Source organism: Lycorma delicatula, chromosome 1 (genome assembly GCF_047948215.1).
Source record: "Lycorma delicatula isolate Av1 chromosome 1, ASM4794821v1, whole genome shotgun sequence".
Taxonomy (NCBI): Eukaryota; Metazoa; Arthropoda; class Insecta; order Hemiptera; family Fulgoridae; genus Lycorma; species Lycorma delicatula.
In genome coordinates this window covers 148,014,197-148,263,349 of record NC_134455.1, presented here as the reverse complement: position 1 = coordinate 148,263,349, position 249,153 = coordinate 148,014,197, and the positions used below count along the sequence as shown (strand labels likewise).

General features: G+C 30.8%; 3 protein-coding genes across 12 annotated transcripts; 2 read left to right on the top strand and 1 right to left on the bottom strand.

Annotated features, from left to right (window-relative positions):
- Window positions 1-19,119: 19,119 nt before the first annotated feature.
- On the top strand, window positions 19,120-38,778 carry LOC142323987 (uncharacterized). Of its 9 annotated transcripts, none has more exons than XM_075364499.1 (4): window positions 19,564-19,743; window positions 21,715-21,878; window positions 26,862-26,938; window positions 36,794-38,778. In XM_075364499.1, the coding sequence occupies exon 4, from the start codon at window positions 36,795-36,797 to the stop codon at window positions 38,223-38,225; it is 1,431 nt and encodes a 476-aa protein (XP_075220614.1). In that variant the 5' UTR covers window positions 19,564-19,743; window positions 21,715-21,878; window positions 26,862-26,938; window position 36,794; the 3' UTR covers window positions 38,226-38,778. The 9 variants fall into 9 exon arrangements, with proteins under 9 accessions (XP_075220655.1, XP_075220636.1, XP_075220647.1 ...); XM_075364468.1 differs by having other exon boundaries at window positions 19,564-19,777; XM_075364462.1 differs by having other exon boundaries at window positions 19,564-19,907.
- An 8,023-nt stretch (window positions 38,779-46,801) lies between these two features.
- Window positions 46,802-149,273, top strand: LOC142323983 (putative fatty acyl-CoA reductase CG5065). Its single transcript, XM_075364450.1, has 9 exons — window positions 46,802-47,277; window positions 97,404-97,608; window positions 104,124-104,372; window positions 117,056-117,201; window positions 119,120-119,229; window positions 127,005-127,197; window positions 136,435-136,674; window positions 137,951-138,208; window positions 148,597-149,273. The coding sequence occupies exons 2-9, from the start codon at window positions 97,405-97,407 to the stop codon at window positions 148,754-148,756; spliced, it is 1,560 nt and encodes a 519-aa protein (XP_075220565.1). The 5' UTR covers window positions 46,802-47,277; window position 97,404; the 3' UTR covers window positions 148,757-149,273.
- Window positions 149,274-163,505: 14,232 nt separating this feature from the next.
- VhaSFD (V-type proton ATPase subunit VhaSFD) lies at window positions 163,506-238,883 on the bottom strand. 2 transcript variants are annotated; one of them, XM_075364360.1, is made up of 10 exons: window positions 238,728-238,883; window positions 218,813-218,894; window positions 214,119-214,308; window positions 201,070-201,288; window positions 194,051-194,256; window positions 192,758-192,842; window positions 185,180-185,358; window positions 181,507-181,734; window positions 172,983-173,096; window positions 163,506-163,828 (listed from the first exon to the last, which is right to left on the bottom strand). In XM_075364360.1, exons 1-10 carry the CDS (start codon window positions 238,786-238,788, stop codon window positions 163,753-163,755), a joined length of 1,440 nt encoding a protein of 479 aa, XP_075220475.1. In that variant the 5' UTR covers window positions 238,789-238,883; the 3' UTR covers window positions 163,506-163,752. The 2 variants fall into 2 exon arrangements, with proteins under 2 accessions (XP_075220475.1, XP_075220482.1); XM_075364367.1 differs by lacking the exon at window positions 238,728-238,883 and adding an exon at window positions 219,077-219,210.
- Between the last annotated feature and the right edge of the window lie 10,270 nt (window positions 238,884-249,153).

The window sequence follows — 249,153 nt, the reverse complement described above, 5'->3', positions numbered from 1 at the left end:
GTGCTACAAATGTCAGGACTTTGGTCACACCTCTCTTGGCTGCAGAACACAGTCGAAGATGTTTAGTCACTGTGTTCTTCCGGGGCACAGGACAGCCAATTGTCCTGCCAAGTGTGCGCCTGCCAAGTGCGCTACCTGTACCTTGGTGAAAAACAGCGATGCTGGACACCGGGTCGGCGGTAGGCCGTGTAGAGCGTATGATGTTGCACGGGCGAGAGCTGTAAAAAACACAACTTATGACGACGCCTGAACTGGGAGAAGCCTTTGAGGACAACTCCACCATGTTGAACGCTTGCGCTTGGGGCAGTTGAATCTGCTTTATGCCCGGGCGGCCACCAGTGAAGCGATGAGGCTCCTTGAGGAGTACAACCTCGAGGTCCAGGAGCCGTACGCGGTCAGGGCTAGGGCGGTTGACTTCCGCGGGGTAGATGTTATTCATTCTCGTGGAGGACGGCCGCTCTCCGCGGTCGTGGTTGCTCAGATTCATTGGGTGTCTTTTGAATGCCCCAATGGTCGGATGAGCAATTCACCGTCGTGCCAGTCACGAGGAGTACGCTCGATGTCGTATTAGTGTCAGGGTACTTCCAGCTTGGATGGAGTATCGATGACCTGCTGGCAAAGTTGGGTAGGATTCTGGACGGTCTCCCGGGCACCAGAGTGCTGGTTGCTCTGGACGCTAATGCCAAGTCTCCCGCCTGGGGTTCACCACACACTAACACCAGAGGCGCTGGTCTCGAATAGTTCGTGGAAGCCACTAACTGATTAATGATGCAGAACAACCGCCAACTTTCTCTTGCGAACTGGAGGAAAGTTACATCGACGTCACTTTGGTGACGGATGACTTGCTGCGAAGTACAAGTAGTTGGATTGTCTGGCCCGAGGCCAGTATGAGCGGTTATAGGCTTATAACCTATGAGATCGTTTACGGAGGCGGTCTAAGAGCTCCAGATTCCGGTCGCTATAACCTAAGGGGCCTGAATCAGCACAGGCTGCGGCACGAGTGCGCAGCTGCCTTGCAGAGATTGGAATGGCGCATGGAGCACAGAGACGAGGTGGAATTGATGACTGAATAATTCGGCCGGGCCATCAAGACTGGCTGCGATAGGGTCCTACGGCGGCCTCGGCCAATGGACGGACCCTTAGGTAGTGGCCAGTCCGCTGATCGGAGAGTGCCTGGAGCCGTCACGACTGCTGCTTCCGGGGAGCCGTCTGTTAAACCCAGACGGAAACACAGGAAAACGTGGTGGTCCTCTGACCTTAGCGTTCTGCGCGCAAGAATTAGATCCGTTAGGAGAAGATACCAGCGTCGCCCCCTAACGGGGATTATCGTTGATAACGAACGCGCTCAGCGTCTGCGGATCTACCGGCGAGCCCGTAATGAGTATGTTTATGCCATCAAGGAAGCCAGATTCAAGTTATAGGAAAACTCCATGCGCGAGTTGCAACACAGACCTTGGCAGCTCGCAAAATCATGTTACCGGACAAAGCCATTGGACATGCTGTCCAGTGTTCGATGCGAGTTTGGTGGTAGTTCATTCATCCTCTGAAGAATTATCTAACCGGAAGTTACCGGAGGCTAATCAGGAAAAAAAAGAGCTAGCGACAAGACCATGGTAAGATATGACCCATTCCCTGGGAGTAATCAACTTAAACATTAAATACGGGTACTACAGTAAAATGAAAGCATAAACAATATAATGCGTGGAATAAATATAAATTATCCATTTTGTATCATAACAAATAAACGAAAAATATTAAAATGTTGATTCCATTACACGAAGAAATTTACACAAATTTTCTGTATTTTTTTAGAAAAATAATTCAGTAATACGGCTGATTCAGTTACCCAGTGATTCTAATAAGCGTCATCTACTGTAATAAAACTAGCGTTGACAAAAAATAATTTTAATGACTTATCTTAAAAGCACAGGCAATTATGCTACCAGGTCTTTTTTAAGATAATTATGTGGCTCTTTTATCAGTGGAGTTTCCAATGGCACTGTTGTGTAATGAACATGTTATATTGTTAAAAATATTTTAAAAACTGTTATTTGGCTTTTTCATGCTGATCAGTGGGGTTTATTGAATGGATTTACACATTTTATGCCAAAATAACTTCAAGTTCCAGAGATATTTTTATATTTTCATACAATTATTTTTAGACGGCTTAAAAGTTTAAACATAAGCATTGTCTTTCATGACAATGATGCTTGTTTTAGAACTACTGCATTTTTCCAAAGAAAAAATCTGATGTGAACACCACATGACTTCCTTGTACTCCTATTAAATTACATATACACATTTTTTGCTGCATTTCATTTAAATTTATTTCATTTGAAAGTGAGATACGATCCTCCAATTCTTTAATAAAGCGGACAGTTACACAATTGCTGAAATATTAGTTTTTATTAACATCAAATATTTATACAATTATTAATTCGACAATCTTGCATGAAACATTACGATAGAGTAGAAGTTCCTTTATTACTTGTATTATTAGATCAGCATTATTCATATTTTCGCGAGTGCAAACGTTTCAGATTTCTAGTGTGTCGTATAAATAAAAATAATAATAAACTATTCCGTTTAGTGAACCCCTGTATACTGGTTATAAATGTTAATTTCGACCTTACGGTATAAAATATTCAGTTCTTATTATGGATTATTTGGTGAATAATCAAATGTGAAAAAGATAAATAACATGAATAAATATATCTAAACAAAAATGACAAGAAGATGAATATGAAGAGGAAGAAAATGTTATGAACAAGGGAAGAATAAAACCATTAAAAGAAGATGATAAATATAAAGAGGAAGAAAACGTTAAGAAGGAAAGAATAAAAAAAATTAGGAAAGGATGATGAATTTAAAGAGAGAAAATTTGAAAACTAGAGAATGTGTACACAAATTAAGATCAGAAGAATTATATCAGACCAAAGAGCGATTAAATGATTGGCAACAAAAAACAACTAAACAAAATGATGATCAACTCCGACTTAGCGGGAACATTGTCCGACAATATCAGAGAAATAATGAACTAAAAGATAAGAATTTTTTGCAATTTATTAACGATTGGGCATGTATGCCTCAGTGTACGAGTATATGTTGTTCTTGTAAGGGTCTATTTTTCAGTCACTCTGTAGTTAACTTTAATGTAGATAAAATTAAACAGAAATTCCAGAATAATTAAATAAAATTGAACAGAAATTAAGCTAGAAAATCCAAAAATAATACGATTCTAAATTACAATTTTCAATTAATATTAAATAATCAGATATTCACCAAATCTATTACATATACACGTTTATAATAATGACTATTAAATTACATATATTCATTTTTAAAAGTACATAAAAATTTTATTTCACTAATAACTTCTGACTTTTTTTTAACGCTTTTTTTATTAATTAATTAATAAATTAATAATTAATTAATAATTAATATTAATAATTAATTAATATTATTAATTAATATTAATAATTAATTAATTAATTATTTATTTTAATCTTTCTTTACAAACATGGGTTAATAATTATTAATAAATCAATATATTTAAATTAAAAAAAAGTTATAATAAATTTAAAAAAAATAAAGCTAAAAAAAGAAGAAGTCAGACTCAAACCGATGTGCCTTCCCTTGTAAGATCCAGATATTTCAATAATTAAAATTTTATTTGGTTATAACTCTAGAACCAATGAAAACAAGTACAACTTATGGTATATTGTTGAAAAGCTCTCAATGTGGGCTTATTACTACAGTTAAGAAAAAGTTCAAAATCCAAGTTTTTTGGATTTTGTGCTTTTTTGGACACTTTTGTTTCAGTTGATTGTAATCAAAAGAGGAAATGCACAACTAGATGTATGACATTCCCAAATCCAGAATTTTTAACTCCTATGGCTAATCGTTTTTGAGTTATGCAAGATACGTACATATGTACGTACGTACTGATGTCACGCTGAAACTAGTCAAAATGGATTCAGGGATGCTCAAAATGGATATTTCCCTTGAAAACTAAAAACCAAAATTTTTCGTGGTCACAATAAATCCTTTACTTCATACAAGGAAGTAAAAACAATTCAGTTAGCAGTGAAACATCTAAGAACATTTAAATACACACCTAACACCACCTTAAACTCCTTAGAACATTTAAATATTTCAAGTTTTACCTACTTGTCCATACCTGGAATGGCATGCTAGTTTAAATTTTTGCCACGGTGATGCATGACATACTGAATTATGAAGAATTTCATGAAAGATCCATTTGTTGACCTGGTATGCTTCAAGTACAAATAATAAAGGAAGATTTCTTTAGAGAGATATATCACTAATTACATTTCTACGTCAATATAATTTCTTAGAAGCAATGATAGAAAAGTAAATGAACAAAATGAATAACTAAACAAAATTACGTGCTATTATTATCTTGTCTCAATTTTAGAAATATTAGTAAAGCTAATTTGATATACTAAAACACTGATTATCATCATAGTTATTAAAATTTCATTTTCTGAATTTAAAAGAAAAAAATTAACATAATAGTAAGTCACGTTTTATTCTCTCTTTACCATAAGTTTAACATTTTATATTTCACTGAATATTTCTATTTCTCTTTTGGTCTTGTTCAAATTTAAAGAACAATTCTCTGCTTAAATATAATTCTTGCTATAAACAATTAGGATGTAAAAATATAAATATTGTGATATTTGAACCTTTTTTTTTTCAAAACACAATCTACCTCCAGGAACAAGTAGAAAAATTAATAATAATGTAGAGGTCAAACTGCCATGTCTTTCTGGACCTCCAAGCCTCTCACTAAATTAACAAAAATTGAAATAAAGAGATATTCAAAATGTACTTTTGTTTTAATCAAAAGTAAAAAAATTCTTCAGTTATAAGTTCTAATCCAGTTCCAAATGACAATATTATTTTTAAGGTCACTGTATACTAAATATTTTTATAAAAGAGAATAAGTAGTTACATTATTTAAATCCTTCGTAATCCAATTGAAAAGCCAAGATTTTAGCTGGCTTTAGCAATAATTTTTCAGCATGTTTGTTAAAATATAATTTTGAATCAAGAAGAATTTCAAAATCCTTCACCAGTTATACAATCACTTTCGATAACGTATTGCTAGACTGACACATTCATTTTCCTAAAATACATAACTGTAGTTTTTTTATGTACAAGTATATGTGTTACCGTGAAAGACAGTTATCTGGCAAATGTCGATATTTACCATTGAATGTCGCCATATCAAATTCATTGGTAAAATAGCAAAATATTTGTTTATTCAGACCTTCGTCGGTATATGTCGATAAACACAAATAAACTCTGGTGGGGTCGAAACAATATATAGAAATTAAAAAACTCCCCAATACCAATTTCTAAGGTAAATATATTACGAGAACTTTCCTAAAAATGGAAGTTTAAATTTTGGCCATACATAACCTACGCTCGCTTTGCTCGCTAACCTTATCTAATTAACGTTAAATATACAATATTAGTTGAAAATTTTACTTTCCCCGGGTAGCTTTCCAGAGGGAAAACGAGTAGCATTTGTTGTACGAGTAGCAAGTAAATGGAAATCTTAGCTAGTAAATGGAAAATCACTGGTTAGTAATATGCTACATCCATCAAGATAAAGATCCTGTGATCTGAGATTGTTAATTTTCAAAAATTTCTAGCTGAGCGTAAGAAATGAATTTTTCTCTGAAAAGTCATATATCAAAGTTGGAAGAAGTTTAACAAATAATGATTTATCATTGTCATTCAAATTTTTTCTCTTTTTGTTAAAGTACTCCCTTTGAGAAGATAAATAAATTAGTTATTTCTGTACGAACAGACAGTGGCTTTTGTTTATAATCTTTTGTTAAATTATTACTATTATAAGATGGGAAAATTGTATAGTTTTTTGACAATTTATGTTTGGAAATATAACAAAAATGTCGAGATGAAATTTTAAACTTTTATGTAGCTTTTTTTATCAAAGTAGTATTTATGACCAAAAACCACTTCAACTAAAGTTTAATGATTTTTAAATTACTAAACATGTGTTTTTGTTGTATATATTAACATTGTAATAAATATCTTAAGGAAAACATATCTTTCTTTGAATGTTGGGAAGAACAAAATTTTTATTATTGTATTTTAAAAACAAATTATAAAGCTACAAACTTGTTGCGAGTTCTGTTTCAGAAGTTTTAGTTTGTTGCCGAGTTATAGTCTGTAGCAGAATCTATTAGTTCAACTGCTGTTGATTATAATACAGTATTTTCAAAACATATTGCCATAGAGCACATCTACTCACAAGTGAGTTCTTCCTTTCTATGATGAAGAACTCCATTCTGCATCTTTCACCTTTGTGGTGCGTAGGGGAATAAAAAAAGTGTTCGCAACAACGAAATTTTTACCTACCATACCAAAGCATCCAAAATTACCTATAAATAAACCCACAAACATACCAAATAAAAACCGGGAACAAGTGCCGAATGCGCCTACTCGGTCGGAAAAGCAACCAAACGGGTAACTAGCCATCCATACACTAAACACATACTTTTCTACACTAAACACACTCTGCAATCCTTTCGAGCATCAAAATACTTCAAAGCCATACTGGTACTCCATCATGAGATTTCGCGGAGGCCAACCTACCATTAATCTGCAAATACAGCACTTTCTCAAACACTTAACCAAGCACTGGCAGAATCGTTAGAGGCCTGTCCGACGAACTCACAGTAGGATCCTTGTCACCACCTTTAAAAAGGAGCTTAATCACACCTCTTTTCCAACAAAACGGAAATAGCCCAGCAAAAAAATTCTATTCATAACCTTCGTTATTGCACCTACGTTTATGCCCAACGAGCGAACAAGGAGTTCCACAGTGATTCCGTCATACCCAGGAGCCTTAAGCCTTGCAAAACTGCAAACAAGCCTCAGCCTCAGTAATCCCCAAAGATGCTATACGCGAACAAAAAGAAGCGACCTCACGCCTCACACACAGATGATACTGACGCTCAGCCTCCGCATCATCATCTGGCAGTAAATCGTTCAACAGAGTGTGCAATATTTCTGTCCTGTCAGTCAGTACACCTTGCTGGATCGAGAGAGCAGACAGAAGAACGTCGTTCTTTCGTTTATGTCCCAAAATCCTATCAATGACAACCCAGAGATCCTTATTTCTCTGATCCTGCACGAAAGTACATCAATAATCCCTTTTTGCTGTTCGATTAAAATTTATTTAAATTCTTTAATAAGTATTTATTTTAAATAGGAAATAATTTGAGCGATTGACCTGAAGTAAACTACAATACTCTGCACAACAGCTTTCCTTCAGCTGTTTTGTTCTTTATATTTATAAATGAGCCGTGCAATAAATATTATTGGACAATCGCTTTCCTTTGGAGATGACATTGTCATTGCATATTCTAACAATAAATGGGACGATGTGTATGAAAAGACAATGCAGAAATCAAATTAATTAGTAATTGGGTCAGTAACAATATATTACTTTAAATTAAATAAATATAATTACATAATTTTTTCTTAAATTATTAACAAGAAACTAATAATGTAGTATCATATTTCCTCCTGCCAAAATCATATTATATGCATAGGTAAATTCATTAGTAAAATAAATTTTTCAAAATATTTAATAGTTAACACATATTTAAACTGGAAAATTCATATTCATAAACTCTGCAACATAAGCTTGAAACTTGCACCTGGGATTGGTGTGATTTGCTTGACATTTCTCCCCGTACCACGCCATTCGGTCGCCCTGAAGCATCAGACCGAATGAATGTCTGTGCCACAAACGGCTACTGAGCCTCGAAACGGTTTAATTACCAGCGTCCTAAATAGCTCCTACAGCTTACCTAACAGCGTGAGCGGACTAAGCGCGGTGCCATACATCACCGGCTTACATGTCCCAACCGTTCACTTGTCATATATTTACTAAAATGGGTAGGCCCACACCGTCAACTACTAAATATATATATATATATATATATATATGTATATATATATGACATGCATAAATTAAAATTTACTTCGTCTAGACAGCAATTCGCTGCCACGCCTAGGACGCTGAATGCCAGCAAGTAACTGTCCACCATATTAAAGCGCTTGGAGCCCTAATTGGCCGGTGGTCAGCCATATATCTCAAAGTTAGCTTACCACAGCAGTGCGTTAGGAGTCTTTCCCTTAAGTAAACTATTGATATCGGTTGAACATAGCAACCGCATCAAGGAACTCCCACACGGTCTGACAACGTGGCTCTCGCCGCTTGTGAATGGCCAATTTTCCCCTTGACCTCTAATTTCCAGGGTGGCCCGGTCTCTGTCCCCCCCCCCCCCAAGAGTAGGGCAGTCAAACATCAGGTTTTCATTTGACTGGACCTCCCCGCAGACGCAAGCCCATCAGCTGCCAAGCGGAACCGAAACAGATATTGGTTCGAATTAAAATGGTTGGTGAGCATCTCGGCTCCCGTTGCCCTTAAAAACGAACTCGAGGCATACCATCCCCCCAGATCCCATATAAATTTGTACAGGGATCTTTCCTTAGTCGTGGTGTCCCATTCCAGCCGCCATGCTCCCATCGCGAAGCTCTGCAGCCTCTTCCGCAGAGACGGGCAGCTGAACGAAATTTAGAGGTGCATTGTGATTACCGTTCCGTTTCAGTACTAGCCCGACCCGAAACCGCATCCCCAATACCTCGGCCTTCTGCCTCTTCGCAATCTCCACATGGCTGCCCGAACTTTCACCACTAAATCGATTGGGAGAGCCTTTCCCAATACAGTGGTAGCCTCGTAGGAAGTTGTTTTAAAAACACTAGTGCATACAATTAAGGCTCTGCGCTGTGCACTACTTAAATTTTGAACAAGTGCTCTATTCATAATGCGCCTGGATATGGAAATGGAATTTTGTAGCAAATGAAAAACGTCATGCCTGACCGAGATTCGAAAGGTATGAAAGGGTGAGATGCTACCACTCCGCACAGAGATCGACGGAGGAATTAAGGAAAGTTTGTTATTGTATGCTTATAAACTTTATAAACTGAGCCAATATAGTAACTAACAAGTTCTACATAATACTTACAATGCTTTAATCCAAAACTGCATTATGTGTAGGCCAAGTACACCTAAAATTACTTTTAGTTGCATAAAACTAGACCAGAAGAAGATAATAAAAGTCATGCATTATAAATTACAAAATCCATCATTTTAGGATAGATTGCAGAGAGGTGAAAAATAGAATCTTTAAAAAATGTATTATATTACTTATAAAAAATCTGTATTCTGATAAAATATTGAGAATATTTTTTAACAGTTGTAGTGATATAAAATAAATACCGATAATGCATATAATACTAGAAATACGGATGGCGGTATACTGTATATGCTTGCAATAAAAATGAGTTATTTAAAGAACCTTTTTTGTGTACCAAAAATAAGCAATATTTTAAATAAGAATATTAAAGAAATAACTCAAAAGAATTTACATTAGATAACTAAAGAGTGGGGTATCAGAGATTCATGATACAACAGATTATTCACTAGATAGAATGAATACTTATATTAATTACAGGACATAATTATTTATCAACGATAGATAGGTCACAACCCGGTAAGAACAGATAAATATAAACTAGAAGTCAAATTTAATGATAACTAGATAGTAAATTTGTTTTGCCAATTTTTTCAAGTTATGATAACTTTTTTTTTGTTTTGTCTATTTATGAATTTTATTAACTACATTAATAAATCTTATTAAGTATTAATTTATTTAATTTCATTCTTAACACTGGAGCATAAATAATTGTTCTAGGTAATTCAGAGTAAAAATTTGTTTTTATAAAAATGTATGAAAATTAAGTGGTTAGTGTAAAGACTTTTTTTGCAGTGCTCTTATCAGCGGCTTCTTGCATGAGAAGGGCTTGCCTTTATGAGTGCTATATCGGTTTTTGCAGCACGAGAGGTTTAATGTATTTCTATTTTCCAGGTCGAGGTACTTTAACGTAAATATGCTGTTAATTAACCTGCCTTCATGCTGTGTACTGCAGTGGGCATAATTCTACTAAAAAGCCTTCGTGACATCTACCATTTTTTTCAGTTCCAACCTGTTACGATTATTTTCATAAGCTATGAGGCGTTTCTTTTACGAGCCTCTGTCAACTCGAATCGCCTTTCTATCTGGCCAGAGAGGAAGTTTTATTTTATTTCATTTTTAGCTGATAATGGATTTGCCATCTGACTGATTAATTTAAATTATGTTACTGGTGTTATTAATTTTTATTTTTATTTCTACAGGTACAATTTATATAATCTAACGTTTACAGTGGAGTAACCAGACACAGCGAGCTAGTAGAGGTGTTGCTCTTTTAATTTATAAAAGTTGGGAAGCAAATATTAGAGATTACCAGTTAGTGAACAACAGGATTATAATGGCACGAATAAAACATGATAGGGGGAACTTTACAGTAATAGTGGCTTATGACCCAGAGGAAACAAGATCCCATTAGAAAACAAGATCGGAACTTTTTTATAAACAGATGCAACAGCCACTCAATGGAGTTAGTGCAAGTAATATCATAATTCTTGGTGATTTTAATGGTAGAGTGGGGAACCTACCTACTCCTAAATGTGTTGGTACATTTGGAGAGCACATCCTTAATGAAAATGGAAAGAGATTGAGAGACTTTGTTATCATTAATAACTTAAAAAACATCTCTTTCTGAATAAAGAATATATAGTACAAATGGTCCACAAGAGGGAGTAGGTCAGTGATAGACTATATTATTGTTAATCAGAGACTGTCTACTCAGGTTCAAGATTGTAAGAGTATTCGTTGGGGTTGACTTATTTTCAGATCACTTCTTGGTGGTTGGTAAATTTTAGCGTTGAATTAAACTGTTTAAATTTAAGCATTTAATTAGTTATTTTAGCGGCGAATTTATTTAAGCGTGAAAACAGCAATCAATTTCTGTTGCAGAAAGGAACATGGAAGATAAGGCTTTTAAACTATCACTCCTGAGATATGAAAGTATTAAAGGCCTTTACCAAAACAAATTAATTATAAAATTGATGAATTTACCAATGTTAGAGGATATTGATGAGGAATGGAATAACATCTGTTGTACTATTAAAGGAGCCGATGAGGCTGTTGGTATGAAACATAAATTACATAAGAGGTGGGACTTGAGGATTTTTGGAATGAGGAGATAGAAAGTACCATAAAAGAGAAGCAATGTTTGTATAGAAGAATATGGCTAAATGAATCATCGATTATTTATAATAGAGTCAGAAATCAGACCTGCAATTACTGGGCAGTATATTACTGCCTACTAACTGGCAGTTAATTATACCATGAATATAATGGCAGTTACTATTCCAGATAAAAATTCTTAAAGTTCCTGAGGTTAATATTCCTAAGGTTACTATTCCTAAAGTTCTTATTGGTATATTGTTCCACGTCGAGCTCCTTGTGAATGACAAAATCATTTACAATGCAGCAATCAATAAAATGAAAAAATATTCTTATCCACCACTTCTTACTTTTTCTATCAATTTTGTAGTCATTCTTCAGTCAATCAAACTTGTCTACAAGACCCATATTCATGTTATAATCTCTTATAGATGGTGGACAAGAAAATGATTTTTTACAATCATCTTTTTGTTTTCTGGTGACTGTAACACAGTCTTACAGTCCATGAACCGTACTCAAAATTCACTCTCTTGTTATCCTTCCACCTGCCACTCCTCTATTGCTAACTTATATGAAAATTCTAGTCTTCCCATATTTTTTTTTCATTTTTGAGGACTGGTAAACCTTTCCTAGTTGAATTTACTGTCCCACATACAAATATATTCTGCAATTTTAATTTTTCATATAACTGTATGGAAGAGAAAAGATTATCCATGTACACAACATGATTCTGTCTTAATTATCTAGTCATTATGCTAAACAATACTCAATTTTATAATTTTCTTCTTTCCCTACCTACATACATGCCAAATTTTAAATTATATGATGACTGGATACACAGCATCCATGTTTTGTAGCCTCATTTGATTGGTTTGTCTCACATAAACTGTTTCCATTTTAACATGGAATATAAGATTCTCCAAATAACCTTGACAAAAAGTTAATCAGGGGAAGTAATTTACATAATTTATCATACTATACATCTCCAGGTGTTAAAGTAATGAATTGTCATTTAAATGTAAATAACTTAATATAAAACTGAACTGTTTGACTAGCATTTTTTTTTTAATGTAGTCATCAATGAGTGACCAATAATTTCTATAATTTTCTATTTACTGACATACAAATTCATATCAATAAAACGCCTGTTTTCTTCATCTATAATGGATTTGAGAAGTTTACCAGACTAGCATATAAATTTGTTTGAAACACAATGTGTGATATTACTTCATCATTAAAAAAATAAATAAAATAATTTATATGATGTTGGAGACATCATTTTTCTTTTATTTTATCAGCAACTCCACTGTTTGTTTGAAATTATGGTACAGGATCAATAATTACATTGTTTGTATCCCATATAATTTGGTCAAAAAATATTGGTGTATTAGAGAATGAATCCTGCTGATGCTAATAATAATGAAAAGTAATACCTAATATGTGGTCAAAATCTAGAATTTCATTATTGTCACTACTTCACTCCTCAGTTTCAGACTCACTAACATCACTTTCATAGTCTGAAGGTATTTCAACATTCAATAAATCTTTTAAAATTTGTTCTTCTTTTTCATGCCACTTGGCCATTATGAAAATAAGTAGGGTTAGTCGGAAAGGGGCATTGATTACATTGTGAAACCATTTAAAAAACCACTGATGACATTAAACAGTTATCTCCCTCTTAATTTAAATTCTAATTTTTTTTTAAAGAAATGATACAGTATTTTAAGTTTAAGTTTTTCTGAAAAATTCAGAAATTTTACACTGCACAAAGTTTTTGTAAAATTATCAGCTATATTAAATGATAATATAGCTGATATATAGAAAGAGTTTCTATATAGAGTTTATAGAGTCTATATAGAGTTTCTAGATATATAGAAACTAATGAGTTTCTATATATCTTAACTCGATTAACCCTTATTGTTACATAACTTTCTACAGCTCTTCTTTCCAACCACACTTGAATTTACTCTCTTTTTCTGTTTAGCCTTCAGAACCACCATAAGATATTACTTCAGAGGATGAATAAGGCTGATATGTATGAATGTAAATGAAGTGTAGTCTTGTAGAATCTCAAGTCAACCATTCCTGAGATGTGTGGTTAATTACTTGAATTTACTGCTTCCTCATAAGTATACGGAACTCCTACCCACAGACAATATGCTAAATGAAGATCATTTTCTCTTTCTTCATCTTCTTCACCATCTTTATATATTACCAAGTTTTTTTTTTTAATTTTGCTGGGCATCATTAATTCATTAATTCTGTTGCTTTTACAAAGTAGCTCTTGCGTACTTGTTTTTGTTTTATTTTAATTATTATCAACAGATTCAGGGAGAGTTACATCACTTGATTTTCTTTACGTTGTTATTCACATTCTGAGATTTTTCACCTTCTGCATTGTCACTTTTTGTCATCTGTTGCTGGACTCTTGAAAAATTGATTAGGTTTATAAATGTAATTACATACATCGAATATGTTGTCCCTTAAGACAATTTGATTGGATTTGGAATCCAAATCTGTATCCATTACTGGCATAGTCTACAATAATACATTCAGTTGGTCAGGTATCCAGTTTATTGGCTGGTACTGTTAACTTACATGCCCAGGCTCTACAACCAAAAATGTTTATCATAGTTGACCTTACCTATGTACACTAGTACTTTCCATCAGGGGTAACCCTGGTGGGTTACATGGATGACCTCGCTTTGGTGGTGGAAGTTGACACAGTTCACAAAGATACCGTTAAGATATGATGCTTAGCATGCCATCAAAGAGTGGATGGCAGAGGTGGACCTCATGCTTGCCCCTGATAAAACAGAGATGTTGGCAATTTCCTTTGCCAAGAAATACCCAAAGCTGAGACTCACCTTGGAGGGAAGACAGATCGAAGCCAGACCTGTGATTAAATACCTGATGCATTAAAGACTGCTGGCGGGAGTTGCATATGCCACAATGTTGTACAGGGCTGAATTGTGGGGGAGCGTCACTAAGTACGCAAAATATTTAGGACGACTCGAAGCTTCACACAGGAGATGCTGTTTACAGATAATCTGCGCTTATTGTACAGTTTCTAAGGAGGCAGCCGAGATCTTGGCTGGTCTTTTACCTATAGAAATGCTGATTGAGCAAAGGAAGAGACTCCAGGCATTGGGACCTCTATCTCCTGCCGATAAGAGGAGAATTTCTGCTGATATAGAAGAGGAGTTGTTAGGAATCTGTCAAAGCAGGTGGGACAAGGGGGCAAAAGGGCGGTGGATGCACCACATTGTCGGAGATATTAGAAGCTGGTACCGAAGGAATCATGGGTCACTGGGTTACTCTTTAAGACAGTTCCTGGAGGACAATGGAGGCTATAAAGCTTACTTGTACAGATTCTGTTTGTACCATTCAGACCTTTGTCCCACATGTGCTGAGGAGGAGACCCCTCTACATATTTATTTTAGTTGTACACGATTTGTGAATGAACGCCAAGAGATACTGGAAACCTTGGGCGGAGAGGTCATGTTTAATCCATAAGACACTCAGAGAATTATGATGAGAGGACTCCTTGAATAGATGACTATAGAAGACTACATTAAGAAAGTGAATGACAAATTACATACTTTGTTTATTTAAATGGCCAACTCCCTGATGCCAAAGCACATTTTGCTTTGTGTAACAGAAAATTTTTACGATTGGATTTATATATTTTTCTATGTAAAACTTTTCTTTTGTTTTGCACTGCATTTTGAAATGACCATTTGTTATGGTTGCTGACAATCCACCTTTATTAATGATCATGTCACTTCCTTTTAGGTTCAGTCTTTTAACAGATAAGAAGTTGTAAGAAATTCCTGTGACAATAATTGTGGATATGGTTATTTATAATAACGCCAGCTTTAAGCACTTTTAAACATAAAATAAATTTTTTTGTATCTCTTATAATTTCACCATTTGCGATTCTTATGCTCATAGAATATTTTATAACCCAACATTGCTCATAAATTTTTCTACATTTCAGACACCTAATGGTTTGTAGCGCCACTATACAAAATAAAATTTATGAAATTATTACTATCCACATCTAAGAATAGAGCATTCAATATCACAGACAGCAACAATTGAATAATCATCTTCTTCATCCGTCTCTTTTGTGATATTTGAATTTCCACTGTTTTGCATGAGATTACCCTTACTATGAGTTCAGGAGTTGCCTCTTCCTCTGGAACGACCATAATATCCATGACAGTACCTGTTGATTCATACTGACTATTCATCCAATGTACAGTTTCTTCTATAATCTCCTTTTCCACCACAAACATAGCATATCACATTTCTATCTGATTCAGGTGGGAGAACTGCGCAGTGGGAGTGATGCTTGTATCAGCACATACGTATACTGTGCACCATCTCACATTGTTGTTACCGTGTTTGCCGCCGATATTAAATTAGGCATATATGTGGTAACAGCATGTATCACTATCTCACTGTTTACTTAAAACTGCTTATAATCCTGGTACGCCTGTTGTGTAAAAATAACACATTCATACAACTTTCATGTCGTTCTGAGCCCATAACCTGACAAATAAAATTGTATACGTATTTACTGAATGACAGTTTATTGAAGACTGAAAAAGATGAGAAGTAAAACATACAGTACAATAGAAAGTACATGGATCATCATTTAAAATGTATAGATATACAATATAGTGACAGATGATTTTAACAAAACTTTTGATATAACCTATTAATTTTAAACATTTTATATCTGCATGGGAATCAGTTCCAGCTGAAAATCAGAAGCTTAGTGATTTGTTATCAAGATTGTTAATTGAAGACTAATGTTTGAATTAATATTCAAACATAAAAAGCTTTATTGAGTTGGCGCAGAACAAGCAGTTGCTTTGGCAAGTAATAGACTAAGTAAAAGAAAATGTTTTAATTGCAGATAAAATGGACATAAAATGGACTTAAAAAGGATATATATAATTGACATACTACTTCTGTAAAACGTCAAGCTCATTTGACATTAATGAATGTTGTTTTAGATTAGAAAAATAAAATAAAATATGAGTAATGCATTTATTATAACTGCAATGTTTGGCGACTTGTCTGAAGAATTTTAGATTGTGGATAGTGGTGTGAGCAAGACATGTGTCATACATGAGAACTATTGGAAGGTTATATTGAAATTGAAATACTGGAATATGTAAAAATAGCAATAAGATATGTTGTAATAGGATATGATGTAATAGAAATAAGATAAGTCATAGGTACTAAAAAAATAAATTTAGAAAGTTATTATGGTCATTAACAGGTTTCAAGATCACTAATGTTCTTAATGGAATGGATTTAAAATTAAATTTATTTTCAATGAATCGTGTTTGAGTATGGGATACAACATGAGTTTGGATCAAAACAAATTAAAATTTGCAAAAAATAATGTTAGTGTTATTGCCAAACACCAAGTAGTATGTTTGGTTATATAAACATGTCATTTTAGTAAATTTAGTAAAGTGACATGGATTTTCACCACATTTTATCTAAATCTTTGATATCTAATATTACTGTAGAACCAAATTTTAAACAAAGCTTGGCAAAATGGCTGAGCATTTAGGACTTCAAAATTTTGAACACATAAAAGTTTTGAAAAAGAATAACATAATCTTGCAGACATCTAATGAAAAAGATTGCTTGTATAAAGGGCAAACAACATAGGTTTTCATTCAGTCCAAGCAACAAGACAATCAATTACACATGAGTGTTCATACATATTAATCTATGTGGCCCAATGGAAGTCAAATCCCTTGAAGATTCTAGATATTTCACATTGATCAACGATGATTATTCTCATTACAGAGTAATGTATTTTCCTAAAGAAAAGAGTAAAATATATAAAAAATTAAAATTATATTTAATAATATTAAAGAAATCTACAGACTATGAGATTAAGGTTCTAAAATCAGACAATAGTAAGGAATTTGTAAATAATAATTAAATCAGCTGTTATTGAAAGAAGGAATAGTTCATCAAAAAAATGTAATATATACTTCTGAGCAGAATGGTAAAGTCAAAAGGGAGATGAGAACCGTAGTAGAAGCGGCTAAAACTACACTACAAACAAAATCACGGGTAAAACATTTTTGGGTAGAACCCATGAATACTGCTGTTTATATTTTAAATAGAACCAATGTCAGTACAGAAGAAGGAAGAATACCATTTGAATTGTGGTTTAATAAATGTTTTTACATAAATCATCAACATATATTTGGTTCAGAAGTGTATGTACCTAAGCAAAAGAGATTGAAATGGGATGCTAAAAGTAAAATGGAATATTCATATGCGTTACAGTGAAGAAACAAAGGGATACAAAATTTATATACATGAAACCAAGAACAAGAAATAGCAAAAGATAAACATAAAACATAAACCTTTTATGTTTGTAAACATAAAAACTAAAAATGAAGTAAAAGAAGTTGGAAATGTAATTGGAATGCCAGAAATGATCAATGAAATTTAGTATGAAAAGATTGAAAGAAACATAGACAAAGTTGAAGAGATAACGCAACAAGAAAGATAAAATATTGTAATTGAGGAACAAGATAGCAACCCAGAGGAAAACAAACACAAAATACAGAAAGAAAATCAAAATCTTTGAAGAAGAAGAAAAAACCAAAGCTAATTTTAGTTGAAAGCTTATGAAACAGGCTTTGTTAGTGTCAATACAGAGGACGAACCAACAACCAATGCAGAAGCAATGAAATATAGTTATGAGAATAGACGGTCTAAAGCTTTAAAGGTCAAATTGAAAATGGTATTAAAAAAAACCAATAAAAAAAGAAGTGATAAAGACTAAATAGGTGTTCAAAAGGAGAAAAGTTGAAAAGAGTAATGTGTTATATATAAAGCTAGGTTGGTGGCTAGAGGTTTGCAACAGATGGACAATCTATAGTTGAATATCTATGTTACAAAATTACCAACAATTAAAATATTCATGAGTGTGGCAAGTAAGTTGGGTTGCGCAGATGGATGTGAAAGGTGCGTTTTTACAAAAGGAAATATATATGCTACTTAGTAGTAGTAAAATCAGGAAATTAAATAAATCTATCTATGGACTTCAGACCGACAGTCTGGAACATTAAATTTAATTCTGAAATGAAAATTAAGGTTTTATTAGATCAAAAAATGATTTTTGTACATGAAGTGTGTAAATAAAGAAAAGATCTTTTTATCATTATTGTTAATTTTTAATACTAGTGAAAGAAAAGTAGTTTAAACTAAAATTCATGTTAAATGAAAATTTTAAAATGAAAGATCTTGGTATGATTTGTTTTTCTTAGGTATCAAATGTCAAACAATATATAGTGGAAGGCATCACAATTATTGATCAAAGGTAATACTTTGAAAAGGTATTTCAAAAGTTTAATGTTAGATTGTAAACTAATTGATATACAAATTGATAAAACAAGATGGATCTGAAAGTCCAAAAACAGAAACACAGTACCATCAAATACTTGGCAGTCTGACAAATGCAGCAATGGGTTAAGGCCAGACATATGAAGTGCTACATGTTCATTATATTAAAAGTTCTTTTAATTTAAGTTTAGTTTACAGATTGAGACTGATGCAATTCTAGGATATGCAGATGCTGAATGGGATACAGATTGACAGAAAATCAACATCTACTGTAAAATTTTTGTTAATTTTAATCTTTGTGACTTTCTTTGTACTTGATTTCAGTGTTTTTAGGATACATGAAAATTCTGTCTTGATTTGGCACGATAATCGTGATTAAAATTGTGTACAATACTTAAAATCATACACAAATAAAATGCATAAATATGATATCATTTTTTACAAAAGTATACAAAAACAAGTGACAAAGTTGCAAATTTATTTACTACGGAATTAGATAAAGAAATGATGAGAAAAATTTAGAGATGATTTAAAGTCTTTGTAATATATCAATCACCAGATTCTTCTTACATATACAGTTTTGATTAATTTCATCAAGTGGTGTGTTGAAAGTTTGTAATAAAATTAAGATATAAATGTGCAGAATGTCGCAAGCTCGATGAATGTTTTGTAAGAGTTACTTGCGTGAGTATAAATGCGTAACGTAAATAGCTTAAAAGTTATTAAACCGTATCATCGTATTATCTTTTGTAAAATAAATTGAATTTTCATAACACAATACATATAGGTGTTAGTTTAATTTCATTTTCAATGTTGATTGTGATGAAACGTTACGGGATTAAATTACAAAAATGAAATTAAACAAGTTTCAGAACTTCGTACGTTATAAGCAAAAAAAACCTAACGCTCACTAACCTCTCTAATTTAAAAATTACCCGTCCTAAGTATCAGCTGACAAACACCTGATGATTTGTGTGAATTAATGAGAACATCTGTGATTGTATGCAGCTGTCAGTATCGGTTGATAAAGAACTTAGGTTTTGTTGGAATGTTTTTTTTTTGTATCTATCTTTCGCCATAGTTTAATGATCATTGTGTTGCCTGTATTTAATTACTTGAAATATTTTACTTAGATGACGATGATTCGGTAAAATGCCGTATTATGGATAACAGCTATGTTGGTTTGTAGTTAGGTTAAATGGAATGATCATAAAGATCAAATCTCCGTTAACTTTACCTTGTGAAATTAGTTTTGATGTGTACTTTCAGCTGGAATATGAATATTCGCAAAGGATATCGGCGTTTATTTTGGTATATTGTATAATGCCCAGAAAGTTTGTAATTCAAATCAAAACGGGATTGATTTATGTTAACAATAATATAAAACGCCCATAAATTTATAAAATACTTTACCTCATTTTAGGAAAGATAACATGACCAGCTGATGTTAATAATAAGTACTTTTGTACAAATGATTTTAATTTTTTTTAAATATCTATACATTATTGCATATGTCTGATTTTATTATTCAAAAATTTGTTAAAAGTTATTTATGTTTTTAAAGGAAAACTTTTCTAATTTATTTTGTTCATAAGTATTTTAATATATTTTTTTGTTCATAAATATTTCCATTCAAAAGGAAATTGATTTCTTATTATTAAATACATAATATACACTGTTTTCCTGTACTCTGTTTATTTAATGAAATATTTCATTTCTTATTCTTTAAGTATTAAAAATTTGATTGATACCTGTAGAACTACTTATTTCTAAGGCAATTTTATCTATCTGTAGAAATATTATTATTGTCATCTGGAAAAACTACTACCACTTAATAAATTTTGTAAATTTAAATGCTGAATTTTTCTGAACAATAATTTTACTTTGTTTACCTGAAATTAAAAAATTTCAACACCAAATTCTGTTTTTGGAACAAGTCTGCATTAAATTTTGTACAAAAAATTTATCAGAATTTTCCACATCGAATAATTTGTTAATTTCATAATTAATAGCACATCCCCAGCCATTTTCATCTGTTGATTATAAGATGTTTTACAGGTAATATTGTAATCAGTAATAAAAAAATAATAAGTTTATAAACATCAATTTTTTTCATACTGACATGATTATGTTAACGAAAAAAAAAAGTGAACAAAAATGCAAAATAAACCATAAATTAATCTTAATAGTATTCAGTCAGTTTTGGATTCAGCTATGAAGATAACTGACAGTGCTCTGTAAGATGACTGTTGTACACTACTATAGCATAGGACATGTGATGTAATCTCTCTTTGTAGTAATTATATATACATTTAAATACAAATTTACCCAACTGTCCTATGAGATGGTGTTTAGTATTGCCACACCTTGGTACTTTACCCCTAACCTCGCCACAGAACTCTAACCTTAACCCTAACCTCTCTTGACTGAACAGATTAGCGTCTGAATGTGTCACCATAACAAAACTTAATGGGTACCGGTAACATGGCACAGACTTTGGCCTTGCACAGATCACCTGCTTTCCAACATTTAGATCTAAATGTACAGATCTAAATGTCCAGATCCTAGATGTACCTACTATGGTGTATTAAAGTATGAAAAAAATTGATCCAGTAATTGCCCAGAACTATCAGTTTACAATCTCAGTTAAGACTAGATCTCACCCACCTCACAAAAATCATTTAATCTTTTTAAAAGCACTTTGTAAATCTAGCTGTGATAATTTTAAAAAAAAGGCCTGCAAGTTTAAATTGATGCTTTATCAACCTTAAATAACAATGTAGTTTTAATGTTTAGGGATTTAAATAAATATACCTTTCTATAATAAATATTAAATCAAATTCACAAGGGAAACAAATGACAGCAAAGAATGTTTCTGTTTTGTTACTGAAATATCACCTACTCCACAAGAAATGTTAAATAACTATGAGTAATAAATTTCAACCTCACAAATGTTATTTATAAAAAAGAGTGCTGTACAAGCTGAATATTAAGGAGTAAATTTTTTTTGGAACTGTCATCAAAATATATATATATATATATATATATATATATATATATATTTACTATAACTTATATATACTAGCCAAATTAACAAAACAAATTAAAATCAATGCAGATTTGTATTTTGGAGATGAAGAGGAAAATTAAAAAAGAAATAAACTGGTAAAAAGAAATTTATATTGCTTATAGACAATCAAGGTTGATACTTTCAAACAAGGTTGGAATCAGCCTTCCAAAACAAATATAATGTGTATTTGCTTCCAGGAGAAAACTTAACAGGTATAATAATGAAAAACCTATTACCATTATTTCAACCAATAATAATGAGGGTGATTTTCAGTTATTAATAAAAGGGGGTTAAAAAATCTTTCTTTCACCTTACCAACTGCCAGTAAATAAAAAATCTGAACCTTTATATCAGCAATTAATTTTTGTGAATTATTTAAGGGTTTATAGAATTTAGTAAAACTGATTGATATAGCAAATAGCATGAATTAACATTTTTAGAATTATATAGTTATCTAAACAGATATAATTTCATAAAACATGGCCTGTTCTAGTTTGAACCTAGGTAAATATATAAATAGCGAAAAGTATATTACAAAAAGACAAAATCAATTGCAAAGCATAATTGATGGTTCAAAATTATCTCTTCTACTTATATGTTAACCAGCCACAGTTGTAAATGATTTTACTCCAGACTGCATATTTTATAACTGGATAGGGTTATAATTGTTGAAGTGGTTTCATCCCCAGCCAATAAAGCTGTGAATAAAATGTCTAATTAAGATGTATGTGGTATCTTTCCAGTTATTAATGGTAATTGTAAAAATGTTACTTAGTCTAACCAATCAACCTGCAGAACACTAACACTAGCAAAAATTTAACTAAAACTAGTGTAAGACATCAGTAACTTAAACTAGTATAAAACATCAGCGTAGTTAACAAAAATACAAAGAAAGTTATGGTTGTAGTTTTGCATCAGAATATTCAGTATATTAGAAACAAGTATAAATTAGAAAATTTTTCAAAGGAATGTTTGACTGAGCACAATCTTAAAGATTTTGAGTTAACAAATATTAATCTGGAAAATGTGTGTCGTATGAAGTCATTGTAGAAATGGGAGTAAACGTTCCTCTGGTTACTTTATTAAGAGGTGATGTACAATTTTGTGGAATGTTCTGGCCTTTGCAATTACAAAATGTTGTGTAGTGGAACCAAATATTAATAATAAAAACAAAGTTAACATTATTTATAATTCTTCAAATGAAGATCTAAAGGTATTAATTGATAAGCTAGTTGACACCTTAAACTGCCTCGCTAACACAAGAATGGTTGTTCTTTTGGGTGATTTTAATATTAACTTAATGCAGAATGATTTTGGTAGTAGAAAGATGACAGTTGTTTTAAATTTTTTTATTATAAAATAAAAGTTTTTCAATCAGTTAGAATGCATGAAAGATCTGAATGTATATAGTTCTATAAAATTTCTTAACCAAATCATGAATTCTACACTGTAGAGGTTGCACAAGAGCCTAATTTTACATCACGCTGCATGTATCAAACACCCTTTTAATCCCGTTCATAATAAAAAAAGAAGTGTCATTTTACTAAAACTGACAAGGTTTTCTGTGATAGATTTATTCTTACAAACCTGAATATTGTTTTCATAATGAAACCCAGAAGAATTATTTTCAGTAAAGAAAATAAATAATAAGAGGAAGTTTTTTGCGATATTTTTAATAAATCACACCCATTAACTACTTAGAAAATTAAGCCACGTGTGTTGTTCTGTATTATTAAATAAATAAAATATATATTTTATTCACATCAATACCTAATAATACATTTTTATAAAAAATATTAACTCGCCAACATTTACCTGGATTAAGGAAGTAATTCCAAAACAGATATTTTATGCTATGCCAGTGATTCTTTATATAGCATTTCATTATAAACAATTTCAAACTAATTATTCACAGTATTGAAGATAGAATTTTTGCATGAAATAGTGTGCAGAATGTTTTGATATCATTCCTGTTGTATAAATATTATAGCTCTTTTATTTTTTACTATATATTTATTAATATAAAGAACCTAGTACAGAATATTGAGATAAGACCTATCTTACCTTAATTTTATCATGAAAGTACTTTTGCAGAATCCCGCATCCTTAGTCATCATTGAATTCATTTAATTAAAATGGATATTAAAAATGTTAGAAATTAAAAATACTGAAATAAACCATGTACTTGGTATAATGTTTGTTACATTACTATAACTTTATATTGAAAATTGTGTATTAATTTATTATATGAGTGCTGCATTACCATCTTCATTATAATATTACAGTAATGTAACAAACATTACTTCGTGTACATTGTTTATTTCAGTATTTTTAATATCTTTTTCATATGCATTTTAATTTAATTAAATATGACTGAGGATATTCAATATGATTGATGATGCAGGATCCCGCGAAAGTACTTTCATGATAAGATTAAGGTAAGGTAAGTCTTATTTGAATATTTTGTAATAGGTGGTTTATATTAATAGAATTAAAAATATAATTTGACAGTACAGAGGAATAATATGAATCTTAAAAAGATTAATTTCAATAAAATTACTATATTAATAAAAAAAAATTAAGTTTTTTCACTATTTAAAAATGAATCGCAGATTCTTTTATTCAACTTTAAACTTTTGTGATATTCTGCTTTAAAAAATACACCTACAAAGGTTTAACTTTGATTTTGTGTAACATTAGGTTTATTACAAAACTTAGTTCCTCACCTTATACCATTTGACTTTCTTTAAATTTCAGTCATGGAAACCATATAACATGTAAAAAATTATTTATCTTTTAGCTCTAAATACTATTACATAAAAACTTACGTTCTCTTTCTCTTTTTAATGTACATTGTTTACCAAAATTACAAAATTACCTGACTAGATTATAATACTTAAAACCTTCCTCACACTTCAAAAATTGTAGTCGTAAATGATCATACAAATTGGATCATCAGTTCAAAAATTAAATAAAATTCAACATAAGCAAACTTATGTTAGCAAATTAATCTGAACATAAGGGATTTTTAATTTATTTCTATGTTGAAGCTACACTGCTTGACCATTCTTTAATTTTTCTGTCTAATGTGAAAACCCATTCAAATGGTGGCGTGACATGTCCACATGTCATAAATGTCAGAACCGAGCACCCTGTTCTTTGGTTGTTTAGTAATTTTCATGTTATAATTAGTGTTTTGTGAAATTTTATTTCATTCTTTATTACAAAATCATATTTCTGTATTTTTTGTTCGGTTACTTGAATATATAGTAATGTACATAACAACAAGAAAGCATTCAAAAATTATTTCTCTTTCTGAGAATACTAGGATGACACAATGACAAATTGCTTCTGAGTGTGGTATTGGACTAGGGATATTGAATGCTATTTTAAAACTGAACTTACTTTAAAGAAACTGGTTCCTTTTTACCTCAAGGAAAAGCCAGATGTGGCCATAAAAGAAAAACCTCTCTTAGACAGGATTGGTAATTATTGAGAAAAAGTTTCGATCCAAAATTACCTGCTGTGGATTTAAATTGAGAATTAGCAACCAGAACTAATTTACAGATGACAACTGTTAGACACTGACTTCTTGCAGCTGGATGGAAAGCTGATTGTCCAAGTAAAAAGCTGCTTTTAACACCAGCAATGTGAAAAAAACAGCTCTTGTGGGCCAAAGCATATGCTAACTGGACAAAGAAGACTGGAATAATGTTATGTTTTCTGACAAGTCACATTTTCATGTTCAGGGACAAAGGGTTCCATACATTAGAAAAGCATTAAATGAAAATGCATTGGCTCATATCTAACAATCAATTAAACACCCCCAAAAAAATACTTTGGGATTGTTTCACATTTGAAGCTCCTTGATAATTAATTCATGTAGATGATTTGTTGAAAAGTGTTGTATATATCAAGATTCTGTAGGAAAAGATTTTGACACAACTTCAAAACAACTCCTACAAGGCAATGGAGTTTTCCAACATGATTTGATGCCATGCTTTACCACCAAAAAAGTATAAAAACTTTCCAAAGAACAAAACATTAAAATGCATCTGTGGCCAGGCAACTCCCCAGTCTTAAACCCAATTGAAAATCTTTGGGCAATAATCAAAAAATGATTTTTAAGAAAGAATACCACAAAAATTGACCTATTAAAGCAATAATATTGGTTTGGTTTTATAATGAAGAAATCAGAGAAATGTGTACTACACTTATTAATTGATGCCAAATCGAGTTCATGAAGTGTTTAATAATAAAGGAGGACATGTTAATTACTGGATATTCACAAATTGTACAGATATGATGTTTTTTTTCTAAATGAAGTTACTTTTCATTAAATTATATTTTTATTCAAATAAAATTTGTTTGGATTAATTTGTGCACTACTGTGTCTATATATATATATATATATATATATATATATATATAATTATACATATTTAAAATGTCAATAATTTATAGTCATAGCAGTTCTGACAAATCAGGAGGTGGAGTTTTTCTTTAAGCTTTGTTAAAATCTTTCGGTTTCTGTTGCAAAATGTAGATTAACAGATAAAAAAATGATAATTTTTGCTGTTGTCTGTTAAATAAAGGTAGTGGCATAGGTTAGGTTTAAGTACAATAAAAATGTAACTTTACATGAACATACACTTTTATACGGTTGTGGAAATTATGCTGCATTGTTCTTTCTGTTATCACTTTCAAGAAGAAACTACCTGTAAAAACTAGCGATATACTTAAAGAAATGTTATTAGATTAGGCATGAGATGGCTGAATGGTTTTAAACTTCTTATCAAGTGAACTATTTACAATTATGTTAGTTATTATAATACAATTAGATTATTCACTGTAGCAGTCTAATTTTTTTTATGGTTAATTCATTACAATTAATTTCTATTTCATATGAAATAGAAATTTTACAATGGCATGCTTGATTGGTATTCATATTTGGAACCTTCTGAATGATAGAATGAAATGCTATTACTCGGCTGTTAGACATCTGCCCTAAAAATACTCCTATTCAAAAAACCTTTTGTAAAATATTTATAAAAGTGGTCAGAATAAAAATACTAAGAGTCCCAAATCAACAGTCATGCTACTGTTTAATATCATCATCAATCAATAATTTTTTTACCTTATTTCTACAACTTTATTTAATTAGAAGTTTATTATACATTTGATTTTTATTTCAGGATTATTACAGTTCATTGAATTCAATAGTTTGCAGTTATCAATGTCTGGAGGATATCCATGACCAGTAGTAAACCAGGTAATTAAATTTTGCTAGCTGTATACAATTTTATTTATATCTCAAATATAGTATTTAATTTGGCCTTGTTTATTATGGTGTAGTGTATACTTTTATTTTAGTATATTTGATCTAAATGTACTTTAATTTAAAAATTGGTTACTTCATTAATTACAGTATGCAATATCTTATGCATCTTTTATTGCAATATCTTATGCTGTACATAAATAACGAAGTGTAAAAAAATCTTTTAAGTAAGATAATTTACTCTTAAAAGAGGTATTTGACATATGTATGCATATGATATGATGCTTTTCTGCATTGAATCTCTCCTTGCTTGTGTCAGCCAGCTCTTCATTTACAACTTACTTAATAATTTTATTGCCTAATAACAACATTTTGTAACTTCTGGTATGTTATGTTCCCCTATATTAGTATTTAATTCTTCATTATCCTTTTCAGTTACACTTCATTATGTTTATTTATTCTTTCAGAATCTATTTTAACTCACCTGTTTATTGCATAGCATGTTTGAATTTTCCACTCATAATCTAATTAAAACTAGAAATTCAAATAAAATTTACCACTCTTTTTGTAAACTTTCTAAAATTAAAAACCCATCTAAATGGAAAATTTATTTACATAGCCATAAGTAGCAGGCTGGTAAATGGATTACCAACGTGATCCCATTAGTTCTTATCATGTTCTCTCAACATATGAATGTGATGACCTGAAATCTGATCATTTTCTCCAGAAAAAAAATTGAAACCTTGATTCATATAATTAGTAAATACTTCACAATAAAATTAAAGTAATTTCTTCGCATACAAAATCATTTTTATTTCTTCCACATGATTACACACATGAGAAAAAGATTTTAAAAGACTAAGAAACTGTTAGGAGAAAATTTCCAATCTCAGACCTCATTCCCATTGAAAGAAAAAATATATTGTTTTCCATAAGCTCTTCAACAAAAACTATTAAACCTAGCTAAAAGATCATAAAGATTCATATTTTTATTTTTTTATTAAGAATCAAAAATTTTTTAGGTCCAAAATTCTAATATACGAGGCACATTCATAAAGTAAGGGCTGTTTGATCATTAAAAAAAATTAACTCTTGAGAAAAGGTTTTTATTTACAGTTTTTAGTTTACTAGGTATCTACTTCACTTTTCCACATAATCGCCATTCAGTTCTAAGCTCTTTTCCTAATGCTGCACCAGTTTCTTTAACTCCTCTGCATAGAAGTTCGCCGCCTGGGAATTGAACCTGTTAACAATGGCAGTCTTGAGTTCCTCGTAATTTTCAAACCGTTTTCCACCAAGCTACTTTTTCAAATGCAAGAAGAGAAATTAGTCGCTAGGTGCAAGGTCGGTACTATATGGAGGGTGGTCAGAAAGTTCCCAATGAAAATCTTGAATCTTCTTGGTTAAGGCAGCGGTGTGAGGATATGCACTGTTGAGAAGGAGGATTACACCGAACAACAGTTTCCCGCATCGTCAATTTTGGATCGCAAATCTCAGTTTGGTGAGCATTTCAGGGTACACGTCAGCAGTAATTGTTGTACACTTCCATAAAACCAACCAAAATGATGCCCTTTTCATCCCAAAAAATGGTAGCCAATATTTTTTGACTCGAGTACGGAGATTATTTAAACTTTTTCAATTTTGGGGAACTTGAATGGCGCCACTGCATTGACTGTTGTTTCGATTCTGCATTAGCATAGGATATCCACATCTTGTTGCCCATAAGTGTGGGAAAACAAATCATCTCCATCTTGTCGATAGCGGTCCAAAAACACTCATCCACTGCACATTTTTTGCTCTTTGTGTTGGTCAATGAATTTCAGCTGAAGATCCGTTTGTACACAAAAATTGAATCACAGTGCACACTTCACAACTGGCAAGGGAAGGATTGTCGTGGACATTGCAATCTGCATTCACGCCAGACAAACGACTACTGAATCAAAACAACAACTGCAGTGGCTTCGTAAATAGCCGATAGATGGCCCTGCATGCGTGAAACTATGTTCAGACTCGCTAATATTTAAATATAAGCCGATGGCCCTAACTTTATAAATATACCTCATAACTGTAAAAGAATACAGTAGAAATGAATAGCAGGAAATCGGATAAAAGATTAGTTACTAAAATTTTTTACCCCAATTTAAAACAACTTATTAGCAAAGAATTGCTTAGAGCAGTTGCAAATTAGTTTAGCGCTAGTTATTAAGGAGTCTGCCATTTATTTACATAATTTATCACATTATCATCTGCCTGGGTACTTGATGCTTCAAAGATGGAGTTCTACCACCATTATTCATGAAATATTTTGTCATATGTACCCATTCTAAAAATGTTGTGAGAAAAATATTTTTTTTTTTTTTTTTTTTGTCTTCAGTCATTTGACTGGTTTGATGCAGCTCTCCAAGATTTCCTATCTAGTGCTAGTCGTTTCATTTCAGTATACCCTCTACATCCTACATCCCTAACAATTTGTTTTACATGAAAAAAATATTTAAGTGTCATAATTCTTCAGTAGAATAAAATGAAAGTGATAAATGAATATGATCAAAAGAATGTGAAATGGAAATATCTATTAAGCGGTAGGTATTTATTTATTGAAAACAGTACATGTTTCCTGGTTTCAAACATCAAGGATTACCTCAAATTTATCTTCATTAATGACAAATTTTCTAATTGCAGTTATGATGTAGTAGGTTAACCCATTATGGATACAGGGAATGTGCAAGATTGTTTAATTATACAAAGGGCAAAGCTTCAGTATTTGTTTGTAAATAAACAAAGTTCATATCTCACATTTTTATTAAAATGGTGTGGTCATTAAATTTGACAGTGATCATAATACTAAAATAATAATCAATAAATAATAGATGATATATTAGATGGCCACTTAACACAAATATTTGGAGTGAGTTTTTGTAATGACATGTATTTATCATGGATTTGAAATGCGACATTCTAAGTACTACATCACCTACAAAAGTAATTCAAAATAGACATGCCTAACTCACACACATGGAATAGGAAATACTTACATTTGTTTAACAGGAAATTACTTACGTTTGGTGGAAAATGTTTTATTTAACACAATTTCAAGTATACATGCTAAGAATTGCGTTCATTTCAAAATGCTATATGTTTGGCATGCCGTATTTTTATTATATTTAATTGTATAGTAAGAAATAAAGTTAAGTTATTGCATGTGCTTATAAAGGAGTTAAAAAAAGAACATTTGCTGTAGCATTTTTTTGCTGTCAGATGAGAACTTCAAAAATGTGTAAATCAAAGAACTGGTTAAACAAATGAGAAAATTATACACATATTAGCCTGGTATAAAAATTACATGAAAATAATCCTGAAGATTAAAAAAATTATTTGACAATGAACAATACTGTTTTTGATGATTCATTAAATTTAGTTAAATCATTTAAAAAAAATAAAATTAATACCAATGCACCCATTTCACACACTGATTGTTCTACCTTCTTAAATTCTTTTTGAAAACTGTTGTGCATGCCTGAAAGTTTTTCAAAACAAATTTCTACTCTATCATATATTCTTTTATATAACTCCGCCGATTGTTTGTAAGTTGTCATTGTTAAATTACAGGTAGCATAATCTTTTCTCCCACTTTCCATAAATATTGGATGGCATCAGTAAAGTTCTACAAAATTTGTCATAAATTCTTTAATTCAGTATCATGTATCCTTAAAAGAAAGTTACATATACAATAAAAATATATTAAAAAATAATTAAAATTATATAATACTTACGTCATTCTATAAAACATAAAATAACAAATTAACTACAAAATATGAATTTAAATGTAAAATAATGAAGTATTTAGGCAGAGTGATTGGTTCAAAGTTGTCCTGGGCAGACCAGACAGCGAAATTAAAGACAGAACTAAATTACGCTTGTAAAAAATTTATTTTATTCATAACCTCTCAAACTTTAATATAAAATCAATATATTATGCTTTAATTGAAAGTAGCCTTCAACTTGGAATATCAATGTGGGGAGCAGCCTATTACTCTGTATTAAAACCTCTTATAATAAGACAAACATATATTATAAGAACTATTTGCAAAAACCTCAAACATTTAATTCCTTAGCCATTTTCAGGTACTCTTCAACACTTGCATAAGACTGTAGTAATATTTTATATAAAAAGTGGCCAGCAGGAACAAAACTACATTCGCACTGCTTACAACACGGGAACGTGGAGCATCAAACCGTGCATACCAAACAAAGATATTTTCTGTTGTATTAAAATCTAATAATTATTCAAGTTAGGTAGTCATTATTAGAGACTGTATGAAAAAGTTGTTGTATAATTTAAAAAATTATTTTATTATTATGGTAAAGTCATCATCAGGGTGAAAAATCCACTACGCGAGTTTCATGTTTGTTTTAAAAAGTGGTAGATGTGTGAAGGATGTTTTAACATTTTTAGTATTATTCGTATTTCATTGAAAATCTGAACCTGTGATTAATAAACTCAATTAGTAATTTGTTTTTCTTGTGACATAAAATTTAATTAATTTTCTTGAATGCAAAATGTGTTTACAACACTTTCTTTATATAATTTCAGTGATCTAACCATATTTAACAATAAACCTAACTTTATACTTTATCCTTTAACATTCTTCTTTTAATTTTCCTCTCTTTCCACTAGAGATAAATAATTATCTAGTTCTTATTATGTACTTCTATCCACCACCTCCTTTAGATATATATATATATATATTATATTCCTTGCTATATAACCCTTTTTCTGTAGTGAAGTCACACATTATTTTTTCAATGATTCCACCATCAAGATAATCTGAGTAGTTGAATGTAAATTTGAAAAATATGTTGGTTTCAAATCTGCTATTATTACTTTAGACGTGTAAAGTTTGAAAAAGTTATTTGAGAGACAAATTTCACCCCCAGAAACAATTTCTTGAATTCTTAAATTGGTATTGTAAATCAAAATATAGATTTTCTGAAGAATAGAGATGATATGCAGGAGTATGTTTTGGATGAATTCAATCCAAATTCAGTTCACTTCAGTTTCAGCACGGATTTAATTATGAGGAATTAAATTTTTAATAATAAGAAATATGATTTGATAATAAAAAAAAATTGTCAGATCTGGTACTGTAGATGTCCATTCCCTTTCCCTTGAAGGGCTTTGTATAGAAAGAACTGTCAGATATAAGAAATAAAACTAGTATAGGATTAATGCTATTGGTATATATAGGCTTCACATCAGTTCATTAATCGATTTTCTTCAAGTTTTTGAAACTGTTTTGCAGTCAGTGTACCATAAAAATGTGATATGATAAATTTTATTATAGATGCTTTTAGGAATCTGTTTAGCTTCAAGCAATTTAAAGATAAGTTTTCATGTAGGAAAGTAACCTCAAGACCTATTATTTCCATTTTTTTAAAACAATTTAGTTTTAATAGAGTCGTACAAGTAGAAGACATTTTAAAACTTAATATTCAGCTCTTTCAAGATTGGCATTGCAAGTGAATTGTTATTAATGGCACTCATCTTAAAATCCCTTTAGTATGTTATTGAGTGTTATATTTGACCTGCGCTTCTTTTTACTAATTTAATATATTACTAAATTTAATACTGTTAACATTATGGCTGATAAATGTTTTTTGTGAAGTTTTCAATTTATGGTTATTTGTATTATGTTCCATCTTTATGAGTTGACTTCGAAGATTGATTTGTTGTGTATAGTGCTTTATGCAAACTTAGTTTCTCAGTAATTAGCCATTCACAGATGTTTGTGTGATTCATGCACCAAATACTTGGTGCACTAATTTAATTTATTTTATTAAAAAATTTTTTAAGTTGTTATTTCTGAGACACCTGGAGTGCAAACTTTTGAGTGTTTCATTTCATGATGAACTGATACACTCAAAAAGAGAGTGAAACGTGTACTAGTTTCATGCTGTACAATAATAGTGTTATTCTCATCTTTTACAAAATTCTTATTTCTTACAAAAAATTTTTACAAAATTACATAGTAACTTTGTAAAAGTTTTTGCAGTCTTAAAATAAACACACTTACATAAACATAAATAATGTATACACAGCTCTATGGATATATATATATATATACATACGAGGTCTGTAAATAAAGTAATGAGACTAGTTTTTTTGGCAGCCAAAGTGGCAACACAGTAACATTCTTAGTAAACATATGGTTATATGAACAGCTGATTTATATTAGGTATTAGTATTTTTAGTCTGTTGTTGCCACATAAGACTTAAACAAACTTTTTGTGACACTAGTTTTTGTTGTGCATTTTGAAAATGAGTGATACTAATTATGAGCAACATTGTGCAAGTTCTGTGTTAAACTTGGCAAGAATGCTACTGAAACTTTTTCAAAATTGAAAAGAGCGTATGGAGATGATGCTCTGTCACAAGCCGAAGTTTTTAGGTGGTTTAAAGCATTCTCAGTTAGCAGGGAGTCAGTTGCGGATGGTCCACATTCTGGATGACTGTTAACATCAAAAAGTGGCAATAATGTTGAGCAAATCAGAGACTTGATACGGTACGACCGGTGTGGCGATTAACTATCAGAATGATTGCAGAAGAATTGAATTTGAACCATAACACAGTCCATCAAATTTTGACAAACGAATGGGACAAGAAAAAAGTTTGGGCAAAATTAGTCCCAAAAAACCTCAATGTTAAACAGAAAAACAATAGGGTGGAAGTGTGCCACAATCTTCTAGGACGAATTTAAACCTATTTCTGATCTTCCAAAAAATGTTATTACTGGTGATTAATCTTGGATAAGAGTATTTAAGTATGACCCAGAAACAAAACGCCAGAGCAAGGAGTGGCACACTTCAAACTCACCACGTCCCAAAAAAGCATAAATGAGCAAATCAAAAATCAAAACTATGCTAATTTATTTCTTCAATAGTAATGGCATTGTCCGTAAGGAGTTTTTGCCTACAGGACAGACTGTAAATCAATATGTCTTCCGAGAAATTCTTGAAAGACTGTGGAAAAAAGTTGCCCATGCAAGACCAGCCATCAAAGACAACTGGATGCTGTATCATGAAAATGCACCTTGTCACACTGCACTCTCAATTGATGGGTTTTTGGTAAAGAAAAACATTCCTGTAATTCCTCAACCACCTTATTCACCTGACTTGAGTCACTGCGACTTTTTCCTGTTCCTGACTTTAAAAAAACACCTCAAAGGACACCATATTGGAACATCTCGATTCCCCCCTGAGGGGAGAAGATCCAACCTCGCAGCATATCTGGTCGCTGCACCACCCTCTTCGTTCCTTGCCAGTTGTGGCTTTAACGGAGTACCATTTTCGAACAGTAGAAAATATTTTTTTAAAAATGTAAGTGACCATTTGAAAGATTTTCTGGTTTCTGAGTTCAAACACTACTATGAAGAACAGGAAAACCATTTGAAGCATTGTGTGGCTTGCCAAGGGAACTATTTCGAAGGCGATAAGAGTCCATGTTTAATTGCATTGTAAATAAAAAGTTTTTCTGAACCAGTCTCATTACTTTATTTACAGACCTCATGTGTGTGTTACATATATGTAAAACAATGTATATAGTATGGTTATAATCAACAAAAGAAAATTACCCAAAATATTCTTGATATATTACGATTTTTAGGTAGTAAAAGAATGAGAACTAGGTACTCCTATGTAAATCCTATATGGGAGTTACCATGTTTATAATTTAAATATGAAAATTGGAAATAATGTATAACTTAATTTCTCACACAGGTGCTATTATAATAATATGCAACTTTTCTAAAGAGAGAAAAAATTAGAAATAATAGTGGTATAAAATCATTCATGGTGTGTAGTATGATGATTTAGACTTCTGAGTATGAATTTAATTACTTTATTCATTTTAATGTACTTGACTTTATTATAACTATCTTACTTATAATTTTTTTTATAATATATATATTATACTTTATTATGTATCTTATTTATACTTATAATAATCCCATTCTTTGATAAATTAGATTATTTTTTAAGTAATCCTCTTTATGTAGCTGTTTTTTAATGCTGATTTAAAATTTTTATTTATTTTTAGTTGTTTGATGTCTACAGGGATTTAATTGAAAATCTAAGGTGCGATAAAAATATAAAATCTATGGAAAATATCTTTGTTGGTTTGGGCGGTTTGATGCTACGTGTACCCTTGCTGTAAGCAGTACAAAAGTAATTTTGTTCCTCCTGACCACTTCTTATATAAAATATTACTACAGTCTTATACAAGTGTTGAATGGTACCTGTGTTGAAAATGCCTAAGGAATTAAATGTTTGAGGTTTTTTTGCAAATATTTCTTATATGTTTGTCTCATTATAAGAGGTTTTAATACAGAGTAATAGGCCCCTCCCCACATTGATATTCCAAGTTGAAGGCTACTTTCAATTAAAGCATAATATATTGATTTTATATTAAACTTTGAGAGGTTATGAATAAAATAAATTTTTTACAAGCGTAATTTAGTTCTGTCTTTAATTTCGCTGTCTGGTCTGCCCAGGACAACTTTGAACCAATCACTCTGCCTAAATACTTCATTATTTTACATTTAAATTCATATTTTGTATTTAATTTGTTATTTTATGTTTTATAGAATGACGTAAGTATTATATAATTTTAATTATTTTTTTATATATTTTTATTGTATATGTAAAATTTCTTTTAAGGATACATGATACTGAATTAAAGAATTTATGACAAATTTTGTAGAACTTTACTGATGCCATCCAATATTTATGGAAAATGGAAGGAAAGACTACCTGTAATTTAACAATGACAACTTACAAACAATCGGCAGAGTTATATAAAAGAATATATGATAGAGTAGAAATTTGTTTGATGTTCTCATCGGACAGTAAAAAAATGCCACAGCATATGTTCTTTTTTTAACTGCTTTATAAGCACATGCAATCACTTAACTTTATTAACTACTATACAACTAAACATAATAAAAATACGGCATGCCAAACATATAGCATTTTGAAATGAACGTAATTCTTAGCATCTATACTTAAAATGTGTTAAATAAAACGTAATGATCATTACAATTAAATTTACTTTCTCCAGGATGGGTTGGTTATCCATTGGTTCTGTTACTTATGATTTTTCTCTCATTATGATTTTGTATATTTTATTTGTCGTTTTTAAAAAGCCCAGTTTCAAAATATGAATACCTCAAATAGAAACATTCTTTCTTAACTACTGAGTTTTTCGTTCCATTTTGTACTTTCTATTATGATTCTTCAGGAATTACATCAGTTTAGTATTTTCAAAATTACAATCATTATTTTGCTTCACTGTTATACATGGATATGTTGACAGTTGTTCTAAAATTTATTGTAAACTTGACAAACCTCCAACATTGCAGTGGTTCTAAGCAATCAAAGCTGGGTAATTTATAAACATTACTGATAGCAGTAAACTTCTAGAATCAGTATACCCTTTCGCAGTGTGTTATCTGTATCAGGATCTGTTTTTAACTCAAAACTTCCCACTACTTTTTTTAACATCAAATGGATACAAAAATTTTAGAGATTTTATTCACGAAAGAGTGTATAATAATGAAAACAAAAATATTGGTTCTGATCACAAATAAGCAAGAACATCAGTATAAAGAATATGTATAACACAGATCTTGATACAGATAACACACTGTGAAAGGGTATATTGATTTTAGAAGTTTACTACTTACTATATAAGCATAAAACAAGGTATACAGTAAGTAAGTAAGTATATTAAGTGTATAGTAACTCTCATATTTTTACATTTTTTAAAATATTCTTGTGTTTTAATAATTATTTCAGAATGTCTTGGAGTGACTTGCTAAGAGCTGTTGAAGAAGATAATATAGATTATGTGGAAGCTTTATTAAAGCATGATGTATCTCTTATAAAACAGGATACTGAATGTTTATTTGACAAAGTCATAAGTGTTCAGATGTTAAAAATATTTTTGTTACAAGCTTACAAAGAAATAATAGATTTTTGTATTGAAGGCGGATTCTCAGTTCTTACACATTCAATTGCATTTAAAAAAAATATTGCCATAATAAAGGAAATAGTCGCCTGCGGTCGTGATATCAACGTTCTGGATGGACGAGGTTATACCCCATTGATGCAGTCAATATTGAGCAGAAGAGATTTAAATTTTATTGAAGAAATTTTAAAAATGGGTGTAGATGTTAATAAATGTGGTTGTGATCGATTATCCCCCCTACATTTAGCTAATGAAAGGGAAGTTGTTTCTTTATTAATTAAGTATGGTGCATGTGTAAATGCTAGAGATAACTACGGTCGAACACCTTTAATGCAACCTTTAATCGCCCAACGAAGAGATATCAGAGCAGTATATGAGTTAATTAATGGCGGTGCAGGTATAAAAGAAATAGACTCTTATGGAAATACACTGTTACATTATGCAAATAGCGCTGAACTAGCATATGTCTTTGTTAAATGTGGAGCTCCAGTGAACATTAAAAACAGCTTAGGACAAACACCATTAATGTTTGCTATACTATTGCAAAAGAACGTTGATGTAATTAAATCTCTTGTAGAATGTGGAGAGGATGTGAATTGTGTAGATGATAATTTAAATACTCCCCTTCATTTCGATTGTACTGATGAAGTAGTTAATCTCCTTGTATGGTATGGTGCTAATTTAAATATGAGAAACAGATTTAATGAAACACCTTTGCAGACAAATCTATTATGTTTATATTCATTTAAAATTCCTAAAGCTCTTATTAAACATTCCCTTTTAACTAGCAAATGTGAAATTTCCACTGAAAATATAAACATTCGTATTTCTAATGATTACATAGAAAAATGTAAAATAGAATTGAATAGGATGAAAACTATGAATATTAAGATCAATTTATCATTTTATAGTTTTTGTGTAAATGAATGTAAGCACAATAAAGTTATTAGTAATTCATGTGGAAAAGTTTTGTATAGTAATAACCAAATAAAAGAAATGTTTCCACTTTTTTATGATGTAATTGTGATGAAAATGAAAAGTGAGAAATGCAAACAATTTTTGCTTGGAAATTTGGATAGATTATCTTTGAGAAGTAAAACTGAGACTTTTTTGAATGACATTCAGAAATTACCATTTAATTCAAATATCCAATCATGTTCATTTTTCAAAAGTATAGAGCTTAACTATGATTGTTTATACTGTATAGTGAAATACTTCAACCACAGACAGCTTCTTAATTTATTTCTTGCATCATTTTAGGGAATGAGATATTTTTCATACTTTTTAATAAGTAGAATAACTTATATTCAGGTCTTTTTCTAAAAGAAAATTGTAAGGTAAATTATGAGATATCAATTTATAGTAGTTATGTATCTTGATTGGATGAAATATTTTGGCATCCCTACTGTGATATACATGTTACACGACTAAAATCTACATTCTGTAATGTGCAGTTGCAAAGTTTTACAAAAATAATCTAGAAATAAAAATGAAAATGAAATGAATTCTTGCTTGTGTATATTACTGTAATTATGACAGACAGTTGACAAAAACCTATAACTTTCTGGCTGTGTTTCTGTTATCAGTTACTATGAGTGTTTACATTGAGGGGATATTCGACTTCAGTGACATCTTTTTATTCATAATTTTTTCTTTTAAATTTATCATTTAAAATTCTTAAATTATAACAGTATTACCTATATTCATTAAAAATCACAGAAATTAATATAATTAAATCTAAGGAGATTTTGTAAATATTTATGTAATTCCAGTTTTTATGTTTACTTTTTCATTAAAATAATCAATATCTTAATTTTGTGTATTATTATTATGTTTTCTACTTATATGTATATCACTGTGCTAATTAAATTCACTATTAATTGAAATGTAACCACCAAGATACAGTAAACAGATAAGTAAAACTTACCACTTACCAAATAATAATCAATAATTATTGATGTTATTTTGGTAAATTTATGAGTACTTATCTGTTTACTGTGTTTTGGTGGTTAAGTTTCAGTTAATATTAAATATATATATATATATATATATATATATACACACACACACACACACACACACACACACACAAGAAAAAAAAAACAAAAGTAATGAAATGTGTAGAGATAAAGTAGATGGACCACTAAAAGACTGTGGAGGTAGAAGAATTTTGTTATTTGAGGAGTAGAATTAGTAAGGATGGACAGAGTAGGAGTGATATAGAATGCCAAATAGCACACGCAAATGAGCTTTCAGTCAGAAATATAATTTGCTTACATCAAAAATTAATTTAAACATCAGGAAAACATTTTTGAAAGTATATAGGTATTTGGAATGTAGCTTTATATGGAAGTGAAACGGATGATTGGAGCACCTAAGAAGAAAAGATTAAAAGCTTTTGAAATGTGGTGCTGTAGGAGAATGTTAAAAATAAGATGGTTGGATAAAGTGATAAATGAAGACATGTTGTGGCAGATTGATGAAAGAAAAAGTATTTAGAAAAATATAGCTAAAAGAGACAGATTATGGCTACATCTTAAGGCATCCTCGAATAGTCGCTTTGATACTGGAGGCACAGGTGAAAAATCGTTCATATAGGCAGCATTTGGAATATATAAAACAAATTGTTAGGAATGTAGGATGTAGAGGTATACCAAAATTAAATGACTGGCACTATATAGGGAATCATGGAGAGCTGCATCAAACCAGTCAAATGGCAACTAAAAAAAAAAAAAAATATGCACAGGATGATTCAGTAGGAAAGGGAAATAATTTGGGGACCAATTCTGTAGACTGAAATAAGGAAAAACATTCATACAAACATATGTCTAAAAACTCTTTGTTATTGAGTTAGCGAAAAATTGTACCCAGATTTCAATTCCCCTGGTGAAATGAGACCATATTGAAATTTTGAAGGCATTATATAAGGGGTAAGCTTGATGGTTTCTTTTATGTTTCTGGTAAAACAGGTCCCAGAACTGTATCTTCCATAGTTTTCATGATATTCAATGTAAAACAGAAAAATCTGGTGACAAGAAAGACTGTTTTTTTTTTTTAGGTTTGAAGTATAATAACTTTAGAAAATGACTTAAACAAAATGCATGAATTTTATTATCAAAACTTGTAGAGAATATAATTCTGTGAATAGTGATGTAATAAAGTTTATGAAAAACAAAAAAAAAAAATTTTATTGTTAAAAACAAAACACAAAATTTAACAGAAAAATATTATGAACTTGTAAAAATACATAATAATAATAATAATGAGCTGTATATAATATAAAAATAATATATTTTATAAAATAAATCTATTATAATAAAATAGCTAATTAAAAAGGTTCTTTCATATTAGAACGTGTTACAAGAAGAATTTATCAGCAATTTTTAAACAGTGAATTTCTTACAGTGCTTGAAAATTTATCACTGATAAAACAAATGTACTATCAACTTATATTAATATATATATATATTCAAAACATTATTATTACAGGCAGAAAATTATCTAATATGATAATCAACATCTGTTACAAACACTATTCAGGATAGCAGATTGTTAGGACATTAATTGGAAGATGTATTGAATAAAAACTAGTTTAGTTTTAACAAATAAGGGTCTAAGGGAAGCAGTTTTAGTGCTTAGATTAATTTTTGGCTGAAGAAAAACAAAAAGCTACCTATATTTATTTTCTATATTTCAGCACTGCTGGCTGTGATTCCTGCAATCAGGACTAGGCAGGCTTAACTCACAGGATAGTAGAAATTAAAAAAATGATGGCATCAGCTCTGAGCTTTAATATTTCTTACAATATTTTTGTTCAGAATGTATTTAGCATTCCAGTATCTGTACTTGATTGGAGGATCAAAACATTTAGGCAATATATCATTACCATTTGGTTATTCAGAATAACAGTTTCATTACGCTCCTGTAAGTGTTTTAATTGTATGTACATATATACAATGTTTGTAAATAATGAGACTTTTTTTTTGGCAGCCAAAAAAAAATGTTCATATGGTTATATGAACAGCTGATTTATATTAGGTATTAATATTTTTAGTCATTGTTGCTGTGTAAGACGTAAACAAACTTTTCATGAAACTAATTTTTGTTATGCGTTACAAAAATGAGTGATACTAATTATGAGCAACATTGTGCAATCAAGTTTTGTTTAACCTCTGTGAGAATGCTACTGAAAGTTTTTCAAGATTGAAAAGGGCGTATGGCAATGATGCTCTGTCAAGAGCCCAAGTTTTTAGGTGGTTTAAAGCATTTTCAGATGGCGAGGAATCGGTTGCGGACGATCCACACTCTGCAAGACCATTAACATCAAAAAGTGACAATGTTGGGCAAATAAGAGACTTGATATGGTACGACCAGTGCGGCGATTGTCAGAATGATTGCAGAACAATTGAATTTGAACCATACCACAGTCCATAAAATTTTGAGAAATGAATTTGACATGAAAAACTTTGTACAAAATTGGTCCCAAAAAATCTTACTGTGGAACAGAAAAACTACAGGCTGGAGTGTGCTGCAATCTTCTAGAGTGAATTGAAACTGATCCTGATCTAAAAAATGTAAAAATGTGTCTATTACTGGTGATGAATCTTTGATACGAGTATTTGAGTATGACCCAGAAACAAAACACCAGAGCAAGGAGAGTGGCACACTTCAAACTCACCACGTCCCAAAAAAGCAAAAATGAAAAATCAAAACCATGCTAATTTGTTTCATCGATAGTAATGGCATTGTCCATAAAGAGTTTTTGCCTACAGAAAAGACTATAAATCAATATGTTTACCGAGAAATTCTTGAAAGACTGCAGAAAAGAGTTGCCTGCACGAGACTAGCCATCAAAGACAACTGGATGCTGCATCATGAAAATACACCCCATCACACTACACTCTCAATTAATGAGTTGTTGACAAAGAAAAACTTTCCTGTAGTTCCCAATCACCTTATTCACCTGACTTGAGTCCCTGTGACATTTTCCTGTTCACGGCTTTAAAAAAACACCTCAAAGGACACCATTTTGGAACAGTAGAAAATATTTTTAAAAATGTAACCCACCATGTGAAGGATATTCCGGTTTCTGAGTTCCAACATGTTATGAAGTGTGGGAAAACCATTTAAAGCATTGCATGGCTTCCCAAGGGAACTATATTGAAGGTAAGAGTCCATGTATAATTGGATTGTAAATAAAAAGTTTTTCTGAACCAGTCTCATTACGTTATTTACAGACCTCATGTGTGTGTGTGTGTGTGTGTGTACAATTGTACTGAAATTAGTTTTTTAAGATTCACATTATTCCTCTGTACTGTTAAATTATATTAATATAAACCACGTAGTACAGAATATTGAGATAATTCATACCTTAACTTAATTTTATCATGAATCTACTTTTGCAGAATCCTGCGAAAGTAGATTCATGATAAAATTAAGGTAAGATTTGTCTTTTTTCAATATTTATTATTATAATATATAAACATAAAATATATTCTAGCTTGCCAATATTGCTGTCAAATTAAATATTTAGAATGTAGCTTATTACGTGATGCAAAGGGGAATAAATATAGTCTCCAATTGATCTTTATGTATAACTAAATACTACCTAAATAGCGTAACTTTAAAACTTTATGAATTCTGACTAATAATTTCAAGTAGTTTAAGAATTGCCATATGAGAGTCTGAAAGGAAGTTGCTGCTTTTTGCTCTGATGTTTTATTTCCACAGAACAATGTCAGGTAATTTGCAGTTCTGTTTTGAATAAAGCCCCTGGTTTTGAAGAAATCATGGTGGAGTTCCTTGTCTGTTCTATTGGAATTTATGTTGGTACTTTGACTAGGATTTTTAACATGATGCTCTTCGCTGGCTATTTCCCTGTTTGTTGAAAAAAGGTGTTCTTAAATTATTGTTTAAAGTTTGTGATAAGGACCCCCACCTTTAGCTCATCTTATATGCCTTTAATGCTCCTGCCAATTATTGGAAAGGTTTATGAGAAGGTTTTTTGTCGTTGTATTAATAATTAGTTGGATTCTAGAAATTTTTGATGGATGAACAGTATGGTTTTCACCCAGGCAGGGGCCACGGAAAACACTATTCTTAAAGTTATGAACATTTTTCTAGCGAGTAGGAGTATCTTAGGTATGTTTTTGAACATATCAGATGCTTTTAATAATTTGTGGTGGTCATCTGCACTGTTTCAGTTACAGAAGTGTGATTGTAACCAGAATGAGCTGAATGTATTATATAGTTATTTCAGCAATCAAGACACCATATCATAGTCTAAGATTCAGCAGCTGATTTCTGCCGGTTTTTTTAATGAAACTTGATTTAAATAAATGATTAATGATAATTTAATACATTACTGTCGGGTTGCCCAGCAAAAATTAGCCGCAGTTACCTTTAATTAAATACATTGTAATTAATTTATTTTAACGAATTGCAGTTGTATTTTTTTAAAGTGAATTAAACGTCATTTGAAAGAAAATGATGTGAAAAATGTAGAAAAAAATTGTTGCTAGCTCTCAGTCAGCCACAACCTTTAAGTTGCCAGGTGTAAACAGGTACGTTATTGTTAATTATTTACGGTCATCGTGTTTTTCAAAAATATTTTATACTAAATTGAACTTTAATTTTTCTTTACACCATAACACATGGTTGCCTGTAAAAAAAAATGGCTACAATTAGTGGTTGCCATTATTTGAAATAATTACTAATTACAAAATAAATAATGAAAACAGCAAAAAAGATGAGAAGTGTAAAGTGATTGTCAACATCTTTATTCAAAATGAAACAGTGTGCGCATTCCTTCTCTCTCATTCACACTCATCCAGACTGAAAGTAAATAGTTCAAATAATGGCAACCACTACTTGCCGCCATTTGTTTAGAGGCAACCATGCATTATCATGTAGAGAAAAAATTAAACTTCAATTTAGTATATAATTTTTTTTAAAAACAATGACCATAAATAATTAACAATAACTTACCTGTTTAAACCTGGCAACTTGGAGGTTGCGGCTGACTGAGAGCTGGCAACCACTTTTTTTTTTACATTCTTCACATCATTTTCTTTCAAACGACTATTAATTCACTTAAAAAAAATATAGTTGCAATTCGTTAAAATAAATTAATTACAATTTATTTAATTAAAGGTAATTGCGGCTAATTTTTGCTAGGCAACCCAGCAGTAACAATAATATAAACCAGAGTGAGAACAGCAGCACCAACGACTGGAGCTCCTCAAAAAGGTTACTGAAAAGATTTTGAAGCAAATCATAAAAGAAAAAAAAATCTTGTTTGTAAAGTATGGTCTATATTGTTATTTCAAAAGTTTATATTTAAAATAGCTTTCATTGCTGACTATCATGTACAAAAACATTTTCTGCTTTATTGTTATTTTTAAATTACTTCCTTTAAGCAGACCCATAAAACCCAGGAATTTCTAAAAAAATTTCATGCTATACATATTTCAAAATTTCGGATTCAAATGCTGATCATACTTATTATATTTCACAAGGAATAACATTCATCAACAACTTTAATTGGCGTAAATACTCATAACTTTTATTAGTGTAAATAATGGCATGTTGTTAATGAACCAATAATCTTAATATGTTATTCTAGATACAGAATCCAATATAATCATTTTTTTTAAACAGATCTGAATAGGTAGGAATGGGAATGACAGGAATCGGTAGGAGTTACTAAAATTAGTTACAATGAGTCATAAAGCAAATTACATGTTCGTCAGACACCAAATAATTTTTAAAAACCCAAATAGTTTGCTACCAGAGATTATTTTTTATATTGATAGCTGTCATTTTGAAAGAATGTCTTACATATCTTTTGGTTGTGGAGTGCCATTTCATTACCACTTTTTAAGTGTTCACTTTAAGCACACTAAAAAATATGGGTCAGAAGTTTTTTCATCTTTCAAAAGAATAGGATTAAAACTTTTCTTTAATTAAATATCAGTGTTCTGCAAACTTTTTTCATACGAGGGAGTATTTACAGTCTAACTTTTTCATTACTTTTTAAATGACTCCAAAAAAGTTAGTTAAACTGACCCAAAAAAAAAGTGGAAAATAGGTGTATTTTGGAAGAAATACAAAACATTTTTAAGATCAAATTTAATTTACAGCTGACTAAATTAGTGTGACATATATTTAATTGTCAATACAAAATCTATTTTTATTTATTTTATATATATAAATATACACACACATACATGTTCAGTTAAATATGATTCAATGTAATGTACGCAACTATGAGTAACAAAAAATAAAATTTGGCAGTTTGTATTTTAAAATAATTTTAAAGCCAAATGATAAAAAATGTAGTTCCGTAATCAACTTACATTTTGTGATGTGAATTATTGTTGCCTACAAGAACATCCTTCTCAAACCGGTTCATTAAGAAAATTTCTTTAATATTTGTCAATTCTCAGAAATTACTGCGTTTTAAAAATTTGGTCATAAATATCTCTTCATACTTTTTAACTACTATAACAGTTTGTTAAAAAAAAAGCCATTATTGACTTTTCTGTAATTTCTGCTAAATATTCTACATATATATGTGTTATATATTTTTAGATGTCTAACAATTCTTGAAAACTCTAAATAAAAAAGCATCATCTTGCTTTTTTTGTAGTTAAATGTCAATGAAGATATGTTATCACAAGATTGCTCTATAATACAGAGCTGAAAAAGATCATTTTCTAATGATAGATTTATCTGCTGTCAAGGGGAGGGTAAAAAAATAAGGAATAATAAATTTCTATTTTCTAATTATATATTTGTTTTTCTTTGATGAGATGCGTTTCAGTTTTACCAAATATTATTCTAGTCACCTAATTTTTTCTTCAATATAATTCTACCTTAAAGTTACAGATGTATCAATCACAGCAGTTCTTTTTCAAATTAATTTTGAATTTTAATTGATAGATTTTTTTACAGTTATTTATTATTTGTAAAATCTAGTAATTATCTTTTAAATAAAGATATAGTAATAGATATGATGTGAATAGATGGCCGAAGATATAGTAAAAGGCATAGTAATCATATTTTTTAAATTAACTTTTATTTAATAGAAATTTTACCAGTTTTTAATGAATTATGTTTTCCTTATTATTTTTATAAATGGTTTTCAGTCAAGAAAAAACTACCATAGATCAGGATATTTTCATGTTAAACAAAATTAGTGTCTGTTTTAAAACAAAAAGTATCTGTATCTAATCGGTTTGTTCCAGACCAAAATTCATATCTTGCAAGGTCTATTATTTTCTTTTTCCATAATGAGCATTAATATTTTTGTTCAGCAATAAAATGAATTTGTTTACTTCTTTACAGCTTACTAATTACAATTATGTAGCCTAATAAACAAATTACCTCAACTATATAATCATTTTTTATTACAGTTGTAATAATTTTATTTGCAATTTTTTTTACAAAAGACGTCATAATATTAATTAAGTTAGAAATTAAAACTATCCTGTCCGCTACAACCTTATTCATTCACAGTACGAATGTAGAAACGTTTTTTTAAATTATTATTAATTTATACTTATGAAAAAATTTTACGCTTTGCTAATGCGATTACCATTCTAAATAGGAGTACTTGCATATTTCTTTCTTTCATATTACTGCTTTTGATTTCTTATATCTGCGGTTTACGTTATCAGGTGACAGTCGAGTTCAAGTAGGCGCAACCCACTCCACACTCTAAAAAGTACACACGTTAATAATTTATCTCCTTTCTCCCCTCCATTTAGTACATTTATAAGTGTGTATATGAGTGAATTCTTCTTTTCTGTTTGAGGTAAAAGAGAGACAGATAAAAATGAGAGAGATAAATTGAAGAGGGATAGGTGCGGCGCGCGAGGGGGCTTTACGAGGAACGACCGACTCGGTCGGCCTACAATAGGCAGCGAGTGACAGTACAGTCATGAGGTGCCGTCCTACTTTTACACTTCATTACGTTACCAGACATTGTTCATTCACTAGTACTTTATAACGTAGTGTAGGAATTAAATAACCGACAAATCTTTGGTAAAAAAATTGTCGATTCTTACGTTTACGGAAGATTTATTTTGTGATAGTACTGTATTTCAATATTTTTATAATTTAATGAGAAATGGACGGAATTACTTTAACATTTATTTTATTTCTGAAATAGTAGTTTAAAGTATTGTCGAACGTTTGTTAATTTAGAATTATTATCGTGCAGTGAGGTTTTTATGGTTTCAAGAAACCGGTGGTCGCAGTCTTCCACTAGATTATTTTTATAATAAAGAGGATTATAGATATCAGCAAGGTCAGTGGTCACTTTATCTTTTATAATAGTAGTTGTGTGTTTTTGTGATAGTGTAGTCTAATAAATTCATCTTCATAAAAAATACTATTATATTCCAGCACTTGGGAATAAAAATTTAATTAATTTTTTATCACTTTATTAGGCTACCTTTAAAATCCGTATAATTTTATTTATACTTTATATGAATAAAAGTAAATTAAACGAAGAAATCTTTTAACACACTCAAATATTAATTTTACATACTACATAAGTTTTTTATAATACATTTTACTGACTGATGAAAATGGAAATATATTTATTTTATCTTCGTTTATTAATGCCTGAATATATTAAATTACAAGAATGTTTTCTATATCTTATTGTATTTAGTAAAATTTTTAACTTCGAGTTTACATAGGATAATACCGGATTTTCGTTCGTTACTTACAATGTAACATTACTGGAAAAGGCAAAACAATTATACCATCTCGGGAAATAAAATTATATTTTTAGGCGGGATTTTTTAATGAAATTTGTTACAAGATAACAACATAAATATGATTTACTCAATTTAGTACTCTATTTCGATACTAATCTACCTACCAAAAGAGACTCGAAGAGCTGATAAAATATAATATAGTTCTGTTATCTTATAAAACGTTTTTTTTTTTTAATTCGAAGAAATAATTTATAACTGCCGAATAATAGCTTAAATAGTAGATATGTTAGTATACTACCTCATTCGGATTATGTATATGGATTTTAAACAGATATGAAGAATGATAAACCTTACAGAAAAAGTATTGCCCTACATACTAGTACGAGCTACTGTTTAAAAATATTCTTCATCGCAGTTACGAATAAAAATGTTTGTTATTAGATTACTTTCTTTCATAGTTTTTAACACTGGAGCTACTTGGTTCGCTGGTAATTTTCAAGGCTAATTTGTATGTATATAACCTTGTTACAAACATATTTTTTAACTTAAAACAGCTGATAAGAAGCACACTTCATTAACTATTCGATAACTACCTATCTGCTAAATAAGTGAATATTATTTATAATTGATGAATTATACATAATTTATTTACGCCCACATTTATGTTTGTTTGATGCAACGGGTAGAATAACACCATTTTACAAATATCATAGCCTCTGTTTATGTACTATACTATATAAAGCCTGTGGTTCATGTTTGAGTAAAAAGATTTAAAAAGATAAAAATGTGTTTTCAAATGAAAGTAATTAAACAGTGATTGTAACGAAGGATTTTATAAAGTTTGAACAAAATGAATACGTATAAAACAAAATCTAATAAAGAAAATTTTTATATTTCCGGTAAAATTATACTCTTTTAAATGAAGTACATAAACGTTGCATTTATAAATTCAAAAAATACACAATTATTTTGCACTTACTGAAAATTTCTGTTTATTTTTTCTAACAAAATGATAAACTAGACTTACAACCACTAACGTCTTTTTGAGGTTTGTGAAACATTGTCATGTTTTTGTCCAAGTTTAGGTGGAGTTTGGGTTCAAAGAGTATCAAGAATTTATTACGATTAATTGTTGACGATTTATTGATAATGACCCTAAATAATAAAACAATTGTTAGACTTTGATCATGCGATTTAGCCTAATAACATTCTTTTTCAAACGATACAGACCTTTACCACATTTTACCATTTTTCTTCGGCATTACTCGTTTAATTTTCAGATGTTCTTTGCAACAAACTATGAACATATATAATCTCATTAAAATGTCGACTAACTTGATTAGAAACTACCTGGCTGTTGTGAAACTTTAACGTAAACGTGACGGCAAATTTTTATACTAGCCTATGCGACCTTGCCACTTGTAGTTAAACGATGTTTTTTGTTTTTTTTTTTGTAAATTTATTATGAGGTGGACGTAATCTATAACGTTTTAAGATATAATTTTGACTCCTTAAAATGAATTAATCCGAGACACGTAAAAAAAACTATGGTTTTTTTATTAGAAACGAAAAACCACATCCAAGAATTCGCTAAAAGTTTATTTTTAAATTATAATTAGATATAAGTATCTTTTCATTACAAAAGTGTAATTTATGTGATTTTGGTAAACGTTTAAGACTAACTTGACTTCATCGTAGTGTCGGAATTCAAATCGTAAAAACTATTACTTTAAAGGAACTCGGCCATTTTTTCTAAGCAAACCATTGTATATCCAAAAGAAAGGTACATAAAAATGTGCCTTATGCTCTCCATAAGTGTGCATGTCCGTATTGAATTAACAACGCTACCTCGTACGCTTACCCTTTTACATTTTGTACGCATAATCGAGTACAGATAACTCAACCAAATAAAGGCGAATTTTTTTAGTTACTACAGTAAGAATTCTATCGCAGGAGAATAGACCGTTCGTATGAAAAACTGTTCGTTTGCCTCATAAACCATTTAATTAATGGAAGTTTTTTTTGACAATAATTCGTCAACTGTTTGTAGTAATTCGTTAAATTTTGCTACTATTCTTTGTTCAGTTCCATGAAATTAGATTAAACTTAAAAACGTTTTAACTACTTGCTTTTTAAATATGTATAATAGTGTTTCAAAAGAACATCACCGATACATTTTCAAACAGATTGTTTTCTTAACGTTATATAAAATAATGCACACGACCTACGAGACCGATAGTTTCCTCTCATCCAGTTTCTACTACACCGAACCGGCTAAAAAAAAAAAAAAACAAAAAAAAAAAAATAGTTATGATAGCACTTCTCCTTCGGAAAAATTACAAATGAAAACTGATTTAAATCTTACAGTTCGTGATCGATATTAATATTATTCCCGATCAACTGTTATTACAAATGTAATGCTGCAGGTGATAGTTTAAATGTATGGTAAAGCGTAGTTAATTTTAACTGGATTCAACTGTCCTTTTAACCGACTTTCTTTAGTCGTTGGCCCAACGACTTTTACAACGAGTTTTAGCCGACTTTCTTTAGTCGTTGGTACAAGAATCATCGGCCTGAGACCGGAGAAGAGCGTCTGCCAAATGACAAACACCTTGTTATAAAGTATCTATATTTCAAAAGGTTTATTTTTAAATCGGCGATTTCTTTGACGATTGACTTAATGGTTTTATTTTTCCTCTTAAAATTTAAAATTATTCCGCTTGATTTTGTCTGGATTGCATACTTGCAAATTTTAAACTGAATATATTAAAGGAATTTTATTTTATTAATAAAAGTAAAAAGAAACGAAAAATAAGAAATTATATGACTAAAAGAAAAATAGATAATAATAAAAAATAAAATGCAATTAAAAGTTAAAGAAGAAAGTAGTGTAGATGTAATCAATTACTTTGCGTTTATTTGAATTTTTGTCTTTTTTTCACTTAACATTCAAGTTACATTACAGGCATATTGAGGAAGATTCTGCAATAGTTACGTACGTTGTTCCGTTTTACGGCTTTAAGTTAGGTTAAATGATAATAATTGTGATAAAGTAAACTGTATAAGAGGTTAAAAGAGAATCTAGTAAAAACAATAAAAATAGGTTCGGACGGAACAAAAAAAATTGAGTTGCAATACCATTGATGAACAAATTCTCTTTTTAATTAAAATAAATTTAACAAAACAATATTCTTATTTTAGCAGTGCAGTGTAAATTTTTTGAAAAATAAAATTTCTAATCCTCGTTCTTCTATTACTTCTTGAACTTTTCTGAATTGTTCATAACTGGAGATCGTTGACCATTAACTGCTTAACGGCTTTTCTAATCTCATTGAAAAAACCTTAAGGATTAGAACTTCATAAAACTCGGAATCATAACTATGTAAAATACCAACGTATAATAGTTTTAATTACGTAAAACTTAACAGAAATGAAAAAATCTGATGTGGCCACCACGTCTTCCTTGCGCGCCTATTAAATTACATTTACATTTTAAAAGTACATAAGATTTTATTTCACTAATAACTTCTGATTTTTTTTTTTATTATTGAACTATTATTTATTGTAAAAATTTGTTTATAATCAGAGGGTAATTAATAATTATTAATAAATCAATATATTTAAATTTAAAAAAGAAAGTTAAAATTATTTACTTTTTTTTTAAAAAATAAGGAAATGAAGTCGGATTTGAACCGATGTGCCGTCCCCATGTAAGATCCAAACATTTCATTAATTAAAATTTTATTTGGCTATAACTCTGGAACCAATGAAAATAAGTACCACTTATAATATATCGTTGAAAAGCTCTCAATGAGAGCTTATTACTGCAGTTAAGAAAAAGTCCAAAATTCAAATTGTTTGGAATTTGGGCTTTTTTGGAAATTTTGCTCCAGTTGATTGCAATCAAAAGGGAAGGTCCATAACTAGATGTTACAACATTCCTAAATCCAAAATTTCTAAATTCTACAGCTAATTGTTTCTGAGTTATGCGAGATACATACATATGTATGTATCATGTACGTACGTACAGACGTTAACGCCGAATCTAATCAAAATGGATTCAGAGATTGTCAAAATGGATATTTCTGTTCAAATCTGAAAACCACAATGTTTCGCGATTACAATACTTCCTGTACAAAAAAGTAAAAATACATACTCGTTAGCCTATTATAATTTCATCGATCGTACATAAATTCATCTGTACAATATAGCAACCTAATGTCATATTTCATCCTCACTTACTACAACATACTAGAGCAAACAAGCTTTTATATATATATATATATATATATATAATCAAATGAATACAATCTACCTGCCTTTAAATTCAGGCCAGGTAAAGAATACTTTTGTCAAAGATTATGAAATATTGTACATGTACTCTATTTTCTTAGGCGTAAACGGCCGTATAACTAGCCTGTTTGATTATTCACAGCACAATTTTAAGAAATTTAAGTGTGATGGAATCATATCTGCCTTTCATCCGAAGGTTCCATGTTCGAATGCCGATCAGGCATGACATTTTTCCCGTGCTACAGAATTCATTATCATCCAACATAACAACTACTATTATCAGACGTCAGCCTGTTGTTCACTTTCGTATAAATAAATGAAAATATTTATTTAATAACGCTTAGGATTCGTTGATCCGTTGAAATTTTATTTTAGCTTCCTACTCGAGGTTGAAAATTATTTCTGTTTCGGTCAAAAAACTTAGTCGTCCTAATGTTCACGTCTAGACTAAAACTGTGTACTTCAATTTTAAACTAGTAAAATGAAGTTTATTTTGTATAATTTAATTTTCGTTTTTAACAACAGACATGTGTTTCACTTTGAAAACTCTCTTATGAAATTATATATTCCTTAACTTACGACTTGTCCGTATCAACAACTTTGGTTTAAAATCGCTATAATTCTACCTTGAAATTAAAAAGGTTGTGCAATTTGCATTGCAGACGATCATTATCATTTAGGCTCATATTATCGTTAGACTCTAGATTCGTATGATCTGATCAAAACGACGATTTGGTAAAAAGAGTTAATACTATAAGTTTAAAATTTACATACTAAATTAAATAATTTAGAGTATCTAAAAAAAAAATACAACCACTTCGACTAAGTCACGACTGTATACCTAACAAAGTATACAGTCGTTTAATACTTAACAAAGTTGTAAAACGTTTTCGTTGTAAATTGGTTCAATCTTTGCTGTTAAATCAGAGCTAACGGTAGAAAGAAGGACATTCTTTCTACCCTCGGATCTCAGCCTCGGATCTACCCTCGGGCTCAGCCCTCGGATCTCAGACCTTGGAGATCCGAGGGCTGAGCCTGTTGAAAAGTCGGACAGAGCTAGCAACTTTTTTCAGCAAATAGGCTATGATGAATCGCTACGAAAACTGCTAGCTGTATTTTTAGAAATATTTCTTACAAGTACAGTTTTTTTTCTACTCGTTCTTTGTTTACTTATAATAATCAGAATAAGGCAAAGAAAAATTATATAAGTTAATTTACGGTAGACTGATAATATGAGTATTAAGTAGTTCGCAACCGATGCGAAAACCAGTGGCTACCTTAATCACGCCTACCTGAAAGTACATAAAATACAAAATTCTTCTCATACCTAAGATGACTGTCGTTTCTTTTTTTTATTTATTAATAATACATTTCAGAATCCATCGAAAATTGACCCAGACGATCGGCCTACTAATCAAACTCACTCGAAACTTTGTTAATACCTATCCAGAAACTTGCATCCTTGCCGCGGTCCAAAATTAATAAAACCGCATTTTAAATTATACAAATTGAATAAAAATAAATTAATTTCATACAAATTGAATAAAAATAAAAATAAAAACAAAAATTACACACTGCCATACAAGCAAATGTATAAACAAAGGCTTATGAAAATACTCACTAATTTTAAAATACCTGAATACAATGAGACTTCAAACAAAAAAAACGCACAAAATCATCAATCGTAGATCAAGATTACCAAAAACTAACAGCTTTCTTAAGAAATATTAACTAAACATTTGACCATGTTCTAATCCGGGTCAAAGGAACCGGGCACAAGCACAACAAATACATAAAAAACATTCCATATTTAAACAGAGTCCATGTTTACCGATCACCTAATAGGAACAATATAATATATTAGGAACAACATAACTAATCTACACTCGTAAAAAACGAGTTACGTTTCAACACATCAGAACATAATATACGAACCCACAACCATATACTAATGTACAAACACAGAATTCTACTTTCGGTACTCGTACTGCAGAAGCAAATATAAATGCACAGTCGACAAAGTTTTGTAGCCTTTGTTTCCAGGTCCTAAATATTTTTCTTCCTAATTTAAAAATAATATCAGAAAACGCCACTTTAAAAAACAGTTTCAGTAAAGAAACCCAAAAAGCGACTTGAAAATTTGCGATGTAAAGTAAGAAATCTTATTTAAAGGTAAATTTGGTTCGATTTGTTATTAAAAGTTAATAGTTTAAAAGATAAAATGACGCGATATCCTCTAAAATATGTTGATGCTACGTTATCATCCGTTGCAGGATGAATGAACATAAGATATATAAATAGAACTGGATGATAAATCAGATTATTTTAATGAGTGGATGATCGCTAATTGATTATTCAGACTTAAGTTCAGTTGAAAAAAAAAATGACTCCTTTGTTTATAATATTTTTGATAAGACGGCAAACTAAGATAAATAAATGAATTACTTATCGTAAAAATAATAATTTACTTATGAAAAGTTACCCAAGTTATGATTCACAGTCTACTCTAAATAACTGAATGTTTCATCCTAATGAAACACTGCATGAAAAGAAATTACATTGTTACAGATTTAACGGTTTCAATCAGCAGTTGTTCGTCAAAACGTATAATATATACATATATCATATATCCTTTATCATATATACTATAGCCTTTGTGTCCATACCCTAAATATTTTTCTTCCATCTTAAAAAATAACGTCAGAAAACGTCTGATGACGATACGATATAGAAATTTACCAAGAAGTATGTTAATCGGAGGTTAATCCATAAAAATAACTTTATTCCGTAAAACGGAATAAATTAATATTTTTAATAAACGAAAAGACGACGAAGCATAGTTCGCTTAAATTAATATCGAATAAGTACATGAACAGAAGACGTCATGTATTAAACCTCGAAACATCTAATTTTCTATACAGTTATGTTAACGTAGTATTATACCGTAGTATTCAGGTCACAGAAACTAGCACTTTTGTTGCTGATGTGTGAAATTATCTTACGGTATATAAGTGTGAAGATTTTTCTATTCGACGATCGGATAATTTATCAAAATTGTATATTACGATGAGATTTCACACTCGTTCATGTCATCATCAAGACGTTAGCATAAATTTAACTAACTGTACTCTGGACGACCGTGACTACAAAACAGAACTTCATTATTACAGTATCTGTTGTTATGAAAGTGGACGTACTAAAATTCGTGAAATAATCCTATCCATAAAAACATATTAGTCTTCTTTATTCTTCTTCTTCTTCTTCTGTAAGTCTTTAAATGGTCTTCTAAAAGCAATTAAGCTATCTACTAACTGAAGTACGAAAATAAATCAATTAGCTGATTGTGGAAGGTAAAATTTTTTTATATTCACATCGCAGACGAAAAACTTAATATCTAAAAGGCTGTTATTTTTTAATTCATGTTACAGAAGGACGGTTCTTATACAAAAGTTATAAGGTGTACTTTCCTTCACTTACCGACTTAGATAGACAAGTAATTTCCCAGGAAACTCAGTCAATAACCAGGAGAGACGTCATTCGGGTTATTTCTAACTGACCTGAAAGGAAAGCATCAAAACCTATGAATTAGAAAATCAGATTTATATCGCTGTCGGTCTTTATTTTTATCAAATATATTTTTTATAAAATACGGTAACTTAATTCCTCAGTCGTTCTTTCTGTCTGTTTGAAACAGTGATTTCAGACGTTTACAGTAGATAATGTGAGTAGAATAATAGATTCTGTCAGAGTTGTGAAAGTAATTACAACGATATGAAAACAGTTTTTTCGTCTGTAAAAAACGAAGAAATCTATTATTTAAAATAAAATTATAATTTAAATATTATATAAATATTGTGCTTTAGGTAAACAAAAACTTTTCAGTAGTTTACACTTACAGCAACATTAAACTTTACAACGTATGTTTTTAGCGCTACAGATGAGGTCATATTAACAAAAATATAAATTTTCAATTGTGATTTAAAAAAACTCTTGTTCACTTCTGCGCAAGAAGACCGACTTTTCGTTATTTTATTTTGTTTCCTTTTGAAAAAGTATTAACTCGTTCTAATAAAAAATTAAAAAACCTTCCATCCGTATAAAGTAGTTACACGTCAAAAACAATTATCGATAATATCGCTACAATAAAAAATAAAAATTTCAGTACTTAGAAAAATATGTCATGTTTAAGTGGCGTAATGGATTACGCTTTATCAAAGGTAATGGATTACCCTTGAGGGTCATCTTGACCGTCAAAGTAGATAACGCTACCTCAATACGCCAAATAACATTGCTAACAATAGATACCGCAGATAAAGAAAAATATGTCATGTTTAACTGGGGTAGTAGATTACCCTTTAGGTCATTTTTTATAAAATACGGTAACTTAATTCCTCAGTCGTTCTTTCTGTCTGTTTGAAACAGTGATTTCAGACGTTTACAGTAGATAATGTGAGTAGAATAATAGATTCTGTCAGAGTTGTGAAAGTAATTACACCCTCAAAGTAGGTAACGCTACCTGATACGTCAAACATTATTGTTAACAATAGATACCAAAGATACTTCCGATTTATAGCATCTTAACGAACCACACTTTTAACTGGTGCCGCTCAAATCTTTTGACTAAATTGAGCGTAACTCAAGAACAAATCGATCGATCTTCGTCAAATTTTCATATGCAAAACTTCAGATTCACTGCTAGAACATATGAAAATTTCAATGAAACTGATCTAACACTTTTGAAAATTTTCAAGCCACAAAATTTTATTCATAGGCCTATAAAAAAAATATATATATATATTTTCTAAAATGCATTTTCTTAAAATGCTTGTTTGTCCATATGCGTTCCTATATCATCCATCCGATTGCGATGAAACTTTGGTGAGTTGTTGTGAGCACGCGCAAAGGTTTTTGAATTAGTTTGGACCCGCTAGGTGGCGCTGGGATCAAGATATTTCGAAAAATTGCATCTATGGTCCGATTTGGCCAGAATATATATTAGTTACGTGAAAAGAAAAATTTTTGCAAAAACTTTACCTGCTAGATGGCGTCGGTATCGAGATATTTACGAAACAAACAAATATACTAAGACGTTCTTCTTCTATAAATATATATATATATATATATATATATATAAAGGGCAATGTTCGTATGTGTATCCGCTGTAGGCTAAAAAACAACTGGATCGATTTACATGCGGAATAAAGAGAAAAAGGAAGAAACGGAAAATTGAAAAGGGAAAAAAGGAAACGGGGGAAAGAAGAAAAGGGAAAAGGTAAAATACGGGAAAAGGGGAAAGGGAAATAAGGAAAAATGTAAAAAGTGAAAGGTTTAATTTTTTGAAGTTCCGTAATGTTCAGTGTTCATTTGAACTATATATATATACTCTATCTAGCAATAACGAAGCATTGCGGGGGTCTGCTAATATATGTCTATAAGGAAATCACGATTTAAGTGAATGATTTTTTCTTACTTCTCATATCTCAAAACGTAAAGAAAATTCAATTTCACCCCCCACTTCCAATCGCAAATTGGATCGCATACTTTCGTGCGATCGAAAGTATGCGGTAAAAGATAATTTCGATATTTATATTTGTTCAAAATATTTTATCTACGTGCTCATTTACTTTGGCGCAGAAACAACAACATTAAAGGAAAACTGATAAAGTATTAAATACGTGACTCTTCACAGATTTATTTTTCTGAACAGTTACGAACGAGTATTTAAAGTGGCTAAAGTTTAAAATCACATGATAAATAAACTCTTTCCTTATCATGAATTCTGTTAGTATTCAGAATCACGTAACGTTTTGAATTCTTTTATCGTTTTTTTCCTAATATTCAAATTGTTAAATTTCTTAAAATTCTTTTTTAATTGTTCTTTATTATTCAAATGATTTCATTATTTTATTAATCATTAATTTAAAATTAATTTTGATTGAAATATAACCGCTGTGACCTCGGCTTTACATAAATATTATCTGACCAGAACGAACGAAATAGCGATTACATAACATCACGCTGTAATAAAAGAGTGTGATTTTGATCTTCAATATTTTTAGTACAGTTTAATTCGAGTAATATTATCCACATTAAATTAACATATTACTTCTCCTCCTCTCCGTCAACATCTCCTCTTCCCCTTCCAAGGAGTGCGTCTGTTTACATTATCCATCGAATTCGGGCTATAATCCAATTATATTAAAGTAAGCTAAGTTTATCTTAAGATTGCATTGTGCAATGTTTCCATTTTAATGTTTCTACAGCCCGTTACCATACTCATAGCTACGAGTCATAACAGAAGGCACAAAAGGGTCAAAGCAATAGCAGAAATTTGATCACGAGAGGTTCTTCTAGTCTTCTACAAATTATTTTAGAGAAGAAAGAGGCTGTTTCTTACGAATGAAAACGCTTACCGTAATATCAGAAGAACGCTGGTAGCCGATTAGTCATATTACTCCGACCGTAGAGAGAAAGATGAAATCTCACTTTCGGTAAAAACATCCGATAAAATATCACTGCTAGAATGCGCTGTGCCAAGACGTATATTTTATTTTTTTCTTGTTCTTAATGTTTATTAATGATGTAACCGGCCTCAAAATCTCGGATCATTCAGTTTTACGCTTTATCTTTAGATACCGCTTTATCTATATTCGAGGAAAATTTTTAAACCGGACTAGGAAATTTCATGTCGGGTAAATTTAAATATTTAAACCATTGCGATTTGCCTCTCGACATCGTTATTAGGATATGTTGTGTCCGTAAATTATAATAGTAATATTTCTGTTGTTCTTTGTATGAAAGTTTAGATCTCTTGTCAAATGATAAATTCTTGTAAGACGATCAAACTAATTTTGTCTGCAACAAATTAGATAGAGCTGTTTCGTTTTGAAGCGACGTAAATAAAGCACTACGTTACCGTTATTAAATACTTATTACGCCTACTTACACCACTCCCGTCTGAAATAAATATTACATGTCGGGGCTCCTTCAGTAATTTATTGTTAGTGATCAGAATATAAAATGGACTGTCAGATCGCTGTTGGTATCCAAACTAATTCGTATCGTGTGACCTTTTTAGTTAAGCGCTAAATTTTTCGTAAATTTTTATTTTCAATATACTAAATTTGCTAGAAAAAATACATTAATTTGTTGCTAAAAGAAAACAACAGCATACGAGTACAGTAAACAAGTCAAGAGAACCGTTTTTTCCTTCTTTCCCTCATTTAATAATTTGAAAACCAGAAATTTTTATATTTTATGTAGGAAATATGTAGGAACAAAATATTAAAATTAGTATATAATACGATAAAAGAATTTGAATTATGTTACAAGAAATAATTTGTTCGTTAATAATAATAGAAAAAATGAAAAGTAATATTTGTGTTCTTTTTCCTTTAAAAACTCAATATACAATTCTATAAGATAAGAAAAATAAAACCACCTTCTGTGAGACCGCAAAAACTGATAACAATGCAACTTATTGAAACATTTCAATGCTATTGATACCGGTATTTATTGAAGTTTGGCTCTGTTAACGACAACTTTGCTCTGCGAATTACTCAATTGCAAAAATGTAAAAAAATTCTTTAAAAAGTATCACTATTGTAAAAGCTATACTTTTTTTTAAGAATATTTTTGCATGTAGGTTGCTGTATCAGTCCGACTGATTTTTGAATGGCTGCTTAAAATTCAATAAAATGTCAAAATTTTCTTTGAACCTAGCCGACTAATTACCAAGGAATTAAATTTAACTGCGGTTTGGTATTCATTCGATAAATAATTGAGGAAGTTCTTTAATGTCTGTTGGTATCGCTTTCCTATTCGTTTTTATACAAAATAATTCATATAAAAATAAAAAAGTAGTTTTTCTAAAAAATAAACGAAAAATATATTTAATATGCTCCCGACTTCATACAGCCTACATGTACAATCTTTATTTTCTTTCAAACCATTTCTATCAATATCGTCAGAAACTGTTTAAAAATCATAGTTATTTTTGCCTTATTATTTGTTCAGTACTTCTTCTGAACTGTGAAATTAAGTTGTTTTATTTAGATACAACGATCGTTCAAACATAATTAATATAGTGTAACATAATTTATATCTACTTGAAAGTAGATCCTGGAACCAACGGATCTAACAACGACAGAAATTTTCGCTTCTATAATTGTTAGATCCGTAAGTTCTCGAACTTGTATGAAACGTCTAAATTTTTATCATTTGCTTTTTTTACGCAAAACAAAATTTTAAAAGTCAATCGAAGCCCTTCGCTTTTTGTAAAAAGAATCTGTAAAATATCCATTAACGAAGTTTAGAAAACGATAATAAATTTTATTTTTTATTTTTGATTCATTAAAGTAGGACTTCCGTTAAAAAATAATTTGTTATTACCATCATCACTTCTCTTAAAAAATAAAATAATTAAATTATCTGTAGTCGAGTTTGATGAATCAAAAACAAAAATACTTTTTTCTTTTCGTAAAATTCATTTTATCAAATATTATAAAAAGTTACTTCAGAGAAAGCTATTTACTTCACATGGGTTCTATTACCCGAAAAAATCACTCACCAGTTGATGATATTTATGAGTGAACCTGTTACTTATATTTACAGCTTATTCAGTGGTTTCTCGACCGCTTTCTGGTTATCGGTTGTAGCACCCGAGAATTCCCAGTATAAATTTTACAAAAATCAATCAATTGTGGACAAGCGAAATAATTAAACTCTGGTTCATTTATATCCGGTGCATATCGAATATTTATTTACGTTTAATAACGAAATTAATTAATTATATATCGGCTGCCACCATTAGCGGAATGTTAATTGTACTCTATTGTAAGTTTCTCTCTTTCTCATGTGTGTGTGCGCGCGCACACACACACACACACACACACACGCTTTCCTCTCACACTCTCTCTTACTCTTTTCCCATTTTTTAATTTCTCTCGACGCATGAGTTTTGAATACCAATACGCATAACCCGATTATGAAACTTTTATGGACACGCGTATTGATTAAAGATTTGAGCGTTTCTACATGCATAGATGGTTCTCACAAAAAGTAGGTGGCACACATCGGCATAGTCACATACTTAGGCCTACAGCTTAATATAGCTTGCTATCTTTTGTTTATATTAATCGGTTACAAAGATAAAAAAAGAAAAACAATAATAATTAGATTCGTTTACCGCTTCAAATATCGTTAACAAATTACAAAAATGTTCACTTAAAGCTTTTCCCGGTAAGTAGATAATGTGCTAAATTCGACTCAGATTCGTCTAATAGTATTCGTTATCTAACGTTATTCTACAATATTCACTTTAACGTCCGCATAAATTATTATTTATTGAAAATTGCCTTACAATTTTAAAATTGCCTTGTCTAATTGCAACAATAATGATGAAACAAAACACGGTGGTAAACTGTTTTCTTATTTAATTTTCGAGCCAAATTTTTCATCTGATCATATCAAGCTAAAAAAAAAAAATTATGTAAGAGATGTGATCAAATAATAATTCATTGTAAATTTACTACAAAGTTTGGAAGAACTTGAAAAACTGTATAGGGAGACTCACCATATAAAGTTTTCAGAGCTTAAAAAATTTGAAATCTTTATATCTAATCCGTTGATTATTTATAAATACCGGTTAATATAACTTTAATCGCTTCCAATATTGGAGAATTTAATAAATATATAACAATTTGTTATAAAATTTATAACATATTATACATATTACATGTACATAAGTACGAGTAGCAACTTGACTATAAGCAGTAATTACTGAATCTATTATTTAAATAATCAAAACATTACTGTTAAATTAGTCGGGATTAGCGAGCTAAGCCAGCGTAGGTTGTTTGGTTAGATTACGTTAAATCCGCGTACTGAAGAATCATATGTATATCAACATAACCTACACTCGCTTCGCTCGTTAACCTCGTCTATTTAACGTTAAACATAAAAATTACATTTGTTTATTGCTGTATATTTATTAAATTCTTCTACATTGGAGGCGATTATACGTATTAACCGGTAGTTGTGCATAATCATCGGATTAATCGAATTTACAGTCATATACACGAGAGAAAGGAAAAAAATTATTTAAATAGTAGTATATAGCAACCGTTTTCCTTTAAAATAGTGAAGGCAAACATTTTTATTTTGTACATTCATTTCATAAGAGGAAATAATGTTTCTTTATTAATTGTAATGTTTAGCGTACTTTCACTTAACGGACCATTAGTTTTTTTGTTTTTTTAATCGCTTTGCTCCGTTGCCGATTTAAAACTTTTGTACTGAATTACATAAATCGTAATTTAAACTATCCGTTATTAATTGAGTAGATCATTACTTGTATTGAATATAAATTTAAAAATCAGCCGATACGTTCTCTCTTAATTCTTCAAATTTTTTCACACGAGCGTTACCCTCTGTACAAAACGTCTTTTCCATTTTAGAAAGCTTAACATCTTGACCGACACACGTTTCATATGGCACTATATCATATAAAAAAGAATGGCGACGCCTACGGAGCCCGATATTCACAGATGCAGTAATAGGGACGGAAAATTTCTATGAAATTTTCCACGAATCAGATCTAAAAAATCGGTAAGGAGTTTTAGATTTTCGGTGTGGAGATTTTTAAATACGCTGACCCTTCATATCGGTGATGTTCAACGCATCGATCCCAGTCAGAAGTTTATTATGAAGTGAAAGAAGTTTGATTAAAGAAGCAGTGGATGAAAAAAAAACGACATCTTGGTTCATTCACAATGTAACGATCGTAATGTAATCATTTAAACCGGTAATAAATATTTGTTTTATCACATCCGCGCCGCAGTCCATTCGATAGAATTTTATATTATTGACTCGTTTTATCTATTATTTTAGAATAGATGAATCGAGTTGTTTGTTCTTTTTTTACATCAAAGTACTAGTCGTGAATATCTGATGGTGCAAGCTAATATTATCAAATCGAGTACGATATCAGACAACAAGATTGTTGTTTGGAACCGACCGGATTGTAAATTTTATTTTATTAATTTTTGTAATACATACCAATCGCCTAAAAAAATTGAATTATCAAAAAGAAAAAAAACGTTTTTTCAACGACAGAGAAGTAGACGGTATTTTTTTTAAATATTCTAAGCAAAGACCTTTGAACATTTTATTGAAAATATATATTTTTCAATACATCCTCGGCAAGAGAAAGAAAGAAAGTCATTAAACATATACTCCTGACAAAGTAGTTTAGCAGAGGCTAAATATTTTACGATTAAAGTACGAGTTCAGGTTAGTAATTTTCGCCAATTTTACTTAAACTTTTATCCTTATTGTTACTTCTGTAAAATACATCCTGAATTAGAATTATTAAAAAAAGAACCGTTTTTGTAGATTCTTCTCCGATCTTTGTGAAAAAACGTTTCAAAATAACTTTTATCAACTCGGTTTGAGATCGAAGCGTACTGCAAGTTTCATTAAAATATCATTCCTCAGAATCAAAATATCATTTGCGATCCACGTCTATGTAAACAGACAGACAGAAAACTATAAAAATTGTTAAAATCACACGCATCTTTATTAAAGATGTAAGTAAAACATAACTTTCAAAATTTTCAGAGTAAGACAGACCTGTATTGATTATGTAATGTAGGTTACATTCTGAAAGTAGAAATCAAGTTTTACCAAAAACAACTGCAACGATCGTAACAAGTAAGATCTTAAAAAATCCTACAACTCTTCGTTTTTTAATAGCGGCTGACCAGATTTTACCTTTTCCAGTTTGTAAACAAATCTTTCTCGAACAGTCCTCTGTCAAAGATGCTGGGGAATGAGCTTCCTCGTTTGGTAATAGATGTATTTTTTGTGTAACTAGTTTAAATTGTCATCCGTTACTCAGATGAATCGAATGTTATATTTTAACAATTACAATTTTATAGGCATCATTTAACCTTCCTAAAGTATAAAAAGACCTTAATAATAAAGTATAAATTAAAAAACTTGATTGCAAGTTGTAGTGTTCCTTTATATCGTTAACGGATTCCTTTTTTTACTTCCTTGTACGAAGTAAAGGAAGTATTGTAATCGCTAAAAATTTCGGTTCAGATTTCAACGGAAATATCCATTTGACTAGTTTCGACGTGACGTCTGTACGTACGTACTTATGTATCTCGCATAACTGAAAAACGATTAGCCGTAGAATGTTGAAACTTTGGATTTGGGACTGTTGTAACATGCAGTTGTGCACCTCCCATTTTGATTGCAATCTACTAGATCAAAAGTGTCCAAAAAAGCCCAAAATCGAAAAAATTTGGATTTTGGATTTTTTTCTTAACTGCAGTAATGAGCCCTCATTGAGAGCTTTTCAACAATATGTATAAGTAGTACTTATTTTCATTGTTCCAGAGTTATAGTCAAATAAAATTTTAGTTAATGAAATATTTGGATCTTATAGGGTAAGGCACCTCGGTTCGAACCCGACTTCATTTCCTTTTATTTTTTTTTAACTTTTTTTTTTTTATTTAAATATATTGATTTATTAATAATTATTAAGGAAATGAATTAGAAATGGTTTTATAGAGAAAGAAGAGGAAGTTGAGGAGGATGAAATGGGAGAAACAATACTGAGATCTGAATTTAAGAGAGCATTAAAAGATTTAAATGGCAGAAAGGCTCCTGGAATAGACGGAATACCTGTAGAATTACTGCGCAGTGCAGGGGAGGAGGCGATTGATAGATTATACAAACTGGTGTGTAATATTTATGAAAAAGGGGAATTTCCGTCAGACTTCAAAAAAAGTGTTATGGTAATGATACCAAAGAAATCAGGGGCAGATAAATGTGAAGAATACAGAACAATTAGTTTAACTAGTCATGCATCAAAAATCTTAACTAGAATTCTATACAGAAGAATTGAGAGGAGAGTGGAGGAAGTGTTAGGAGAAGACCAATTTGGTTTCAGGAAAAGTATAGGGACAAGGGAAGCAATTTTAGGCCTCAGATTAATAGTAGAAGGAAGATTAAAGAAAAACAAACCAACATACTTGGCGTTTATAGACCTAGAAAAGGCATTCGATAACGTAGACTGGAATAAAATGTTCAGCATTTGAAAAAAATTAGGGTTCAAATACAGAGATAGAAGAACAATTGCTAACATGTACAGGAACCAAACAGCAACAGTAGCAATTGAAGAACATAAGAAAGAAGCCATAATAAGAAAGGGAGTCCGACAAGGATGTTCTCTATCTCCGTTACTTTTTAATCTTTACATGGAACTAGCAGTTAATGATGTTAAAGAACAATTTAGATTCGGTGTAACAGTACAAGGTGAAAAGATAAAGATGCTACGATTTGCTGATGATATAGTAATTCTAGCCGAGAATAAAAAGGATTTAGAAGAAACAATGAACGGCATAGATGAAGTCCTACGCAAGAACTATCGCATGAAAATAAACAAGAACAAAACAAAAGTAATGAAATGTAGTAGAAATAACAAAGATGGACCACTGAATGTGAAAATAGGAGGAGAAAAGATTATGGAGGTAGAAGAATTTTGTTATTTGGGAAGTAGAATTACTAAAGATGGACGAAGCAGGAGCTATATAAAATGCCGAATAGCACAAGCTAAACGAGCCTTCAGTAAGAAATATAAGTTGTTTACATCAAAAATTAATTTAAATGTCAGGAAAAGATTTTTGAAAGTGTATGTTTGGAGTGTCGCTTTATATGGAAGTGAAACTTGGACAATTGGAGTATCTGAGAAGAAAAGGTTAGAAGCTTTCGAAATGTGGTGCTATAGGAGAATGTTAAAAATCAGATGGCTGGATAAAGTGACAAATGAGGAGGTATTGCGGCAAATAGATGAAGAAAGAAGCATTTGGAAAAATATAGTTAAAAGAAGAGACAGACTTATAGGCCGCATACTAAGGCATCCTGGAATAGTCGCTTTAATTTTGGAAGGACAGGTAGAAGGGAAAAATTGTGTAGGCAGGCCACGTTTGGAATATGTAAAACAAATTGTTAGGGATGTAGGATGTAGAGGGTATACTGAAATGAAACGACTAGCACTAGATAGGGAATCTTGGAGAGCTGCATCAAACCAGTCAAATGACTGAAGACAAAAAAAAAATAATAATAATTATTAACCTCTGAATATACATTTTTTTTTACAATAAATAATAATTCAATAACAATAAAAAAAAGAATATGTAAAAATCATAAGTTATTACTAAAATAAAATTTGATGTACTTTTCATTTTAATAAACAAATTTTTACAGAGGTTAATAGTTACCAATGGTTAAGAGTAACCAATATATTTAAATTAAAAAATAAAGTTAAAAAGAAAATATGTGTATATGAAGTCGAATTCGAACTGATGTGTATATGGTTACGGATCCGACACGTTCTCACCTTCACCATAAAGTATAACTACTTGAGCGACGTGAAACAAAATTAATGTATTAACTAACATAAAATGCTGATACAGACACACAAACAAATGTGATGCAATTTGGTGTCCACCACAATGCAATCGTATAACTGTCCACTTTATTAAAGAATTGGAGGATCTTATCTCACTTTGAAATGAAATAAGTTTAAATGATATGCAGCAAAAAATGTGTATATGTAATTTAATAGGCGTACAAGGAAGTCATATGGTTTCCATATCAGATTTTTTTTAATTAGTTGTAAATAAAAATTAACAGTTATTTTATTTGTTATAATTAATTCGTCAGTACATATCATTCAGTTGAAAACGTTTTGAAGAACTGAATAATTTAATACGATGTGAGTTTCTGAATAAATTAAATAAAAGTCGTATGATTATTGAACATTCAACACGCAATTTTAAGTTAGCCTTAATAATACTACTCAATCACTAGAATTCGATTACAACACTTTAACACTTCAATTATAGACGGAATTAATAAACCTAAGTCGTTATTCCTTTCTCTTCAAAATGTAATTTAAAATAAATGAATGCGACGAAGCGTCATACAATTACGGATCAGACATTCATCTTGTCATTTCTTGCCCTTCCAACAATTAAGTATATTATATGTTTTATAAAAAAGAGAGATTGGGAATTTTTTCTTCATATATATATATATATATATATATATATATATATATATATATATAGATAGATAGATATATAATACGAATTACTAGTAATTACAAATATAACTCAAAGTGGAATATATTTGAACTATTTCTAATTCTTTTTTATTTTGTAAAAAAGTCTGTTTCAAATTTTATAAAACATTATGTTCTTAAAGAGGACTTTCATCGTGAAAGTCACTTAATTTTATTTTCTTAATGGTAGTACTCTATTCAGTATGGAAATATTTTCATTACACTTTTTTTTTCAGCGCTATCTTTCAACAAATTCGATCGTCATGAAATCAGTTCTAATATTTGATACAGCTGCTCTGTTTGACTCTATGGGAGAGCGATTCCATTTCTGTAAATTTCATAACCGTGAAATTCGCATTATACCTTACCTCCTTCTTCATACGTTTATTTAATTGAAGCAGATCACACTTACTCCTTTCATAACACAACAGAAGTACACTAGGTTTTGTAATTTAATCGTTAGCATTAATTCTGTTTCTTTGTTCATTCGATGCAGGAATTCGTTTGTAATTTTTGAAACTCACGAAATCTTCATTATACAGAATAAATCGTAAAACAAGCGCACGTAATGATAACAAACCGAGAGAACGGAAATATGTTCTAAAATATGGTTGTTTACATAAATTGGTTTTGATAAAAAAAAAACTTAGCCCTCAACATTTCTATTCGCGGTTTAGTTTTAATTGTTGCTTTTTTACATTTTCATTAATTATTATAACTAAATAGTTATATTCGTCAGCTAAGTTGATTGTTTATTAGCTAATTTACAGTTATATGTGATATTTTTAGGTAGACTTCATAAGAAAGCTACCTACTGTAATGGGTACCATGATTCGACTTCCGGAAAATTTCAACATATCTTCGCGTTTCACATTCCACAGACTCCAAAACCACTGTCAATTCAAACGTTTATATATATATATATATATATATTTCACTTTCTTGTGGACACGATCTGCTGTAATTTTGCGCCAATCATTTTCAAATTGATACATAAAATATAACGATCCAAAATCTCAGTCGAGTTCGTTAATGGGCAAAATCGGACTATGAGGGTGGAAATAGGGGGGTCTTTTTCGAAAAAACAGAATATCCGTATAACTTTCTTATTAAGTAAAATATAAAATTCGTTAAAAGTTTCTACTATTCTTTGAATAAGGGCCTAAAATCTATCCAAGTAAAGTCTTTTGATATCACCAACCATTAGCCCAGGGAGTGGAAAAAAGGGGTTTTGAAAACATAACAAATCATACCTCCCTTAACAAACACCGTATCGAATCGGTTTAAAGTGGTCATTAATCCTCAAATATTACCTAAAACTTTTGTCAGAAACAATTTTTGATTTGAACAACCGTTACGGCAAGGGATGGCCAAAAGTTTGCTGGAATTTTAAGAAAATGGGGTTTGTCGTATGCTAAACTTGTGAAACGTTTTACACATGCAACCGTTAACGTATTGACAAAATTTGAAGTTTTTCGTAACTTTAAAGTGGAAATCGTTTTTATTCCCTACTTAGTACCGGTGAAATCTACCTCCACTTTCCGATGTGCCGAAAGGAATTTTTTAAGTTCCTATGATTTCTGTTTTCTTTAAGTTCAACAATGGACTAAATTTTTGACTAAATAATGACTTTAAAAACTACATCAGCTATGAATATCAGAAATATAATTGTGTCATTGTTAAATATCGGGTTATCAACGTTATTGAGTTATTATCAACAAAAGTTATAACACGCACTCCTGCGTGCTCGAATCAAGTATCTTTGTTTTTAGTTTCCCTCTGTCTACTACCCTTTACTTGTATATCAGGTTTTTCAGTTCAGTAGGCTACACATTTTTTACGATCTATATTTCGTGAACGTCTATAGACCATCTTTTATATATTTCTGTTGGCCGATTATGTTGAAATTTGTCAAAGCTTTCCAAAGTCTGTGAACGTATTACCACATCAAACTCGTACCCAAGCATTTTTTCTTGAATAGAGTATGAAACATCTTTGAAAAAACTATATATATACACTGAACGTCTACCTTTACTCAATTTATTCAGTAACAGATAAATATGGTGAATATCATAGAAACGGTTGAAGTTGACTGAAGTACTGTTTCTAAAGAATGATATTACGAAAGAGTGTACTAAATATATTAAATCATAAATCTTATTAGGCATATCCTTCAAATATTACTGAAGATTATATCCTTAAATCTATGAAAATTTAGAGAGTGAAATTAGTAATGCGCAGTTCAAATATATAAATGGGGTCTACCTAAGGATTTTCTAACAAAGATGATAGGGTATGAATATAAATAAGCATTTAACTACTGTAATCTTACGGTGCTTCAAGATAAACTACGATTCTTAACCAGAAGCTTTAATTATCAAATGGTAAACAAAATTACAAGTTCGACTATCAGATGAAATCTGAATATTCCCATTCTAGTTGCGAACTCTGAAAACGTCACATTCTCATCTTCAATGAACGGTGGGATTGTAAACATTTAACGCCATTAATTTGACACTGCAATAAGTAATAATGCTTTTTGCTTAATAAAGTGTACAACCGTGCTACATTTCAACATCGACTTTTTTTTCTTATTCTTAGAACAAGACATAATAATTTACTAGTTCGTTTTTTTTATTAAAATACACATGAAATAATATGGAACAGCTGATAGTAGAAAGATGGAGCTCGGCGAATATTAAAATCGTATTATTAATAATAATCATGAACGCTATAAAACAATAGAACAGTAAATTTGTATAAGGATAATTAAAAAGGAAAATGAGTAACGATATCGGTGAACGGTAAAATCCGGAATACATAAAAAAGTTGTAACGGATTTTAAAACAAGATAGTGGAGAGGAGAAAGGCTCCAGAATAACTACAATCAATTTATAGATGACCAACCGAAGAAGAATGCATATTTAATTAATATTAAATACTGAATGTCAATAAACCTGATTTCGAATATTTTTTTGCATTTTTTATTATTTTTATGGCATTTACAGAATAATTTTATAAATTTTGGTAATTTACGCCTATAATACTGTCAAACTCAAGACCGTATAGATATTATTACTAATTAATTTATTCTTATTTTTATAGTCGGTTCAGAGATGTGGACAGTATTTATTTTTAATGTATTAATCCTATTTAATACCCACATAAAAATGAAAAATTCAAACTTCTCACCAATGACCTACTTATTGTATCTCTCAAATTCTAGAACCCGAAATTTAAAAACGGATGGCATGTTCAAATTGTAGGAAGGTGAAAATTTCCTGGATATGTAAAGATTAATTCAAATTCGGGGATTTTATAAAAGTAAATAATTTCTAATTGTTTTTCTTTTACGTTTTTAATGCTAGGATTTTCAACTCAGATTTGGTTTAGCTTCAATTCTAGCTATAAAAAATTTATGATAAGAATAACTTTTTACGATAAGAAATTAATGATAAGAAGAAGATAAGAAATTATGAAAAGAAAAATGTTCCCTTGTTTTTACAGGAAGAGAAAATGATTATAAATCTAAAGAATATGAAATAAATATTTTAAATTTGGAATTCAAATAAATTCTGTTGTTGCAAGCGGTGAAGTAGAAGACGTAGGTTTTTGCAGGTAACAAATAAGGTTTTTTTAAGTACAGTATAAATAGAAAGCATGAAACGCATTGTGCAGGTAATTATGTCCAATATCACACAGTGTACGATAAAGTGATGAAAATGAAAGAATATTCTATTTTCGCTACTGAATAAACCGATACTTACTCGTTGATAGAATTACTAATTGATATCGGGGTAAATTAATTTATACTAATTAAATTTATCCTATTTAACTTATTTTGCTGTTATTTGTCGGTATAGAGAACAGAAAAATATACTCGCCATCAGCTCTACTCTTTAGTATCCGATTTTTTTTTTTATTCCTTAGAACAGAATGTGTTTCACGCAATATATCGCTGTGTATAGAAGAAAAGTAAGATGAACAAGCAGCGCAGCAGCACGAGTCAGTATCACAAGTAAACTGACAGTGACCTTCACCTTCACCGACTTATGCGGACAACATGAGTTTTGCAGCTGGGTTATAACCTTTACTCAGGTTAATCTACATATCGCTCCTGGAAACGATAAATTTTGCATTACTTATCTAAAGACGTTCATTCGAGTTATATGTATAAATAATTCTGCGCCTGCAAAATCGTTTTTCAAATTTTTCCATAAATTCGAGCGGAAATAGGTTGTTTTAACCGGATTTTACCGGATACGATCTAACCGTGTCGCTTGGCTTGCGCGCCGTTGCTTCCTTATAAGCTCTCTTATTCTAGTCCGTTGTTAACCGACTAACTTAACCATCTTATTCTACGAGTAATTTCTTTCGTGTCGAACCATTAAAAATGACTCAAGAGTTCTTTCATTTATTAGTCATTTAAGTAATTTTAAGTTCACGCTACCGGTTACGTCTTCAGTGACGTAATATAGGTTTTGTTTATTTCAAAATGTTTGTTTAAGATATATTTTAACATTTAATTTGTAGTTATTAACAATTAATATTATATCGGAATAGATAACAATGAGAGAAAACAAACTACATCTAAAGTTTTTATTTACGTTAGAAATGCCTACGACGTTTTATCATTATTATAGTTATTTTTCAGTGTATCGTGAATAAATAAATAAATTATAATACATTGATCATTTTGTATTAATTTATAACCTTCAAGAAAAACATATATATATATATATATATATATATATAACAATATACTCCAAAAAGATTAACCGTATTTTTTAAAAAAAATTATGTAATTTAACTAAAAAAAAACATCGTTTTCCGAAAAAACCCCTCGATCGTGGTAATTTTTATTAAATCGTATCAAAATACCATACTGATATAAAATAAGGCTATAAATTTAGAAAAATATAAACTGAAGAACTATTACCTACGTCCAGCTTCTACATGGACAGCTCAGTAAGTTTCAATGATGTATTTCTCTCATGATATTCTACATCGCATCTCGTATTTTCCTCATTGGTTTTTCGAATTTTTTTCGCTAAATTTACATTCCAAATAAGTACTGTTTTATCGAAATAAATAATTAGAATTTTTTAAATATTAACATTTTTATTTATTTATTTTTTTAAATTAATTTTTATTTACTTAGCTTTATAAACGCGAAACAGAAGGATAATAAACACTGAATACAATAGACGTCTAGATCAAAGCATGTGCTACATAACGCAACAGTTTAAAATTAGAACGTACCGGTTGAATTTAAATTCACTTTTCCGTGTGTCGGTGGTTTTTTTATCACAAGTTTTTATCTTACAGCTGCTGACATTAGTGAATTAACAAATATTCTTGGCGTTGAATCCACAAATCAATTCGTCCAAAAATGACTACAGTAGTTGATTTTTTTAAAGTCTGTAACGTTTTAGAATAATATTTTTGTGTTGGCCTGTAGCCCATATAAATCTAGGTTAAGACCTGCATGCCGATGTAGCTGGCCGGTCGACGACTATCAGTATGATGGATGGGTACAAATTATTACCGCTTCTATACACTTTTTTTTGTATTTATAAATAAACAGATTGTGGTTTCGTATAAAACACTGAGTGAATAAGTTCATAAATTTCAGTTATCGATCCTTAATATTTTTTTCCTATTTTGTGCAAGCTACTCATAAAATGACATTCAATCGAGTTTCTTACATTCTTATCGATAACAAAATTAATGGAAAGATGTTAGAAATATGATAAATATTTAAATTGTGTTTGTATATGTGTGTGTGCGCGCGCGCGCAACTTTCTCTCTCTCCCTCTAACTTTCTTTCTTTCCCTCACTCCTCCATCACCTTTCATAAATTTTTGTTCTTATTTATTTCATTTTATTTTATATTGCTTACTTATTTTTTTTTTTTGTAACGTACAGTACATCGCAATATATCCGCTTAAGTGGAAATGTAATTATTACATTTTTACTTAACAATTTTTCAATAATTATGAATCAGAAAACGTATAAGTAGCTGCTGATATGAATCATATTTTTCACTTGTTAAAAGAACTTGCCTATTTATTGTGTTATAATGAACGTTTAGTGGAATATTACTAAATAAACTTTTGTGTTTTTGTATTTGAATTTATAAAAAAGTTCCGATCTACGTAAAAATTGAATACGTGTCATTTAGCTTATCAGTCAGGAATTTACAATTTTCTTCGTAGAAATTTTATAGAAATTACTATTTCATTAGTCTGCCTTTTAAAAAATGTTTTTAGGATATCTCGATTAAAAATGAGCTAATTCATAATTATAACAAATAATTCAAAATATTTATTCATAACTTTTCGATCTTGGACCACAAATAAAAAAAAGAAGTATCAAAAGATACTACAATGTCAGACTACTTATAATAAATGTGTTTTCCCGTAGATTTTGAAATCATTAACTTTTTCTAATGATAATTAAATTTAGTATCCCTTAACTTCTTTAAAACATTGCTTACTTAATTATTTTTTATTTATTTTTTCTTCTTATCTTGTTATTTTCATACCTTAACTTAATTCTGCTATTGGCAATGTATTTAATGAATTGTTTCAATAAATAAAGAGTACATTAGTTTGTTTCTTCACACTTTAATCACAGGAGGTATATGAGGTAATAGAATTTGATTTCTCTGAGAGTAAAGATGAAGGATGTTCATTATACGTCCAGACCCGATGGTAAATAGATTGAGGGTGAATATTACCGTTTTCTTATTGTGTATTGTCTTTACTTCGGGTAGACTTTTTATGTGAATATTGTTCTGTATCCCGATTAATCTTTTTATTTACTTTTAGAATTAAAGTTTTTATTTATTGTATATCAATAAATATATAACAATATATTTGTCTCGGTAAAGAAGACGGTAGGAAATCACTTCATCCCTTCTTTTCATGTATGTAATTCTTATATGAGTTTCTTATTATTCCTGAGAATGGCTCTGCCTCTTTTGAGGGTTCCTGATGTCTCATGTCAGATCATCCTCTACTACGACACTTAGCACTAGCAAGCATACATGATTTCGTAGAATTAGTCTACTTTAAATATTTGTCTTAATTAAAAGAAAAAATTTGTCACAATAAAGAAAAACAGCAACTTACCAGTTGCTCTTTTAGCTTTATTGGATTACTGTTTTTCTTTATTGGATTGTTCTTTTGATTCTACTTTCAGCTTCATCTGATTATTTAAATATCATCATATCACACCAATATATAAATCTAAAAGTTTGTTTGTTACTCAATCTCAAAAAAACTATTCCACCGATTTCGATGATCTTTTTTATTTCCTTTCTTTTTTTTAGAGAAACATACAGGTTGCAAATGAGCATCATGCAAATGAAGGGCTCAAGCTACACGTCAAATATGCGGGCGAAGCCACAGGTAGCCGCCAGTCGTAGTTAAGTTATAACAGCGTGATAATAGCTTCTGTTTATTTGTTAAGGATTGTCTACAATAATCGTTCATTTCATCAGAGTAAATTTAATAGTTACGTTTTAATAAATGAGTAAATAAATCATAGCATTTCTATTTATAAATGTCTTTATTCTTATTTTTTTAAGGTTTTAGGACATCGACTGCTGTGGTCATTAGCTCCTTCCACATCAAAGAATAAAAAATTAAAAAAAAAACACTTTTTCCTCCCGATAAAAAACACGAACGACATAGTCATTAGACTAGCCTTGTCGATAGAGATCATCTAAAAAATAGACCTGTCATGGGATTAAAACCCCAATAGAAACACAAAATTACAAGGGTGTAAATGGTCTTTGCCGCTTAAAAACAAAAACTATTTCTTACGAAACGTTGTCAATAAAATTTACACCAAGTAAAAACTATCCAAAAAATATTAAAAAACACTAAATAAAACAAAATAGTGTTAAACACAAGGGCCCTTGCCACTTAACATCACACATCACTTGTAGTAGATGTTCAAAGAACATCAAAAAACACATGTTAAAAGTTTCATGTTATGCAAAACTAAAAAACCAACCAATATTAAAATAAATTCTTCAAACAACATAAAATCAATCTCTCCTAAAATTCTCGGTTTCCCTTTCGGTCATCCTTTTTTGCTTCTTTTTTCCATTTCCTAAAGGCCTCAATGTCGATATCCATGGTATATGAGGCCTTAGAGTTGGAGTCTTCAGTTTTTCCGCCGTAAGTCTTGGACGATCTCCTGCTGCCGGCATCGGATGACGCTGGCTCCGATGGCACAGTCAGAAGTACATCGCACTCCAGGCTGGATGTACTTACCGCAAGAACGTGTCGAGCGGCCGAGTGTCTCGCCCTCTCAGCTAAAGGCCTCCTTGATTTCGGAGGCTCCATTGTAATTTTTCCTAAATCTTCCTTTTCCAGAATGAAGATTTCTGGTTTCGCAGGTCCCGATGTTGGGATCTTTTCTGTCTGAACCTTAGTTGCGATTTCCTTCTGCTTTTTTGTCGCAATTTCATTTGCCTTTGAGCTGGTCGAAGGCTAATTTTTTTGGAGGAGTAAGATACTTTTGTTTTGTCACGTCTTCTTTTATTATTGACCAGATACATAAGGTTTATTGAACGTTAGCACATGCGACGTGGAGGGTAAGACTTCTCCGTTTCGTCGAGTGTTCAGCCGTCGACATGCAATAACTCCTTGTCCATAAAGCTAATCTACAACTTCATCTTCAGTGCAGTTAAGCAAATCTCTACACACAACTACTTCTTTAGAGATATTTAGTGTACCGTGTGGCGGAACCTCAACGTCAATAACACCAACCGTCTTAGCCTTCATCAATCGGGACGACTGTATGTTGTTGATAGTCTCAACAAATAATCCCGTCACAGTCTTCCTTGTTTCTTTAACCGGTCCTCCAGCTGCTTCCGTGATGCCTCAAGCTATCACGAAGAGGCTGATCTTAGAAAAATCTCCTTCCTTTTCTTGATAATTAAATATCTAGGAATAGGCCTTCCACTCTTAGGTCAAAGCTTGGTTCGAGCCTTCTTTTCTAGAACTATAAACTCCTCTTTATTGCTAAACTCAACACTTTTCCTCCTATTCGCATCCGAAGAAAGAGGTTTTCCAGGACGAGGATTTTTACGTCGACCCTCTGCCACGGAAGATTTGGATGAAAAGTTATCCATAATCCTATAATTGCGCCAATAATGATGTCACAAGGTGCGGGCGGAGAGACGGTTGGGCATGCCCCGGATCACTGATCCTGTCTGGGTTCCCCAGTCAGCCGCCTCCCACAAATTTAACCCGGAATTTAGGTATTGCCTGACCCACGCTACCGACATCCCAGGGATCGCACGTAGCAGCAAGGGTTCCGATACCCTTACCCATGGGACAATCCCTACCAAGGGCCGACTCACGTTGCACGGCGCAAGACTTCGGCAGGTCAAGCTCACAGCAGCCTAGCCTCAATCCGGCTCCACAACTGAGAACAGGGATGGACACTCCCCATCCGCACTCCGCCCAGCGTCGGCAAACAGATCACGGTCATGCCTCTCACCCCCGCTACAAACAGCGAAACCGAGAAGCACAACTTAACACCACTGATGCAGTGGTGTTTCTGTCAATGGATGACACGTGTTGCTGCCACGATCGTTTTTTTGAATCTAAGTCTTTTTGCAAACGCCCTGTAATTTTTAAAGGCAATTACATTTTCTAGTGTTCGACGTTTCTTAAAAACGTTATACGCTCTTAATTATGTTTATTATTATTATTATTATTATTATTATTATTATTATTTTACGAAGATTAAACATAAACAAACATTTTATTTTTTCAATAAAAAACATCATTTTGAATATTTGTAAAATTCGTCTGATAAAGAGCGTATGCCAAGATTACGATTTTCTCTCGTTGATGTATTCAAATAAAAACGAGAAATGACGTCATTAAAGGAGTGTTAGGTTGTAAATTTGTTGCCTGTTAGCACTTACTTCATTATTGCACGTACAAACAGTAATCACGAATATCTATTTATTCTGTCATGGCAGGACAAAAATGTAAGGTTTGTCTTTTGTAAATTACAGATTTACATTTCAACGGTGTGTTTTTACAGTCAGCGATTACTGATTTTAATTATTTCTTGAATGTTCCATTCTATAGCAAAACTATGTTACCTAGTACGAAGTCAGAAATATCACTTGATAATAACCATGTGCTAGCTGAAATATGACGTCATGTATGAGAATAGTAACAGTACCGCTGTTGCAATTTGCTGTATACTATTATTCTATATTCTTAACTTTTTTTTTAATGTCATATGAAATTTAACACTAAATTTAACTGTAATGTATAGCAAATTCGTAATTTTTACTTAATTATTTTATATCAATATTTTTCAGTATTCGAATTAATTTTTTAATTTACTTTTAGAATTAAAGTTTTTATTTTTTGTATATTTTATATTTATTATTAAACATTATTGCTTATATTCATTGTTATATTATTCATTCATATATTCATTCCTATATTATATGCATAATGAGAATAACATAATCACCTACGCGCTGTGAAGTCATGCTGCACTTAAAGATAAATTTCGTTCTTTATTTAAGGGATATAAATTAACATACTTGGCCTACATACGTACTACCGTACGTAACTAGTGTACGTACATGTGCAGTTATAAAATATAATTCTCCGTCACGCAACACAGTCAGATAATAACGGTAGTCAAAACGGACTTCATGAATTTTTTTTTTTTACTTGTAAATTTGCAGCTAAAAATCATACCCAATTTTACTTTCGACCGTTAGCCAACAGAAGTTTTGCAAATCAAAAAAATTCGGTTGAAATGAATTCAACGACGCTAAAACTCATAAAATTAAAAAAATTCGGTATCACAAATTTTTACAGTTACATTTCCTTTTGTCATAAAAGGAAAGTAACAATTCACCAAAAAAGAATTTAGGGAAAGGAATGTCAATGACATCTTAATAATGCGGAAATAATAACGTTTATAATCACAGTGATAACAACAATAAATAATTATTCAAATAAATTTTCAGAGTTAAAAACAATTATAATATTAAAACAATGAGGAGAATTATTGTATCGGGTATGATTTTGTAATAACAGTTAAAAAATAACTACTACAATCATTTGGACATACAGTAAAATGTTTTAATATTTTTATTCCTTTTTTAAAGTTGTATACAATTATTCTAGATTTGAAATTTTATTTCTAGGTTTTAAATTATTTATTATCCTTAATTATTAAGATTTTTATCTTATTTGATTGTTATTATCCAATAAAGAAATTTTTTAGTATTGCGTTTATAATTTGCAATCGTTCAATTTCATTTTAACACTGAAGATAAACGTTTATAGAAAAAATTAATTAAATTAAATTCGCGTTGAATAAATTATTTTAAATCCGTCTCACGACTAATCGGCGATGTGCATCAGCTTTCTTAAAAGTGGTTGCCGAGTTCAAACTCACCCGTAAATTTCTAAAGGTGTACGATTTGAATATTTTTTTTTTATTTGATATGAATTTATTAAACTTTTTTTAAATTTATAATTCACTCTTGAAAAAGCACTTTTTATTCCTCGCAAAAAAATGAAAACGTTTTCTATACTTTACGAAATTGTTTTTAAAGTTGATAAAGGTAATACATGTAATTTGTTATCTTTTGTGTATCCTTCAAACAATTTTTATTCTGCTATAGTTCTGAAGTTTTAGTATCTTCTTCCCCCACGTTCAAGCATCACTCTAATTTACATAAGGCTATAAAATTCCATTTTAATTCGCATCTACTCGTATAAATTGGTGTATACATTTATTCGTTTATATGTATATATATAAAGGAATATGATATCTAAAGATGGAGTGAGATAAATACAAAACTCAAAACCAATATCAAAATATACATAGAATTGATGATTACAAAAATATACCTTATGTTTATTTTTTATTAATTACTATTCACTTGTCCTTTCATGTTACTATTTTTTTTTTTTTTTTTTTACAATAAATATAAATGAAATACGTTTCATTATTTTCCCGTTTTATTTTATTTTATTAAGGAGGAACCTATCGCTAAATACTTTTTCATTTAATCAGTTCTAAATTCGAATGATTTTAATTTTTAATCCTAACAAATTTAATTTGAAGCCGATCTCATTCACACAGCTTCATAAATGAAAACAGAGAAGTTTCCGTTTTCGCTAAAAGTATGAATTACATCCGTAATCAACAGTATTAGCTCCTACGAGTAAATCTAAATCTAACATCCCTTTAGATTATTAAAAACCAAGGTTTTATCGAAGGTAAAATTCATTTTATATCTCAAATTATTCTCTCCGCATTCACTTTATCAAAAAGCTTGGAACCGGAAATAAATTTGAAACATTATGTTATTAGCCTCAGTAATTTTGTACATAGTACCATGATTTTCAATAATCAGAGATAAATAATTTTTAAAGAGAAATATCTCCTGATTTACTTAAAATATGTCATAGATGGGAAGTGGTTTTGGTCTTCCAAACTAACCAATATTAGCTTAATCTCTCTTTATTTTACTTAATTCTGAAATCTTCTAATATTGTTAACATCTTTTACTGATTATGTTAATTCTAATATAAAAACAAAACACTATTCTGGAAAAAACAATTATTTAGGTTCCTTGACTTCTTCCTGAGGTCTTAGTCTTCTGGTCAACAATTTTGATAATCCAACAGACTAAATAAGGGATCATATACTCAGTATCATAAGGGATTATATTTTATAGTATATATGGAAGTATATACACCTACAAATATATATATATAAAATGTGGCTTAATTCTACTAATGAAAATACAAGTATGTAACACTAAGACATGAATCCCTACTAAGACATCCTATTCCCTTCAAAATAATGAAATATAATATAGATTTGTAGAAATAGATTTAAAATATTTTAATTTTTTTTTAACAAGATACAGTAGTTATTATATTATGTTTCGTGTAAATGAGAATGAAAAATGAAAATAATGTTTCATTTTGATGTTATATAAGTGATAAAAAAAAAATGCATACAGATGCATTCATATATGAAATTTATGAACAAATTTGATACTCAAAAATTAACTGTACAAATAGAAATAAATTATAAAGCCCCGCGAGGCAAGGTTTATACAGTTCAATGCCTGTCATCTCTTCTATCAAGCTGTCTGAAGGATCGTATATATTCTATATGCCAGTACGAAGTAACGATTTCGATTTAAGTAAAATAGCGATTTACGCTAATAATTGATTTATTCATGATGACCTGACACCCAGTTTCAATTAATGTATACTTTTATTGGATGAGGAATGAATAACCTTTAGCGCTTGAAAAATGATCGACCGGAATTCGAAATCGGTACTTTTCGAATGAAAGTCAGAAGCGCAACCATTCCGTCAAGAGTATCAGTAAATTATTACCATCCAATCTCTAATTTATAGCGTAATGGGAAAACCCGTATTCGCGCAGGTTATGTTCACTTCGGCTTCGAATTCCTTACTTCGTATTTTTTCCGCAGTGACATGTAAAGAACGTAACTCAAAAAAGAGCTCTTAAGAGATAAGCTCAAAGAGATAACTCAAAAAATGCGCAAAGAAAGTTATATACATTTTCCAACTCGTATATTTCACGTGACATATTTTACAAACTGATCTGATAAATAATATATTGTAAGGTATTTATTTATAAAATTTACTAAAATTTATTTAGGTTAGAATGTTTATTCTGAATTATAAATTGGCGTAAAATGACTATATTAAAGACATGTTGAAAATGTAATTTTTATGCACTACATTTATAAATCTCTGCTTTTATAATAGTTTTAGTTACCTTATACAAAATTCTGAAATCATTAAAATCAGATACAAATAAAAATGAAAATCGACTGCCTCAAGACGTCAAAACTTTCCAAGGGTGACAAATATGCTACCGATTCGCTACAGCAAAACACAATTTCCCGTTTCCATACTCTGTCAGTTGCAGAGCTGAAATTGTGATCTTTTGAAAATATTTGAAGCTAGCTAAATCCTTTAAAATAGTATCGTACTTTTTCAAACTACCCTTTCGTTAATCTGTTAATATATAACAATTAATAAAAGACAATGGTAATTATCTTTTTATTTATTTATTTTTTTTACATTAAGTTTATTTTTACAGAATTAGTAAGCTCATTATGGTGTCAGTATTTTACTTACAAGTATTTATTTTAAATAATATAGAGATAATTCTGTTCTTAACGAATACATAGAGTGTTAGTCCTATTATTAGAAGTCATCACTTGCCGCGGCCTCCGAAGCGGAGTGATAGCTTCTTACCCTTTCACCTGGTCTCGGGTTCGAATCCCGGTCAGGCATGGGATTTTACATGCGGTAAAAAGTTTTCATTCCATATTCTCACACATAATAGTCACTAAAAATGTTTATATCCGACTCGTTTAAAAGAAGCATAATAGATTTCTCTTATTCGGCCGATGTAGCCTTATGATTTCTAATCATAAGATAAAACCTAATAAAACTCATACGACAAAAAATGCTTCAACTTAGATTTCTATTTTGCTGATTTTCCTTACCTAGATATATATATATTGAACATACTTGTTAGACATATTAAATCTCCTGCCTTTATTATTATAATATTTTGATTATTTTCAAGAATCGAGTCAGTAAAATGATAACACTCATATGCATGTTCTTTCGTTCTAACACTTGATTTAAGTTTAAAAAAAAATCGTTAAAATAATAATAAAAGACTTCAGTTAAGATGACGATGATCTGAACTGCGATTTTGTCTGTTTTCTCAAGAGGTTATTTATTATTTGCTGTTGAGAATAGGGCACACTAGGCTCGCTCATGAATATCTGATTACTCAACAGATGCACTCGTTTGTGCTCGCTACGACTACTATCTAACTGTACATTACATCCTTGTGCAATGATTCCCGAACTGTGCGCCGCCAAATATTGTAAAAGCTTCATAAACCAAGACCATTGGTTAGGCCATTTGGCCTAACTAACTAAAAAACAAAGTGAGAAGCTAAAAATATGTAAATTTTTTGTTTGGTTTGTTTTTACTTGACTCTGTGTATAAAAGTAATGTCGCCGACGCAGAATATTCTAACGAACGTGAGCCGACAACGCTGCGCCTTCTCGATCCCGCCATATGATTGCGCTAGACACGTCGAGGTGCGTAGATCCTTCGTGACAAATTTGGACTATTCTGGTAGATCTTGCGGAAAGCATATAAGCAAGCGTTGCCGGCTCGATTCAGTCAGTCGGTTTATAATCTAAGTCAAGTGAATTTAAACTCAGCGCTTCATATAAATAATCAGTGATATAAATTAGTTCATGTAGTATAGTTAGTGTAATATTGCTTCTTGTTTGATGTCTTTGATAAACGGTTTCGTGATTTTTTACTCTTGTATCTACAATGATAGACAATCATTCACGAAATACATTTTTAAAGACGGCATCAATACCAAACAACGCTTTGCTAGCATCTTACAAACTGGCTTACAGAATCACGAAATGCAAGAAGTCTCATACCATCGCAGAAGAACTTATTCTACCGGCTGCTGTAGATATGGTGAACATCATGGTTGGTGAGTCTGTTGGAAAGCTGCTTTTAAAAGCGCCTTTGTCCAGTAACACAATTAGTCATTGAATAAAACATACGGCGGAGGATGTCAACGATCAATTAATTGAAAAAAATAAAGAAGTGGAATTTGGATTACAGCTAGATGAGGCTACGGATGATAATAAGGATGCTTATTTGATATGCTATGTACGGTTTATAGATGGTAATAATATTAAAGAAGACCTTCTCTTTTGTAAAAAATATCATTGCAGGAGCGAAGGCTCAGGACCTGTTCGAGATTCTTGATACATTCATATCTGAAAATAATTTGAACTGGCCTAAGCGCGTTGGTGTCTGTACTGATGAAGCTCGCTCTATATCTGGCTGCTATGGAGGATTACAAACACTTATTCGAAGCAAATCACCAAATGCACTGTGGACCCGTTGCATTATTCATAGAGAAGCGCTTGCGTCAAAACATGTGAGGCCTGCACTGAATCAGGTGTTAGAATGTGTAGTGAATATGGTAAATTTTATAAAATCTTGTCCATTGAAAGCAAAGTTTTTTAAAAAACTGTGTGAGGATAGGAACTGAACACTCGTCTTTGTTGTACTATAGCAGTGCACGATGGCTCTCTCGTGGTATTTTTTATCACGTACCTTTGAATTAAGGCAAGAATTTTTTTTTTTTCTTAAAGAGGAAGGATTCAAAGATGCAGAAGATTTTGCTGATGCCGATTTTTTAATAGAACTGGCATATTTATGCGACATTTTTGAAAAGCTAAATTTCCTTAATCTCTCTCTGCAGGGAAAAAACATGCAGCTTTTGAAGTCAACAAAAAAAAAAAAAAAACTTTTATCAAAAATCCAAACTATGGAGAAGAAAATCGAATGAAAATGCAGGCAAACATGGTTTTTTATTACTGTAGCAATTTTTGACGTCAAATAAACTTGAGTTTTTTCAAGATATAAAAACCGTGTCTGAAGGGCACTTATCACAGGTAATTATCTGGTTTCAGAAATACTTTCAAAATGAAAATTTCGATAGGTTTTCAAGGAATCAAGCTCCATTTAACACTAGTAGTTATGAATTTTATTCATAAAAGTTTCTTTAGTGTAATTCGAGTTATCTTGCGACAACAGTTTGAAAGCAAAATTTGGCACATGAAATTGGCAGAATTTTGAATTTCAATAAAAGATGAATATTCCCTTCTAAGTGATAAGGCTCAGCAGATTTTAATTCCATTTTCGACGTCGTATTTGTGCGAAGCTGGGTTGCTGAAATAAAAAGCAAGTATAGAGTAAAAATCAACGTGGAAAAGGAAATGAGGGCGGCCGTGTCCAGATTAATTCCACGATTTTAGAAAATGTACAGTGATTTACATCATCATATTAATTATGTTAATGAAGTAAAAAATAATGAAGACACATAAGTTTTATTTGTTTTTATCTCTTTACTTACGAATAGTCATACTTTTACTTTTAGGGTAGGGCGCCGTGGAAAAATCTTAATTGAAAAAGGGCGCCGCAACTCAGAAAAGTTTGGGAACCACTGTTCTTGTGGATCGTATCTGTTATGCGGCATTGTGTTGCAAGTTTAAACTAGGGTCTAACATGCGAAATATACTAGGGAATAATGAAACGACATTATCTTACGTTTTACGATTTCTTAGGGCCGTCCGTTTACATTCAGTTATTTGAATTTTCTGTAGTAACTTTCAGCTGCTTATACTATTGTTAATCTTCAATATTTAATTATTTAAAATATAAATATCGTGTCCGGGCGCTGATAACGACATTTCGTTGTGCGCCCAGGAAAAAATTTACAAACTAGCAAGACTATAATGTAAGTAGATTTACTTTTGTTGACTGTCCAGTTTGCCTCTGGCCATGACACGGTGAAGTTTTATTTTTGACAAGGTTTCCAATGAATTATTTTAACGCATGTATTTTTAAGATCAAGCTGACCACGTTGTGAATAAGAATGAAAGAGGTATAATTTTCTTATCTCGATGCTTTAAACAAAAAATATTACAAATTTTAAAAAGGGTGAACCTGAAACCCGCCCCGTTCTCTTCCTCAACGTATAACAGATATCATGATCGAAATTTACAAATGTAAATGTCGCGTATCGGATACCTCGTCTAATATATATTTTTTTTTCAAACAGCAGAGACCAAAATATACTGAAATCTGCGAACTTTTAGGCTGCCAAAAATCAATCCTAAAAATCTGTTGTACCAAACTGCAAGTACACTGCTATATTTGCTGTTTGGCACCCAGACAAAATGTATCAGAAAAGAACTACTACGACCAGAAAAGTTTATTGACTTAGTGCAAAATATTTTTCTTCGTAACTCAGTTTTTTCCGCAATTACAATTTATTTAGTTTACCGTAAACTAAAATTAAAATAAATGCGATGTTTAGAAAAAAATAATTTTAAAAAGTTAACAATGATACTGGTAAATTTATTGAACAACAGGCTGACATCAATGATCGTCAGTATGACGGATGGCAAAGAATTTTGTAGCGCGTAAAATATGACACGCCTGACCGAGACTCGAACAAAGACTCTCTCTTATAAAAATAAACCCGATCTTCTATGTTTAGTACGATAAGAAAACCTGTAAATCACGTTTCCCTCTTCTGGAGGTCTAAATATTATCAACAAAACTGAAGATTTAGAATCTATGAAATTTCACGGTTGAAATGCTGTCGTTCATTTATTTCGACATTGTGCTCCAAAAGGTACTTTACTTTGTGTAAAATTACATGTAAAATGTTTGATAAACAATATGAAATTTTGATCTGTCTGCAGTTTCTACAGTTTTTTATTACCGCTTTTAAAAACGATGACTTTCTCATACTTTAGACATGATGATAAAAACTCAGATGAAACAGTTTATTAATTAAGAAGATTAAAGGAGGAAATACTAAGTTTTTAAATAGTTTAACAGATATTTCATTAAAATCTACGGATGTTTTTTTAGCTAGTTTGTCAATAAAACCACACAGTTCTTGCACCTCTGTAACGAAATTTATAAAAAAAGATTCCACTGTGTTGTTACAGCAGCTAAACTCATTAGTAAATAAGTTGTTATTTCCTAGATTTTACAAAATAATAATTTAAAAAATTTGCAAGATCCTTTAGCACCGCTACTGACTTATTTAAACGTTAAACTTCAAGTTTCATTATCGTGTTTTAATTTATCTAACGAAGAAATAATAATCTGCCGAATATTTTACTAATGTTTTTGGAAGATGGATATTTTTACATAAATGATTTTTTTTTAAGCAAATGGCTATTGTATCATCGAATTTTAAATTCATTCATTTATCAATTTTAGTTTATTTATTAGGTCATTTTAGGTTAATTCAATTCAATCTTTCAGTCTCCTAGTGTCATCACCAAACCATTGTTTATCATCTTTAAACATTCTCTTATAACAGGACACACAAAATTCATATTACACTTGAGTCCTTTTAGAAATTTTGAAAAAGTATCTATACACTCTCTCCCGCTTAAATATCTACCCAAGTTTCCATACTAAAAACGGTTTCAGCGCTGATTTATCGTTGATTTTTTCCCACCGGTAAATTCACAATTAGACTATTCTGAGAAATATTTGATATTAAAAAATGGTGCTCGGTGAATCCAGTTCTCGTTACCTTATTAGAGCTTACAGATAATTTAATTTTACTGCTACATTATGAAAAACGATTAGTTCTAGTAGGACTTCAATTTTTGGATAAATTAAAATCATACAAAATAAATAGTAACTGATCTAATTTCTTAGTTACTTCAACAAAATTAATGTTAAAATCCACACATCATAGAATAATCATATTTCTTACCTTAAATTTACATAATAACAGATGTACAATATCAATATTTCCAATGATGGTATAATTTTTGATAAGAAAAAACAGTACGAGTACTACCTTTAACCGGAATACTAGGTTTGTACCTAACCCTTCACGGCATAGCGATTCCATCTCTCATCCAATCTTAAAAAACAAAATACTAATTCCACCCAAATCTCCGGCAATGTACGCTTGTATTTTCAATTGTTCCAGAATTATAAAGCCAAATAAATTCAACATCTACACGCAAATCATGTTCAGAATTTTTATGTTAACATTTTTTTGATTCGGCTTAGAGAACGTCGAATAAATACAAAATTCCGGGGAATTCTTGATAATAATACTTTCACGCTATTCCGTGTAGTTCCATTTGTTATACGCTATAACTGTCATGAAAAATAAAACAATCATCGGGAAAAGAATTATTATCATATTACGCCCTGAACTTCTCCTGCGTGGATTTTTAAAAATATTAGATAATTACAGAATTTATTGTATTTTTTTAGATTTTAATTTACTGTAATTTGTAAACTATTAAGTTTCAATTTGACTTGTACAACAGATAGTTAATGTCTTCTCTCATAACGTGATAATCGCTAAACCAGAGATAAAATGATTCGTGGGTCATAAACTCTACAGATAACTTACTTGTAAGCGTACTTACTATGTTCTATCTTTGTTTTTCGTAATATTTACGCGTTTTTTTTTTATTAAAAACCTTTTCTTTATGAAAAAAATAAAATTATAAAAACAGTTTTTTATGTGGATATTGTTAAAATTGTACATAGATAATGAATCTCAATTAATAAAAAAATGGCAAATTTAAGGTGGAGTCGTACTTCAGGGTTCTTCAATCAACTTTACTAATGAGATACTAAGGAGACAATTCAGAGGAAAAAAGATTTCCCAAGTATCCGTTCAAGCCTTACTCTAAACATTTAATTTCGTAATACAAATTATTCAATTTAGTGAACTCCTTATGAGTATTTAAATGTAATCTGTTATAAAAAAAAAATTGTTAAAATTAGATTTCTGATAATTGTAAATAAATGATCTTTTTTTTCACGTATCTGACTAGAAAGAGCATTATGTAGATACCCTTTGTTTTATTCAGTTGAAATAGAAAGATAACGGGTCGTTGATTTCAATTTTTTTTTATCTAAGTCGCTTCATCTTGAACTCTATAAGGAATAGTGAACGATAGTTTATTTTTGAAAGTTCAGATGAATAATTTTCAAAACATTTTATACAACGATCCTGTCGTTTTATTTTTTAAAAAATATATTTAATTATATTCATTAAAAATATTTTTATACAAAAATACACAATTTTTTTGATATTTGAAAAGATGTATTTTATATTTAAAATATAATATTCTCCAAGGAAATTTTTACGCATCATTGTTAATTATCTTAGCTTACTGGATGGTAATGTTTCAATTAAAATATTAAAATTTCATATAAATGTAATTAAAACAAATTAGGTAAAAAAAAAATCAATTTTAAAATAAATGTTTTTGCTTTCGCATAAATCGGTATAATGTACGGAAATTCATCTGTAATTCACGATTCACTCTTATCTTCTGAAGACCTTTCACCGAAATATTAAACATTAAAAAATCAGAATTACTCTCATCAACTTTAATTGCAAATGAATCACTAACGGCGTCCACAGGCTCTCAGCTTTTCTGAATTTTTCTTCGATTTTATTCACACATTTGCAAAACTTTTTCTTCCAGCTGTTTGCAGTAATCGAAGAAAAATTGTATTTTTCATATCACTTTTAAGTGATATTATTTGTTGCAGCTCGGTTTTACAGGCAGTATTAACTCAACGGGATCGAATTCAGGGTGGTATGGAGGAACTCTCAAGACGGAATGACCTGTGTTCATTTTAAATTTTGACTACTTTATAACATTTTCTCTTGCCCTCTCTGAAATTAATTAAATGGTACAATTTAATTTTTAATACTGACACGCCAAGAGGATTTCTTTCGCTTGAATCTTCGATTCTGGTGCGTTAAAATTGGAAGATTTTAAAACGTGAACGCCGTGATATGGTGCGTTGTTATAATCGGTACACTCCGAGGAGATAAGTTAGCAAAGTTTTTCCCCTAAAACATGTTTAGAAAAATTACTAATCATTTCCTTTTGAAAATCCAGTGTCGGCTGATTGTCAGCATATACGGAATAAAACCCGTTTCAACATCTGCATGGATAGTAACCGATCAGGAGCTCGTAGAAATCGTTATACAAGTCGTACCTTCTCCGGCTGAATGCATCATTTTTTTTCCCCCCAAGCCGGACATCCAGTTAAGTATACTCGGCTCGGGAACGTGACCTCGCGACTCTAAGAGGGCCTCCCCATTCACCGGTTATCAACTCGGCACAACAGGTCAGCCCCCCCGGTTTCGGATCTTTTAATTGCCTGCTTCTAATCTCCGACGGAAAAAGCCAGGCCCGGCTATGCCGTTCCAGCCCTCCCCCCCCCGTAGGAGACCGGGTCTCGGTCTTTCCTTTTGTCAGCCTCAAACCGACGGCGCAGGAGCCGAAGCGTAACCGGGAACCCACACCGCCGGCCGGGTCTCGGTCTTTTCATTAATCCACGCTTAACGGACCCCAGGAGTCCCCGCTCCATCACGGGATCCCGCACACCAGGGCAAGTGAGCCCTCAGGAACGGGGCTGTCCGCCCTACCCTTCTATAAACTAAAACCCTCAGTATCCCAGTCGTCTTGCATCATCTTCTTTTATTCTGAGGACTGCTCTTGAAAATGTTGCAAAATTATGCCAGTTCCCAGACATAGCCAAGAGCCACTTCGAGAGCTGCTCCGGTCGGGTACGTATCAGTCCTGCATTTATACGATGTTCCTCCCATCGCCTGCACACGAAAATAGTGTGTTCGGCATCGTCAACCGCGTCGCAATACCAGCAGATGGGTGACTCTCTCCTGCCAAACCTATACAGGTATTGTTCAAACGCTACATGTCCCGACTTGAGTTGCGTTGTGTGATAATCTAATTCCCCATGAGAGCGATCTAGCCAAGCATCCAGGTCCGGGATAATTCTTCTGGTCCATGCGGCCACTGCTGAACCCGCCCATGCCACCTTCCATTGTTCCCGTAATATAGAATTGGCCTCATCTTTGGTTACACCGGACGCCCTTAGTTTTCGTCCTTTAATCTGCAATTCAATCGGGGGCACCGAATAAATTGCATCTGAATGCATCCCTTTGTTACTTTGATCGTACTTTATGGATTAAATTTGTTATTCGTACAAATTATTGGGTTACCTCGGTCGATATTTTTTATTATTAAAAAACATTTTTTTTTATATTTCTTGTAACAGATGTGAGATTGCTTGCTTAAAACTGATTTATTATTTCTTCATTTCTTTCACGAAACCACATCACAAGTAGAATTTTTCGGAGACTAGACATTTTTACAGTGTCTAAAATACACTGGTGTAAAAACTCAAATTCAATTTGTAAAATAACAGATTTAATTTTTAACGTATTTCACCAAAGACAGAACAATTTATTTAGAAATTAATTACTGACCGACGAACTACTAATGATCTGCAAAAAATATCTACATCAGAGTATTCGATATGCTTTTTTATTAGGAATACTCTATAGAAAAATACACTGTTATCAAACTCTTTCAATTTTTTCCTAATTCATCTTGCAGAAAACACAGAACCTCCAAATATAGTTCTCTCGATAACTTTTTCGGATCTATTCCGATATATTTCTGCTTCTGCTATTTCTGTTATTTAGTTATATATTTATACAAATTTATGCATCACACTAGTAATTTATTTTATTTTACTTACTAAATTTATTTTATACTTGTGTCTCGTGACAGGACGGTGAGGAGTCACGAACTCGCCCGAAATTAGCCGATCGCTCGCTCGAGTTCTCCTCACAGTCGAGCCACGCGCGTATTTCAAATTCAACTTCTAATAAAGAAATGACGACTTGAACGTGAATTAAATTGACGGCTTTTTGTTTATAATTTTTAAATTAAAATAATTATTAACTATTCATAAGTTTTAGTTATACTTATTTATGATCAAATTATTTACAATTATTTTTGATAAGAAATAAATATATATATATTTATAAATTAATTATAAATGTATTATCTACTTCATTCAAATGGTGGGGAAACGATAATAAAAAATTAGTCTGATAATAATAAATATCAGACTATTTAAAAATAGTCTGATATTGTTCTGTTTTATCGCATCCTACCTTTGATGCGGTATTCTCCGACTTGATGCGGTGTTCTCCATGTTAATCCTTGAAGAACGGCCATCATCTACTGCTCCGCTAGGAATCAGAGCTCAGCGCCTTTTCTTATCTTTAAACATACAATTACCTCCAGTTCTTATTGTTCTTCCATCGTATTACTCCCTTTGACAGCCTTCTCTAGTAAATTACTGCTTTGGTTTTTGTTGATATTATAAAAAGAACAGCAATCCGGTTAAATTACAAGAAAAAACTTTATAATTTTATAAATAGCATGAAACCTGGTGCTATAGTTTATACAGACGACTCTAAAAAACCGTTAATTCTGTTGGTTGCGCTTTTACGGTTGGTAACAGAACATACATATTTGGCCTTCCTAGCATCGTCAATATTTTTGTTACAGAGTTGTATGCTATTAATAAGGCCTTAAATATAATTAGAACAACATTTCGACACGTACTTATCTGCTCAGATTCCATGAGTACTTTGCAAGTGACATGGAATCCAGACACCCTATTATCTGTGAGATTCAGTGTGTTATGACTCAACGTAATAAAACAGTGAGTTTCTGCTGGATCCCCAGCCAATATGGCTGGGGATGACTTTTTCAGTTATCGGCTAATCGGAGCGAGGTGTATCATCAACATCAAAATTTCTAGATCGAAATGCTTGAACCGCTTTTCGTCACACATACTGAAATCGCATTACGTTCACAAAACTCAATGAAATTTGGTATATTTGTAGTGTCCACAAACATTTTTAGAAGTTTGAGTCATATTCTTCCCTTTTTGTAATAAATTTCACAATTTATCGAATTTCTTCTATATTTTCACTCATTTTCAAAACGCAATAATTTTTAAATAATCTATGCTAATCATGCATCAAAAATCTTAATTAGAATTCTACACAGAAGAATTGAGAGGAGAGTGGAAGAAGTGTTAGGATAAGACCAGTTTGGTTTCAGGAAAAGTATAGGGACAAGGGAAGCAATTTTAGGCCTCAGATTAATATTTGAAGGAAGATTAAAGAAAAACAAACCAACATACTTGGCGTTTATAAACCTAGAAAAGGCATTCGATACGTAGACTGGAATAAAATGTTCAGCATTTTAAAAAAATTAGGGTTAAAATACAGAGATACAAGAACAATTGCTAACATTTACAGGAACCAAACAGCAACAGTAATAATTAAAAAATATAAGAAAGAAGCCGTAATAAGAAAGTGAGTCCGACAAGGATGTTCACTATCCCCCGTTACTTTTTAATCTTTTCATGGAACTAGCGGTTAATGATGTTAAAGAACAATTTAGATTCGGAGTAACAGTACAAGGTGAAAAGATAAAGATGCTAGGATTTGCTGATGATATAGTAATTCTAGCCGAGAGTAAAAAGGATTTAGAAGAAACAATGAACGGCATGGATGAAGTCCTATGCAAGAACTATCACATGAAAATAAACAAGAACAAAACGAAAGTAATGAAATGTAGTAGAAATAACAAAGATGGACCACTGAATGTGGAAATAGGAAGAGAGAAGATTATGGAGGTAGAAGAATTTTGTTATTTGGGAAGTAGAATTACTAAATATGGACGAAGTAGGAGCGATATAAAATGCTGAATAGCACAGGCGAAACGAGCCTTCAGTAAGAAATATAATTTGTTTACATCAAAAATTAATTTAAATGTAAAGAAAAGATTTTTGAAAGTATATGTTTGGAGCGTCGCTTTATATGGAAGTGAAACTTGGACGATCGGAGTATCTGAGAAGAAAAGATTAGAAGCTTTTGAAATGTGGTGCTATAGGAGAATGTTAAAAATGAAGAGGTTGCAGCTAATAGATGAAGAAAGAAGCATTTGGAAAAATATAGTCAAAAGAAGAGACAGACTTATAGGCCACAATTAAGGCATCCTGGAATAGTCGCTTTAATATTGGAAGGACAGGTAGAAGGAAAAAATTGTGTAGGCAGGCCACGTTTGGAATATGTAAAACAAATTGTTAGGGATGTGGTATGTAGGGGTATACCGAAATGAAGCGACTAGCACTAGATAGGGAATCATGGAGAGCTACATCAAACCAGTCAAATGACTGAAGACAAGAAAAAAAAACTATGCTAACTTTTCTTAAAATACTCAGTGATATGTCACTGTTCAAAAGCACGCTAGATTTGATTAGTATTATCAGAACCATCTATCGATAAAATACTAACCGGAATAATACCGGTAGAATAGTACCCGAAGTAACATTTTCCTTATCCCTACAAAATACATAAACAAAAATCACGACTAAATAACTGCCAGCACTTCTTTAAAATCTTTTCCAGGCGATAACCCAATCTCATAATCACTGTTATTGTAGGTAATATCCTTCCTATACCTTATGTTTATAAAATACATATATTCATATAAAATATAGTCAGAAGAATTTTAATTTTTCTATCCTTTTTAAATGTGCCCTTTGTTAAAAAAAATCTTCCACCTTAGTTAATTGGATGTAGATTACTACAGGACCACCAGAGGATCTTCCTTTACAAATAAAAAACAGAATCGTAACAGATGCATTTTGAAAAAATTTAACGTTTGAATCCATAAAACCTTAACATATCTACTCGTATATAATAATTAAACTGAAAAACGGAGTTTCTCAGTTGACATCAGTTAAAAATGTAGCTTTTCAATCGAGCATACTTATTTTCGCTATCAAAACATTAAAGATACGTTATTAATAAAAATAAAAATGTTTCGCTTAAGTGTTTCACAGGTTGACATTCATGTTAACCGGTTAAGCACCGGTCAACAGACCTGTCGGTTAAAGAAGACAAAAACCTTTAGTTCTTTTTTATAATTCTCGTCGAGTACTTGTAAGATCGGCGAAAACCGTTTTATGAACGCGTCTAATGATTTTGAGTATATTCGGTCAAATATAATTTCCAATAATAAAAGACTGAATATTAATTGAAAATAATGAAGATATCGAAACGATTAAACATAAATAAATAATAATTACAGTAAATGATTGTAAAATTATTGTGAATTAAATAAAAAATGTATTAAAAAATTAAAAATATAATCAAGTAAATCAGTAGAAATTTTGATGTCGTTGATACACCTCGCTCCAGTTGACCGATAGTCATCATTTTTTCATGATTTCATCGAAATCGTGAAAAAAGATCATCGAAATTCATGAGAAAACTGACCAAGACCGGCGCATTAGCGATCATGGTATCAGTAACGAACTGAATATCAAACGCAAAATATTTTTAACCGAGTAAATGTATGCTACCTTTTAAAGAATAAACGTAATAATTATTTTCCGAGTAAGTATTTCTGAAATTTTAAACTCAATCCTGTATCATAGGCTACCATTAAGTGAAAATGTTAAAATCACTCTATAAACGAATTCAATTTTAATGACATGGTAACTAGATCGTTGACAGATTTATCATTCGTCGTAAACTAAAAAAAAAAAGAAAAAAGATGAATAGATTCCAAGATCTCACTCCAAATTGTTTTTATTAAAAAAAAATTAAAACCTTATTAAATGTTTAGTTTCATAAAAAACTGAAAAAACTAAACAGAATAAAAATAACACTCGTAATATTTTGCAGTAGAAATTTAATAAAACATGTTATTTCCTGGTGGTTCTGTAATGTGTAAAATATTATTATCATCATCGTTTTTTTATCATCTTTCTTTAACAGTTTCTTTTTAATTTATGGTCTGAAAGAAGAATAATGTTTGCGACCGTAGTAAGTGGGAGGGAATTTTATGTTTCATCGATTAATACCGGTGAAATATTTGTGTAGTTTGCTTTTATTTAATTACGTTGTATTATATATAAGCTCGCTGCATCTTAATAAGAAAAATATTAAGAATGAAACGGAACTACGTCTTAGTTACTAACCGTTTACAAAACCGCTATATTAGAAGGAATTGTGTCGAGAGAAAGTCATGTACCGGCTACATCAGATTTTTTGTTGTGATGATCACGTTTTACTTAGAGGTTACGATTCGGTCACTCGTAGACCTTCTGGTTCCACTATTATGTATCCGCTTAAGAACCGGTTCATCAGAAAATCTTACCAGAATTAGAATGTAAAATAAATAAACTCTAAAGTTATGTTTGCAGGTAACCTGTGCATTATTAAAAATTAATTGTTAGTGTGGTTTATTTTTATGTATTTTTTTTTAATTTTATTTTAATTAATGTGAATTCTACATTTTGAGCCTTTATGAAATATATTTGTATTAGCCGATAAGTTACTACAATTATTCTGGTAATGTACCACAATATGTGACAGTTTCTGATGTATTTTTTGTTTATATAATACAATATGTATATGTATATATATATATATATATATATATATATATATATATATATACAGTCACCCCAAAAACTTAATTTATTGTTAAATACGCAGCATATCTTTTGAACCTGAAAAACCGATTAACGTTTTTAAATAATTTTCGAATCCAGCTACTGCATATAATTGCGCTTTTTTAAGTACACTTTGAAGAAATATTAATGGCATTTAAAAGATTTTTTTTCGTTACACTTCACCGTTGTTTTCCTTGAAATATAATCCGAATATTTTTTTCTAAATTATCCGATCACTTCTCAAGATCTGCTAAAACTTTGTCGCTGTCTTTGATTAAAATAAATCACATGGATTAGATCGTTTCTGCTTAAGCACATTTTTCTGAAACCGATTATTCTTTATTACATTTTATTATAACATACTATTTTGCTATAATCAAACACTTTTTTTAATATGTTAAAAAGTTACTCGCGAATCGAAGTAAGAACCTCCTTTCATTTCAACGCGAAATATTTACTTGCTGTACGGTAACTCACTGTCATTAATATTAAGGGAAATTTGATAAAAATTCAGAGAACATATTTTAAAAATACACTTTAAGAAACAGCTGTATTTACGTAATGCGATTCTATGATGAAAAGTTTGGTTACAAATTTGTAGCACGTTTTGGTGGGTTTGAATTGTACGTACCTGATAAAAGAAGGAGACGACTAAAAGGAATAAGGAAAATATATGGAAATGAACGGGACGCAAGATTAGCGGGATGAACGGGACGCAAGATTAGCGGGAGATAAAGTAACTCCCTACTAATCGCAGAGCATGTACAAAAGTCCCTTGCTGTGTGTCATTATTATTTTAGGGCGAGTATTTGTTTAATTGGCGGTTATACATCAATTTATTTTCGGAAGGGTACCCTAAGAATAACAGAACGTACAGCTAGACGAACAAAATGTAGAACTGAATTATTACATTCAGGAGTTAAAGAAGAAAATTTTTAAAAAAGGCGGGAATTCTACAGCGGAAACTAAACGGTTAAACAAAGATTAAATTAACATTGAAGTTTGCGACGTTGAAGAGGGAAAAAATGGCCTACGTAGCGGTAATAAATAAAAAGATTTTTCTTATACAGATACTTTAATCACATATTACTGTCGTATGACTAACAAGACTAAATCTACTTTAAACGAACTTTTAATTTTAACGTTTTCTGTCGATCGAGAGATCTTTTTCAAGTCAAAGGACTTGAATCATTTCAACAAATTTGTTGTCTAAAATTTAATTACTAATAAAATAACTGTAACCATGAATCCTGTTTTTTATGCACTAAATTTTTAAATTACGCTACCTATGTAATAAATTGAATGTTTGCCTTTCTTAAATCGGTATATTTTCTTGTATATTTAAAAATGTTAAGTTATTTTTATTACTTTCTTTTTTAATTTATTAACAGAGCCGGATGATTGATTAAAGTAAAGGGCAACATTCCTTTTAATTGTAAATTTTCTCCCATACGGGGAGGTTTTGATCCACTGATGAGTTTAAAAAGTCAAAAACATTACTATTCTAATTTCAAAATCTTATTTATCCATATTACCGATTTTTTAGACCGATTAAAGTCAAATGGAATAAAAAAGGTTAAAGGTTTCAGGTTTTTTTTCCAAAATGTAGCGTTAAATAAAATTTAATAATTTAATCCTAACGTGTTTCAAAAAGTTCAATCGATTCAAAACAAAATCATTTGTCGAAATTAATTACCAAATTTTCTTATTTAGAATTATTTTTAAAAAGATTTACGATGCATATGAATCAGGCCTGCATCAAGGCGTCATGGTGTCGGGCAAGCTTGTTCTCACTTGCTGCTCCTATACTGTTTGCTTTGCAAACAAGTATTCTTTGAGCAAAAAAAGTTCCAGTTTGATGTCGTATTACCTGATCTATTGTCTATAAATCTATACTACAATATTAAAAAAGGATCATCATGGAAAGATAGAAAGTCACACATTGCTTAAGGAAAAATGAAAGATATTAAAACTGATTAATATCTTAGTCAAAAATCATTTAGGTTAACTTTTAAAAACGAAACAAGGTAGGCCAGTTCAATACTGACGAATGTTTGCACATAAATAAAGAAATTACTATTAATTTTGCAGTATTATTTCAAATTAAATTGTTCTCAGTTCCTGTTATATATTCTTTACTGTACTTTTTTAATATGAATAATAAAATTTTAAAGATTGAATTATATTTATTTTCTATATTTATGTGTAGGATGAATGACGGCGGATACAGTCAAATATCAGAATTCTATAAAGGACGCCACATATTAATCACAGGAGCCACAGGGTTTGTCGGTAAAGTACTAGTGGAGAAATTGCTAAGGTCGTGTCCACAAATAACTAAAATTTACCTTTTAATGCGACCAAAATGCGGTGCAGACGTAAAGAGTAGATACAATGAACTGCTTAGTGCCTCGGTAAGTACTTCAACTGAAATATATTGATTATTTATCTTATATATCATGTTCGTGAGATTGCGGTTTTTTTATATTTATGTTATTTGTAATTATAACATACCATTGGTTTCATATATTTTTTAAATAACAGTGTGTGCTTATTTAGACCGTAGATATCAGATATTAAAAGCTGATCGTTGGAAGAAAAGAATGTAGGAAAAACGGTTAATGTTTTGTTAAAGACTGCCAAAAACTAATCGGTACATCTCAAGGTCCACCCAGTGGGTTGGTCTAGTGGTGAACTAGTCTTCCCAAATCAGCTGATTTTCATAAATGCATTGTTCAAGTCGAGAGTTCTAAGGTTCAAATCCTACTAAAGTCAGTTACTTTTATACGGATTTGAATACTAGATCATGGATACCGGTGTTCTTTGGTGTTGGGCTTCAATTAACCGAACATCTCACAGACGGTCGACCTGAGACTGTACAAGACTACACTTTATTTACATTCATATATATCATTCTCATTCCTCCTCTGAAGTAATACCTTAACGATGGTTCCGGAGGCTAAACAGAAAAGGAAAGATCTCAAAGCCCACTACAGATTTCAGGGTGAATTTTTTTTAAGATTGAGGAAGTAATGGCAATTATTAATTTAATAATAATTAATAATTTAAATTATTTACGTTTTATTTTAATTTACAACGTCTGAAGCCTATGGAAAAACTTACCTATTCAGATCGGCAAAACATTAGATTTTTAAGCAGAGTGCAAGATTTTTTAAGGCTTTCCGTAATAACAATGATGAATATTTGTTAAACGGTACGTCATTATTCATATTCAATGTAATAAAACCCTAAATTTATTCCTCATGGTAGCCGTCAAAACATTACGAAGTACAGACACTCGTTGCAGAAATAGATCTCGGAGATCGATTTGTGGGAAATAAAAAAACATTTCTTCTTAACGATTCAAATATTTTCTCAAACTGGCTCGTGATGTTTTAAAATAATGAATCCGACAGATTCAATTACTAATGTCAATTCTCACCACAACCATAAATGAGTCTTCTGCTTGCAGCTTGCTTTACTTTCATTATTTCGTTTGCATAGCTGGCAGGATTTTTAATTACAGAAAGGCTATTCAGTCACTCGAAATAAAATTTTCACGGTTCTAATTTTTTATTTATTTATTTGAATGAAAAAATTAAACCACAGTTGTAAATTGGAGTGTAATTAGAAAAATCAAAAAGCTAGAATCTTTAGTAGAATGAGTTGAGTGAGTCAGTTATTATGCACGTCAGTTATTGCTTGAACGCTTTCCGAGAGCAAACGATAAAAAGAACGAATGTGTGTTTTCAGGCGAGTGTGCGATTTTTCGAAGCTCTCGTAACGAAACCGTTTTTTTTTTTTGTTGAGAAAATCGAACACCATTCACCTCATGTTGTGTTTTGGGCTGGGGGATGACAGCCCAAACATCTCCTTGGTCCTAATTTTTTCGATGGCGCACTTCAGCACAGTTATCTGAGAATATCGAAGACTGGTTGCTTCTAAAATTAACGGCAAAAGGTATAGATGACATCATTACATTTCAGCAAGACGGTGCTCCAGCGTGTTTAGCTTTGAATGTCCGCAGACGCCTCAGTGATGTTTTTCCGAATCGCTGGATCGGACATGAGTCAGAACAGATACAGTCTCTATTGCCTTGGCCAACAAGAAGCCCTGATATCATCACACATGACAGTGCACTCTGGGGTTTTGTAAAAGAATGGATCTGAAAACGCAGATACGTCAACAACGAGCACCTCCAAGACGCTGTTCGGTAAGCATTTGAAATGATCCCACCCGATATGCTGTTGCGGTTGAATAACCGGACATAGAGGTGCGTACAGCTGTGCTTTGAATGTGGTTGAACCCACACAGACGTTTTAGATCCATAGAAAGTAAGCTGCACCTATCCTAATTATTTCATAACTAGCGTAACGGGGCTTCCCGTCCATCGTTGTTCTTTAAAAAATCATAGTTTTTACAATAAATCTGCTTAATGTGTGATCAAGTAGAATATTCTGTCGGCGTTATAATTTTTCTCTAAATGTATTTATTACTTGTATCACATTTTGTGAATTTGTAGATTTCAAATTATTCAAGTAATTTATTCCACGGTTTTACTTGCCTTATGTACAACCTGCATGACAAATATAAGATAGATATTATTATTTTATAGTAAATATCTGAGTATGAGTGCCCATCTACCACTATGAGTGGTTTGGAAAGTTTATTCTACAAGCAAAATATATTTTCTTGTTTTACTCGACTCTTTATTATGCAGCCAGTCTGCCCATTGCAGTATCTGTAATTTACATTTTCCTGCTTTGCTTTGGTCATTCATATTATTGTGTCAACATATGAACCACTCATGTACAAGAAGTATTACATCTTCTCAGAAAGAATCAAGTCATCTACAACCAAAAAATTATTTAATCTATTAAATGCACTCTGTAATTAGTTTGTGTAGTATACTTCCTGGGTTCTTGTGTTATTAATTTTTTACGCTTATTTTATTTGTGATTTTGAAATTAGTATAGTATCCTTTTTTCCTTAAAGTATTGCCAATTCTTTACTAATGTTTGTCAATTTATCTAATAAGGATTTTTTTTGTCAGTTATTTAGTGAGTGTTTAGATATTAATGTATTCTAACATCATTAACATGTTCTAATATTCTAGAGAGAACGTAAATTTGGTTGTGAATTGGAAGAATGAAAATAATCATCTTGTGTCACCATTATGTAGAAGTTTGATGTCATCAACTTTGCCAGTACAGTGTTCTGTTTTTTAATTAACAGTAAACATAAATTTTCATAGTATTTTGGAAAAATTTCAACCAGGAGACTAGAAATGGATGAACCCCTCTTAGTCAAGAGAGTACCCCCCGCTTTCCATTGATGTATAATGTTATTAACCCATACCGATATTTAATGCATCTTTTGTTACATTTCATTATCTCTGTTTTTCTGTTATCTTCAAATTAAATTTCTCTCTGATCAATGAATCCATAGACTTCAGTATTTCTTCTCATTTATATTTAGTTTCAGTTAAAAGAAAGCAAATGTTATCATCTTTCTACTTGAATTGTTGCCATATGTCAAAGTAGTATATGTAAGTTAAGTATGAATTAGTCGGTGTAAGTTAGTGCAGTCTGTAACTACTGACTATTGCATAGATTACAATTAATTTTATCTTCTCTACAATTTAATTCTTAATCCCTGAAAATTTTATTCCATTTCATTATCAGATTCCGTCTAAAGATTTAAAAATGATATATGTAGTTTGATTTTTTTTTAACTTGCCTTCAATTTCTCAGAGTTTCATCTTCTTAATTAAGAGTACCCATGTGCTCTTAGCTCATTCTTTCTGAACCCAAAACGGTCTTCATCTTCCATGACATTCTCCAATAAACAATGCATAATTTATTAAGTATCTCAGGTTCTGCTAATGTTATTAGATACTGAAACAATTATTAGTGCTAATAACTAATAAGAATATTTCTATGTTGTAAACTTAAAATCATTTTTAACAAAAGTAAATTCAAATTAATTTTCTTCACATTTATGCAAACAGATTTCATAAAGTATATGAGTATATTTTGAAACATATAAAATAAAACCATCTAATAAAAAAAGTCATATGCCTCAATAGTGTTTCAGAAAATTTACTCAGATAGAGTACTTAATAGTATAACTAATATAGAGACTGTTACATGTAGAACAAATAAAGGTGTTAAACAATTATGCTGTTGGAGTCTTGTGTCGAATGATAAAAATAAAATTACACAAACATGAATACTAATAACTTAAGAAATCAAGTTGAACAACCACCCAATTAGGTGGAGGTTTAAATTGAAACAGGAGAAAAATTTGAGATGAAATAAAGATGAGGCTGAAAACAGATAGAGAAATATCCATCATCGTGATAAGTATTATACCCATTGAATCATTTATAATCTTAAAACTTAATTTAAAATTAGTTATATATCATATCAATAAGCAAAATATCTAAAAAGAATAACACAACAGAATTCAACTCTAGAAGAATATATTTTGGTCTCCATGCTGAAAACAAAAAGAAGACTAAAAAAAATGTATCCTATCAAGATAAAATACTTTCTTTTTTTTTCTATTTTTCTTTTGTTTACTTTATGTATATTTTTTACTTGGAATATTTTGATTAATGCATTAATAATAATTAAAAACATAAATTATTTTTTATTCTTTAATGTAAGTTACAATTAAAATTCGAATTTGAATACGGTCTAACTGAAAGACGCTTCTCAAGAAGTAGTTTTGTTTTATTAATCAACTTAACTGGTTCATTTATTAATATTTTTAATTATAAAGAATAATATGGAATGAATCATAATTGTAATTGCCAAAAAATTTATATAAAGATGTATCACAAAGTTCTCCTGGGACTTCCATAACCTATTCTACTCAAGAAAATAATGAAAAAAGTTCATATAAACATATGTCCAAAAATGCTTCATTTGCGAGTTATGGCTAGTGAAAGATTTCAGCTATCTCAGAGAAATGAGGTTGTACTGAAATTTTTAGGATGTTAAGTGGCAGAATTAGATTTCTCATGATTTTTTACCTGAAAAATTGAATAAAACAGGTCCAAACCGTATCTACTGTAGTTTTCAAGAAATCTGGGGTGAAAATCAATAAATTGAGGTAATAACCCCTGTTTTTATGTTTGACGTACAATAACTTTGTTAAATGGGTAAAACACATAAAACTTCTAAACAAAACTTGTAAAGAATCTAATTCTGGACAAAATGGTGTAAGATAAGTTGAATAAAACAAAGAAAAATTCAAATTTTGTTTAGAAACAGTACATTACTACATGTGTCAAGTAAGTACGTGCTAAGTATACTTTGCTTCTCAGCGCAAGAGGAACATCTTCAAGACGTTGCGGCAATTCTTCTTGAAGAAAGTACAAGTAGACCTCAGAATTTAGGCGGCTAGGTAATAGGAGTGGTCTAAACAGCTGATTGTGAAAGAGGCTGCAACAGATATATATATATATATATGTTGATGTTGGTTACAGATAGGTTATGTTGATGTTGATGTACAGCATTACTTCAATGGCAAACCGATCATGTTCAGACTAAAATTCATAGAAAACCTTCGCTTACAACAACACAGTTCACCATACCTATATACTTAATATACCCTACAGAATGATTTAAACACTAGTACAATATTGTGCAATGCTGATTAGCTGTTGTTATTTTATTACCAACTTTGGAATAATAATTTTTCAAATAATTTATTGTATTTCTATCATAATAATAAAAATTATCTAAGTAATTTTTATTTATTTATTTTTATTTTCCCATTGTGTAATTTCCTTTTTTTAAATTTCTTAACAGTAATTTTTAACAGTAAGTTTGATTTTTACAAATTTTTCTCAACCCCCAAAAATGAATTTTGTTTTTGTTTACATTAAATAAGTACTTTTAAACACATGTAGTAATGTATTGTTTCTAAATAAATTCAAATTTTTCTAATTTCTCGTTTTATTCACCTTATGTTGCACGATTTTGTTTAGAATTAAATTCTCTACAGTTTTGTTTAGAAGTTTTATATGTTTATTACCAATTTAACAAAGTTACTATAAGTCAAACATAAAAACAAGATTTTTTACCCCAATTTGTTAGTTTTCACCCCAGATTTCTCAAAAACTTCCACAGCTACGGTTCTGGGACCTATTTTATTCAATATTTCAGGTCAAAAACCATGAAAAAATCACTAATTCTGCCCTTTAATTAACATCCTAAAAATTTGTTTCCTAAAATCCTAAAATTTCAGTACAATCTCATTTCACCAGGGTAGCTGAAATCTGAGCAAAATCCTTCATTATCCATAACTCCCAAACGAAGCATTTTAGAACATATGTTTTTATGGACTTTTTTCCATTATTTTCACGAGAAGAATAGGTTATGAAAGTCCCGGGAGAACTTTGTGATACTTATATATACCATTCCATCACAGAGGAGTTTAACGTCCAAAGAGTAATCCAAGAGTACATCTTCAAAAGGTTCACACCCAAATCAAAGTAAAACAGTACTGAAATATATTAACAGCTCTAAAAATCTAGACAGCTTCAATAAAAGAAACATTTCAAACTTGCTACTTTGATAGACTATCACAATATTTACAAAGGATAACTTCATGATAGCTGTCGCAATCTGATGATACCCACAGCAATGCAATATCTTTTAATGTGTTTGGGAAAATGCAACCACTTTCTTTTTTGGTGTGAAACATAATAAAACTTTCTACTAGCATAGAAGCTGATTTTGTTTCTACCAATATTTTGATTCACAATGGTTATCTAAGTGGCTTCCAGGCTGATAACTTATACTTACCCTGAAGATATTTAGAAGTAATTTATTAGTTAACAATCATAAATAAATATGAATAGTTAATAAGCACATACATCATAATATGAAATAATACATATAAATCTTTGTTGCAGATATTTGACTGGATTAAGAAAAATAATTCAGAATTATTAAATAAACTGATGCCCATTAGTGGAGACATCACAAAACCTGAATTAGGTCTTAGTAATGTTGATCAAACATTACTGATTGAAAATGTTTCAATAGTTTTTCATTCTGCTGCAACTGTTAAATTTGATGAAGCATTAAAGCAGTCAGTTGAAATGAATTTGCTGGGTACAAAAAAACTTGTCATACTCTGTCACAAAATGTCCAAATTAGAAGTAAGTAAATGTGAATAAGACATATTAATAGTAATAAAATCATTTAGTTGTTTGATAAGAAAATAAAGCTACTACCAATATAATTTTTATCATACATAGGAGTGTCAAATAAATAAATGAAGTAAGGCTTTTTACCTTCTCTTCATTTTAGGAAACATAAAGACAGTACACAGGATGACCAACAAGTGAGAAGCTGAGGGAAGTCAAAAACCTTATTCTTTGCCCAAAATATTCAATAAGCCAAAAAAAAGAATGGACTTCTAACAAGATGTTCAGCAAAACTATCTTCTGCTAACAGGCTTATATCATTCAAATTGATATGGCCACTGAAACTATGTTTTCTGAGATAAGCTCAAAAATGATAAACTTCTGTCTGTTTTTCTTTTCATTAGCAATAACAATTATATCATAAGTATACTTTTATATGCTCCATAATTATTAAATGTCAGGGTTCTTTTTTTACAAATGTATTTTTCATAATAGGTAATGACTTTTTAACAGAATCTGTTATACAGTTAAATATTTATTTTACTTATTCCACAATGTAAAACTAATTTCACATTTCATTTCTTTATATCTGTTTTATGTTCAAATGTACTAATACAAAAAAGGAAATATAATAAAACATTAGAAACCATTTTTCTAATGTTTTATTAACATTAGAAAATGTTAATAAAACATTTTCATGTTAATAAACATTATTAACATGATTCATAATTGGCTGGAATTGGATTACACGCTGCATTCCGTACATGCTACTAATGTAGCATGTACAAAAACACATCCTACTGATAACAAAACACTTGTTTTGTTTTGAAGACAAAGTTATAACAACATGGTCTTCAATTTAATTTTCTCAGATATTTCTATTGATTTAATCCAAATTTTCATCTACAATTACAAATATAGAGAACTAGAAACATATTTAAATTACATAGGTACAGAACCCTTAATGCCAGAACAACAGAGTTGAAGAGAATTGAATAATTAGAAAGGTAAAAGTATTCTGTGCTTCTTGAATTTTAAGAGACCATATAATTTGTGTTCAGATCATAAATTACAAAGTTTAATTTAATATAAAATTTTCTAAGAAAGTTATAAAAAATCAGATTAATATATTAAAGTATTCTCTCATGTTTAAAGCTGTGTCAAAACACATCCCTAAATATTTAAAACCAACACTTTCTCAAGCGTTAAACAAAGAAATAGTTCTACCAAAGTTAAGGTTGTGACTAGTCAGCAGACTATATAAAAAAATATTTTTCTTTGTCTAAAAATAACATATTTTATTGTGGGACCACAATAAGAGATCACTTTGTAAGCCAAATCTTGCACCATATTCCGTTAAACATTTTTATGAATCTACGGCAATATAAAAAAAATCTACATCATTAGTAAGAGCAGTAATTTCACCAAAACATTTTCGGTAAGAAACATTTTTAACATTACATAAAATACTCAAAACTGTTCCTGAGATAACTATAATTAATTATAAACAGTGAAGTTACATCATTTCTCACTCTTAACAGATTATAATCCGTAACCAAAAAGATAACTTGTTTGGTTACTTAATAACTATCTGGTTTAATAACTATAATTTTTGAGCAATATCTGCCACACCAATTGCTAAAGAATTTCCAATAAAGGTGCACAGTGACCACTGTATGAAATGATTTTAAGAAGTCAAAAGAATGATGTAAAGTAATCAAATGCAAGGAATTATTGACCTTCTTGATAGGATATAGAAGCATACACTTTGTGATTAAACACTCCAGAATGCACATTAATCCTTACCAAAATTAACTTTGTTAATTAAAAAGGGCAATAACCAACTTCACTGTGGTTACTATCTAGGAGATTTATCTATAATTTCCCAACTCCTCTTTTGCTCCTTTCTTGAAGAAGGTTCACTAATGTTTTCTTAAGACGAGACAGAAATTCTTCAGAAGTCAAGATCTATTTAAAGATAGACTGTAAAATAAGAACAATTAATTAGGATACACAAAATAATATGATTAATAATAAGTAAGGATAACTTTTTAAAAGTAATTCATCTTCATCAGGAGTTCTTTATCTTTAAATTTCTAACTCAAATCTATAACTCATAACCTTCTAAAATAAATTGTTTGCCTAGAAGGGAAACTGCCCTTGAAAGATTACCTCCATAGAATTGAAAATTAGAATAATTTTTAAAAATAAGATGTAGCAGTATCAATATTAAATCTTTTAAATTCATCTGTAATTGATTTTAGGCCTATAAATTTGTTTTTTTTTTCACCTCCAGGACCACCGTTAGGTATTGCTTCAGAGGATGAGATGAATAATTTGTAGTGTTTGTGAAAAATGCCATGCTTGATCAGGTTTGAATCCTGAGACCTCCAGATGAATGGCTGAGACATTAAGAGGTCCGCTAGGCCTATCAACTTAGTTCTTACTAACATTTCTTAAACAACCTGTACGCCCTCCCACCCTTTTTTTTTGCTTCTGCCTAATAACAGATGTAATATATTTATTGTTTTTCTTTGTAACTCCTATTTTAAAACCACTACAGATTTCTGAAATATTCTTTTATTAATAATTCAGAACACATAGTATTTCTATAAACTGGTAACACAAACAAATCATTTCACAGCCACGACTTAGATTTTCTATACAAAGGATTCTGTTTTTTTTTTAATTTTAAAATGTGGATCTTCCACAAGTTTAAGTATTACAATCATTAAATTGTTTTATGACTTTTGTCAGTCATTTTTTTTTTAACAAAAATATTAAAATCTTTACAAATAAACGCTACATGATAAATTGCAAGCCTTTAATTTTAAATAAAATTATAAATCTTAAATTTAATTCAATTAAAATTTAGAATTATTTTTCCATTGCTAACAAAAAGATGAATACATCACTGACACAAAATCAATTACATTAACTGAAATATCATTAACAAAGTCATTTAAATCAAGATTCACAATTCCTACTTCTATAACAGAATTTTGAAATCATATTGTAGTCCTAACTAATCTGACAAACATGATCTAGAAAAGTTTGTTAATCTCACTGGCAAAACAACAATAGATTTAAATTTACTAACAATGCATTTTATTTACTTATAACAGAACAAAATTAATTACAAACCGAAATATAAATACTTATCTGTTAATATTAAATTACATTAGTACTAACAATTAATACTCATTTCAATTCAAATAACACTTCATTAATGATCAATTTCTGTAGTCTATAAATAGTTGATAAATACAATTAAAACTTAATTACTTCAATCTAATGAAAAAATAAATTACTATTTCATCAGTGACAGTATTTATTTAAAAACATCACTTATTCAAACTTACAATCATACATACTATACAGTCATTAATAATATAATATACTTGCAGTTTCATTATTTTTACCCAAATTCTGTAGAAAATATAACAGTAAAATATTACTCTACTTGCATTTGAGCTCAACAAAATAAATAAATGAAAATTGTATTCCATGTTCTTAATATTATGAACAAATCTTAAAATTACAGTAAAGATTGACATAAGTGAATTAAATATTATTTTTTATCCATTTAAAATAATAAATATAAAATAAAGATCCACATAAAATATTTTCAATAATATATATTTACAATCAAATTACTTAGTTCTCAACATAAAGTTATAAAGAAAACGTTTTTCTTATGGTTAAGCTTCATAACTTTCTAATCATTTTCAAACAAAAGAATTTTACCAGATTGGATTAAAAAATTCACACTCTTTTCCTTTTTTTGTCATAGTTTTAATTTGATAAGAAACAACATACAAAATTTTTATCATTCTTGAAAGCCTGAAAATAAGCCTATGACATGATTTTTTTTACAAAATCTTTTAACTGACACCCAACATATTCAACAGTGATTCTACAGCATCAATCATTACTCAATTTCAACTCTTGCCAGCCCATAGGCTGTTAATCAAAGGCTTGATGCTGTCATAACAGACATCAGTATCAGTTACATAAATTTTGATACACAAATCATTTCCAGTCTAACAGACAGTGTCAACAATACTCTTGTTCTCATGAGAACAATGACAGTAAGAAGCAATGAAAGTTCATTTCCAACGATCAATGCTAGAAAAAGAGCCCGCCAAGAGAGGCCCATAGAACAGGCCACCAATTCATAACGTGGGCGCTCACCCTCGACCAAAATCCGCAAATCCGCCTCATCGCTGAGGGTTTGCAAGCTGCAAAAGGCACGAAGGGCAGCAGCACACATCAGGTCAGCCAGCCGAGGGACCCCCAAACCGCCATCAATATGCCGGGAATACAACACGCCGTTGAATATACAAAGCGGAAGTATTTCCTCAACGACCCGGCGGATCATAGCATCTAAACGCTTAAACTGGTTCACGGACGAGAGCTGCAAAATAAGTAAATAGTAAAAGCCGGGCAAGACATAGTACAACTAATCCAGCTTCGGACGAGGTTTCAAAGTATGCCGCCTGACGCAGTCACAAGCCAAAGCTATCTCACGAGAATTGAAGATTCCTGTGGCTAGGGTAATAAAATAAGCGCCCAACTAGCGGAGTTCATCGGAGACGCCTAGACATCGGAGAGAGACAGGTCGACTGTAGCAACCAAATCCGACCCAACCCACGTTTTGCCTTTCCGCTGCACACAAAAGGCAGCACACTTGTCTGGAGATAGACCGAGGCCAACAGAGAGGAGATACAAGGATACCTCAGAAACAGCAGGTTTCAGAGAGCTTTTGTCCTGAAACAGGAGCACAAAGTCGTCGCCGAAAGCTAAGACAGGCTAACTAACGCGGTCTTTTTTTCTTTTTCTTGTTTAGCCTCCGGTAACTACCGTTGAGATAATACTTCAGAGGATGATATGTATGAGTGTAAACGAAGCGTAGTCCTGTACATTCTCAGTTCGACCATTCCTGAGATGTGTGGTTAATTGAAACCCAACCACCAAAGAACACCGGTATCCACGACCTAGAATTAAAATCCGTGTAAAAACAACTGGCTTTACTAGGACTTGAACGCTGGAACTCTCGACTTCCAAATCAGCTGATTTGGGAAGACGCGTTCACCAATAGACTAACCCGGTGGGTTTAAACTAACACGGTCTAAAACGAAAGAACCAAACGCGGTCTAAAGACGATGAATCAGAGGGTCAAGGACTAGATTGAACAATACAGGGAAGAGAGGATCCCCCTGCTTAACAGCCCTTAGCAAGCGCAATTTCAATCCACCACACTCCTTAAAGGTAGTAGAATTCCCACTATACATCTCTCCGACAATCGCAACGAGCTGACTATGAAGCACGCAAAACCCCTAAGATAGCTTCATGAAAAACACAATCGAAGGCTTTGGCGATATCAAGCACAGCGGCGCACAGGCTACCTTTCTTTCCTGAAGATATGGTCCTATCTATCAGGTGAACGTTAATAAAACACCCGTTACCGCGTTGCGCGGACGAGAGGGACACATTGGCACGAAGCTTGCCCTCTAGAACCCCACTAAACAACCTAGCGAAAAGATTGCTGACTGTGAACGGCCGCCACCCAGAAATGGAAAACAGGTAAAGACCTGTCTTCAAGGAAAAGTCCTTTATTGGGAATAAGGGACGTTAAGTTCCGCCGCCAACAGGAAGGATAACGGCCAGACCACAGTAGAAGATTAAATAGGCCATCAAAAACATCATTAAGGTCAAGTACACAGAATAACGTATCCCGACGAACACCATCAGGACTAGGGGCACACCTCTTTTTAACTCGTTTAAGCCGCGCACAACCTCCGAACTGGTAACAGAGCCACAGGTGGGAGAACCCTGAGAAACCGACAAGACCAGGCCGCAAGATCAAGGATCACTCCACAAGGCCTCATAAGTAGCACGAACCTGGGTCGATGGCAGAGAAGCGTTTTCTCCAGGAAGCATGTCACCCAAGCAATTCTTCCTAACCAGATCACCCAGCTTGGATGGACAACCCCGGAAATGTTCCTGGGTCGTCGCATAGCGCCGTCGCTTGAAATGGCCCGACCGCTCGACGGCAGCCGACCAAAACGGGCATGGGAAGAAGTCGCGGCAGATTTAGCCCAGAAATCAGCCAACACCTGAGACGCCAAATGATCAGCGAACTGGTCAATCCAGGCAGCATCGGGATAGTGATCGGCTCCCCAAACCTCAGCAAGCTCTATAGCCAGAGGATGTACGTGGTCGCAGCCGAGCCAATATTGACGGAGACATTCAGACCAGTCTTGACAAAATGTCCCAGAAGAAGAAGCCAGAGACAAAGATGAAGAGCCGAGGCCAACGGAACCAACAGCAGCTACAAGAGAGGCGGAAACAAAATGCTCACCAACGACACTGGGGGCAACAACCCCTTCGAGCGAAGAAGAGCAATCTTGTCACGGATCTGCTTAGCCGATTTCGAGGACAACCTGGGGCGCAAAAGCGAGGTATAAAGAGAGGTATCAAGAGTCGATCCAAAGAACTAGAGTAAAATAGAATCCTTGTCATGGGTCCAAACAGTGTCCCAAGAAAGGGTGGACGCGGATGCAGCACGAAGTCTTTCCTCCATCCGCAAGGCCGGATGCCAGTAGCGACAGTGAGTCGAAAGACCCCTACGAGAACGGAACCCGGCCGAACACAGAGCGCAAACAAACGGGAGAGGGTCGGAGGGAGGACCACGGCATTTGGAGTAATGGCAAATAGCTGCATGCGGGCGAGCAAAACTCTTACCACACAAGAGACAAGTAAAGTCAAGGACAGTGTCTGCATGTAGTAGACGGTGATGCCGCCCCAAGCCACCCGGCTTCTGGAACCAATTGAAAAAGATCGAGACCCTCCAAGGGACCTGATAAGGCCTCGTTAAGCCCGAGCGGGAAAAATGTAAATTACCGGCCATAATAGGTCCTCTTAATATTCAAATCGAACGCCCTGACTTAAGCCGGGCAGTCCCGACTGGTAACGGAATGCTCAAGCGGCTTACCAAACTTTAAACAGGCCGGACAAGGGAATTTACCGTCCTTGTTCGGACATAGACGAAAACTACGTGGACCAGCGCAGTGTCCGCAAACCCCCGTCTCGGGCCAATATTTACCGACAAGGCGTAACCTTGACACTTAAAGCAGCACGTCGCAACCCCATAATCCTATACCGCGCAACAATTCCAGTCAACGAATATCTTATCACGCCTCCTCAACCAGGAGCGGACCTCGGCAGAATAACCGACAAGCCAGTGAGTCTCATCCCGCGGAGTCTTGATAACCCAAAACGGCAAAATTGGCCCGGAAAGCCTCTAAAGAAGGCCTACCCGCCTCATTTTGAGAAAAAATACAGTCCAGATCATCGTCGCGGGAAAGATCGTCCAGAACGTCATAAATCATCAGACACGGCTAAAGGGAAACAGATAAGAATTTATAAACTGTATTAGTTAAACAACCTTCATTGACATTTTGATTAAAACTGCTATATATAAATGTATGTGTTTATTTATTTACAACAGAATTAGAGATTTTTTTAATGAATATTAACACTAACGTTTTCTTTCTTTAATTAATATTAATTAAATATTATTAAATTATTATATGAATTCTGTAAATAAAGTAATGAGATTAATTTTTTGACAGCCAAAGTAGCAACAATGTAAAGTTACTAGTAAACATATGGTTGTATGAACAGTTGATTTATATTATATGTTAATATTTTCAGTCTATTGTTGCATCTGTGGTCTATTGTGGTAGCATCACAGCCTTTCATCCAGAGGTCCCGGGTTCGAATCCCGGTCAGGCATGGCATTTTCTCACGCTACAAAAATTGTCACTCATCTCATCCTCTGAAGGAATACCTAACAGTAGTCCCAGAGGTTAAAAGTCTATTGTTTCCACGAGTGACGTAAAAAAACTTTTCGTGAAATGAGTTTTTGTTGTGCATTACAAAAATGAGTGATAAGAATTATGAGCAACATGCAATCAAGTTTTGTGGTATACTCTGTGAGAATGCTACTGAAAATTTTTCAAAATTGAAAAGGGCATGTGGATGGAGATGACGCTCTGTCAAGAGCCTAAGTTTTTAAATGATTTAAAGCATTTTCATATGGCCGGGAAACAGTTGTTGACGATCCACGCTGTGGAAGACCATTAACGTCAAAAAGTGACAACAGTGTTGTGCAAATCAGAGACTTGATAGGGTACGAACGGTGTGACAATTAACTGTCAGAATGATTGCAAAACAATTGAATTTCAACCATACCATAGTCCATCAAATTTTTACAAACAAATTGGATATGAAAAAATCTGTGCAGAATTGGTCCCAAAAAACCTTACTGTTGAAGAGAAAAACAACAGGGTGCAAGTGTGCTGCAACCTTCTAGGGTGAATTGAAACTGTCACTGATTTTCTAAAAAATGTAAAAATGTGTCTATTACTGGTGATGAATCTTTGATATGAGTATTTGAGTATGACCCAGAAACAAAATGCCAGAGCAAGGAGTGGCACACCTCAAACTCACCACATCGCAAAAATTAGCAAAACAAAAATCAAAACCATGCTAATTTGTTTCTTCGATAGTAATGGCATTGTCCATAAGGAATTTTTGCCTACAGGACAGACTGTAAATCACTATGTTTATCGAGAAATTCTTGAAAGACTGCAGAAAAGAGTTCTCGCGTGAAACCAGTCTTCAAAGGCAACTGGATGCTGCATCATGACAATGCACCTTGTCACACTGCACTCTCAATTAATGAGTTTTTGGCAAAGAAAAAAATTCTGACTTGAATCCCTGTGACTTTTTCCTGTTCCCAACTTTAAAAAAACACCTCTAAGGACACCATTTTGGAACAGTGGAAAACATTTTTAAAAATATAACCGATTATCTGAAGGACATTCTGGTTTCTGAGTTCCAACACTGCTCTGAAGAGTGGAAAAACTGTTTGAAGCGTTGCGTGGCTTCCCAAGGGAACTATTTCGAAGGTGATAGAGTCCATGTATAATTGGATTGTAAATAAAAATTTTTTCTGAACCAGTCTCATTTCTTTATTTACAGACCTTGTATAAACAATAAAACAACCATTTTAGTACAGCAATAAATAATATAAGTAAAAAATTAAAATAAAGAATTGCATACTTTAGAGAATAATAAAGATAACTTGATCTGTGAACAATATTTTTTTTTTTTTAAATTCGTATAATTATAAAAATTATTTTATTGTCTTTTAAAGCTAAAATTTTTGAATGACTTACTTTCTAAATATAGCACAGAGTAATTGGTTAACAAAAAAATGTATTCATAACTAATGAATGCTCCTAATGAGAAGTTAACCGCATTGCTGATAAGAATTTTTTATATTGAAAATATTGCAAAATAATACTCAAAGCAGCCTAATGATCTAAAAACACTCTAAAAGAGTACATAAGAAAAGCTACATTGTTCAATTCAATGAATGTAAACACAGATTCCTTTGGCTTTTAATTTTTTTTTTTTGTATTAATTGCACTGTCTTTTTTAACCATTCTTTAGCAGGAATGGTACATGGATGTCCTTTTGTTGCTTAGGGTTGATTCATCTGGATTTGGCCACAAGCTGTGATAATATTTTTAGCTAATAAACATACCTTAATAGTTATTATAAAAGTGATTTGAAATATTTAAATTGCCAACTTTTTAAAACCTATTGAAGAGGGACAAGCTAATAAAACTGATTTTATGAATCAATTCTCCTCATAAACTGTTCTACTCAACAATCATATTCTGGCGTCTCATCCTTTTCTTCATTGGATGACATCGATAATGAAGCACTAGTGCCATTATCACCATATTCCCAGTTACTTCCTCAATGTTACAGATAAGAGATTCCTTAGTTTTTCACATTGTCTTCCACTCTGAATGTAGGAAGAAAATCAGATTGATTCACAAATCAAAACCTGGAAATTTGGAAAATTATCTATCAGTTTGGAGAAAAAAATCACAAATATTGAAAAAAGATTAGCAATAACTATAATGATTCTAAAGTGTTGTATTTAACATAAACAGAACTTAGAAATAATTTAAAAAAAGTGCAATACATTAATAAGAATTTTGCAGTAAGATAAAGACAAGAGAGGATAATATTTTTTACAGGGAGTAATGTAATCTAATACATTTCACTGGAAGTCAGTGTAAAAAATTAAGAAACATATGACATCTTAAAATAGCATACATCTTAAACATATCATTATAAAAATGACAAAATAAATTAAAGAAATTATAAAAATAAATAAAATATTAAAAGATGTTATATCTTTCTTAAAAATAGAGCAATATCTAAAAAATTTGGAATTCCTTAAGAGTAAAAACCAACAGCAGAAATCAATAATAAATCTCACACCATTCAGATTTAAATGCTGATCCACATGATCAGTCACAAAAGGTAAAATAACCATCTCACTGATACATTTGATTGCCAACAATCCTAGAAACTGACTACTGCTGAGGTATAATACTAAATGAAAAATAAAATTATTCAATGATTTTAAAAGCAAAAAAATGTTTAGCATCAATGGTAAATGAAAGAAAAAGGTAGTATCTGGGAAACTACTGAAAAGCAGTCCCTGAATTCCTAAGGTTACTGCAATCAAAGGAAAAATACAAAGGATGACTGAAAAACTTAAAATTTTTGACTATATTAAAAAGGCACACCCAAAAAAGTAATTCCTGAAAAATTACAAAAGAAAGTGTGTCAGTGATAGAACATTTGAAGAATTAATTCAGATAAGAAGGAAATTAAATGTAATATGCAGACAAACAAAACTTGATAACGGACCTTCTTAATAAAAATGGTAAAATATTACACGATTCCCATCAAAAATTGGAAATTCCATGGACGAATAAGGCAACAAACATAGTGCTTCTAAATTAATTAGGATAAGAGCTAGAGGACATTAAACTTGCTCAGAAGAAAGCTGGAATGTTTGAGTCACATGACTCAAACATTCTATGTATTTTTCCCCTTTCCAGCAACATATGTATCTATGTATTTTTCCAGCAACATTCTCAACATTCTATGTATTTTCCCCTGCTCGTAGAGCAGGGGAATATACATAGCAGGCAGGCCTATTGTAGGAAGGCAGAATATCATGACGAAGAAATCTAAAGGAATGATTACATTAAATCTTCATTAAAATTTGTTTAAATTGAATACTTATGGTCAATAAACTATCCTGGAATACCCACAAGTTGAAATTTTTTTGAAAACTAAAACCTAGATAATGAACTAAGGTTAGATTTGAAGGTAATGTTTATTTTGGTAATATTTATAAATAGTTGATAAGCATCACCCTGAAGCCTGCCATCAGCCAAAATTGCTTTTGAATCAGAATTGCATCACTGAAATCAAATTGACACAGTAAAAACTTAAAAACATTTGGAAAAATTTCAAAATAATAAACATTTTAAGCAAATTGGAAACTCTAAACTTTGAACAAACTGAATCCAGTCATACACTGGTCTTTTATCAAACCCATTATTTGATTAAATTATTATTTCTCATTCATAAGCATCAGAATACATACTAATGTCTAAATATATTTAGCATCTTTAGCATAGCAAATATATGTAGCATCAGAATACATACTAATGTCTAAATATATTTATAAATACAGATCTATAATAAAACTGTAGCTAAGAAACACTTCTAACATAAAAAGATATGAAAAGAGGGGTTACGTCCTTAAACAGCTACTTACTAAGACTGCAAAAAATCTTTCTGGTAGTATAAATTAGAACTTTTATGTTCCAGGATTACTAAATGTAACATATACAAATACTTTATATGTAGTGTGACATTATATTACTAAATGATCTAGACAGTCTGGCTTTGTTTACAATAATTACCAACACTATCTCTTTACTTATTATAACCATTAAACAAATTCTTCAGAATGAGGCGTTTCATCCGCAGCATTTCGATTTTTATACATATTCAAGGTACGAGGTCCCAAAAAGGTAAAACTTATTTAGCTTGCTGTTTTACACTTATCTAAGAAAAGCAAATTATCTAAGTTTGGCAATTGGTTTCAATAGAAATTCTTTAATTAATACAATTTAAGGAAATGGAAACACAATCTCATTTTCAAGTTTTGTTACTTCTATTTTAGCACTACTTAGTAACTGAATCCAGTAGCTAAAGTTAGATTAATTATTAAATCATAATGTTTAACATCCTGTAATTATTTCTAAATCATTCTGTCTGAAGTGATTTAGCTGCATTGACTTTTGCAGATGGGTGAGCTAAAAAATAAATGTGTCAATAACAAACTTCCCTTGCCCACCCTAAGAATAATATTTTTCTTAATATTATTATAGGTCTATATTTTCATATAGTTTAGTTAAGTAAGCAGTACACTTCAGATAGAATATCTCTATGTATAAAAAGAAATATTTTCTTTTACTTATTTAATATTATAAATCAGCTCAAACATCCTTAACTTAGGGCTAACTAATATTAGTTGTATCAAAAGATTCATTACAAACATTTTGCAAGATTTTAATTTAAGAAAACAACTTTGTTTTCATCTGTTCTCAACTTGTTCAATCGAGTCTTGTTGAACTTTTCTTGTTGTGTAATAATTATTTACTGAACTTCACTGTTAAGTTATTGTTGTAATATGTAATGCTCTATTTCAATATTTGCATTTGTTTTCTTTTTAACAGGCTTTAGTACATGTTTCAACTGCATATTGCAACTGCAATGAGGTCACTGTAATGGAAAAAGTGTATCCTCCCCCAGCCAAACCAGATTCAATAATTCAGTGTGTTGAATCTCTTGATGATGAAATCCTCAACTCTATAACGCCACAGTGAGATTTACCTCATTTTCTAACGCAGTAAATCTAATGTTATATTCTTTTATATTTTATGTTTTTCTTTGTTAAAATTTTTATTTATATACTAATTGAACTGTATATTAATCATGTGTACATAACAAAAATTATACATTTATCTAATAATTTATTTATATAAATCAATTTTTTTTGTAGTCCATATTTCCTCCATATGTAAATTCTAGCTAATTACAAAATATAAACTTATTCAGCCACTTCACAAGTACAGAAATAAAAAACACTCATATGTTACTTTCTGTTTCCATGAAAGCGCTTCATGGCCTAAGCCCATCTTCAGTAATGTTTTTTAAAAATTTTTTCTCTTTCACATTTACATTTTTGATAAGTTAAAATTTTTAAAACAAATATTTGTTCAGTCAATAAAAATTATTTAAAAAAATTTTTAAACATTAACAGAACATTCACTGGTACACTTCTACAATGCATAGAAATTTCTAGAAGAAAACAAAAAGATTTAATTATTCTACTTAAACCAGCTTAGACAATCCTTGATTATAAATAACATTTTATAACCAGAAAAAATGAACTATCAAAACAGCATTGTATAATTTAAGCAAGCTGAAATCAAAATAACCTCAGAAATAAAAAGAATTCCGAAATTTGGCCATACAATATATTAAATGGTCATCTACAGTCCAATTCATACATTCTCCTTATTTCCATTAAAAAAAATCACAAATTTCCAAAATTCCCTAATTCTTAAAGAAATACACTTCTACAAAAGAAAAAATAAAAGTGAAAATTACAGAATTAACTTGTGATTTTATTAGAAAGTAAATAAGAATGTTTGGAATTATATTTGGTCAGTTTAGATAAATTGTTTTGCGAACTATTAGACTGGCTGCTGTTTTGCAATTATTAGATATCTGCTACTGAATCCTACCATAATATGAAGTCTATTCAAAAAATACATGTATTACACTTAAAATCATATTAAAACAAAATCATTTCATAACATGTAAAATGATTTTCTCTGTCAAAGTTTGATCCTTGTGATTAACATTTAGCACAACATTGTTCTGATCATTTCCAATTGTTCTGATCATTTCAGAAAATCATGTTTTAGAATGGCATTCAACTGTGATGTGCTTTTCATAATGTTACCTCTGCTCTCAAATCACACCTTCTAAGTAACATTTTTAACTTAGGAAATAACCAAAATTAACTGGATGATTAAGGTGCTTGGAAATATGTTAAAAGAATATTTAGTTTTTGACCAAGGTACAAGAAATGGGTGGAGACACTGTCATGATTTTTCCAGTCACTTAATCTTCACTTTTATTACTTTTGAGCAAAACATATCCTGAAGATAAATGAGATATCTTGAAAATATCTATTTTTTTTGTTTTATGTTGTGGATCATAATGATCTACAACCTGATGGCAGTAAATACTATCAAGATTACTTTCATTCTGTTCTTCACCCGACTTGCTTTAGTTCTAGGATTTAAAGACTTCTATTGTGATGACATGCCATAGTTTCTGTGTTGTACCCAAACACCTAACTGTAATCAAACATTTCTTTTTATTTTAATGGATTTATTTAAGATTTTATACCACTTTTTTTATTTTTTATAGTTATTTTCTGAAGAGAGTTAGAATCATTTTTTCCAAATGTAATTTGTCATAATACAATAATGAATTCTTTGTTCCTACTGAAAAGCAACTTAGATACAAGTAATTTGTCAAATAATCAAGTTTTGATTTTCCTGCAGACTTAAGTTTAATAACTGATCTTAATTAATTAATATCTTATAATTATGATGGCAAGTAACATTTATTAGTATTTCAAATATACCAATAAACTAACAACTATAGATTTTATTCTACACTATAGCAAAATGTTAATTCGTTTTTATTCTTTTCTTGAATAGGATCATTGGAAACAGGCCAAATACATACACATTCACAAAAGCTTTAGCTGAACAAGTACTTTTGGAAAATTGTGATAATTTACCTGTAGCTATTGTAAGACCATCAATAGGTAAGGAAGTATGTTTTCACCACTATTTATTTATTAATTCTAAATGAAAGAATTATTTATTGTTTATTTATCTAAAAAATTAGACTTACTGAAAAATCGACAGTAATAATTAATGCCGAGAAAGTGCTATTAATTAAATTCAATATTGCTGATAACATGGGCATTTAAAGTATTAAATGGCATTATGTTAGCTATTAAGTGTAAAGGACTTGAATTAAGGCACATTTGTCCATTAAACAAAGAAAGAGTGATAAAACAAACAAAAATGTTAAATTTATATTATAAGAGAAGAATAAAATATTTACTTAACACAAATAGGTACAAGAAATTAATTTCAAGGAATGGAAAAACGTGTAGAATATAGTTAACCGGATATTCAATATAACATAGTGGATATAGGCATTAGAGGAGCACACTGTGGATTGCTCAAGCTAAAATTTAGCTTGTAAATTCTTAAGGGAAAAAGGAATTGTGTGATAATAAAGGAAAGACAGTGCAGTAAATTTCAAGAAGAAGAAATGCAACTATGAGAGTTTAACAAAGAAAGAATTTACAGAGTAATGGAAGGTAATTTACAAGAGGAAGGGAAGTAAATGTAGAAGTAAAAATGTATCAAAGAACAAACAAGTGAAATTGTAAAAACAAAAATTAAAAAGTCAGGTAGCTTTAATGAAAGAAAAGAGATGAAGCGAAAGATATGTTAAGAGAATTTAAAAGGAATCCTTGAAAGGATTTTGGTATGATACTAGAGGACAAATTCAAGAGTATCACAAAAATCTATTGTAGTGTCCAGTCGATAGGTTAAACATAGGGGTGTGAAAACAGATATCAAGCAAAAAAAGTAAAGATAAAAATAGCATCATCAATAATGGGGTCTTGGAAGCTTGGAAAGGACAGAGGATAAGAAGTAAAAGTGGTATGATATAAATCAAGAAATGCTGGAAGATGGAATCAATGATGGGATTACTTTCAGCATTTTCCATATTTTCTAAGGAGGTTAATGGAAAAATACTAACCAGATAACAGCACATGAGTTTATAAAAATTATTAAACTTAGTAGCTTACATGTAAAAATAGGAAGATCTTAAGAGAGCTGTGGGAAAAGAACAATGTTGGATAAAATTGTTGGAAACAATGCTGAAAACAGCAAACAATGCAATGTATATCTACAGAACTATGTCTTGTCTACGTTCTGGGTTCATTGTACTAAACTATTAAATGTTTTATGATGTTACCCGATTTATTTATTTTGGAAATGATCTGGTTTTTGTAATTAAATTAAAAAATTTCTAGTATATGAGCATACATTTAAAATTCTCAAATAAAAAATTGTACTATCTAAACACCAAAAAAATAATTACAGCATTATATATGTTACGCTTTTTGGAATGAAGCAAGTTTTCACCATGGGAGTTTTCCTTCAAAGGATGAAAGCACTTTTTGATAATGAAGAAAATACCTGACAAGAATACAAAATTTAAACATGAATGTCTAAATATTACATGAAGCTACACGATAGTTTATAATAGCTGCATATCAGTGATGGTGACGCAAGATTTTTTACATGGTTATTACTTAAAATTCATACCGTAGTAAATTTTAATAAAATTAAAGAACTTCTAATTTTTACTATTTTCTCTTTATTTTTCTTAATTAATCACATGTAATTTTAATAAAATTATTAATTCAGACTCAGATTTTGATACCTAAAATCAAACAAACAGATTTACATGCTAGTAGAGTCCAGGACTGTCATCATAGAGAATTATAGCTTGATAAAGACTAAAAACTATAACAAGAATAAAGACTAACACATAATGTCTGCCTGCCTCTTAAAAGTTGCCTACTGTGTTCATTCATAAAACTACCTGTATTACAATTTCATCCAAACCTAATAATCAATCACAGTATTTTATTTACAATCAATAAGCTTTTATTTCATTGTTACTTAACTTCATATAAGTTTTGAGTTTAGAGGACTACTTGTTAAAATTGTTTAGATAATACATTACATATAATTAATGATTGAAAAGAGTGCACAATTGTTCAGAACCCTAATCCTTTTACAGTATCTACTTCATACAAAAACATAATTCTTTTAAAATAATAGAAACAGTAAATAGAATTACTACTAACTTATTATTGTAAAATGAGTATATATATATATATACATATATATATTAGATTCCTTTTTATATCTCCCTTCACCCTTTTTGAAATTAAAATCTTTTAACAAATATGATAGCTAGTTATATCACAGCTCTCTTGATTAAAATTTCTTTCCAAATAAATTTATATGAAACATTTATTACTCGTAGCATTGTAAATAAATCTCTGTTTAAATTTTATTGCAAAATAATGGTGCCATATTTTTATAATCCAATTAACTTTAATATATTTTTTAATTCAAACATTCTATTTCATTATTGGATAGGGTTCCAGGAATGATAGCCAGTATGAAAGGGTTTCATATCATATGAATTCAGAATAGACTTCTTTAAAATATTTTTTTTTTTAAATTAAGTGAACATTAGGCAAAGGCAATTTATATTATTAACAACATTATCTTTCATTTCAATATTGTATACTGTCACAAAATTTACTAAATTTTAAAAAGAAGCAGGTTTTCATTAAAAAAAAACTATTATTGATAAAGTTTGACACGTTATGATGAATCCCTTTATTTTGTTGCCTGTAGAGAATCAATTTGTTATTTCATCTTTGCAAACTTAATTTAAGCCATTGAAGCAATTGAAAATATCTGCAGACTAATATTGTTATCCACAGCTTGTCTATTAATTGAAATGACTCGGTTCAAAATCAAAATCTGTATCCATTAGGAACACCTACACCTAATGATGAAGGAGAATGTACAGTAGCATGCAAACTAATTTGAACACAGGAAATTTTTTTGTTTATTTCTGTTACGGCTACACTGCTTGACCACACTGATTCTTTAAGTTGTTTGTGTAATGTAAAGTTAATGTTCTTTGGTCATTTAGCAATTTTCATGTTATAAACAGTGTTTTGTAAAAATTAATTTCATTTTTTATTAGATCACATTTTCTTACATTTTGTTCTGTGTGTCTTGAATACATAATAAAGGACATAACTCCCAAGAGAGCATTTGAAATGCTTCCATTTCTAAGCATACCAGTATGGCACACTGACAAATATCTTCTGAGTGTGGTGTTGGATTTGAAATAGTGAATACTATTTTAAAACAGTTTAAAGAAATTGGTTTGGTTACTTTTCACCTCAAAGGAAAAGCAAATGTTGCAGTAAAAGAAAAATTACTCCAACAAAAGATCAGTTATTAATGAGAAAAGTAAATCTGACCCAAAATTATCTGCTGTGAACATAAATTGAGAATTATCAACCAGTGGAACAGATTTACACATGACAACCTGTTAGATGTCAACTTCTTGCAGGTGGATGAAGTTTGTTGGCCAGCTAAAAAGTTTTAAAATCTTTAAAGCCTTTTAAAACCAACAATGTTCCAAAAAACTATTTGTGAGCCAAAGCACATTCTAACTGGACCAAAGAAGGCTGTGAAAATGTTATTTTTTTTAATGAGTCACATTTTTATGTTCAGGGGTAGAGAGTTCCATAAATTATAAAAGCATCAGATGAAAATACATCACTGACTCATATCCAACAATCAGTAACATCCTCAGAAAAAATTTTTTTGGGATTGTTTTACATTTGAAGGTCCTTACTCATTACTTCCAGTAGGTATGTTGAAAAGTTATGGATACATCGAGTTTCTGAAAGAAAGGATTGTGACACAATTCCAAAACAAATTCCCATAAGGAAATGGATTGTTCCAGCAAGATTTGGCACCACGCCATACTGCCAAAAAAGTGTAAAAATTTTCTAAGAATGAAACTTTAAAGTGCTTCTGTGGACATGCAACTCCTCAGACTTAAACCTTAAATATCTTTGGGCAAAAGTCAAAAAGTGACTCTCAAAGATGAATTGTACCATAAAAATTTACTTCATTATGGTTTCATCACAAAAGAAATCAAAAATTGTGTAGTACTTCTGTTGAATTAATGTCAAATTGTGTACTTGAAGTGATTAACAGTAGAGGAGAATATATATTAATTACTAGATATTCACAAATTGTACGTATAATCTTTTTTTCTAAATAAAGTTACTTTTCGTTAAATAACATTTGTGTTCGGATTAATTTGCACACTATTGTAGCTCAAATAACCTGCTCATCATTTTTGCTTTAGCAAACCATCTCACCTATGTATGGAGCAGTAACTGAATGTGGTCCCTGCTCATATTAGATCACAGTTTTAAAAATAAAAGAAAGTCTAAAGTCTGAAATTTAATAAAATTGACCACCTTGACGGTCTCCTGGAGAAGATGTTTAAATTGTTCAGGCATCTGTTTTATTGCTGAAGCTTCTCTGTAGATGCTGCAATGAGTGAGGGTAAAATTTTCTATATTGATTTTATTTTGGTGACATCTTCATATTTTCCTGTCACATCTTGAGCACCAACAGAACAAAAGTCAGTGCACTGCTTCCGTCCAATACTTTTCTGCAAAAAAGTTTGTGTACTCTCATCAAGTTGTACAACAAAAAAAGCAATGTTTTTGACATGAGTATTAAGTTCTCTTTTAACAATTAATGCCATGCTTTCAATTCTATCGTGCAGGGTAACATTTGACAGAGGTATATCTAGCTTTTTAGCTGAAGATTCACATACAAGATACCATATCTTTCGTAGCAGGTAACAACAGCTCTTTACCAACTGTAAGAGCTTTTCCACACTTTGCTACTCTTAAGCACACTAAGAAAGATGCAGTTTATCTCTGACAATATTCAAACAAAATAATCCTTAGGTTTGTTTTCAAACATTTAATGTTTAGCAGTAAGGTGCCATTTCAATAACAAGAATTTTCATGTTTTACTTTGAAAAACTTTCAAAGCAGATTACACATTGAGGTCATTGCTCATTGTTTACATTCATGACAGTAAATCCAATATTATTGAACTAGAAATATTTTTTTTTTATAACTTTTAATATTTTATTAGGAAACATATCTTGACTCACCACAAATTCTGATTCTGAAGTACAGCTTGATGGTACTGAGTTTTTAACTGACAATGTTTTGTCTATTGCTGCTCTATTAAGCCACTTATCCATGTTAGATCTATATTTTATGTTGTTTAAACTCAGCAAAGATTTTTAAGCAAAATGCATAAATAAATAAGTGTACAAGAACAAAGTCCCTTTCAAGATATATATATGCCAATAGCACTTCAACTTTATCAAAAGAAAGATTAGCACAATTACAATATTTTCAAATCAGATTATCATAGAATATGTAAAATACTGGAAGCAACTGTACCTGTCTGTCTGTAGGATAACCACAACTGACTTGTTTAACTGCTGGGTACGTCAACCTTATTATAGTGGCCAATATTGTTCATGCATGAACAGACAAGTATGTGCACTGTAGCTTGTAAGAATGCTCCAGTGTTGCATGTTCTTTCTGCTAGCTAACTGATGCTCTTACTGTGCTATACACAAATAATTTCCTCAAATTAAGGAAAAAGGAAATGCATGATAAAGTACTTTGTATTAAAATAAAAGTTTGTATTTCAATACAGTTTGTTTGTATTTTAATAAAAGTTTGAAAACCACTCAATAAATAAATACTACTACTAATAATAAATAACTACTGTATTAATAATTTTGTATTATAATAATTATAATTCAAATTTTTTGTATAATAATTTTTTTTTACTGTGACCATTTGCATATCACCTTGAGAAGTTCTGTGTACCACAATTTGAGAACCGCTGACCTGAATTATTAGATTTAAAAATGAAATGAGTAAATTTAATAACATCCAACACTGGTGTTACAAATTTAAAAAAAACACAGTATTTGTATTTTTAAATACATTTAGTTGTGGTTTTTAAGTTAAATGTATTTGTTTTGATTTTAATATACACACCTGATAAATATCAATAATCCAAAGTTTAATAAAGTTTTAATAATTTATATATTATTTTGTCATTGACACTATGATAGCAGTATTTATTAATTTACATATTTTTTTTTATAATTTCCTTTTATTAAATTAGTCATTAAATTTGTACTACTTTAAAACACATTTCCTTTTTTAAGTTTTATATGATACGTTTAATAATTATAAAAGTCTATTATTAAAAAAACTAAAAGAAAATTAATATTCTAATAAATAATTCAATTATTAATTGAAAATCCTCTTTAAGAGTAAATATACATCTGTAAATTCATAGTTTCAATAATTGTAAGTGAGAGAAAATTTAAATCTTGAATTAATAGTAAGTAATCAAAATTATAAATTAATGTAATAATTACAATTACATTTTTTTATTTTAAAGCATGATAGATTTATTTTTTATTTTTTAGTTATAGCTAAAAATGGTAAATGGATGACTATTAGCAAAGAGTAAAATTGTTTTTTTTTTTTGAATAGAAAAACTATTAATGTTGAAACATGGTTTTTATTTTTTATAAATATTTTTAGTTTAAAAAAATGATGAGCCATGAAACAACAATAACAAACAAATGCATTCAAAACATTATTATTGATAAGTTTACAAATAGTTAACTTGCATCTTATACTACATCACTTTGTGGAAGATTTGGTTCCTCCTCTTGTTCAAAGAATTACTTAATATATATCCTACTTAAGTTTCTTCTAACAATTTCTTCAGGCATTTCATCTCACCTGTATCTGACATCTCAAAGGTAATTAAATTAAGCAGATGATTGGTGACCTTAAAAATCTCCTTCATGTGATACCAAATATTATACTGGATTAGCACCTGTGAAGTATATAATATTATCCATTTTTGCTGAATATTCACTATCTAGAAACTCTTTTGTCTCAAATGCTATGTGAGCAGGCATTATTATTTATTAAGATAATTTAAGACTGATCTCATTTGTCATTTTCTGTTAATTAATAATTATTGCACAAGGCTATAGATGATGTTACACCACACCTCAGATGCTGCAGTTTGGCCAGTGAACAGAAGTTTATTGCTCGCTCTTAAGAATACCTTGTCCTTATCTTGTATTACAACACAGCCTCAGCAAAAATTTGCATACAGTATTAATTTATATTGGAGTGTCTTCATCCTTCTAGGATTCTTCCATTTGAACAATGTTATTTACTTATAAAAAGGCATCAGGCTTATAAAAAGCCTGATGCCTTTTTATAAGCCTGATTATTGTTATGCTGACATTGTGTATGCTGTTTTCCTCACAAGATAAACAGTGTTAATCAACAGCACATTTCCTGTCTTTGTAAAGCCTGGCTTACAACCATTCAAAAATGGTTTACGAAGAATTATCCTTGTTGATTAGATCAGTGCTTAACAAATCAATGCAGCATTTACACCTAATTTTCTTAATGTAGGAAACTCCTATTTGCTTCTTGCTCTTTGATGGAACTCCTAGCATAAAACCAAGTGATACATTCTAAATAATACATTTAAGTAATCTCGAAATCCATGATGGTTTAAATACTTTATAGATTAAAACTAACTTTATGATTCTCAAAATAAACCAAAAAATAACCAGTCTTAAATAATTTACAAGAATAAACTGACATTAGATGCTGGTTAATTGAGGACTAACTAAAAAAAAAAAAAAAGATTAACATCAGTTATTGAGCAATGTATTTTTAAATTTATTTTATAAACATAAAATAAAAAAGATCTTTGTTTTTAGTTTTAACTGTTTTATTTATTTTTATAGTGACAGCTTCTTGGAAGGAACCACTGCGTGGTTGGGTTGATAATCTAAATGGACCAACTGGACTTTTTGTAGGAGCTGCAAAAGGGGTACTAAGAACACTACTGGCTCACAGGCATATGATAGCAGATCTCATACCAGTTGACATTGCAATAAACTTAATGATTGTGGTGGCCTGGCAAACTTCAGTTTCAAAGTATTTAATAATTTTTTTTTCAATTGTTTAGACATCTTTAGTTTACAAACTTAACTGAATACCTTTTTTTTAAAATACAGAGTGATTCAAAGAAACGGGAAATTAAATAACATTAATAAAAATTTTTTTTTAGAAAATGAATTTTATTTCATGTAATTGTACAAATGTTGCCATTTTAGGATACATACATTTTAGTTTATTTTTTAAAGATGACATCTTGCAGGTGACCTCCTCTTCTACGTAAACACTCACGAAGTCTCTTGGTTAAATTGTTCATGGTTTGACGTAACATCTCAACTGGAATTTCCGCAATTGCTTCTCGGATCTTTGCCTTCAGTTCTTCTGTTGTAGCAGGTCTTCTGTGGAACACTTTGCTTTTAAGGTGACGCCACAAAAAGTAATCGCAAGCTGAGAGATCAGGCGATCTGGGAGGCCATCTAATGTCACCATTTCGTTAAATGACACGTTGTCCAAACAATCGGCGTACAGCTGCCATCGATATTCGTGCAGTATGTGACTTTCAGTTGTGTCTTGTTGAAACCAGGCTGAGTTTAGAATCGGTGGAAATCTCTTTTGTTGTTCCACAACAAAGGTTTCAAGCACGGCTACGTAACGAGCCGACGTCACTGTAGTCGCAAGACCGTTGTCATCATCAAAAAAATAAGGGCCTATAACACCGTAAGATGAAATAGCACACCACACGGTCACTTTCTGGCTGTGCAACGGACGCTGGTGTAGCTGCGTAGGGTTTTCTTGTGCCCAGTATCTGAAATTTTGCTTGTTAACAAATCCACTGAGGTGGAAATGCGCTTCGTCTGACATCCACAGTTCGTGAACAAACTCTTCGTTATCATTTAGCTTCTGAAGCATTACATTACAGAATTTTGCTCGCACAATTGCATCGTTCGGTTTCAGTTCCTGGACAATCTGCAACTTGTATGGATGGGATTGCAAGTCCTTCACTAACATTCTTCGAACACTTGAACTATGCAATTGCAAAGATGCTGAGAGACGACGGATTGACCGATGTGGACTTCGTGTGACAGCATCTTGTAAAGCTTGAACGTTCTGCAGTGTACGGACGGTTCGCTCACGACCTGGAGGTTTCTTTTTCATTGCCGAACCAGTTTCCTCAAAATTAGATATCCATGTTTTAATTGCATGTGCTGATGGAACACGGTCGTACCGTCCCAGATTAAAATGACGGCGAAATTCTCTACGCGCTCCCTCCACACTGTCATTGTTTTTGTAAAACGCTTTGATAGCAAATGCACGTTGCGCACTACTCCAAGGATCCATGACTACTAAATGGCAGGTTAGGTTAGAGAGGCTGGCGCCACTTATCAAGTGGTACCAATCGCCCACGGCTACCAACACAACTTTCAAAATTTCCCATTTCTTTGAATCACTCTGTACAACAAATAAAAGAATATGTTTTTGAAAGAAGCTAAAAAAAGATTATTGATTCATTAAAATGAACCAGTGAAGTTTGAAGTAATTTTTAACTTCTTAGTAACAGGTTTGCATCACATCTTACTGTCATAGTCAATTTGTAATTTATGCGGGATGTTTTAGGTAACGTAAAGAATTTCTCAATAGATTTTGATAAGATAGTTTTGTCTGTCTTCTTTACGTACTTATCTGTAAGTACTCAGCTATAATTTTTATAGTAGTGTATATTAATCTGCTGAACCATGAACAAAATTCAGGTCTCACCCGCGAATTGCTTACCACTCAAAACTTCTTTCAATTGCCCAAACAAATGGTAGTCAGAAGGAACTAAGTCCGAACTATATGATGGAACATTGTAAATTTCCCACCCAAATGTTCTCAGTAAATAACGTGTCGGACCCGCAACATGTGGACGTGCATTATCGTGCAGCAGGACGACGCCGTCGGCCACCCGCCCACGTCGCCGATTCTGAATGACGCGCCGAACTAACGTAGTGTTTTGCAGTAGGCTTCTGCATTTATAGTCGTTCCACGTGGCATGAAATCAATCAGCAGTTTGCCAAACCGATCCCAAAAACTGTGGTTATCAGAGTCCAAATGGCTGTGGCTTAACCTTTGTTGGTCTAGTTGGTGATTGAGGATTACACCATTTTTGGATATTCTTTCATTCGTCACATTATCAACTTACACAGCAACCAACTTCCTATGAATTTCAGCCGGCTTAACCTTTTGATGGTTTAAAAAAACGTATGACTCCACGTATTTCACAGTCGGCGGCAACATCCATTTTGCTATTCATTTTATAACGTAATAACTCGCATATAATCAAAGACAGTACAACGAGACAACTTACAAACTAGTAATGGGATGAGTCGTGAACGAGTCGTTCCTTAGATTCGATTCTTTACACTGAACGAAAGAATAGAATAAAATCGGTTTCTCCTGAAAACCGATTCTTTTTTACGATTCTTAACAATGAAATGGATAGGCGACGGGAAACCAAATCTTTTTCAATTACGATTCGATTCATAGCAATCTTTCTTATGCATAGCTTGTAGTGGGAGATCCTCCTACCATTCCGAATTCTAGCTTGCGTTTGTTTTATTAATTTACTTATTGTTTTCCACACGTGACGCATAACCTATTACATCACCATCACTAATATTTATTGAACATTTGGCAAATTTATTACTTCTGATTATAAAATATTTTCATTAACTGTGCCATTTAACCGAGATAATCTTAAACAATTAAATTTTTTCTGTAAGCCCCATAAAACATTTTTTGTTTATCATCAACTTCAGCGAAATGAGTGAATTTTTTTTCAACTCATTAAAAGTATTTATATCTTTTTTTCTTGTTAACCTTTAAAAGCACCGTCAGGAATTACTTCATAAGGTGAATAAGGGTGATATGTATGAGTATAAATGAAGTGTAGTCATGTATAGTCTCAGTCGACCAGTTCTGAAATGTGTGATTAATTGAAACCTAACCACCAAAGATCACCGGTATCCACGATCTAGTATTCAAATCCGTATGAAAGTATCTTCTGCCTTTACTAGGACTTGAACCTTAGAATTCTCGACTTCGAAATCAGCTGATTTGTATAAACGCGTTCACCACTAGAGCAACCCGGGGGGTAAAAATATTTATAACTAGAAAATTTATCTTAAACTAATTTCTCTAAAGCTATAAATGACAAAATGAATAATTTAAAATAATATAGCTTGTACCATACCTTATTTTTGAACGAGCCATTGATTCTGTTTTTTTATCACATCGATGTTATTTTATATTTACTTAGATGTTTTTACTAATACGCGCACAGTCACTAACACAGACACACAAAAACATTTTGTTTTTAAAAATTGTTGGTTCTATTATCACAAAAAAATAATGAAAAATAATAAAAATTAAGCAAAATAAATAATTAGTTAATACCTTTCAAATACTTTATAGTATTTTACATATTTACAAGTAGAAATATATTTTTTTTCGAAATTCTTTGATATAAGTCTATTTCTTCTTTCTGTTATTAACTGTCCCGCTTTTGAAAAAAAATTGTTCACAGGGAACACAGGTTGCAGGAATGCAAAGTCTAATTTGCATTATTTTAAATAATCTTGGATAAATTAACCGCCTTTCTTTCCACCAAAAGAAAGGATTTTGTGTTCTTGAAATGAGCGGTTCATTTATATATTTATCTAGCTCTAAAATTCCTGCTACTGTTGAGTTTGAATTAGTTAAAATTGGCGTTATTTTTTATCAAAATCTTCCCATGTAGTTGAAATGGAGGGTTCAATAATTTCTTGTTCAGTTTCAAACCTATAGCCTTGTTCGATCTGAATATTTCGAACTTTCTGTGAAAGTTTTGTGTAAGCATTTTGGTAAGATGCTTCATCTTTAAAGCCTTGTTTTTTGAAGCGAGGATCTAATAGCATACTTTCAAGCAAAATATTATTATTTTCAACATCCTTAAATATATTTTGCAGTTGGTCTAACATATCTTGTTACATACTTTAACGATTTCAGAATTTTGAGTAGAAGATGTCTTGTCATTGCTCGTGCCAATAGACAGTTTTTTGAGAACTTATTTCAATAGTTATCTCTTCAAACATTTTCAATAATTTGCACATTTCAGCTATAATTGTCCACTCATCAAATGAAATATTATTTAGAATAGGATTCACCAAAGCGATAGTCAAAATTAGTGGTTCTTTTGTTTCTAATAATCTATTAAACATGTGCAGGAGTGAGTTCCATCGAGTAGGCACTTCCTGTTTTAATTTTAATTCTTTAAAATTCATTTCTCGCTGCATGTTTTGCAGTCTGGAGGCAGCATGAGAACTTCGTTTAAAAAATTTGAAAATTGCCTTCGATTTTACCACAATTTTTTTTACTTCAGACAATTAAATTAATTTAATTTAATTGATTTGATTTAATTAATTATTTTTAATTTTTTTTGCTTGGACAATTAAATTAACTGTATGCGCTAAGCAAGGAATATGGCGTAGCTGACAATTGTGAATAGCAGCTTTTAAATTTGCTATATTGTCACTAACAACCGCTCCTATTTTGTCAGTAATAGCGTATTCATTGAATTTACGTTGTAATTCAATGGCAATGTTTTCAGCCGTATGTTGACTACAAATATCCATACAAGTAAGTAACTGGGTTTTTAAATTACAATCATGGTCAATGAAATAGATAGTTATGGCCATATAATTATTATTTGAAACTGATTTCCAACTGTCAGTGGTTATTGCGCATGCTTCTATATTATATAATGATTTACGAATCTCACAAGAAATTCTATCTTATAATTGTGGAATTAAATTAGTTATAATTGTTTTCCGACAAGTAAGCGAATACCCAGGGTTTAACATGTGAACAAACTTCTTGAATTCTTCATCCTCAACGAGTGAAATAGGTTGACATTCTTTAGTTATTAACCTAATTAATTGAATATCTACTTTGAGGGACAGGTTTTGTAACAAAGGAAGTAAGGGACAACTGTTGTGTTTTTTTTAGGACAAAAATGTTATTGGATGCACAGAAGAAGGATTTGGCGATTCAACAAGGTTTGTTAATTTAAGGGCTAATAGCTGCGATTCATTTGGTTCAGTCGCAGTAGACGTAGTAGGATTTAAGTTATAATGCATTTCTAAAACATAATCAGGACAAGGATTTTTTTTGTCTTGAAATATCTACTCCTGGGTGTTACACTTTAAATACGACGAGATAGATTACTAATCATCCCACCAGCATAGGATACTGAACTACGGCAAAGATTACACAAAGCTTTTCCAGGGCTTGCTTCGGAAAAGCAAGTCCAGATGTGACTTCTTTTTCTGCAGCTCATGTTTATAAATTTAAAAACAAAATATTCTATTTTAAAAGTCCTTATAAAATATCTACTTACGGTAAAAACTAATGATTTTAAAAAATAATACCGATAAACATTTAGAAAAAAAATCGTTTTCTGATTATGTAAAGTAAAAAAATCTTACAAAATTGTGTTGGCCCAAATAAAAAAAATATAAACAAACTAAAAACACAACTGTAAATGGAACACGCAAAGATTATGCTCCATGAAAACAGAATTGACTGTCGTCTTTTAACCGTCTATTAAGAATAATTGTAAAATATATCTTGGGCATGACAGTATGCGCAAAAGAACGACAATAATTAATATTGTGCAACGTAACTTCCCGCCTGAATGAAATTAAAAGAAAAAAGAATAAGTCAATGTCATATAGAATGTGTTCGTAACAGTTTAAATTTTTCCTTCTTTGTTTAGCGATGAGGTTTGTTGATATAAACTTGTTTTCATAAAGGAATCGAGTAAGACATGAAATAAGGAGAATCGTTGGGTAGATGAAGTGAATAGAGCATGCATATTAGAAGTGATAGGCTACTAAAAATCGTATTCAACCGAAAAAGAAGCAGATGTTTTCTTAAGAGTCAAATAAAGTTGAAGAGAAAAGAATCGAAGACATTTAGTCGCTATACATCAATTGAGTCGAACAATAAAATGAAGAAAGATGAACCGCTAAACATGGGTGAAGAAGAGAAAGAGAGGATGCGCATTAGAGTTTACAGCTCTGGTAGTGGTAGGAAGGAAAAGAATCATTGAATCGGTCGAACGATTTTTTTTTTAAGAATCCTTTCGGAGAATCGAATCGAAGAATCGATTCCTGAAAAAGAATCATTTATCCCACCACTACAGACAACAATAGAGTGTGTATATTACTAGCGGTCTGTATATTACTAGCGTGGCAATGAATGACGTCAATGAATGGGTCATTCATTGCCACGCTAGTAATATACAGACCGCTAGTAATATACAGTAAAGACCGCTGGGTCAGCGGTCTTTACTTTAGAGATATCGCTCACATGTTGGCAAGAAATTAAACTAAACAATAATTTTTTTATACTATTATTAATAATAAATCATAATAAAATATTTGATTAAAAATTTGGCCAAATAAATATTTTTAAAACAGAATGATAAGAATAAAAACAATAACGAATACCTTATTAATCAGAATTGTACAAATGAAAAAAACTAAGAAAAAAGAAATTAAAAATCACTTTTGTTGCAGTAATATTAAAAGGTTATAATTTAAATGAAGTTGAGGAAGTAGAGAAATTATGTGATAGTGTAGAGAGTTTCACAAGCCAGATGTTTGGAAAAGAAACAAGTTGACGCAAGTTTGATCTACAATTAAGAATCAGAAGAAAGGATGAGTGAAAGCATATAGCACTAGAATTAACCTATAAGTAAAGTAAAATAATCTTGAAAATGGAAAGTATACATGATTTGCAGTTAACAGTTAGTTAATTTCAGCCAGCTGAGTTTGTTGAAATAGAGTATTAGACGAGTATGCTTATGCTGTAGATAAAGAATAATAGACAAATACAATAATTCAGAGCACTGTGTACTGTGTCACTTACTCGCCCGATAGATTGAGATAAGCTGCAGAATAAGTGCTTTATCTAACACCCCCAAACAGACCTCAGAAAGAAACAGTGAATGATGTATTGCAGCAAACATTATTGCAAACGAGTGTCATTTGACTAAGATCACCTGAACTTGTTATTGACCCAGTAAACAGAGTTAATGCAGTTTTCATAAATGAGATCACTTCCATAAATTTTAACTCATAATTCTTGAAACTACACAGATAACTCAGTAAATTGGAAAAGCTGATTAGAATGCATATAGTTTTAATTGTATTGAGTAAAAACCCATGTTTTTAGATCATGCATACAAAGAAAAAACAGAACTTAAACTGCAGAACTTTTGAAACGGTATCTACATCTTGTAAGTCTAAATGGCTCTAAACTGCAAGTTGCCAACGAAAATCTGGTAATGAAAACAAAAAAAGCATGTTTTCATTGATAGTGTAAGTATAAAATAGTAGATAGCCAAGAATGGAGTGTGGTAGTCCATTATTGGCCATGCAGAGTATTCATATTTCTGACAGAAATATTGCCAGTTAAAACCACCTATGATTAATACATAATCAATAAACAGAACATTCCAGATTTTAGAGGCTTTTAGGCAATATCAGCTTCATGGTTTAAGACCCAACCTACATTTTAAAATATAAACAGGCAGTAAACATTAAGTGTTTGTTTCTTCTCCTTCTTCTTTATCCTTCCCCCTTTATCTGGAGAGAAAAGAAAAACACATGAAGTTAATTCAAATGGATACACAATAGCAGACCACCAAAGTAATCTGTCATTCCTACGAAGGGTATAACCCTAATAAATAGCATGAATCCTGATACTGTAGTTTATATGGATAGCTCTAAAATCATTAATTCTGTTGGTTGTGCTTTTGTGGTTGGTAATAATACATATTTGGCCTTCCCAGCATCATCGGTATTTTCTTTACAGAGCTGTATGCTATTAATAAGACCTTAAATATAATTAGCCCAACATTTTGACCCATACTTGTCTGCTCTGATTCCATTAGTGCCTTACAAGCGATTAGTGACATGTGTTCCAGACACTCTATTGTCTATGAAATTTAGTGTGTTATTTCGCAAATGATTCAACATAATACAACTGTGAGCTTCTGCTGTATCCCCAGCCATATTGGAATTTCAGGCAATGAGCACGCTGATTGATAGTGTAGCAAAAGAGGCTTGTTTACAGCCCCCTTTCACCAATCGCATTGTTTTGAACAATCTTGTCTGTTTTCTGAAGAGGGTGGTTCATAATGAGTGGTAAAGTGAATGGAATGCTACCAAAAACAATAAACTTCGTCCAGTTAAGAACACTGTGTCACCGTGTAGCTACTCATGCAGGAATAACCACTGAGAGGAGGTTATTATTCTCTGTTTGCAAATAGGGCAAACTATGCTCAGTCCTGGATATCAGATGACTCAAACAGATGCACCCATTTGTGCTCGCTGTGACTGCCAACCAACAGTGCACCACATCCTCATGGACTGTATTCGTTGTGCGGCATTGCATCGCAAGTTTAAACTAGGGACTGACATGCAAAGTATCTTGGAAAACAATGAAACAATGTAATCTAATAATTTACGATTTCTCAGGGCTATCTATTTATATTCAAACATTTGAGTATTCAGTAGAAGCTTTCAGTTCAGCTACTTATACCATTTGACGTATAGCAGATGTAATTTTATTGTTTTAATTTAGATAATTGATGTAATATTTCAATATAATTTTATTTCACTTTTTGGGATTTTAGTTTTTAATTTTTAATATTTATTTACATACTATATAAATATTGTGTCCAGGTGCTGATAACTCTTTCGATACTTCATTGTGCACCCAGGAAAAATCAGACTAACATAAACGGGAGATTGATGCAAACATTTGAACCACAATTTACTTATTTCAAGATATCAACAAAATATATTAATGTAATCACAAAGATAGTGAATATAATTATAAAACTCCAAAAAGTATATGATTAAATAGTAAAATTTTAAAAAGTAGAAGCTGCTTTAAAAAATCCAGTTAATTAATGTTAAAATTGCTTTAAAACTTTCTAGTATGATATATCTTGTGATAAATATTCAGTCCTACAAACACAATTAAATAACAAATATTAAATATTAAAAACAGAAAAAATTCCATCTGTTAATAAAAATTGTAAAAATGGATTTTTAAAAACACAGATATAACCATTATAATGTAGATAAAACACATACAATTTTCAGAACAGAGCAATCAATCCAAATCTAATTAATTTTTACTTTCATTAATTTAATTTTAATTAATTTTTACATTAATATTTTTCAGAACTAACAAGATGATGGTTTACAATTGCTCCTCTGGTGTAAGTAATCCAATATATTGGGGTGACATTGAAAAAATGATCCAGAGATATATCATAGAACATCCTTGCACTGAAGTTGTTTGGTATCCTGGTGGAAGTTTTAAAAAAAGTAGTGTCATTAATTGGCTAAGCAGCGCTGCATTTCATACAACTCCAGCATATATATTAGATACTTTCACGAGAATGGCCGGTAAAAAACCAATGTATGTGAGAAAATACTTACCATTAATGTTCCAAACATTTAACCACAATAATCATAAATAAGTTCATAAATACACAATGACTATTGATATGTACATAAACATGTTACAAGAATAACATTTTATCTATATATAAATGCAAGAGTACAAAGAAATATTGTTATACTTGTTGTAAATTACAATAAACTTAAGGAGCACAATTAATTGTGCAAGTTTTTCTTTATTATTATTATTTAAAATTTTTTATACCCAAAAAATTAATGAATTTTATTTTATGAAATTATTAGTGTAAAATTTAGATGAAAGAACCACCCCTGAAATTAAATTTGGATAAATATCTAACCTTTTTATTTTATTTGAAAAAAATAATTAATAGAAAATTAATATTTTATCAATAGAAATGTGTATATACTGTAATAAAAGAGAGAATCAGTTGTTGTATCCATAAATTTTCTTTATGGATACAAGTTGTTCTTATTAGCAACAAGTAATATTATTACATGTTCTATGACATGGACTGTTATAGGCCTATCTTAATGAGTAAATTTAGAATTCAGGGAAACCTAATGAAATTTTTTTTTTTTATTTCTGTTAAGTTATAAATTACAGACATACATATGATCAGTAAAAACAAAAATGTATCTACATGAAATATGTAAAACTTTTATGTTTAAAAGTAGATATGAGGGAAATAATGAATGAAAATCTGTAGAAGATTGAAAGAAATGGCATGGGCTGAAACAAGACAAAACACATCATGAGGGTGGAAGCCTTAATAACTTATTTTACTATTTAGAACAAGTACAAACCTCAGTAAAAGAATTGCTCTTATCTAACAACTATTACATGATGGAATAAAAGAAGATGATAAAGTAATGTCAGAAAAAAAGACATTTAAACACTAAAAAATGTTATAATATGCAGGTTCTCATATTTTTTAAATGTATATAAATATATATATTTTATTCTTATAAAATATATATTTTCTTTTGTTATTCTACATAATCCAAATTTTTAGTAACAAAATCCAATTTTTATAATTCCTTACTGAATGAATATGTCTGATAATAATTTAATTTTTCTTCATGTTTTATGATTTGTTTTTCTTATTTTTTATTCTTCTATTTAAGTGCCAGATTTGTTTACTCAAAATTTGTCAGTTTCAGAATTACTGCAGCTAAATAATTTAATGTAAATAGTTTAATGTGTAAAATCAACTATTCTTTAGCAATCTGTAAATGAAACAAAATTAAAAAGTTTTTTTATGTCAAATTTACAGTTTAGTTCGAATACAGAGGAAACTTAAACGTGCAACAGCATGTCTAGAATTTTTTACCACACATGAATGGAAGTTCATAAATAAAAATATGTTGACCCTCTATGAGCAGTTGAATTTAGTTGATAAGAAATGTTTCAACTTTAATGTAAATGAAGTGAACTGGACTAAATACATGGAAGATTATTGGCTTGGTGTACGTAAACATATATTGAAAGAAGACCCAAATAACTTACCAGATGCTCACAAACATTTAAGAAAGTAAGTACTGAAGTAAAAATGTTGTATTAGATTTAGAAAACCATTAGTAAATTCTTAAAAATACATCATTTAACTAATTATTTTTCTTGTTCATTAAGCAAACTATACTCTGAAATCTAATGCTTCCAATACAGAGTATGGTGATTATTGAGTGTATCTATCAACGCTGTAAACAGACATATGAAAGGAATGCTCTACCCAAACAAACTTGCAATCTAAATATGTCATTTGCTTTTAGGTTCATTTCATAAGAAAGCTACCTATTGTAACGGGTATCTTGATCTGACTTCAGGAAAATTTTGACATATCTTTGCGTTTCACATCCCCCAAAATCAATGTCAGCTCAAAAGTTTATATGTACATTTATTTATATATATATTTCACCTTCTTGTGGACACAATAACTGCCGTAATTTTGCACCAATCACTTTCAAATTGTTCCTTAAAAATAACTCATCCCAAAATCTCAGTCAAGTTCATTAGTGGCCAAAATTGGACCACGGGAGGGAAATGGGAGGGCTTTTCAAATAAACAAAATATCGCTATAACTTTCTTAAGTAAAATATCAAATTCATTTAAAATTCCAACTATTCTTTGGATAAGGTCCTAAAACTAATGTAAGTAAAGTTTTTTGATATCACCAACCATTGTCCCAGGGGGTGGAAAAAATGGGGTTTTGAAAACAAAAAAAATTATACCTCCCTTAATGGGCAGAGTATCAAATCAGTTTTAAGTGGTCATTAGTCCTCTAAACATTATCTAAAACAATTTTTGATATGACCAACCCTTACGGCAAGGGATGACCAAAATATTGCTGGAATTGTAAGATGGGGCTAAACATGTGAACTTTTTTTCACATATAATCACTGTCATATTTAGTAAATTTTTAATTTTTTCTTAATTTTAATGGTGGAAATATTTTTTATCCCCAACTTAGCATTGGTAAAATCTACCTCCACCTTCTGGCATGCCGAAAGCGATTTTTTTGATGATGCTATGTGATTAACACAAATATTGCAAGTATTATTCAGTGAAAACAATTCAGATATAGTTATATCAGATTAAACATTATACTCTTGCACATTTTAGCCCAATATAAAACTGAATAATCTATAGAAGCTTAATAGCTTAATTATGAAAATTCAGGCAGACATATTTTATTTAAGCTATTTTAACATAGAAACTCTGTTGTTATAGCTAGTACTTAATACCTTTCCCTAAACTATATTATACTTCTCAATCCAACTGAGTTCTTAACTCATTCATATTTTTTTAAACATTTAATAAAAATACATACATATAATTACAATATATACTTTTCCTGGGGAAAAAGATCAGAAAGATAAGAATATTAGATTTTTTCATTAAATAAGGTGTTTTATAGTATTTTTCCATTGATTTCAAATCTGCAAACCAAAATTGAATGGAGGGCAGGTTTTTATCACTTAATATCTGCTTTTCTTTAGTTTTCTCCTGTATTCAGCTTCTAGAATGTCCCATTTCAGCATCGAGAAGTAATCAGCAAGCATATTCAGGTTCCATTTTCCCTGGTCATGTGTTTCCATCATTGATAAATTTTGATGAAAGCGTTCACAGTGCTTATCACTTATATCATCAAGGTTAGGTAGAAAAATTCCAAATATGAAAGTGTAGTTATTTTTTACTTGCCAGCTGAGTCACAGAATATTTTCTAGCTGCTTTACATTAGAATTGGAGTTTAAAAATTATATGTTCCAAACATTAAATAATGTTTGAACCTTTTCTTCCATTTATTTTTGGGTATGCATAAATCATATTCACTGTATATGACTATATTATGACTAGTAATTATTAAATGAAATCATAGACATTTGTATAGTATAGTTAACAATATTTGCCATAATGTTTGGTGCAGATAAAGTTCTTTGGTAATCCACAACTAAGCACTCATGTTTTTTCATATCTTTTATGCTCAGTGCTTTTGACCTCCCCTTCCTGTCTTTCAGCTCCAAATGATTATTAAGTTTTTGTTTTAATGATTTTTTTCACAAAAAAATTGTAGTATTGCACAGGTATCGCCTCTGGGGTAACCAAATGTGATATTTAACTTTTAATTGAATATTGTAAAGTATATCTCATGTGAAACACTTTTGGCAGGATGTAGTTCCTTGTACTTTCATACAATTTAACAGCTGGCAGATCTTCTGGAAGATATGGTTTTGTTGTCTTGCATAAACAGTAGTCATTTAAGTGGTTTTTAAAAGAGTAATCTGTTTAACTAAGCATTCAGTTGTATCATCAGTTATTTTTTGTGATCCATTCTTACGTATGATGAGCTTGTAAATCCCAATGAAACTACCCTCATTTTTTAAAACCTTTTTAATGTTCTCTAATTGATTTTTGATTATACTGTTGATTGAATGGAATCCTTTCTGAAAATCATCCTTTTAACCTGTACCGTCTAGTTGAACAATTTTTACTTTGTACTTGACCTTGCATCGCAAAAATTAGTCTCTCTGTGATCTTCACACAATCTTCTATATTTTACCATCTGTAAAATAATAAATGGTCCACTTGCTTGGTCCATTCACTTAAATTGAAAAATCTTTTAATTAAAAACCTTTCTTTTTCCTCTTTAGCCTCTGGGAGTTTCCGTTTAGATATTACTTCAGAGAATGAATGAGAATGATATGTATGAATGTGTGATGTGTAGTCTTGTACAGTCTCAGTTTGACCATTCCTGAGATGTGTGGTTAATTGAAACCCAACCACCAAAGAACACTGGTATCCACGATCTAGTATTCAATTTAATTAACATTAATACTAACAACATATAATTAACAATCTACTTTCATCATCTCTTACTTCCCCGAAATAACCATTCCAACATTACAGTTGGAACCCATTTCATGTGTTTGGCGTGTCATTTTTTTTTTATTTGCATCACTGTGGTCTCCTGTGACCATTATTTTTTTAACTAAATGTTTATCATTGTATCTTCCTCATCAGACATAGTGTTAATAGAATAAATAGTATTTACAATGCAGTTTCAAAACACTAAACTTGAAAACTGAACAATAACTGAATAACGAATGAAATAAATTTTAGACACTCATGAAAAGATAGGAAGATTTATACATATACTGTAACTATAACCTATTTTTCTTAAGCCTTTTCCACTTAATTCGGTAATTAAAGTTAAAACTCAACAAACCATAAATTACTTTCTTACAATCTAAAATTAAAAACAAATAAAAAGTTTAGATTAGTCCATTAATATCTACGTCATCTTCAGATAGAGAAAATCTGATTCTGGTATTTATTTCAACTCTTACTTAATAAGTGGTTTTTATAAACTCTTAATTAATAAGCATTGTTTTTTTGACCACTATGAAAATAATATTTACTAAATATTGGTAAATGTGAGTGTCTATGCCTTTTTGTATATTATACTATTTGTGAATAAAAATAACTGCACTTTTACTAACATTATTAATATATTTCTGTCCCAATGCGAAGTTTTACTCTTTAAGACTTTTGGGGATGGCATCCCCATAATTCTAGCCTCTGCAGCTTTCCTTCCCACTACACACCACAATACCTTGCAAACTGCATCCTTCACCCAAGGTTGAAACTACCTGATGGGTGGATGGCTCTACTTAGTGAGTCTCAAACAATGTCCTCTGAGCACCAGGGTGAATCCAGTTGTATGAAGCCCTAGCTCCAGTACATGCACGCTCTATTGGAGTGGTCCATTTTATCACTGGTACTCATGGGAACCATATGGTAGTCCTAAATAGTGAGGTGCAATGAGGAAGGGAAATCCTTTACTAAGGTTTCTCCGTACCTTTTAAATAAGTGTGTCATAACAGCCTGTGGTCTCCGAAATATGTTAAGAAGCTTAGAAGTGGCGCCCTGTTGATTGAAGTATGCAGTGAGGAGCAATCTTTTAGCAAACCAACAAAAAAGAGCAACTTTTTAGCCCTTAAGAATATTGGGAAAGATAGAATGATAGTGGAGCCCCATAAGACACTAAATTTCAGCAAGGTAGTGCTTTTGCCTTGACTTGGCTGACATTGAATTAACTGAAATATCAGAAGAATTATTGCCATAGTTAGTGACTTCTGTGCAGAGAATTGTGAGGAAGGATGTGCCAACATCTTCACTTATTCTAACCTTTTCTTCTCCAACTGTTCCTAAGAGAATAAGAATTGGATACCTCTCTGTCTGTGTGACAAATATACCAGGTACCATATATACCTAAACCCGAGATGCAACCAGGATTTTGATCACAACAAAATTGGCTGTACCAAGAAGCAAGTTTGTGCCCATTACACCTGTACAGGACATGATAGTGCATGTACAGAAGCTGAAAAGTGTATTAACTGTAAGGGGTTCAAATTTGGCAAGATCCTGAGAATGCCATGTTTAAAAGGCTATATTAAGTGATTTGTATTGAACAGAAAGTGTCCTTTCTATAGCTTGTCGGGAATATAAAAAAATCCCTGAACATGAAAAATCCTATAATGCAAGGTGTTGGTTTTGTCTAGGCTCTCTCTAACAACGCACAGAAGAACGAGTGCGCATCGTGCAAAGAACTAACCAAATTGGACCAGGCTTTGTCAATCCAGGTAAAATCCCTCACCTCTGCTATTGAAGCATTGAGTACTGACCAGAAGAAGGATAGTTTTGGTGAAAAGACTGACAATGGGGTACAGAAAACCATTTCAATTAGTACAACACCAAATAAACCTCCCACTGCACCAACAATACAGCAGACTACTAAGATTCCAATGAAAGGATCTACAAAAAAATCATCACCTACCAGGCGGTATCACCAGTCACTCGGGCTTCCAAATCTCCACCGCCATCTCTCTTTGAGGGTATGGAGGCAGATGAAGTGTCCAAATAAGCAAAACACTTCCTAAATGTTTTTAAAAAAAACTGGGTTGTATTTGATAGGTAATCTGCACCCAGAGGTTTTATATATAACAGGAAAAAAGTATTTTGTGTGATTTAAAATATTATTCAGTGGAATGTTTGTGGTCTCCATTCTCACCGTAAGGATATTGAAATCCTAATAAAGGAAGAAAATACTTTATGTTGTATCTGCAGGTGACTCACCTCTGTCCATAGACAATGTATCCTTTCATGGTTATGTATGCAAAAGATACGACTATCAAACTGAGGGCAAAGAGTATGAAGGTGTGGCTCTTTTCTTGCAGCCAACTGTTATGTTTCTGTTAGTTCTGTTTTATGTTTCAACTGTTGTTTTTGTTTTATTAGCCGTGCATATTCCACTAATGACAAACATCCCTGCAGTCTCAGTTAAGATATTGGCACTATTCAAAATGAATCTCTGCCACTTATATCTACCTCCAAATCCTGATATCAGTGAGGATAATCTCTTCAGTCTTTTTTCACAGATTTCTTTACCCTGCCTAATAATTGGTGATTTCAATGTCCATCACTATTCATGGGGTTCATCATCATGTTCTTCCTGAGATTCTATAGTTGATTGAACGAGGCAGAACTTAGATCTGTGCTTATTGAACAATATGTTGTACACATTTGTATCATCTTCATTAGGTACATTTTCGTGCATCAATCTGTCCTTGTATTCAGAGCATCCCAACACCCACGTCTTACCTGGCGCACTTCCAAAAAAGTTTTTGGAAGCAATCATAGACTGATTGTTATCTCAGTCGGTAACAGAGATTTACCTCACTCACCACATAGATGATGGTTCAGAAAGTGGTATGGATCGGATACAAGGATTCCTTTGGCCAATATAACAAGAGTGGTAGTGCGATTCACCAACTTGCCAAGTTTACACCAAATTCTCGATAGCACAAATGAATTCATCCCTTTGATATCTGGAAAGCCAAGGCGCCCTCCTGTTTCTTGGTGGGATGAATACTGTAAGCATGCACAAAGGGATTATCATAGGGCTTCTCGTAATTTCAGTTGAAGGCCTACAGCTGAATTGCTCTGCTGCACCTTCTGCAATGCAAGGGCTGTTTACCATCGAGTGTTTTGGTGTGCTAAACGAAAATCTTGGCTTAATTATTACAATTCCATTTCTCAGACAACATCATCACCTGCTGTAAGGAGAAATGTTCCTGCCTAGTGTGGAACAGGACAATCACCGCACCTGATTGGTTTGGAAAACAACAGAATCCTTGTAACCATGCCAATTGATGTGGCAAACATGTTTAGAAACTCGTTTAGGTCAGTTTCAGTCACATCATCTCATTGTCCTGAGTTTATAAGCTACAAGTTTCAGGTAGAAAATATCCCGTTTGAGAATGGAGACTTTCAAAATGTGATGACTGAAAGTCATCACAAACACACTTCACAGGCATTTACAGGCATAATGTCTGACTAACAACACTGTTCTCTCCTACAGTAAGTACCTCTCTCTTTGGCCACTGCTTTTTTATGTACTGGTTTTTCCTATCCCTGCTATCCTACTCACACAAAAAGCAACAGAACTTAGTGTATCCAGGTTGCAGGCCCAGTAAAAGCAGTATTACTTTCAGATCTTCACAAATATGCTATAAATATTTCTCATACTGAATCCTGCTAAACACACGTTTCATATTTTTATAAGACTCCTTTATGTGAACAGCGTACACCAATGGTATTAATGGGTATTTATTTCCAATGTGAAGTAGAACTGCTTTCAAACTAAGCTTTGACAAGTTAATAAAAAGTTACATTCTTCAGGATAGTTCATATGTCCCAAGCTTCCAGTAAAGAGTCCACAACATTTCAGTATACTAAGTTTTCATACCGAGAGAAATGTTCAGATTCTGACCGTATGTCTCAAAAAGCACTTATCTTAGTATATGGTTGTAAAAGATGTCATCCTTTCAGTCTTGATACCACTATTTCTGATTGATTCTTTGATAAATTTTGACCACGAACCAGATCATTTAATTCTGACTGATTAATTAAATGTTCAGTATATCTATTTTCTAAAAAGTTTGGATCTCTTTCTTTATCACTTGATAAGTCAGCACAAGATTTGAAATTGTCATCTTCTATGTTTCTGGTAGTATTGAAATTGGAAGCTCTTGCCATGAGGCACTAGCCGCATGGCAGAGGGAATATCTGAGTATTTAACAGTACGTCTAGTTTTAGCTTTATCCCAGATATCTTTATTATACAAAAATAACAGTCTGTGGTGTGATCCTTCAGTTCTTTCCAAACCGTTGGAATTGCAAATGGCAAGTGATGAGATCCATTTAGTCAACCAGTCAACAATGTTACACAAGAAGCACAACAAATATGAGGAGCCCAAGATTTGTCCTGATGACCTACCTTACACCCAAAATACAGTTCATACGACTTTTTTATCAGTGGAGTTATATTTATTTTTGGAGACTTCAAAAAATTGTATGGATGATTAATGCAACTGTAAGGCATTGTAATTGCATTATAATAATTAATATTATTTAAAAAAACACTTTATAAACACACTAATTTAATAAACATACAAATTACTGAACAGCATATACCTGCAAGCACAAAAGTCTGGTACAAAACTGAATATTATACACATAAGAAATCGCACTTGAATGAGAATTAAAAATATTTCTCTAGCCTGCATTACAGTTTAAAAGTAAATATAAGAATGACAGAAATAACTAATGAGTGGGTGATATGTATATAGTAGGATGAAAATAGGAAAAATGAGTCGCATTTTTGTTCATTTTAATTAATGTGTAAATAATAAACATGATGACTAACATCTAACAAATCAACGTGACATTAATTACAGGACTGTAATAAACAAGCAAAAGTTATTTAGTTGATAAATAATATAATAAAATATGTTCACAAAATGCTATGCTTATGGAGTTAATGCATGATACTACCTGAAAATAAGAATGGTAGTTATAAAAAAGCAAAGCCTGATTTCATATTTGAAATCAGCATGAAAAGTATTATAAGAATCAGTTATTCACTCTCATTCAACAAAACCATTGTTGATCAGTGTAATGTACTGGCACAGGTACACTGAGAACACAGTTTTATTGTACCAAGGCAATATAATAAAATGTGAGAAACCATTAACATTTATAAACTAAATGCATCACCAATAGAACTTTACCGCAGAATTCCAAATAAAAAACAAATAAACTTTCTTGATCTTATCATCAAACTAATACAAATTCACCAACATTTACAAGAGGCCACAATTACAATAATAGTCTACAATTACACAAAATAGAGAGGACCATATTTTAATACACTTTAATATTATGAAAAATATATAAATATACAAAACTATAACATAAAATATACTAAACAAATCTGCATAATTCAAATCATATATACTTTTGGCCAGATTCTAATTAAATAAAACACCAAATTGCACTAACACCAGTCACTGTAGTTTGTAACAAAAAGACTGAAAGATGTTTTGAAATTGGTTTTTAAAAATGTTTGTTAGATTTTGATTGAGTCTTTACAAAAGTTAAAATCTTAAATTATCACCTTGTTGATTGATTTTTATTATTACTTTTTTTGTTAATATTAACATATACAGAGTGTTTCTAAAATGGTGGGCTGGCTTTCCTTTTTCTTTTTCTACTTGTAAAACTAAACCAAAATATCCTTAGGAAAAATGGCAATTTCTACTTCGTTCTACCGTAGTCCGCCATTTTGTTATTTTTATAAAAAAATTTATATCTCAGTTTTGGATGAACGAATCACATTAATAATTTGCAAGCGTCCTGGTAATAAAGTTTAAAATTAGCAAAAGATCAGGACTATACTTAAATACCTTCGCAAATTACAAAATGACGGCCATATTTATTTTTCAATTCGTTATATCTCCATAAATATTAGTTTTAGTTTTAATATTAGTTTTAAATATTAGTTTTTTTAGCAACTAAAATAATATTTTAGTTGCTAAAATATTAAGCCTTTTATTTTGAACAAAATGACATTTTATTTTTGAAATTCGGTTAACAAATAGCAGAAAATTGATGTAATTATACGTATGTTTTCATATCGTCCACTTTACGTTCAATTCGCTGAAATATTAATTGTCTATTTATTGTTAATCCTAGTATTATAAATTTATTATCAAATTAAGTAATAATTTTCTCCCATAACTCGACTATTTGTTAAATGATTTAAAAAAATAAAATGTCATTTTGTTCAGAAAAAAAGGCTTAATAATATTTTAGCAAATAACATAAATTTTTATAAAACTAATAGTTATGGAGCTATAACGGATTGAAAAATAAACATGGTTGCCATTTTGTAATTTGCGAAGGGATTTAAATCCTGGTTGCTAATTTTAAAACCGTATAACCAAGACGCTTACCAAATATTAAAGTGATTCGTCTATCCGAACTTGAGATATAAATTTTTATATGAAAATAACGAAATGGCGGACGCGGGAGATCGGAGGAGAAATTGCCATTTTTCCTAAGAATATACTTTGTTTAGTTTTACAAGTAAAATCCAAAAAAGTATAGCCTGCCCACCATTTGAGAAACACTGCATATTTCTTTGGTAATTTATAACTATTCACTCTTTGTTCAATTTTAATATAACAAAGCTTTTTTTATTTTCTGTGTAGAATATTTTATATTTCCTTTTAACCTAACGTGTTTTTCAATACATACGTAAGCTTTTTTATTTATACTCAATAAATATACTGAAAACCCCAGACTGTTAGTGGTTTCAGAGAATTTTTTTTAATTGCATAGGCGATAATAAATTTTCTAATATATTGTATACCAAATAATAAAAAGAGATTTCTTGAGAAACATGATAATTATCGAATAAAATATATATGTAAATTTATAAATAAATAAGTAGAATTTCGTAATAGCATAATTAAATCGCAAAATTTTCTTAAATTATTTCATTGTTTATAACAATTACTCATCCTTTCTAGACAACGCTACTGAATATTTTATAAATATGATAAAAACTTTGTCATTAGTTTATGTTGTAAATACACAATGCTATATAAGTTTTCATATAATTTACAAGTTCAATGTTTTACCACTCTTGACAGTTAACCCTAAGTGTGAAAATTGACATTCAGCTAACAGAATGGAACCCACCAGGTTGGTCTAATGGTTAACTCTTCATCGCAAATCAGCTGATTTCAAAGTCAAGAGTTCCAACGTTCAAATACGGATTTGAATACTAGATCGTGGATGCCGGTGTTTTTTTATGGTTGGGTTTCAACCACACATCTTAGTAATGGTCGACCTGAGACTGTACAAGACTAAACTTCATTTACACTCATACATATCATCCTCTGAAGTAATACCTTACGGTGGTTTTGGAGGCTAATCAGAAAAGAAAGAAAGCTTATAAAATGGACTATCAGCAAATATTTATTGCTAATTTTATTCCTTGCTTTATTTTTTTCAGATACTATTGGATACATCGAATTAGTCAATTATTTATGATAGCAATATTATGGAGATTTTTATTAAAAAAATCACAAACTTTACAAAACGCTTGGTATTCTGCAGTGAGTCTTCTTCTACAATTATCAAAACTCTTGACAATGCTTTTACCTATTACATAAAAATAATTAACTTCTAAATATTTAAAGGAGAGGGAAATATTTTTCAGTTTTGTGTTTACTGTTGTTTCACAAATTTGTGAGGTAATAACAGCAGATGCATTAACTATATTTATATTAAGTGACAGGAGATGACATCAATAGTTGATCACAGCAATCGTCAACCACATAAAAGAAGAGAATTTTACACAAGAATACAGTTTACATGTGCAAAACATACAACTGTAGTTATTTGTTTTAAAAGCTATGAAGTCAAGAATGAGATGCTTTTGAATAGTACTGTGTAATCTTTTATATATATATTTTAAATACAATCAAATAGGGTGGTTTAATGTGCTGCAATTTTACTTTTGAATGGAATAACTTCACTAATCGTTTTTTTATGTATATGCACACATATTATTATTATTTTTTGTTTTTTTCATCTGTATGATTTATTTAACCATAAAATAATTTCTCTCTTAGAACTTGTAAAGAGTTTTAAAAAGAAAAGAAAAAATCTATAAAATAAATATCTGTATACTGACTTGTTTATTTCAAGGTTTCCTACCTAGTTAAAAATCTTTAATTAACATAAGTGAACTACCGTATTAGATTTTCTACCTTTTCAATTTAACCTGTGATTAAATGTTTTCGTGTATACGCCTTGCCTGAGATTTTCACATATTTGATATTGCCGGAGTAAGATATTTTGCAAATAAATAAATCCAGTTCAATAAGTGACCAGTCCATAATGATATACTTCCTTTTCAGTCTTTACTTTCCCACTATAACTTGAATCCTATACTCCCTCAAATGAGGAAATACAACACGGTTAGTTGCTGTGTAGCATGTGACACAATATACCATAGTAGTCTGTAGAAAATGTATACCATAAACATGTATAATCTCAACAATACAACTAACTCTTAACAGACAGCAACCAATAAATCTTGCAGTAATATATTTACAAGTAAAAAACATATCCATGGAAAATAATTTATTCCTAGTCTATGAAAAACAATTAATTAATTATATAACTTAAACTTTCAGCTTTCTCTTCAGTGACCAAGATTTTTTCTATTAAAACACAACTTTATCCCTTAATAACAGTCAGCAATGTTTTATTCCTCTCAACTCTCAATCTTCTACAACAACCCTTTTTAAGAAAGAGAAAAGATTATGTGATCTGTTTTTAGTGTTTTGGATTCTTGTTTTTATGGCTGTTAATTACAGAAGAATGTAGCACTTTTATTAGGATCAGTAAATGCAGATGGAGAAGTGGCATTAAATGGATCTTGAATCCATGTAATTTTACTGATATTATGATTTTGAAAATATTTCTCAAGGCAGGTAATAAGCTGTGATAAGTGTTCTTCAAAAATATATTTCATATCTCAAGAGAAATCAATTCCATTATAGGTCAAAGATTGTTGGAACAAGGGGAAACATTCCTTCCTTACCGCTGTCTTCATTCAATTTTCTTTTCTATAGCTTTCGTTTTTTATAAATCCTCCCAGGACACCTGTATATATAAACAAGTGTATCAAGAAGGGACTTTCATAACCTATTCTACTTGTGAAAATAATGGAAAAAGTTTTTATAAACTTATGCTCTAAAATGCTTCACCTGTGAGTTACAGCTAGTGAAAGATTTTACTTGGATATATCAGCTACCCCAGTGGAATGAGGTCATACTGAAATTTTTAGCATGTAAATTAAGGAGCAGAATTCATGATTTTTTGTTTACATCCATAATGCAAACAATTAATTTCTCACAAGAGTGTATATTTGTTTTGTATGCAATATTTTTCATCCATCCTCAGACAGAAAAATCTAAACATGTTTCATTAGGCAAACTTGGTTTGCAGGAATACAACCTCCACAACCAATCCATTTCTCAGGGAAATGATAGTTTAAGTGACTGGAAACAGTACAAGAGAATTGAGGAGCTCTATCATCGTTCTGGAAGTATACTTTGCATCTCAGCACTACAGCAACATCTTCAAGAAGCTGCAGCAATTCTTCTTGAAGAAAGTGCAAGTAGACCTCACCATGTGAAGTAGGTCTTGGTCTTATCATACATTGACACTAAATAGAGTTGAAAATTGCCTTCAACAATTTCATGAGGATTTATTTCTACCCATGTATGCTCATTGGATCAGTTGTTTACGCCAACTCGAGTGAAATTGCCTCATCAGTAAACAAAACATACTTGTAGAGTTGTCGGTTTGTAATCCACCAGTTGCAGAAGCAGACCATCTCCTGGGTGCAGATGTTGAACTGGCCGTTTATAATAAGGCTAAAACATATTTTAAGTGTCCAACAAACCATCGAATGCGAAACTCCAGTCCGCTTGGAAAGACGTCGTGTACTGGATTGCATCGATAATAATTTCCTCAGTAACAGAGTTGCGTTGGAGAGATCATGAATAGCTGATACGAATACTACATAGTGAACCTGTTTACCGAATACAGCAAAAAGTTGCACTAACTGTTTTGGAATCTGGAATCTTGCGATTCAGGAAATGTATGTCATATTCTACAGCAGCAGCTGTAGCATTACCATTACACACACCCAAAATGAAATACCATATGAGTGTCATTCCTCTGTTATAAGTACGGCATTACTTCAATCACAAACTGACTATCTTCAAACTAAAATTCACAGAAAAACCTTTGCGAATGACAGCACAGTCCATAATGCCAGATACTTAGTGTGCCTTACAAATTGATTTAAACATTAATACAGTATTGCGCATTGTTATTTTATTACCAACTTTAAATAATTTTTCAAATAATTTATTGTATTTCTGCCATTAATAGAAAAATTATTAACTAAGTAATTTTTATTTTACAATTTTTGTGTAATTTAGATTTTTTTATTTTTAAACAGTAAATTTTGTTTTTAAAAATGTTTCACATCGCCAAAAAGAATTGGTTTTTGTTTACATTAAAAATACTACATTTGTCAGTACTTTTATGACAAATCTGGTAATGTACTGTTTCTAAATAATATTCCAATTTTTCTAACTTTTCTTTGTTTTATTCAACTTATCTTACACTATTTTGTTTAGAATTACATTCTCTACAAATTACGTTTAGAAGTTTTATGTGTTTATTACCCATTTAATATATTGTACGTCAAAAATAAAAAAAAAAAAAAAAACAGCGTTTTTTAATCCAATTTATTGGTTGTCACCTCAGATTTATCAAAAATACTGCAGATACGGTGCTGAGACCTATTTGATTCGATATTTCAGGTAAAGCCCATAAGAAATCACCAATTCTGTTCCTTAATTACCGTCCTAAAAATTTCAGTACGACCAATTTCATCGGGATAGCTGAAATCCGAACGAAATCTTTCATGATCACATCGAGGATTTTTTAACCAACGGCTCAAAATTAATTTTGAGGAATTTCATTCTAGTATTTCTTATACCTCAATACTATCTCGGTACTTACGTATTAACGCCACCGCAGCTACAGCTTCATTTAAAAACAAAGTAGTCAATCGGGTTTCGATGGAAAACAGAATATAAATGGATATTTATATTTATTTATTTTATAAATGTAATTTAACCAACCTTAACCTACGCTCGCTAATTAGTCAAGATCCTTGACTAATTAACACCGTATTTTTTTGAGTATTTATTTAATAAATTCAGTAATTATTGCAATTTGATTATTTAAATAATAAATAACTGAATTTATTAAATAAATACTCAAAAAATTACGGTGTTAATTAGTCAAGGCTAGCCAGCGAAGCGAGCGTAGGTTAAATTATATTTATAAAATATTTATTTATTTATGTTAAACTCTATATCGGCCCATTTTCCACCGAAATCCGATTGACTACTTTGTTTTTAAATAAAGCTGTAGCGTTAATACGTAAGTACCCAAATTCATTCAAAATTAATATTTATTCATTTAATGATGCATTTTGGGTGTCGGAAAATAGAAAATTACATATAGAAATAGAAATTTACATAGTGATACAAATAACACAATGAAAATCGAAAAATATCATTGTGAAACATTTTATTTAAAGACATAAACATAAAAATAATTAATATAATCTAACCAAACTTAACCTAAGCTCGCTAACCTTGACTAATGAACAGTATGTTTTGATTATTTAAGTAATAAATAATTGTAGGTTAGGTTCAGCTCTTCATGATTGCGGTTGCGTTTTTCTTGCTCCGAGTATTCGTGGTTATTATTGCAGTTTTCGTTAATAGTTCTGTTACTTTTTCGTTTTGTTGTTCGTTTTTAGTTGTTTAGTGATATTTTTAGTAGTCCTGTTGTGTTTGTGTTGTTTACGTTATTTTTTTATATCACTATGTAAATTTAATTTTCTATTTTCCGACACCCAAAATACATAATTAAAAAAATAAATATTAATTTTGAATGAATTTTATGTTTTTTTTTGTGATTTCGGGGTGAGGCACCTCATACCTACATACTGGTTTTATTAACAACCTCCTCCATTTAGTTGTCAGTTAAAAAACAAAACCAGAGAACGTAAATTATATTACTGTTTTGTTTTAAGAAGAAAAATAAATGAATATTTTTTTATTTAAATGTGTGGGGAACACCGATCCAGGCTTGGTTAAATAAATGCTTATAAATAAATTTTGCAACAGGTCCAAAAAATGAAATGATAGCTTAAATTAACCCGACGAAAATATATGTACTTAATAATTCAAATCTTAAAAACGAAATTATTGTACTTTTTCTTAGTTTCTGAACATCACTTTGATCCGTTTTGAACACTGAACCTTTCAAAAGCATTCAGATTAAGATACATATGAATTATGATATTACTATGAATTGGCATATGCCACATGTTTACGCTAATTTAATTATCTACTGCTCTAACAGATGTGTAATTTTGTTTCTTGTACCACGAGCATCTCTGGCAACTAGAGATTAACATTTTTTACTTAATTTAACGAACATAGTTTTGAGAATATCCAGAGATAAATCATTGCAAAATCGATTAATTGTGGTAAGTTTGCCAGTGTCCAAAGTAACCTAATCTTATATTAAACAAGTATAAGAAAAATTAAATAAATGAATCATTATAGTAGCAATATAAGAAATACTACTAGTATAATAAGGTAATACTTTTATACTACCCTGTTATATTAGCAGTATCATTTTAATTATATCAGTATAATTTTTTTTTTTAATTTAAGGCATTAAAAACTGAATAAAACAAATATTAAAGAAAATTTTGTATTTATAAAGCAATAACTACAAAGAGCATTCACCAAGTGACAAATTGATAGTGAATAATAACTGTTGGTGCCTTCCCTATAGTTTTACTGGTTGCGATTTTTTTTAATTACACACGCATCCTTCTGCCTAACAGTAAAGAACCATATGGCAAAATTCTATAATAATTGACAAACGAGTAAATTAACAACTAACATTATAAACAAAATGAAATCTCATTTGTCTAAATAGAATTTTCAAACAACTAAGTTATGGTGACAAATAATTAATTCGGTCAGAAAAATGAACACAGACAAGATACCAAAAGATTAATTTTTTTTTAACATTACATTGCTTCACTCAATCATCAGATTTAAATTAACTAAACACAGTGATTTTCCATTCATGAATAAAAACAATTCTATTTTTAGTTAAAACTTCTAAAAATATGAGTTTAATATGGACATTACCCAAACAATTAACACTGTTTTGTATGTACTAAGCAATTAAGTGTATAGAGAAAAAACCTTGTATAATTCAACAGATGCCTTTTCATTTAAACAACATTTTTTAGTTACAATTAATTTTTAAGTGAACAATTATGTGATATATCATAAACAAACTGTTACTCTAATTAATTGTAAAATTTATTTAATAAATGCTACATAAATTTATTTTTAGCCGGCTGGGTTGGACTATTGGGTTAACTCATTATCCTAATCAGTTGTTAAGCAGCTGGTTTTCAAAGTCAAAGGTTCTGAGGTCCAAATCCTGTAAAAAAGGGCTTTTTTATTCATTTGAATACTAGACTATGATTATCAATGTCATTTGGTGGTTAAGGTTCAATTAACCACATGTCTCAGGAATGGTCAGCCTGAGTGAATTGTTCAAGAAAAAACATCTCATTTACATGTCATTCATATCATCTTCATCTCAATGAGCCATGGGAGGGATTGTTTACTGTTCACTAGTTTAACAGATTGCAATGTACACAATAGGAAATATAAAAAAAAAAATTATTTACTTAATAAATAATACATATAATAAAGTAAATGAATAAAAAATAGCAATTAGACTTTATGATAAACAAAGACACTTTCCATATTTTAGTGTGCTTAAAGTGAAAAAAAATCACTTACTTTCTTCAAAAGACCAGTAATCAGTAGTTTCATAAGCATTGCACTCTAAATTCAAGTACAAATGAGTATAAATTCAAGTACAATAGAGCAATAGAGCTTGACATGTTTTATTTTTTTCTCCTGTGGTGATATTTAATGACAAAACCTAGACTCTATAGACAGAAAATTATGCAATACAAATTTTAAAAAAACTTACAAGTCTGAATGCATGAACAAATTAAAACTATTAAGTGGCAGATATAGATATGTTATTGACACAGAAAGTTCTGCAATTCAGTGACTGAACTAGTGCAGACATTACTAAACATATAAAATCAGGAAGTTATTCATGAACAAGGAGACAAATCACTAATGCACTTAAAGCACTCTGTTGGACTTCAGCATTAATTCCAATGTTGCATGCCAGACTGAGTTCTAAAAGCGGTCAGCGGTCATCACATTCCTAGAAAAATAATTTACTTACTTAAGTTTGTTGCAGCATAGACACCAAGTACTCAAATGAAATAATATCCATGATAAGGGGTTATAGAGGTTTTAATTACAAATTTATATACACTTATAGGCCAAATAAAAAAAAAAAAACTTCTTGAAATGAGTCAAGGCTACAAACTAAGATGATAAGAAGCAATCAGTATCATTTTGATACCTTCTGTTTGCATTCAACACAACATGCACGTGCGAATAAAATAATTATTTGCTATTTTCAAAAATATAAATTATGTAAACTTTGTAATAGTGTAATCATTTTAAACAGAAGCATTATGCAGCCTGATTGGATATAATTAGTGATAAGTTGTGAAGGAATTTATTTTACTTTGTCTTATATTTTTATTTTAATAACTGAATTTTTTGGAATCTGTCTTTTTTCCTTAAGTTATAATTTTATACTGATGTAAGTAAGCAAATATAGTATCAGTATTGGGATGTAACAAAAAAAAAGTCATCCAATATTTCAGTAATATACCTCACATTAATGCAAGAGAAAAGTTTATATTAACAAGGGTTTGGAGATGCCAGTTTTCTTCTCTGTTTGTGTTTTTATAATAGAAATTTATATATTAACAATATTATTATATTCTTGTACATATATATATATATATATATATATAAAATTTATATATTAGATTAAGAAATAATGATTAAATCTGATACTTATACAGCAACTTTGTCTACACAATTACATCAACGTTCTCTAAAAATGTGTTTTTACATTTCATAATGATATTGATTAATTTAAAAATTAATTAATAACTAATAACAACTCTTGAGGTCTGGGATAATATCCTTCAATTCTCTGATATTAATCCAATCCTTATTCATGCAAATGTGAACACTAAGTTTTGCGGCATAGCGGTTTCACCAATGATCCCAATGAATTAGTAGTGGGCTTCTTAGCCAGGGATGGTCTTTAGGTATTTCATGTACCTGGAGAGTTGCGCACCTGTATAGGTAATGTAGAAGGGGGATGGCTGTTTGGAGGAACAAACATCGACGTTACCGTTGGTAGATATATCCCTGCCAATATCTGTAACTGGAAAGTAGTCGAGTCGATTGCTCAAGCGATTGATTATTTATGAGATTGCGGGTAGTTTAAATGAACGCTACCAATGTAACATTCTAGTTCAGCAGGCTCATTTTCTGCACAGGCAAGCGAACTGGAAAAAAGTTGTTGATTTTCTTTCAGCTTTGAGTTTTGGATCGGAGTCTGGAGGTACTGGATTTTGAGGGCCTGGCAGTGTGCTTGTCGGCGGCCTTTATTGATATCACCGAAAATTCAATTTCCCACAGTTCTGTTCGAGGGAGACTTGCTCCTCTCTTGAGCAGAACAGGGACAATTCCCTGGTGGAGCAGGAGCAGGGAATTATCAGCTCTGAAACAGGCTGTCATCTGCGGAGAGGTTCTCAATGTGAAGGTAATCTGGAATGGCAGGCAGTTATTGTGATTGAATACAGAGATCATAGATCTCAATATTTTCACAAAGTTCAGAAGGCAAAGAGGAATTCCCTGCGTTCCTTTGTGTGCATGAGCAGGGGAACAAGGATCCTTGAGGAGTCATCTATAGGATGCTGGGGCATAAACAACATAAGGATGTTCTTCTGCCTGCCCTCAACCCAGTTTGGCATAATTTCAGACATAATTTTTGTCTGAGATCTTACGGAAACTACTTGATGATTTACTGCCCGACGATAATGAAGCTGGAGAAACCGCATACCATTTGTGGGTGCGGCGTGAGGTTGTTCAGTTTCGCGGGGTGCAGCGTCCTTTTAGATTACCAATGCTGTAGTGCATCAAGTTATCTGCAGTTTAGATAGGGGCAAGGCCTCAGGCTTCGATGGAATAATGGCAGAGCTCCTTGTTCACTTCATTGGAGTTAAACTGTAACACACGTGTTTAACAAATTACTGTTTAAGGATACTTCCCAGTATGTTGGAAGAAGAGTATTGTTAAAAGGAGGCGACAAGGATCCCGTTATTTCTTCGTCATATAGGCCATTGATGTTGCTCCCAGTCATTGGTAAGGTTTTCAAAAAGATTCTGTACTTGCTTATAAATGAGAGGCTGATCTCACAAAGCTTACTGATGGAAAATCAGTATAGGTTTCATCCCAGAAAGGGTACCAAGAGGGCATCAAACTCTGCGTGATGAGTGTGGTAAGAGCTAGCGTGGAGGAATATGTCCTGGGAATTTTCCTGGACATCCCCTTGCATTTAATAACTTATGGTGATAACTTCTGTGGCTTATGAATTACAAAAGAGAAATGCAGTGATAGTGAACTGCGAATAATGCAGTTACTTCAGGCATCAAGATGTGCTGCTCCACGAGGGCACGCATGAGGTAGGCAAGACACTGTCCAAAGGTTATCCTCAGGGCAGCATGTTGGGTCAATTGTTGTGGGTGGTGGAGTTTGATTCCCTTCTGCGGTTGAGATTGCCTGGCAGGTGTCTCATCATGGCTATGCTGACAATAGGCCATACCATTTGTGGTTGGTTGAAGGAAGCTAGCGGAGGGAGGTTTAGTTCTGAGCCAACCAGGCATGCAGGATACTTGTGGGGTCATTAACATAAGATGATGTTCAGCCTGGAGAATAACACGATGATGCTTTTTAAAGGCCGTTTGGCATGAGGCGTCAGGTTCATGTTTTGATCTCAGGCCTTCGGATTAAATTTGTTCAAGTTCGAAAAAGTACCTCAGGGTGTTTCTTGACGAAAATTTGCAGTTCTAGAAGCATCTTAATTACGTCGCAGATAAGGCCTGTCGTGCCTTCTTTGGTATTCAACGAGGTCAATTCTGATTGAGGTCTTAATTTTAAGACTATGATCCCATTCGACATCTTGATTTGTCAAAGGAAAAAGCAGAACTTCAAGGGTCAAGACTACAGCAATGGAATCTTCTTCAACGTGATGTCAGAGTCTCATTGTACAGACATCATCATAGGGATCTGCTTTCTTTTTTTGAGAAGAAAAACAATCTTGTTACTTGCTGCAACATTAATGACTTTATGAAATGTTTGAATCTGAATCATGATTCAACTAATTGGAGGCAATTCATAGACTCCTCCAAGCTTACTTTGAGAGCTGTATTACTTCACAACAGCAACCATCTTCCATCTATTCCTGTTGGTCATGCAGTTCACATGAAGGAAACTCATGCAAACATGGCAATCCTCGTAGACTCAATCAAATATGCTGAACACAAGTGGAAAATCTCTGGCAATCTAAAAGTCATCGCCGTACTCTTAGGAGTGCAACTAGGGTACACTAAATACTGTTTTTTATGTGTTTGGGTTGGGAAATCACATTATATTCAAGCAGACTGGCCTGTAAGAACTCTAGCGAGAAAAATGTCGTTGCCAAGCCTCTTGTAGACCCAAAAGATGTTATTCCACCCTTTCATATAAAGCTGGGTTTGGTGAAAAATTCTGATCCTGTGTTCGACCAAATTTTGGATGGGAAAGAAAAGGAAGCTTGGGAAGCCTTAAAGAGAGTCATTTATGGATTTTTAGACAACAAAAGAAATGAAAACTACAGTCAGTTGGTGATAGTACTTTTGCAAATATACCATCAACTTGGATGCAACATGTCCCTTAAAATCCATTTTTTCCACTCTTACCTGAACTTTTTCCCTCCTAGTTGTGGAGTTGTCAGTGATGAACATGGAGAAAGATTCCATAAGGTTATTTCTGTAATGGAACAAAGATATCAGGGCCATTGGAATGAAGCAATGCTTGCAAATTACTGCTGGTCTGTGTGTAGGATGCTCCAGAACTCACAAGAGGAAGGCCAAAAGACAACGATCTCATGAAGCCACCACATGATTCTCTTCAGGCCCAACCAACTGCCAGGTATTCTTCCATCAATTAATAACTCTTAGAATGTAACTGTCATTAAAAAAATGTCAAATGGATTTTCTATGTTGTTGGTATTATGTAATTAAAATTTATCATTTTCTCTTAATTTTCTAAAATAAAATACTTCCAGCTGTTGCATGTCACAGAAACTAGAGCTAAGAAAAAATTTTCTTTGTAATATTAGTTTTTCTCAAACTAAAATTAGTAAGATTTGACTCATGAGGTGAAGGAAACATTCAAAAAATATTTTTTGTTGGGCAGTGTTATTATTGTAACAAATCATTAATTAAAAGCAAAAAATAAATAAGATTTAAAATAAAATTTTAAATTAATTAGTTTAGCCAATGCAGGTTTCCTTCCAACTACACAATGAACCTTAACCTTGTACAACATACACATACATTACATCATAAACACTATGCAAATTACAACATATAGCCTTATCCAGCAACACATCTTACAATATCTCTTCTTACACTTGGTGATGTACACCTTACAAAATGGAACCATAACCCAAGATTCTCTGGATACCAGGTGAATCCAGCTGTATGAATGAAGCCCTAGCTTCAGTAAGCATGCTCTGCTGAAGTGTTTTTTATATTGTCAGTACTCGAGGGAAATGTCAGCCCCAATCCATAATCCTTCAATAGTTGTTGGTTCACTTGAAAAAAACCAACAAACCCGGGAGTTTAAAAGACTTTGACCAATCTTGTCAGGAGATAATGAAACAAGAGATAAAACAAAGACTGCTGCATTATCTGTTTGTAGTATACGGTTTATTTTAGCGAAATATAAGGAAGAAGGTAAATCATTTGCTACCTTCTTAATACATAAGTGTGTTGTAACAGCTTGTGGCTTCCTGAAGTCAATTAAATAACATAGGAGTGACACCCTGTTGATTGAGATGAGTAATGACGAACAATCAGAAGCTCCTAGCCCTTAGTTAAATAGAGAAGGATGAAGTAATAGCATCCTATGTTTGTAACATAATACAAACTGCTAGGTTGATCTACTGGTGACCAATCCACCATTAGCAAATCAGCTGATTTCGAAGTCAAGAATTCTAAGGTTCAAATTCTAGTTACTTTTATACAGATTTGAATATTAGATTGTGGGTACCGGTATTCTTTGGTGGTTGGATTTCAATTAACCACACATCTCACAGAATTGTCAACCTGAGACTATAACAGACTACACTTCATTTACATTCATACTTATCCTCTGAAGTAATGCCTTACAATGATTCCAGAGGCTAAACAGAAAAAAAGAGAGAGAGAAGAACCACATAATACACTAAACTCCAGCAAGGGGGAGATGTTTTGCCTTGACTTTGCTGGTACTGAACTATCAGAAGAGCTATCACTGCAAACAGTTACTTCTGTGGAGAGGATCATAAGGAAGAAGAATGGTGTTGATGTGCCAACATCCTCATTTATCCTAACCTTCTCTATTCCAACTATTCCTGAGCAAATAAGAACTGGCTACCTCTCGTTTAAATTTAGGTCTAAATTTAAAAGGTTGATCTTTTTTAATTTTTTGTATATTTAATAGAATTTACATCTAAATTTTTTATGTTCGTTCAGTTGAAAAACAGAAACTACCTGCCCAACTCAAAATTTAAGAATCTATTTTACTTTTTCTCATGAGGTAAAGCTGTGTCTGCCATTCAGTCCTAGTTTACATGTTTCAGGGCAAACACAAACATTCTGATATTAGTCCAGTCAATGATATAATGTTTTTTATGTTGAGGTTATGAATAGAGACAATGGCAACATTTCATTCAGTTCATGCTTGGGTAATCGATGACAATTTTGAAGAGTATGTGAAAGGTTTTTTGTATACATGTGATAATGAAAGTTTTGCAGATTCTGACAGTGATATTGAAAGCAGACATAGTATTAATTATACTAATGGCAGTGAACTTTATCCTGAAGTAGATGCTGAATGGAAATGGATATGGTATCATAAATAAAACAATGTTGCTGAAATCCCATTTACTGGTAATTTGGGTATATATCCCATTATTCATCTCATTTAGGCAATGAATTCTTCAAACTGAATGCTGTAAATGAATTTCTGAATGAAGCATTTTGGTTCACATCGTAAATAAAACAAATGTTTATGCTAGGCCAAACTACCCAAACGGTTGGATCAATGTTGCACCCGATGAGATGCATGCATATTTCACATTGATTATTTTAATATTACAGTGCAAAAAGTGTACAATAAATTAGTAATGGTAGACTAAAAAAATGATCTGTTGTCCAAAATATTCTGAAGTAATGCCACAAGACCAATTCAAAATTAATTTTAGATATCTCCATTTTTCTTCTACACCACTTTTTTCTCATTTTCTTATGTCGCTGAACATAATAAATTGCAAAAAGTACAAGCCATAGTTAAATATTTGTGAGATAAATTTAAAAAAAAACTTTATACAAAGTAGAAATGTTTCACTTTATGAAGCTTCATGGCTTTCCATGGAAGGTTGTCGTACATTCGATTCAATCCAAAAAAAAAAACCAGATTAGGAATAAAATTTATATTGGTAAAGAGGATCAAGTAGACACTGCTGGATATTTCAGAGTTAGTAAACAAGTGGTTTTTGATAATTAAAGATTTTTTACACGAGGGCAGAATTTTCTACTTGACTAATTGGTACTATTCCTCAAACTTATTTTAGGACTATTGACCTGGGGTACTTATGCAATGAGTACAGTTAAAACAAATGGACTAGATTTGTGTAAGGAAATGTTAAAAACAGATCTGAAAAAAAGGGAAACTTTCTTCTCAGAATTTGCTGTGTCTAAAATGGTCATATAGAAAAACCGTCATGAAGTTGTCTTCTTTGTATAAAAAAATCCCAACTATATGTCAATTATTTCTTAAGAGGTAAAGCAGGAAAAAAACTCCACAGCCTCTTTTAAAACTCCACATAAATGAATACAACAAGCTATGTGAGGAGTGGATAAACAGGTAGATTAGAGGTAAACAGTCGAAGACTGTGCTCTTTTCCTGTCATACATCGTTACAATAAAGGATAAAAAAAGTTATTTTTTACATATCTGATTTAGCAATTTAGCATGACAATGTGATTCATAGATTACTTCAAAAATTTAAAACAAAACATATATAAATTTTATTGATTTTTGGTTACATGTAGCTGAACAATTACTAGAGAGAGTAATACTACCTTGCCACAAAATTAATCCGGGACATCTACCTTTATCAGCTGACAGCCCAATGCAGCTGAATGCAAAAAGTGAGGTCATTTTATAAAACAATTCTACCAGCTACTAAAGCAGAGGCCTTCCAGAAAATGTGGAGTTTGTAATATTTATAAAAAGAGATCAGAAACTATATCAATGCAAAAAGAGTCAAAGTGCCTTTACACTTAAAAGAGTGTTTTGAAAAATACCAGTGTACTTAATTATGAGGATTAATTAAAAATAGGAATTGAATAAGTTTAAAACAATAACATTATCAGCAAAAAATAGAATTTTAAAAATTATGTGATACTCTGATTAATTAAATGAGATATTATATGTAAAGTCAATGAATAGCATGTAGTGAGTAAAAATAACTCATTCCCAAGTGACAGATACATCCACAAAATATTAAGACAGGAATGGGTTAGGACAACCAGAATTAGTAATTTACAATTGGAAAAAAGAACTGTGTAAGATAAATATAACAGTAGAAGATAAAGTTAACCAGTACATAAAACAAATAATTTAAGAAAAGAATTAACAGACATGCTAAAATCAAAAACTTAGTCCAGAATAAAAAGAAACCGAGAAGAAACTAACATCACACCTTTTAAACGACTGATAGAAAAAAAAAACATTTAAGTATTATATAGAACCAGTAATGTGAATACAGAAGAAATTTTCTACTTACAGTTACAACAAAGCAGTTAAAATCAGCTACATACCATCACAGTAATAATAAAATAAACCGCAACTGTTCAGACAACATATAAAAAATAACTGTACTAACCAACAATTAAACAGATGAATTTTAACAAACCTTATAAGTAAATGAAAGATAACTCATAGAAATTCATGTGAACACTTTAAAAGTTAACATTTTTAATTGCATATTTCATCAATAACACAATTATAATATTCAAATACTTTTACAATAATTAAACAAGTAATAATATCTATATCTTTATATACAAATTTCTAGTATTTAAATCACTATAAGAGGAATGTGAGTGAATAATAAATTACAAAATCCTTTCCACCACAACTATTCACTTGCCACACAAATCAAAAATATGGTTCTGGAGGTTTATTACTTTATTAACTGATTCATGCTTTACCAGTCAGGGTTGATCCACCTTTTGCAGTATTCTGTTCTTTCTCAAGCTGCCGTCCTAAATACTCCCTGTATAAAAACACACAAAATGAAATTAATATATTATAACTGTAATTCTTAACTGTACACTCTAAGAGAGGTAATTTCATGAGGTTATTTTTATTTATTATTTACTGCTTTTGTTTATTATCCTCATACAGTTAAAATTGTATAAAATAATGTTTCTGATGAGTCAGAGATATCTGCAAAAGTAGATAGAAGATAATAAAAAAAAGCAGTAAATGAAAAAATTAATTATTAATAAATTACATTCTGCTATTAGAAGCAATTTGCTAAACTATTTATCAATGTCTAAGAGAGGTCATATAATTACACTGGCATACGTCCAAATTTATTCCCAATGTGAGGGACATTCATGTCAATTCAGGACTTTTGTTAGGCTAGAGTGTTAACAGAAATTCCTGTGCATTCTGTTGGTTGTACACATAAGGTACAAGTGTCAACTATTACTGCATGGCATGCTGGCATGAAGCAAAAGGTTAAACAACAACAGTCAGTCGTAAAGAACATGACATCCAATGCAGAGAATGGATATGTGGAACAGAGCATTTTAATGAAATTTCTCATGAATGAAAGCGTAAAACCTGGTGAGATTTATTCACGACTCCTTGCACAGTACAGGGATAAGACTCTTAATTGCAGTAAAACATTTGTGGTGCAAATATTTTAAAGAACGCCACACATCAGTGAGTGACAATCCCAGTCAAGGTGACTCAGAGCCTACTGTAGTCATTCCCATGAACATTCAGCGAGTGGAAGAACTGATCCTTGATAATCGACAGATAACTTGTCAGCAAATTGCAGAAGTAATAAATATGTCTGTGGGAACTGTAAACAAAATCATTCACGACCATCTGAAGTTTAGCAAGATTACTGCAAGTTGGGTTCCAAGACGGCTTTCTGCTTTTAACCGGCAAAGAAGATTGCAAATCTCCAAAAAGTTAAAGCAATTTTCTGCAAAGAAGGCCAGCTTTTTCTCTTTCAAATTGTTCTCTGCAATGAAACATGGGTCCATCATTTTGCCCCAAAATCAATATGTGTATCAAAGTAGTGGAAGCATGCAGACTCGCCACCCCCCAAAAATTTTGAGCAATTGCTTCTGTAGGCAAAGTTATGGCCTCAGTTTTTTGGGATAAAAATGGCAGCATTCAAGTAAATTTTTTACCCCATGGAGTGAATATTAACAGTTAGAGATAATCAAACAGCCTAGATGTTTAAGAGCATTCTGTTTCTGCAGGACAATGCACAACCACATACGGGCTGGTCATGCATGTCATGTGGTGGGCTACCACATGACATGCACGCTACATTATCTAGGATAAATATAATTATTTATATAACCCCTGTGTAGCAGGGGATTACATCGAGAAATAAAGGAGTTTTTACAATCAAAAGTGACCTGAACACTCCTTGTACATTATTATTTATTGATAATTTTCTAGATTTTATTTGTTTTATATTTTTTTAAATTATTATCTATACCCTGACAAATCCAAACCTAAGGGTTTGATTCTACAGGGTTTTGTGTGAGGAGGTGATAAAATAATTAAAATGGCCAGAATTTAAGAATCTTTTTAAGGTAAAAATAAAAAATACAGAGTGACAGTAATTATCCAATCACTTTCTTTACTAACTGAACCACTTAAACAAACAGGTGATGTTAAAAAAAAATACACATTATCAACCTGTAACATCCATTTGCAGAAAGGAACTGTGCAGGAGGATGTATGCAATCTGTGAAATCCTAAGCAGGCAAGTTTTTTTAAGGTATTCTTCATACCTCAAGTTTCATATGAACTTTAATTTTCAAAAACAATAATTTAAAAAATGTCACTACCAATAAGTCAAATTTAGTTTATTTGTTTGTTTTTGTAAACAAAAGTTCTGTTAACAGAAATGGGTAAACAGCTACTAGTTTACGGAAAGGAAATAATGCATGAAACTAATATATCAAACATAAGTAATGATTTAAATTCAGTTAATGTCATCATTTGAAATAACGTGATTAACAATAAAAAATTCTGTATATTTCTCAATCTTTCCTTTACATTAAAATTAAAAAAAAATTAATTAAACATGGTATCAGTAAAAGAATAATTTAAAAAAGAAACAATGAACAGGTACAATGATGTAGAAGGGGAATTTAAGGCTACAAAGACCCGGCAGTTCTGTTCCACCTTCATGGCTGTGGAAAAGGTTTCTCAAGAACCTCCAAAGCACATCCGTACAATTTGGAAAGTTATTTACACAAAAAAAGTGTTTATCGCAATGTTTTCTGCTATGGAATAAGGCTTTGGTCACTGGACACAAAACTCAAAGAACTTAGGGATATGAAGGAGTGTTGTACTCCTGTTCAAGTGGGGTAATTCATACACTGAAGTTGTATGAATTACACAGGAAACTAGTCTGGGTTGTAAAAAGCATGAAGTCATCTTTGTGAACAACAAGGCTCAAAGAAAGTGCAAAAACAAATGAGAGGATTTTCATAATATTAAAGAGATCAGTAAGGAACTTGTAAATGCAAAAACCATTGAGTAATTTTTGAGACACTTGCCATTAAAAGGTGGATATACAAATTAATTCGATTTTAATGTGAAAATTATTGATAAAAAAGTGGCCATGTTAGTTTATGACATTGACCAGCACCTCTCTGATGAGGATAATTTGTCTCATCCCAGAGTAAAACAGACTTAGATAAGGCTGCTTTCAAAAAAAAGTACAAAGCCTGTGTTCAAGGCTGGAAGGCATGACGTTCAAATGGTATTATAGTGATGATTTCCAGTTGGAATCTGGGTCTCTCTAATAAGTTTATGTCTGAAGGTAGACTGTAGATTTACATCCTGTCATGCCAAGTTGACATGCAGAGATACTTTAAATGTTGCAGGTTCAGCTACATGGCAAAATTCTGCCAACATGCTGCAATCTCACAGAGTGAAAAAGAAAGCAGAGGCTTCTACCAGTTTTATTTATTTTTTTAATTTTACAGGAAGCAGAGGTACACCATAGATGCCCAAGATCCCTATGCAGCCTAAGTTGAGTTAGGTGTAAATGCTGATAAAAGAGCTGGTGATTATTTTCTTCAGCACCTGTATATGGTTAGGGGGGGGGGGTGATCTGCCATAATATTTCACAGGTTGGAACAAATTTTATACTGGTCATAACAGTATGTCTGCTTTTCTGTATAAGGTCATTTTTAATACTGCAATATAGCTGCTATATAATATAATAATACTGCTATATATCTGCCAGCAGATCAATGGAAGGTAGTTAAATGTTCTGTGGCAGCACAAATACAACAGATATCATCAGAGAAGATATCTCAGGTAGGATTTCTAATTAAGCTACAGTTGATGATTGCTCATATGATCATCAGTTAGTAGTTTCTGATTTAGAGGATGACGTGTTTCTACATGAGAAACATCCCTTTTCAACAGGGGCGCTTTCAGCACTTAAGTCTAGAACAGCTCCAGTTAGAAGACCTGCAGAGAAATTTTCTTTGACCGTAATTGAAACCGCTGAGAAATCCACCTCTCAAAGTACAGGTCAAGAGAGAGTAGGCCACGTAGTGGACTCAAGAACTGACTGCATTGAAGCATACTATGAATCGGCTCAAGCAAGCAGTACGATTATCCCAGGGGCAGTATTTTAATAAAATTAGGACTTCTAAAAGAGATTCCTGGTGCTTCTTTGTAAAGGAGTAGTTTACGGTCTAAGGACATTAAGAAGAAGAAAGACACTCTTATCGACAAAGGGAGATGTAATCTTCAATAAGGATTATGTCTTGCAACTTCTGTTGAAGAATTTCTTGCCACATGATCTTAAGACAAATGAATCCTATCATCTGCGAATCTACAGGGAAGTTTCAAATTTCCATTTGTTTGAATTAGATTAAAATCCACAGATAATCTGTAGTCAAGTCCCAGGAATGATCATAATGGAACTTTTCCTGTCTTTTGGGTAGGAGTCTATGTACACACATTGACTAGGATGTACAACAGAATGCTTTCTGCTGGTTATTTTCCTGTTTGTTGGAGATGAGGAAATTTTTAATTTCTCTTAAAAGGTAGTGATAAAAATTCCATATGAGTTCCTATAGCACTCTGATGCTCTTGAAAACAGTAGATAAATTCTTTGAAAAAGTTTTATACCTCCTTATTAATGAGAGATTAATTTTTTTTTTAAACTGTGGAAGTTGTAAGTGTGCCTATAACTTGTTGAATGGATAAATTACTAGGCTAGGACACATTGTTTGTTAGTACTCAAACACAGGAAGGGTGCCTGGGAACAATATCAAGTAATCTAATAGTCATTAGTATTAATAAAAACAATTGGCTTGGCTGGCTCTAGTACTATCAATTGCAGATAGTACAATAACCATTTGTGGATTCTGGTTGAGGGTTACGATGTAAGACATTCAAGATGTCAGGACGAGGCCTACAGAAAAGGCAAAAGTTGAATTAATAAATCACAGACGTAAATTTCTACCAAAGCACTTACATTGGTGGTATCCTAATGAGGTCAGGCTTATTACTATGAGATGTAAAAAATCAAAGGGCGATAAACAACCGGAAACGCCACAAGGCGCTTCCAGTCACCACACCACCCTATGGGGTTGGGATGACGGTTATGGTGTAAGTTAATTATAATCTGAATCATACAAATAGCCAAACTGAATTGTTTGATATGTGTTGACTATCAAATACTTTAATTGGAGAACTATTTATTTTTATTTTTTGTGAACTCAAATTAAGTACTTAGATCACTTAAATTTCTTCATGTTCTCTTCATCGCTTTATCCCTATAGATAGATTTAGTGCTACAGTTCTTTATCTCCTCTTGAACTTAATCTGTATAGTTGGAGCAACAAAAAATTGTGTAATGTCAGCTTTTAAAAATTCATAAATTTACAAAGAAAAAGTAATGTCCAAACATCATTGACTCATAAACTTTGGCCTTTAGAAGTTGAAATGCAAACTGTGCATTAGATATGCTAGTATATTTAATCTGCAGGTCTTTGCAAAAACAAGATAATCTTACTTATATTTTCATCATTGTTTTTTATCACTGAATGAATGTTTTTTTATTGGCTTAGTTACTGTACACATTTACTTATTCAGCTTACAAAATAAATAAAAATTGTTTATTCAAATCTGATGATAGCAATTAAGTTTTAAAAAAAAGTAAAAAAAAAACAATTTTTTATAGTTAGCTAAGGCTTAAGGCTACCTTAGAATTTTTACCATTCTTATGAAGCGAGTTATTAAAACTTCATGAGATCATACATACTTCAAACACACTAACTGATCCTACAAATATTGTGCAATGGACAAACAGAAGTAGAAGGTATTTCAACTATTCTACTATTTTCAACTATTTTATCAGTATAAACATATTTTAAATATACATTGTCAACTTTCTGTGTGCTGTTTAATGTTATTAATTGTGTATTATTTTTTAATTTTTGACATTTGTTTATTATATATATTATATCTACTAAAAAATTATCATAACCATTATGTATGGCAATTTGTTTTATAATAACTATTTCTTTGTTTAATTTATTTTTATTTTAATTATACTTTGTATAATTAATTACTCTATTTATCAAGTTTGTATAAGTACTAATGTTGTGAAACCACGGGTGATTTGAAGATCTATGTATAGTGGTTTTGCTAGATGTGGGTTTATTATACACTGAAGTTAAACATTGATTATTTTTATTATTAATTTCAATATTAACATCTAAATAATTTTTTTTTTTATTATTATCAATTTTAAAGGTAAATTTCAATCCACTATAGTAGGAATCTAATTTGTTCAAAATGATTAAATCCTCGTTACATATAACTGAATTATAGACTATAAAAAAATATTGTCAACATATCTAGTCCATAATAAAATATCATGCATATGAGTTATCCCATAAAAAACTTTACTTTCAAACTCCTATAAATAAACCTCAGATAAAATGGATGACAAATGAAAACCCATTGGTACAGTGTTTTCCTGGGTGTAATATTTATCATCAAATTTAAAATAATTCTGTTTGCATATATTTCTTATAATAAGAATACTATTTTCAATAAATAAGAGATCTTCATGATTTTTCATTAATTCTTTATTATACTAATAGTTTTTGCAATGAGTATACTAGGATACATATTACAAATATCATAGCTAACCATCCTAGTTTTATCACTAATTTTTAAGTCTTTTAATTTACTTACTAATTTGTATCCATTTTTTATATTATAATTATATTTGTAACCTAAATTTATTTTGTTTCTAAGTATTTTATCAAGAGACAATGTAAGAAGTAGTGGTTTTGAAGTTAATTAAAAATCGCATAGGTATAACCGGTTTGTGTATTTTTGATAGTCCAGTTAATAAAGGTGCACTTGGTTCGTAAGGGTATAACCTAGTGTGATATGTTAAATTATTTTTATAATTGAGAATGTTGCAGTATTTTATTATTAAAATTTTAGTAATTCTTAGAAAAGTTTTTAGAAGGATCTTTTATTACCTTAAAATAATTCTCCATTATATACTGTTTTATCAAAATTTATATTTATCAGTATACATGATGACCGGCATGATGCCGGTCATCATGTACAAAGTATAATGAAAATAAAAATAAATTAAACAAAGAAATAGGTATTATAAAACAAATTGCCATATATAATGGTTATGATTATTCTTTAGTAGATAATATATATTATAAACAAATGTCAAAAATTAAAAATACACATTTAACAACATTAAACAGCACACCAAACGTTGACAATGTATATTTAAAATATGTATATATACATATTCTTTCAGCCTCTCCAAAACACAGAATTTGAGAAACGCTTACCTTTAATTTTTCTACTTCATCAAAACGCTTTCGGACCTAAGCCCATCCTCAGTGGACATCTTTTATAAATTCCTAAATGTTTACAATGTACATAAAAACTCTAAAAGATTTTTAAATATCTTTCGAAACAATAAAATAAATTTAGAACAGATATTTGTTCAGTCAAGAATAAAAAAGAATGAATGAATATTACAGTAATTATTAATTTATCAAATCTTATCTTTGTATACCAACTTAAATAATCTTAATAAGAATGTACCCATCAAATTTTGTTTGCAGATTTATAAGGCTGATTCACATTTATATTTGTTAATATACAATTTTTCTAAAATTTCTAATTTTTTATTAATATTTTCATCTTTCACATTTACTTTTTCGACTATTTCCAAATTATCTTCTAAACTAGTTATATTGCGATTATTATTTATCAAATGGTCAGTAACATTTGAGAAACCAATCTTTCTATTTTTAAATGATCTAAAATGTTCATTAAATCTATCTTAAAACGATCTATTCATTTTACCAATGTATATATTTTCGCAATAGTTGCATTTAATTTTATAAATACCGGAAGAATCATATTTATTTTTTACTTTTTCATTATTATAGAATTTTAAATATTTTATTATATGATTATCAGGTTTATATTTTTTTATCATTATACCCATCAATTAAGTTTTCTATAATTTTATTTTTATGAGTATTTTACATAAACGTTTTCACTATTTTTATTGTCATTTATGGATAATAATGTAGTAATATTTGTATTATAGAAAAATTCTGAATTATATTTTTTATATATATTATCAATCAATGACATATGATATCCATTTTTTGAGCTATATTTATACTATTTATTTTGTTATACAATTCCCGTTCATCGTTTATGTATTTTATTACTCTTTTTATAATGTTCTTAAAAATATTAACCTTTTGGGACCAAGGATGATTTGGAATTCCTATTTATAATAATTTCATTAAGGTAGGTTTTTATATATTCCAGTTATTTGATTGCTTTTATTTATTTTAATATTTACATCTAAATAATCTATTTTTCTATAAGGTTCCATTTCATGTGTAAATTTTAAAGTTTTAAGATAAAAATAGTAATAAAACATTGGAAATTTTAGAAAAATTGTATGTATATAGATATAAATGTGAATCAGCCTAATAAATCTGCAAACAGAATTCGATGGAGACATTCTTATTAAAATTATTTAAGTTGCTATACAAAGATAAGATATGATAAATTAATAGTTATTGTAATACTCTTTCACTCATTTTTATTCTTGACTGAGCAATTATTTGTTCTAAATTTATTTGAAATGTTTTTAAAGATTTTTTGAACTTTTTAAAAATTTTTTTAATTTATTTTTATTTTAAACAAACAAATTTTACAAAATGTAAAAAACTAATAGAGTTATAGCGTAAATTGTAAACAGGAATTTATAAAAGATATCACTGAGGATGGGCTTAGGCCCAAAAGCGTTTTGATGAAGTAAAAAAATTAAAGATAAGAGTGTTTATCTAATTCTGTACTTTGCGGATGTTGAAAGAATATTATATTGTTTATATGCATATTTTAAATAAACATTTAAACTTTTTGTGTGCAGTTTAATGTTATTAATTGTGTATTATTTTAAATTTTTAACATTTGTCTAAACATGTACTTTTTACATGAAGCAGTTTTCTAGCAAAGTGACAGGTAGAGCCATATATTATAGTAGGTATAAAATGGCAAATGAGAGCAAGAAAATATTTACCACTGATTAGACAAATTAACATTTTATTTAACTAATAACTCTGCTGCTAAGGTGGGAAGCTAATGCATATTGCAAAATGGAACTAAGGTCATAGCTCTATGTTAAGCATTTTGATACACATATAACAAGTTGATGTTCACTCTGCTGCTGGGACTAGTAACTATTTATTATCATGCCTTGTCTTTCAGACACATGTTACTGAGCATATTCTCTTAAGCAAATGACCTATACCCAAATGTAATAGTACTTTAGATAATGTTACACATATTAGAAGTTACCCGAAGTACTGCATCAGCATGCATGGATGTTTAATGATTAAAAGTAAAACTTGTTTACTTGTACAAATTTTTACTGAAAATGAAAGTACTTTCTAACTCAAAAAAGAAAACAGAACATGTATTAATTTCAATCTAAGCGTATACTCACAAAGATAGATATACTTGCATAGATAGTTTTGTACAAGAATTTATGCTCACAAGTGTAGCCACATCCCGTCATACATGCACATGCATACACACACACAATTGTTTATGATATTACTGACCAGTTATGAACCATCAATTTCTGAACAGCAAGAAGAGCTTCATATCGTACATTTGGATCTTCATGGGACAACAGCTGCATCACAAGTTGCTTACCACCTAACTGCTCAATTACACTAGAATACAAAAAAGAAATTAATTATGTAATAGGGATTAGACAAAAGTACAATACACTAAACATAGATTAAGCTAAATGCAAAATTAAAGTCATTTTACCTTTTACCTACAAGCATTAAATATCAGCACTAACTCTTCCAAGATTATTACTTAACATGTCTGTAATATACTATATAAAGAAAAGCCATATGTGAATAAAAAGAAATTACTTTATTAGATTATTTTAATTAGCTTAGTAACTTAGCTAATTAAACACAAAAAAACTTAGCACAAACACAAAATTAAAAATTTGTTCTTTCATATGTATATACAGAATGTCCCGAAAGGATTCTGCTAAACTTCATAGGCATATTCCTCTAATTAAAATACTGAAAAAAGTTCAGTAAAACATGGGTTCAAAAACACTTTGTTAGCAAGTTACAGCTAGTAAAAGATTTTGCCTTGATTTCTGCTCCTCTGCTGAAATAAGGTTTTACTGAAATTCTAGGAAGGTAAATTAAGGGGTAAATTTAGTGGTTTCTTATGGTTTTTTGAAATTAAAAGTCTCTTTATATGTTCCAGAACTATATCCCCATTATTTTCTATGGAATAGGATGTAATAAACAGAGTTAAACATTTTTTATAAAACAGTTAGTTAAATTGACAAAGGATTTAATTCTAAGAAAATTGAAGTAAATAAATTCAATATAAAAATAAATAATAGTGCAAGAAAGTAATGTATATTTTTAATGGAAAGCAATATGTATCAATATGGAAAATACTGAACTACAATTTTAGACTAAAACGAAGGCCTTCTATTACACTGATACAAAAAAAAATTTTTTTTTTATGTTTCTCCAAGTGTGATACCATTTCTTGAATTGTTTTTTACGTTCCTTACAAATCTGTAAATACAATTTTTCTATCACTCTTAGTTTTACATAAATTACGTTTCAAAAATAATTAAGAAAAATATACATAAAATCTGTAAAATTTATAATTTTACACGGCCATAACTGTGTTAGAATGATTTCACTGATGCTTTTCTTTTATAAATAGCCTCAGGCATATCCCAAATTAATGTCCAACAGTAATTGGCTAGCATATTAGTATTCCATTTCCCTTTATAGCGGCTTTCCATCACTGAAATGTCTTGGTGGAAACGTTCACCGTGTTTATCACTTAAGTCTCCAAGGTTGTCCAGGAAAAAATTCCAGGTGTGAATGGAAAAAATATATTTTCAAAAACATATTACTTCCCATAGCGCCGTATAAAGCAAGAAGTTGATTAAAAATATCGTGGTAATTGTCAAAATTTTAAGTCTTTAAATGAAGCCCAAGCTGCACTTTCTACATTATTTAACATTGAGTTAAATACATCATCTTTGACTAACTCTCTTATTTGAGGATCAACAAATATTCCTTCTTTAATTTTTTGCTTCACTTACATTCGGAAATGTCTGCATGATTACAAAAATCCAAGGACCAGCCTTCTTCATAGCTTTTACAAAATTTTTCATTAGTTCTAACTTGTTATGGAGAGAGGGTAAAAATATTTTTTTGGGTTCATGGATAATATTTTTCCCATTTGGAATTAAGTTATCTCATTTCTTCCACTCTTTGGTAACATAATGTTTATCCCTAGCTCGGCTGTCCCATTCGCAAAGAAAACACATGTACTTGTATAGCCTAACTGCATGCCTAACAAAATAGCTATAACTTTCAAATCACCACATATGTTCCAGCTAATGTTTTTTATAATTTATTTTTTCAAAAATGTCTTTCATCACATCATATGTTTCTTTCAAATTAATACCATAAGCGACTGGTACCAAAGGAAATTTGTTACTGTTGTGTAGTAAAACCACTTTTAAACTATACTTGGACGAATCTATGAAAAGGTTCCAGTCCTCAGGTTTCTGAACGTGTCCTAAGTGCAACACAAGCTCATCAATATTTATACAGCAAACCAAATTATTTTTATCAATAAAGTACTGAGAAAGTTCTTTTTGTTGACTTCAAAAGCCTGAAATTTTTGTATTATTTGAAGTAAAATTCCAACCTTGCAGTCTTGATCCTAACAGTTCAGCTTGATTTTTTGATAAATTTAAGTCCCTAACCAAGTCATTTAATTAATTCACCTTGTGATATAAGATGTGGCTTATTGGAAGATAATTCAAAATCAAAATCACTGTTGCCTTCTTCAGTACTGCCAGATTCTTCATCACTGCTTTCAAAACATACATTCACAGCTGGCTCAGGAACTGGAATAATTTCACTGTGAGATTCAGGCCTGATTGCAGACTGCAATGAAGAAATTTTACAGTATGTTTGGATTTTTTAGAAATTCCAGACACGCTTGTTTAACAAAAGAAACAATCAATTACATGGTCCTTTGGTTCACGCCAAACCATAGGTACACCAAATGGCAAAGCCTTCCGTGTACCTTTCAGCCATCCTCTTAAATATATAGAACAATTAACACTGAAAGTACAAAATATTTCTTTCAAATAATGAATAACAGGACCATAAAAATGGGCTGGTTCGTCATCACATTGGAAATACATATTAGTTGTTATACTACATGGAACATCTTCTGTCATGGAGGATGTTCCATGGAACATCCTCTTGACAGCTCATTCTGAAGAAATTTCAGGCAACAATTACCTGTGAGTCTACTGTTGAAAATGTGAAGTCTGATACGAATCCCATCTATTATCTATTATCCCATACTAGACATTTAATTAAAGATGGTGCTGGAAATTAGTTTTACAAGGATTGTCACATTTACAAAAATGTTTGTTTCATGTATTATTTATCTCGTGTAAATGTTGCTTCATTTATAAATAATATCAGCGATGGAAGCACATAGTTTTATAATAACCATTGACAATAATTCAGCAGCAGATTGTAATCACCTTCTTCAAGACATTGAACTGGTTGAGGATAATATGGATAGAGACCTACATTGTGTAATGTCTGCCATATACTGTTGCGTGGAATGTACACTTCACAAATTAAATAAAATTATATATGAAAATTAACCTCACAATAACAAATACAGCAAACTGAAGCATGACTGTCAATCATAACCAAAACAATGTTTGAAAATTTTGTTTGCAGAGCTTTGCTCTCTGGGAGATTAACACAGACTACTAATATTCTTCAGCATTACAGGGCCCCAAGTGAGAAATTAACGCACTAATAATTAAGAAATAACATCAAAATACTACAGACAGACAAATACACGTTAGCGTAATTTTACTGTTATTGTTTCACAGGAAAGAACAACTAAATTGCTGTTGTGAGATGTTGCTGGAAGATAATTTACATCAATTTTCACAGAATTTAATTTTCGATAAGCAATAAGTTTTGTCTGTTTACCGACAATCTAACAGTTATTTTATGCCAAAGCTAAAAAAATTGTTTTTAAGTCAATTTTTTTGTTTATTACATATTTTGTAGAAAATAATAGTAATACAGTACTGGGATCCAGTTTAAAAATTGTTCAGATCAAAGCCATCAGAAACCATACATTCACCCCTTAACTAACCTTACTAGAATTTCAGCAGGGCTTCAATCTCAGTGGAGGAGCAGATATTGGGATGAAAACTTTCACTAACCATAACTCACTAGCAAAGCAATTTTTGGACCCATGTTGAAATGAACTTTTTTCATTATTTTAATGAGAAAAATATGCCTATGAATTTTAGCAGAATCTTCTAGACATCTGTATGTATAAGAATTATCCTGAAGTTCTCCTGAAACCTACATAACGTATTTAAAATGTTTCGTTTGTGAGTTATGGCAAGGGAAAGATTTCATTCAGATTTAGAGTACTGCCACTCAGTTCAAGCCATCAAATACATTTGTAAATATATCAATAAAGGATCTGACTAAGCTACTTTTAGCGTCAAAAACTGAAACGATGAAGTGGAAAACTATGTAAATGGCCGGTACATAAGTACATCCGAAGCTGTTTGGCGAATTTTAGAATTTCCTATTCACGAGCGACATCCTACAGTCTTGCAGTTAGCCGTCCATTTAAAAAACGGCCAAAGGATGTATTTTACCGCAGAAATGGCTGAACAAGTGGCCCAAAACCCTGAACGACTGCAACAAATATCTTATTTTTTTAAATGGGTACACCAACCGTGCGAAGCCAGGCCGGGCATCTATATTCAATAAATTAAGTGATTCCGACGCGGACGAAGTCGCGGGTTTCAGCTATGTATCATATAGTCGTTAATTTTTGCGAATCAATTTTCACAATGAAGTACTATTTGTAACGAGTGAATAAATCCCACGCGGACAAAGTCGCGGGTCACGGCTAGTTTTAAATATAATTGTAAGATGTAAGTGGTGACTAAGCTACTGGCTAAAACAGAAAATAATGAAAAATGCAGCAAACCAAAAAAAATTTTTTTAAATCTTCTGCATTTCTGCACAATAAGACAGACAATTCCATATTCTGGTATTTATATAGGAAAAACAAATAGATCATTTAAAACTAGACTTCTTGAACATTATAGATATTACAAAAATAATAAATTAGGTTTATCTAATGTGGCAGACCATCTAATAAACAATAAACATTCTATTTATGATATTAACACAAATTTAGAAATATTAGAAATTAAAGAAGATGATATAAAATTAGATATATTAGAAAAATATTGCATATATAAATATAAACATAATTTCAATCTGATCAACCATCAGACAGTGTTAAAGGAGACAGTCTTATAAAAACTGCAACAGACAACTGTTTAAATTAATATATAAAATTCGTTTAAAATATGCAATTTTCATTATTTTAGTATTTGTACTTTCAGATCTTTATTATGCAATAACAGAATTATTTTAATCATGACTAAGGATGTGGGATCTCACAAAAGTAATTTCATGGAAAATTAAGGTAAGATATGCCTTATCTTAATATTCTGTACCAGGTGGTTTATTTAATAGAATTTAAATATATATTTATATATAATGTGCTTTGTGTAAAATTGTGTTTTTGTTGTATGAGTATATGAGGTCTGAAAATAAAGTAATGAGACTGGTTCAGAAAAACATTTTACTTACAATCCAATTATGCATGGACTCTATTATGACCTTTGAAACAGTTCCCTTGGGAAGCCACACAACACTTCAAATGGTTTTCCCAATCTTCACAGCAGTGTTGAAACTCAGAAACCGGAATATCCTTCAGATGGTCAGTTAATTTTTTTATGTGTTTTTTTTTTGTTCCAAAATGTTGTCTTTTGGGGTGTTTTTTTAAAGTTGGGATCAGGAAAAAATTGCAGGGACTCAAGTCATGTGAATAAGTTGGTTGAAAAACTACAGGACTGTTTTTCTTTGCCAAAAACTCACTAACTGAGAGTGCAGTGTAACAAGGTGCATTGTCACGATGCAGCATCCAGTTGTCTTTGATAACTGGTGTCATTCGGGCAACTCTTTTCTGCAGTCTTTCAAGAATTTCTTGGTAAACATATTGATTTACAGTCTGTCCTGTAGGCAAAAACTCCTTATGGACAATATATTACTATCGAAGAAACAAATTAGCATGGTTTTGATTTGCTCATTTTTGCTTTTTTGGGATGTGGTGAGTTTGAAGTGTGCCATTCCTTGCTCTAGCTTTTTGTATCTGGGTCGTACTCAAATATCCAAGATTCATTACCAGCATATCATATTGTGTGGATACAGATTTTATTTTACATATACGTAATTCATTTAACAGTGATTTAATTATGACTTCACGAAAAACATTCATGATAGAGGAAAAGATGCACATTATCTGGCGGTTAGAGAATGGTGAAACTAATTAAGACACTGTCCAAGAATTAGGTGTAGGTCATTCGACAATATCGATGATATAGAAGCACCATAAAAAAGATTAAGGAAAATTTTGAAACAAATTCTATTAAATCAAAATAATTACTGCCTAATCAACATAATAATGTAGACCAAGCACTGTTAAAATGGTTTAAATACTAGAGAGCTAGTGATATCCCTATCAGTGGCCCTATACTGCAAACTAAGGTAAACAGTTTTCTGAAAAATTTGGTAAACCACATAAAATAACTTCAGCTTGGCTACTATGGTTCCATAAGCGTCATGATATTGTGTTGGGGAGAATAAGCTGCAAGGGCCGCAGCAGCTCCAACCAGTGTATCAGAAAAATGACTAGAAACCATTTGGCCAAAATTAAGAGTGTTATTAGGATGAAAAAATCTGTATTCCTGATGAATTGTCTTTTTTTTTAAACTGACGCTAGAAAGAACCATTCGGTTAAAAGGCGAAACATGTTCGGGGGAAAATTATCAAAAGAAAGATTAACAGTACTAATTGCTACAAATATAACTGCAACTGACAAATAAACACTTCTGGTTATAGGGAAAAGTGCTAAACCCTGATGTTTTAAAAATTTGAAATCACTTCCTGTTATGTATGAAAGTAACAAGAAAAACTGGATGACAAGTGCTATCTTTACATCTTAGTTATGAAAATGGGACCATGAATTAAAGATTACAAGATACTGCTGCTCAACTGTCCGGCTCATCCACACATTGAAAATCTTTCATGTAGAGTTTTGTTCTTACTACCAAAAACAACAGCAAGTCTTACAGCCCTTAGATGTGATCAAGTCGGTAAAAGTCCACTATAAAAAACACCTAATTTTACAAATGATACAGGATTTAGATCAAAAAATGGAAACAAATAACTATTCTGATGCTATAATAATGTTAGAAAGATCATGGAATGAGGTTTCTCTGCTGACTGTAAAAAACTGCTTTCGACATGCAGGATTTTTACATAGGCTGGCGACACTACTGATGTCCCATGCAAAAAAGAATCTTTAGTGGAAAGGGGCAATAGTCTGCAAAACCAATCATTGTCAAATGCATTGTTTGAAGATTATCAAGGGGTTGATAACGATTTAGAAATGGATGAAACTGTAGCAGATGATGATGTAGTGGATTTAGTACTAGTAGAAATAGATGGGAATGTAGGTAATGACAACGAAGGTAATGATACCAGTTACGACGAAGACATTAACATGCCAAATTTTCCAGAAGTTTTAGTGGCAATGAAAATTGTTTACCAGTTTCTAAATTTTACAGAAATTGCTAATGAAGAAACAAAGAGTGTTTGTTTTGATTTAGAAAAGAACATTCAAAAACTGTATTACAACAACACGAAATGTTCAACACAAACAAAATAACAAACTTTTTGTAGAAAAAGTAATTTATACAGTTTTTCTCTATCTTCTTTTACTCTACTATATTTGTATTTATTATTGTATATTTTTGTTTTTTTATATTATTTTATTACAGAAATAAATTATTATTTTTAATGATTATTATTTTACTGTATTACAATACCCATGTACCTAAAACATACCTAAACATCCTAGCTAAACATCTAAAGCTACCTAAACATCAGTTATTGTGACTATTGGTTTCAATGACCTAAAATCGTTGTTTCCTTGGAGGTCACTATAAACAATATTTACTGTATATAAGGAAATTACAATTTAAGTGAATGGTATTTTTGTACTCCTTATCTCAAAAGGTAAAGAAAATTCATTTTCACCTCCCCATTCCCACAACATGACCAAAAGTAATACTGTATTTTTCTTCAAAAAGTCTGTAAAAATTAAAACTTTTTTCACTTTAGCTGACAAAAAAATGTTAGTTAAAGAACTAGCTCAAACTGCTTTTATGTATATAAAAATAGTAAAAAAATATATTAAAAAAAAAAATAGCTGGCTGCAAAAATTGAGTTATTTACTTTACTAATTGTCACAGATGTTATAATATTTATTTTCTTCAAAAGAAAAATCGTATTTTCAATGGAAAAATTTTCACTGTTGCATCTAAACTAACATTTTAATTGATTATATACAATTTTTTTTTTAATATTTTGTGTTTTGCGTTTTCATTTTAATCAATATTAAATGAAGAGTCAATTGTAAAGTTAGTAAACGTACATAAAACCATAAAAACCAATTATAAAATAGTATACTGAAATAAATCAAAGAATACGTTTTACATTTAAAGCCCTATGTTCATTACACTCCACAATATATTATCAATATGTAACAAGACTGCACAAAACAAAAACAAAACTTAAATATTTTGTAGTCCTGAAATCTAATTATAATTACTTACAACCAAAATTATAATTAACAGCCACAATCAACCATGCACAATTTCATATATGTACTGAAGATGATATACCATAAACCTGTGTGCACTGATGTAAGATCAGCAATGAATGGAGAAAATATGTATTCTATATTAATAATGAACTAAATTTATCCAGCATTCAAAACAAATTCATAAGTTTTATTTCTGATATATATCAATGAAATGGAAATGCATTGCAAAATTTTGCTCAATAAACTAGTTACATATCACTAACTCACTGTTTTCCTCTTGGATAGTGGCGAACATATTCTCCAATATCAAATGAAGCAACACTCAATACAAGTGGATCTCTACTGGTTTCAAGAAGATGGATCAGTATTTTTAGAAGTTCATAATTTTTTTCATTCAGACGACTGGCATTTTCTCTCCAAAATGGAGCTGAACGGTGAACAGGACTCCATTCCAATCTACCTGATTTCACTTCTGTGGCATATTCATCAAATGAACTGAAAATTATTAAACACAATACATTATAGAAAAACGATCCACTGTTAAGTGAATTACAATGATGACACTAATGAGTAGACATCTATATCCAAACAGTAGCCAAGGAGTAGTTCTGAACTCCACATAGCAAAAAGTAAAAAAAAAAAAATATATTATTTATTATTATTATTATTATTTATAAACAGATAAATCAAAGATTTTATTTAATAATAAAAAATAAAATTATACATTTATTTTTATTGTATCTGCTACACTCTAATTTTAACCAGCAGATGAATTGAGCAAAATTATTTAAGTAATATTTTATTTTAATGTAATATTTCCAATATTATTAATTTATTACATGTTAACATTAATAAAATTATTCCAGTTGAAAATGAGTTGAGTTATTTAATTTTATTCAGGAGGAAATGAAAACTTTTTAATCTGAAATGACTTGCTTCAAGAATTTTTGCCATAATCTTGTTATTTATGAACTGATTTGAATAAATAAGGTGTCATTTTATTTGTGTTAGAACACTTAACATTTTTTATAGTAACATAATTTAAATAAATCAGCAGCCCAAAGATACTAACAATTAAAAGGTTTACACGGCTACCATTTAGAAATATATTGAGATAAGAGGCTCATTATTTTTATAAAAGTAAATCTCTAGATACCCTAGCAGTATACAAAATTTCAGCTTGATATGATTAACCATTCCAGGGACATAAATCTTTATGTTAAAAATACAAAATGGCAGATAGCCAGTAAACTAAGTACTTCTGGAGAAATGTTGATAATTTTTTTATTTTGATGTGGGAAACCATCCCTGAATTCTTGAAATGGTTTTTATAAACACTTTGTATAAATAAATACTATAATAATAATAATAATGAGAAGGAGAAGAAGGAAATTGTTGACTTAAAACGGAGTTTAAGTTATTCATTCACTTAAAACGGAAATTATTTTATTGTTTAGCTTATTTTTATTACTTTTAATTTATTATATATTGTTGTTATTTAAACAATAACAATAAGTGAATACATGATTTGATTACTTTTCAATTACAAATAAACTCATCTGTAGAATTAAAAGATTTCCAAATTTAATGATTTCCTGCTTACTCTAACTTTTAACATCATTTTACCCCACTCATGAAGTCTTAACAGCTATAATTCAACATTTCTTGTCTCACCAAGGAAAAAATCTTTTTTTTTAATAAAGAAAATTAAAATTTAAAGCTCTTATAAAATAAACACAATTCAAGTAGATAGTTTAGTTTGACGATTGGAAGCAGTAATCAGGCTTGACATTGACTACTCAGTTTATTAAAGAGATAAACACTCAATATATTTAGGAGATGCTATTACTTTCTATTTATGCATAATTTTAATGATTGTTAACAGTTATTTAAATGTATAAATAAACAATTTTAACAAGTTCAGCACCAATGATGCATAAATGGTGGCTTCTTATTGTTCATTCCCCAGCACGCATGCACCACATGTTCTTTAACTGCAGTCATTACGTTCTATGTTGTTATAGCAGTCGGACGTGACTTCATTCATGTTCTTTATACTTTAGTGGCATGTCGTTTGATGCATAAACAATGTAAATTTGTGCTTGGTTTCCATTTTTTTTTTGTTTACTTATGGCAGATGATGAAATAACAGGTCTTCACTACCGAAGAGGCAACTACTAAATGTAAAAAAAAGGAATGTCAGAGTTTGAATTAAAAAAAACTTTAAAAAACTATAGTAGTGATGAAGATTTTGATGGTGACAGTGACTCAAACTATGGGTGGGGGAATGATAGTGACTACGAGTGTGAAACTGGTAAAGATGAAGAAGAAAACATGACACTTGCTACAAAACAAAATCCCGGCGACAATGGTTTTGAAAACTTAGCTGACGAACAAAACGATAACAGACACCTGTTCCTAATAACGCCTACAAATTTATCTTCAAATATTTTGTTGGCATCAGTACCGCCAAATTTGAAAAATATCCCATTTACCAAAAATCCAATTTTACGTGTGCGGATTCCTAATGAAGGTAAGCCAATTGATTTTTTTTTGTTTATTTGTTTGCTTATGATAAATTTTTTAATCATCTGGTGCTTGAAACAAATCAGTATGCGAAAATTTAAAATGCCAAAACTGTTTGTCCCAAGTCACATATGCTTTCATGGAAACAGCTGAAAAGAGATGAGCTACAAATATTTTTAGGGCTAGTCCTACACATGGGTAACATTAAACTGAATACATTGAAGGACTACTGGCTTACTCAACTTTTATATAAAATTCCATGTTTCCATGATTTTATGGGACGTAATAGATTTATGACAATTTTAAGATGCTTCCACTTTTGTCAAAATCAGCCAGAGTATCTTGGCCTAGACCTACTGACAGCTTATATAAAACAACACTGTTGCTTGATTTTTTTAATAATGAAATGAACACTTTGTATTATCCTGGTAAAGAATTATGCATTGACAAATCAATGTTGTTATGACAAGGTCGATTAGTAATAAGACAACATACAAAAAATAAAAATCATAAATATACAGAATAAAACTGTATCTTCTAACCGAACCTGACAGTTTAATTTTAAATCTAAACGTGTACAGATGTTATGGAAAGGTTAATGTAGCAAATGTTGTACTTCATTTAATGGGTGAAAAATAAAAGGCAGGGCACTCTTTTTACGTGGATAATCTTTTATAATTCATTCCATCTATCCAAGAAATTTTTGGAACTGGATACATACACCACTGGTACACTCCGCAATAATAGGAAAGAAACTTTTATCTGCCTTCTCAATTGAGATATGGACTCATTGATTCCTGAAAGGGTAAGTAAAGATAACACCTACATCGATTTTAAATGTTCAACATCTTAATGGGCTAGTAGTTGCTCTGATAGCCCAAACATGTAATATCCTTCCCTCTTCATACTCTAATACACTACAGTCTTCAAGGCAAGCAATCAAATATTCAGAATTGGTTATTAAGTTATACAATTTTATTACCTCTAATAAATCCAATTAACTTTGTACATAAATAGCTTTATCCCAATAAGATTTGTTTACTGGCATTTACACTAATTTTTGAATATATTAAAATAAAATTCAAATAAACAGTCACGACATTTTTTTCATTTCATCCTAATCTTAAAGATGAACTTAAAAAGAAAAGAAGGGATTAATAAGTGTAGTAAATGCTTTCAAAAGTTCACAAAAGCATGTCTGACGTTAAATATATTTACTACTACTATTATATTGGTCATAAAATTTTGTTCTGAAAGTACAAACTATAATTTATAGCGCAAAACTTTATACCGCATGAAAATAACAAACGGTACAAAATGACAAAAATTTTGAAAAGTTGTAAAATATTTTTTTTTTAAATTATCTTTTACATTAGACTCTTAAAAAACTAAGAAAATAGAATTACAAAATCACCTTAGGTCCTGGACTGAAGCCTGAAGTTTTTCATTTAAAAATTGCACATCTTCAACTATATCTTCATCATCAAATTTGCGCTGTTCCAAAATACTTAACTGTTTCAAAACTTTACTCTGCACCATAGCTATGCAATGTTCCTTAGCTATAGCACTTTCTTCAGGTTTTTCAATTAAATTCTGCAGAGAAAGTTAACATACATGAAGTTAACACAATGTCATTCAATAACAAAATTTAAGTTAAATATGTTTATTTAAATAATCTACAATCACATTACTTTTTTCTTTTTTTTTGAGATGACAGGCATCGAAAAATAGTTTATTTATAATAAGTGAATTCCTACGAACAGATAGAATTTAACAAGCTATAATTTGCTACCAGTAGTGCTACAATTCTTCCAATGAATAAGTTTACTTTTAAAATACATGAATAATTATGTCAAAATGTTTATAAAAGGTAATAACTACAATTAATTCACATCAAATGGCCAAAATGTAAATGCATCAAGCACATACTGCAAAAGATGCTACTATCAAGTTAACAGTCATTTAGTATTTAATGATACAGTTATCACATTATCATTTTAATGTAATTATTTTATTTAAGCAATTGATAACTTTGTTTGACTCTGTATGTTGTATTCAATGAAAGTAATAGGATGGTACAATAAATGTTAAAAAATAATTATTATTTTATAATAAACTTATTTTTTAATTTTATAAGTTACTATTTCATACTTTTCAAACAAGATAGAATCCATCAAATTTGCCCATCCATTATGTGCATTTGTCAAATATATAATTACAACTTACAGAGCTGCTTAAAATAAAATTTGGCCTTTTTTTCTCAATGTGATGTAAGATGTAAACATCGCATTTAGAAAACATTAGAATATTTAAAACAATTAAAAAAATAGGTTTTGAACTGCTAATAATTTAATTATAACATAAACAACTGATGTACCTTATTTATTGATTAAAGCATTTCTAACATGAATTAAAAATAATATACTTTTTTCTGTAATTAATTTCACTATTCATATAATGTATAGACATGGAAAAGCAGCAGATCTAAATTTTATGTAATTTGTAAAACATCTCACTGTAAAAATGGGGAATAACATAAAATGATTAAAAAAAATTGTGGATAGATTCTGGAGTTAATAGATGGCATATTCCAAATAAAATTTAAAGTAGCCTTCAAAAAAAGAGATGAATGTTTGTGTTTAATGTCAAAAATAAAACAAGTGATTTTATACATATGTTTTGAAATATGTTCTACTTTTCCAAAAACTACATTTGAAATAAATGGTTTTATAAATACAGTATATACACTGGACAGAAATTAATGTAAATACTTGAAAGTTATTACTGGAGTTTATGCTGGAAAAATTTGTTTGACTACAATTGAAAAAAAAACTAAAAGCTCTTAATTATTGAATTTAATTTTAAGAGAGTAAATCTGGTTTATGTTTCAATAATTTATGCATATATTGAAATAATTTTAAAAATGGCTGACAATCTGTCAGCCAAAATGAACAACATGAAGGTTTATATTTATGAGCAGGAAAAGAAATGGTAGATTTATTATTTACCATAAACTGTTTAAAATTAAACAGTGACTGAAAGAGGTGTAGAATTGTTAGTAAACATCGATTTCAATGAGATTTACTTTTAAATACAAAGAATGATCTATGATAAACAATTATTGAAATAAAATCATGATGTTGAAACTTTTGTTTAAATGAAGAATACTGTTTATTATTATTTACCATCACTGCTTATTATTGTTATTAACTATACCATTATTCACATTTAATAAACTTATCAGTACACTGAAAACTTTATTATCTAAATAAAAGGTTACCAATGACTGACTACTTATCACATAATTATTATACCAATAAGATGCAGTGATTAAAAAACTCATACCAATTGAAACTTTTATCAAAAATCTTGCTACATAATAGTGTTAATATCTTGGCTTACTGTTGTGGTACTTTCACAAGTTAGTAAATTCTCTATGGTACATTATTTTTTAACTGCCAGATCTTGCAATCTCTAATCTTAATACTGTTGTACAATATTATGTTCTCCTGTACGTCATAGCATAGCATTGCAGGGAGATCATTTGGGAAATATATATTTTTTTTTGTCTTCAGTCATTTGACTTTGTTTGATGCAACTCTCCAAGATTCCCTATCTAGTGCTAGTCGTTTCATTCCGGTATACCTCCTACATTCTACATCCCTAACAATTTCTTTTACTTATTCCAAACATTGCCTGCCTAAACAATTTTTCCCTTCTACCTGTCCCTCCAATATTAAAGCGACTATTCCAGGATGCCTTAATATGTGGCCTATAAGTCTGTCTCTTCTTTTAGCTATATTTTTCCAAATGCTTCTTTCTTCATCTATTTGCTGCAACACCTCTTCATTTGTCACTTTATCCACCAATCTGATTTTTAACATTCTCCTATAGTACCACATTTCAAAATTTTCTAATCTTTTCTTCTCAGATACTCCAATCGTCCAAGTTTCACTTCCATATAAAGCGACAATCCAAACATATACTTTCAAAAATCTTTTCCTGACATTTAAATTAATTTTTGATGTAAACAAATTATATTTTTGACTGAAGGCTCATTTCGCCTGTGCTATTCGGCATTTTATATCACTCCTGCTTTTAATGTCTTCACAAATCTTTTAATGCTCTCTAATTCAGATCTCAGTATTGTTTCTCCCATTTCATCCTCTTCAACTTCTTCTTCTTCTTCTTCCTCTATAACACCATTTTCTAATTCATTTCCTCCATATATAATTCTTCAATATATTCCACTAATCGACTTCCTTTCATATTATAAGTCGGTGTACCATCTTTGTTTAAAACATTATTGGATTTTAATTTATGTACCCCAGAATTTTCCTTAACTTTCCTTAACTTTATTTTAGCAATGTTCATTTCTCTTACCACTTCTGAACATTTTTCTTTAATCCACTCTTCTTTCGCTAGTTTGTACTTTCTGTTTATAGTATTTCATAATTATCGATAGTTCCTTTTACTTTCTTAATCACTAGCATTCTTATATTTTCTACGTTCATCCATCAGCTGCAATATATTGTCTGAAACCCAAGGTTTTCTACCAGTCTCTTTGTTCTGCCTAAGTTTGCTTCTGGTGATTTAAGAATTTCCTTTTTAACATTCTCCCATTCTTCTTCTACATTTTCTACCTTATCTTTTTTACTCAGACCTCTTGCGATGTCCTCCTCAAAAATCTTCTTTACCTCCTCTTCCTCAAGCTTCTCTAAATTCCACCGATTCATCTGACACCTTTTCTTCAGGTTTTTAAATCCCAATTTACATTTCATTATCACCAAATTATAGTCGCTATCAATGTCTGCTCCAGGGTAAGTTTTGCAGTCAACGAGTTGATTTCTAAATCTTTGCTTAACCATGATATAATCTATCTGTAACCTTGCAGTATCGCCTGGCTTAGTCCAAGTGTATATTCTTCTATTATGATTTTTAAACTGGGTGTTGGTAATTACTAAATTACACTTTGTGCAAAACTCTATAAGTCTGTCCCCTCTTTCATTCCTTTTGCCCAGCCCATATTCACCCACTATATTTCCTTCCTTGCCTTTTCCAATGCTTGCATTCCAATCTCCAACTATTATTAAATTTTCATCTCCTTTATGTGTTTAATTGCTTCATCAATTTCTTTGTATACACACTCTACCTCATCATCATCATAATCATGGGCGCTTGTAGGCACTCTCTTCCCTATCTTCTTGTTCATTATGAAACCTACTCCTGCCTGCCCATTATTTAATGCTGAGTTAATTATTCTAAAATCACCTGACCAAAAGCCATTTTCCTCTTCCCACCCAACCTCACTAATTCGTACTACATCTACATTTATCCTATCCATTTCCCTCTTTAAATTTTCTAACCTACCAACCTTTTTAAACTTCTAACATTCCATGCCCCAACTCGTAGAATGTTATTTTTTAATTTTCTGATGACCCCTTCCTTAGTAGTCCCCACCCGGAAATCCGAACGGGGGACTAGTTTACCTCCAGAATATTTTACCAAGGAAGGGGCTTCCATCATTACTATATGAAAATGCAGAGAGCTACATTTTCTTGGAAAAAAAGCAGTTGTAGTTTTCCATTGCTTTCAGCTGTGTAGTACTCAGAGGACTGAGTGATGTTGATATGGCGTAAGTCATCCTGACTTACGCCCTTAACAACTATTGAAAGAGCTGCTGCCCTGTTCCAGGAATCACTCCTTAGTCTGGCTGTCAACAGATACCTCTTCGATATGGTTGCACCTTCAGTCCAGCTACTCTGTATCACTGAGCACTCTGTATCACTGAGCACTCAAGCCCCTCACCAACGGCAAGGTCTCATGATTCATAGAGGGAGTGGTAAATATAATCTTTTCCACAATCTGTTCATAAAAAAAAATAGGAATGCATATTACAAGGTATTTATATAGTTTGTGCGTTTTAGTCAACATCACACAAATAATCACCACCATATAACACTGGACTGGCGTACACTGTGTTTTTGCAGTTACCACATTTAAAAAAAATTATGTTAGTTAATGAAACTGCTGTCCAAATACAAGCTACTCCCAGGGAACAAAATCCACTCTTAAATTGTATTTGAGGTGCAATACAATTATTTTAACTTGGCAAAATCCTACAATAAATGGCTAACACCATTTAACAGCAGCACTAAACATTTTAACTAGAGTACAACAGAATTTCACCAAAATTTAAATATTCAATTACATAAATTTTAAGTTATACAAGAGTCAAAATCTCAAATCTGCAAAAATTTGTTTTTGACAGAAAATTTTTGTCATTCTAGATGAAAATAAAGATCATCAATTTATTTTTGATGAATAATGCTTTCAATAAAATGGCTTTGTTAACCCTGAAACTGTTACAAGTTGATCTTTTGACAGATAATAGGAGCAACTCACAAGGTAGGATTGGAAAATCAAACTACAGAACACCATCACAAATTTTTAACTAACTCTATTAACATGTAAAAATACTCATTATGTAACAATGTTTTTATAAGTAACTTTTAATTTACAAAAAATTAATATGTTAAGCAATTAATTTACTTTCAGCAAATGTTATTGTTGGAATACAATTTTTAGAAACAAAAATGTTTTTGTCTCCAAGGATATTTATTCAGTGATGAAATCTTGTTAGCCTCTTTTGCTATAGCTAATGTTATTACCTAATAACTTTGTTGCTACATGCACTCTATACTGTGTATTATATTTTAACATTACGTATATTAGTCCTTTTTTGTAAAAAAAAACAAAACTAAACACTACATTATTTCTATATAAAATATGTTAACTTATTTAAGTAAATCATTTTTCTTAGAAAAAGCTCTTCAAAATGTGTATATTAAATTAAAAAAACAAATGAGTCTTTATTACTGCACAAATATTTTTTTAAAAAAGAGTTTTATAAACTTTTCTCTAAGAAAAAAATACATTATATAAAATATTTTTTTCTTGCAGATTGTAATGTTTTCTTAATAAATCTGTTTATAACACTTAAAAGTATAATATAGCGCTTAGGCAAAAAAGGAATATCTTAAAACACCTTACAAAATCCTTAATATAGCCTAACACTTAGAGATATTTAACTAAGATTAATGAAAAAGTTATTAAGAAGACCAAATGAAAATCCCAAACAATTCCATGAATTTCCTTAAAGTTCTTTAAAAATGAATCAGTGTCTTCTAATTAACTGGTTACTTAGGTCCTCCAGTAGTATTTTTGTGTATAAAAATATCACTGATTCTAAGTTTTGGTCAGAAACATGATTTCTAAATGGTTTAAAGTGTTTGTATTCATTCCTTTAGTTGAATCAGTTCCAATCTCATAATTTTCAAACAAGAAACCCTGCTTGCATTACTAAAGAAACCTATACAAGATGTTTAAACCACTAATAAATAAACTGTGTTACAAACCAAATCATAAAATCGATCAGTGAAGTTATATTTATACACATGGGTTGCATCCATGCTCACCATCATCATCGCCAGAGTAAATTGGATTGTAGCAGAGTTAAGAATAAAATATATGATCTTTTGGATACTGTTATCGGCAGTATGTTTTATTGCTCTACTTGGATGGAATCACCATACGCATGCTATTAGGAAAAGCGACTTAATCAGGACAATATTTAAACATAAGTGGATAAATTTAAGTATATTGGAAGTTACTTCTACCACCAGGTCTGTAACACTGCTCCCTCTACCTGCTTCTGAAGGTAATTAACAAACACACTACTCATCATTATGAACATTATAGTTCTTTCTTTAAATTTAATTTGTTAATCTGAAGGTGATTAACAAACACACTGTTCATCATTATGAACAATATAGTTCTTTCTTTAAATTTAATTTAATCTCTCAATAACTTGTATATTAGTCACTCCACTGACCGTCATATAGAGTTGTAGAATGGTAGACTGGGCTTGAATCAATAATAATTATGAAAACCTAAGTATACATCTCTTTCTCATCTTGGAGAAAGAAGAGAGATGAAAGAACAGATCCTGAATCACTGGTCCTTACTTTTTGGTGGATAAAAATGGCCTTTTGTTTCTGTTTACATCAAGGTGATATGAAAAGTTGCTAATTAGTGTTCCCAGCACTATGTAACCTGGCCATTGACATTGTAAGAATTTAATTTTAACAAGATGGAGGCACACTGTAAACCACTCAATAGTCAATGGACACTTTAAGAATGTTTCAGATTGGTTTCTTTCTTAGTTTGGAGCCATTCCTTGGCCAGCTAGTTACCTGATCTATAGATTCATGATTTTTTCTGTGAGAATTTCTAAAACTGCAATTCAGACATAACCAACAACAGATCTAAACACATTCAAGCAGAGAACTGTGGAGAAAATTAATGCCATACAGGTAGTGTTGCAAGTAATGGTAAACATAGACAACTGAATACAAGAGTACGAAAAACATTATCAATTAAGTGGAAGAATGTGAAAAATACAGTCAATTAAGAACAAGATGTATGATGAATCTTAATTAACATCATCTAAGTAAAATTAATTTCAAGAATAATGTTTTTGTGAGTAATAGTAACTGGCAGACATTTTTACCTAAGTTGTTATTATTATTGTAAATAAATATTTTCAATAACTGAACAAACAATATTCATTCTGAAATGTAGGTGAATGTTGGTACACCTGTTATAAAAAATATAATATGCCCACATGCACATACACAAACTGCTAATATGAATAAAAAGAGTTTGCTAAAACATGGACCAAAAAAGACTGACAAACAGACAGGACTTCAAGATCAAAGACGACTTAGTGTTATCAATGAATGTATATTCAAACACATAGACAGGCATCATTTAAGTTGATGACAAAAAGAGAGCAATACAAGATGCACAGCCAATAACAGCAGTCTGCCAAAGACAAATTTTTTCCTCAAGTAAACAAATTGGAGCTGTAAAAATTTTTTAAAAGTTTACTACATAATATTTTTATGAAGAAAAAAAGCAATTTTCTTACCCTGAATACAGCAAGAATAATACGTGTTACTTTTTCTTTCACAGAGTCACTTAATATATCAGCTAAAATTGGAATCACACTAAACCTGAAAAATTTTTTTTAAATTAAATGTTATATAATAAATTTATTTTTCAACAGTAAAACAATCACAAAAAATCCAGTGCACTACACACAAATAACAAGATACCTCATTTTACGAATTGCTTAAATATAGCAATTAGCAATACCAGCGTGGAAGTGTGATGAAGTACATGTGCCATCAGGTGGAATCCCCATACATGCTCTGAACAAATCATAATAAGAGGGCTGTCCAGAAAGTAACTTAAATTTTGAAATAAAAAACCAACCAAATAAAAAAAAGAAATTTTATTATATACAATTGAAGGGGACAATCTTAAACTATTTTTCTACAGTCACCATTTAAATTGAGGCACTTATAACAATGGATAAGCTTTTCAATTCCTTCTCTGTAGGAAATCTGCTGCCTTAGATTTTTAGCACCCATCTTGCACAAAACATGTGATAACCAAGCTTCCCCAATACAATTTTATGCAGTAAACTTCATCAAATTTGGGGGAAATGAAGCAAGTTCTGGTACAGCAATTTTCACAAATTTTATTGTTGATTTTCATCATCAGTTCATCAGTCACAAGGCTAGGCCAACCACTGCAGTCCACGTCATGAACACTGGTGCAGCCACTTTTAAACTGAATGCACCACTGCCTCACTCCAGCTTCACTCATTATTCCATCTCTGTACACCTCACAAACCTGCAGACAAATTTCAATTGGTTTGAGGTTTATTGCCAGTAAAAACCTAATCACTGAACACACATCACAACTTGTGGGATTTTCTATTGAAGCGTACATTTCAACAATTCACAATGAATAAAGTAGAAAAATCACAGTTTACACACTACGACAGCTTGATGCGAACTGAGTGTAGAAACATTTTGACGCCAAGATAGGAGCTCTATACCCACCCATCTCCACGCTAGGCACAAATGTAAGTTACTTTCTGGACCATCCTTGTATTTAATTTATAAAGTTCTGCACTTATTAAGCACCAAAATCTTGTCATCACTATAATTAAGAATGTAGATTCAGTAAAGCTAACAGTTATATATAACATAACTGTTAGCCATATATGGTTCAATTTGCTGATTTTAGAGCATAAAATGAGCAAATGAATTCTGCACACTAGAGAATTATCATTTTTAATTAAATCTGTTAACAATTTACTTAAATATACTGATTATAAATAAATTAAAACTGAGTTATTTAAGATACTTGCTTGTTCATACGTTCAGCTAGCCTAGGATTAAATGTAAGCACCCATATACAGAATATTAACTGATACTGCACTTGGAAATTAACTCTACCAGATAAAACACTAAGCAATGTTGAAATTCCATCAACAGCAATGAATGCACAACGGTAGTCATCAATACGCAACATCATTTGCAAACAACGAGCAACTGATTGCATGTAATCATTGTTCTGTAACACAAAAAAACACTGTTTGACATACTGAACACTCAGAAAGTGGGCTTAACAATTTAACATCAACCAAAAAAGAACATAACACTTCAAGCAAAGTAAACTGTTTGCAGCTGACCAGCTACTGATGCTATTCAGATTTCTTGGAGACCATTCTTTCAGCCTTAAACAAAATTAATGATTTTTTTCTGAAAAAATTCTTATGGATTAAAACAGAATCTCAGAATTTTGAAGAACTAAAAATCATGCAAGTAATATAGTAATGCCAAAAACATTTTCTTTTCATAGATACCACACTTTAAATTGGAGAAAGAAAAAACTATTCACTTAATTTAGAATTAACTCATCACTTTCAGCAAAAAATTAATTTGCAACACCTACAATAACCTTATGATTGCAAAATATTCATTTTGAATATTCTAAAAATCACAAATTTCATACAAAAGTCTGCATAAGAAATGCTGTTTCAAAACTCAATTGTTTGTGATATTCAAGAACTAATTACTGATAAAAAAATAAGTAAGTGAAGAAAGCTATGTTAAAAATGTTAACTGTAAGAATTAATCTAAGTCCTGGAATTGTAAGTATATTTCACATTTTTTAACAGTAATCGGACAAACAGATCAAAAATACTAAATTGTCTAAAAGATGTGGGATAGAAGTAATCAACAACCTTAACAATGGAAATCAAAAAGAAACATATTATAAAAACAAAAATATAGGCAAGTGTCAATTTAAAACATATCAGTAACATACATAATAAACCTGTACCAAACTAAGACTACTATATGTAAAATATGGTATAGTAATTTCCATAACAGTAGGGCTCAAAGTAACACTAGTGTTATAATGTTTATAAAATTTGTCTGGATTAAGGGTTTATAAAATGTGAAGATTATTATATTTAACTTATATAAGTCACATACTTTACAAATGCACCATATATCTTTCAATTTTTTGGATACAGAAATTTAAATAAAGATAATTATAATTTTCATCTTTTTGTTTTGTTTGTTTTGTTTTTTATAAATTATGTTAGGAAAAATCTATTCCTTAAAACTACAGACAATTTATTAAAAATATGATTTTTTTTATACAAAAAAGTGTTAATACAAGAAATATGTACATATACCAACCAACAAACTTTGCATACAGAAAAATTCTTTATCCAAGTAATAAATAAACAAACTTAACATTGCTAAATTAAAAAAAATGTTAACAAAAAAACTGTTATGACCTTCAGAAAAAATTTGCATTTAAATATAAACCACATCAATAAAAAAAAAATTTTTTAAAAACAAAAACTTATCAAAACAAAAGATGGCAGATGCAATCATGCCTTGGCCAGACTGAAAAAATTAAATTGAGATGACAACTATCAATATTTAATTCTTATTCATTCTCATCGTTACTTTCCAGAGTAATGCTTTAACACAAAATTATTTGAGAATAATAAATAAATCAGAGAGATTAGCACTTAATATGTAAAGTAAATAAATAAATAAATATATATAAACAACAGAACTCACCATAAAAAAAAAAATTGAAGCACGGAAAAATAATATCAAGTAAATAAATAAAAAGAAATCCACAAAAACAACTATTTTCAAAAACAAACACACAGTAATAAATCAAAGTGTTACCAAATCAACTAGAAACAATAATTGAATGAGTAGAAAATAACAAAAACCAATAAAAAAATAACACGTTACTTACCAATTTATAACATACTAAAATAAAAGAAGTTCCTTGTCATAATTTACACACAATTTTTTTTTTAATAAATATATATGTAGTTTCAAAAATTATTTTAAACATAAATCTTATAAAGGAGCACACTTCATAAGGAAATGTGAAAAATTGTTTTCCTGTGCGAATAGTTTACAATAGTATATCACAGCTTTTAACCAGTAAATTTCCACAAGAAATTACAAGCAGTCTTATTAATTCAGAGACAGTAGCAATTATTTCATCAGTAGAGATACTTCTAAAGCATAACTAATTTGCTAATTAAAATCTTGCTGTTTGTCGCATTATGTATTAAAGATGGATAATGTGAAAAATAAATTAAAACCAAACTTGCCCCAAAAACATTCTTCTCGCAAAAAAGAAATCTACCAGTATCAAATGGAGATTTGTAACTAGAAAATAATTCTTGAAAATATTCATATGAAGAACCAAACAGTAGTTTAATTACAGATGGAATATATTAAAACAATGAGGTGGAAAAAAGTCTACAGCTGAACGAAGAATATTATTTTAGAGAATAAACTAATGTGTATATAATAAAATATCACAAGCATAAAAGTCATAGGCTGGTTATCTACAATTGCAAGCTAATATCAAATGTCTTCTCACTATACAAAAATAGGCACTGTGCAAAGTGTACTGTGCCCAAGGTTAGATTTAAAACGCGATTCCAATAAGTTTCTTTGGCATTTTTAACAGATGAAACTTGGATTCTTTGGTGCAGGTAAACATGTGCCACCAAAAAAAGCAAAAACACCATCTATAGGAAAAGTCATGGTTACTATTTTTTGGGAATCTTGTGGTGTGGTGCTCATAGACTACTTTGAAAAGGCCAAGATCATTAGTATGAACTATTACACATCACTACTACAGCGCAACTGAAGGGTGCTACTCAGGCTAAATATATACATCTGACCAAAAAAGATTGTGCTCTTTCCCCACAATAATGCATCTGCATGCACATCTCAGGTTACTGTTGCTGCAAAATGACCTACCTACACTTGGATATGCTTCAATAAGCACCATATTCATTGTTTTGGCTCCCAGCAATTACTTCCTCTTCTCAAATCTGAAGAAATGGCTCAATGAACGAAGATAACTAAAAATTATGAGGTCAAAACTGAGACAATCACTTATTTTGCAGTAGGGCAAATTGCATTACATTGAGGGTATTAAAAAGTTGAAAAAACATTGATCTAAATGAATCCACTAAGTGACTACTTTGACAAATAAAAATAAAAATTTCCAAAATATCTTTCCAAGAACTTTCTGACAGCCCCTGTATGTCACATTCATGCAGCGTGACCCCAAAGTGAAATAACTGTTCATCCAGGACCATGTGATGCTAACTAAAACCAGCAATTTTTCAAGGAATGGCTTCAAAAATTTGTATTTTCATGTATAAATACTTATCAGTACTATGATTAAGTATTTTTAATTTTTATAAACTCAAATTCCTAAAGCTAATTAAACAGATCTATGTAATTTAAATACACATATGAACTTAACTTGAAGTGATAATCTTTATTTATTTTTAATTGTTAATACTATTGCATGATAATACATTTAACTGATTCATGAAAATTAGTAAGTTAGACTGATCAGATTTTGGTCAAGGACATTAAATATAATTAGAGTAGTTAAGCAAATTCTATGACATTTCTGTGTTATTTTTGTGCTTGATGATTAATTTAAAAGTTCAGTTTTTGTTTGTTATACTGTTTAACTTGAGATAGCAAGATATACCAGTCAAATTTATGAACAACCAGATGTGGTTGATAATTAAATAACTACCGTAAAAGAGTAATGTTTACACTGTATCTATAGTTTTTCTTTTCCTTTGCCAGATTACTAGTTACAGTACTCTGTAAGATTAGATATAATAGTAGCCCGCTGCTCTTGCAATCGCATATATCCAAGGCCAAAGAACTGAACCTAGAGCACTGAATACTGCCTGTATCATGCTAGCAATTTCTGAAACAGGTTGTTTCTTTAAAAAAAAAAAGGTTCTGATATGGCAGAACCACAACATTAAGTTAGTAGATATTCTAGAAAAAATTGAGGTTATGTTTTAATTTAACAGAACTATGAATTGTGTGACGAAACAAAATATCAAATCAAGGATTACAAAACATTCAAAATGTCAGAGATTAAGTTTAATTGACAGATATTGTATAAATTAGATATTGTGATGTGTGAGCTTAAGCAAGGATTATTACTGAGAATACTCCTTGTATCCACCCTCTTCCATCACAAATTAATTTTAATTAAATTTTATGTTACATGATAATATTAAAAATTAGATTGTCAAAAAAGTAGTAAATAAACAGGTCAGCAAAGAGAAAAGAAATATTTAAGGCAGAGCTCAGAGTGAGAATTGACAGATTACACAATAATGCCATCTAGTTTGCTAATTTGATTATAGAAGTTTGTTTAGAGATAAGAACTGAAGGAAGATAAAGTTAAATAATATATATATATATATATAGCTAATCATATAATATAAAATTTATTCAGCCACTCCACAAAATACAGAATTAAAGTAGTAATGAATCTGCAGACAGAATTTGATAGAAACATTCTTATAAATATTATTTAAGTTGGAAATAAATTGATAAGGAATTTTAAATAAATTAGATAATCAGTACAGTACTGTATTAACATATATATATATATATAGTATGTCAAAGAAAATTTTAAAATTAAAACATTTAAAATTTAAAAAAAAATTTTTATGGACTGAACAAATTTGAAAATTTTAATGTATCATGTTATCTAATGTATAAATGTTAAAAAGTAAAATTAAAAAAAAAATCATTACTGAAGATGGGCTTATGCCTGAAAGCACTTTAATGTGAAAAAAGTAAGGTATGAATGTTCTCTAATTGTGTACTTTGTGGAATCGCTGAATAAGATTTATATTATATAATTAGCTAGATTTTACGTACAAAGTAGATATGGACTACATATGAGGATATAAAGAGGAGATATGGATTAAATAAATTAATATATATATATAAATCCGATCAACCCAAGTACAGAATTAATAAAATAATATAGGATGACACCTAACTTATTCCATAATCCAAGCGAGAGCGCTTTCATGAGAGTACTTCGCATCATCTTGCTCAATAATTTTTCAAATCTTTCTGTGCAAATTACACATTAAAATTAAAACTGAGATTTAAAATTGTTAAAAGATCCTTTTCCAATTAAATCAAAACAGAATTTTTTTTTCTTTATATTCAAAATTTTAAATTGTAAATTAAAAAGTTAAAAATTGCATATATACAAAATAAGAAAAAAAACTAAATTAAAATTAATAATAAAAATAAATAGAAATCCATGGAGACTAGCCAGTCAGTTATTTCACTGTACAGAGTAGAAATACTATGAATTATCAATGTCTAAAGAAGTGCTGCTATCTACAGCAGCTTTTATGATTTTTTCACCCTCATACTCTGTATGTAGGTTGATCAAATTAAATTTACTTTTATATTTATAAATCTAAAATCTTTCTAAAATGTCAAAAACCCTATTATTTATTTAGTTTTTTTATTAATGACTTCTTATTTTGTATATATGCAATTTTTAATTTTTAACTTAATTTTAATTTAAAATTTTGAACATAAAGAAAAAAAATGTCTGTTTTGATTTAATTAACCCACCGGGTTGGTCTAGTGGTTAACGCGTCTTCCCAAATCAGCTGATTTGGAAGTCGAAAGTTACAGCGTTCAAGTCCTAGTAAAGCCAGATATTTTTACATGGATTTGAATACTAGATCGTGGATACCGATGTTCTTTGGTGGTTGGGTTTCAATTAACCACACATCTCAGGAATGGTCGAACTGAGAATGTACAAGACTAACACTTCATTTACACTCATACATATCATCCTCATTCATCCTCTGAAGAATTATCTAAACGGTAGTTACCGGAGGCTAAACAGGAAAAAGAAGAGGTGTTTTGATTTAATTGGAAAAGGATCTTTTAACAATTTTAAATCTCAATTTTAATTTTAATGTATAATTTGCACAGAAAGATTTGAAAAATTATAGAGCAACTGATGATGCGAAGTACTCTTGAAAGCGCTCTCGCTTCGATTATGGAATAAGTTAGTTGTCATCCTATTTTGTTTTATTAATTTTGTACTTGGGTTGATCAGATTAATATAATTTATATAGTGCAGAGGAATATGATTCCTGAAAGGATTGATTTTAGGAAAGAAAAAAAAATGTATATATATATATATATGAACTGAGAATTGAATATGTAATAAGTAAAATGAGATTATAAATTATTAAAGATTTAATACTATAGTGCAGTATAGAGAAATTAATCAAAGAATAACAAAAACTAATCAAAAAGGAGAGATCAGAAGCAAAATGAGAAAAGAAAGATTATATTTTCTGTATGTAAGTAATATCATATTGCTATGCAGAAAGTTATAGATTCAAAGCAAATTTTTACAGGCACAGCAGCATAAAAACCAAAACAAACAAATAATATACTGTCTGAATCATATAAGTTATTTAATTGGAGTTCTCACTTGAGCATTAATAACTAATACTATTTTAAGCAAGCTGGGATCCCAGTTATTGTTGAATCCATCATAAAACATCGATACATATGGTCTAATACTAAATTAATTTATCCTGATGCTAGAATACATCACAGCCTCCTACACAGTTTGTCTCAGGTTCATTCTTAGCTTTGCAAGATTTAATTTTTATGAGATTGAGCCATCAACCCCAAGCTGGAAGAGCAGAATTTTCAGCTAGAAGTTCCTACCTTAGCCAATAGGTCCCATCCATTTAGAGGAAAAAAACATTTACCCTCACCATACCTTAAAAGAAAACAATTTGCTGGAGGTGACAAATTTTGTCTTGTGCTTTCCTCAGAATTTACTGTTAACAACATAGGCACCAATGTTACACCCTAGACACACAGCCAGCTATTTTCCTAAAATGTTCAAGCTGTAAGGAACCAGATTTTCAGGAGATGCAATTTACCATATTACACGGGATTATTAAGGTTTATATAAAATGACAGAAATTTTACTTACATGAATCTTCAACTGGTCCTTTAACCAAGAAAGATAGAATTGGAGATCAGATGATTCCATAGGTTGAGATCCCCAGCAAGCAATTTTTGCAATAATACGAGCAGTCATATTCACAATAAAAGGGTCAGAACCATTTAACAAATTTAAAAATTGACCACATACTGGTTCCCTTTTCTTTAATGAATATTCACGGAAAATTTCAACTCTTGATCTATCTTCCTGCAAATCATAAATTAAAAGCACATCATGTTTAGTAAATAACAAGAAGTTTTTAAAAATGTTATAAATGCCATAAATTTCACTGCCTTTGTAATGTAACATTTGCTACAACAGTATAAATATTTATTTTTAAGAAAAAAGAAAATACAGAAACCCTTTAGTTATAATTCTTTGAAAAGCCTGACATTACAAAAAGTTAATAAGTAAATCAACAGAAAATATTTAAAAAGGAATCAACTTTTGAGTAAATAAACCATTACATAAACTCATTTGAACTGCCCTCACTTAAGAATGTGGTAAAAATCTGAATGAATACAGATTGTAGATTAAAACAATTTAAAAAATATATTACATCTTAAAAGAAAATAAGTTTTATTTTTACTATGAATTAAAAATTCCACTGCATGTCAAGCAAGGAATCGGATGGATGAAATGATAGCAAGAGATGGTGGCACCTTGGGCTTTCATCCAAGGGTCTTGGGTTCAAATCCTAATCAAGCATGGCATTTTTCATATTCCACAAAATTCCATTTCCATATTCCTATGTGTAAGCTTTAAATGCTTCTGTGATAAATTAATGTAATGAATTAATTTAATTCATCAAGAAAAAACGCCAGAGATCTGACCCCAAACCAGCTGACAGAGAAGTTAGGATTTGTTAGCTACTTATTTTAATAAAATGTCAATTAATAGACATTTTAAGCTGAGGACTTGTCACCAATTAAAATTATACTTATCTTATAAACAGCCATCTTTTGTATGATTATGTACAATGAAACTGTTAGTTAGAAAAGAAATATTAAGGTGTTAAATGGGGAATCTATGGTAAAGTTGATAGCAGGTACTCCAACATACAAAACTATTTCTTTCTGCACAACACTATTTAAGTAAATCAAAAAACAGAAAACACATCTCAAATAACATTGAAACAAATAGTACTGATGTATAAAGAAACATGAAATAATCAGAAAAAGAGAGCAAGTACGTGAACACCCACACCCAGAGGTGTCAATAATGGATCAGAATGTAAACATAAATGTTTGGTGCAAATATGTACATTATTTAAAAGAAAAATCATAAAAGATTAAGAAAACATCAGTAACATATTATAAGAGAAAAATGACTCAAAGCATGGCTTTAGAAGCTCAAGCCAGATTACTATTAAGCACACTTTATTTCAGAACTTTTCCCCCAGATTTAACCCCACACAATACCCATTATAAAAATTATACAGGCAATTTATGGCTAATAAAAGATTGCCGAATTTTTAATTAATTTTTCACATACATCATTATTAGGATCATATAACACAAAAACTTTGTCAGAAAAATTGCTTTTCAGGAAATATTCTGACATATATTTCTTTAACATGGCAGTTGTGTTTCAATTTATGATAAACAATGTGTCCAACAGAAATCAATTTACAATCATAACCTAAATTTTTTCATTAAAATGTAAAATATCTTTGACTCTAAGAAATTCTTTCATATAAATAATTAAATTTGATTCATAAAAATTAAAAAATAAATGAGAAAACACCTTGCCTGATAATTAAAAACTATAACATTTCAAAAAAGATACAGAAAAGTTACACAAAAATCTAGAAGGGTGATTGTAACTCCTAATGTAACAGAAATTCTAAGTTCTATATTATAAAAGCAAAACATCTCAAACTTACTAATCCCTACTAGGTTGATGGAAACAGAAACACCCAAGCACATCAGCAGTCACACCGCAGTGAGCTATCACCTGCACATAAGCAGGCATAGCAAGTGTTATATTATCTCCTCAAAAATTATCAACTTCATTTTTCTCCCCCCCCCTGAAAACATTAGATACATTTTTCTTCAAACTACTTCTATGTAGTCAAGCCAAATATCAGCTACTTCACTATCCTCTAATAATGGTTTTTCACTCATAATTCACATACTAAAACCTTTAGATTTCCACTTAAAGTATTTTCATTGCTAAACACATCTGCTGTCACTGAATACATAAAGTCTATTGGTAAAATTCCTGAACTTTTTAAATAAAAATGTCGCACTTACCTTAGAAGCTATTTCACATTATTGCCTTCAAAGTAATAACCTCCGGTTCTGCAGTTAAGCATTACTGCATAGAGGATGAGACGAATGATTTGTAGCATGTGTGAAAAATGCCATGTCTGACCGGGATTTGAACCCGTGACCTTCGAGTGAAAAGCCGAGACGCTACCACTCGCACCACAGAGGCCGGCAATACCCTCCTCTGAATACACTTCTCCTATCATTTCTTCCATCCTTTGAATATTTCATTCAAGATAATGTGCAGTTTGGCTAGCGAATTTTCCTTTATAGAGTTATTCGACTGAAAATACAACTTTTCAATCTCATTTTTAATTTGGAGATTAAAAAATGGACTTTAATGCTAGGTCAAGAGAATAATGAACGAAGTGGAACAACTAGTATCTCATGTTTCATCAAAAACTGATAAACAATTTGTCACAGGTGCACTGTCAGTACGGAGCATACATTGGTTTAATTTCCAAGTTTCAGACTTTTTTTCTTATAGCCTCACAAAACCATTTCATTACTTCAAGATAATACTACTTATTCATTGTTTTGCCTTCTGCAAGATATTTATTATCAATAACTCCTTCAGTCAAAAAAAACTGTCAGCATAACTTTAACGTTTGACTATACCTGTCTTGCATTTTCTGTTGTGGAGCCCTTTAGACACCCGCTCATCCAAGGTTAAACAAAAAAAAAAATTGGTGTCCAAACTGCAGCAATGCCTTTGTTATATACAATTGAGGAATACACCAATATTCCTCTTGGGGGTGTATGATAGAAATACAAGTGATGCTGCTGTAAGAATATCAAAGACATTTTCCTAATGGCAGAGTTCCAAATTCTAAAACAATTAGTGGAACATTCTATACGCTTGCAATACATTGGCATTACATTACAAAACATTTCTTCGTTTTCATATTTTTCAACCACGATGTAGTGAAACATTCCTGTTGAGAAATGAGTACGCTACTCAGCATTAGTACTCACTCTGACAGTTATGCCCATCATGATGCCGATATTGATGAAACCATTATAAACGCAATTCGGATATTAGTACAAAATGCTTTCCTGGCGGTTGAGAATTTCAGTCTATGATATGGAGGACACTTTGTAACAAAAATCTGTATCCTTACCATAATAGAGTACAAAAATTTCAACAAAGATATCCTTTTCTTCATTTGCAATATTGCAAACGGTTGAATATGAACCACTGATTGCACAGGTTCATTTTATTTACTGACAAGCCGCAGTTTACTCAGGACGGCATCAATAACCTTTACAACAAACAGATACAGGCAGAAGTCAATCTACACATGACTGCAGAACATAATTTCCAGCTACAGTTTAGCGTTAATGAGTGATGTGTCCCGTTTACAATCGACTAATTAAATCATTCATTCTCCCAGGAGATCTAAATTCCCACATTTACTTGGAATTCCTTAAGGAACAATTGCTGCCACTATTAGATGTTCCAGTAGCATCAAGATACTCCATGTACTTTTCAGCATGATGGTTCACCTCTCCACTTCTCATGTGCTGTATTGACATATTTAAACGAGCAATTTCCAGAATGATGGATTGGTCACAGCGGACTAAACTCCTGACCATCAAGATCACCTGATCTAACACCATCAGATTTTTGCACTTACAAATGGGTGAAAAGTATTGTGTACAAAAGAAAAGTTCATATGCATGAAGAATTGGTTGCTCATATTACAGATGTCGCTGCTAGGTTTATACAAAAACGAACTTTTTAAAAGCAGCTTCAAATTTTAACTTTTCCATGAAAACGGTTTCAAACTTTTACAGATAAAAACAAGACATATTTACAACTTAAAATAGAAGTTTTTAATTTCTTTTATTAAAAATAATTCAAAAATACAAAAATGAAAAACATAAGGTACGTAAAATTGACAAAATAATACCCTTAAAAAAATTAACAAATGTTTTATATTTATGTAAATTATTATTTTACTTCTATCTTTGTTTAATAAAATATGACTTCAAAAAGCAAAGAACATCAATGGATCTATTGCTTAGTCGTGTCCTTATTTTTGACACAAAATTACCAGAAATACAAAGAAAAGCTCGCATGCTACTGAACTGGGCTTAATTGTCTTTAAAGCATTAAATAATAAATCTAAATTTTTTTGTTTTATTTGTAGCTTCTAAGACCAAAAACTCCTTTAATGTTTGAGGACTAGAGGAAGCCACTTCTTCATGTTCTTGCAGATATTTATTTATTGCTATTTACATAGCATTTTTCATCATAGATATGTCTTGTTTTTCTTCTTCGCTAATTTTTTAACACCGCAGTCATCTTCTGTAGAATAACTTTTATAAAATCTTGATAATATCTGTTGGGATAACTTAATAATGCCAGTTTTTGTAGCTAGTGGAAGAAATTTACTAAAAGATTTTGTCCAAGTGTTACTCTAATCCTGTGTCTCTCTCTTCTTTCTTCAATTTGTGTCTTTACAGTGTGCAATAACATGCACGTAATTTCAGCTTTAAAATTTTTTAATTCACCAAAAATAAATTCAAATATGCCTAAATTTGTTAATAAATTCATGTCTTGTCTGCCTAAGGCTTTGGCGTCTAATCTTATTGATCCTAAAACTTTAAGAAGCTTTACAATTTTGTAATATTCTTCTTCATCTTCAATCCACAAATGAGAAATATTAAGGTCATTCAGAGTTAAAACAACATATTCTTTTAAATGTACAAATCTTTCTAGCATGGCCTGTAAACTATTCCATCTCGTTTGATAGTCAAGAATCAGACTTAATTCCTTCCTGTACTTCTGTTTCGCATAATTCTGAAGAATGCCATTTCTGACAGGGGATTTTCTAAAATATTTACAAATTTTTCTTATTTGAGAAATAAGTTTTTAGTAATTATCTAATAATACAGGAATAAATGATCTATAATCATCCATGTCAACAGAGTCTAACTCCTCATAGTCATCCTCAGACTCGTTATTTTCAGAGTCCTCACTTGTAGCACTTATCTTATCTCAACAAGATTTTTACTTTTATGTAATATGTCAGTAACTGCTATATGTATGGCATGTGAATAACACAGCTGATTAATTATTGATGATATTTGGTCAAACCTTTTCATAACAGCAGCACCATCATTCATTTATCCAACTACATCAGTTGCTAAATCCAAATGAAAAATTTTAATTCTCGGAAACCAGTTTTAACATTGTCTTAGCATCACAAGAACTTGCTATCTAAGCTAATCCTAAATTAAAATCTTTTTCAAGACATTCATATTCAGATATCTGCAATTTCTCTTGCTAGTCCATCTAGAATTATAGAAACTTTTTCTCCATCATTCTTCATTCAATCTAATTCATTTTTGATAGTTTCATAAAATGAATAAATGAGATTTATTACTTGAGAGTTGTTTTGTAATAAGGAATAGCCTCGTTGTTGTAATGACTCTCGAATGAACGAGCTTGTTGTAATGCTGTTAATGGATAACCCACCCCAGGCAGCAAGTCTTGATACAATTTCTTCTAAACTACTCCTTATCAAGAAGTTAAAGATTCTGGGTTGTTTTTGAGAACTCGGGCCGGCATCAGATGATTTTTGTCTGTTATTTTTTCATGGACTGTTTTTAAATGATTGTGAGGCTACTCGTGGATGACCCTTTGCAAGTTAACATTTTATTACAGTTATTACAACACGCCTTATCTTTATCAACCTTTTTGAAATAATTCCAAACATCTGACATTTTGAACTAAAGAAGATAAATAAATTTAAAAAAAATACTTACAAATCAATATTTTTAACAGTATAAAAATTACAACAATATCAGATGAATAAACAGTGCAGTCTGTGTCATGAAATAACAAACATAGAAATTTGTTCTGGATTTCATCTAAATAATCTTTTCTTTTTTTTCCTGTTTAGCCTCCGGGAATTACCATTCCAATATTACTTGCGTTTTTATATAGTAATTCCAACATTTTTTTACGTAGACACCGAAAAAAACAAGTCAATTACACACTCCTGCAGATAAAGACTGACCCACTGGGCCACCACATGCACCAATCAGATAGTACACAATGCACATAAATAGCCAGTCAGCGTATCATGTGTTCTCTTGTGCAGTCGCACTCCACTCAGGCAACAGTGTTGCCAGACCTTTCTCTGGTATATACAACTTGCTGTGTACTTTTTGCCTACATTAAAATCATTGTAGCGGATTAATAAATAAGTGTTATGTATAAATTTAAACCCAGTTTTTTCAGTGCTTAATTTTCTTAAAAACCAGTTTTCAAACCTGGTTTTTTAAAACTGACAAACCCTAGTTGCAGCACAAATTAAGTACAGTCATGCAGAATTGTGGAGCATGCTAGCAATCCAAAATTGTGAAGTCAAATGTATTGAAGTAGGACAGATTTTTGAAAATTTACTGTAAACTTTATTAAATGTATCAATTACATTTTTATTTTTTTAATACTGCATCAATTTTATGTTAACTTAATTTTCTGTAGTTGATAACATTTAAAAGCTTTCATACAGTAAGTGTTAGTAATAAAATCAAATTATAACATAACTTTTTCCATGAGCTGTAGCATTCTTATTTTACATTGCACAGAGAGTCAAAACAGGTTTTTTAAAAAGATTAAAGATGGAACTTCATCTTAATGTACTCAAAATTCATTTTGTTACATAACCAAATCTTGTAATGTTTACTGAAGTTACGTTTAGAAATTGCTGTTTTTTTCAAATTTTGGGCCCAAAATAAATAATGAAGGGCTAGGGTAACAGGCCTGTTTTTTTACCTTTTAACTCTTAGGTACTAGTAGTACTTTTAAAACATAAATTGGACTTTTAGGTAGTGTCCTTCATAAAAAAAGCACCAAAAATCATAAGAGTTTAAGAATGTTTCAGTTTTGGGCAAAAAAACCACGTGTGGGACAGGTGACAAAAGCTGAAATGTTTACAACAGTAAGTAATTTTTATGTACTTTAAAACCATATAAAATTTATTTTGTTACTCAAAGGGGTCGACGAGTAATGAACCCAACAAACTCACTAAAAACACCTTTCCTTTTAATCATAAACAATGTATCCAAAAATACTGATGTTATGTATTTTTCAGATTATAAAAATTACAACTAAACTCATTAGAATGAATAAATTGTTAATTAATAAATAATCAATTACAGAATAGTAAATAATAATTACAAAATGATAAACAATTCTAATACATTTACAAGTTGTTCAATTCGCTTTTACTTTATTTTACTCCTGCTAATGGAAGTTATGAAAAAATCTTGCACTTTTTGATAACAAACTTAACTAATAACTCAGTGCTCCTACCATTTTTTTATCGAGTAGAACTGTTAAGTCCTCATTCATATTTGGTGTAATGTTGTGTCCTCTTCCAGTAGTTGATAGAAAAAGCGCTAAAGCTCTAAAGGCGTGAGTCTAAAATATTTTCCAGATTATCCCTCAATGATTTCTTGAATGAAGTACCCAGACCCTGCAGATGGAAAAAGTGTATTCGATATCCAAAAGTGTATTTTGACTTCAATGACTTCACCTAACCACCACTTGCCATCTTATACACAGCAGACATAATTTTTACATTTTGGTTTTGGTAGACCTATAAAGCAATCAAAAAAACTAATGTCCTTGTGTACCGATACTAACATAAATGGTTCTGATTCAGAGGTCGCCTGGACTTTCAGAATACAATTCTGACTTATTGGAACATAACTGTGAAAGGTTCTTGTTTATGGGACTGTTGTGATTACCTGATAACAAGAACTGAGGTGTTCTTCAGTCTCTTGAACATCTTTATTAGAGCAGAAAATAAATGTTATATTTTTAATATTGTCTTTGCAATAATTGTAAATTTCAGAAGTTGTAACAATTTGATGGTTGACTGTCCTTTGAAGGCTTGCTTCAGTCACAGTCCTTTTTACAGTTCCACCAATACCATCACATGGTCCTTTTCCATAGCATGAGACAAAAAAATGCCATTCAGCTCTAATTTCAAAAATCTTCTGGATGATTGCACAAATTAATGAATTTTTTGTTTTTATACTAGGCTGAGGAGCCATTAGAAAAATAAAATCTTGTGGTAAGGGTCAACCAATATCAAATCAACCAATTTAATTTGTAAAGGTTGCTGTCAAAATTTGTTTATTTTTTTTTTTACCTAAGTTTGTACTATAATCAGAGAGTTGAACACAGATATTCATTTATTTTTTTAGACGTTCAGTTTTTTTTGAGCAGTCATTTTGTATTGGTGCATCAACCTATTTTTCATTTTACAGAGGTTTGTGATAAACGCTGTAGCTTCTTGGTTTTTAAAAATATTCAGTTCAAACAAAAGCCATGTTAAAGAGCATAAAATGTACAATATTTTCTGTCCAGTATATATTTAGGCCTACTAAACTGTAAACAAACAAAAAAATTAGTAAATGTTAATATTTTCAGCATAAAATGTACAATATTTTCTGTCCAGTATATATTTAGGCCTACTTAACTGTAAACAAACAAAAAAATTAGTAAATGTTAATATTTTCAAACTAAAAACCTTTTAAAATGAAAAATGTTAAAGATAAAACTAAGACTCACTTTCAATTTTTTTCTGTATATTGTCTTTATAGTATACCACTTTCCTAAAAGTTTCAGGCCTTAAGAGTTACATCCTTTTTTTTAATGGGTCTTCAAATATTGCTATTTTTCTAAAATCTGGTATTTTCAATCTGAAATATCTCAGTAGGTATACACTTAAAAAAGCCAAAATTTTCAGAAAACATTCTTCCATTGGGTTGTAATAAGTGTTTAAAATTCCATCACTGAGACTTTATTAGTTTTTTAGTTATACATTTATAATATAGCTAAAATTACAAGAAGCACTATTAAGTGCAACAAACAAGTAATATTAATTTTTTATTAACTTACAGTTCACAATCTGGAACACACACACACCTGAATGCATTAGCAGTTGTGGGGAGTCTACAAGTTCAGACATGAATGCATTGATTGCAGCTGAACAGTATCAAGTAACTGCATTCAGGTCTGGACAAATAGACTTTGCACCACGTAATTAGGGTAGAGACCACAGTTTTGGCCACCTAAAGGATTCATAACTGCTTTTATCTTTATTGTACAATTGACTGTTGTGGAGTTAACTTGTGAAATATTAATGTTTTGTTTTTCAGGTTATGTGACATTTTTTATTATTATGGAGTGCTCTGTAGGATTATTAACTAACTGGTGAACTGTGTCATATACCTGATTACCAGCCTTCTTCTAAGGAAACATATAAATTAAGTGAACAATTATTATTATTATTGAACAATTATAGAGCGAGAGTGAACAATTATTATTGGAACTTCGATTATCAAACAGCATGAAATTACAGAAAAGGTTTGATAGTTGCATACGAATACCAAATACAAGGTCATGTCATAGATTTGTAATCAAGTCAAACACAGATCAGATGTTATGTGTATTCAGAATCAGAAAAATTTACTGATTGCAGCACTTCAGTACTTCCAGATAATGTATTTTCATTTGAAAAAAATGATACAGTAGCATGCATTTATGACAAATTGGGATGAGGAAAATTGACCAAACAGCAGAGGAAAACAATGACCTCTTTATTCACTTCTTCCAATCAGTAAGGAACTACGGAAACTTGCGCAAACAGAATTCACAACTGTAACAGGTCGTAGTTTCAACATAAGTGAAAATGTTCAAAAATTAATCAACTTTTTATGACAATTTCTTAACATCAGCTATGAAATGACAATATACAACAAACTGTCTTTTCTTTTGTAGAGATTGTTAACAGCAAAAGTATAACAATGTGTAGATAAAAATAAAGTGTTTTTTTTAGATTTTTAGTAAAGCAGTGTAATACCTGCACTTAATAGAGCTTCCTGTAATTTTTGATATATTTAAAAATGTATAATTAAAACTAATAAAGTCTCAGTGATGAAAGTTTAAACATTTATTATAATAACCCAATGAAAAAATGTTTCATGAAAATTTTGGCTTTTTTAAATGTCTCCCTTTTGAGATACTACAGATTGAAAATACTGCGATTTTTAGAAAAATTGCAGTATTTGAAGACCCATTAAAAAAGAGGATGTAACTCTGACCTGAAACTTTTAGGGAAGTGGTATACTATAAAGACGATATCCAGAAAAAAATCGAAGGCGAGTCTTAGTTTTATCTTTAACATTTTTCATTTTAAAAGAGAAGGTTTTTAGTTTGAAAATAATAACATTTACCAATTTTTTTGTTTATTTACAGTTAAGTAGGCCTAAATATATACTAGACAGAAAATATTGTACATTTTATGCTCTTTAACATGGTTTTGTTTGAACTGGATATCTTTAAAAACCAAGAAGCTACAGCGTTTAACACAAACTTCTGTAAAATGAAAAATAAGTTGATGCAATACAAAATGACTGCTTAAAAAAAACTGAACAGCTAAAAAAATAAATGAATGCCTGTGTTCAACTCTTTGAGTATAGTACACACTTAGTTAAAAAAATAAAAAATAAAAAAATTTTGTCAGCAACCGTCACTGGTTGATTTGATATGAATTGACCCGTAAAAGTGTTTTGACTATTTATAACTTGCTTTTGGAAGCAGAAAAACGATGTAATATTGTGCTTCAAGTACTCACTAATCATACAGTAGCTTTGGCTTTGTAATTTTCCACCTTTTTTTAAATATATGAGAAATGGATGTACTGTGCCATAAATGTTTGACCAGTGATATGACTAGATTTCATCTTGTATCACAAAAGGAAAGTTTTGTGAGAACTCTCCCATTACAATGCATTTACCCTCCAACAATTTTTCTGTTTTAATGTTGAGGAAATTAGTTTGTTTCTTTGCAACAAAATGATGTCTTTTAAATTATCTAAATTCTCAATAAGTTTAGCTAAGTACTCTTGAAATGGAAGAATTTGAGTAGTTAGTTTACAACGGTCAACAGAAACCCACTGTTTCAAGATAATTTCAGAACCAAAAACAACCCAGCTTTCTTGCAGTAATCTGAACACTTTTTTCAGTGCCTGAACATTTTTCACACTGTAACACCATGCAAGTTTCATTTTCTATGGTTTCACATATCTTGGTTGAAAGGAGAATTTTACAATCAAATTTCATTTTTAGAGCAGATAACATGAGTTTTACCATTTTTGGGGTGACACGCACGCACTCACACAGGATGAGTACCTAACCCACCAGCCAGAACACAAAATTTAGGTCTTAAATCAGCAAATTTTGAAAAACCAATTTTTAAATTATGTTTTTCTTTGAAGGCTGTTCACAATTCTTTTAAGTTACATAATATAAGCCTTTTTTTAATATTAATTTTCTTCCTGTCAGCTTGTCTTAAAGAGACACAATCCTTCTTGCCTGGCATCATTTGACTGTGCTCATCATTCTGATAAAAATGTTGGACACATTTAATAACATTTTCATCAATTATGTCACTGGGTTCTTTTTGTTGATTTGTGGCAAAATTCCATTTTAACTAATTGTTTAGATTGACGGGCGAAATACTAACACTAAACTCATTTTGAATTTTTTAAATGCTCCAGCTGCAGGTAATAAACTTAAAATATTAATTTTTTTCCTGGGTTGATGTAACTGTTTTCATTTAATTCTTTATTTTAATGATTTATTTTCGATTCGTAATGAATGAATAACACTATACAGTAAAAATTGTTTTTTGTCAATCTGAATACCTTTTTCAGTGGTGGGGATTTTTATAAAACGTACTTTTCTGAATCTACTTTCACTTATACTAACATATGTTACTAATCTGTGATTTATGACACGAGGTTTTCCTCATATTTTGCCTAATTTTCAACAGATTTGCTTGAAATTATTATTTTTAAAATCGACTAACAATGTTTCATAATCACAAAGCAAAAAAAAAAAATTCGCTAATAAAAAACGCGGTAGAAATGCGCAAAAAAAATTCTGCAATTAAATTATCGTAATTTTTGTACTGTTTCAATTTTTTTTTGTTACAGGCATAAAAAATATCCAATCGTAACTGTTTTTTTTGTTAGAATCTGTTAAACCTCTTTAATATACTGTAATTTTTTGAAATTTTTTTCATAAGATGGTAGCATAAGACTATGAAGGGAGGCAGATACCAACATATTTTTGCGGAGCGCTAATCAACTGCGGATCATTGTGATGGGAAAAGGTTTTTATAGCTATTAAAACCCAGTGAACAAACAGCTATTCAAGTGGCTGATGGTCATTCTGTTCAACTATGATGTAATAGTAATTTACATAACCACAAATGAATCTGTTTGAAATGACTCACTGAAAAGTTCTGTCACCTCCCCGGCTATAAGGTAAAAATTTAATTGGCTAGATTTTTGGCTGAATGACAACCATATAATCCTAAATATACAAATCCACAAAAAATTAACCACAAACAGAATCAATCAAATTTTTTTGCTCATTTTTTTAGAATATATTCCTGCAATAAGTTATTAATAAACAGAATAGAATTTAAATATATTCAGTCCATGAATTACAAAATTAAAATTACAGTATTAGCCCAACCAATAGAATATGGGCAAAATAACTGCTACTATTTTGTCTACATCAGTTTCTGTATATAAAGTCTTAACATTCTTACACTAATAAAAAAATAAAATTCAAACAAGTTTCGTTAAGAAATACGTTTGAGTCATACTCATACGTTTGAGTCTAATCAAAATAAGACAGTATTAAAAACTTTAAAAAAGTAATAGTTACCTGTAGCATATCATCAATCATAACTAAAACATACTGAATAGTTTGATCTTTCGAAACGTGTTCCAAAAGATTTAAAAATGTTTTAGCACATTGGCTTCTCTTCTCTCTAAGAAGCACCTCACGGTTAGCAGCATCAAAATTGTCAAAAGCAGAAATAAAAGAAAAATCTTCTTGAGTAATCATCTGTGATCTGGAAAAATAAAGGCAATTTAATTTTAAATCAAACGTGCTACAAAATAAAGGAAATTTTAAAAACCTAAGAAAAGGTTTATCTTTAAGGATAATATTTACTTAGATATGTAATGAATTTATGTTAATCGTATTTAATGGCGATAATAAATAATTTTATAAGAGTTACTTAATCCCATTTATTTTACAAAAATTGCTCCAATGAACAAAATACTATTACCAAAAAGAGCAATAAAGATAATTAATAAATTGTAATCTCAGGCATTAACTCTTTTCTGCATCTAAAGAGAAAAATTAATTATGTTTTTTTAATTGCAGATGAATATTATAGGGGTGTATGTGTATGGGTGTGTGTACTATATAAATGAAACGCAGGAAATAAAAATGTAAAATATAAAACCAGAAGTGAAAAAAATGAAAAATTTACTACTCGAGATTTATATCATTCATAATATAAACAAAAAAGAATAAAAACCATGTACATATATGTAAACACGGTGTACACACAAAATGTTTTACCAAACATTGTATATACCAATGTACCGAAAGAGCAGTACACTATTAATTCTATAAAACTAAACAACACATACAGAATAATAAGAGGTAAAGAACAGAAACATCTTCAAGAAGTTTTCTCTCTCATTGTCAGCACAAAAGTTATTGTAAATCACCCACACATATTTTAAAAACCATTTAATTTAAAATTATATTAAAAAATCAAACCAGTTCTCACTGCCATTAATTAAATAAAAATTACTTGTCATTACCAAGGCAGGTAAGGGATTAGTCAGTCAACATCAGCCAATCATTATTTCCAAATCATTTTGTTTATTTAGAAATTATTGAAATAAATAACAATAAAAAGCAAAGAAGTTCCTTTTGTTTTTTTAAATTAAAAGCAACAGCTATTGTCGCTATTAACCCATGAATCTTACACACACACACGCATGCACGCGCGCAACACCCCCCCCCTCACTCTGTGTGTGTGTATAATATATATATATATATATATATATATATATATATGTGTGTGTATGTGCGTGTGTGCATGTTTTAAGTGTGCATGCATTGAATAATACTCCCACTCAGTATATAATACCAAAGAAAGAAGGAAATATCACTGATGAATTATTAAAAATTAAAAACTTAAAACTAATTAAAATGTTACTGCATAAGATCTAAAGGACCTAGCAGTATCAAATGACACAATAAATCAATACACATATAAGGGTGTAAAGGGCCTTACATCCAAGTAAAGATTATAACAGAGATAAATATTTTTTTTTTTTAAATTATAAAAAGAAAAGGCGTCATAAAAACATATAAATTCTATCTATTAATTTGGTTTTATACAAGTATATCAAAAATCTGTTAGAAGTTTTTCTTTTCTTAGATTATGTGATAGCTTGCTTTTCATGTTCAATCTGTCTCAAGTCATTATATATTGTACACTCCTTTCTTGCTGAAATTTTATAATAAAGTTAAAACATTATGTTCAAAACATGCAATTTCCTGCTATGCTAGTGACAGGTAATTTTAATTAAGACAATCTAAATACAGTTGATTTTTTTTTTAATTTTATCTATGTTTTTTTAATTTTATGCTTTAATATGTGTAGATATTTTATTATATAATAATATAATAATTATAATTATAATTTGATGAGAGAGAAAACCTCTTGAAGTGATAAATTAATTTTGGTCTTTCCTCATATTATACTATAATATGTTAAAACAATTTCTCTTTAAACCCTGTAACCTTTTAATGGCTGAAAATGAAAAATTAATTTCTCTAGCACTTACTAAGCCTTAATAAGTATCCTTTTATAGATATCCAACCTGCCTGGTTTTATCTGGGATGCTGCAGAGGGGAGGGCTGAAAATATTAAATGTAAAGATACTGCAAGTAGCATATTTAAAACCTATTCAAAAGAGAAAAAAAATGGCAATTTAAAGAAACAGAAAATTAGTGTTTTATTATTTTTAAATAACATCTTAAATCATCATTTAAAAAAATACCAATAAACAAAAATTCAAAATAATGTACAGTATTACCTCTGCCAGGATTAGATTGGCATCCATAATTGTTGGATGCACAACAATGACAACAATTATGACCTATTATCCATATCTTCTCATAACACATCCAAGTGCTTGGACCATTTAGTGTTAACACTGATGCAATGAAATAGTTCCAAATAAAAACTCCTGTACCATTAAGAGTTACTTAACAGTAGTAGTAGTAGTAGTTACTTAACAGCAGACTTACTTAACCAGTACAGACTATTTTGATAACTAACTAAACTGTGCATAGAAACTACACAAATATCACTAAAACATATGGGTTGCAGATAACAGCCACAATTCTGACTCTCATTGTCAGCATAATGCTGACAACAATCACATATCATGCTGACAATGATCACATGTATTACAGATTCACAAAATTGTAACCTACTAATGGGATCATCTCCATTGAGTTATAGATGTAACTCTAATACTGAACTCTTGATTTTATAAGACCCAACATTAGTTTTCAATATTTTGCAAATTAACCAGACAGTTATAGAAACCACTTTCAACTGTAAATTATAAACTGTTTGATCTGAAACTGTCATTAACTGTTCTAAAAACATATACTTGCTTTACCTCTGTTACAGCTGTCTACTAATTCAAGGAGCATTTTTAACTTGAAATGTAGGTTAATTTCTCAACTAAGCCTGACAAGTAAACAACTGATGTCGGTCTGCCTAGATATGTTTCATAGAATACTAGAAGAATTTCTAAGAGCTTAATCATAAAAGATCATTTTATGTGAAAAAATTAATTTACTGTGCAAAAAAATGTACTACCACATCATACCATAAGGAAATCTGAATTTAATCAAAACGACAATCTAAACCTCAATAAGTACAACAAAATTTAATACAAAATCATAATTAACAAAACATCACTAATAAAATTGTTTATTTTGTTTAATTTAAATAAACAAAAATATTGTTTATTATAAAAACTACTTCATTCAATTAATTTTTTAAAGAAAATAAAAATGTTTTATTCTATTTTAAATTTATGGGGCATTTTTATGATAGCATCCGACTCCAACTTCATTAATACCTATTAGTTGATTTTTAGTTAAGCGTTTTTATAATTTTTTTAGTGTCAGCTGACAACCAAAACATCTTAATGTTTTGAAATACCTAATAGTTTATCAATAATTTAACTGTTTTTCTTTTAACATTTTTAAAATTACTGATTGATTACTTCAAACTTTGACTGGCAACCATTTATATAATAGATTAATTATCAAGCTCCATTCACTCAATATTTTTAAATCTTAAAAATTATTAAAAATAAATTGATAATAAAGCTTTTACAAAATGTCACATATGCAGTATCTGTACGATTAAGACATTATAAATTCCTCCCGCCTCAACTTTTTAGATAACCCCCCCCCCAAAAAAAAACTGGGAAGGTAGGATATTAAAAGTAAAAAATAATTATTATGACCTATTATGCACTTTGAAAATTAAAATGTTTCATCTTCAACCATTAAAAAAAGAAATTAAGAGTATCAAAAAGAACTTCTTAAACATACTGTATATTACACAAAACTTTACACAATCTTAACTGTAAACACAACTACAACTACACTACTAAACAACACACAACTACAGTTCAGCAGTTGATCTTATTCCTCATCCAGTTCAGACCAAAGCAGTGTTAGCTGAATCCTTGTGATAAAATATTTATAAATTTTTTATAAAGTAATTGAATCCAGTAAAAAGTAATTACAGTTTTTAATAAGATTTATACCAGGTCTTGTAGAATTGTAATACAAACAACCAATTAGTTTTTTACAGATACTTTCATGCTTAAACTACTGACTATAATAAAAATAATATGAAATAATTTTCAACAATAATTTTTAACTACTGAACATGTAAATTGTGATTATTCCATGAATAAACTGTGTTATCTGCCTAAAGAGGAGTATGAAAACCTTTCTTTTAACAAAAAAATTATTAACATCTAACGAGATATATGCACATGCATGCATGCACAAACGGCAACATATACATACATACATTTTAAGTAGATTAATATTTAAATCTATATTAAATAGATATTAAAGTAATATGTAAATATAAGTATTAATTAATTCAGTACTAATTTTGAGCAAATATTAATGATATTAAGTAGAATAATAATTATAGGAATATTAAATTTGCTTTGTAAGCATTATATACTCGTATTTTCAAAACAATCAGGAAGCTAAATTAATAAAGTTACAATTAAGATTTGACCACATACAAATAAAAAATTTCCTAGCAGTCTCTGGTAAGTAGTCAATATCAGGAGATATCCTCATCTTAAATATTATTTTGGAAACAAGATATACATCCAGAAAATTATGATTAATGTTATTATCATTCAATCTAGTAAAACTAAAAATGCCTCATTTAAGTTCTAAATTATTCAATCAATTAAAAATAAAAAACTTACTGTAAGTAAGACTGCCAGTTAACACGTTGTGTCCGTATTTCTGTAGCTTGCTGCTGCAAGACACTTGTAGCAGCTAACATATCTGAAAAGAAAAATTAAAAATGAACATACTAAGTTATCTAAAAATACAAGCAGAAATTAACTCTTGCAATTAACCTATTTTTCAAACAAATAAGATCATTAAAAACCAAAAAAAGATTTTATTCAAATAATATGTTAACTTTTTAGTGCAATGTAAATTAAAATAATAATAATAATACATACAGTACATTGCAGTGTGCTGCCTCCCCAGCATATTTGCTCACGACAAAAATCTAGCTTTTATAATAATAATAATTTTAAAAAATAAGATTTCAAACATGTAGTGTTGCTTAAGTAGAATAAATGCTAAATCTAAAAATAGAATGGGAGGTGCCAATGTGTTGTTAAACAGAAGATGCTTGGGTTTCTAAAATAGATGTTGTTTACATTTATATAAATCACTCACTTTTCATATCTTTTCAATATTATAAAAAAAATATTACTATAATTTTTACAATTACACATACAGAACATTTCAATGCCTAGTAAATTCTGGTTTAATTAATTCTTAAAAATATTAATTAGTCTGCAAAAATGATAATAAAAATTATTATAAATCAACAAAAATTTTACTTAAGTTATAATTTAACTTAATTATATAGTTACACGTAAAATATTAGATGCTTATTTATCTATATGTTTTTATATATATTTTTCAATTTTTTATACAATTCAGTCTCATTGTGTGACATTAAATTCATTCTAATTAAATACAGAGATGTTTAATGCAACAATAAAAAAATAATTTAATAGCAAATGGCAAAAAGAACATTAAAATTAAAAATAAAACACACGATTTAGTATTTAACAAAAAATTGGCAAACCTGCTACTGAGTAGAAATTCCACAGCGATTAGTTTTAACCAGTACAGGGGAATATTCTATAATTAAAGCTGTTTACATTAACAACAGAATGTTTCAATTTTATGCTACATGGTTCAGTATCATTCTTTTATCATAGCTAGAGCTAAATTATGAGGAAAACATTACTGAAATTAAAGCAACACTTTTTTTCAACTAAGTTATGTAAGTTTCCATATACTTTTTTATTGAAAAACAGTAACAAAATAATATATTTTATATTTTTAATTACACAGAATGTCTTTTTGCAGATATGAAATAAACAATATTTCTAAATATCAATTAAGAATTTCTAACATTATGTAAATTAATTAATATTACTACTAATAATATTACAAGTAGCAAACTTTTTTAAAATAAAAAGTTCTTTCACTTAAAAAATTATATGTACTTTAAAACCATGGGCAATATATCTGCTTATTATTTCTATACCCACACCTATACCTATATAGATATAATCTATCATTCTATACCTAAATAGATTATTCTATAACTATGCAGATATATAATCTAAAAAAAAAGTAAGTCATAACTTACATACAATTATTTAAAACAAATAAGTACACAACCATTTTACACATAACACATATTATTTACTAATTTGAACTATCAAATGTAGTAAAAAAATTTAGAAAATCTAAATTTTTAAATGCACTGAAATGTGTTTCCCGAATATCTTTTCAGAGCTACTCTACATCACAACTAACCAATGGTGAAAAATACTGATAAAAGTGCTCTTTTATATCATCTTTCAATCAGCTCATTTATCGCATTGCTTCAAGAAGCAATTTTCTGATAATGACATTTCACATACTGATCAACAAACTTAAGTGTATTGAATTACTTATTAACACATTCTTAACAACATTTTCATGTACACTTAGAATGACCTGTTATCACTTGTTTTTTTTCTAATTTCATTTAACACAGTACAGTTGAAGACAGAACTGATATTGAAATGAAACCAATATATTCAAAAAATTTTTCAAACAAATAAGATCATTAAAAACCAAAAAAAGATTTTATTCAAATAATATGTTAACTTTTTAGTGCAATGTAAATTAAAATAATAATAATAATACATACAGTACATTGCAGTGTGCTGCCTCCCCAGCATATTTGCTCACGACAAAAATCTAGCTTTTATAATAATAATAATTTTAAAAAATATGCTAATATTTTTGTGTATATTTTTAGAATTTTTTTTTCATCTATATACACATGTATATATATATATATATATATATATATATATATATATATACATGTGTGTGTGTGTGTGTGTGTGCATTTTTTGTTTGTTTTATTTTTTATGTAACTTTAATATTACAATGTCTAAAAGATCAGTCTCTGCCCTCATAAATGCTAAGATATATCTAAACACTTTGAAAGTAGATGCCTATTAAACAAAATAACTTATTAATTTAGGATACTTGGCCAAAAACAAGGAAAAAGTTAAATTAGAGTTAAATATTTGAGCATTACAAGTGTCCTGGGTAGACAATAAATTGCCTACCCTTATGATTGACATTTCTGTAACATGTGTCTGAAGAAACAGAATCCTGGAAATTGAAGGATATGTCTTAAGATAAAATCTCAAAGCTACCTGCTTACCTGTTCAATGAACAGTTTTTGTAAATTACCAAAGTTAGTCTGCACTGGATCCATTTCACTGCACACTGTCAGAGAGTTTAGTGACTAATGACCATGACAGTTCAGTCATTTGACTGGTTTGATGCATCTCTCCAAGATTCCCTATCTAGTGCCAGTCATTTCATTTCAGTACATCCCATACATCCTGCAGCCCTAACAATTTGTTTTACATATTCCAAATGCTGCCTGCCTGCACAATTTTTTCCTTCTACCTGTCCCTCCAATATCGAAGCGACTATTCCAGGATGCCTTAAGATGTGGGCCTATAAGTCTGTCTCTTCTTTTGGTTATATTTTTCCAAATGCTTCTTTCTTCATCTATCTCCCACAACACCTTTTCATGTGTCACTTTATCCATCCATCTGATTCTTAAAATTCTCCTAAAGCACCACATTCCAAAAGCTTCTAATCTTTTCTTCTTAAGTACTCCGATCATCCAAGTTTCATTTCCATCTAACGCTACGCTCCAAACATATACTTTCAAAAATGTTTTCCTGGTGTTTAAATTAATTTTTGATGTAAGCAAATTATATTTCAGACTGAAAGCTCGTTTCACCTGTGCTATTTGGCATTTTATATCGCTCCTACTTTGTCCATCTTTACTAATTCTACTTCACAAATAACAAAATTTGTCTACCTCGATGGTCTTTTCTCATCCTATTTTTATACTCGGTGCCCCATCTACTTTATTTCTACTAGTAATGAAATCATTACTTTCATTTCTTTTCGTCTGTCTGGTTTATTTTCATGAGGTAGTTCTAGCATAGGACTTTATCCATTACATTCATTGTTTCTTCTAATTTTTTTTTTACTCTAAGCTAGAATTAACTATATCATCAGCAAATCATAGCATCTTTATCTTTTCACCTTGCACTGTTACTCCAGATCTAAACTATTCTTTAACATCATTAACTGCTACTTCTACGTAGAGATTTAAATATAACAGGGATAGGGAACATCCTTGTCTGACTCCCTTTTTTATTACTGCTTCTTTCTTATTCTCTTTGATTACTGTTGCAGTTTGATTTCTGTAAATGTTAGCAAATCTATCTCTACAAAGATAGAATACATTAGTTGAAGATAGCGGTAGAATATGTTAATACGAGATAGATATGTTAGTTCTATCTTTATACTTGAACCCTAAATTTTTAAAAGGCTGAACATTTTATTCCAGTCTACATTATCATATGCCTTTTCTAAGTCTATCAATACCATGTATGTTGGTTTGTTTTTCTTTAATCTTCTTTCTACTATTAATCTGACCACTAAAATTGTTTCCCTTGTCCCTATACTTTTTCTGAAACCAAATTTGTCTTCTCCTAACACTTGCTCCACTCTCCCCTCAATTCTTCTATACAGAAAACTAATTACAATCTTTGATCCACAAGTAGTTAAGCTAATTGTTCTGTATTTTTACATTTATCTGCTCCAGCTTTCTTTGGTATCATAACAGTAACACTCTTTTCGAAGTCTAAAGGAACTTATCCTTTTTTCGTTAATATTACACACCAATTTGTATAATCTATCTATCGCTTTCGCATCTGCACTGCGCAGTAATTCTGTAAGTATCCTGTCTATCCCAGGAGTCTTTCTCCCATTCAATTCCTTTAATTCTCTATTAAATTCAGATCTCAGTATTGTATCTCTCTTTTCTTCAACTTCCTCTTCTTCCTTTATAACACCAGTTTCTAATTCATTTCCTCCAAATAACTCTTCAATATTATATACCCACTTATCAACCTTTTCTTTCATATTATAAATTGGTGTACCATCTTTATACAACACACTATTAGATTTTAACTTATCTACCACAAAATTCTCCTTAACTTTCCTGTATGCTCTGTCAATTTTACCAATGATCATTTCTCTTTCCACTTCTGAACACTTTTCTTTAATCCATTCTTCTTTTGGTAATTTGAACTTCCTATTTATAGTATTTCTTAATTGTCGATAGGTCCTTTTACCTTCTTCATCACAAGCATTCTTACACTTTCTACGTTCATCCATCAGCTGCAATATATCCTCTGATATCCAAGGTTTCTACCATTTCTCTTTGTTCCACCTAGGTTCACTTCTGCTGAATTAAGAATTTCCTTTTTAATATTAAGTCAATAAGACAATAAGTCAGTCCCCTCTCTCATTTCTTTTGTCCAGCCTGTATTCACCCACAATATTTCCTTCCTTGCCTTTTCCAATGCTTGCATTCCAATCTTCAACTATTATTAACCTTTTTATGCATTTAACTTTTTGTCAATTTCTTCATATACACACTACGTCATCGTCATCATGAGCTCTTGTAGGCATGTAGATGTTAACAATTGCTGTTGGCTCAAATTTTGATTTTATCCTGATTACAATGATTCTATCGCTAAGCTTTTTGAAATACTCTACTCTCTTCCCTATCTTCTTGTTCATTATGAAACCTGCCTGCCCTTTATTTTACGGTGAGTTATTCTAAAATACACCTGACCAAAAGTCATTTTCCTCTTTCCACTGAACCTCAGTTTCCTACTACATATACATTTAACCTACCAATTTCCCTCTTTAAATTCTCTAACCTACCAACCTTTTTTAGACTTTTAACATTCCACGCTCAGACTTGTAGAATGTTGTTTTTTAATTTTCCTTCCCCTTCCTTTTTCTGGTGATCCTTCCTTCCTTTTCTGGTGACCCAACATCCAAACAGGGGATTGGTTTACCTCCGGAATACTTTACCAAGGAAGGCATCTTCCATCTTTGTTATGTGAAAATGCAGAACTACAATTTCTTGTACAAAAAAAAACAGCTGTAGTTTTCCATTACTTTCAGCTGCTGCCCTCTTTTAGGAATCATTCCTTAGCCTGGCCTTCAACAGATACCACTCTATTATGATTGCACTTTTGGTCCAGCTACTCTGTACTACTGTATCACTGAGCACTCAAGCCCCCTCACCATCGGTAAGATCTCATGATTCATAGAGGGGGCATGACAGTTAAGTGCCACCTAATATACTAAACAAAAAGTACAGGCTAATATAAACTTAAATCTTATTAAACTACATATTATAAAAGATCCATAACTGACAAGAAGTAGATAGTAAGAAAACTTATTCTAATATCAATGAAGTGAAAATTCATAGTTCAGTAACAAGGATCAATAAGTAATCAAATTTCAAAACAGGGAACAAACTATCAATCAAAATTAAATTCTGCTGCTTAATCATATTCAATAGGCTTTTTCAATTTCTTTTAACTGTTTTGGATGGGTTCTCTCTGATTAAAACACTGAATACTTATACTTTCCAATAAAATACCTAATGTATTTCTACAAAATTTGAATTTCTTGCAATTGTTCTTTCTTGAGAAAATGTTTTTTAACCCTACTTTATACAAGAAGAATGGAACAGGCTATGGTGGCCAGCATGAAAGGAGGATTTATTAGCAATCACTTACTAAAGATTTGAAATATATTTTCATTTACCTTTTTCCTTCAATTTTGATTGCAAACTTAGAGTAAAATTTTTGGTCTTCAATTTTGTTTTATTTTTAGAAATAAACATTTTTGTTCTGCTATGTAACCATATGTTTTTGTTTTTAATTTACAAACTTTTTTTTACATTTATATTTATTTCTCAACAGTAAATGAATGTTTCACTTAGCTATTCAAGTTTTAATAATCATTTTTCTTTTTGCTTCTTTATTTAAAAACAATAACAAAAAATAATTGTGCCTTATTATTATAAAAAAATTTACTTAACTGTATTTTCAACACAAATTAAACATGAGTTCATGCCAAATGAGCAATACATTGAGGTGATGACTGACAGTAATAGTAACATGAGTAAGGTTTTAAGATAAGTTATCTTTCAATCTTATTTATGCTGTTGTGGGGTAAATAGTCTTGAAAAACTGCAATCTTCTAGAACACTCAGTAACACTTCTTTTAATTTGTTTGGCTTTGGTTCTAAATATCCTATATTAATGGTTCTTTTTTGGCAATACTCCATAACTGAGTGTCATTTTGATCACAAGTACACTTTTTCCAAGCAAAAATGTTATCCTTGGCATTTCTTTTACACAGAAAGTACTGTAAGTCTATCTAATATTAAAATGTTTAAATTTTAACATTCCAACAAGATGCTAATCTCCTAACAAAATATAACGATAAATTTTTATCATAATTACACTGGCCTACAATTCTAAGTTTTACTACTCTTCTTCCAATAACAAACACAATGGCATGCACAATGATTCCAAACTTACACACTAATTCTTGTACTTTTTTATTAGCAGATCCAGAATCCACACTACACACACTGCTACTAGTTATTTAATTATGACATACTTTACCACAAACAATCTACCAAATAAATTAATGTTATACTACTAATAGGCCAGCATAACTAAATTAAAGAATAGAATTTTTATAAGAATTCTAAACTTAACTTTTACTTTGACTAATAGAATATTGTTTTCATTTAAAATCACTTACAAGCTATAAATATGTCAATAATTTTAAACCATCAAGTAGCACTAGATATGTATTTGAATCTTGTAAGTGTGAATCGTTAAGTATTTTAATTCATAACATAGCACAATGTTATTCGTGAAGACTTCCGTCAGTCACCAGAATAATCATCTCAATAAAACAGTACCAGGTATGATAATATAATATGAAATCGGAATTTTTGTATAGAAAATACAGGTTTATTGTATGAAAATGATAAAAAATATTTTATTCAAAATACTGTCCATCATTAGCTATCCATTTTTCCCATCTCTGACGCCAAAAAAACTGTTGCTCTTTTGAGGCAAACCAGTCATCGAGCCATTTTCGTACATTTTCGTACATTTTCATACAAAGTGAAGCGCTGCTCAGCAAATGCGTGTCCCATCAATGCAAATAAATAGCAGTCGAACGAAGCCAAGTCTGGTGAGTAAACCGCATGCAAAAGTATTTCCTAACTGAATGCCTCAATCATTTCCTTGACCGGTTTTGCTGTGTATGATGGTGCATTATCATGAAGCAAAATCACTTTGTGTTGCCTTTTTGATATTCTGGTCGCTTTTCACCCAATGCTTGATTCAAATTGATCATTTGTTGTCGGTAACGTTCAGTATTAACGGTTTTGCCAGGTTTTACCAGCTCATAATAGATCACACCCTTCTGATCCCACCAAACACAGACCATTATATCTTCTTTCTACAGCGATTTGGCCTTGAAATCGATTTCAATGGTCGCCTGAAGTTACCCATGATCTTTTACGCTTAGGATTCTCGAAATATATTACTTTTCATCACCTGTCACAATTTGATGAAGAAATGACTTTCTTTTGTACGTGGTGAGCAGCATTTCGCAAGTGCTTTTTCGGTTTTCTTGCTGTCTTTCATTCAGTTCATGTGGAACCCATTTTCCCATCTTCTAGATCTTTCTCATGGCTTTCAAATGTATGAAAACGACTTCTCATATTAAATTTAAACTGATCCGTGAGTTGTTGCATTTGAGTGTCATCCTCATCCAACAGTGCTTGCAATTCACTGTCTTCAAACTTTTTCGGTTGGCTTCCACGTTCTTCATTTCTCACAATAAAATCACCACTTTTGAATTTTTTTTAAACCACTCAAAGCACTGTGATTTACCCAGATTATGCTCACCGTAAGCTTCAACAAGCATTCAATGCGATTCTGCAGCAATTTTCTTTAAATGAAAATCAATGATATATGCAAATCATAGTTTGTAGGTACAAAACTCAACATGTTCAACGCTAATTAAAACTATGCTGTTACATGAAACTTGTATTGTTGTGAGTTAAAAATCTTTGTCAGCTGTCAAAGAAAAAAAATGGCGCCAATGATGCGATTTGGCAGTCAGTAACTACATTGACAGCTGGGGCCATCTGTGGGCAAATTCCGGTTTCATATTTGCACACCTGGTATTTCTTAATATTTAATTTCAGAGCATCATTACTTTAAAATAACTAAATTCTACAGCAAGTGGTAAATTTAAATTTATTCAGCTTCCAAAAATACATATAAGTGTAACAGAATTTTATTTGAGCCAAGGATAATGAATTATTTTAAATTTAAAGATCTTACAACTGAAATGTAGATAAGTAGGATTCTGATACAGAAGAGTAACAACAGAATAGATTTTCTTTATGAAACAAATGTACAATAAGAAATGGGAATTTATTCAGCATATCATAGTATTTTTAGGTAGAGTGAAAACTTGCAATAGCACTGATACTGAATGGAAGTAAATGGAAAAAAAAATGATATAAATTTAATATGCATGACAAAAGCAATCCAAAGTCATACCAAAACAAGATTAAGGTGTTTAGTTGGTTTAAGGTAAGAGAAGAGTAAGTTACAGTGGCTTACTTTCATCTTCCTCTTATCAATGCCAAAAAAAACAAAAAAGGATACAAAACCGAAACGAAGAACAAATGCAATATGTTCTTCACACAATTGATCATTTGGGGTATTACAAGCAACAAGGAGGATGAAAGAGAACACCCTCAGAATGTATGGAATAATGAAATTAATATATGCAAAAAGTAGTTTAGTAAAGAGAACAAGATGGAATGACAGGGATAGTTTAGTAAAGAGAACAAGATGATGGCATGAGGGGGATACAGGGGAAAAACAAGGTATAAAATAATGCTTAATAGTGAAGTTAGAAAAAGATTAAAGAATTCATATACAGTGATCACTGTTTATTGTAATCATGGATAATGTTATTGGTTTTTTAAAGAACATACCAGATGTACATAAATAATCCAAAAATTTCATTTATTCAAATTGCTACTTCAGTTACTGTTATCATTTTACTCCTGGTATAGCTGTAATAAAAAAACCGACTGACGGTAGCAAAGATTTTTGTGAAGAATTTATCCATAAGAACAAATAAAGAAGTATGGCAAGCTTTAAAAAATCTTCAGCAGCAAATCCAATAGAAAACTGAACATTTATTTCTGGTGCGGTGTTACATTTATGTTATTTCATCCACTTATGCTTTCAGCAAACCTTTTTATAAATTACCCCTTGCAATCCAGCAAAATACAAAGGAAATTAGTGTTGAAATAATATAAAGTAAAAATCTAACACACAAAAACTAAATTATGGATATAAAGGAAAGAACTAGTTAAGTTTTTAAGTAAAAAATATAATAACTTCAAAACATTTCATCACTATTACAAAACATAAATTACATCAATCCATTCAAAAGATTAGTTTTCCAGTGTACGCAAAATAACATGATTCAAAAACACCTGTTCTTTTAGCCATTCCACTGGTACAAAAGTCAGCACCAGTTTGTATAGTAACAATGTCTGGAATTCAATTCTCAGTATGGACAGAAATTTTCAAATAAAATTACCATTCACAATAGTCAAACCTTATCATTTCAGCAGCCTTTTGCAAGATTTTTAATTCCAAATGTAGATGCCTCTAGTATCTCCAGAATATAGCAAAAATTGTAATTCAATAACTATTGCAAATGCTCATTTATTCCTGGTATATCATTGTGTAGAAACTGACCTAATCAGTTAACCGCTGACCTTCTTAATTTATCAATATGTTGTAGAAGGTATAACTCCAGAACACAAATGCATAGAAAAAAGAGGTTCAGGAATAGTTTTTTTTTTGTCTTATGCTATAATATTTTAAATCAGGAGACTAAAATTTTTCTTATTAGATTATTTCTTAGCTAAATTTTTCTTATTAAATTATTTCTTAGCTTTTAAACTGTTACCAAAACTACTTCAAAGCAAATCCGAATTATGGACAAGGGCTTAATATGATTTTCATCATGGAACCATATTTTAAGAATTAAATATTTTTGTAGTAAATGGAATCGTAGTCTTTTACTGCGGAGAATTTGTCATTCTCCTCGTTGAAAGTATTTTCTCGGACTCTGTCGCCGTTGGCCATGCACGTTTCTTTAACTTTTTTTTGTTGTTGGTCATGCACAGGTAGTAAAATCCAAACAAAAAATGTTAAAGAAAAATTTCACGACTCCTAAATACATATGAACAAAATCAACTATTACTTCTTTCCTTTTTTTTATTAGACTTTAACTCGCAACACATTAGTTCAATTTACAGTTCGGTAGTTAGTCTTTCCATTCTCAGGCTGACCCCTTCTGAGACAATACTGTTTCAATAAACTCCAATATCCAAAGCATAATGGTATAAACAAGCACTCATCAGACTGGCCTAATAAAATAATAATGCTTATCACTGCCCCAAAAATAATTGATTTTTCTACCCTAGACTCTAGACTCTGAAGTAATAAAATAAAGATCTACCAATCAATAAAGATATTTAAGTTCAAAATTATTTTCTTCTTATTAATGTAAAATTTCAATGCCACACAATAGATGAAATAATGTTATCAGAGGTAGAACACAAATATTAACCTAAAATTATGTTTACATATAACAAGTTCATCATAAAAATACATGAAAATTAAAGAAAGTTAATGATCTTATAAGTATCTCAGGTTTATTCCTAAATTCTACATTAAAAATAAAATTTATGAGAATAAAAGGTTAACAGGAAATGAAAGGGACAGGTTCAATTTTCATTTTTAATTCAATAAATCTTAATTAATTTAATTAAATCTTAATTAATTTTTTCACAATCATTTTTTGTAATTTCAATGACTTAATTTTTTTTTAAATTAAAAACCTAAAACGATCTTCTATTCCGACATTTCTCATCATGGGGGGGGGGGGGTTGTCGTGAAATTGGCCTACAACTTTATATATAACAATAATTAAATCATTTTATGAGAAAAAAATCATTTATTATAAACATATTACATTTATAAGTACACAGGTAAACAAAATAAATTAAAGAGATGGTTGTGATTTTTATTAAAACGTTTCTCCATATGTGGATCTATGTTAGAAACATACAAAAGAAAATTGTTTTTAAGTGATAAAAGACTGTTCTGTTCCTACACTTAGCGCAACTATACATGAAAAACCATTTTCAAAGATTTAAGACGTGGTGAAAGGGATTAATATTTTCAATGCTTCTGTGACTAAATTTCCATACTCACTTTGATAAGGACACCAAAAAGTATCTAAATCTTTAGATGTGAATTGTTAGTTATTATACATTTTAGTTATATTATTTTTGTAGTTATATACATTTTATCAGCAGACATTTCGATGAGCTAGTCATGAATTTCAACTTAGCAGCTGCAATGTTTTCAATAAATAGATTCAGTAACCATCTCTTCAAGAAATCATTTTTATCTTTCCAGGAAATACTACAACTGAATTTTTAGCTAACGCAATTGCAACTTCATGCTATCCAAACTGTGGTGAATATTAGTGTCTTCTTCATCCAAATTCTTCTCAATATAATCAGAAGCGAATAGAAACATACCAAAATTTCTGCTTAAAAGGTGAAAAATCCAGATATTAAGCTTCTTAATGAAAGCATGAACTTTGTCTATCATTGATGATAAAATGTTTTTATCACGTCCTTGTAAATGTGAAAGAAAATACACCAGCTAAGTAAGCCAGCAGCAAAATGAACACATTATTCTGTAAAAATACTGAGAATGATGTTTGTTAATCCTGGAAAAATATTATTAATTCATCTCACAATTCCAATAATTAACACTTTCCTTCATGATAACCATCTAAATTCTACATCAAAAAGTCCATCTGACTTCTACATGGAAAAGAAAAGATTTTTTTCTTTTCGCCCATATCATCGCATAGTTTAGCATAAAGCCTATTCTATAATAGTCAACTTTTAAGAATTTGTTTGAGATTTTCCGGTATATTTTTTGTGGCAAGAGCATGTCTGCGGACACAAACAGTGCATTACCCTCGGTAAAGACAATCTTTTAATTTTTCAAAAATCCATTGTTCTTTCCTGTTATCACCTTTGCACAATCACTACAAACTGCTGCAATATATTTTGTCCAATCTATGTTACAGTTTTTAGTAGCTTCATAAAAAACATCAAAACGAGATTATCCTGTTGCATGACCAGATATTGATTTTGAAAACAACATATTTTCATCGATTGATCTGTCCCTATCATAATTATAGCTCAGAAAACATAAATACTGAGGAATGTTTGCCACATCTGTTGATTCATCAAATTGAATACTAAAAAATTCAATTGAACTCACTTGCTAAATTATCTGATCACGAACATCAACAGCCATGTCATCAATTCGCCTTGATACTCTGTCGTTAGAAAGCAGAATTTTTTTCAATTTTGTTGCTTCTTCCACGCCTATTAAAACACTGATCATATCAACTGCAGCAGGCAATATTAAGTTTTCTGAGATTGTGTGGGGTTTGGGCATCTTAGCTATTCTTAATGCTACGAGATATGATGTTTAAAGGGTACTTTTATCAGTATGGCTTTATTTGCAAATAGAAGCTTGTTGATTTCTCAAAATACTGAATTTTCTTTCTTTATGATCCAGATGTTTAGTTTCCAAGTGTTGAATTAATTTTGATGGCTTCATGCTTTCATCAGAGAGGACTTGAAAGCAACAATGCAATGCGCTGTGGCTTTCCATCCAATGAGGTAAAACACTAATTTAAATAACTGTCATTGTGCAAATCTTCTCTTTTTACCAATTGGATGCCGATGGCTTTTTTCACAAATTTATCATTTTGCATAAGAATTAAACTGCAAAAAAAAACACTTACATTGTTTGACGGTACATTAAAAAACTGAAAACTCTCTTATTATTACTTTCAATGAAACTACACTTTTAAAAATAAAGGCACCAGATGCAAGTTACACATTTGAAACTCAATCAACGTTCTGTAATCCCTTCTGCTTCTTTTACACTGTTGAGAGCAGGATGTATTCAAAATATCACATGCATGTTTGAACATTATGCTCTTGCAACGAATATTATGCAAGCAGACCAAATTACAAGGAGCACATACACATCAAGTTGGAAAGTGTAAATTGCTCATGTAACATTAGATACATGCATGTTCATACCAGTTGCTATCAACCAAGCTAAATAGTTTTCATTGGATTATGGTTGGGGGGGTTGTGAAATATTCATTATAGATTCTTTTACTTACTGGGAGGTCTTGGAGATAAAAAGATTGAGAATTACTGTTCTATTCCATTCTATATTATTAAATTGCAACAAAACTTTAAATAGCTAAATAAACTATGTTCTCCACATTTAGACTAGCCATTAATCCCAAAAATTACATTTTTAAATTATAAAATCACTGGACCTTGCCATGTTTATTAAACTGTTAACATTCACTAACTGCTAATCATTTTGATTTATATTTAACAAAGAAATGTATATTTTCAAAAGCATATTCTCACTGTTAATTATTTAAACTATTAATAATCAGTCAGTAATTACATTTACAAATGTCAGTGAAACCAGCATTCACAATGCTGACATTTGATAGAATTACTGATTTCACGCAACTCGGTCATTCAAAAAACTGAAGACTGTCTTCAGTTTAGTAGGCTACTATTTACAAAAAAAAAATTTAATAAAAACGTGTGCTTTATCTATTTCTAATGTATTACTGTCACTTCCAATTACCTTCATAAGATTCTTAAACAATGGCAAAATAAAACTATTTTGTCTTCATTAACATATATAATAAATCTAGACCAATGTTAACGAATATGTCCCTAATAGTTAACGAATAATTATTTACATATATATTTATTTATTACATCACACTTTCTTGATATGATACTGCAAACATAGGTCACAACCAAATTTTGAGATGAAAAGGTACTGCAAATATCCCCACTGACTACCCACTTCATATTCACCTTAAGGATTGGGTAATTTCTGTAATTTTTGAGTTAGGTCAAATTTTATGGCGGATGATTTATAATTTATAAAAATATATTAACACAGAAAAATGGCACACAATTCAAATATGGTATAAAACTCCTGTAAAATAATCCCATAAAAAGATTAAAAATTTTACTATCAGTTTTGAATTATAACATTAACTTTTAAAAATTAATTAATCCTAAATTAGAATTTTTAATTAGTAAATAATTTTAAAAAAAGGATTCACTAATAAAATTACTTTACTGCACATAATGATTTAATTACTAATTTTCAAACTGTAAATCTACAACATTAAGAGATCTGGTGATAAAATGAACAAGATCTCTTACATCAAAAAAAGTCCAAACAAACTTTAAAAAATTAAAGATTTTCAAAATAGTTTTGTAGCAATCCTGCTTGGAAGCATGGGGAAGATGTGTTAATGAAAAAGGTTTTTTTGTTTATTAATTCACTACCCAAGCTTGTGACTAGGAATGCAATTTTGTAGTATGGCACACCTTGCTGAAATTCAAACCTGGCACCTCTTGGCTGAAAGGCACAGACGCTACCACTTCACCAATGGTCAGCAGTAAACAGCTTTGCTTCTCTTCTGAGAGTAGGGATGCTTTATTTCCACTTTTTCCCATAATAAAGTGATTATTTTAAAAGTATACTCTTTTCTGACTTTTACACAAAAAAAAAATATTAAGCAACACAAGAGTGCAAATTCAACACAACATTGCACAGCGACAACCATTTTCTTTACATGCCCTTGCTTGCTGTATAATAACTTAGAGTCAAACCAATTAAATCTTTTTTTTTAGCATAATATTACCATAAAATACTATTATTGTAAGACAAAAATTCAAACTTGTGCCACATTGAAGATATTAAGACTTGAAAGTGTAAATTTTATAAATTTATAATTTTTTTTGAATTTTTATAAAAAAGATGAAGCAAGTCTCTAGATCTGAAATTTTATATACAAATACTAGTACTTCCCAAATGTTTCAGAAATGTGTCAAGTAGAATCTACTCCTAACTTTTGTAAACACAAAAATTTTAGAGGAAAATCCAACAAATTTTATTTAAAATTTTACTTTAAAATTTTTGTTAGAATAAAAAATTCATATAAATTATTTTGCAGAAACTAATTTTCTAAAAAAATCACTGTTAACTGCACAATCTTAAGATGATACTGAACCCATCAATATGCAAAGTTGTTCCAGTCTCTAAAACAAACATGGCTGCCATTCAAAAGCCAAAAATTAAAAAATTTCCAAAAATAATCATTTTGTGCTTCAAAAAAAAAAAACTTTTTTTAATGGTAATTATCAACGTTGGGCTTAATAGATGAGAAAACTATAATTTTAATCGTACAAGCACAAAGAATAAGGTTATAACACAACAAAAAAGTTTTACTGGACAGAAAAATAGCGCAATAACCAATAAAAAAATATTTGCTGTTAAGACATTTTGAGTCAGGTAATTGCACAATGATTTGATTCTAAGAGTCAAAACAACTTCATATTCTGCCTTACATCAACACATAATTCAAACACTTCACTTCTAGTACCATACAACTACCATTTATTTTGTTTCACGTTTGTCTTTCTTTTTTTTGCAATCAAATAATAAAATGTTTGTGATTGATTGTAAGGGGCAGCATAATTTTTTAAATACACAATGTAGAAAAATGGAAGAGTACATTACATTCAGAAATAGTATGGCAAATAAAACTACGATACATTATTTTAACAAAGGTATAACTATGCCACTTTTATTAAGATGTACTTAAATAAATATATATATATTAGATGTTCGAGCAAGCTCCACCCTCTGGATGCTTGATGAGTTTGTTACCCTCATGGTTGGGAAAAACTTTTGAATTTAAACACTCATTCATCCTCCAAGCACTGATTTCTTTCCTTTTTGGTTTCTTGTTCTTGTGAAACCCAGCAATGCTTACCATCATTTGATGATTATTCTAGATTAGACTTCTTCTTAAAGGGCATAATGAAAAGGAGTGAAAAAACTACATGGAAGGAAGAAGAAAAATGAATAATGAAAAGGGAAGTTATGTACAAGAAAAGAAAAAAGAGAAAATGACAAAGAAGGATGCATGTACAAAACTTTAGTGTTTTCCATATTTTTTACTATAAAAGACAGAACATTAGCAGTGTGTAAATATTAAATATATTACAGATAATCATTAAAGAGAAATGAATTGGTCATTCTGTTACCATGGTGACAAAAATATAATAGAGTAAAAAAAGGATTAATTTTTGTTTCTTTATGAATACATTTAATGCACAACTTCATCCCCAAAGAGGCTAGGGCCTTGAACTATGGCTTAAAACCTTCCATAGGATAACACGAATGTACCCTGAAAATTTGAAAGCAACCAGTCGATTGGTTCTCACGTGATGCTGTTGCAAACAGACACTTTATATATATATATATATATATATATATATATATATAATTCAACTTGATCTACTTAAGTACAGAAATTAAAAAGTAAATAAGATACATATTATATATATATATATATATAAAATATAATATATAATCCAACTTGATCTACCTAAGTACAGAAATTAAAAAGTAAATAAGATGACACTTACCTTATTTTTTCATAACTTTACAATAGTGCTTTGTGGCAACCCACATCTTCAGTTGTAATTTTTGTTTTTTTTTAATTTTTATATCAAACTACATATTAAACACTAAGACATTTAAAATAAATATAAAAACGTTTGGATAATATATGTAATTTCATTTTTTTATCAAATTAGAATTGAAAATTAGGAATTAAAATATAAGAATTAAACAAAAATATTGTCGCTCATATTTCATTCTGATCTTACAAAGTTGCCAATGTACAGGCACGAACAGTATTTCGGCAGCAGTTTTGTTTTTTCAAACAAAAACCATATCACAGAGCTCACTCATAAATTGCCCACTCATCACAACAATCACAAAGCTGATGTTAAGTAAACGACAGCTGGGTATCATACACATTGAAACACAGTGCATGCATGTTCCTGCTTTGCTACCACAGAAGGCAGTAACATTTCCTATCCTTACTTAAAAATAACATGCCTTATATATTCACAATTTTATAAAACTATCTTTAAATTTATGTGAGCATATACCCAAAAGACTCTACTTAAATTTTAACATTAACTAAATACAACATTGTCAGTTCAAATAAAATGACAATTCCCACTGCATGTTCAACAATGTACATTTATTTTAATCCTTTAACTAAAAATAGGTATAACTAAAATAAAATTTTAATTAACCATAATTATGCATTTGGTATTAAAAACCAGAGAATACACCTTCTTTAACATTAGTGTTTGATAAAAAAAAAATAACTTTATAACAGGTTTGATTTGCTTGTTTTATAGAAATCTTCTTTCTGTTTTTAAAAGGACATGCAATGTGCACTTCCTTTCCAAATTTTTGACTGTGGTCTCCTTTTCAGACCTTTCCTTAAAATTATTTCAGTGACTTATTCAGTTATTTTAAAATCTGTACCTGAACACAGTCATTTACATAAAACAGTATTTTTATTTTATTTAATTTTCATTGTTCTAATCTCCTTCTATCAATCCTAAAACTTCCCCATCCAAATTTAACATCACATACCATTTATCTCTGATGTTGAAAAAAGCCTTCCAATCTCAAAACAGTAACACAAGTCATGATTAAAACTGACATATCAAATAATAATGTTCTTTATTCTATTTACAAAAATAAAATTACAAAACCTACATGATATTCAATAAACAAATTTCAAATCACACTTAAAGACAATAACAAATTCAAACATATTTCATACCCAACTTACAGAAATGTTGTCTTAAGTGTGTGTGTGTGTGTGTGTGTATGTGTCAATAAAATATACTGGCTTTTAAAAATTGGACAAGTGCAATCTTGAACTTGAGTCTTCTTGAAAGAATTTACCACTTGCATAATTCTTTCAAGCAAATGTTTATGTAGAAAAATAATAGACTTCCCCAATACACAGTGGACATCACATTGGCTGGAACCCACTTACAATATAGTATCCTTTATATTATATTTATATTATTATTATTAGTAGCTAACATCTCTAAAAATAAATCAGTAGTAATATTATAACTTAACAGAAACTGATGTGATGAATTCAAATGATTTAAATGTACAACACAGGATTCAAAATATAAAACTTGATTAGACAATTGTACTTCTGCCAATCTATTTTACTAAGTAGAAAAACCAATAATAACCTTTCACAAAAAAAGATACAAAATTCATTAAATATAAAATTTATATAAAATCCACAACATTACTGGAATATAGCACATTATAAAGGTAATCCATCAATCTATCAGATTACATTAACAAAAGGTTTAAGAAAGTGAAAGGTACAGATATCTTTCACTTTTCTTAAACCATTATCATTGAGTGGAAAAATTTTGCATAATTTTAAAATGCAAAATAAATAACTTTTGATAAAACAAAGCCTTACAAATCAACAGTGTAAGTAGTTCTGCTTCTTAGGATGTATTTATTCTGGAATACAGCAATATATTTGCTTCCACAGAATTAATAAATAAACATTTTGGAAAACATGATTAACATGAGAAAACACAATACTCTAAGATTATTAAAAACTATTAATAATATGCTTTCAAATTACATGAAAAAAAAGGAAGAAAAATTTTAATATTGTCATCAGTTTCTTCCTATTTATTTATTTCAACATTACTTCCAGTACAGGTATCAAATTGATTTAAAGGAAAAAACCAAAAAATAAACCAACAAAATCATCAAAGATCTTTACTGAATAATTACAGATTTCTAGTAAATATAACTTTTTAATTTATCAGCTATTCAAAAAAAAGCAATGACAAAGAACAAATTTCTATATATGTACAACAACTATACTGGTTATCTAACTTAAATAAAACCTGCAGTAGCAATGCTTTACTAATCTTACTTCAGCAATTTCAATAACAGACACAGTTATTGGCATTAAAACTTTAAAAAATCACAATATTGAATGAATAAGATTTTTTTTAATTCAAATTAATAAAATTTAATTTATTAGAACAAAGCTTCAGTGAGGATGCAATCAAACCATAAAAGAAAAACATAATGTAACCCTAGTTCCCTAGTAAAAGCTTATCCTGATTAATTAACAATTTATATTTAATTAATACTGCTAGATGCCACATTTCATTTTCAAAAACCCTAAAGAGATTAATTGTAATCCCAGAAACAAGCAATATTTGCAAATAATAAACCAGTAGGCTGATCAGAAATTATAATTTAACAGTTCAGAATAATATCACAAGATAAAACTACTGACAAAAAATATAATCTTTTAATAAATAAATAAGAAATAATTATTATAAGAAAATTCTAGCCATTTACTACAATATACAACTTCAATAACATCCACTCCCTCTTTGTCATACATTTATGAAAAGCAATTCTTATGAAAAAGACTAAATATAATTAAAAGTTATCACACCTATATTCTCATCAGGAAGCGTTGGAAGCATTTCTTTCATTGAAACACCTTTAGACGTCATTATTGCAATAAATATAAACGTTCAAGGAATCAAGCGCAACACACCCGTTTTCATGAAGTATCCAAGTACGATCATATGATCTGAACAGGATCGCCAACAACACGATATGGAATTTGTGGCAATGTCATTATAAAAAGAAAATAGAACTTGAATTACCAGTAAGTACAATATAATACGTATTAAGAAAAAAAAATTCTGCTTATAAACTGAAACAAATTTCAGATATAAAAAAAGACTATTTTGTATGACATATTATATTAAATATTATTAAATAATTCTCTATTTTTTCAAACACAGTTTATTTTGGCTGATCAAGGTTTAACGTAAGGTTTATCTGCCTCAACAAATTTTCAACGCCTGCTTCGTTCGTCGATGGCATTCATTAGCCCTGCTGTTGAAACTTAAAATTACTGGTGGCGAATTTTATTTGAACACACGCATTTAGAATGTAATCAAAACCACGCTTAATTTTGTTAAAAGCGCGTTTATATATATGCTAAATGTTACAATATTTGTGTGTTCCGAATTGTTAAAATTTGCCATATTAGCAATAGAGAGCTAGTGTCATTTTATGATAATGTTACATATAGATTCTTTTTTGTCTTCAGTCATTTGACTGGTTGATCAGGTGTCCAAGATTTACTATCTAGTGCCGGTCGTTTCATTTCGGTATGCTCCTTAGATCCCTAACAATTTGTTTTACACGTTCCAAACGTTGCCTGCCTGCACAATTTTTCCCTTCTTCCTGCCCCTACAATATTAAAGCGACTATTTCAGGATGCCTTAATATGTAGCCTAGAAGTATGCGTCTTCTTTTAGCTATATTTTTCCAAATGCTTCTTTCTTCAATTTCCCACAACACCTCTTCATTTGTCACTTTATCCACCCATCTGATTTTTAACATTTTCCTATAGCACCACATTTCAAAAACTTCTAATTTTTTCTTAAGTACTGTGTTCATCCAAGTTTTACTTCCATATAAATCTACGCTCCAAACATATACTTTAAAAAATGTTTGCCTGACGCTTAAATTAATTTTTCATGTAAACAAATTATATTTTTGACTGAAGGCTCATTTCACCTGTGCTATTCAGCATTTTATATCGCTTCTGCTTCGTCCATAGTAATTCTACTTCCCAAATAATAAAATTCTTCTACCCCCGCAATCTTTTCTCTTTCAATTTTTATACTCAGTGGTCCATCTACATTATTTCTACTACATTTCATTACTTTTATTTTGTTCTTGTTTATTTTCATGTGGTAGTTCTTCCACAGGAATTCATCCATGCCAATCATTGTTTCTTCTAAGTCTTTTTTACTCTCAGTTATAATTATTATATTATCAGCAAATCATAACATCTTTATCTTTTCACCTTGTACTGTTACTCCAGATCTAAATTGTTCTTTACTATCATTAACTGCTACTTCTATGTAAAGATTAAAAAATTGCAGGGATAGGGAACATCCTTGTTCAACTGCCTTTTTTATTACGACTTCTTTCTTAAGTTCTTCGATTATTACTGTTGCAGTTTGGTTAATGTAAATGTTAGCAATTGTTCTTCTCTCTCTATACTTGAACCATAATTTTTTTAAAATGCTGAATATTTTATTCTAGTCAGTATTATCAAATGCCTATAAATGCCAAGTATTTTGTTTTGTTTTTTTTTAATCTTCCTTCTAGTACTAATCTGAGTGGTATCATGACTATAACACTCTATTTGACGTCTATTTGACATCCTTGTTCAACTGCCTTTTTTATTACGACTTCTTTCTTAAGTTCTTCGATTATTACTGTTGCAGTTTGGTTAATGTAAATGTTAGCAATTGTTCTTCTATCTCTATACTTGAACCATAATTTTTTTAAAATGCTGAATATTTTATTCTAGTCAGTATTATCAAATGCCTATAAATGCCAAGTATTTGTTTTGTTTTTCTTTAATCTTCCTTCTAGTACTAATCTGAGTGGTATCATGACTATAACACTCTATTTGACGTCTGACGGAACTTACCCTTTTTCGTAGATATTACACACCGAAAAAGGGTGTTACACACCGAACAAAAAATGTATGTTTTACATATTAAAATATTTGCTTGAACGAATAATAAGCATTGTTTTACTAAAAGGGAAAATGCTTTAAGTTAAGTAAAAAATATTCTCTACAAAAATTTTTGTAAAACTATCTCCTTTGGTTTTGCCTTTTAAAGTTGGGAGGGGAAATTCAAAAATATGTTTAAAGTAAAAAAAATTGTATACATTTCAATGGAGTTAAAACTAATTTATATTCAATTTTTGTTGACTTTGTTTTTCTATGTTACTTTTATTCTAAACATTCCATCCCAGCCCCGTAGGGGAAGACACCACCTTGTGATGTTATCAGTCGCCACAACTACTCCTTCATTCCAAGGCCTAAGGGGCTTTACCGGAGGTTGATTTTAGACTCTCTAAATGATTACATCTCACAGTCATTAGCCAGGCCTCGATCAGAATGTCATCAATGTAAATGCCTTGGAAGACATTTGCATCAGTAAAATAAAAATCAAATTTTGCCTTCACGTAGGCCTCAAACGGACATCTTCACATCCAACCTAACTTGATTCCCTCAACCTAACTAATCGAGACCACGGAAGCGCGGACCCCGCGCCTAGTCTTAGACAACACCGTTCATGACTGCGAATGCATCAGAAAACGAACGAGTTGTAAGTCAAATCAGTACTACACTCATACCGATCAAAATTATGTTTTACGCAACATAGAAATTCAGACCTACACCTAAATAAGTCGACCAAAATAGATCACCTAACAAGGGGAACGTACCCTAACTCCGGTCCGCGCAGGAGCCAGGGATAAACCCTGAACTCCAACACGGTCCCACCATGGAGTCTCGCGCGGCATTAAAGTCACAATCAGGGGCCACCAAAGGCGTAACGTATCCAAGGCCCCCGGTCGCACGAGCTACCATACCGCGGAAGCACCAAATCGAATCACAAACGATACAGTGTAACCGTGGCAAGATGCCAATGCGCCTACCTCCTAGTAATCTAATGCCTAGGCCGGAACCTAGCCATCAGAGATCCTATCAAAATGAAATACCTCAATTAAACTCCCTCTGCAGCCCTACACAACTCAAGGGCGCGAAGAAAACCATCCAGTATAGACCACTTCTCGCGGATCATCCAATTAATACGGAGATCCAGAAAGGTGTATTCTCTCAAGTTCCCTAACAACTCGTGAACGTTCGACTTCATATCGGGGACAGACATAGAGGACGGGGTCCACTGTATCATCAGTCCCACAATCCGGGCACTGACTCGAATCCTTCAAACGAAATCTAGCCAAACTCGCGCGGATAGAAACTGTTTAATATACCGACTGGGGAAATCTCTTCTTATCGCACCTAAATCAGATACTATAGGAAATACACCATGTATGTAGCGACCTGTAGGGGATTCGTCCCACTTGACCAAGATCCCGGTCTTCAATCTCCTGCTTTCATTTTGACGTCAATAGGTTATTTACCTTGGAAATGTAGCATTCCTTACGCTCATTAGCCAAGATATCTATTGGTTTGACACCGGCTATGGCTATAACACAGACTGTCTTCCGCGAGACTGTTCTATAACCGCCAGCAAGAGGAGTCGCTGGGGCCGCAGCAAAATGTCCGCATAACACCTTAAAGCCAAGCGGTAAGCCCAGAGATGCAGCATATAGCCTCACTGACACCTTTGTAAAGTTTACGCATGGTACGGTAATTCAACACCCAATCGGAATAAATGACTACGGATTCCATAAAAAGCATCAGCGGCCTTTTTTTCTACATATTGTAGATGTTCCTTAGACAACACCCAGGTACTTTTAAGTCATAACGTACCGAATCGGGAGACCAGCCATCCGAACCCGGATTCATCGGGAAGCCACCAATCGGCCCTTAAGCAACATCGTTTTGGGGGTTTTCTCTGGGCTGAAAATCATTTTATATTGGAGACTCTACAGATGAAGTGTGCCACAAGCATGAGCAGCTCAGAACTCTACTTCGTTACGCGAATCCTCTTCAATCAGCAGAGCGCGTTGTCAGCATAGGCGATGACACGACAACATCAGACGCAACATTGAATCGAATTATATAATTCAAAGAAGTGGACTCAGAACACTGGCCTGAGGATATCCTTTAGTTAGGGTCTTACGAACGTCCGAGCCGCCATCACGTAGGGAAACAGTCCAATGGTTGAAATAACTTCAGAGCACTTCTAATTCATTTCATGTACATTTACGCTTCTGCATTTGAAACAGGGCAGAGGGCCACTTGTTATTAAATGCCCCAGATATGTCCAGCCATTGTTCTTCTATCACCTTTTATTGATGTAGCATTTGTTTCCTGTCTCATTCATTAAATTTGGAAGTTTGCTCTTCTATTTTTCTATAGCATGTTTTTTTATTTAAAACTGTTCTCACAGTGCAGATTGATTTTTGTTACTTTAGATTAAGCCAGTTGCATATTAAAATATTACTGGATTAAATTTTTATTCCAGTGGAAAAGTATCTACTAACTAGGTTAACTCTTATTAATGTTCTATGTTTCCTTGTATTTTCCACAAACTATTCATACTACCATTCTCCTTGCAAATTACATCCTGCTCTTTTTAATCTTTATTCCACTGTGTTAGTGTACACAACCTCTTCCTCTCACTCTCTAAAAAGTAAATTAACTCTTCCACTAAATCATCCTTTACATTACTACACTGTAAAAATAAAAGTAAGAAAATATATCATTCACAAATTGGGCTGAACTTGCAGTAATGAACACCTTTGATTCTGGGCTACAAACAGATAAGTACTGAGCACCTATGTGGGTAAATAGCTGTGATTTTAGCAAAGGAGACAATCAACATAGTTCTACAAATATAATAATCAGGCACAATCTTTCTAGATCCAGCAAAATGGTTACCCATCTTTTCAGAAATTTTTCAAAAGTTAATCACAAAGGAACATTCAGCAAATGATGTAAAATAAGTGAAGAAAATATGTTTTTGATTACAATAGAGAGCAGAGGGCAAGTTACTATTTAAAAAATTGCTACAGAAATTTGTAGTGGAACATCCACCCAACTTTTGGCATAAATCAGGTGGAAACAAAATGATAATCCAAATCAACTGCATCTAATACCCATTGCTAGTCATTTCAGTAGCAGGAATGTAACTCCCTTGGGCTAGATGGGATTTACTGAATGGGATATGAGTAGCAAATTGTTCAAGTGGAAAGCAATCCCTTCACTACCCTCTGATTGTAACCAATAGTCATGTACAGCCAATACCCATGTAGTTACAAGCTGAGCAAAAGATCATGTATAACCAAGACTATGATACCCATTACACCCTCCTGAGGGACTTTAGGATCTGATGTTCAAAATTTCTATACTAGATTTATTTAGACCTTTATTAGTTTTAGTTATCTGATTATTATTTTATGTTATCCAACTGGCTAAATACAATCATTTTTTGTAATGAACATTTTATTCCTCACAAAACTCAATATGTTTTCTTTTCTTTCATTCCATCTACACAGTTTATTCTTGCCTTCTCCCCCTTGATTTTCATATAACATTGAAGCTATATTTTTTCACCACATTAGAATATGAAGGACAATGTGAATTTTGTCCATATGCATTATTTCATCCTTGGATTATTCCAAAGTAAGGTTATTTTGCTAAATTTTTTTCTACAAGGGTTATTTTTTTCAAGGTCCAATCGGTCACGAAATTAAAACCACAGTGAAAATAAAAATTTTTTTATTTTTGACAAGTATTTACTTACATAGTTATGCTATTTATCTACATAGTCGCCACTCCGATTTAGACATTTGTCGTAGCGTGGTACCAACTTTCCAAAACCCTCATCATACAACGGAGCCGCCTGTGTTTTCAGCTATGTTTCTACGCTGGTCTGCAGCTCGATATCTGTGCCAAAATGTTGTCCTCCTAGCCAGTGTTTCATGTGAGCAAAGAGGTGAAAATCAGATGGAGCCAAGTCCGGGCTGTATTGCAGGTGATCAAACACTTCCCAATGAAAACTCTGCAGTAGCTAATTTGTTACAGCTGCAGTGTGCGGCCGAGCATTGTCATGGAGAAAGACAATGCCTGATGACAACATTCGTAGACGTTGAAGAGTCACACAGTATGAGGCTGCAGTGATGGTCGTGTCATGTTCCACAAATTCTACCAACAGAACTCCATTCAGGTCCCAGAACACAGTAGCCATTCACTTTCTGTTAGAGAAGGTTCGCTTGAACTTCTTCGGTTTACTGGGAGAATGAGAATGCATCCACTGTTTGGATTGCTCTTTTGTTTCTTCAGTTTAGAAATGGACCCATGTCTTGTCCGCTGTGACAATTTTGTTCAAAAAATCTTCTCCTTCATTGTGGTAGCGCTGGAGAAACGTTAGGGAGGCGTCCATTCTCATTGTTTTGTGATGGTCGGACAGCATCTTGGGAACCCATCTCACACACAGTTTGCGGTACTGAAGTCTCTCACTCACAGTGGTGTAGAAAGCTGACCTTGAAATTTCACGAAACTAATCACTCAATGCAGAAATTGTGAATTGACGATTTTCTCAAATTGCCTCATCCACTCGCTCAACGAGATCATCAGACACTCGCTTCCTTCCCTGACCACCTGCATCATGAACATCTGTACATCCTGCTTTAAAGTTCCTGCACCATTGTCACACTTTGCTGTCACTCATTGAAGTTTCACCGTACACATTACTTATTCATCTATGAATTTTAGCTGCATTACACCCCTCAGCCTGAAGAAATCGAATTACTGCGCGCACTTCACACTTGGTGGGAGATGCTATTGTTGTAGACATGTTAACATGCTAGCTGCATGTTCAGAACTAAACGAAGTGACGCGGCGTGATTGAAGGCCATACTAGAGATGCTGCGCAGCACATATGCACAAAGGATCATCTGATTTTTGTGCGGGTTTTTATTTCGCGACCGATCGGACCTTGAAAAAAAAATAACCCTTATATATATGGGGAAAATTGTTGGTATGGTCAAAATTTTGCAATTATAATCCCACTTTATATTAAGTTCAGTATGTGCTTATCTTATCATTTAAAAAAGAAATTTCCCCAAAATTCCTACTTCATCAAAAGTTGAAAAAACTACCTTTTTATTTATTGCATATTTTTAACTGAACCTTTTTTAATGTCTAGGCAAAGAATTAGTGCAAGTGATCCCAAAAAAAGTATTTGGGACAATATCAGTGGTGGGGGAGCTGATCAAAGTTTAAAAATATAAATTTTATGAATTTTTCAAAACGTTTTTGGTTAAACTGTTAATAGCGTTAAAAGTAAAAGAAATAAACTTTTAGTAATAATATTAAAAAAAAAAAATTCATCCTAATTCACCCCTCTTGCCACTGAAAAAGAAATCTTTGGTTACTTTTTATTGATTGTACATTTTTTAGTGAAATTTTTTTTGGTTTCTTCTGTTTAACATAATAAATGTAGTAAATCAAAAACTTATCTTGGAACATGGGGGGTGGCAGGAAAAAAAGATTTTTTGAATTTTTTAAGTTTTTTTTTTTTGTTTATTTAAACATAAAAATATAATTCTACAACAAAACTTCATCATAAATTACCCCACCTCAAAAAGGAAATCTTAGGTAACGTTTTTCATGTATCATTATTTTTCCACTATATAATAAATAACCAATGTCAGGATTACAACTTTGTTGTCAGATTTTTTTACAATTTAAATTTTTTTTTTTTTAAATTTATTATCACCACTTACAGATTATTTACTTAATATTTTTTTTTTGATTCTGAAATTATTTCTCTCCCAAAACAATGCCAAGCTCTATTCTCAAAAGTTCAAATAACATAAAATGGGAATAAACTTAAAAAGCAGCTTGGTATGTCAAAGGGGCATCGCTAGTGCCCCCTCTGGCAAGTATCATAACTTGACAGAGAGGTGGCAATGACACCTCTATAAAAAAGGGTTTATCGACACCTTCCGTACCTTCAAATTAATTTTATTAAATAAATAAGAATGATGTGTTTAAGAATCCTGAATAAAAATATAATTTTATATGCAAAACAGTTTTTCAATTAGCTTTCTTGATTTTTTTATTGGAGCGCATTAAAATCCCAGAGTAAATACTATAAAAATATTCAGACTTCAGAAATGGTCCAACTGAGATCAGTTTAAACTAATTGGTCAAGAACGACTCGGCCAATTTACATCGATTTTAATATGCACATCTAAATTTCAGTGAAACTGATGTAATATTTGGAAATTTTTGAGCCTCAAAATTTTATACATAGTCATATATATATATATAAAACACATTCTGTCAAGTATTTTTCATGATTTATTTAATATTTACACTGAACACTTTTCTTGCATACAACTACACTTTTTCCAACAGAAATTTGTATCCAAAATTTATTTAAAAAAGTGATCATTGTTTTTTTTACAAAAAAGATTATTTAGGAGCTTGTATGACTTTTCTGTATGGAACTCTATGGACAATTCCATCTCCAACTTTATGCACAAAACACACTCAAGCTTAAACTTTCATTCGATCATTTTCCTTCTTCATATATATGTATTTGTTCTGTCCATGTGTGTATGACTGAACACCTAAACGGCTGGACTGATTTTGATGAAATTTTGTGTATGTGATTAAGCTGATTCGAGAATGGTTTAGATTCACAATTTGATACGATAGAAAATCTTTTTAATTTATTTATTTGTGTTGTTGATCTTGGGATGATTACGGTTCACAATTGGATCCAGTAGGCGATCGTGTTTTAGAAATTTTTTGGCATATCAGTCAGACCCGGTAGTTGGTGCTACGATCGGATTCTAGGAAATTTTTTTATTTTGTTGCTTTCTTGCACATCAGTTACTTGCATCGTAGCTTAGTATTGTTATAGCATTAAAATTCTTATGTACTAGAATTGCACATTTATTGAGAATATTATATTATATTATTATTTATTGAAATAACGTTTTAAAGTGTAATTAAAAAATATACATGTGTAAACTTGTAAGGTGCAGTATTGGAGTGTTTTACATGATTTTTCATTAATTTTAATGATGTATACACGTGCATTCAATAATAATTAACTTAACCTACAAATTTAAATTGTCAGTTCAAATTTGATTCTATGCAACTTATGAAATATTGAACAGTTCTTTGAAAATAAAAATGTTTGTAAACAAAGTTTGTAAAATAAATTATAACATTTATAAAATTAAAATGTAAGTTACTTATAATAATTATAGTTTTACGTATATTTAAAAAATTGAAGTTATAATTTTTGTAGCTGATTAATTTTATAAAATTTGGTAAAATAAATGTTACAATAAAGAATGAGAAAATGATAAAAATTTCTACTAAAATTTTAACTGCGCTGCTTTTTTTTTTACAGTGCTTTAATTTCTTTATTAATTGATTAATTAAGCTATCGCATGGTTATGAAACTTCAAAATTATTAAATAAAAAAAAAATGTAGGAGGTACTTTTTTAGATTGATCTTAAGTGAAAATTAACAGTAATGTAGATGAAAATTTATTACTTACAAATTATTAATTTTACGACGTTTCGATTTTTTAATTCAATTTTCATCAGACATCTCAATATTTGGTGAAAATAAATATTAACCATACTACAAATAATTAATCAATAAACCCATTACAATAATACAACAATCACAAATTGGTAATAGTCATAATAATGAAATTTCATCCACATTCCTGCTAATTTTAACTTACATACATGCGTTGTGTATTTATTAATGCCACGTCAGGACAACATCTGTCGGGTCCGCTAGTTTCAATATAAGATAATTTTTATTAACTACACATATATCTTAAAAAGAAATCAGCAGAAAATGAAAAAAAAAAACATATTATGTCAAGGTTAAACTTTCATTTGCAATTTTTATGAATCATTTTTCTACTACATGACGTTTCTTTCATATTTCAGTATGACATTTTTGTCTACATACAACTCCATGCCTAAACCTATTTATGTTGAGCTAATGTTTTTTGCAAAACACTTATGCACTAGATCTCAACAAAAGATGTAATGAACAAAATGTATTACAACTTATTTTTGAGTAGTATTCTTATAGTGTTTCATATCTTAATGAATTCATCATATGGAAAAAACAATCTCAAATTAAAATGGGATCCCTATAGAAAAAATGGAATCAACCAAGTAACCCACATCGTTACTTGATTTATTTTCAATCAAAAACACACAGGACTTTGACCATACTTGACTGATCTGCTGAAAGTTATTGGAGCATCTAAAAAATATAAGTTTATCCAACTATACTAAGAGTTTTTTAATA

Excerpts from the sequence above, each read along its gene's own strand:
- LOC142323987 (XM_075364540.1), top strand. The coding sequence starts at position 36,795 with ATGTCTTGGAGTGACTTGCTAAGAGCTGTTGAAGAAGATAATATAGAT.
- LOC142323983 (XM_075364450.1), top strand. The coding sequence starts at position 97,405 with ATGAATGACGGCGGATACAGTCAAATATCAGAATTCTATAAAGGACGC. Across the intron at positions 127,198-136,434 it reads TGGCAAACTTCAGTTTCAAA|AACTAACAAGATGATGGTTT; the intron begins GTATTTAATAAT and ends AATATTTTTCAG. Across the intron at positions 138,209-148,596 it reads GCTCACAAACATTTAAGAAA|ATACTATTGGATACATCGAA; the intron begins GTAAGTACTGAA and ends TATTTTTTTCAG.
- VhaSFD (XM_075364360.1), bottom strand. The coding sequence starts at position 238,788 with ATGACGTCTAAAGGTGTTTCAATGAAAGAAATGCTTCCAACGCTTCCT. Across the intron at positions 185,359-192,757 it reads TTATTCTTGCTGTATTCAGG|AATTTAATTGAAAAACCTGA; the intron begins GTAAGAAAATTG and ends CTTTCTCTGCAG. Across the intron at positions 163,829-172,982 it reads AAATTGATGGTTCATAACTG|GGAGTATTTAGGACGGCAGC; the intron begins GTCAGTAATATC and ends GTTTTTATACAG.